General features: G+C 41.0%; 1 protein-coding gene and 3 long non-coding RNA genes across 9 annotated transcripts; 2 read left to right on the top strand and 2 right to left on the bottom strand.

Moving 5' to 3' along the window:
* Positions 1-28,258: 28,258 nt before the first annotated feature.
* Positions 28,259-51,268, top strand: LOC119854029. Its single transcript, XR_005292319.1, has 4 exons — positions 28,259-28,323; positions 35,049-35,194; positions 45,773-45,930; positions 47,562-51,268. It is a non-coding gene; the product is annotated as an uncharacterized LOC119854029 (long non-coding RNA).
* Positions 46,067-166,234, bottom strand: PRDM1 (PR/SET domain 1). Of its 6 annotated transcripts, XM_043510740.1 has the most exons (9): positions 165,774-166,234; positions 165,206-165,298; positions 164,483-164,522; positions 73,531-73,779; positions 66,239-66,358; positions 61,187-61,436; positions 48,896-50,001; positions 48,362-48,490; positions 46,067-48,093 (listed from the first exon to the last, which is right to left on the bottom strand). In XM_043510740.1, exons 4-9 carry the CDS (start codon positions 73,711-73,713, stop codon positions 47,518-47,520), a joined length of 2,364 nt encoding a protein of 787 aa, XP_043366675.1. In that variant the 5' UTR covers positions 73,714-73,779; positions 164,483-164,522; positions 165,206-165,298; positions 165,774-166,234; the 3' UTR covers positions 46,067-47,517. The 6 variants fall into 6 exon arrangements, with proteins under 6 accessions (XP_043366675.1, XP_038253793.1, XP_043366674.1 ...); XM_038397865.2 differs by lacking the exons at positions 165,206-165,298; positions 165,774-166,234 and having other exon boundaries at positions 164,483-164,882; XM_043510739.1 differs by lacking the exons at positions 164,483-164,522; positions 165,206-165,298; positions 165,774-166,234 and adding an exon at positions 83,914-84,042.
* A 16,784-nt stretch (positions 166,235-183,018) lies between these two features.
* Positions 183,019-187,646, top strand: LOC122459302. The gene is made up of 2 exons (XR_006279893.1): positions 183,019-183,243; positions 187,218-187,646. It is a non-coding gene; the product is annotated as an uncharacterized LOC122459302 (long non-coding RNA).
* An 8,208-nt stretch (positions 187,647-195,854) lies between these two features.
* Positions 195,855-211,597, bottom strand: LOC122459688. Its single transcript, XR_006280532.1, has 4 exons — positions 211,460-211,597; positions 207,910-207,913; positions 202,253-202,256; positions 195,855-195,865 (listed from the first exon to the last, which is right to left on the bottom strand). It is a non-coding gene; the product is annotated as an uncharacterized LOC122459688 (long non-coding RNA).
* Between the last annotated feature and the right edge of the window lie 33,260 nt (positions 211,598-244,857).

Genomic DNA, 244,857 nt, shown 5'->3' with positions numbered 1-244,857 from the left:
AGATCATGGAGCTGTAAAATTGCTACATAGATAATTCAGGCTTAGGCTGGAACCTGGGCACTGGGACACTGTGAGGTGGGAGGGTCCCAGATCCTGAATGTCTACATGCAGATTTACAGCCCCACAGCCCAAGCTCTGCAACCCCAAGTCAGTTGACAAAGGCCCAGCCATGGGTGTTAAATTGCAGTGTAGCCATACCCCCAGCATCTGGGCTCTTTAATGTATGTCAACAGGGTCCACACAGGTGATGCATGGCAGGCTAGTGCAGGGTATATTTAACCCCCAGCGTGCCATGAACTAAATGTTTGTGTAGACAAGCCCTGTGTGAGTTGCTGATGAGTGGTGTCCCTGGTAATGTATAGCAGTTCCAGTGCTATTTTTACACACAGGTAGCAAACATTTGTAGATGATTGTCATATTGGCTCTACCCTAGCTAGTACTATGAAGACAAACTAGACATGTATGCTCCTATGCGTCTTCTGAGGTCTTCATTTCTGCACTTCTTTACTATTCACAGTGGTTAACAAGAAAAGAGTTATAAAGGGGCAGCCACACAATAACTTGTATTTTGGGGTTATTTTTAAAATTTAAAAAACAAGCACTTTGAAGAGGGATCACCAAGCACCTGTTGTGCAGTGGAGTCAACGTAGTTAGAACTGGGGAAGAACCTTTAGGTCAGCTCATGTATCTTCTTCCTCACACTAAATCCTGGGTTTTGCCAACCCTAATTTTAGAAGAATTGAAACAATGGGGCTTCTGCTACTTCAGGACACAATTCTGGTCCTTCCAGGACTATGTAATGTAATGAAAGAAGATTTAAACAAACCTTCTGGATCAGGTTTCATGGACTGAAAAAAGAGAACATTTAATATATATGAGTTTTCTACCTTTGCTCTGCTGCTTTCCACAGCTTGGCACCTTTAGGGGGAATAAAACAATATGCCATGCCTCTCTGCTGATGTATTGGTTTGTTTTTCTAAATCATCCTGCCAATTATAGGGACTTTACACAATATGGAATCTGTAAAATACTGTTTTATTACATACAGAGTTGTATTTCAATTTTCCTTTGTTGTTCTCAAGTCGAGCTCTAGATGAGTAGCTGTAACTCTGCAATAAGCAAAGTTGTACCCACTGTATTTCTCAAATGTCCTTTCATTAAGAAACCATAGTGTCACTGGCATAAGTGAAAGTGGTGATTTCCCAGTTCTGCTCTGGGATCAAATAAAGGTGGGGAGACTCATTGGCACTGTTCCAAGCTATGCTTGCTTGCTTCCTTTCTTAGAGAGAGTGTATATGTGTATTTTCAGAACATGATAGTGTACTCCTTGATTTCATCTCCCACTACATGAGGTTTGATTGCACTCATGGGTTCTGCTGGGCTTGGCTTCCCTCAGTTGGGGCTTAGATGCCCTGCTGAGCTCTGCTAGGCATTTTGAACTTGGATCCTTTTTGACTTGGGGAAAAAGAATAAGTGAAAGTACAGAACGAAACTGTATTCTCCCAAGCCCACCCACTTGTGCCTCTGAAATTAGATGTGTCTCAGAGCATGCAGATCTTTATAACACGGTTGTCTCTCTCCTTTATTACATGTCTTGAACAGTAAAATAGGTGATACTTGGTGTATTATCACTGGTCATCTGAGTTAACCCCAGACAGGCTCTCTGCAGACTCTTGGAATGTCTTCACTACCCGCTGGATCAGAGGGCAGCAACGGATCCAGTGGGGATCGATCTATCGTGTCTAGTCTAGACACGATAATTTGACCCCCCCCAAGCACTCTCCCGTCAACTCCTGTACTCCAGCACTGGGAGAGGTGCAGGCAGAGTCGATCTAAGTACGTCGACTTCAGCTACATTATTCACTTAGTTGAAGTTGTATAATTTAGATCAATTCTCACCCCCCCCCCCGCCGCCCCAATGTAGACCAGGGCTCAGACTCACAATTTGGTTACACTCAGTCACATTTCTGAGCTTTTCTTAACAACATAGCAGAGATTTAGGACTGGTCTTCACACAAGCTTATGTTGACATAGCAAGAGGGATGAACTAGAACCTATTTAATTATTTCAGCGCAAACCTATGAATGTACACACAAAGGCCTGTACTGGGTTTAATTCACACCTCTTTTTTCACTGCAAGTTTTTGTGTAGACTACCCTTACTTTTTTTTTTTTTTTTTGGAAAGCTTAAATTTTGTAGCTTGGAGCAGTGAACCATACTACTACATAACTCTCATACCTCCCATTCCACCTCTGCTTTTGGTTGTGGTAAGTAATTTACTTCAAAAAAGCATAAATGTTCTTTGATTGCTCGCTTATGTCCATTCCATTGTAGGTGTGTGTGCTCGCCACATAAACTGGTGCCAGAAGTTTTACAGTGCCTCACTGGTACCTCAGTGGTATCTGTAGGGAACCGGTTCTGGCACCGTCTGGACTGGCATGCATATGTGCTGATATAAGGGGCACCCCCCGCTCCTCTCTCCCTCAGTTCCTTCTTACCGCCAGTGATGGTGCTGGAACATCTCCTTGCTTTGGCAAGCTTTCCTGTCTCTATTGTGTCTAATACTGAATTTGTTGTATATAGTTTAAAGGTGTGTAGTTAATAGTTCCCTTTGTGTTAAGTTAGAAATAGTTAGTCCCGTACGGGACTCAGCCTAGGGATGAGGCATGCCCTGGTCCCCAGGCTTCAAACCTTGTGACTGCTGCAAAAAACCCACGTCAGTCTGTGATCTCCATAGAAGCTGCCTGAAGTGTTTAGGGGAAACCCACGTGAGTGACAAGTGTCACATTTTCAAGAGCTTCATGCCATGGACCAAAAAGGAATGGGATATTTGCTTTACTCGGAGGTCGTCCAATTGCTCTTCCAGAAGTGGGGAGCTCCTCGAGTGGACCTGTTCACCACTAGACAGAACAGAAAGTGTCATCAGTTTTGTTCTCTCCAAGGTCTCCATAAAGGCTCACTATCCAGTGCCTTCCAGGGGATCTGATGTATGCCTTCTTGCCAATTCTACTTATCAGCAAAGTCTCTCAGAAATCAAGAGGGACAAGGCATGGGTCGTTATGATCACTCCAGCATGGCCTTGCCAGCATTGGTTCAGCATACTCATGGACCTGGCTATTGCATCCCCGTGGCCACTTCCCAGCCTCCCAGACCTACTCTTGCAGGATCACGGTAGACTCCTACACCCAAACCTTGCCTCTCTTCATCTCACAGCTTAGATGCTGCATGGCTGAATCCAGAGGAACAAGCCTGCTCTAGTCAGGTACGGCAGGCTCTCTTGGAGAGCAGAAAGCCCTCCATCAGAGTGACTTGCCTAGCAAAGTGGAAGTGTTTCTTCTGCTAGTCGTTGTAGCAGAATATCTCCTTGACTCAGTCGTCTCTGCAGTCCATTCTGGATTACCTGCTTCACTTAAAGTGCCAAGGTCTTGCCTTCTCTTCGATCAAGGTGCTCCTGGCAGCCATATTGGTCTTCCATCCTCTCATCCAGGGTAGATCGGTGTTCTCACATGAGATGTCGATCAGGTTCCTGAAAGGCCTTGGAAGACTCTTTCTGTTGATCTGGGACCTGGTTCCCCAATGGGACCTCAACCTGGTCTTCCCCAGGCTCATAGGTCCACCCCTTGAGCCTATGGCTTTTTGTTCCCTTTACCACTTGTCATGGAAGGTTGCATTCCTTGTAGCTAATACCTCAGCAAGATGTCTCCAAAATTAAAGCCCTCAATTTGGAGCCCCTGTAAATGGTATTCTACAAGGACACGGTCCAGCTGTGACCCCATCCAGTCTTCCTGCCAAAGGTGGTGTCTGTCTTCCATGTCAACCAGGATATCTTCCTCCCGGTGTTCTGTCCAAAGCTTCACACAACCAATGAGGAGAGGCAGCTGCACACTCTAGCTGTCAGGCATGCCCTGGCTTTCTACCTGGAGCTCACCAAGCCCTTCCACAGATCAACTCAGCCCTTTATCATGATAGTTGACAGAATGAAGGGCCTTCCTGTGTCCTCTCAGAGGGTTTTGAATTTGATCACCACCTTCATTCATACTTGTTACGAGTTGGCACAGGCTGTACTTCCACCAATAGTGAAGGCTCACTCGACTAGGGCTCAGGTGTCTTTGTCTGCCTTCCTGGCGCATGTCCCGATCCAGGACATCTGAAGGGCTGTCACATGGTCTTTGGTACACACATTCACGACGCATTACGCCATCATCCAGCAAGCCAGAGATGATGCTGGATTTGGCAGAACTGTGTTGCAATCAACACCTCTATGAACTACCCGCCTCAGATGGTATTGCTGTGGAATCACCTACAATGGAATGGACATGAACAAGCACCTGAAGAATAGACAGTTACCTTTTGTAGCTGCTGTTCTTTGAGATGTGTTGCTCATGTCCATTCCATGACCCACCCTCCTTCCCCTCTGTTAGAGTTCTGGCAAGAAGGAACTGAGGGAGGGGGGAGCCGGCGGCACCCCTTACGCTGGTGCATATGCGCATCATGCCAGAGGGCGCCAGAGCCAGTCCCCTATGGATACCACTGAAGGGAAAACTTCCAGCACTGGTGCATGTGGTGAGCACACACACCTACAATGGAATGGATATGAGCAACACATCTTGAAGAACAATAGTTATAAAAGGTAACTGTCTTTTCTTCAACATGTCATTTGATTGATTATATCTGGAATTGCATGGATTTGATCATTTAAGTGGTTTCTGATGATGAATGTGTACTGCCTTTTTAAAAATTAATGTAGTTGTCAATGGAATCCAGTTCACAGCACTAATATTTAAACCCACTATCCCAAAAGTAGTGTCCATAAAGTTTTGTCTAAATGGAATAGAACACCCTTCTTAAACTTAAATGTAGTATTTACTATGTTTTGGATCAATACAAAATTCACTCTCCTTTACGGAAAGTATAACTTCTAATGAGATTTAGGTGTTCTGTTTTTGAATATAGGGACCTCCAAGATGTGAAGTGCTACACTAAAATGGATTAGGGACCTATCAATGGAGGGAGGAGAAGATTGTTGTTGACACCTAAGTTTCTCCCTAACTACTTAGTAATTTACATTTAGTAGGAGCTTCAAAAGCACTTGAGTGACTTAGGTACAGAAGTTTAGACTTTTATGAGGCTTGTGCTCCCAAGTCAGTAAGATGCTTTTAAAAATTCCACTAACTGATTTTACTTCTATCTCATTACACTGTTTGAACAGATGTATTTAAAATGGTCAAAATAAGCCATTCATGAATTGTGGAACATTTTGTTACTCGCTCATCTGAAAACCCATGGGAAACAAACTGTGATGTGCAGTATTTTATTACACTGATACTTGTATTATGCAGTATCTCAACTTGCACGCATTTTGTGTAGTTTACTTTCCTGCTATTCAAATAGATCTGTGTCAACCTTGTACTAAGCGTGTTCCGGAATTTTATCTGGTGCCAATATGGTTTTTGCATTTTATTTTCTATTTAGTACAGATTTCCCATCTGAAGACCATTTATCTTTTATGGCAACGTTCATGGTTGGGTAGAATTTCTGTCTTTGTTATACTTTTCAATACCAACACCCCAATGAGATCCTGTGGATTATGCTTAACATTTCTGACTTCCTGTTGTACAATGTTATGACACAATGTCCTGGGTACAGAATCCCAATTTATGCAGCAATTTATTCTGTATGATTCCAACAGTTTTTTAATCTTGGAGGTTCTATACAAAATGTTACATGCCCCTGTCCACATTCAGGGGTCAGAAAACACTAACTTCAGAGGCTACAATTGCTCTTCTTCCAGGGCTTCTCAGATTCAAGAGCATCCAGCAATAGGACAAAGGAGAAAAGCCAACAGCTAGAGGAAGCTGCCAACAACCCCCAACATGTTCCAGAAGGAAAAGAAACAAAATCAAAGCGTTGTTCCCAGATGAAGAAGATTCTTAAGGTGCCACAAGTCCTCCTTTTCTTTTTGCAGATACAGACTAACACGGCTGCTACTCTGAAACCTGTCAGAAGGAAATAGAAATTTCTCAGCCATAGCGTTGCATTAATGTTTGAGAGCGCTAATAGGTTATGTGTCTGTATATAGGTATGTCTGTGTTCTCTTATCTTAGTGTTTTATACTGCTACCCATCACTAGTATCTGAGTGCCTTCCAGGTAAAATCAATAGCAATAGAAAAATCCCTAATGGACTTCATGGATTCTGGCATTTCTCTCTCTTTTGGGGGTGAAAGCTTTTTCTGTATAGTATTTGTTTTTAGGTGTTTTTGTGGGAGGAGGGTAGAGGTTTGGGGCTAAAAGGGTGTTTGAATTGAATATTACTTATGGTGGAAAGGCTTTTTTGAAGAGGAAGGTTTGTGATCATTCCTAAAGATAGATAGGCTATGGATTCATCTGACCACCTCTGGAAGTTTTGTTTCATAGTTGGATCCCCTCAACAGAATGTTCTGTTCACAGCTTGCAAGCTTTTTGGCCTGAGCTTTGTGATTTGCATTATTGCACAGGAGCACAGGTGTCATGGGAATTCATAGATCAAAATTTGGTCTTTGATGAATCTAGGGCTTGATCCATTAATTGCTTTGAAAATTAGGACCAAGTCCTTAAACTGGCATTGGAAACTGACTGGGAGCCAGTGGAGGGATTTGAGCACAAATCTGATGTTCTCATAGTGGCCTGAGCGACAGAAAAAGTGAGCAGCCATATTCTGTACCAGCTGGAGTCTGTGCATTGTCTTCATATTGAGCTTCAGATGCACTGAGTTACAGTAATTCAGCCTGGAAGTGACAAATGCCTGGACCACTGTGGTCCTCATCTGGGATGGATGAAGCTTGCTAGCAAGCTGGAAGTGAAATAAAGCATTTTTGGAAATTGATGCTATCTGGTCATCCAAACTTAGTGAGAAGTTAAGTACCCCAAAGCTTCACACCATTTTAATGAATGGGAGTTGTATACCTTCAATAGAACATATTGACAACATATTAGCCAGATCTTTAGCCTTGTCTGGGTTGTTTCAGCTAGATGATCTTCATACAAGAGCTAATTTCCCAAAGTCAGCATCCTGACATTTTAATAGTGGCAGTGTTTGCATCAGTTGAGAATTATATGAGAGAACTGTGAGAGATACACACACTATGGGTTTGATTGCTAGTGTTATGCCAATTACACTGAAATATTGAACCCATAGAATGTGTCTCTCTCTCACAGTTATCTCATGTAGATACTGAAAAGAAGCAGGGACAGTATGATTTTTGTGGAACCTCACAGCTGAGGGCCTTGGGAGAGGAGAAGCAGTTACCCATCACCTCTCTGAGTTCTGCTAGAAATGCATGATTAGAGTCACTAGTGCTGGGACATCTGCTTCTGCTGTGTCATGTAGGTGAGTTAGTAATACCTCGTGGTTAGAGTATTCATTTGTAAAGTGGCTTGGAATGAAAAGTGCTATAATAAATTATGATGGAATGATCATGAGACCATACTTAAAGTTTCATCAGAGATTAATTTAACGGAGTAACATAATATTGCTGTAGATATACAGATGTACAATATATAGAAGACTCTGAAGAGTTTGCATGTTCAATTAAGACATTAAGTATAGTTTTAATTAGCTCATGTTATGTTGCTATCTCAACTCCTATTATCAATTAATCATTTTAATGGGAATTTTATAGCTATCAATCCAAAATGAAGTATCGTATTTGTACATTTTGTTCCGAAAAATACTGTCCAATCAAGAGACACCTTTCTACAAATGAGGCAATTCCCACTTGATTTTTAAGACGTTAAAGAGAAAAACTTTATATTATAACATTAAAGGCAGACAATTTGTTTTAGTCGCTTGCCAAAACAGCTGAAAATAATTAATAGGAAACACAGAGTTTTAGCTTCCCACGCTCTCCAAAGAGATTTTTGTTGCAGCTTGCATCTGGATTTATGGATTATTTAGATATAGCACAAGTGGGCACAATAGAGCAAAGACTGGGGCGTTTTTAATTCATTGTAAGTGTTCCCCCAGCTTTCTCTTAAATTGGTTCAGTTTAAAGTTATCTGTTCTTTTTCTGGCTTTGTTTGAAACAAAAAATGCTGTGCCAGCTCAACGTTAACTAGAAAGCGAAGTGAAGTTAGTTTATGAAAAGCGTGCACACATAAATAATAACGCAATGCCTCTTTCACATTGTATCTTTAGTGCTGTGCCCAGAAGGTAAGAGGCAACTTTTTCACATCTCATAAATAAAAGATATTTCAAAAGTCTTTTTATAAGACTCAATTCCAATAAGGCTGAGGTTGAGGCGCAGTGGGGGAGGACATAATTGTCAGAATGTTGACTGGATTGGAAATCTAATTCTCCCACACACAGTGCTGGCAAAATGTTGAGGCTGGAGAGAGCAGTTTTCAGTAAATAAAAGGGGAGGATGAATATTGCACAGTCTGAGATTACAACATCAAAGAAGAAGAACAGCTCTCACAAGTATGATTGCAGGAGACTTCATCATGGAGACATATACAGTTACTGCACATTTTGTCACATAAAAGAATGCAAATCTAGGACCTTCAAAATATAGTATCAAAAGTATTTAAACAAGACCAGACCACGGCAAAGTGTTACCTCATGTTAACTGAGAATCTTAAAGGATCTACAACCTATCCTGAAGGACGAGCCATCACTCTCACAGATCTTGGGAGACAGACCAGTCCTTGCTTACAGACAGCCCCCCAATCTGAAGCAAATACTCACCAGCAACCACACACCACACAACAGAACCACTAACCCAGGAACCTATCCTTGCAACAAAGCCCGTTGCCAACTCTGTCCACATATCTATTCAGGGGATACCATCATAGGGCCTAATCACATCAGCCACACTATCAGAGGCTCGTTCACCTGCGCATCTACCAATGTGATATATGCCATCATGTGCCAGCAATGCCCCTCTGCCATGTACAATGGCCAAACTGGACAGTCTCTACGTAAAAGAATGAATGGACACAAATCAGATGTCAAGAATTATAACATTCAAAAACCAGTTGGAGAACACTTCAATCTCTCTGGTCACTCGATCACAGACCTAAGAGTGGCTATACTTCAACAAAAAAGCTTCAAAAACAGACTCCAACGAGAGACTGCTGAATTGGAATTAATTTGCAAACTGGATACAATTAACTTAGGCTTGAATAGAGACTGGGAATGGATGAGTCATTACACAAAGTAAAACTATTTCCCCATGGTATTTCTCCCCCCCACCCCACCCCCCACTGTTCCTCTGATATTCTTGTTAACTGCTGGAATTAGCCTACCTTGCTTGTCACCATGAAAGGTTTTCCTCCTTCCCCCCCCCTGCTGCTGGTGATGGCTTATCTTAAGTGATCACTCTCCTTACAGTGTGTATGATAAACCCATTGTTTCATGTTCTCTGTGTGTGTGTATATAAATCTCTCCTCTGTTTTTTCCACCAAATGCATCCGATGAAGTGAGCTGTAGCTCACGAAAGCTTATGCTCTAATAAATTTGTTAGTCTCTAAGGTGCCACAAGTACTCCTTTTCTTTTTGCGAATACAGACTAACACGGCTGCTACTCTGAAACCTGTGAGAATCTTAAAACATCTTAATTATTTCTAACAAAGAGAGCTGTTGTCAGTGTATCTGTTCTCTTTTATGTATTCTAGCAAGTGTGGAATTTTTGTGTACTCTGAAATATTGTGGCATAAATGTGACAAGTGTAATAGCTTTGTATGTTTTCCATCAGTCAGCATATTTTTATGGCCAGTGAAACAGCATTGTTTGCCTATACTTCTGCCACCTATACTTGCAAAGGTTACTTGCTATGACTTTGGTAAGATGGCACTATGGCACATGGCCTGCTCTCCTATTGAATGACTGGCTCCCATAGTTCTGTGACCTGGTTATTGACCATTTAGATGCTGCCAGTCCATTAGATTAGATGCTGTGATCTATGTTCAGGTATAGAAAGTCAGGAAGCAGACACAGGTTATATCGATGAAAGGCCAAAGATATTTGTCATGGTTGTTTACCAACAGTTTTAGATTGGTTGGTATCTTCGCTAGTGCAGTTGCTAGGGATCTGAGTTTATGACCAACCCATTGAAGTCAGAGAATAAGATTTGACCCCATATTTGTAGCTGGGAAGGAAATTTCCCTTTCTGCAGTTAGGCTGTGCCTTCCGATAGCGTCTGTTGAGAATTTCATATGAATTGGTGCTTAGGGGGTTGGACTGGTCCTGCTTTGTTTTTTTACAAGTAGTTTGGGGTCAGCAACAGTTATGGCTGCAGAAATGTTGCTGATAGCTTCCCTCCTGTGCGAAACTTGTGCTATAGAGCCTGTGGGGGTACATGCTTTACCCAAAGTCTAAAAGTTCAGAAATTGTTGGGAACTGAGATAGGAGCTCATGACGTTTCTTGTCTTTCTTACAAGCCCAGCTCTCCTTAATTTATTAGATCTGATAAAATTGCAACATAAACTGCTATGGCTGGTGGCCATATATTAACAAACTAGCCAGATTGGGGTGGTGGTGTTTTTATTACTTCATGTATTTATTATTTGTATTTGCTAGGCACTGTATGTCGATAATAGTAAGAGACAGTCCTTGCACTGAAGCGTTTACAAGACAAAGTATCATCCACATCACAGATGGGAAATCGAGTTGCAGAGAGATCAAGTGACTTTTCCAAGGTCATATAGGAAATCTGTGGCAGAACTGGGAATGGAGCACACGTTTCTTGAAGCCCACTCCAATGCCTTAACCATGAGACCCACCACCCTTCCTCTCTACATTAATTGCTTACTTATTTTACATTAAGAATGCACAGAAAGACCCAGAGTTATCAACTCTGTTCACAGTTCTTTCTCAAAAGGGAAACAAATTCTCCTGACAGGTGCAACTTTTATTCATTTCAGGTGGGATGAATTGTAACTCATGCAATAAACCAAGGGTCCCTGCCCTCCTGTTCTTTGTCTACCTACCATTGCATATACTGAGCAGTCTGGAGATCATTAATGAATTATTAGCCAAGTCCAGAATTATAAGTGGAGTTCAATTGTGAAGGCTTCAGGTATATTGTGATCAGTTATGAAGGAAATTAATAGGCTGCATTTGGTCAGTTGTGAACTATAACTTCTCCTAACAGAGAATGTTCAGTTTTGCGGCTCACAAGATAGCTGGAAATTGTTATTTTTAATGCATTTTCTGGTATTGCTCCTGAAATAAAAAAAATATATACCATCAATTTTTCTCCTTATAATGGTCTTTGTGAAGTATAATTAGAGGGAATACAATTTACATCCTCTCCACTGGAAATGTCTTCTTACATGTGAATGCCAAGGGCAGAACTTATTTTAGTGAGGGATTCAGATTAATTTTGTGCATTGCAAATAGGAACATGGAAGCCTGTACTATGCTACTGTTCTTATTTCTGTACTTTGTGGTTTGAATTTTCTATGTACTACTTCAAATTGTTAGACATTACAGATCTACAGGCAGAGTTTAAGAATGAATGAATGAATAGGGAGAGACTAAAGTTCCATTGGAGAAGGAGAAGGACATGTTCCCTTTCACACAGCAAAAGGGAAGACAGATGGAAGGATAGACTTGTAGTTAAGGAATTCCAGTCCAGTGCAAGAAATCTGAGTTCAATTCCCACTTCTGCTACAGGTTTCCTATGTGACTTTTGACAAGTCACCTCCGTGTGCTCAGTTCTCCATCTGTATTTTTTTAAGGATGAATACTACTTTACGCCACAGGGATATTGGGAGATTAAATCCATAAATACAATAGAGATGCTTGAATTTTATGGTTTTGGGGGGCAAAATAGTACTTAGCTAGAATTACAATCAGGAACATTTTTTGAAAAGCGCTTATAAAACATTGCAATTCTGTACGTCTGTGTGTGTTTGGATAAAAGGCATTTTAAATTTTTCATATTTTAACATTAAGATCTGCCTTTATTTCTTCTTGTATTTGGAAAGACTGTGGATGAAATTCTACTTGATTATGTCATGTATCAGTGGGTAGCCGTGTTAGTCTGTATCCACAAAAACAACAAGGAGTTTGGTGGCACCTTAAAGACTAACAGATTTATTTGGACATAAGCTTTCATGGATAAAACACTGAAGAAGTTGCATCTGAAGAAGTGGAGTTTTACCCACCAAAGCTTATGCCCAAACAAATCTGTTAGTCTTTAAGGTGCCACCAGACTCCTTGTTGTACTTGATTATGTGTGTCACAAAGTAGAATTTGGCTTTCTCATATTGTTATCTTATGATCTCATGAAGAAGGGAAACAGCAAATATAAAATACTTTAGAAAAAAACCTGACAAAAAGCTACTTTTTGCCAGAGAGAGAGAGAGAGAGAGAGATACATTGTCCCAGGAAGTAAAATGTCATTATGTAAGAAGGAGGCATTCCTGTAGAAGATCCAGATCTTTCAGATTTTAAAAATTTTCATGTGTGACAAGTAACTCTTTATTATTTGCTGCCATTTGGCCATCTATCTTATGATACTGCCGATCGGTCACAAAACTGTTTCCAGTGTATCAGTTTAAGTTTATAAAGCACTTTGGGGATGTAAGACTGTAAATAGAGGCTGTATCATTATTACAAATATAACAATCTGTGATTACAGAACTGAAAAGAAGTTTCCATATCCACCTAAGGAAAAAATCCAACCGGTTCAGAGTTAAGCAATTACTGTGGGTCTTCTAGCAAGCAATCCATACTGTGAGTATCTGGAAAAGGCCCCTTTCAATAGAAACACTTGGACAACCTTAAGAATATGTATTTCCATGCCTCCGTCTACTAAAAAAGGAAGATGGTGTAGAAATCTAACCTATTTCAGCAATAGGTGAATGGAGAGATTCGGCCTAGCCTAACCTTTTGCTTTTTCAAAAATAATATAATACTTCCAATGATATGTTATTGGCCTACACACACTTTGGGGATCTCTAGCATTTAACTTCAAAATCCAAACTAGATCTTTCTGTACAATAGTATCACATTTTCAATCACTGTGGACATTCAAACTAGAACTCCCTTGGTATATAAGAGAGTAGCTGCTTGTTTAGGAGTGTGGGGAAGAATTCTAAGATCAAAAATAGGTAAGATATTTGTAAAATAAGAAACAAGAATGGAAAAAACATTGGGGGTGGAAATGAACTTTTTCAGTCTTTATATATCATAAATAAATAAAGAGGCAGAGAGAATTTTTTTTTCTCTTTGCAAGGTCGTCTTTAACAAAATCCATAGAAAGAAATGTACATACCTACTTATGAAATGAGCACAAACTTTAAAAAATATGACAAGGTATTCTTTTTGCTATGTTTCCTTTTTCCATCTCTGAAAAGTGTCATTTTGGAAGGATATTTGAATACTGAATGAGTACTGCAGAACCTCTATGCTAAATCAGAAGAAAATAGGATATTATAATTTAGGACTTATTAAAATTGAGTTTGAAGAAATAAGAAATGTCCCTAATACTTTCTGATATGCAACAATTCTGTATTCCTGGATATTAATTCTAAGATTCCTATGGAATTAGGAGGGTGCCTCTGAAGCATTACTTCACTCACAGACTTGCAGAGGTTAAGAAAACATAATCCAAAGCAGGAGAAGGACCGTGGTGAGCAGGATTTAACTCAAGTATGTGTGTGTTTGGGGGTGGGGGGGGAAATCCTTGGGTAGACTTGGCCAAAGTGAATTTAATTAATATACTTTTACTGGGAGAGCTGATGGTTAAAGGATGATGATTGTACGCTATGCCACAAGTTCAACTGAATTAATAATAATAAGAATGGTGAGTAAAGTTACATTCTGACCAAGCTGTTTGGGAAGTGGATCTAGATAATATTTGCCATAAATTGATCTCATCAATCCATAGTTGGACTACCAACTTGGTCGCAAAAAGCATCATCATAATTCATACCTTTATTGGCGGTATCAGCAGTGAAACCAAGGATGGGGACGGACATAAACATTTAACTTTTCACACTTAGAATTAGTCCCTCTAAATCTGGGTTGAAACACACCATTGGGAAAGTTTAGACTGTTGTTGTCTGTACTGCTTTTTGTCAAGAAAGAGAGGATCTCAGTTTCCAGTTCTGTTAATCCAGCACCTTTAAAAGCCAAAAATGCACTTTTAAAATGTTATCTTTATATTTTTTTTAAAATACCTTGAATGAAAATCAATAGAATACCATATTTTAGCAAATGTGAAAGAAGGGTCTCCCTGACAGACAATAGGATGATTATCTCACTCCATTTAGGAAGGTGGTCATGAAGAATTCTCCAAATCAAAGCTAAAAGCAAGATGTCAGCCACTCCGTTGATGACAAAATAGGCAGCCCCCTTAAATGTTTACTACCAGGGGAATAAAATCAGTGATTAAAGTTCTATTTTTCCCTTTTTCTGCTTTTCTTCAAAAAATCCCTGAGACCATTTTGGGGAGGGAGGATAAGAGTCATAGACTTTAAGGTCAGAAGGGACTATCATGATCGTCTAGTCTGACGACCTGCACAATGCAGGCAACAGAATCTCACCTACTCACTCCTGTAATAAACTCCTAACCTATGTCTGAGCTATTGAAGTCCTCAGATCATGGTTTAAAGACTTCAAGGTGCAGAGAATCCTCCAGCAAGTGACCTGTGCCCCACACTGCAGAGGAAGGCAAAAAAAAACCCAGGGCCTCTGCCCTAGAGGAAAATTCTGACCCCAAATATAGTGATCAACTAAACCCTGAGCATGTGGGCAAGACTCACCAGCCAGACACCCAGGAAAGAATTCTCTGTAGTAACTCAGCTCCCACCCCATCTAGCATCCTATGACAGGCCATTGGGCATATTTACCGTGTGGGGAAGGGGGATAAGATATTTTAGCAGGGACTAAGCAAGACTATGGAGTTTTTAGAAAACACAGCTTAAATGCAAGAGTTGGTTGGTTGGTAGTTGAACCATTGCATGTTACAGCTCCTTGTTAGGGAGGTTCTGATGCTCCCAGGGACTACAGAGGAGGGTGGCTGCTCTGCTATCTTGAAGAGGGAACAGCCTCACCACACACTGATGCTTGATCAACTCTATGGAGTTCTGAGGGAGGGCCTGAGTTTAATGACAGCCATTGTGCCTAGCCCCTGTGTAGGGTACAAGGGAGGGAAATGCTCTCTACCTTCCTTATGCATCCACACCGCAGCTGGGCATAATCTGGCCTGTTGGTTTCAATTATGTCAGTGAACAACTCCTGACAGCTCATGGGTTTTTCTCTAAAGTGTCACCAGACCAGGGGACCTTTTCTATATCACTTTATAGTCTGTAAGTAAGGAATAACAGTAATCCAGAATAAAAGGGTGGGAGACAATATGGAGGCTCCAGACGACTGAGTTTAATATCTTAAATCCTTACATCAGAAGGGAAAGGCCTCCTGCCTTCAGTTCCCCTTTAGCTGCGGAAACACTCATGGTTATGTGCTGCACTATCGAAAATAAACATTTTTAAAAACAAGAGCTTGCTTAAAAAGGGAGTTGCATTTTTACAAGAGAACTGAAAGCAAGCTCAGTGTAACCACTGTGGCATTGTCTGAATTTGTCACATTTCTTGCCTATTTTTGTTCTTAAGATCAGCAATTGATGACTCGTTCAGTATATTAAGGTCTAAAGTATTCACTTCAATTAATAAAGCTATTCTTGTGCTAGTAAACTTGAATCCTCCTGCTAGGTCAGTGGAAAATCAGTGTCTTGGGCCCCAGAATATAGATAAGCTACTAGTGTGGGTTAGAAGACTTAAAACAATCATGCTTAAATCTGACGCATTGCATTCCAAGCTCTTTATTTTGTTTCTCGGTTAATAGGTGCTTAAACTATTTGGCAAAGAGCCAGTGAGATCTGCTGGTCAGATCATGGGACAAGGAATCAGGTCAGAAGTCCTCGGCTGTAACTAATCCCAGCTTGCTCAATAACTAGGTGACTTGCTCATAGCCTACAACTTCACTCTGCTTTCTTCTTCTGCTAATGGGCGATAATACTTTACCAACCTCATGGGTACTAAAGCTCAACTTAATATCCTTGTACAACACTTTGCAATCCTCTGTGACAGGTGTTACAGAAGTGCCTAACTGTGTGGGAGTTTTTAATGGATATTGTTCTAGGGTAGGAGTGTGCTATTTTCCAACAGCCTCTTTTCAGGCACTCCCTGAATAATGTGGATCCCTTTAAAAAGCCTCAGCTTCATGTGGGTTCGCATTAAAACGAGAGAGAGAGAGAGAGAGAGAGAGAGGAAGAAAAGTCAAACCTTCATTATCTCACTACTTTTTTTTCCCCCATTGCCAGCATATACTTTGGGCAGTGTGATGGCTACTGTGCTACCTGTGTGTAGAAGTTTTAGCATAGCAGCTTGGACAGAAATCACTGGAGTTGGTACTTTAATGGAGACTCACTTGTAGAGCCCTGCACAGATACAAAATTTGTATCCGCATCTGGTCCACGATCATCAAACAATGATCTGTGGATATCTGCATCCAAATATTCACAGATATAAGGCAGATATCCGCAGATTTGCGGGGCTCTACTCACTTGGCCTAATTTGTCATTTAATCACTTTTGAGGTGCCATGCACTTGCTTTTTTATTAATATCTTTAAAATGTGTTCTATGTGATCTATAGCTGGAGAATCTCATGCGAAAAAATGGATTGACCCAATAACTTTAATTTATGAACACACCCGCAGTTTGCTACCAGTAACTTTACTGTGAAATATTCTTTTGTTAACACATAGTGAAGGTTTTGTCAGCCTGAGGACTAATGAGTTATAACATGGTAATAGAAAATGTACAGTGTGATTGGCTGATCTCAAACCAATTGTAATCTGCCCATTGCTTAAGTGAAGATTATTTTGTGTCTTAATTTCTGCAGTTATTTCTCCTGCTTTTGTATTTTAAGTGATGATGATATAAACAATGTACTGGAAAGAGCAGTTACATGGATAACCTTGCTGCACCAAAATTGTTGTTTTAACAAATGATTCTTATGAGGTTTTTCTGTTCTAATTAATTTTATTTTGATTTAGTACATAGAACATACATTCATCTAAGAGGCCTGTTTTCATTTAATAAGATAATTTCTTTGATTATTTATTCATTTAAAAGTGCTTCAGTGTAAGTTATTGGTTTGTTTTTGGAAATTCTTTATTGTTAAGAGGTTTATTTACATATATTATTTTGAGTGGAGACACTATATTAACAATTTTCTGTCATGAACATTAAAATATCAGAATAATTTAAATGTAGTATAATTAGTTTTAGTTTGATAAATTAACCTAAGAAACATAAATTAGGCTTGTATACCTCTTATGTAGTTTGTTTAGTACAGTCTCACTTCAGAGTGTATGACACATTGATATGTATAGTAAAATATATTAATAGAATAATGAAGCATTAAATCATATTCTGAAAAAAACCCACATATGGTAAAGCATTTCTAACTAACCTATACAGTACATAACATTTGAAAGGAGAAATTGTGTTTAGTATTGAAATATCCCACCACATACTGAAACTTTAAGTGTAAACTGCCACTTTCTGAATATCACATATTGAAATACTTGTGGTGCATAGCAAAATGTATATTACATAGTGTAAAATATATAGTGAAACCCAGTTGATGTGTAATGAGACACCATATGAGGATGTAGTGACTTATCAGTCCCATGTCACTAACCTTAATTTCATGGTTTACTTTTTCTGGGTCAGAGAGGAAAGCACTTTGGAGATCAGAGCTAATATTATGCTGTAAAGTGCGCGTCTGACTGTACCCACTGGAGCTAGTGAATTGCTTTTACAATAGCAATTCTGTTAATAGTAGTAATAATCTAACACTTGTATAGTGCTCCCCACCAAGGGATTTCAAAATGTATAATGAACGTCAATAACTACAGCATCATTACACCCTAGTGAGGGAGGAAGTCTTATTCCATTTCACTGAAGGGGAGAATTTAGGCCCAAATTTTCATTAACTTCTACCAATTCTTGGTGCCCAACATTAGACTCCTAGAGACTGATTTCAGAAGTTCTGAGTACACACAACACTAATTGAAGTCCGTGGGAGTTGAGTGTTCAGCATCTCTGAAATCAGTCACTAGTGCCCAGATCCATAAAGGTGTATTAGGCTCCAAACTTCCATTGGTTTCAAATACCTTTGTGGATCGAAGTGTTTCAAATTGGGCCCCTAAGGACTGGCCACTTTGGAAAATGTGGCTGTAAGTGACTTGTCCAAGGACCGAGGAAGTCTGTGGGAGAGCAGGACGTCTTGAACCTTCCAATTCTGTGCATGTCCTTTTGTAAAACAAAAAAAAACAATCAACCAAACAAAACCCAACAAGCATCTACTTTAAGCACCATTTACAGTATATCCCTCCCTTTTTTCTGTTAATATTTCTGCTGGGTTAAGGCCAAATTCAATTTATGCAACCAAACATCTGCACCGTGCAGGGGAGCAGACGTGCTGGTTAGTGCATCCACTTTCCAAGAAATCCTGCTGCTGCAGGTTAGTATTTCACACAGTAGCCTTTCTCATTGCTTTATTGGGGCACACTTTAGTTGTTGCTTTTAGCAGGTTTCAGTTGCTCACAGCTCGTTGGCAAACAACTTGTTCCTGAGGGCATCATCTTAGGTGTGTTCCGGCTTTGGAGATAGCTTTTCCCCCTCTCCTTGTCAATCACAATCCCATGTATGTTAACCAGATGCATTTTTTAGCAGAGTCTATTACTGTCTTGAGCACCATGGCTAGGTTATGATGGGCCACTCAATTTGCATCCCAGACTGCTTGCTTGAACTGGTCAAAAATTTTAAAACAAAAAAAAAGGGACAAATCTTTGTGAAAATTTTCATGAAAAATGTACCTGTTTTTCAGGCAGCTCTTCTGCTTGCACTCAGTTTGGGGCTGACACCACCTTTTCCCTGATTATGCACCAACAAGCCAAAGGCAGGATATATCCCTTAATATTTATGAAAGTGATAATTGTAGAAGTTTCTCTCATTGTAATATCCTTACCGACTTGATAGGAGAGGTTCCATTTGAAGACGTCAGCCTCATCATGGGATTTAACGATATCAATGTCCTTTGCTAAATTAAAACAAAACGGGTCATGTTCTAATTGAAAGGAAGAAATTCCAGAGTTCATGATTATTGTGTAATAATCACACATCATGGTTGGTACAAGGCAACCTACACCTGAGTTTGAGGTTAATACATATTGACCTCTCCCCCTGGAATAGCTCAAATATTGCCAACACTGTTCAAACTGTCAGAGTTGTGTTAGGGAACAGGCACAACTGGAGGGACAACTCTATTTTAGGGGTATGACACATTTATTGGGCTGATTGGGTGAGAGTACTCACCCATCCTTCTCATCTGTCTTTTAAGTATTACTGTGGAGTGATTAGTTCATGTGAGGAAATGGCTAAGAAGCTAAACTGCAACAACCAGTTTAATTTCACTTATTACCAAATAGAATCTTAACTGAGGTTCCAAAAGAAGATGAAAAGCAGGTTTATCATTTACTCACCATGATTTAAAAGCAGCAAGGGGACTAAACATAAAATTCACTCCCAATATTAATTCCACCTTTTTGTGGTTTGAGGAGGGGACAAAAGGGTAGGTTTAATTTGCATATGTACTAGGACTAAAAGTCTTGTCAACAGTGGAGTTTTCTCCCCCCACCCCGCCCGACTGTTTTAATCATTTTAAGGGCAACATATCAATCAGAATTTCTGAAACAAGATTCAAAGTAAACATGTTATGTACCATACCATCAATGCCAAAATTACTCTTAATAAAATTAATCTTGTATAAAGATGGAGGGGGAAGGTGTGGTGAATAAATGAGAATGATCAAATAAAATGTTAAGTACCTGAAGATTAACCCTATAAGCTAACAATATTAGGCATGAATATTTGAAGGGCCAGCCCACACTATTCATTAAAAGTGCAGCTGAGGAGGGGATGGGTGTTCCCTATAAAGGAGCAGGCTGTCAGTAAGGAAGGGGTAGCAGGGTGTGTTCAGGAAGAGGCTGCTAGAGTATTCTGGGCCGGGGAACCTGCTAGGCAGAAAGCCCTGGGAACCAGGGCTCAGCTAAGAGAGCAAGAAAGAATCTTGCAGTAAGCCCTGAAGCAGGAGGGACTGAGAGAGGCAAAAAGGAAAATCCCCTGAAAGCTGTAGCCCAGGATGGCCTGTGGAGCTGTTCGTGTGTGTGCGCAACTGTGCCTGGAAAAAGACTCTGGGTGTGTGGGTCTTTCAGTGGCTGGAGACAAGCCAGCACCTTACAAGAAGAATCAAAATTATTAGGAGACCTCACAGATCAATAGATTTTAAGTTCTGAAGGGACAGTTCTGTGACCATCTAATCTGACCTCCTGCTTTACAGTCCTTTCAATTTTGTCCATGTCATCGAGGTTGAACTACATCTTATCTTTTAGAAAGACACCCAACCTTGATTTCAACATCTCAGCTGGTGACTCCTCCTTGCTAAATTGTGCCAATGCTAATCACACCTCCTCAAAAGGGGTAAAATGGAATTGTATAATTTATCCCCTTTGGGAATAGCTCAGGAAATCCAAGAACATGGACTTCGCAGGTATTAGCACTAACTTTGATAAGAACCCCATCCACCTCCACAACGAGTCAGACACCCTGGCCTCCAGCTCAATACAGTTCTCCAGAGGGGAGAGATCAGTAGCAAAAAGGTACATGTCAAGATAAAGCAGAGGAACTGTGCCCCACTAGAAGGCACAGAACATGAGTGGGAGGGGGAGCCCACCTTCCACCCATCCTGATCAGGCCAGAGTTCTTGGCCCAGTTGACCTGGGCAGAGGAGAATGCTGAATAGAGGGCTCGGCAAGTCTCCATCCACATCAAGTCTCCTGGGTCCAGGGCGATGAGGAGCACATCATCTTATATGCCAAGTGTGGCCAAACTGTGGCTCGTGAGTCACATGCAGCTCTTCTACAGTTAAAACGCAGCTTGCTGAGCCCCCCAAACACAACCCCCATTCTCCACCTACCAGACTGGGTGAGGTCAGGGGAGCTTGAGCTTCTGCTCTGTGGCATGGTGATGGGATTAGGGGTTTCTGTCCTGCAGTGAAGTGGTGGGACTAGGGTTTCTGCCCTGCAGGGAGGGGAATCTAAGGGCCTTAACCTCGCGGGGGTGTGGCAGAAGCCCTGTGCTCCAGCAGATGCTGTGTGTGTCTTGAGGCTCTTGAACTTCTGAAGATTATTGTATGTGGCTCAGAGAGTCAGTAAGTTTGGCCACTCCTGGTATATGCTGACAGGGACCACCCACAAGTCCGGGTCTTGAAGTACCAACCCTATCGTCCTCTTACAGGAGATGGAGGAAGGGCTTGATGGTGATGGCATACAGGTGGCTGGACAGTGGGCCTGATGTACCCCCCAAATGAAGGTGATAGGTTCAGTCAAGGTCCAGTTGAGCTTCATCAGACACTCTGCACAGCATCTGGAGAACCCCTACAAAGTGGGAACCCAAGCCAAATGCCTGCAGAGTGCCCAGGAGATGCCTGTGATCCACCCCCTGGAACATCTTCTCCTAGTTGAGGAACAGGAGGGTGAGTGACAGACTATCCCTATATGCTATCTGGAGAGGGTCCCAGACCAGACAGAGATTATCAAGATGGTCTGAACTGGGATGATAAAGGTTTGGTCAGCTGCAACTAGTTGGCTTTCACTATGACTGTGATGGCCAGCACTTTGTGCCGAGGATCAATACTGAGTGCCAATTCCTCAGAATGCAGCAGGGCAAGCACAGCCTACCTGCACAACAGAGGTAATATCCCATTCCCAAAGGACTAGGTCCATATAGGGGCAAGGTCTGGATGAGGATGAAGAATGTCCTAGAATGTGCAGGAGAACTCCAGGATCACCCTATTTATCCCGAGAGATTTGTTGGTGGACAACCAAAAACTCAGCCTGAGTGAGGGGATGCTCTAGTTCAGAGATGGGCAAACTATAGCCCGCGGGCCACATCCGGCCTGCGGGACCCGCTGGCCTGGCCCACCCCCTGAACTCCTGGTCCTCGAGGCTAGCCCCTGGCCCCTCCCCCTCTGTTCCCCTCCCGGGAAGCCTCACCTCACTGCGCCACTGGCGCAATGCTGTGGGTGGGGGAGGCTGCAAGCCCCTGGGGCAGCGCAGCTGCAGAGCCCGGCCTGACCCAGTACTCTATGCTGCATGGCGCGGTTGTAGCGCCACCAGCCACTGGTGCTCCAGGCAGCGTGGTAAGGGGGCAGATGGGGGGTGGATAGAGGGCAGGGGAGTTCAAGATGATGGTCAGGGGCTGGGGTATGGCTAGGGGTCGGGGCGTGAAACAGGAAGGTTGTATGGGGGCAGGGGTCCCGGGAGGGCAGTCAGGAAGGAGAGGAGGGGTTGGACTGGGCAGTGGAGGGCAGTCAGGGGTGGACAGTCTGGAGCAGTCAGGGGATAGGGAGCAGGGGGTGGTGGATGGGGCAGAAGTCCCGGGGGCAGGGCCACCAAGGGACAGGGAACAGGGGGTGTTGGATAGGGTAGAAATCCTAGGGGGGGGCCGGCAGGGAGCGAGAAGCGGGGGGTGGATAGAGGTTAGGGGCCACGCCACGCCACGCCACGCCACGCCTGGCTGTTTGGGGAGGCATAGCCTCCTCTAACTGGCCCTCCATACAATTTTGGAAACCCGATGTGGCCCTCAGGCCAAAAAGTTTGCTCGCCCCTGTTCTAGTTGGTCCCAGACACCCACATTGACCTTATGGAGCTCATCCCACAGGACTTTGCCCACTTCAGTGTCAGTCAGGTCTGGAGAGAAGAGGCTGGAGTAGAAAGCCTTGACCCTTTCCCACATCGCCACTGGGTTCGTAAGAGGGGTACCATCTGCTTTCAAGAAGCAAGTAATGTGCTTTTTGGTACCCCTCTTTTTCTCTGCCACTGCCAGGTCAGCCAGAACTCTTGGAAAGACACCATAAAGCCCACATCCTCCAATCAGCTGTTGTTAAAATGCCAGTAGGCCAGCCCGAGCCACGCGGGCATCAATGAGACTGTTGTGGTCACCAGGTGGTGGTTAGATAATGGGTATGGGCTGATGTTGGAGGAGTGCATCAGCAAAATGCTAAATTGAGGAACGCTGTGTGTGGCATGACTGAGTGTCTTCCACCTGGATGTGAATAAAGGTGGCAGAGTCGTATAGGGGGTGGCCATTCCAGATGTTCACCAGGGAGTGATGATCCAGTGATTTCCCTGAGGACATTTGCAGCAGCCTGGCACTTCTCTCTCCCAATGCCGTCCCGCATGTTCAGGATGGTGTTTAAGTCCCTGTATAGGACTAGGCACTTGTGAGGATCCAAGATGCTTAGGAAGCATATGCCTGCCATTAGAACTTCACCCACTCTGGGCCTGGTATTGGGACATAGATGTTAAAAGGGTAAAGGATCTAACCTGTCCACACAGATCTAGCGGTGCAGCCGGCGCCCAGGCACAAGCTCAGCAACCTTTGGTACTTCAGGCCATAGGTCCAGGGAGAATAGGATTGCCCAAGAACTCAGTGACGTGACTGAAGTACACCCAGTCCCCCGACTCCAGCCGCCAGTTGGCTTCAATGGCCTGGATTGGAGTGAGTCTTCTGCAGGAAGATCAGAGTATCCCTCCATCCTAAGGAAGGAGGGTACCTGGCATCTGCAGAGACTTACTTTAAAGCTGCTGATGTTTTGAGATACACTGGTGGTAGGTCTCACTGGGGGGTTTGACAATCCTCCCAGCTGGTGACAGCGCCACTCACCCCAGCAAACCATGGTCGATCCCAAAGTTGACAAGGGAATTGTGGAAGCTGTGAGCCCATTGATAGGCTGCGGAACACCATTCCTGGGTCCCTTTTCCCTTCCACAAAAAAAGTCCTCCCATCCTGGAGGATGAGATCAAAATCCCCCACTGCTGGAGAGCAAGTTTCACCTTCTTTCTGAAGCCTCAAGAGTCATCCAGGAACTGGCACAGCTCATCCCGCAGTGCAGGCCAAAAGGGCTGTAGATTCAAATGAACCCACAAGCTCCCAGGCATCCTCCAGCTGGCCCCCATCAGCATCCCTATGGCCTTTGGGCAGGGGTGTGGTTTCCTCTCTCTCTCAACAGAGACACAACCCTAGTGCAGCATGACCCACTCTACATGGTTTACTTTTCCCCTAATAGAGGAGTGAGCGGCAGGAGAAGCATAGCGGTCCCTGATGGAGCAGAGAAGGGAAACACAAATACCACCTTCTGAAGGTCACCCCATCAGGAAGGGAGGATGACAGCCGCAATGGTAGCATGGAAGGGGAAAAAGGAGGGGTTGAGAGTAGTATTAGCATCCACAGTGACTGAGCTGCCAAGGTGCAGCACCATCTCATGGGTCGAATGGGCAGGGGACCTCTTGATAATGCTGGACTTGGGCACCAAGTTGGGCTCGGCACTCCTAGCCTTGAAATCAGATAGAACATTGACGGTGTGGGGGCCTCCAGGTGCTACAGCTTCATTACAGATAGGGGCACCCCAGATGCTTGGCTCTGGACTTTGCCTCAATGGACTCAGCACCTTTGAACTTGGCACCATCCACAGCTGGGGAGGTGGAAAGGGCATGGGCACCCCAGAAGTAAGAGCAGCAGCAACCCAGGCAGTAGGCTGGGAAAGGGAATGAGGAAAGGGGGGAGCTGTGATGGACTGGCAAAGCATCATTCTCTCCTGGGCTACAGGGATCAGTCTCAGGGCCTTAGTCTCCACAAAGATGGCTGGAAAGCCTACGCCTTCTGAAATGGGGTCATCCCCATCAACAATTGAGGTGAGTTCAAACTTGGCGCCAGTCATGGGGACAGATGTTGGAAGGGCAAAGAGGGCTCCCTCCAACGTCTCCACCAGAAGGGACTCCAGAAGATGGGCAGCATCACCCCCCTCTGCTGCCAGAACCCCTTCAGCCAGCTCCACTCACTGACCTAATCAGGGGGCATGGGAATAGGCCCAGCAGAAGTCTCCCCAGGTGACAGACAGGAGGCTTCCTCCTCCTCTTCTGAGTCTGGGCCTGTGACTTGTCCCCTGATACCAGTACTCAACCCTCATTAGTGATGTCTGAGGGCAGGCCGGCAAAGGTGGGCTCGAGAATCAGGAATAGGGCAAGAGAAGGAGGGGTAGTCACCCCCTGATGAGCGGGGTCCTCTTCTAGGGGCCCTGATGTTTCCACAATCACCTCCTCTGTGGACCCGGCCACATGGTTAGCAACAGTGGGGTCCACCCACTCAACTGAGCATGACAGGAGGTGGCCATCTCTGGTACTGAGCCTCCCCTGACGAGTAATGCGCACAGTAGAGGGAGCCCTGATAGATACCCCTCACTAGTCCTCCCGCCACCCACTGCCGGTGGCAGCTGGATGGTGACTTGCTGGTGGAATGAGAGGACATGACGAAGGGGTCTTTATGGCTGATGGTGGAGACCAGTTTCTCCAAGCTGGACAGGGGAAGCAGCAGGGCAGTGTACGGGAGGACGCGTAAGACAGAGATAAGTACAACCCATAGGCCCAGGTCCTCCAGGAACTCGAGGGGGAGAAAGAGGCCCTCCCCCCATTGAGATGCCCTTCTCCACTTCCTCTTGGGCAGTGGCCTCCAATGCCAGGAAGATGACAAACTTCCTATACATCTTGGAGGGCCCCGCTACCCACACCAACACCTGCATGTAGTTTTACATTGGGATGAGGTGGCTATAGGGTGGCCAGGTGTCCGGTTTTCAGCCAGAATGCCTGGTCAAAAAGGGCTCCTGGCACCATCCACAGTCACCAGGTCCCTGTGGCCCCTTTGGGCAGGCAGAGACTAGAAGGCTCTGCGTGCTGCCCTCCACCCCCACCCCAGTGCCAGCTCCACAGCTTCTGTTGTTCGGGAACTGCAACCAATGGGAGCTGCGGGGGGTGGCACCTACAGGTGCGAAGGCAGTGCACACTGCGCAGAGCCACCTGGCTGCCCATAGAGGCTTCAGGGACCTGTGAGCTGCTTCCTCGGATCCACAGTAAGTACCCCACCCCTCCGCCCCAGCCTGGAGTCCCCTCATCACCCCAGAGCCCTCACCCCAACCCCCTTCCCCAGCCCAGAGCCCTCTCCTATGCCCCAAACCCCTCATCTCCCACCCCACCCTGGAGCCCACACTCCAAAACCATCATCCCCAGCCCTGAGCTCCCTCCTGCACCCCAAATCCCTCATCCCCAGATGGCCTCAGCCCAGAGTGCATACCCCCTGCCCCAGCCCGGTGAAAGTGAGTGAGGGTGGGGAAGAGCAAGCAACAAAGGGAGGGGAGATGAAGCAAGCAGGGGCAGGGCCTTGGCAAAGGGCTGGGGTATGGGCAGGGCCTCAGATAAGGGGTGGGGCAGAGGGTGCGACATACGTATTTGGTTTTGTGTGATTAGAAAGTTGGCAACCCTAGGTGGCTACAGGAGGCAATGAACATCACGGCTCTGGTCAGGGATGGAGGAAGAGGCCCCAGCTGCTGTTGATATTAAAAGAGGAGAAGACAGTGGCTGGAGGGGCCACAGCAGATGGTGAAAGGGAAGCAGGTAGAGCTGTGGTCACGTGGCCACATGCCCTGGGGACTGACGTGCAGGCACCCTGCAGAGCTTGTGGCAGGGACAGCAGAAGGAGCCTTATGGGCAGGGCTCTTGCCCTTTTTCCTGCCTTGGCCCTTTTTGCTGACTGAGCGGGGTACATTGGCAGTGGTAGGAGACTTGGCAGCAGAGTCCCTGCCTGTGCCTTTTGCTACCGCCCTAGTGGGGGTGCTGAGCTGCCAGCAGAGGTGTTGGTAGCTATGGGGATGGATGAGAGAAAAAGCTGAGCTGGGGTGACGACAGTGGCTGGGGATCCTTCTCCCTCAGATCCTTCTCCCCTTTTCCTCATGGAAAAAGCTGCTGGAGAAGAAGTCTAGCAAGTGGCTGGGTTGGGAGGGTCTGCCAACAAGGGCTGGTGATGGGAACAGCCACAAGAGGAGCCGGGTGTAGGGGATAGAAATGATAAAGTGGTGGGAGGAAAAGAGAGGCTAATCATAACCATTCTTACCTTCTGGGCTGTGTGTGTGGGGGGGGGAAGAGGGTGTAAACAGAAACTGAGGAGGATTAATGGAGCAAATAAAGGAAGGTGGAGAGTCACAGGAGGCAGTTTTTTGGGGGGGGGGAACTACCTCCTTCACTTGCACTGGGATTGAGGGGCCGATATAAGTGTGCGTGGCAGGGGAGGTGCAGTGAATGGTGGATCAGATGAAATGGTGGGATCAAAAGTGCAAGGAGTACACAGGTGCATGGCGCAAGTGGGACCAGGCAGGGCAGAGGAAGCAAGCAACAAGCAGTGAAGGGGAGAGGCCCTGGCTGGGCAGGAGATGCAGGCAACAAACAGCAAGGGGGAGGGCAGGGGAATCAGGCAAGGAACAATGAGGGAGGGCAGGCAGAGGAGGGGAGGCAGGCAACAAATACAAAGGAAAGGGTCCTTGGGAGGGGCAGAGGAGACAGGTAACAAACAACAAGGGGGAAGCTCCACTGCAGCAAGGGAAGCAGGCGACAAAATATAGGAATGAGGATAATGAGGGGACCACATGAAATGGGGGAAGAGCAATAACCTGCAAGGGAGTGGGGGACCACATGAAATGGGTGAAGCAGTGAACTGCAAAAGAGAGGCAGACCAGGCAAGATTGGTGGGGAGATAGGAGTGGTGAACTGTAAGGGAGAGGGGTACCATGCAAAGCTATGAGGGGCAGCAAACAGCAAGGGAGGGAGGCAGGCAAGGGAAAGAGGAGGAGGTCTACCAGTCCAATGCAAATTGAGGGGAAGAGGAAGGAAAGCCCAAGGGGATATATGTATCCACATGCACTTGTGGTAGAATGTAGCTGCAATCCCCAAGTGGGCAGATGGAGGCAGGCAGCCTAGCAGGCCAAAGGCAGGTGATTAGATCCGAGCAACAAGAAGTCCTGGCAACAGAGTCAGAGGTGTCAGGGAAGGGAATTGTAGGAAGTAAAAATCAGGGTCATATGGTTAAGGCAGCTGAACGCTGTACTGGAGGATTGGATTCTGTCCCTGCTTCTGTTGAAGAGTTCCTATTTGATATTGTCATAAATATAAAGGGAAGGGTAAACACCTTTAAATCCATCCTGGCCAGAGGAAAAACCCTTTCACCTGTAAAGGGTTAAGAAGCAAAGACAACCTCTCTGGCACCTGACCAAAATGACCAATGAGGAGACAAGATGCTTTCAAAGCTGGGGGGGGGGGGGGGGACAAAAGGTTGTCTCTGTCTGTGTGATGCTTTTGCGGGGACCAGAGCAGGAATGCAGGTCAGAACTCCTGTAAAGAGTTAGTAAGCAATCTAGTTAGATATGTGTTGGATTCTGTTTTGTTTCAATGGCTGATAAAATAAGTTGTGCTGAATGGGAAGTATATTCCTGTTTTTGTGTCTTTTTGTAACTTAAGGTTTAGCCTAGAGGGATTCTCTATATGTTTTGAATCTGATTACCCTGTAAGGTATTTACCATCCTGATTTTACAGAGGTGATTCTTTTACTTTTTCTTCAATTAAAATTCTTCTTTTAAGAACCTGATTGCTTTTTCATTGTTCTTAAGATCCAAGAGTTTGGGTCTGTGCTCACCTATGCAAATGGGTGAGAATTTTTATCAAGCCTTCCCCAGGAAAAGGGGTGTAGTGCTTGGGAGGATATTTTGGGGAGGAGACGTTTCCAAGTGGGCACTTCCCCTGTTCTTTGTGTAACACTTTGGTGGTGACGGCGTTTAACCTAAGCTGGTAGAAATAAGCTTAGGGGGTCTTTCATGCAGGTCCCCACATCTGTACCCTAGAGTTCAAAGTGGGGAAGGAACCTTGATAGATGTTCCTAAAGTAACTTAAACTTTTCATGGGTGTTTGCTAATTTTATGGGTGCCTGAGTTAAGATGCGGGGCGGGGATTTGCACCAGTTGAGCACCTGTAACTGTAACTGAAGTCAGTGGGAGCTGTGCTTTGATAAAGTGCTGCATAATAATAAATACTTATTCTGAATCTCTGGACTTCAGTTTCCCAAATGTAAAATGTGAATAATACCACCACTTCACCCCATGGCGGTGTTGGGAAGATAAATTAATTCTTGTCTGTGAAGCATTCAGGCAAGATGGATTGATTTTAATCATGATTTAAATTGGCAAGCAGGAAGTATTTATTTAAATAATTGATTTTATCTTGTTTTGGATTTGTATTTTTTAGTTCTTTTCCTAAAGAAAGGTTGATTGTCATTGGTGAGTGACCACTAAAACATGTTGGTTTGCAACTAAATGTAGCTTTTACACTGTTTGATTGGTCTTTTTGCTAGCCAGGAGGATACACTATATCTATTCATTTATTTTAGCAATTATTATATGTCTTAATTTACATTTATTCAGCTTCCTAATATTTATAATTTTTATTGTTAGGAAATGAATGATGCATTTCTTATTTAGTAGTTTAAATTTTTGAATTGTGTCATGGTCTATGTGGATGGAAATGCAAATTTAGTTAAAAATGCACAAAACTATCAATTAAAATGTTTTTATTAGGTTTTATTTAATTATCTTAACTATGCTCAAAAAGGGAAAAATTATCAGAAAGTTTATCACAACATGTATTGCATTTAAAACTCCCAGATTTATTAAATAGAGAAAGTATCTGTAGTTAGTGAATGGAACAGATTGTTTCTGGTTACCATGTCCTTCAAGATTTTAGAACTAATAGATCTCACTTTCTCACAAATAATTTTTATTTTGCAATTGGAAGAGAAAAACAAGCTTTTCTGCTTTTTCAACTCCCATTGGCTTCTTAACTTTGAATCAACTAGTCACTGAACTGAACTAGTTGAATAAACTCAAATAAAGAAAAATATCTCTCTGCACCTGCAGAAGAAACTATTGCTATCCAAAGCTGATTTAGCATTTCAGCAAACTCTAGTTCCAGGTGCTTAGCCAGTGACTTCCACTGGGTGAGTGGTTTCAATTTCCTTAAAACTTGGCAGCAAACATGTACTGCTTAATATTATTTTTTTATTTAAGTCAAATGATTTTAATAGATAATAAATTTAGGACTTAACATAGGTTTGTCATAATTTCAAATTTAATTTTTTAAATAAATCTGTGTTTAATTTAATTTAAATTTTAAAAAATCAACGTAGATAAAAAATGTGATATAAATATTTTTTTAAAAGCCAGCATTCTTTTTATCTATATCTATCCATCCTGCATTCAGATACTATAGTGATGAATGGGCCATAGAAAAGCTCAAGAGGAAATGAACAATTCTGTCTTCAAAAAGGGTTTGAATAGTGTGCCGTAAATAAGGCTTAAGGCCAAGCACTGAACAATGAGGATAAAACAAAATATTGAATAGCTCCTCATTAAGTGAGCTCCCTCTGTTTTGTGCACTGAATGAGGCATGGATCCTGGGGTGGAAAATAGTATTTGTTCATATAATTAAAAACTATATCATAATGCATATGCACAGGCAACCTTAACTCTGGTATTTTCTGATTATTGAGTACTTGATTTTTCAACCTTATGTTCTTTTAACTCTGTAATTTTTGCTCTCTGCATTAGATATCTAGAGAGGAACATCTTTTTCCAATGTCAGTTTGCTTCTAAGCTAAGTGAAGTGACGGCCCATTCGGTTTTAGCACATTTTCTGGGGGCCCAGCCTTTCAATAGTGTATAATAATTCTGGCAACAGATGAGAGATAATATATTATGTTTAAAGCTGGGATTAGTTGTTGACCAGCTGTAGTTTATATGAAAAGATATTGAACGCTTTTCTTTAGATAATGTCAGTTTTTGCCTGGAACCCACATGTAGATCAGACCAAAGAAGATGAACACTATACTATCAGTCCAGTCCCATAAAACTATAAATCTCTTGTAATGTTTGTTACTATCATCCTCTAACAGGAGACTGTACTTGAAAGGTTCAAAAAATTCTAGTGGAGGCAGTTTAGTACTGAGCATTCATTGTTTTTATAAAAAGATAAAAACTGAACTGCCATTTCTTACCTTCTATCTGCATTTAAGTTGTAGATTAGTTAAGCTCCTGCAGAAGTTATTTGCATGCAGCCTAAATAGTAAATGTCCTTTGAGCTGCAGAAAAGGAAACAGCTCTCCACAACTTATTAGTTTCTGCAAAAGCAAAGATATCTCTTTAGCTTCCCACACCATCAACATAAGTTCTAAGTCCTAAGTAAATACCACCAAAAAAAAAAAAAAAGTCCTGTAAGTATTCTTTTGAAATTTACATTAATCTCCATGAACTGGACTTATGTCCCTCCTATGTTTCAAAACTGCAGGCCAGAACAATTAATTAATCAGGCAAGATCTGACTATCTTTGCAACTGGAAGTGTTATTTTATACATAATAACTTTTTGGGAATGTGAGGAGAGAAAATTGATATTTAAGCTCTGCAGCCAGCCAATGGATTTTTCAGTACCCTATTTTTGCTAGGAATAGTAAAAATATTTGCAATTACGTGGCATATTACATCAGAGGATCTCAAAGCCTGGTTAGTTTAGACTCACACTAGAACTTGCATGAGTCGTTATACCCATGCTACAGAGGACTACAGTAATGCACAGGGAAATTAATTGACTTGTTCAAGACTACACCACAAGTTAATGGTGTTGCTGATGACAGAACCTAGCAGTCATGAGTGTTTCCTCCTGAACCCTGTCTTACCTCTAATTATTGAATTTTCCATTAAAATGTTTAAGCCTATAAATCCACAATATTGTACAAATTTGGACTACAGGTATACTCAGATGTAATCAGTAAATTACTGCATAAATGTTCAGGTTCAGTGGTGATGTGAACTAGAGATAGCACTGACTGAAAATCCCAGATATGAACTCTCTAAGCTTTGGGGAAATTCAGATCTGGATCTGAACTTTGTGGCTTGGGGCTGTGCCTACTAGTATTTATGGATTTAAACTTCTCACATATTTGAGATATTCCCTTTTTCATGTTTAGAACATTTTACAAAGTGTGAGTGTGTGGGAGGGAGGCTGATCCTGTTAACAGGGTACCAAAGTAGGACTTGGGACAGCTATATTTAACTGGAGGCTTTACCACAGACTTCTTGTGTGAATTTAGGCAAGTGATTTAGGCTGGTATTTTCAAAAGAGCTGAAAGGTGTTCAGTGGCTGGGTATCTGTGAATTTGAATGTGTTTTGGGCATCAAAATCCCAGCTTTAACCTCTGCCTGAGTTCCTCCTCTGCAAAGTTGGGATTATTTGTCCCCTACTTAGCAAGGGTGTTGTGATGGTAAATTCATTTCTATAGCTGAAGAGCTCAGATGGTGTACTGACAGAGCCCATATAAATACATACGGAGACTATGTGTTGGGGGGAAAACAATAACTGAATGCTTGATACAATTCTCCAGGAGGCACAAGCAACAAAAGCGATTGTTCAGCAAATCATATAGTCAATTCTGACCTTTTTTTGGCAGCAGGATGGGGGAACATCAACTAATTCAGACAGAGATACTCTATCTAAATCAGGGGTGGGCAAGCTTTTTGGCCCGAGGGCCACATCAGGGTTGCAAAAAGGTATGGAGGACTGGGTAGGGAAAGCTGTGCCTCCCCAAACAGCCTGGCCCCCGCCCCCTCCCACTTCCCAGCCCCTGACTGCCCGTCTCAGAACCTCCAACCCCCTGCTCCTTGTCCCCTGACCGCCCCCACCCCCTATCCAACTCCTCTGCTCCCTGTGCCCTGACTGCCCTGACCCCTATCCACACACCTGCCCCCTGACAGGCCCCCAGGGACCCCCAACTCCTCCACACACACACAACCCACTTCTTGTCCCCTGACCGTCCCCTCCCAGGACCCCACCCTTATCGAACCCCCTCCCCGCTCCCTGTCTCCTGGCTGCTCCCCTCCCCGAACCTCCACCCAATCTGACAGCCCCCTGTCCCCTGACTGCCCCCTGGGACCTCCTCCCCCCACCCCCATACCATGCCTCGCAGAGCAGCAGGACAGGCTTATTGGAAAGCCTGGGAGGTGGGTGGCTGCAAGCCATGCTGCCTGCATGGCTGTGGAGGAGGGGAGACAGTGGGGGAGGGGTCTGAAGCCAGCCTCCCCAGCCGGGAGCTCAGGAACCTGGCAGGACAGTCCCACGGGCCGGATGTGGCCCCTGGGCCATAGTTTGCCCACCTCTGATCTAAATATTGCTGTTACCTGTTGATTTTTATTTCTATGAAGTGTGCATTTTTACTTGAGAAAGAACATATTTTATTAGTGAGCCTCCTGATGTATTACAATATCTGGCATTAAAGACCTAAAGTCAAGTCAGGTAGAATATGGGAGGAAAAAGCCCCATAGATTTTGGTTAAATCCCCTCAGTCTGCTGCAGATTGTGGAGGAAATTCCCTGAAGATTTCCATCATCCCTACATAAAACTGCTCTGGGCCCTCCTTCAACGTGGCACTTATTTCCCATTGACGTTAATGGGACTACAGATGGAAGTAACGGTTTCCACTCTCGAGCTCTTTTACTGTAAACACTTCAGGGTAGGGACCTTTCGTTTCAAGAGTCAAGCTCATATATGCAGGAGACAGAGCTTTCTCAAAGGTGACTGGAATCAAGTCCCACAGGAACAAAGGACCATTCCAAACCTCATCACCTTCCGCTCCAAGATGTGTGTCTTCCTCCTTGCCATCTCTAACCTAAACATAGCAAAGCATGTACATTTAAAACCCCCCAAACCATATAATAACAGAAGACTCCTCTACACACACAGTTCTCCTCCTGGGGAGAGTGTGAGTGAATGAATCACTTTTGACAGATGCTAGTCACACCACATAAATTACTGCTGGAAGGCACTCTGTGATCTGCCTGTGGTGATGAGGGTGGTATAATAGTTTACACAAAATAGTTAGCATTTCCATAAAACACTATGCATACCTCTAGTGCTATATTTTAAAAATGTAGTTTATTTTGGATTCAAATATATAAGCAGGGAGTTAACGTTTGGGGATAATAAAACCCTGGAGATGGATTGTGCCAGGCCCTGAAGAAAGTGGAAGTGTGTGCAAAAGCCCCTCTCTCCCTCCCCCAACATTCCCTGCACAGAGGCCAGATATCATTTCACTTCCTGTAATGTCCCAAGTGCCATGACTGCTCCAGGCTAGCAACCGAAGGTGGAGTGACTCTCTCACAAGAGGGTGAGGAGATGCATGAGCCTTCCTCCTCTTCTTCTTGTCTACAGGGTTTCCTCTCCTTGCAAATGGTATGGCACCTGAGCTCCTCAGGTCTAATGTCTCCTGGAGAACCCATTGCACCCATGAAAAGCTATGGCTTAAAGCCGCAATTTATCTCTTGATCGCTCTGGGAATTCATGACAGGAAAGTGTCTGGTTTCCCTTGCTGTTGTCTTGGAGTGGCCTGCAGGGAAATTTCTTGGGAGGCCCACAAACTCCACCTAACCATGGCAGTCTAAACAAAGATCTTATTTCTCTGTGGATCCTAACTGGCAGGGGCTAAAATGCTCAACAGAACACAGATCCACCACCACAGCCTCCAGTGCTGGGGAAAAAAGAGCTCAGGAGGAGGTGGGGCTGGTGTCCTCTTTCACCTCTTTTGTCTGAATTTAGCAAACTACAGTGCTATGCGTCATGAGGTGGGATCTGAGACACCATACTACATTCAAACCCAAACTGCAGCAAACAGTTGGAAGGCAGCAGGCCAAACACTGAGGGTATTTCTACACTTGGCCTGCTGCCTTCCAACTGTTTGCTGCAGTTTGGGTTTGAATGTAGTACGGTGTCTCAGATCCCACCTCATGATGCATAGAACTGGCTCAGCAGAATCACAGTGAGAAGCAGCAGTAATGTATTTCTAATTCCTTTATCTGAAGGGAGAAAAGACCAATTCTGGTTCCTGGGGAAGGTGGTGGGGAATTAAAGCATAGGTCACTGCTGCCCTGCCCTCCCTTGGTGGCTCCTCTTCTCTGCTCTTCCTAGAGCTCTTCCCTCCCAGTGCAGCATTGCCCACCTATCTTTTATGTTTAGGTGGCTCTTCTCCTCAGATGTACACATGGCATATTGTGAGGTTTCCTGTGGGGATGTAAAGTAGAACTGAAATGTCATTGGTGGAGACAGAAGGATCTTTCAGATCCTGAACGGAGAAATTGGAAGGAAGACCACTTTAAATATTGGTAAGTGTAAGTTATAATTTCTGATCCCCTGGGCGGGGGGGAAGAGGAGGGGCGGCGGGGGCGGCGGAAAGAGAAACAGTTTGGTTGTGACTTAGGTCACTTTTATGTTTAAAGAGAGTTGTATCTGTTTTGCAGTGTCAATAGGCAGGGTACGTTATAAAGTCATGCTATTTGTGTTCTGAAGTGATAAGACAAGTGCAAAATGCCCCCACATCTTTCTGAAAGAGAATCAAATTGAAACTTACCAGTAAAGTAGAAAATACATAACACCCACAGCTACAGACGTGCACTAATTGTTGCAATATAGGTTAGATGAGGAGTCTCATTCTGCAGCTTTTGGGTCCCATGAACAAAAAGATTTCTCTAAATGACTTGAAGCCCATGCGCTTTTTCCCTCTTGAACACTCAACTAATTTTTAACAGCTTAGTTAAAAGACGAATTTTCACTTTTCATGTATCTGTGCCCCTTTCACACCTGGTTACAGTTTCCACAGACTGTTTAACTTTTTTTTTATCATCAGATGCAAATAAAATGAAAAACACCACCATCATTAGGAAGCCTCCTGCCTTAAGTGACTTCCCCAAACATACCCAGAACATGATGAACAGAAATCTTACTTTTTTACTAAAGGTCCATCTCAATTAATGATTATTAATTGTATTATGGTTGGGGCCTCAAGGCTCCAACTGAGGTAGGAGCCCCTTTGTGCTAGTCCCTGTGAACACACAGAGTGAGAGAGAGAATCTGTCCCAAAGAGCATATAGTCTAAGTTCACAAGACAGGCAAAGGGTGGGAGACAACAAGTATTATCCCTATTTTAAAGCTGGGGAATTGAGGCACAGAATGCTTTGCTGACTTGCTTAAAGTCATACAGAAAGTCTGTGGTAAAGTTGGGAACTGAACCCAGCTCTCTAGAGTCTGGTGATCAGCCTTAACCACCACCTTCTCATTGCTAAGAAACTGCTTGCTTTTAGTCCCTTGAATGCTCATTTAAGCAAGGTTTCGGTATACTTAAATACATCATCATATCTGGCAAATGCACTGCATGCTGCAAAGATTAAAGGCATAACCTTTCCTAGCTAAATTTTGTGCTCTATTTCTAAACCCTGTGTCCCATTGCTACAACTAATTCCCAGCCCTGTAGCTACTAATGGATTGGAATGCTGTAAGGAATCTCACTCAGTACTTGGATGAGGAAATTAAGCAAGGCTATTCACAATTAATGGAAAAAGACACAGAGCCCTGGGTTCAGGTTCCATAGCAGGATGCCTTTTCTACTCATTGCACAATAAGGAAGTCATACTGGTTTGGCTTCCTTAGGTATGATTATTTGGTCACACCTAGTTAGGTGGCCTGGAATCCCAACTATCTTCCTAAGTCCAACAAAAGAATGAGGGGAAGAGAGACTGTGCTCCTTGCTTGAGGTCTTCCTGCCTCTGTCCTAGAGGCGAAAACTCCTACCACAAGTGTGAAGTTGCAACACCCAGCTTCCTTGTAAAAAAGGCCAGTCCAGACAAAATCACCTTGATCCTCAAAACAAAACAGTTTAGGAAAGGAAGTGAAGAAGAATGGTGTATCCAACTGAAATTACAGGCAGGTACTTAGGGAGACAGAATTACAGACACTGGAATTTGGCCAGAACCCCGGGAGTAACAGCTCTACTCCTGAAGCAAGTGCCACAGGACTTGTATAGTTATGATCCCAAGTGGTTCCCAGGAGCTTGATTTGACAGACAGACAATCTTTGGCAGCACAGTGACCTAAACACCAACCTAGTGCTTTAATTTAGTGGGCAGTGAAGTACTGTATCTACCAGTGAATGCTGCGTGCAGATGTGGTCGCCCCATCTCAAAAAAGATGTATTGGAATTGGAAAAGGTACAGAAAAGGGCAACAGAAATGATTAGGGGTATGGAACAGCTGCCATATAAGGAGAGATTAATAAGACTGGGACTTTTCAGATTGGAAAAAGACGACTAAGACCAGATATGACAGAGGTCTATAAAATCATGACTGGATTGGAGAAAGTAAATAAGGAAGTGTTATTTACTCCTTCTCATAACACAAAAACTAGGGGTCACCAAATGAAATCAGTAGGCAGCAGGATTTAAAACAAACAAAAGGACAATGCACAGTCAACCTGTGGAACTCCTTGCCAGAAGATGTGGTGAAGGCCAAGACTATAACAGGGTTCAAAAAAGAACTAGATAAGTTCATGGAGGATAGGTCCATCAGTGGCTATTAGTCAGGATGGGCAGAGATGGTGTCCCTAGCCTCAGTTTGCCAGAAGCTGGGAATGGGTAACAGGGGATGGATCACTTGATGATTCCCTGTTCTGTTCATTCCCTCTGGGGCACCTGGCATTGGCCACTGTTGGAAGACAGGATACTGGGCTAGATTGACCTTTGGTCTGACCCAGTATGGCCATCTTATGCTCTTACCAAATTAACACCAAACTTCCTGAAGTACACAGAGGTGTTAGTCTGTATTCGCAAAAAGAAAAGGAGTACTGGTGGCACCTTAGAGACTAACAAATTTATTAGAGCATAAGCTTTTTTTTTTTTCGTGAAGTGAGCTGTAGCTCACGAAAGCTTATGATCTGAAGTACACAGAGTTTCCCATCCAAATACTGACTAGCCCTAACTCTGCTTAGGTTCTGTTAAAAGTCATAGGCCCAAGTGGCATTACTAAGACGATTTACAGAAGCACAGATATACCAATACAGCTGTACTGCTGTCAGAGCGCTCGTGTAGCCGTGGTATGTCTCCCGTCAACATAATAAAACCAGCTCAATGAACAGCGGTACACACGAGCACTTATGCTGGCAAAACTTGTGTCGCTCAGAGGGGTGGTTTTTTTTCACACCCCTGAGTGACAAAAGTTTTGCCGACATAAGTGCTAGTGTAGACATGGCCTTATTCTCTTTGGAGAAATAAACATCCAGAAAGTTTCAATTTTTTCCTACTTCCTTTTTAAACTCACCCGACAAAGGTTTATTATATATCAGAAAACCATAGACTAGGGCGTCAAATGTTTTTTCCAATAACTAGATTCCATAATTGCTGAGTCATTTTGCTTTCATGTTATTTTTTAATCCAGTTTGATTTCCTCATTCCACACTCTTGATAAATACAATTGGAAAGCAACTAATGGCTTTGCCCTATGCACCACGGGCACAATAGCGCGTAATACTGAGTCACCCTTATTTTTATTGATGTTTTCTCTCTTATTTTTAAGAGATTTTAATGGTAGTGAAAGCAGATAGACAGCCCTGGAAAATGAAGTCATCTCCTAATCCAGGGGCAGCAGTAATGCAAGATTCTTACCACATTCCACCTCTAGGTGGTGACAGGGTAGTTTATGTTCTGTGCCACTTAGGTCACTTGCCTCTCTGCTGAGCCCAGGTATAATAATTTGTGGATGGCCTCCCTGGAGCAAAACTGGGAGTGGTCCATTCCCCATCCTTAGAACACACAACTTCAAGGTGCCCTTTCCTTAACTCTGCTCTCTCTCAGTGAAGATAAGTGTTTTCTTTCTTTAATTCGGTCACAGGAAGCCAGGCAGGAGGAGAAGAGCAAGGTTCTAGGCTGAAGCTCTACAGCTAAATGGAAAAAGAGAATTTTAGGAATAATCTTTTCCTTATCAAAGGTGGAACAGGCAGCAACACCTATAGTTAAGAATGTTTTCCAGTACAAGACTCGGTTTTCAGTTTAACCAGTTGGACTGATATTTTCCATGCTGGGTGTCTGTCTCAGGCTGCATTTTTTATGGAAAGTTTCAGCTAAAATAGTTCTGGGAATGAGGTTGTATTTTGCCCAGATTAAAAAATTGACACCCATTTTAATGAGAGGCTCTAGCAACTCTGTGCCATAAAGCAGGGACTTAATTTGCCAGGGGATTCTCCTGGTGTCAGGGATGTGCCTTTTTAACATTGCCATGGAAAACTACCCACATTTTGCCAATTTATACGCCTTTGAAAAAACTCAGTTTGTACAAGCTCAGTAGAGACTTGTTAGAGATCAGCCGCTAAATTCTCTGAAGATTCCATTTACACAGAGCATGCTGCACTGAGGACTTTCCCTGTGGTTGCCCCTCCTGATAACCAAGGGCTGTTGTGGCAAAGAGACTGATTCACCTGTGCCCTCAATATTCCCACTACTAGTGGCCAGGGCAGCAAAGAGGAGGTGGAAAAAACAGTCTGATCGGAGTGCAGAGGCGTGAGGAGCAGAGGTGGGCGAGGGAGATGATAGGTGCAGAAGATAGCTGCGGCAGGGGATGCGGTAGGGACAGGGTGTGTGGGTAGTATTTCATAGAATGAGGCAGCGGTCCTGTGGAAAATATAGTATGTTATAATTTAAATAAGCCCTGCATCATTATCCATATGCACAAGAGGGCCGAATTAAGGTCACACAGGCAACCTTAATAATGACATTTCTTAACTTCAATACTTGACTTTGCAACCTTATCGTTCTTTTAACATAGTTTCTATTCATGTCATTCTAATAAAAGTACCTTCCTTGTTCAGTGACTGAAGAAAAGTGACTTTCTGATATTGCCATTATTATTATCACCATCATCATCACAGTGATACTTCCTGTCAGCCCGCCCCTCTTCAGAATTAAAAATGGGTACATTACATTAAAGGCTGAATGGAGGGGCACACGTGGTACCTCTTCATACCTGCTTACTATTTTTCCCAGTCCTTTTGTTGTAGCATCTTGCGGGCCACCTAGTTTCTTTTAAAAGAAAAACTTCTCTGTCCCATACCCACATCCTTCCAACTTCTAAGTTTGCCTTGGGGGAGAGGAAACAACCCCCAAATGAAAACATCAACTCCCTAGCCTCACCAACCAAGTCAAGATCCCATTATTGAAGCTATGCTCTAATTGCTTGGCATTAGTCCCAGTAGAAGCTCTGTTTTGCTCGATCTCTTGGGCTTCCCTGTGCTTCTCGGTTTCACTTCTCACCTCCCCGCCTCCCAGCTGCAGGTTTTTCTCTGATTTTTCTCACTTGGTTGATGGCTTGAGGGATATTTTCCTTCTCTCTTTCCACACTCCCTGCTGTATGTCTGGTTCTTTTAGAGGTGGGAGGTGCTCAGATGACCTGCAGAGAAATAATGTGTAGGTCCTTGCATAGAGGGAGACTGCAGCATTGGGTGGCGGCAGTTGTGCCTAAGAATGGTTTGGCTCCAACTTTGTCTTCTGTCAAAAGCACTAACTAGTAATCCTCTCTAGCCCTAATGTCATTCTAATGGCTCTTGTTGCAGCCAATCCAGTTTCTTCTTCCCATTTGGTTGGTAAAGTTAACCGAGGCAGGGACTTGGTGCCTTTTATGAAATCACCAGTTTGAGCCAGCGGCCTTCTGAGTAGCAGAAACACGAGGCATGGTTGAGTAGTTAGAACTGTGCTTGGAGTCTGACACCTGGCTTCTATACCATTCTGCCTCTGATTTGCAGTTTAACCATGGGCAAGTCACTTCACCTCTCAGGGCTTCAGTTCCCCATCTGTAAGAATGAGTATAATTACGCTAACCAGCTATGCTAAAGGAACTGCTAACAACATCCAGTATGTTCTTTTGAAGAACTTTTCCCTTAGCCTGGTGTTTTTGTTTTTGTGCTGCTTTACAGGCCAGTTCTTTTGAAACAGTTAATACTTTTGTTTAATTCCTCGTTTCTCAATGCTCTGGCCCTTATATTTGTCCACATTCTGGTCAAGGGAAATGGCACTTATGTAAAATTGCAGGCAAAATTGTAGCACACAGCTGCACAATTGCTCCCCTCTTTAAAATGGCTTCAATTCCTCTTTTAGCTAGCCCCTTTGTAGGCCCCACTATGGCTACCAAAAAATGGTTCTCTCCAGCCTCAGTCGCTGAGTAGGCAAGAGTTTATAGTAATCTGTCTCTTCAGCAGAGAGCATACTTGGGCCTCCACTAGGGTCACCAGACACCCTGATTTTATAGGGTCAGTCCTGATATTCAGGGCTTTTTCTTATATAGGTGCCTATTACCCCCCACCTCCTGTCCTGATTTGTCACTAGGGTTGCCAACTTTATACACAAAACCGAACACCCTTGCTCTGCCCCTTCTCTGAGGCCTCACCCCTGCTCACTCCATCCCCACTCCCTCTGTCGCTCGCTCTCCTCACTCTCACTCATTTTCACCAGGCTTGCTCAGGGGGTTGGGGGGTGCAGGCTCTGGGGTGGGGCTGGGGATGAGGGGTTTAGGGGGCTCTGGGCTGAGGCTGAGAGGTTTGAGGTACAGGAGGAGGCTCCAGGCTGGGGCAGGGGTTTGGGGTGAGGGGGGGGCAGTGTGAGGGCTCCAGCTGGAGGTGCAGGCTCTGGGGTGGGGTTGGGACTGAGAGGTTTGGGGTGCAGGAGGGTGATCTGAGCTGGGACTGAGGGGTTTGGAAGATTGGAGGGGGATCAGGGCTGGGGCAGGGGTTGGGCTGCAGAAGTGGGTCAGGGGTGCAGGCTCCAGTTAGTGCTTAACTCAGGATGCTCCTGGAAGCAACAGCATGGCCCTCCTTCAACCCGTACGCAGAGGCACAGCCAGGCGGCTCTGCACAGTGTCCCATCTGCAGGTGCCACCCCCGCAGCTCCGATTGGTCATGGTTCCTGGCCAATGGGAGCTGCAAAGCTGGCACTGAGGGAGGGGCATTGCACGGTACATCGAGCCCCCTTGACTGCCCCTATTTTTAGTAGCCAGAGAGGGGATATGCTGCTGCTTCTGGGAGCTGCGCGGCACAAAGGCAGGCAGGGAACTTGCCTTAGCACCACTGTGCTGCCGGCCTGACTTTTAAAGGCCCGGTCAGCAGTGCTGACCGAAGCCACCAGGGTAACTTTTTGATTGGGTGTTCCGATTGAAAACCAGATACCTGGAAACTCTATTTGTCACACGTGCTATCTGGTCAGCCTAGCCTCCACCCCACAACTGCTACTGCTCTGAGCTGTCATCTACTGGCTTTCAAATCAACCATAACAACTCACAGTAACGGATGGCCTAGAGAGAGCAAGTGGTCTCCAGCATGGGGGAGGTGAGGCCAGCTGTGATTTGTTCCTTCTCCCATTGCACATTTCCTTGTACTTACCTATATTTATCTTCACCTGTGTTTGGGTTACTCAATTTCCTGGGTATTTAGGATCTTCTAGAGTTCCTCACAGCCTTGACCTACAACCGTGCCATTGGTGTATTTTGCTACTTAGCAATTCACTTCCTCTTGCAAGTTGTAAAATATTGAACCCCACCCCACCCCTCCCTTCTTTCCACATTAGGAATTAGCCAGTCATTCTTTATTTTTTCCCCATCTCCTAATCATTTTAAGAGCCATCACTAGACCTTATCACAGCACAGTTGTATTTCCCTCATTGTCTCTTGTGCCTTGCATTATAATTATTTTATTAAAATTCTTCTGTGATTCTAAATAAATTATACAATGTACAGTCCTTGCTCCATGATTGTGTTTGATTTTTTTAAGCATTCTAGCAAGTTATAGGGACACAATTTACTTTTATAGCCTCCATTCTGGTTTATCATATGCAGTACTGAGCTGAGTGTTTCATGGCTAAAAATAGTTAGTTTTATATACATAAAAAAACTATTTTCCACTTTAATGCCTCTAAACAACAATCCTGGAATGACCACTATGCCTGTGGGCCCACTGACTTCAAACTAATAACTTATACCTGAAAGGCTTTATAGCCTAATGATAACTCATGGGGTCACTCTTCCCTATTTCATTTCTCTAGTTCAGCATTGCCAGCAGTAGAGGATTAATTCATTTCTGTCCTAGAGTCTAGCCCTAAACTACAAGTTTCTACAACTCAGTAGTGATGGAAAATACTTTTTAAGGCTTTATTTGGATTGATTTTAGATATAGCTTGCTCTTGTGTCAAGCATTATGGAGTTAGGTGCCTAAATCTAACACTTGGGCATGTCTGAGATCCTTAAAATCACTGCTCAACTGCTGCCTAACTGTAGGCCCCTGAAGTACCTTGGCATCTACATTTTTGCCATCCGGGTCCCTAAGCACCTAGTTTTTGGTGGCCGGCTATGTGGACAGCTGCCTCAGTCCTGTTTCCCAGCAGCTTAGCGCCTGCCTTACTGCTTAGACCCAGCAGCCCCTCCAACTAGGCAGTGCCTCATCTACCCTATCTACAGGGCATGAACTAGTGGGTGTGCTCAGAGCAAGCTTCCCTTGCCACACAGGAGAAGGTGGCTTCTTCCCTTACAGCCTTTAACCCGGTAGGTTGGGTACTTACCTCAGATGTGGGAGACCCTGGTTCAATTCTTCCCTCTGCCTGATGTGGAGCAGGCATTTGAACATCTCCCAGGTTGCAAGGCCTATGTTCCTTTGTGGTGTTAGCCCAAAATCAGCTGGCAAAACCATTGGAAATCAGTTTTTTCCTCTATAATATTTAAAATTGAATTTCAAATTAAGCCTTCTGTAGGGACTTTAACTGATAACGTAAACAAGCATCCCACTTCTTCAGTGGGAGTTGTAGGTACTTAGCATCTTGATAGGAAGCACTAAATACCTCGCAGGATTGGGTCCCTATGAAGCAATAGGAAGAAAAAATGTCTGTTACCTGCATAGTTTGCTTCTTACACAGTTAATAACCGTTTTGTTTTTTTTTAAGCCCGCTGTATTTCTGGTTACAATATGCTCTCTTTAATGCCTGCTAACTAGCTTCAGTTTCACCAAAACCAAATGCAACAGCTGCTGACTTCAGGCTAATGAGGCTGCGAGGTATAATGTGCATTGTCTTTTTATGTAATGTGGTTTATTAAACATCTTCTAAAGCTTACCAGTGTCCCCAGGACATAACTCTCCCGCACAAAGCAATGCCTTGCCAAGTAATGAACTATGATTTATGGTGGTAACGGTTATCCTACTTTAAAAAAAAAAAAATTACAGCAATTGCTCTGTAGAATAAAAGAGTATAACATGCACCATTTGGCACATTTATGACAACAGTGCTCTGGTTTTCTTAACTCCACAGTTTGCTGTTGGCAATATTTCAAATTCTTGAGACAGATGTTTAAATGAATTTAAAGAGGACAGTGAAATACTTTTAAAAACATCATACAGTGTTGAGTGTAAGGAACATTATTTCTTTAACGTTCAGGTAAGAAAGGATGCCACATGGCCTATTCTGTTTTAGATCTCATAGTGGATGATGGAAGTAGCAAACATGGAATTCACTTTGTGAAGGATCCCCCTGTTGTTGTTCAGTTTTGGCTGAGCGAGCTCAAACTTTTTCTAGAATTAGCTCATGAGCACATCTATTTTGTGAGATCCCCATTTGTTTTGAATGTAGTTCCTACCATCTTAATACAGGATTAAGTGGTCTCATGCAAACATTGTGATTGTCTCATTGTGGTCCCAGTGGTTACAGTTTCAGGCCAGAAATGATAAGCATTTGGAAAAAAAAATGTAATATTAAAACCCTGGTCATGTCTCTGAAAGGCAGATATTGTAAAAATGTTTTCATCATAACTTGTGAAATTCTAAAGAAAAGAAAGAAAGTGTTATAGGCTAAAAACCAAGAGAGAGTGATTTAGTTAAGAAAATATTAAACTTAACCCTGGCATTGTTGTATGTTGCATTTGAATTATAGAAAGAAAAACTCACAAAAGGCAGAAGTCAGTATTATTCACAACATGATAGTTGTCAGTATGCAATGTGTTTGTGCCCAAAGGTGGGAATGTAGTCTGAAAATCAGTTGCCTGTGCAGACAGTGTAAGACATTGAAAATAAGTGAAGCATTAATAAAGCAATGAACATTTATATTTAATTTACATTTTGACAATTCGCACATAAATAACAATGTAAACCAGTACGTAAACATAAGATAGTTTGTTGTTCTAGCAAAGTAAAAAGCTTGTTAACTTTGGTCAGAGTCTTTCTTAAAAGAGAAAAAACACTGTTGATTGTTGCTACATTCACATGTAAAAGTTCTAAGGGAAGTAGAAAAAAACAGTAAAGAGTAGTAACAATTCTTAAAGCTGATGCATATATATCTTTGTAAAATTTGTAACAAATACAAAGAAAGCACTACAGGCAAATAAAAAGAGAAGTGTGTGCCCAGTGACAGTAGTGATACTTTGGTTTATCCTACAGTTAAGTACTTTTTTTGAGAACCATTGCTACATTAAAAGATGTCAGCCTCACAATTTATAGGAATAGAAATGTAACGAACGTACAACTGTAGTCCTTCAAAAGCTGTATTTTTCTTGGATTTTCTTAGGTTTGGGGTTTATTTATTAATAGAAGGTATTAGAATGACATTTAAAAATAAAAATCCCCAAACCCCGGCTTTATGAAGTGGTCTACTAAAATCTATAATTTATAAGAATATAAGTAGATAGAATGTATACAGTGATAAAGGGTGTAATAATGCTATTTATTTTTCTGCAAGTTGCAGGTGACCACATAACTCTTAAGGGACAGAGCAAAATGAGACATTAGGGTCACCCTAAATAACCCAAATTACTTTAAATAGTTCATTCCACTATTCACCATTGTGTATTATATTTATACCATACATGGTTGAGATTTTGATTTCTTTTGGTTTATTTTCAGGTTTTTTTCAGTTAAGCATTCTGGTTATTTGGTTATTCAAAAACAAACAAACAAACCAACCAGCAAAGATATGAGGAGATCCAAGACCCAGTCCTGCAAACACTTTGAAGTGTGTAATCCCACTGAATTCTGTGAGACTGCACATCAGTAAAATTAATGTAAGTGTTTGCAAGATCAAGCCTCAAATGAGCAACTGTGCATGTGTACTAGCAAGTGATAAATGCCTTAACGCAGCATTCTGATGTTGGGTTCATCAGATGATATGCGGAGTTGGATAACATTTGATCTTCACACTTAGATGAAAAATAGGTTTTATTACATGGTTTGGCTCACAACTTAAGTGGTATAAATTATATAGCTATATACATATATGGTATAGTGGTATAAATATATCTATAAATATACATGTGTTCTTTGCTACACCTCCAATGCCAACATGATATCTTTGGGCTTAGCAAAACAAAAAGATAAAAGAACGTGCATTCTATCTTTTCTGTGAACATTTGGTTTCTTCTCGAAAGTAGCAAAGCATTAGATAAAACAGCATTTTCTGCACCACTGGACACACGCAATGAGGTAATTGTTGTTCAACAACTTTGCCAATGCCCTTTTCATCTTTAATTAAATTAACCACAAAATGTACAAACACAAATACTGAGGAAACTCTGAATCGTACAGGAAGCGAAAAAAAAAAAGAAAAGTGCCAGGAAAGGACTTCATTATCCCCTTCTGCCCAAGGAAACTGGGTGGGGAATAAAAACAAAAAAACCTTATTTCTCAAGGAATCTGACCATCTTCTGATCCCCAGAAGATTCTGGGAATAAAATCTCAGCCAAATACTCCTTGTAGGCAGCACATTTGGGATATCTATGTTTGATTTTTAAGGTGTTTTCACAAAAATTTTAATCGTCATTTTTAGAAACAGCCACTTTTTCACATTCATGCATTGCTTTAGGTTACAAAGTTGCAGAATGTAATGTGTCTTTTTTTTCTAAAAGCCTGTCTATTGTATTATTTATGTGAGGCTGGGTATTTGTTATTCCACATCTGTTATAGGTAGTGCTGCAGGTAGAAAAATCTCTTTACAACTCACAGATAGGCAGGTATGGTATTCTTTTCCCTGTTTACTGCTAGTCGCTTTTTTTTTTCGAGGGGTGGGGGGAGAGGGGGAATGATTTTGCACATCTACCTGCTCCATGAAAGTACACAGCACTTTTCAAACCATTCAACATGTCAAATACCCACTTTTGGCAATACAAAAACCTCATTTTCAAAAACACTGGTACATAGACATATTTACTGAAGTAATGTTCCCCCCCACCCAATCTTAGGTTTTTAAAATAGATGTGCACAGAAAAAAAAATTATCTACAAAGAATGGCCACACGACAAAAATATAAAGATTTATATTCAAAATTACAACGAATTTTCTGGTCATTGTAAACGTTTGCTAATTATTGCTTTTAGAATGGTAAATTGCATAATAAATTATGAAGGACTGTCACTGAAAAAGTAATTATGGATTGATGATTGTTTTTTAGTAAGTGGGGAGGCAATACATAGTCCTTGCCTCTTTTTATGCCCTGAGAATACAGTAACTTTGGAGTTCCTTCTTTCAACTGGAGGACGAGGGAAACTACTGTAAGCCAAGATTGCTTTGCAGCATAGAAACTATGTACAATTGCTACAGGCACCCTGACTTGCCAAGTCATAAATAAAAATCACTTCTTTGGGGGGAAAAAAGTCTTAAGGGTCCATTGGTTCAACTGTTTCTTGCTTGACCTTTATAGGTAACAGAGGTAGTGGATGACCGTGAGGCAACTTCATAATTGACATGTCTGAAGATTCGTAAAGGTTACATCCTGAGGAGATAAGTCCATTTCCCATGTTCCTCTGCAAAGATACTTTAAGACTAGCTCCTTCTAGCTCTCTTCTGAGCATGGTCAGTATTTCTTTTTCGACAACAGATGCCATATCGATATTGTCCTCTACATCTTCCAGCCTGTCAGCACTGTCACTGATGTCGAACTTCTCAATCTCTTCATTGATACGATTCAGATCCTCCATTGAGAGGCCAGAGGCAGGGGCTACAGGACAGTTGCCTTTCAGATGGACTTTGAGGCTGCAGAGGTGAATATAGCTCTTGTGGCAGTGGACACACTTGTGTGGCCGTTCCCTGGTATGGAGACGCTTGTGCAACTTCAGGTGCACGAACTGGGTGAATTTAGCAGGGCACAGCTTGCACTGATAAGGCTTTTCTCCAGAGTGGAGTCGCAGATGTGTCTTTAGATTGCTAGTGCTGCTGAATCGTTTATGGCAAACCTAATTTTGGAGGCGACAGGAAAAAAAAAGTGAGTGAGTGGGAGGGTTGTTTTTGTTTGTTTGTAATTGCAGATAAATAGGAAAGCCTGGCATGTTGAAAAAGCCACTTGCCATCACTGCATCTTTAGACTTTCACATTTAAAACAAACACCCCCAAATTAACTTTTTAATCTTGCTGAGTAGCATTTGGCCTACAGCTTGTCTGGCAGATGCTGTAGCAGGCAAAAAGTGAAGCTGATGATCTCGCTGTGCATGGAACACTACATACCTGACACTCATGAGGCTTTTCTCCTGTGTGTACCAGATAGTGCTTCTGGAGATGAGCCAGCTGAGTGAACCCTTTATTGCAAGTCTGACATTTGAATGGTCTCTCTCCACTATGTACTCTGAGGTGGACCTAATGAGAAACAAAAACATTTACTATAGTTTTCAGTAATTACAAAGAGAGTACTTTAAAAACAAAAACCCATAAACATTTGCAAAAAGTTACTAGAGACATCCCACAGGCAGAACACATTGCATGGAAATCATCAAGTTACTTTTTTTTAGGCCACTTCAACATTTAAAAAAATAAATACATTTTAAAAAAAATTAAACCATCACGTTTACTACCATGATACCATGGTGATAAGTATAGCATGAAACCTAGATGAATTGGTTGCATCTTAAAAGAAAGAAAGCATGGGTGCTAGGTAAGTTACAGAAAAAAAATATAAGCCTTCCAACAATGATGGAAACTTAATATATTTTGTTAAAGATGGGAATGTTTTCCTTATAATTAGGCTGTCGCCTTAATGCCTACCTTCAGATTGGAGAGCTGGCCAAAGGTCTTGGAGCAAACATTGCATTCATACTTGATCTTCCCATTCTGCTTCTTCAGTGGATATGGAAGGGTTTTGTAACCAGTCACATTCCTCTTGCTTTTAATGAGATTCATGGCTTCTTCACTGGTGGCAGCCAATACTGCTGAGGTAGGTTTAGGTTGCATTATGTGTTCTGAAGTGGCTGCTGTGCCAGCTGTGGGGGACCCACTGGTGGGGCTGCATGGTTTGTCTTTCATGCTGGCAGCAGCACCTGTGATGGAAAAGGCACTGTTAGGTGCTGGTATGAGAAAGTCTCTTGGATGATCGGGTTGTAGCAATCTACGGCCTCCTTCAGGTGGCAATGAACTTGGAAGAGGAGCTGGGTTCAGCATGTGATGGGAAAGGCTTCCTCCACTGAGTAGGTTGCTATAGAGAGGATACATCCCTGGGAACAGATTGAAATTGTTGATGCCATTGATATTGTTCAAACCGCTCAGGTTATTACAGCTCATACTGTACGGAGGTAACAGGAATTTTGGATAGTGGGAATTATAAGAGGATAAAAAGGCTGGTGTGAGATGGCTAGGGGGTGCATATCCAGGATAAGACCCCAATCCTTCTGAGCCATAGGGTCCATTCAAGTATGGGTAAGATTCTCTATGTTCTTGAGAAGTAGGTGCCAGAGGTGAAACTGTAACCCCTGGACTGCTGTGAGGGCTTGAGCTTTTTAAGCTTTGGTCTGGGCTGCTCCTTGCTGAAGGACTTGGTGTGGTAGAAGACTGGATTGGTGAGTGAGTAATGTAGCTAGGTCTTTCCATCCCATAAATTAGGGAAGTTTTCAAATAATCTTCTGGAATGTGAGGTCGGATTGGATAGACAACACGAGGAAAGAAAGACCTTTCTGGACTACAGTTTTTTCTCAAGTCATCCAAATGTTTTTCTGGAGTAACTGGTGAAATGTTAGTCTGGAATAAGTCCTTTCCTTTTGAATGGTTGGGTTCAGTTTTGAGGATTTCTTTCACACTGTGCTCTCTCTTTGGGATACTTTTCTGATAAAGCTCATTTTTACCAGTGCTTTGCTGCTTTGGATTAACATGGCTTTGTGCTGAAAGACAAAGACAAGGCAATGATTATTTAACAAGTCAATATGAAACAACATTCCTCATTTTTAAGTACAATCTACAAGCTTAACCAGAAGGTCAGAAGAACAGGTGACTCTTGTCAAGTACAATCTTTTAACTCATCCAAAAAAAGTTAGCTTCTGTGCAAAGGAGGACTACTTTGGGATGTAAAGAGTTAACAAAAAGCAAGTCAGATATACACCGTTAATATAAGGAATATCAGCAAGTATACACAGAGCTAGAGCAGTCTGATGATGATGACTCGTTCTCTGAGTGGCAGTCGTCTATGTTCAAACTGATTTATCCGCCCTCCCCATGAATTTGAGTAGATCCGCTATAAATTCCCTACACACAAAATAGATTTCTAATAACTGAGATAAACAAGTATTTGTTAATAATATAGGTTTAACAGAAAGCCTTTGTAGGGCTTGAGCTCTCAAATGCTTCTCCTTGGAATATCAAGGCATGGCAAATCAACCTTTGCCAAACCACAACAGGCACTTCACCAGCCAGTTCAATGACTTACAGTACTAAAAAATATGGGACTGGCTAGGATGAAAGCCTTCTTCAGAAAGAAGGTATTCTACATCAGTAAACAGACCATTAGTCATTCAATATACTGCCTAGTAACATCTACAACAAAGCAGGCTATTTGCTGCAGATTTTCTATGGCATTCAGTGTGTTCAAAACTCCTTTACTTCCAGCTGTACTTTATAAAGACTTCACCAAATTAGAGCAAAGGAAAGCAAGATTCATGGCTCCAGCCTAAGTCAATTTTTTTTCCCTCCAGAAATCTACATTTTGAAACAAAATACTTGCTAGTGTCCATTTAAAGCTGTTCAGAACAGCCATTTTAGATTATCTACTGTCAGAATCTCTTTATACTTGTCCAGACATATGTGATATAAAAATTACCATAAAAGATATCTTTAGTAGAAAGAATTTTGCTTTAGCTAATTTCCTAAAGTTAGTAGTTATATAACCATACAGTGATTGTTTGTAAGATGTTTTATTACAGGATAAACCACAAGAGAAGCTTTATACAATCATGACTAGGGCTACTAGGTACTATAGTAATACAAATAATAGTGATGATGTATTCACAACTGTTTGTATCTACGTTTTTGCATATCCAATGGTAAATTGCTATCAATTGACATGAGGAAGCGGTGCTATTTGATAGTATTGCAGAGTTTCTACTTATTGACTTTTTCTTAACTGAGCTGGTCATTAAAAAACTTTTTTACTTATTTTTGGTGGATCAGTTAAAACCACTAGGCAATATACTAAGAGCCAGTAAGCACTGCCCCTTTTGTCATAGGTTTGTTGCCTGAACACTGAGAATCATTCAGTGAATCTATAATTTGCAGTATTACACTGAGGCAAAAAATGATCCTTTACTTAAAAATACTGGGGTTAAAAAGAGGACCTTTCAAAGTCTTATTTCACTTAGAACAATTAATTCTCAGTCTAATCTTCATCAAGAGGCAAGAGACTAGCATCAGGCACAGATATGTTTCAGAGTAGCAGCCATGTTAGTCTGTATTCTCAAAAAGAAAAGGAGTACTTGTGGCACCTTAGAGACTAACAAATTTATTTGAGCATAAGCTTTCGTGAGCTACAGCTCACTTCATCGGGGTTTTCAATGACAATTCCAAAAACATGAGCAGCTTTTATACCTTAAATGTATTGAAAGTATAAAGATGTCCATATGTTTAAGCATCACATGCTTTAAATTGGAATACTATCTAGAAAGCACAAACAGAAGTACAGAGAGTACTTTACGATCAACCAACTTCCCAATTGCCTTTCTAAATACCAGTATAATTATTCAAGTACTCACAACTTCCTTAATAACAAATAAATAATAATAATAATAATAAAAACAAGGAACTCTCAACACTTCACTCTTTAAAGATGTACCTTGCAGTTGTGTGAGAGTTAGTGGATCTTCGATGAGACCCTAAAAAAAATTAAAAAAAAAAAAAAAAAATAAAAAATGGAGGCCTTATCTATTATGTGAGGACTTTTAACAGCCCAGGCCACTTGTCATAACAGCATGAATTTTCCTTTTTCTCCTTGGCCAACACTTCTGGGAAATGCCTCAGGCAACAAAGAGTCTGGCTTATCCCTGTAAAATATCACCCATCCCATTAAAATAGGAAAGAGAAAATAATGACCTGGAGGCAGCTTTATTTATTTATTTTTAAAGTCATAAAATCTGTTTTACTTGAAATGTTGTCTTTGTGAACTAGTAATAAATTAAATATTTTTAAAATATATTTAAATATTTAAATATTTTTAAAATTTTAAGTCTTAATATCAATATATTAGTTTGCTGGGTTCAAGAGCTCCCATGTCTCCCCAGTGGAGTTCTAGGAGAATGTTAACTCTGTCTTATTATCAGTTGCTCCTTGCTGAGCCAGCAGCACAGAGCAAACATTCAGAGTGACACTATCAGAAAAGATACTGATCAGGAGTTACTGAAAGCCGGTAGAGGAGAAGGGCTTGTGAAGCCACTAGACAAAAAATAAATATCAGCTTATCGGGCCCATATCAGTAAGGCCTGTCAAGCAGGAAGTTCAAATTGCCACTTCTGTTTTTTAAAGAAAAAAGGTAGAGGGAGAAGAAGAGACAGCTCTGCTGGAAAAATGACATAGGAACCCAGACTGTCTCAGCTGAAGGAATGAATCTTCCTGTGTGATGAGATTAAACAATTAGGGTGTGGAAGGTACGTTTGTTACACGTAGGAGCGAGCTACAAGAAAGACTATTCAGGGAATGTAATTTTCTTTGCATAATACTCCAGCATTGCCACTTGACAGACTGAACTTAATTGCCATTTTCCTGAGGTTTTTCGTAGGAGTGGGTGGGTGAGATTCTGTGGCCTGCGTTGTGCAGGAGGTCGGACTAGATGATCAGAATGGTCCCTTCTGACCTTAGTATCTATGTATCTATGAATCTCAATAATACTTTCCCTCCTACTAATTTCAGTGTGTAGACAGGAGCCTCAACTATTTAAGGAGTATTTTTAAGTATAATCATGCTTATAATCAGACTTCTTGCATTTGCATGTTATCTTTCTCTCATAAATCTTTATTTGCCTTTTCTCCTTGTATAAACTAATCTCACCAGAGCACACCACTGCAGTGGGAGATATCTGACAGATGAAACTCTGAAACCATAAATAAGTACATCAGTATAGTGCAGGGATTGGCAACCTCTGGCACGTGGCACACCAGGGTAAGCCCCCTGGCAGGCCAGGCTGGTTTGTTTACCTGCCGCGTCTGCAGGTTCAGCTGAACGTGGCTCCCACTGGCCGCGGTTCGCTGCTGCAGGCCAATAGGGGCTGCGGGAAGCAGTGCGGGCTGAAGGACTTGCTGGCCGCGGCCTCCTGCAGTCCCCATTGGCCTGGAGCAGTGAACCGCGGCCAGTGGGAACTGTGATCGGCTGAACCTGCGGACGCGGCAGGTAAACAAACCAGCCCGGACTGCCAGGGGGCTTACCCTGGCGGTCCGCGGGCCAAAGGTTGTCAATCCCTGGTATAGTGTCAAACTAGTGTAATGTGGGGAACTACATAAAAACGGCCATACAGGATCAGACTAATGGTCCATCTAGCCCAGTGTCCTGTCTTCAGACAGTGGCCAATGCCAGGTGCTTCAGAGGGAATTAACAAAACGAGTAATAGTCAAGTGATCCATTCCCTGTCACCCATTCCCAGCTTCTGGCAAATTGAGGCTAAGGACACTTCAGAGCATGGCTGTGCATCCCTGCCCTTCCCGGCTAATAGCCACTGATGGACCTATCCTCAATGAATTTATCTAGTTCTGTTTGAACCCTGTTATAGTCTGGGCCTTCACAACATCCTCTGGCAAGGAGTTCCACAGGTTGACTGTGCATTGTGTGAAGAAATACTTCCTTTTGTTTTTAAATCTGCTGCCTATTAATTTCATTTGGTGACCCCTAGTTCTTGTGTTATGAGAGAGTAAATAACACTCTTATTTACTTTCTCCACACCACTCATGATTTTATAGACCTCTATCATATCCCCCTTAGTCGTCTCTTTTCCAAGATGAAAAGTCTTAGTCTTATTAATCTCTCCTCATATGGCAGCTGTTCCATAACCCTAATAATTTTTGTTGCCCTCTTCTGTACCTTTTCCAATGCCAATATATCTTTGAGATATGGCGACCAGATCTGCATGCAGTATTCAAGATGTGGGCGTACCATGGATTTATGTAGAGGCAATATGATATTTTCTGTCTTATTATCTATCCCTTTCTTAATGATTCCCAACATTCTGTTAGGTTTTTTTGGCTGCTGCTGCTCATTGAGTGGATGTTTTCAGAGAACTATCCACAATGACTCAAGGATCTTTTTCTTGAGTGCTAACAGCTAATTTAAACTTTATAATTTTATATGTATAGTTTGGGATATGTTTTATCAACAACAAAATAGCCGATGAAATTCAGTGTTCCATCACACAGTTTTATGAGATCTTTGTTACTCTTCGCAGTCTGCTTTGGCTTTAAATATTTTGAGTAGTTTTCTATCATCTGCAAATTTTGCCACCTCACTATTTATCCCTTTTTTGCAGATCATTTGTGAATATGCTGAACAGTACAGACCCTTGAGAGACACCATTATTTACCTCTCTCCATTCTGAAAACGGACTGTTTATTCCTACCCTTTGTTTCCTATCTTTTAACCAGTTACTGGTCCATGTGGACCTTCCCTCTTATCCCATGACCACTTACTTTGCTTAAGAGCCATTGTGAGGGACCTTGTCAAAGGCTTTCTGAAAATTTAAGTATCCACTGGATTATACTTTTCCACATGCTAGTTGGCCCCCTCAAAGAATTCTAATAGATTGATGAGGCATGATTTCCCTTTACAAAAACCATGCTGACTCTTCCCCAATGAATTGTGTTCATCTATGTGTCAGATAATTCTGTTCTATATACACTTTCAAGCAATTTTCCCAATACTGAAGTTAGGTTTACCAGCCTGTAATTTCTGAGATCACTTCTGGAATTTTTTTTTTAAAGTGTTGTCATATTAGCTATCCTCTAGTCAGCTGGTACAGAAGCTGATTTAAATGATAGATTATATTCCATAGTTAGTAGCTCTAAGATTTCACATTTGAGTTCCTTCAGAACTCTTGGGTAAATACCATCTGTTCCTGGTGACTTATTACTATTTAACTTATCAGTTTGTTCCAAAACCACCTCTAATGCACCTCAATTTGGGACAGTTCCAGAGATTTGTCACCTTAAAAAAAAAAAAATGGCTCAGGTTTGGGAATCTCCCTCACGGCCTCAGCTATGAAGACTGATGCAAAGAATTTATTTTGTTTCTCCTCAATGGCCTTATCATCCTATAGCACCTCTATCATCCAGTGGACCCACTGGTTGTTTAGCAGGCTTCCTGCTTCTGATGTACTCCAAAAAATTGTTTTTGCTGTTACTTTTTGAGTCTTTGGCTAGCTGTTCTTCAAATTCGTTTTTTGCCTTCCTAATTATATTTTTACACTTCACTTGCCAAAGTTTATGCTCCTTTTTATTTTCCTCAATAGAATTTAACTTCCACTTTTTAAAGATGCTTTTTTGCCTCTATTTCTTTTACTTGTGGTGTTTAGCCATGCTGGCATTTTTTTGGTCCTCTTACTAGGTTTTTTAATTTGAGGTATACATTTAAATTGAGTCTTTATTAAGGTGTCTTTAAAAAGTTTCCATGCAGCTTGCAGAGATTTCACTTTTGGCACTGTACCTTTTAATTTCTGTTTAACTAACTTCCTCTTTTTTGTGTAGTTGCCATTCTGAAATTAAATGGTATGGTGTTGGGCTGCTTTGGTTTGTTTCTTCTCCTCCCCCCCCCCCCCCATGTTAAATTTTATTCTGTTATGAACACTATTACCAAGCAGTTCAGCTATATTCACCTCTTGGACCAGCTCCTGTGTACCGCTTAGGACTAAATCAAGAATTGCCTCTCCTCTTGTGGGTTCCAGGACTAGCTGCTCCAAGAAGCAGTCATTTAAGATGCCAAGAAACTTTATCTCTGCATCTTGTCCTAAGATGTGACATGTACCCAGTCAACATGGGGATAGTTGAAATCATCCATTATTATTGTTTTTTATTTGTATAGCCTCTCTCATTTCCCTGAGCATTTCACATCCTGGTCAGGTGGTTGGTAGTATTCCCGTACAGAAAGGCTCCTATGTCATCCTGGGCAACCTGGATTGAAACTTGGGTTGAAGTTGATTTGGAAGTTTGTAATTTTTATTCTTGAAAGTACCCATAAATTGAATTATTCCTTACCAAAGTGGGTTTTTTTCCTTTAAGCATTGGTGATAACACCTATTGTATACATCTGGTCTGAGACAAAATAGTTGATAGGTTTGTGACAAACAGGAACCATAGGATTGCATCACTAAGTTACTGAACTGACAATAAGATGCTCTTCTTATAGGGGCCTGAGCTAGCTCCCACTGAAGTCAGTGGAAAGACTCCAACCTACTTCAATGGATATTGGATCAGGCTTTAGAAGAGTAAGAGACAGATGCAAAACACTTGTTCCTTAAAAGTTTTAATATAATCTTTAAGAAAGGCTATGTCTGAAGCCCCTTCCAGTTTATGGATTTGGGGGCCTATTTTCACAACGTGCTGAATAGCCATCAGTTCTTTTTGTTCTCATTTACGCCTCTCCTAGCTGTAGCTTCAGATAATTAACAAAAACAAAAGATCTGTTTTTTCTAAAAACTTGAAAAACCGTTGTAGGTGGGTAGAGTCATTTCAAGAGTAAAATACTACTCAACACTTCGAGTGGTGAAGTTTAATTATGCCGATTCACATTTTCGATCTAAATTAAGAACCTCCTTTGCTAGTAGAAAGAGAACCTAGAAGTTCTGAAGTAGGCAAAACAAAGAACATTTCCACTCAAACCGAGAATGGAGACCAACATTTACAAGTATATAATTTGATCATCTGTTTTCTAAATGGGTCCAAGACTGTGTGACATTTTTTTTTTTAAAAATGTTTTGCATCAGGAAGGTCTTTGAAAGAGGCCTTAACTTAATTCTCAACATTTTAAAGGGGCACTATAAAGTCAAATTTAGCCCCAAATTTAGGTCTCTTACCAAACCTATATAAAATCTTTCCAAGACCTTTTTAAGATTCCAATTTTTGTTTTTTACTATTTCCTGCCAACTCAAACATTGTAGCATTGTCCTACTACATTAAAAACCAGAAAGTGAAACTGACCATAAACAAATGGGAAAATAACTAGCCTGTTTTAACTGTTTTAAGCAAAGAAGTACAAAATGTAAGAGAGCCAAGATAAAGAATGAAAATTAGATTAGAGTTTTTAAAAAATGTTTTGTTCAAAAGTTAACATATATAGCACAGGTATTGATTTATTTTTAACCCAGCCAGTGTCCCTTTAACATTTCTTTCTTGTTAAAAAGGCTTTTGTTAGGTCTGCAAGTTATATTTCCAAACCTTTCACACAGGTTTATCAAAATAGGGTGTCACCTTCCTGTGTTTGTCTAATGGGACAAACTTGTTAGGACAGCAGACTGTTGCATCATCATACGATGCAATGAAAGACACTGTATCACTCAGTCATATCCTGATTCAGCATGATTCTATTTTGGGAGAAGTTAACAAAAACAAAAAACAACCTCAACACAACTCTAAAATTGAGGTGCTGCACAGAACAAGAGGGACCACTATCAAATTTCCTGAGTCTATGCCAGTTATATTAAAACATGATAGGCTTTAGACTATTAGTGACTGTCAGGATTCATTTGGAAGCGTTATTCAGTAAGTGCAGCAGGTTTGATGAAATAGTGGAAATTATCTTCTCGGTCCACAGAATGTAGAAATCATGTGTCACCACACCTAAAACATGTATTGCACAACGGGTAATAAAGGAACTATTTGAAGGTGATTTCTTTGTTGTTATTACTCAAATCTTAATTCAAAACCATGTCAATAGATTAAGAAAAAGAAGACAAATATGTAAATGGTAAGGTTATACTTCCTTCCCCTAAAACAAATCAGGGTCCTGATCCTACAAAGACCTTGTATCTCCTTGCAAACACTTATGCATATGATCAACTTTACTACAATGAGTAGTCCCACTGTGTATAAATGTTTGCAGAACATGGGCCTCAGGCTTGATTCAGGAAAGCACTAAAGCACATAATTAAGCATGTGCTTAAATGCTGTCCTGAATACATACTCTTTCCTGAATTGGAGCCTAAATGAACTAACTTGAAAGGTTATATTTAAAAGTTAAAAATTCCTCCTCATGGAGGCAAGTGAGTGTGTCTGTGTGTGTTCTATGTGGTGGTTCTGATAACTTCCTTCAATTAAGGGCTTCAGTTAAGCTAGAGGAAATTCTTTGATTATTTTAATCGCTGGAGATGCTGAAAGTCTAAAATCTACAGCTTGTGCAGGGTCTTAACAGTCCAGGACAAGGCCTTTTGGAGTTTTTCCTAGCTTGGAGACTGCCACTGAGGTGTCTCTGGAAGGTTGGAGAAATTGGTGGGTATCTGCTAATTTTAACTTGCAAGAACTGGTGCTGAGGAAAGTTAAAGCTGGTATAGTAATATCTCTAATATTAGAGGGGTAGCTGTGTTAGTCTGTATCCACAGAAACAAGGAGTCCGGTGGCACCTTAAAGACTAACAGATTTTTTTGGGTATGGTTCTAGCCCACTAAATATACCCAAATAAATCTGTTAGTCTTTAAGGTGCCACTGGACTCCTTGTTGTTTTTGCTGGTATAGTAGTATCTCTAATATTAAATCTGGAGAAATATCATTGCTGGTTCTAGGGGTGCTCCTGCACCCCCTAGTTTGAAGTAGGAACAACAACCCAAATACATGGTTTCTGCCTTCAGCACCCCCACTACAAAAATTGTTCCAGCACCACTGTATCAATTGCAATGTTACATTATACCTTCAATGAATGGACCACAAACATCTGATGGTCCAATGGAATTTTTCTAAGAGTTTGTGAGAAAAGTTGTTGGAGCTTCCAATGACAGCTCTATACCTATTGTGAAGGTTTTATTGCCAAACTTTAGGCCTCCATGCCCAAAACATATTTGTCACAGGGATATGGGAGGGGGGTGGGGGTGGGAGGGAAGGGGAAGAGTGTGGACAAGATTTGCTTTAACAGGGGAGGGCTAGTGCTAATAGTGGAAGGAAGCCAATTTAAAAAACTAAAGGACTTGTGCTCATTTCTCTGTATTGCTAAACTGTAAATGTGCAAGGCAAGGACAATCTCTAATTTAAATATAATTAATAAAAATGACAGAATTTGTAAGGAATGTCAAAAATCAGAAGTGGAAGAGACCTATTAGTCTCTATGTCCATCCACATGCCAATATAGGATGTTCTCTGTGGTCTATTTTCAAGTACACAAAACTGTTAGGAAATAGTACACTTCCTTACACAGCTAATGGCTCCAATCCAGCTCTGAAACCTACTTTTACAGAATAGTTTCATAAAGATACAGATGCTGAATGCTTCCAGACACACACAGTGATCTGGACAATAGTCAACAGAGTATTTGTCAGTACTTTACAAATATCTTGCTGTATCAGTGGGTATTACAGGTAACACAAAAAGCCAGCAGAGATGGAAAAAAATGGATGCCCAGATAAATTTTGAAATGTGACTAATTATATGTTTGCAAACTACTTGTACATGTGAACCAATGAACCTCTAATGTTGTTGATATGTCACATGGATAGGCCTGCACAGTTTAGCATAACAGGAGACCAAACTGCATGGTAACTAATGAAATGACATCTGAGATAAGGTTATAGTCAGCAAATCAATGTTGTTTGAGTAAGGAACATAGGAACTTCAGATCCTTAGTACCTAAGTAAGCATTTCTAGTGTTTCAAAAGAGTAAACATGCTTTGTAATCACTAAGGAGGTGCGAAGCAACTAATGCAAGTACAAAGGAGGAGAAATGAGTATTGGCAATTCCTGAGCAGTCTGTGCTGTATACAAAGATGGAGACTGCATTTTTATCTTGATCCACCCCCAAACTAATACTGACATTTGATAACCCATTCTCTATCACCAGATAGCAGTAAATCACATTTCATATAAAAATAAATGCATTACAATTTTTGTTTCCAACTCCTATATATATATATATATATATATATATATATATATATATATATGCATATTATGTAGGCTAACAGAAAATTGAATCTAAGGGTCTGATTAAAGCCAATTGGAGTCTTTCTGCTGCTTTCAGTTAACTCTGGATGAGACCCTAGTAGTGTAACAAATCTCGGGGTAAAAGACTAAAATGGGAGATGGTCAGAAACCATGGCAGAACATACAGTTTAAAAAAAAAAAAAAAAAAAAAAAAAGGAATGCATCTTCACACCATTAGCAATTTTGACACACAGGGAAAAATTTATAAAAAAAAAAACAACATTAGGTTAAACTACACTATAACTGATTCGAGAGAGAATTGAGTTTTGTTGTTATCAGAAATGAAGTTAGACATAAAGGTTTGGAAGACGTGCACATGGCCTGGGTCCAGTTCCTTGGACTGTCCTTACTGTGCATGTGGAACCCAAATATACATCCCTATGTAAAAAGAACAGGAGTACCTGTGGCACCTTAGAGCTTAACAAATATATTTGAACATAAGCTTTCGTGAGCTACAGCTCACTTCAGTGGATGCATGCAAAGAAAGCTTATGCTCAAATAGATTTGCTAGTCTCTAAGGTGCCACAAGTAGTCTGTATCTGCAAAAAGAACAGGAGTAACACGGCTGCTACTCTGAAACATCCCTTTGTGAACATTTTCAAATAGACCCATGAAACCTGGAATCTCTAAAATCTCAGCATGCAGCAATGTCAATTATTTTTAAGGGAGGGGAGAGGGAGAGGAATGGTCTGTGTAGGATTTCATCAGATAATTCTCAGATTATAAACCAATAATTTTAAATTTTTAATCATCTGTTTGTATTTAAACAGCACAAGAAACTGTTTTTAAATTCCTCCTTTCTACTCCAAACCACCTACTGTGACACAACAGATGATTCAGCTATATAATTATACAATATATTATTAGATCACATAGGCAGAAGAGACATTACTAGCATTCTTTGTTTATGCTGTAATCCACTTACTGAGATTCATCATCAGCTCTCTGGAGGAAGGATAGTGCAGTCTCTCTGCAAAGTCCGGACAATACCACACAAGTAGTTCTTGGTTGGCAGGGATGGGCTTGATAGTGTAGAAATAGATGTTCATTCCATTCTGACAAGCTGCCAAATTCTGTTCCTGAACAGAATGGGCTGGGTTCACATAGCGCATCCAATTGCTCTTGTCCTCATTAAATCCATCAATGAAGTGATGAAGTTCACCCCTGGAATAGATCTAAATGAGGGCAGAATATTATGAATATATATCTATAGTGTATACACACACACACACACACACACACACACACACAGTGTACATATGGTAAATAAGGGTTTTTAAAAAAAACAAAAAACAAAAAACCACGATCAACCAAATAACCACCAAAATAAATACAGAAATGGGTGTCCCTTTTCCAAATAAGACATTCTCAGAGTAATAAAGCTCACTCTTGGTTAGGTACATTCTCCCAGTTACCTTTTCCATTTATGTTTAGTCAACGTGTTGCTCTATTAATGTGCACACATGAAAGCCACAGAACATGAAGCAGTGTCTGATGTAAGTCTACCTTAGAGGTCTTTTTCTGCTGCTATGATCCAACAAGTGTGTGATACTGTTGACTTCAGGTTTGAGTGTGTGCTTGCATTAATGCTTTGAGTCACCTGTGTATAAGACTGACTAGCTAGGCTACGTCAAACAGTCTCTTTCTCCGTTTTTTTCTATGGCCTCTGTACTTGCAGTTTCCTACCACCTCCGCCCAAAGGTTTAAACTATGCAAACATCCTCCACCCCCAACAGTCCTAAAGTAACACTTGCTCACACTTGGAATGTAGCCTTTTTCTGGAAAAGCTGGGTGGGGCTAAGGTGAACTTCACCTGCCATAACTGAAGACCTGGCAACGGGCCAGCATTTGACAGTCTATGAAAGTCACGTTTCCTCTCAACAGACATGTTTGGGCATATAGTTTAAAAAACAAACAAAAAAAACCCAACCATATAAAACTGCTTGGCAACATGCACAAGAAAAAATACCCAATTCAATGAGTGAAGATGTCATTTGTCAAAGTTATGAGAATATGGAATTTAACTGAAAATCTAATGAACTCAACAAATAGGTCCTTCAGAATTAAGATCGCTTATTTGTGGAAATAATTAGTTCAGCCACTACTTGATTAAATAAGGCATTTAAGAATGCCTGAGTTTCACAATAAGTTATCGGGTAAAAGTTAGTCTTAGACTGTGAGCCATTTGGATTTTAGATTGGAATCTCTCCGGCAGGAACTCTCTCTTTCTAAAGAACAGACTTAATATGTTTGATCTCTGTCTCTATGCTCATACTACTTTCTTTTTCATTTGAACAGTAACTGCAAGAGTCAACTGAGAAGAAGAAGAAAAAAAAAAAGGGGGGGGGGAAGACAGCCTGGCCCTTTAATGCAGGCAGTAAACACCAGAATCACTTTCTTTTAAGAGTAACTTCCTGTAAATTGAGAAGGGGGAAATACATGTGGCTTCATCAAAGAAGCTAGTGAGAGATTTTGCGGTGTGTTTGTTATGAGAAAATGGAACAGAGCCGGGTGAATTCTGCTATCAAGAGGAGTTTTCAAGTTTCTTTGTTTACTCCGATTTGCAAACTTCCAGGAACTTGGGGTTCCATTGCTGTGCACTTCTACTAGAGACGGAAGCTGCTTTCTAAAGCTACACTGAAGGTCTTCCAGTTACTCTTCCATAGATAGTACAATTTACTGTACTACTTTTAAAAAAAGAAAATATCAGTATTGTGAGATCACACACCCCCACAAAACCTTATTCTGCCATCTCACCAGATTTCCATATATTATCAAGAAGATTAAAAATGTGCTGACTCATAGTACAGTTACAAGAAATGATGTCACTCTGAAGTTTGCACAGCCCTCATGTCCCCCTTCTCCTTTCTGTGTAATTTGCATGGAACATTTATGTTCACACAGAGCAGATGTTCCTGTTCCTGCCAGCAAAATCAGGATGCCTTTTATAGCATGTGGGAAGTTATCTCCCACAGCTTCCTTTGCATGTGCAAGACTGTTTCAATCCCTGAGGAAGGAATTCATTTGAGTTACGGCAGTGTGTCTGTACTGAATCAAGAGATTATAACAGTAACTTTAATGACCCTTAGAAGACTCCTTTATTATTTCCAAGAAGCTTTACATTAAAACAAAGTAACATCACAAAAATGAGGTCATCTTTCTTACAGCAATATATAACTAAAATCCTGGAGAATAGTTAAAAACGTCTTTGAATATTTGCTGAATGATTCCCCACAGTTACACAAATGTTGTTATTCTTTTCTCCTGGTGTTGGACTTAGCCCCACAAAGGCACCTAAGTCCAACACTTAGATCCTCAAATCACCCAGTCAAACATATAGGCACCCAAATTCCTCATGTGCCTGACTTTCTGCGGGCAAGTCTCATGGCAACTAAGTTTCTGCTGCTGGGCATGTGCAAAACTGCTTAAAGCCTGATGCTCCTAAGCTGCGTGGCACCCTACCTCATGCCCAAGTCAAAAACCAGGCACTTCCCCATCTGTGGGGCCAGATAGGCATTTTCAGACTGTGCCTACTGGACTGTGCGTTGCACAAAAAGCCAGCCAGCAGTGACCAGATGGGGAATTTTTGTGGCTGGCTGGTGTGCGGGTGTCCTAGAATGCCCAACAGTTTGGTGGTTAGAGTACTTACCCAGGATGTGGGAGACCCGTTTTCAAATTCCCATCCTGCCCAATTTGAGCAGAGACTTGACTCCAGGTCTCCCATATTCCAGGTGCATACCCTGACCACCAGACTGTTGGCTCTTCTGGAGTGAAGCTCTTCTGGCTTCCTCTTGGAGCTGTTCCACTTGGTATAAAATAATTAAATATTAGTTCAGAAAGAGAGCAAATTTACGCCATAGGCTGGTGTTCAACTCCCTGCTCCAAACCAGGCACTGCAGGTATCTGCAAACAGGTGTTCCATGGCCCAGGTGAGTGCTCTAACCACTGGACTATTGGCTATAATGGTATAGGGTGGGTGACTGTCACTATCTCTATTTTTTTCATGAGAAAAGGCTTACCTGGCTTAGGTGCCTAACTCCAGAAGAAGCCTGAGTGGAGATAGACACCTAAAATACCTTCCCTCTCCTCAGCATTTCCTATGGGCTAGTTTAGGCAACTCCTCATTCAACTCATTTGCATCTGTGAAACCCTGGTTTTAGCACCTAACTCTTCCCATGCATTGCACAAGGAGCCTGGACACCTAACTCAGGCTTGAGAGGATTCCACTGGACAGCAGGGCATCTAAAAGTTAGGTGTGGCAATGCTGAGTGTTGCAACACCTAAGTCCCTTCTGGGACCTCGACTCTGGTAATTAAGTATAAGATCTTTGTCTTACAAGCGTAAAAACACTCCTGCACCTTGTGTGAACATTTATGTTAATTATTATCCATGTGCCAATGAGTAAAATTGTGTGGGAGAAAGTATAAGAAAACCCAAATGAGGTAATTACTTAACTTAGTTTTTCCTTAGAGGCCTCAAAAAGAGCTACAGAAAAGCTCACTAAGGCTACGTCTACACTTAGGGCAGCATGTAGAATATGTACCCTGCATGCCCCCCAGCACAGGTATAAATAGCAATGTAGTTGACAAGGCACTGCTTAGGCAAGTAAAGACACTCCAGAACATTAGGGTATGTACTGTACATGGCTCCCTACATGCCAAAGTCGTGCCTCCCATGTCTACATTGTCAGAAGCTTTCTCCACTGCCTTCTCATGCTAGAGCATGTACACTGTTGCATGTAGCAGTGTGTAAGCAGCCCACTGTCTACTGAAGTATGTAGCTACACATATCATATACACCACTGCCAGTGTAGACAAGGCCTAAAAGTAAAGTTATGCTTTTATGCACACATAGTGTAGCAGTAGTCTTTCTATATAAAGAATGCATGCAAGTGCCAGGACAATTAGAGCAAACCTGAGGCCTACTAAGAAGCCATTTGATTAGACTCCCCATGGCAAGGCTCAGACACAGAGTACAAAAACTCTCTTCCCACTCACCCATATTTGCATCAAATCCTGTGATAGATCAGCTTAGTGATCTGATGGCAACAAGTTCAGTTCCATGGAAGAAGATGGAGCAAAATGGATGTAAACAGAACTGGTAAAGTGTTTGTGGAGGAAGTTGGGGGATTAGTTCACTGAGGTTTCTCAAACTCACCAGGAGAAGGAAGGAAGGAAAAGCTGAATGAAAGGGATGGCAGGAGATAAATGGAGGGGGGAAGGGAAGGAGACTATCCTTACTCCTCCAGGGTGCCTAAGTTATCAACACAGAGTGCTCAGTTAGCACACACAGACTCCTACTCCATACCGCGCTGAACTAACTTATGAGCAATAAACATCACATTAACATTTCTGCTTGCCATTAGAGGGGTACATGGACATGATGAGGCAGCCAGTTTGTCAACATTTTCTCACCTGGCCCTAGAAATGTCTGTTCAATTAAAATACACATATTGAAGAGCTAAACACTGTTTTACAATAGTTGAATTTGAAACATGCTTAAAAAGTTATTCAGATTTTAATAATTCCAGCATAAAAGATTATATAATTATATAATACATCCTACTCACTCAAGTATGTATTAGCTAGAAATCAAGAATACATGACATTCTTAGTCTTAAAGAAGGACTTATTACTGTTTCCTTGTGTAGAAATGCAAATCAACCTACCCTGGCAGCACGTAGCAGAGCTATTTCTTTATATGATCAAGCACTGATGTGTTGCAGAAGACAGAGCCAAGAGCTGTTGTGCATTTCCCTCACTCTCCACCCACACTGTCCCCATTTCCAAGAGGGCCAGAGGTTTACTCAGCTTAGTTCACCACTGTTCACTCAGAATTCTGTTCATATATGGCAGAGTAAAGAAGTTGCCCCCTACACTCACACGGGTCTGAAACAGGAAGTGACCCAGCTTTTCAGCTGTACTCATTTAGTGATCTGATTACTGCATCAACAAGGAGCTGTTTTTTTCCTGCTTACCCGCCAAAAGTATTTTCTGTTTGCGTTCTTGGGAACTGTATTGTTGGTATAGATCTCTCCTACCAGGGGTCCAAAACGTGTTCCTTTCGGGATGTACTCTTTACTTACAACTCCAGTAACCTGCAAGGAGAAGAGCAAATGATCAGCCCATCTTCAACAGAAAACAAAAGTCACTCCTGTTCTTACTAAAAACCCCAAGCCCAATATATTTTTGATGAGAGGTCAAAAAAATCAGAAATAAACTAACAGCCACATTGACATCTGATACGAAAAATTCTATCAACTTACAGTTTCTTGCTGAAAAATATGGAGACCAGTAGTGAAAAGAGCTTCAGGTGCATAAATAATGAAAAACTGCCTTACAGAAATGTGTTTGTATTTGTAAGCAGAAACAGAAAGACTCACTGAAAGCAATTTTTTTCTCTTAAAACAAGAGGGTCAGGTGTTTCAGAGTTAAGAAAAGATCAGCAAGTTAAAGAATTCTAACCTACTGATACTAATACCACTCCCAACCATTTACAGATGTACCTTTTCTTATCAAAGGTGAATGTCAAAATTTTAGTCTCAGAAATCAATAATATTCAATAGTAAGCACTTCAATGTTCTGAAACTACCACTCTCTTGCAGTTTTTTAGTAAAATGGGTTCAGTGCAGTCTCTATTTCTAGATAAAAATAAACCCCTTTTATTGCTCTGGTACCTTGCTGAATGACTAAAAAACATCCAAATCCTACAACTCTTCCATTACCATACAATAAAAATCAACAAACAATATGAACTGACTTTGGGAAAGTGTACTCACAGATTACTGTCTTTAAAAGAGACAGAGGTTCCTGTAATATGTGTTACGTGGGTCTGGTCAAGGAAGTGTAGGTTTTTGGTGAAAATGCTCTGCTGTACCAAGTTTAAGATACATATAGTAGCTGTTCAGCTTCCTCCTTGACAGTAATTATACTAAAAAAGACACTGACCACAAATCAGGAAGCAATTCATCATTATTCAGAAGAACGTGCCTTTGAGTAACCCTTTACCCTTTACAACACACTGCTGAGTTCTTGGTTTTGTCCTTCCCTGTTCTCCACCAGTCCTCTGAATTTTTGTGTATTTAAACAATGTGTTATAAGCAGAATAATTTTGTAAACCAAAAATCAGGACTTTGCAAGACTGCTTAAGAAGCAGGGAGGGGAAATAAAACAGGTTGTTGGTTTGGTAACCTTACTGAACTTTCATAGTAAAGCCAATTAAATATAGTCCTCTTATACACCTTACTAGGTAATACTTCTCATTGTGCCATAGAACTACAGCAGAGCCTTGCTGATTGGCACTATAATTAGAAGCCCATTGTTGATTCCTGAATTCTGCAAATTCACAAATAAACGAACACAGTTAACCAAATAAATTAAGGAACATCACAATTATGTACTTTGTACAGATGAGTAAGCATTTAGGTTTACTTGAAGCACTTCACAGTGCTCTAGCAAATGTTCTGCATCGTACATAGTATTTTGTAAAAGTGACCCAACCACTGTTTCTGCTATTAAATCTTCGCTGAAAAATGGGGCTATGCTTGTTTTGTTGGTGTGTGTGAGAGAACGCATTATTGGTTTGTGTATTAGTGAAATGAGAATTAGTAAGGTTGTACATTGTCTATGGATATATATTCTGATTTGACTTCTTGACTGGAAATGCAAACAAATAATTAACGGTTAGCAAAGTTTTAGCAAACAGAAATGAACAAGAACTACTGAGGAATCAAGCATATAGTCCATTGGGAAGTGGATTGGTGATTATGTGGTAAATGGTAATGCTGTCTTGCAAGTGTTTTGGTGTGTGTGTGCGCGTGCGCACACACACAGAGATTTGTGCATCTCGACTGGAGCGAGAGAGAAAAAGGGACTTCCAGAAATTTTCCTACACCTACCACAAGTTGAAACATGTTCAGTGGCCCAGTTTTATTTTTATCCTTCTTGTACATTTCTCGTAGAGAGCTGAAAAAGGCAGATGTTCTTTCTCATCTTCCCCATCTACCTTCATTTACATCCATCTGCCCTTTCTAGAAAAGTTCATAGCAGTTTAACTGTAAAGTATATTTTAGCTCTTTCACAGTTTTAAAATGTCTTGGTCTTAATTAAAATATCCAATGAAATTCTCAGAACGTCTAGAAATCACTACTGCTTGAACTAGTCAACTTGAAACATTTACTATATTGGCTTCTCTGACACAGCAGATCCTTTTTCTATATATGTATTATATACAGCATTTGATTCTTTCCCAATATATAAAACATTAATATGGTTTATCATTCAATAATTAATGGAAGATATTTAGCATAATATTTTTTAGAAGTGTGCATGACACATGCGTGTCTGAACACACTTTTTTGTTTTGTTAACTATCTGACTAAACTTGCTCATCTACTTTTTGCCACCTGTGGTTTCTGATCAGAGTGTATAGTATAAATTATGTCTCTAAAAGCTCAACTGTTATGAACAAGTAGCATTAAACTCAAAATCACAAGCCAGCAGAGGAACATCGATGACACCAAGACAACTCTGGGTTCTGGATCTCATGCCAGACAGGAGGCTGGTCCTGTGCCATAATCAAGATCAAAGAGACTCTTGCCATGCCATAGTGTAGTGGGATTTGTTTACTGTACTTTGTTTTTTTTTGGTAATCAAGATTTCCAAGGACTGTAGACAAATCAGAAAAAATGCTATGGATCAAAAGCAGAAAGGAAGTTGTGCCTTAGTTGCCAAAAGCAGATACAGAGCAAACATTTCAAACTTCTGTCCACAAGGTGTCCTTCAGCACACTCCTTGTGAACTGTGAGGATACTGTCTGAAGCTACCACATCTTGTGGATGAACATGAGTTTGATAATGACTCTCACAAGTAAGCTACTACTAAAAATGTTAAGGCTTTAAGGATTTTTCTAAAACCTTTGGATTTAAAATTTTAAACTTTGCAACAAAACAAAAATCTGTTTTCAAAATGTTTTTGAAATAATGTTTCTCTCTTTTAAGGCAATAGACACTTCAAATCTCTTAATATTGCCACAAACACTTATCATTAATTCCATTAACAGAAAAACAATATTTCTACAATAAAAAACATTTTCTCATGTTAGACTTGTGATTTGAAATATCTTCTGTGATGTATATAAGCTATGCTCCTTACTAAAGTAAGTTAAGACACTTTCACCCCACTTAGTGTGCGATAGGATGAACACAATGCTTGTGGGCTAAGATAACCAGGTGCCAGCATTTAGAAGCGCAGACAGCTGCCTCCTTGCAAACAACAAGCTACAGAATCTTCAATGATCCTGTCCGATATTGTCTGCAAGGAAAGCACTGCTGTGTTTTGATTGGTGCATTATATGTAGATATTAAATAATTGCTTTTTATACTCTGCTTGAACTCAGGTTTGTTCAAAAGGCCATTTAAATGACAGTGTTCACCTAACCCAGGAAGGAAACACCATTGGAACTGACCAGGGTCCTAATGAATTACTGCTGGGGCAGGCTGCTGTATGCCTTCTATAAACACATCAGCAAGAAGTTGAAAAGCTTCAACACTTTCATGCTTCATCTACCCCCACAGAAGCCATTCCACTAGATACTTTATGGCCAGCACCGACCTCCCTGCCATTTCAGCATATCCATCTTTGTCAATGGATTGGGTCACAGAGCACATCCTGACAAGTCTTGGCTCCCAGACAAAAAACAGTATTCCTTAGATTCTCATTTTGATATTTTAAAAAATTGAGGAGCATTTACACTCCTTTGTTTGGGGTAGGGGCGGTGAGTTAACCAATAAACACATTAGTTGTGAGAAAAGGGGATGCTCTTAAATAAATCTAATAAATAGTATGGTTTTTTCACCCTGGTTTAATTTATTACAGTATATTTTCATAATAATTGTAAATGTAAATCTGGAATGGTGGTTCAGTTAGCATTTTGTTTTGAAACATACAAACATTTTTATTAAATTGACTGGAAGAAAACTGCAGCTGAACCAAGACCTACAGCTTGCGATTTATTTTTTAAAAGTGGTAAAGTGAGAGGAAATGCTTTCTGATTATATCCTCCTTAATTATCTAAGATAGAAATAAAACACAGCTTCGGTGAATTATCTGTAAAAGGGCAAGTGCATGAGGTTAGTGAGGTGTAAATTTAAAGCAGTTTATAACAGACTTGGTCAAAACAGCTCAGAATCCAGTACTAATCCCTTTGAAGAGTAGCCTTATTATAGAAAGTACTGCATTAAGGATCTTATGCTACAGGTAATGGATTCTGTAAACTCCTCATAATTTATCCTTTTCCAGATTCAGTAAAAACAACAGGATAAATGGTGTGTTGATGGTCCCAAACTTCTAACTGATATTTTATACTAAGAAGTGCGGGGATGGGGGGAGTGTATTAAGATTGAGGCAGAAGGAAATTTCCTGAAAAACTGTTTTACAATTTCAGAGTGGTAGCTGTGTTAGTCTGTATCAGCAGAAACAACAAGGAGTCCTTGTGGCACCTTAGAGACTAACAAATTTATTTGGGCATAAGCTTTCGTGGGCTACAACTCACATCTTTTCATGTATTTATATCTGCTCCTTTATTTTCCACACCATGTATCTGATGACGTGGGTTCTAGTCCACAAAAGCTTATGCCTCAATAAATTTGTTAGTCTCTAAGGTGCCACAAGGACTCCGCGTTGTTTTAAAATTGTTATCTTAAAAAGATTAGTCACATGTAATATTGCAAAGTATATCATTTTAGTCTTCATTAATTGCTAAAGTGGAGAAAAGAGCTAACTGCCACATAAAAATATACAGCTGTCTTCATGTAAATCTAACAACTCCAAATGCTAAGAGCAGAGCAATTCATTTAAAAAAGATACTGACATATATCATGAGTTCATAGTGAAAAACGTGTCCTTCAAAAAAAAAAAAATCCCCGGGCAAGGTCCAAGAATAAACAGAAGTATGATGTGTCATGGAATCTCTTGACATTTCAATAAAAGTCTTTAAGGAGGATTACTGAATTAGCAGAGCTACAGGATGCATGAAAAGGAAAAATAACCTGCAAAAAAACAGCCTCCATCCCCCCCCGCAAATAAACTAACCAAACAACCCAAACAAACAAAAAAAGACACCCAAGTCTGCATATACAACACTGTAGTATTCCTAGTCCCTTAGGACATATGTTACAAAATACAGATCTGATTATGAGAGCTTTAATATTTCATAAACCATGTACTGTATGGTTTTGTCAATAAACTGGCTCAGTGCTCACATCTTTCCTCAAGATAAATATGCAATCTTTTCCCAAAGTTAACAATGAAGACAACTCAGTCACAAAATCCATAGATCCGTGTTCACATGCACGTGCACGTGCACGCACACACACACACACACACAGAGCCCAATTCGTACCTCCACCCTTTGCAACTCAGGAATAACTTTTAGAGTCATTAAAGTTACACTGATGTGGCACCTGGGGTAAAATCAGAATCAAGCTCCTTTTATCTTCCCTTCTCACTCCCTCTATAAGGGTCTGATCCTTCAAACACTTATGCACAAAAACCAGGTTACTAAAATTGAGGGCAGAAGAGCAAAACAAAACCTTAAAATCAGTTGGAAAAAGAAATGTTTAGAGCCAAATTAATAAGAGATACTATGATGAAAGTGACTGACGCGATCTGCAATTATTTCACTATGTTCACAAGTGACTAGTGGATCGCAAGCCTATAAATGAAGTACTATAGCTTTAATAGACGGGGATAATCAGATTGGCTCTTACATTCAGAGCTATGGAATAGAACGAGAGGAATCAAAAGTTCCTTTTGTTTCTTACTCTATGTGCCACTCAGCATAAGCCAAGTACAATGGTGAACTCTAGTAAACAAAAAAAGGATGTTCTGTATTCAGACTCCCAGTAGTAAAAGGATCCTAGTTGGACGTATTTTATAAGAAAGAATTGGAAAAACTTTTCAACAACTTAAAAAAAAAATTAAAACTCAGAACGATCCCAAACTGCATATTCATGTCAGCAACCCAGAATGAATATGGAAATGTGTTAATCACAGAGTTACAGCTTCATCTCCCAAACCACAAAAATATTTAACTAAACCCCCCCCCCCCCCAAAAAAAGCCACAAACAAGGAGCAATTTTTGGTTTTTTTTGCTTTTCTGGTTTTAAGCTTCCTTTTCCCCTTCAAATTTCTAGAGGATACCTTTCTCCCTCCCACTTGATGCTTAGCCTTAACCTCTTGCCAAACCACTATGCATTCTAGCCTGCCCTGTAGGGCCGAATTCTGCTCCATCATATTTCAGTTGAAGATCTGGCCCTATTTCTATACACAGGATTAAACAAGCGAATGCATTTCCATGGTACTTGTTTTGGGAGGACACGTTTGATAGTTAGACAAGAATGAATTTACATCCCTTTTTAGCTCTGTGGTCAGTATATTTAGCCATAGTAGTAACACAGGTAATAGCTGCTACACCACAAGTGGCAGGACAAGGAGAAATTAAGGGTTGTCCCTAGGATTATTACTCTGTTGAACATCACACCTAGCGATAATAGCTAGCATATATGGAGTAAACACACAACCAATTGCTCATCCAGGCTCATTTTTTCCCAGCCCTTCTGAAACAACAACAACAAAGAATGTACTCACTTCAGAGATAAGGATACTTGCATGTCTAGCTACAAGTAAAAGTATTGCTCCAGATAAACAATAGTTAATTTAAGGCATGCAGACACAGCACAGTATTGCAATAGTTTTACCAACACTTCATTAATAGGTAGGCCAGAGTTTTGAGAATTTAGGAAGTTGCAAATAAAGCAAGTTCATTAAAAGAATAAAGCAATTTCATAAAAGAAGAGAAAAATGATTAAACACATTTCCAGGAATTATATTTTTTTCCTTTTCAAAGCTATTGTACAACTGAGGCACTTTAATCTCTAGGCCAGAGGCAATGAATGGACTGGCCGACAGCAGTCTAGAAACTGGGACACAGGACAACCCACACTTTAAACATGTTTATGCTGTTGCCTGAAGATTTAACTGTTTGCTAATTGGTACAGAACCAATTTTAGGGATGTGTGACTTAGCCATGGAAGTGTTAAGTGATGGATTATTTGTTTACAGTTCCTTAAAGAATTATAAGGATTTGTCTAAAATGCCAGTGGCATTTTTTAAGGTGGTTAGAGAGTGGAAGCGTAATGAACCGATCACTTTCCAAAGCACTGGGATTTGGCTGTCAGGATCCAATCTTCCCCAGCAGACGGCTGCTTACCTCTTTGCAGTTCAATGTATATTTGAAAGTCAAGTTCCTTGGCAAGGACGCCTCTGCCTGAGTTATGGTGCTTCCATCATCGCTGGGATCCCAGGGGTGATCATTTACAATGTATGTGCACTTCTCTTCAAAATCAGCCTCTGTCCACAGAGTCATGTCAGCATCCTCCATGTCCATTTTCATTGCCCACTCCGTCCCTTTCACCAGTGTTTGGAAACTCGCAACGTCCAAGCTACACTGTGTGGCAGCCTGGAAAAGAAGAAAAAAAATCTTTTAATCCTCATTGTCCTTCAGTTTCTGTGGTTTCCTTTGAGACAGTGTGACTAATACAGCAGCCTGTGGCACTTTAAAAGTGTATGTAGTACAATTGGTACAGTTGAGTAATAGCCCCAGAAAAAAGCAGCATAAAACTATGTTGCCTTTACTGAAGCAATGTCTTAAAATGCCAGTCTTGGTAATAATAATTATTACTAATAATAATAAGGGAACCAAAAGAATGGGGGGAAATCCCTAAGATCAGCATCTGCATTACCTTTCTCAGATCCTTTTCTTAACACCTCACAGAAGAAATTCTGCAAGGCCAATACTGTGCCCAAGAATATCTGGAGTCATGGCTGCAAGACCACTCAGTGCCTGTGGAAAAGCTGCCTCAGAAAAAGTGTCACAAACAAGGAGAGGAAGAGGAAGGAGCTGCTGTCTGCGTCTGAGCGAAGCTAAAAATGGAAAGCGCATGTTGGAAGAGCGGAACCCAGCCTAGCCTTTTCCAAATGGAGGAGCCTGAACTTTCCCACCGGCTTCCAACACACAAACAACTCTCAAAACAACCTTGCTCCCTTCTGACGTCCTCTTATCCTTTGGCGTGGAAGGCTGAAAAAGCCGACATCCTGCCAACAGCGTTGCAGCAACAGCTTTTCACAAGTTACTGGAATACATTCACTTGGACCAAAAGAAAAAAAAAATCCTTATGTTTCTTTGTCTTGATGACATCTCACAGAATTATACGCTTAAGGCACTAAATAGAATCCTTGTGAGAAAATTCCATCAAGTCTTTGACTGCCTATTTCTATTTAGGACAGATACAATACCAAATTGTCAGATAGGTATTACAATATCAACTTTCTGCAAGATAAAGTAGAACCAAAGAATGCAGTTGCTGTTTAAACTGGTAGTTGTAAATGGTTTTCAAATCCAGGATCAAAAAACTCATTTTTCCTTTAAAAATATTCAACCATTATGGAATTTCCTCTGTTCACTCCTCTACCTCCCTCTTCCAACCCAAAAATGACAAAATAGATTACAAGATAAAAAGAAACATTTTGGGGGGAAGGATAGAGAACTTATCTCTGTCAATCTCTGACTCCTAGTTAAAATAAAACATCCAGTAACCACACCAAGACTTTCTTTCTGGATAATGTAGATCCATTTAAAAAAAACAAAAATTCTACACAAAGTTTACCTCATTTATGCTGCATCACAACATTTAATTTTTGACATATATTTACAATAATGCCTCCCACTAGCTTTATAGGGTTGAAGAAACTGGTTCTTTACATTTTGGTCTAATTTATAGCCAAATCAAATCATCAGCTAAATATTTACTGACTGTAAATATCAAGATGAAAATACAGACTAATATTGAAACTCCAGTGAACTGGCAGTTACATCTAGAAGTGAAAGGGTTAATATCTAGGTCTTCCAAATCAAGGCAGAAAAGGCTAACAAGAAACATTTGCTATTTATTCTAAGTGTTTAGATTAATATATTGATTAACACAGCACCAAAATGTCAATAATAGATCCAGGGGGGAAAAAAGGAATCAAGTTCCTTACCAAGGTAGAGTCCACAAATGTTTCCAAACAGAAGCTCCACGTTTAAGATAAGTCTCGCTCATATCTACCGAGTAAACATTTCTTCTTCCTTCCACTGGGTATGTTAGAGTAAGACTGATTCACACCTAGAGAGTTAACTCCTTTTGCTTGTGCCTCTCTCCTTTTCTGTCAGACAGGTGCTGCTGCACTTACTGCTTTTGCCTCTCAGAAACACTGGAGGGCTGAGTGTTACAATACTTTCAGTCTCTGTGTTAACTAAGCAGCCTGTTCCTTTCCCCTCCCTGTTTCAGCCACTCATTTGATTTACTCATAGTCATGGCTGCCAAAAGCAGGGGGTGGGGCTATACCTGTAACTCATACGGAGATTAGCCAAGGGGAATTTTTTTCTTTCTCACAACATTTCACAGAGTTTTTCCTCTTACTACATATGGATATTAGCATTCCCTTGGAGCCAGCCTTACTTCCACATGAAGCAGACGTATGACTTTCGTATTATCATGACTGTCTCGTTGAGTTTCTACTAGAAATTTACCCCACTATTTTGAACTGTGAGGTCTGAAGGACACAGCTAATTTTCCCATTAATTAAAAAAAGAGGTGCCATTAAACTAACAATTAAAAAGCCCTTTCCAGGTTAGAGAATATAAAAATATCATTTAAAGCTTCCAACAAATAAATCTAAACAACTATGGTATTTTACTTGATACAATTCAGGAGTCTCGGAATTTAAATGATTTCTTACAAAACGTGAGGGCTACAAGTTAATTCTATGTTTAAATCTGTTTACATTGATATTTAGTAAGGAAGTTAGGAAAAATACATCAATTTAAAAAAAGATAGCGGCTTCCTCCACCGTAAGTAATAAATAGGGAAGCTTATTAAATACCTGCAAAACAACACATAGTAGAAAAACATTCATGCACCAAATTTTAAGTACAATATGTAAAAAAAAATTCAGCATTAAGCTTGTATTAGACAGTATTCAACTGGAGTGTGCTGCTAGTGGAAGGAAGATTGGTATAGTCATTAGTGGGCCCTGAGCCCTAGTCATTTTTTTCCTTCTCTCCCAAGTCAACGTGTGACTGAAGGAAGGACATCCTGTGATGATGGCATACAATGTCCTGTTTGTTTATTATTAAGAGCATTCCTGCTTCTCATTACAAAACAACCAGATGCCTTACTTCCTTCAAGTGGTCCCGTCTCTTCAGTGAGGAATCCTCCAGATTGGAGAAACAATGATGCACAATTCCATTTATAGTCAGCCACCCTATTACAAACACCAGTTGGCTCACTGAAGGGCAAGTCTCCTACTTTTCCTTCTTGCCTCACATCTGCAGACATATTTATAATTTCTTTCCTCTTACTAAGGATGCAGCATGTTTTACTTCTCCCTCCCCCCACAAACACACGTTTATATGTTTAGGCCTATGTGGACATTTCATATTTCTTTTCAGAAAAATACTGTTTTGTGAAATCAGGTGACTAGCTCTCTCTCCAGTGTGTACACACCTCTCTCTCACCCTCACCCCACCCACCCCATTCCTGCTGATAAAAAGAAGAGTGGAAAGGATTATTTGCCTCTCTAGGTTTTGCAATGCTGAGAATAGTATATCTGTGTAAAGACCTTCCGCATGTTCTAATGCAGAAGGGCTCATGCCAGTGGATGTAAGTAGGGCAACTGCTGCGAGCGAGTGTCCTGGCTTAACTGCTACAGTGTGTAATTCCACAAGAAAGTGGCAAGGGCACTGGTGCTGATGGGTATAAAATGTAATTGGATATATAGGGTATAACCAAGGCACATCCAAAATGAGGTCTAGGAAAGCTCTGAAACAGGAAGAGGAGAAATCCGGCCTACTTGATTGGGTTAATTAACTGATGCTGAGTCACACCACATAGAGCAGAAAAACAATGTAGTCATACTGAAGTGGTTCTTTTGCACACGCACACACACGCACACAAAATAGTCTCACTCTGAGATGCAGATGTTTCAGTGTTTTCACTTCCTTATCAGCATAACCCCCCTCCCCCCTGTGTGTTACAAGGTAACCCACACATAATTCAAGGGCTGATCAACTTAAAGTAAAAGAAAACTGGGGACAGGTAAGTCTGCCTCAAGGAAATGAGACTGCTTTTTCAGCGAGGAAGAGGAAGGAGATTGATTGAATCAAACCAAATATTTATTTGGATGATAGGAGGATGCCACCAATCCAACTCAGTTTTAATCCACCTTCAGAGATGATGGAGCAGGCTGGAATTTATGGAGCGTATGCACTTCAAATAGTTTTGTGGCACTCAGCAAAGCAACCCTGAAATTAGCTCCAGGTGTTTTAGCAGAGCTAAGAAAGGCCTGAGAGCAGAACTACAGTAGTTTAGGAGATGGGATTTCACTTTCATGTAGGTCTTGTTCTAATGATCGGGAATAAAACTAAATAAACTTCTCATGTTAAGGAAAGCAGAGATGGACATAAAGACGAACAGTAAAGATTCTGTATTAAAGTAGCAAGCATGAGGAAACTTTACCATGAAAAAAAAATAGACACTGACCTTCTGACCTTCCTCCCTACAGAGACACATAAAAAGACATCTTACTCGACTGGCAGTTTGCTGCTTTTGTATAGAAATCGTTCATAGCAGTAGCTGCTGCTATTGTCTGGAATTTGCAATCTCAAAATGTTCATTTCAAAAAGAACATTTTTAGTCATATTTTCATTTTTTTCCCCTCTCGCTCATCGAAAACCTCAATTACCTTATTAATCAGCATTTCTCAGGCAGATCTCTCTTGCAGCCTCTCTCAGCCTGGCAACAAATCATGAATGGCTCTAACAGCTCTGATCTCAGAAATCCCCATCCATTTCCTTTGATGCTATCGCCACTTCAGCTCAACAACAAACTGATGCTACTCAGCTTCAGCGGCTGCGTTATTTTCTCTATGCCTGTGAGATTGTGTAAGTGTAGAGGAAAGAAGGAGGGAGGGGAGAATGAGTCTGAGAAGCTGGCTCCAGTGGAATAAACTTCTTTAGAAAGTTGGAGGGGAGATAATAATGCACACAAGAGATTAAAGCACAGTCTCATTTTCACATCTTCCCCTTTCTTACCCAAACAAGGTAAGGGGCAGATTGACCACATCAATAGTAATAACCAGACCCAACCCCATTTCCCACTTCCTGTATATAGACATCTTCATACCAGTAAACATTTGGGGACCAACTGTGGTCATTACTCTGAAGAAAATAACTGGGGTCTTTGGACCACTACACATTTCTTAGAAATCACTTTAGAAGTAAGGCCCAAAGAAGGATTTTTTCCATATTCAAGTTGCTGTTCCTCTTAGTTTTCCCACTCAGTTTTACCTGCATTTTTGAAAACCTGACCAGAAGCTGATACAAAGAAAAGAGAAGTGGTCACCATGCAGTGAAATTTGCAATCGTTAAAATTAAAACCTAGTATTCACATTGCATACTGTCCTGACCTTGCAGAAGCACACTTATAGGCTTCAAATATGATCTAAAAGAGGCTCTTTCTGTGTCCTAGACTACTTCAGTGTGATGCTCCCTACAAGGAGATAAATTAAATTTCATTTAAATCTACATGGAGTGTTTTTGCCAGGAAGTTTAGGTGTGTATTGTAGCTGGGAGGCTTTTGAATTAATATATACAGCTTTCAGGGATGGCCTTTAATTACAGAGCACCTTGGTCTTTACCTTGTAAGGCTTCCAAATTCCTTCCCCTTTATTTCTGACTCTGCAGTGCAATAGAGAAGCACTCTTGGGTATGCTCTCAGTTGTAGCTTGGTGCAAGATTGAATCTCTCTTTATTTCAGTGTTCTTCCACCTGTTTTTAAAAATCCCCCTTAAAAAAAATTAAAATATTTTATTACTTTTTGTTCTCACTTGGGCTTTAGTAAAACCAAATATTGTGCAGATTACTTAGGATCAAGTCAAAACAATTCTCATCAACCACTTATGGGAAAAGGTCCCTCTCTTGAAGCAGAAAGAAGCCAGAATCAATGCCTCAGAGACCTTCAGTGGAGGAAAGATCAGCCTGAATGGGGCTACCTTTGAACATCTCTTTCCTAGTGGAGGGAAAGAATTAGCTGTAAAAGGCAACCCCTTTGTGTCTATCTGATGTGGGTGAACTGGAAGGGCAAGAAGATGGGCTGGAAGAGACTATCCCCCTCTCTAGTTTCCCTTCTGCAGACGAGGGTGAGGGTGTTGGGGAAGAAATTTCAGGAGAGACCATGCCATATGACGTCTCTTTAAGTTTTAGAGTGGGTAGAAGGAAATAGAATTCTGGGTGGTGAGGGAGAGAAGGAGGAGAAAAAGGATTGAATGAAAGGACCCACCTCCATATCCCATAAGGGAGGGAAGATGTATCACAGAGGAGGCATCATACATGTGGGAGCTTCTCAGGGGGAGTACATATACTGGGGGATGACTGTCTTGGGAGATCACAGGTTTCAGAGTAGCAGCCGTGTTAGTCTGTATTCGCAAAAAGAAAAGGAGTACTGGTGGCACCTTAGAGACTAACAAATTTATTAGAGCATAAGCTTTCGTGAGCTACAGCTCACTTCATCGGATGCATTTGGTGGATTTCCACCAAATGCATCCGATGAAGTGAGCTGTAGCTCACGAAAGCTTATGCTCTAATAAATTTGTTAGTCTCTAAGGTGCCACCAGTACTCCTTTTCTTTTTGTCTTGGGAGAGTAGGCATAAGGCATATGCTAAACCCAGCAAGGCTTTTTTCCTAACTTTCAGCTTATGATTTTTTTCAGGATCCATCCCACACAGTTCCCAGTAAGTAAGTAAGTAAGAGTTTGAACCAGTATGACAGACCCTAGTTTTCCTTCCTGCTCAAATTTTGCTTTTATTTAAACTAGTGCTTAGGCAGATACTGTGGGGACAGACACATTAGAGAAAAAGAGCCAGATCCATTCTTCTTGCAGTGACTAGAGCTATAGTAGTTTTTACCAGCTGTGGATCTGGCCCACAGAGTATGTTTCAAAACAGGTTAACAAAACAAAAAATACACACCATAAAGGAGCTTAAAGTAGAAATAAACTCATTGAAGGGGTTGAAGGGATCTGAAGTTGCAACTATATGCTCGAAATTGAATGGCAACTAGGGCTCTGAAAAAGATGGACTTGCACTTGCTATTCACTATAAAGCATATAGTTGCCTCTTCATATCCAACAGTGGCAAAGTGACAGTCTTTTCATTCTTGTGTACTTGATGTGTGCAGGGTGGGGAGGAAAGAAGAATTCATCTTCTATTAAACACAACAAATAGTTGACACCTTATCCTTCTTTAAATGTTGTAATGTTTACTTTGCAAAACCCAGGAAAGCTTTTAGAATAGAGAGAGCAGAGAGACTCTTAAGCCATGTGTCCTTGCTTATCTGCTCTTTATCAACATCTATTGTTTCCTGATGGGACTCTTCGAAGTAAGTGGAACAGGGGGTTAATGTTCAATAGGTAGCTCTCAGTTCCCCTAAAGGAATACTGCTGCTGACAGAACAGCAACACGGGGCTCTCAGCTATTTCCTGCAGAATGCAACAAATCAAAGAGAAAAACCAAGGGCTGAAGCTATTTTTTTTTAAATAACAACTAGTTTTAAAGAAAGATATTGTCCTTAGGAGAGATAATCCCACAATAGAGAGTCCATTAGAGGTATTAAGGCATTGGCTGCGGCCTGATCTACAAGGGCTCTGTCCTGACAATAGACAATTAAAGCCGATAAATCTGCACTACTTGTTGCTGTTCTAATTCCTCGTAATTGTATGCTACTTGTCCCTGCCTCCTGCACACAGGGATGAAGCGTGCTTCTTTAATCTCCAGAGTACCTGACCTAGTTCCTATGTGGTCTCTTCAGGACCTGTTTTCTTCCCATCTGGACCTCTTTCCTCCTCCTCCTCCTCCACTTCCCCTCCTCTAAACACTGAGGAGGGTTAGTGTAGAGGGCAAGGAAAACATCAGAACACAGGACCCAGATCAATAATTCTGAAGCTCCAGACAATGCACTAATCTGCAATAACAGCTAATCATGCTTGATTTGGCACACCCATGATTAAACTCTACTTTTCATTAGGCTCAACAAGCCAAGCAGACACACTGACAATTCAAATCACCATACCAATCTTAGCTGCCAAACTTGTGGGTATTTATGTGGGCTTCAGGGATGCTCTTTGTATCTACTATCTTGCTTATTTTCTTGTCATTACCAGACAATGCCTTGCCTAGATTATTCTTTTCCTCTGAAATAGATGGTACAACTCCTGTCTAAGTTTCTTTAAAAAAAAAAAAAAAGAGAGAAGTTCTTGTTGGACTAGATGCAGGAATGACTGAATAAAATCTACGTCCTGCATTCTGCAGGAGGTTGGACTATGTGATCAGATTGGTCCTTTCACAGTGTTGCCAACTCTCACAATTTAATCATGAGGCTCATGATATTTGGCATTTTGCTTAAAGCCCCATATCATTTTATTACATCAGACTCTTAGATATTCTTTTAAGGATGCTTCTAGCCCTCCTGTGGCAGACAAAGTCTGAAAATGTGAATGCTAATGACTCAAAGAGGAATGTTGAAAGACCCCCCCACAGAAAAGCAAAACAAAAAACAAAAACAACCCTTATGAGTTTTCAGCCAATCTCATGAGTCCTTTTAGGCCCTGACATGGTTTTTGAACACTCGAAGTTGGCAATATTATTTCTGTCTTTAGGACATTCAAGGTTAGCATCCGTTAAAATCATTTTGATAATGATCTTTCACTCACCCACACAGAGCTGGTTTCTACCCCACAACAATTTCATCTGGTAAAATATCTAGCAGATCCTCTCTCCTACCTCTTCACAAACTGCCCTGAAGGCCTCACTCAAGAGTTTTCCACACTCCATAGGTAAAAATATAACACTAAATTCCAGAACTCTTAGAGGCCGACCTCACACACTCAGGGGTCTCTGTCTGTTTAACTTTAGCTTATCGTCTTGTATTAATGTGAATAAGTGTTAAAACTGGAGTCTAGGTTACCCTTTACAAAACAAAACAAAACCTAGAGTGTGGATTGTATCAGCTGAATGCAGGAAACAGCTACTCCATTAATATTAATTAATTCCTAAAGCATTTGGAGCCAACTTGAAATAAGTCAGTAGAGTCCCTCTCCTGACAGCCCTTCCTTAGGCAACTTCTACTTTTAAGATGCTGATGCTTTCCCTTTTGCTTGTAATCTTATACCTAGTTCAAAACATATCAGAGGCCCCCTACAAAATAATTTATGTCATCCTAAACAAAGCCTTTGAGATTGCAGTTTAGGATATTGCACAAGTCCACTCAGTTTTTCATTTTAGCATATGTAACTGTAACAAAAAAAAAAACAACAAAAAGGGGGACAGCAGCAGATTGCAATACAGAAAGCTCTCAATCTTTTGTTGCCCTGTACAATAACAATTTGGCTTTGCAAAGAAAGATGACAGACTCTTCTTATGGAGACTAAATCAGTCCTTACACTAGGGGCCTGCCAACTGCAAGAATGGAAACAAAATATTACAGATAATTCACTTTTCATGATAAAGCATAAACAGGCAGGCATGCAGCAACCCAGCAGGGGCTCAACTGATAAAACTGTGTCAAACACAAGCCATTTGTCAACCATGGAGGGAAGGGGAGCAAGCTGAAAGATGGACTCAGGAAATAGATTTATCTGATGCAACACATTAACTAGTATAAATACTAAGGAAAAAGTAAACACATTTGCCCACCAGTATCTCCAGCAAGCAAAGAAAAGCTTCTGCCTTCCAAATCTACTCCAGCCACCCAACCACTAAACTGTCATAGCTGCAACTGTAGCATTTTCTTCTCCTGTATTATTGTAATACCATTTAATTCATGTCACTTAAAGAGTTTATTAAAAGCATACATTATGATTAAACAAAACAAGTGTGAGACTCCTCTGCTGTTCTAGTCTCCTCCCTTCACCCAATAATGCCGCCTGGCAGCAAACAAGTATGGTAACATACCCTAAGAACAACATCTAATTGTTATATAATAGTTTACTTACAGTTTTGCTCACTGGCACAGTCTTATCAGATACAGTGCTTTTACCCATGAAGGTCCCAGGGGAAAAAGTAGTCCTACAATACTATTCAAACATACTTCAGAACTCCTCTACCAGTGTAATACATGACATTCAAACTAATCAATATGATATCAAGCATTACAGACTTTTTGGAAGTTACTTTTCATTATACTCATTCTAAATAATTACAATTATTTAATGAAGTGTCTCTTTGCTACAGTAACGGTGATAAGGAAAAATGGTTAAAAGTTAAAATGGTAATGCCAATATAGATCAATAGCTACATATAAATCAAACTAATCCCAACAACTCAGTAATATGAAGAGTTAATATCACAGCACATCATTTAACAGGCCTAACCCGAAACTAATAATGAAACTAAGAATTTAACATTAAAATAGGTAGTCATAATGCTACACGCTATTAGTTAACGCACAAAGACAAATACAGCACATTTCCTTGTTTAGCAGTACCTCCATGTATCTACCTAGAACAGGTTCCCAGTTTCCAGTTCGTACATCCCAGGATTTTAGTCCCTATGGAATGTCTATCACTCACTCACATGCACACCCACCACACCCGCGCTCTCACTCTTGCACATGGATTCTCATCTAGCCCTCCCTAAAACAGCTTTTAGGACTTTAGAATTTCCTCTTGCTAGCAGATTTCCCCTCCCCTTCACATCTACTCCACTCCATGCAGTAATTAGGCTTAGCAAGAGTAATTAACAAAACAAACTCCTCTCATCCCGGTGGCCTGATAATTCTGATTGTCATAATGTTTTAAGATACACAAGAGGGTTTCAAATGAAGGTAAATTAAAACATTGCACAATACCCTTTTGGCACCTAATTGCCCCCATTGTTTTATATGAACAATAGGTTTTATTCCATACTTAAAAATATCTACTCTGAACTTAGAGCTTAAATATGCCTTTGTTGGCTCAACTGTCTCATACTATTGTTTTCACTGATATATTAGTGTACAGTTGCTTGGCTATTGTGCACACTAATACACATATGCTACTTATCATTTTTTCCTGTATTGAACTATCTGATGACCCAAAGAATATAATGCGAGATGTAAAATATGGGTTGCTGTTTGAGTAGCTGTCCTTTTCCCTACCTATTGACCTATGGCTCAGAACTGATGGCTAATGCCTCAAAAATTGTTTTGCTGGGTTTGCACCTGCTTTCCATTCACTTTCCACTAATACTTTAGTTGGATGAGTTAACTGTCAGGAATGTCACAAAAACATCAACTAGGGACTGATCTAATGCCCAGTGAAATTGATGAAAACCTCTCCTTTGATTTCTTTGGGTTCTGGATCAGGCTCATGGAGAATATTTGCCCAGAACAAATCTTGAATTGGTAAATGTGTATTTGAATTAAAACAAAATTCTAGAAGTGACACTAATGCAATCAGGGAACAGAAACAAAATATCAGTGTGTCCAACCAAAACTAACTAACTAACACAGTTCAGATTTTTAATATATACAACAAACTGTTCAGAAATACCAACAGACCAAATGAATTATTGTTAAAGTTATTTAGCTAAATTTTTGAATAAATGTGTGAAAACTAATCTGCTCAAGGAGAATTCATGAGCAGAAAGAAAGACCAGAACTGAATAAGTGGTCTGTTATGTGACATTTTCTCAACTCCAATTTTATATAAACTGAGTGAAGTAGCTATCTTTTAAGATGCAATCTCACCAATTATTTAAACTACAGCAACAACTGAGATAAAAAAAATTTAAAAAGAACAGAAAGCTAAAGTTCTTTTATAAAGGATTTATTACTACACTCATTGCAGCAACTGTGCAATGAGCTTCTAATTCGATAGGTATTTTTCTCTACTTCACTGATTTAATTTCCATTGGAAGTCAACAATATTTGCATAAAGGTATTTTTCTGAGCAGACAGACAACAAATGTGATTTCAAAATAGAGCACATTGCACAAACACAGGGAAAGTTTCAACTTCCAGCAGTTAATTTTTCTACTTCTTCCACATACCTGCCTTGAGTCAATGTTATATAAAGACTTGTAATGAGCCATCAGATTTGTAAAACAATAGCCTAATATAAAAAGCCATGTTATATAATAATATTACACAAAAAACTACATTAAAAAGGACATTAAGGTTGCTAAGCACTCAAAAGTTAGGAAATGCCAGATATACAGCTGCATGTGTAATCTTAATTCTTTGCATAGATGTATATGATAGTGCTCAATTAATCAGCAGCTCTTCAATATTTCATTTTCTCCTTGTTGCTGAATGTGTGGTCTTATTTAACTGCACACTATTCAAACCATGCTATGAAGATATAATTATAAATTTCCTTCTGAGCTTTTTTATGACACTTGTCACTACTGTGGTTGAGTGCATCAAAAACATCAATGAATTTATTTTCCCAACATACCTGTGAGATGAGGGATTATTATTAATGATTAATTGAGCAAGGATACAGAGATTAAGGTCAAAAGTATCCACTAACTTTGGGTGCCCAATCTGATATGCCTAAAACCTGATTTTTCAGAGTATTTAGCAATATGTAATACTTCATATGTTCAAAGCACAGCTCCCACTCACTCCATTAGCAGCTATGAGTGCTCAGCACTTCAGCAAATCAGACACCAGTCCCAGTTTCCCCTTCCTCACCTACAAGCTCCTTGTCCCCTGTCTTCTTGCCCAGCCCCTCCCAAGTCCCCCCCTCTCCACCCGGGCTCCTCTTCCAATCAATTTCTCTGCCGCATGCTGACCTTCAGCTGTCCTCCCCACTTACGTTCCACATCCCTCTGGACACCCAAACTTCCTCCAATCCCAATGATCTCTCCCTTTCAGCTCATTGCCTCAGTCTCTTTGTTTGGACTGTCCCAGTTCCCCCCTCACATCCTGGCTCTCTCAGATTTGTCATCCCTCTCCCTCACCTCCTTTCCCCTGCTCCATTGGTTCTCAGTCTCCTCACCCAGCCAGTCCATGTTTCCCCTGGCACCTCATGCAATCTCAGTCTTTCCCTGATCCTCTCCTCACCCCACTACTAGCTTTCAGTGCCCCCTCTCCTCCAGCTCCTAGTTTCAGTCTCCTTGCTCAGCCAGTTGGAGTTCTCCTCCTGGCTCCCAGTCCCAGTTTCTGTCCCCAGTGCTCAGTGCCAGTCTCCATGCCCACCCAAACTCAGTGTCTTCCCAACTCCCAGGTCCCTCTTCCCGAGCCTGCCAGTCTCCAATCCCAATTTCCATCTCTCCAACCCCCTGGCTCCTTGTCCTAATGTATTCCCCCCCACCACCACACATCTGGCTCTTTTCCCCTCTTCATTTGAGCCAGGCAGCTTCCTCCTCCTCCACACTGCCTGGCCCTAGTGAGAGTTACTGGTAGGACAGAACAGTCTCCTTACTCTCTGTTCAAGTGCCTGGACCCAGATCCAACGTAGTCCGTATCAGCACAGAGGTGCAATTGCAGGGAAAGTCCTGGTCAGCACTGTGATGGAGCACACTGTACCTGGTGCAGACAGAATCTTTGAGGAATTTTGCTGCTAAAATCTAAGAAGTTGCTACTGGGCATGAGTGAACTGCAATTTTTCAAAGACTTATATAATTTGGCCAAATTTGGGTGGATTTTCAGGGGGGTGTCAAAGGCACATCCCTGACACCATGGCCACCACCCTGTCAAGTACCGGCTCCAAAGCAAGGATACGTGTTTTTCTTTATCCTTGCTCTCAGAAATGATTGAACCAGTTTGGTTGAAATATTCCCACAAACCCATCAGCCTGAGGCAGACTCTGAGCATGGAAACTTTCAGACCAAATGGTTAAAAATTAACAAAGTTATAAACAGCTGAAAGTAGGAAGTGCTTGGAAACCTTAATAGGTGGTGCTACCAGCCCTGTCTACAACACAGCATGTTTCAGATTATTTTTCCACCACCACATCCACAATTCTCTTTTTTATGTGAATGATAATATGAGCAGAATATACAGATCACATATAAGGACTTGGATATAGACAAATCTAATTTCCTCAGGCTGCTATTCTTCTTTCTATAGTTCCACTTAAACACATTATAATTAGATAAAATTAATGCTAAAGTACCACATGGTTCTATACACAGATATAGTAGATGAAGCTCTCTGCCCCAAGGAGTTTGCAATTTAGCCTTACAATCCTATAATGACTATTGTGGACTCGTGCACAGCCCCATTGCTCAGCATGGGCATTAGAACCAGCTTGCATGAATCACATTGCAGAATTGAGACCTTAGTAATTCAACCTTCAGTTAATAGTCATAAAGTGTGGTCATGCATTAATTTCTGCTTTCTTGTTTAACCAAAAATGTTTAAATACGAATTTTAAAAATTTTCTTCTGTGTCCGTGCCAGAGGATTCCCAAATACACCTAAAACAGCAATATTTAGAAAAATCAGTGTCCCTGAACTGATCACAGAGGAAGGAGGTGCAGTCAAAGTGCTCATGTTACTAAAGTAAGATAATACATTTCTTAAAATGAATGAAAATCCAGTAGCACACATTTGTTTTGGTAAACCAGTGTCCTAAAATGCCCAATTTTGCCATTAAAATGATCAATTAAAACGAGTTTCAAAAGGTTAGTCTGAGATAGTTTATTCTTAATATTCCTCCTACAAAATTCTCAGCATTATTTTCCCACAAATCAAACAACTGGGAGTAAGGAAAGCTAGTATCCAGTCCTCATTTCTTCCTTCCCTCTTAGCCTACCGCCACAAGATGGCTACTTCCTTTCCACAATCCATTTCAGTCAAATCTGTACACAAAACAGGACACATCTTCTGGGCAAGCTCAAGTCTTTACCTGCAGTAAGCTCCCTTCAAAGCATCACTAAGAATCTGTGTGGGAAGTGTATGAAATATTAAAACCATCCAGTATTTTTTTTATCCTAAATTTGCCCCACAACTTCTCTGTTCTCATTTATTTTGGGTTAACATAACTTTGACTCTTGAAGTAGATGCACAAATATAATCAGAACCACAAATGCAAAAAACAATAAGATGATCTGCAAGTGCCTCCCAAGAGGACAGTTCTGACCCAAAATGTGATTTTTTTTTTAGATTAATATGCTTCTCCTACTTTAACCATTGGAGACAGGGAGGGCAAAGGAGAAAACAATGCATTGAGTCCCCAGGAAAATAAAGATAAAACTTTAGGTGTTTTCCCAAATCTGAATTTCTTTGGATGAAGACCCCACCTCCAGCCTTATCTTACTTTCTTAACTATGCAACTTCAAACATGTCCACACCCCTTTATTCAAGTCATAAATTTACACTTTAAATAATCCAGAGCTAAATATTTTCTATACTGCCCATCACTGTAGTAACTGTGCCCTATCCTTCCTATTATGGGGTCCAGCAGATCAGACAGAATGTTTGCTCTTTCTTGCCTTTACGCTCCTCACGTGAGGGAGCCACACATTCTGACCGTCTCTAGTTAGATCCATGCTCGTCCACTTCCTCAGCAGGGTTAGTCACAGAGCACACCTGCTTTGTATCATCCATTAGCTGCCATTCTGATGCCAATTCAAGGCCATCAATAGATTATAAACCAGCAATATCAGAGGATGGCTCTCCATCCTTGGTTAGCCAAGAAGCTTCTGTCTTCTTGGACAAGGCAGGTAGCAAAACCAAGGGCAAAGCATGTGAGCTCTGAAAATTCAGCACTCTCAGTTAAGTAGGTCAACTTGTGAAGTGGGCTATCAAGCCTTGTCTAGACTAGGATTTGGAAGGTGTTAGCTCACACATGTTAATAACCTAGTGTAGACAAGGCAGTATGCCTTTTACATGTGTTAAACCAATCATATGTTAACTCTCTATGTTAGTTAACACCTTCCAAATCTAATCTAGATGAGGCCTAGGAGAACAACACTCACACAAGGCTAATTGCTTTTACAGCATGCTGCTATATTCATCATTTGCTAAAATTTTCCCGTAATAGTCAAAATAATTACTTGAGGGTGTGGGCGGGGGAAGAGAACGAGCAGAGAGCTTTCTGGAATTTGGAAAGGGTAGATTGCAGAATCCACTATGGACTATCACCACACAGGCCTAATTTACAGAATAAGCACCTAGAATACTGATGTGAAGAATGGTACTGTATGACCACAGATATACAGATAGGTACATACATAACAGATACAATGAACTCTAGGACAATGCAAGATATAAAGGGAGCTAGTTTTATGCCAGCCTGCCACATTACTAGATCTTATGATGGAAGGGTTAAAAGCTAAAGAGATCAGCTTGATATGGGTTGACAGAAAGAGAAAGAGGTAAGGCAGGTGGAGAGAGCAGGAGAAAGGAAACTTTGTGGATCTCTTTTTCTCTCCATCAGGATACAAAGTGAAAGGGAGAATTAAAACAAACTTCAAAATCTTGTCTAAAACCAACAAACTACTTTGGTGGTTCAGCTGAAGGTTGAGTTTCAGCAGTCATTATCAATACAGTAGACACAGAGGAAAGTATTTAAAACTGGCAAAACAACCACTGGCATGCAGAACTTATCTAAACACAAAATGATATTGGTATCCTTAAAGCAATACAACTTCTCTAGTGTGGATGCAGTTAATTCCAGGGTAAAGGTTCTTCTTCCACAAGGAGCTGTACCAATATAAAAGCACCTTTCTACTGATATATCTGTATACACACTAGGGGTTGAACTGATTTAACCAGTTTCGTAAAAATCACACCCCTAACTAAGATAGTTTAATTGGTACAAAATCTGTATGTAGATCAGTCCTAAGTGAGGACATGCTTTCACGCTAATCATCTGAATTTCTCCCATGTTTTGTCTGTTTCTGGCAATAAAATTCACTATTTTTCCAGCCATCAGTATAGACAACTGGCTCCTTCTGGAAAAGATGGCAGCAGCAGTGGTTATCAATCAAACCATGGATGCCCTGTGTACTAATGCAGCCTTGTTAGCATTTTCTCTTAAATGTCTGTACTTGCTATCTTTGAGGTGTGCATAGACACTAGTAAAAAGAAAAAGGAGTACTTGTGGAACCTTAGAGACTAACAAATTTATTTGAGCATAAGCTTTCGTGAGCTACAGCTCACTTCATCGGATGCATACCTTAGACACTAGTGGGTCAGATCCTCAGCTAGAGTAAAAGGACACAGCTCCATTGACTTTAAAGGACATTAGCTGAGGCTCCAGCCTTACGGGCAGTAAGAGAATCCAGATTAGGATCTGGAGCTAGGTTTCCCAGTGGTGTATGCTGTAAAGTGAACTGATTTACCAACCTCATTATTAAGTCCAATCACTGTACAAGGAGCTAAAGACAACTGAGTATCAAACTCAAGAGTATATGCTGGTTTCTGAAATACAATCCTGTCCCCTCCTCCCCAAAAAGTAATTTTTCAGATAAACTTACATAAAAACTCTGTACTATATGCTTCCAATTATATTCTTTTCTTCAATTAGTCTTAAAGAAACTAACACCTCTGTTAATCATTTCAATTAACTGCAAGCACCACATGACACCGGCATCAGCAGTCCATATGTTGTATTCCAATCATCCAAATATTAAAGCCTTTTTAATTGATTTATCTAAAGAACATTCAACAGACTCAAAGTGGCAGCCAGCCAGGAAATCCCAAAAGAAGATGACAAAAAAGGTGGGGGCGCTAAACCAGTTTCCCAATTTGTTTTTTTCTCTTCCTCCAGGATTCACTAAGTTAATCCAATCAGCCCATAAAGACCCTTTTTAATAAAATAAATAAATAGATAAGAGAACACACATGTCGGCTCTCCCGGTGCTTTCCCTGTGGAGAAGCCCCTTCTGCTACAGTAGACAGTCACCCTGTTAAGAGAATGCTGCATACAAGAGTGCATTTTTTATCCAGCAGAAATATTTAGCTTGGCTGCCTGCCAGGGAATGCTGGAAGAATAGACTGAATTAGGGGATTTACCTTCCACGTGTTTGGCACGTGTCATTGGGCTCTGAAGAGCTTGTGTCTCTCTCCCCCTGCCCCCCCCATCAAAGCTTTCCTACAGAGAATAAAGTATGACTTATAAGAACAGTTGATGGGTTGCATTACTAAGTGTTGGCACAGTGACTTTGCTCTCCTGAAAAAGAAAACTTTTGCCTAATTTCAGATGATCATTTGTTTCCCTACCCAGGTAGGGGGTACGTAGTTTGAAATTATTCTTTTGAACAGGTATATTTTTCTTTTTGTTTTTTAAAACACATGGGGTAAGTTTTCTGTAGGCAGATTTAACTTGGAGAGAAAGTGATTTAAAAATAAATCTCCAACCACAGAACATTTTAGGGACTTACTGAAAAAAGTAGCTTTGTAGATATAAGCAAAGTAGATCATTTTTCCATTTGATTTCTATATGTTGACATGTGGACTTTCGTTATTTTAGAAAGCACTCCCTAATGTAAATAGTTCAGTCCTGCCAATATCTATTAAGACTAACAATCAGAACAACATGTAACAAAGACTAACAATCAGAGTTTAAGATTAAGTACCATGTAACTCAACTGCACTCCTAATTTGAGAAGGGGGATGTCTTTGTTATAATTTGACTGCTGGTGCCATAACTTATATTTAGAAAAAGAAAATAGAGTTTCCTTGGGAATTAAAGCTGGAAAGTCTTTCAACTGCATTTAATTCAATATAGTGGATGTGTGTTTGACACACACATTGGTTGTGTTTACATCAGAGAATTTTACCAAACAATTCCCATTGGTGCTAATACCAATTCATTTAAATCTGTGTTGGTGCTGGTGAGAAACCTAGTGGAGACAGATCTCTGGTAGCTTCTAGTGGTTTTATCTTTGTGTTCATTGAGCTTAGCCTTTGTCTGCACAAATTTTTATTAACTAAATTGGTTTAGAAGTTATTTGACTAAAGTTGGTGTAACTCCTTTGTGTGAACACTTTTATTTAGATCAAGTCAGTTTCTGAACTTCATCTAAACTGATTTAGTTTAATCTACAGAATTTTCATGGCCTTATTCTAAGCAGATCTGGTTGACATGGTGGTAAAAACCCCTGAGCCCTCCAGTCCCTACATTATTAGTAGCAATGGGTTTAGCTAAACCATTTCTGGAAACAGTTTAGCCGCAAGGGTAGACATGACCAAAACGTGCTTTTTTCCCAGCTATAATTCCACTTAGTTCAGCCATAAGCTTGTGGCATCTGAGTGCGTGTGACATTAGAAGACCCAGTTTACCTTACTCCAAGAAAGGCTCAACCATTGTTTCTGAAATGGTGCTGAACATGGTTTGATCCTGTAAACACATATACATAAAACTGCTTTCAGTTCTGGTTCAGCTGTGCCTGTTGTCATCTATGGATAAAATACCCTAGTGCAGGCAAGGGCTCAGATATTCAGGCTACAGTACAGTTTTCCAGACCTTTTATAGCAGCTACAATGAGACCTGGTTTCATTTATAGCGTAAAAGGGCCTTACCAGGGGCTACTAAAAATTAACATAGCAGTTAACTCAAGTTAGGTTTCAGCTTCAGGAAAGTCACACGAAGTCAGCACCAAATTTAGCAAGATTAGTAGGTCCAGATTCTCTGGTGGGGTAAATCAGCATCGTTCTGTTGATTTTATTGAAGCTACTCCAGTTAACATGAGCTGAGAATATGAGGCCAGATTTTTAGAAGTATTTATTAGGCACCTTGCCTTTAAAAGTCTAGCCCTTGGTTCACAATGTTTAAATTCTTAAATTACAATTGTAATCCACATTCAGGTTAAAGTACTGCAAGGTGAGTGACTTCGGATGGAAAGTGAGAATCAAAGTTTCCACCCCTGCAATGACAAGCCCAACCAGGCTTTCGTTATCGCCTCCTCCTCCTCCATGTTCCTCACACATGTAACTAGACTCAGACAATACTACATTTTAAAAAATCCTACATGGGCCAGATCCTCGACTGGTATAAATTGGCATAGCTCTGCTGATTTCAGGGTCTGAGAATCTGGACAGTATATTTTTAATTCTATATAGAGGCTATTTGATAAGTTTCCCCATCTTTCCATAAAAGATGGTAATCTTTGTGGTAATACAAGTAACTGTTCTTTCCTTTATTTACACTTAGTGTTTAGAGAATTTGTTTATCACTATGTAAAATAAATTACGGTAAGTAACTCTGCTGTTGACATGCATGTTTGGCAATATACTGCAGTGAGATTAAATAGTTACTGAATCTCTGCTTTACATTTTCAGTTTAATATCTTTGTGGTTAATTGAATTTCTGAATGACTCTGACCACTCAGTACTCTAGCACTGCCCTCAGCTAGCAGCAGCATCTGTTATACATAACCTACCAATGGCTGCTTTTAAATTATTAGAAAATGGAGTTAACTGTTCTTGAGTATTAGTCTAGACTTAGGTAGGCATAATATGGAAAGACTAAAATTTCAGGTGAAATGAAGCCTGAATCAGTGTACTGTACAGTGAATATTACATACTTGAAGCTTACTAAAAAGCACACAAAAATAGGAAAATGCTGTTGGTATTTTTCATTGTAAACATGTAAGCAACCTCCCCTCCCTCCCCCAACTCCATATAGGATTAATTTCCTGACAAAATATTGGTGAACACAGAAGGTCCATTTCTTCATCTTTGGCCTTGCTTCTGTACTCATCACAGCAATACCGTGGTGCCCAAATCTGGAACTGGAAATTGACCATTTGGTTTGTCTCTGAAAACAGTGTTGCCAAGTTTACATTGATACTATGACTAATATTCCAGAAAGCTAATCCAAAGAGCAAAGAGAATACTAACATGCTGCTCTGTGTGGGTCTGATGGCAAATGATTGCTTAGTGCTTTTGTCATCATTGTAACACACTTGTTATTTTTAAACGGTTTGCTTACACTTTTACAGAAAATATGGCATTTTTAGTAGTAGAAATAAACCTTTTCTATATCTTGTCCAATTCAGTTTTCAATTAAAAAATCACAAACAAACAAAATCCAGACACCCCTATTTTTTTTTTTTTTTTTGGTTTGGTATACCGTTCTGCAATGCCAGGGGAGAAAATGAACCTTTATATGTTAGTGAATCACAATGCATTAAATTCTCTTTCACAAACCTGCCTTCTTCATTAAAATCTTATTTTCTTGGTAATCTCCTTTGATCACTAAAGTTATAAGAAGCCCCCTCCTCTCCTTTTGATATTATCAGTGTAGCTTTTGACCAGAGAGCGTGATGAATTAAATGTATGACAGATATGACAGGTGAGGAGTGCTTGGAGGGGGCTTAAACAGCAGGGATAAGACAAAGTCCCCATTTAAGACCAAAACCCCCACCCAATGGCTAGCCCGTTAATGACCAACCACAGAATCACTATTTGTCCTGTTGGCTGAGGAGCAAGCTGATACTATAGAAAAAGCTTTGTTAGCCATGGGGCTGTTCTTCAATCAGGCCACATAACCAACTAATTGAAAAGGCCATTTTTTCCCCCAGAGTATTTGAAATACAAGCTAGGACTTTCGTAGGTATACTAGGGTCTTTCCTATAATGTTGTATTAATTTAGCCGCCACAAATTTACAGCTGGACTAAGTGGTATTACAGCATATAAATCTGAAAATCTATCTGCAGGGTTCCAGCTAAGCCCTGGAGAGAGGCAAGTCCAGCAGTACAAATCCAAGGAATTTTGGAAGTCAATCCATTAGGATTACTAGGGCAGGCCTTTGATTCTGGAAGTCATAGGCTCAAAATATGGAAGCAATTGAGTCTCAATCTTCCTTTATTTTAACCTCTTATCCAAGGTCTTATTGACCCAGTTTTTATTCAAATAAAATGATAAATATAGATGAATTACTGGGTGAGAAGAGATTATTGGGTGAGAAGCCCAGTAAAATATTTGCTTTTCATGAGTAATTAAAAAGATGCATTTCAAAAATTGTTTCCAAATCTAATAGGACCTTATGATATATAATTGGATGACAAACATTAAAGAAACTGATAACCTAATCACCTTTCACTGTTAGCTAACAGCCTCCAGCCTCCCCGCCCTCCCTTTTAAAAGCAGTCAGTACTTGTTAATTTACGTATGTAGAGCATACTGTGTTGAACCTAAATTAAGAGTCCCAGGTTCCAAAGATTCTAAACACCCAGCAACCTCCTTGAGGTGAAGAAATCTCTGAACCCCCTGCAGACATGGATTATATTCTCAGTGGGCATTCTCAGATTTTATCCTTCCAATCTGTGGGTAGCAGAAGGCTAGCAGTTTCCCAGCAGAGGTAGGTGCCAAACTGGTATTCACAGACAAGCCCAATTGTTTTGAAAAAATTAGCACTAGGCTGTATAGGTACACATGAGAGTTCTAGTGCAGCTTTTCTTCAGGTTTAATGAGAAAGTGTAAAACCACTCACACAAGTATCAATGGGTCTTTACTTTTGCATTTAATAGGCACCCTACTGTAAATATTTTAAAATATAACAGGAGGGAGCAGAGTCTAGTGTTTAAATCATAGACTCTGGAGTCAGCAGATCTGGGTCTATGCTCAGCTCTGCCACAAGATTCTGGTATGGTTTTTGTTGTGTCACTTAATCTCCCTGTGCCTCAGTTTCCTCACATATAAAATGGGAATAATCTTACCTAACTCAAAAAGGTATTGTGGTCTAGTGGTTTAAACCAGGCCTAGGAATCCTATTTTTTTAATCTGAGTACCAACACTGATTTTTTTCTGTGGCTTTTGAGAAAGTTACTTAACCTCACTACGATCCAGTGTCCCCATCTACAAAATAAGAGTATTTATACTTCCTTGCCTCAGAGAATGGTTGCAAAGATTAATCAGGTAATATTTAAATACTTTAATATGAAAAGTGCTTTGCAAGTGCTACATATTAATGTTTATAGAGCATTAGGATGTCCTTTAGAGAGAAAGCACTACAGAAAGCTTAAGTAGTATAATCACTGTATATAAAAAAAGTCTGTGCCAGTTACCTGTGTGCTGGAATACTGGGAGGCACACAAGGAAAATAATGGTATTTGTACTGAAAGCAAAATACACATTTAAAAACATATGTAAGAGTCTTAACTAGAAAATGGAAACAGCTTATTTAACTAATTTATCTTTCCCTGGGCTTTAATTCTGCAGATCCACACCTGAAGAGGGATTGCTAGAGAGGCTTTTCAATATCCCCATTAGATATAACATTATAGTCTTATTGCACATGTTACCTACTAGACGTATTCTGACTTTTATAGACTTCAGCTCCATTTCTTAATTTAAACCCATTTGTCTCATGGAATCTCTGAGCCACTGTGTTAGAGTTTTAGCCAAAGAGGTGAGGCAGATTGTATCCAATATGGAGTCATAAAATCCTCCAATGCTACATCTCCAAAAGCTCCTGCTGCCCTGTGAATAGGCCTGGATTATGTCTGTCTGCAGCTCAGCACCCAGAGAGAACATTTTACAGAAGTGCTGAGCGGACATCCAGGAAAACGGCTTTCAGGACCTTATCTGAAGGACAATACTTAACTTTCACCACTGGGCCTGGCCTCCGAGAGGAAACAGTCACACTTAAATTATTGTGTCTTTTTAGACAATTACTGTTTAATCAAACCTCCAGCTGATATTAACTGGTGGAAAAAGACTATTTTTAGTCAGGACAGTGATTCTCCCTCACTCCTTTCATCTATGAGTAATGTATTTCCTTTTCTTCTCTGTACCACAAACCAGTCCACACCAGATGCTCAGTATTAGGTAAAATTAAAAATGTGGGCATCATATCCTTTGAGAGATGCTTTGAACTCAAATTAATATACCTAAATCAACTTTTTAAATGAAAGAAATCCTATGTCGCCACTATGTATTTTCCTCTTTTACCAAAAGGGGAATTTTAGTCCATTTAAGGTTCTTTTTAGTTCAACTCCACAGGCTATGCTTTGACTTAACATCAAGTTATAATTTTCTTTTAACCACAAGAATAAAGGAAATGTACAGAATCAACACCATAACCTCGTCAGGCTCTCTTACTTTCACCCATAAATAATTTGCCAAGGATATTGGAAGTCTAAGATTTTGTAAGCTTTTATCTGAAAAAGTTTAGTTAATAGAATACTTTTATTGGAAACACAAGAAAATATTTTAGAAAGTGTCTGTTGATCTATTCACATATACAATACATACACATGCCAAAAAGTATTACTTACAGGGACAGAGTAGTCTGTGAACAGCAGAATTTGCTGTAGATTTCAAACCTTATGCTTCAGAATCTAAACTTTTCCAATTGTTTTGTTTAGAATCCAAGTTTATATTGTAACAAGTTAGGCTTTTAGCCTTCCTGGTGGTGGAATGTGACCCAGGAGCAAACCCATGCAGCGATATCCACCTTCAGCCCCATTTAGACAAGGGTCTTCCAACATATTGAAGAGCAAAAATGTGGGAACAGTGTAAAGTAAACGGAAATCAACATAAAAAGTAATGGAGTACTGTGTACTGTTTCTAACATTCATTTTCATATTTATTTATTTTTATTTGAATTTTATTTGAATGAAGCTACTCTATTTCCAGCTTGCAACAAGAGAGCTGGGTCTGGTTTGGCACAGAATACATAGATGGGACTTTCATTATATAGACAGACATCAGACATACCACAAGTAATTTTTAATCTTGATTTCAGTTTTACATTCTATATTTTAATTATCTATATTTTCTGCTGACAGCACAATGTAGCATGATATTCATCTCCTTTAAGCACTCTGGATTCTGGGCAGCTGTAGAGGTTATGGCAACCTCTTCAAGGCTGTCTATGGCCTTGCATAGCTGCTCAAAATATCTCTAGTATTAGGCACTATATACTGCCATTGATACACTGGCCTGGCATGCTGCCTAGGCTGGGGTTGCAAGAATGCAGGGTATGCTGCTCCTGCTCCTCCCCTACCCCTGTGCAGCTCTGCCCCCGTGCAGTGCTCTGCAGCAGGACTTGGATCCTGTGGGTCCCACAGGACTCATTGCCATAATAGCAGGAGCTGGTAAAATGTACTTTGTTGTGAGTGCTGGGCAGGATTGGATGGGCAAAAAAACCAGACTGCAGTAATTTGCGGGGGGGAGAGAGAGAGAAGGGAGGAATGCAAATTTAGCTACACCTGCTGTTTAAGTTGACCTTATTATCGATCACTTAGTTTGAGCCTTTTTCTAAAATTTATTTCTATCAAGACCCCAGTGCTGTGAGCAGTTTTTCTGTTAAACATTTTTCAAAAAGCAATAATAATCCTGACATATAAATAACGTGAATGGTATATTTCAAAGTTCTAAAACGGTGCTTAAGCAGTTTTAAAAATTCCAGGGTTTTTAAAAAAACTTACTTTTTATAATCATTACAAAAATATTCACCTTTTAAAGCAAACCTGTGGTGCAATTTGTTTTGGCATTCTGTGTGATATGCACGATAGTTTGTCATAAATAGAATTTCAACAATGTAAAGAAAGTTTCTCTTTATTTAATAAATAAAGGTTTTAATACTTAAATTTAAGCGAGGTATAGGAAGAGATCTGATGTCTATTACAACAGGAGTTGAAGTTTTTTTTACATACTTTAAGTAAGATTGGTTTTATTTTTTCAGTGCTAAAAATTGTGTCTGAATTCCATTTACACATATATATTAACTGACTTTTTTTTTTTAAAGTAGCATGGGGAAATCTGTCTCTCTTGTGCGATTTGCAAGATCTAAGGGTTTTGCAGGTGGGACCAGGATAAAAATGCAAGAAACAATGTGGGAGCAGAGTGGGAATGGGATTAAAAAAGTCCTGCCCAGGGCTCTACGCCCTTGTACTGTCACGGAAGCCCTTAGGGACTGAAATGTAGGCCAGAACTGGCCCCAGAGTTTCAAAGGGACAAACTAAAGAAAAGAAATCTACACAAGCTTTAAAAGAGAAAAACAAAAACATGAAGTTGGGAGATACCAAATCAATTTTGAATCAGCCTTTTTGTCAGAAGGAGAACCAAAAATATCACTAGACCACAGGTCCCTAGTGTTAAACCCCCCCCCCCACAAAACTTTATTTTGAAAAGCATTCAAATAACTGGATCCGAACTATCGAAGTGCCTTGAGATATGGTGATATTAAATGGTTTATTCCCTAGAGCTTTCTCTCCCTCTGAGGTGTTGAGTCAACTTGCAGTGACCTCTGACTGACCGACATAGCATTTGTGAGTGCTGTGCAGCGGTCACAGTCAGGAAGCACTCCTCTGAAACACTGCCCTTTCAAAACACCACTATGAAAAGCAACAGCTGAGGTGCCCCCAGGAGTCAGTCGTCCATCCTTGTCCACTGTGGAGGAGATCTCCTTCACCCTTTTGGGGTTTCATCCATCTTCATTTGCTTTTCCTTATTGCCATTTCCTCTGACTTTTCAAACTCAGGACAGTGGTAGCTATTATTCATTCTCTTGCTTCTTTGCAGTTGCCTTGCAAGGAACTACAGCTTTCTATCACTACTATGTTACTATTTAGATAACGTTTTATTTTGATCAATGATTTTCTGCTCGGATGGCAGAAGCCGGAGCATACTGTTAATGAGTAAGAGTAGGAAAGGGTGGGGTTTTTCCCCATCATCATTATGATTACTTTTTAAAGTTGTAAGAGAAAAAACATTAATGCAATTTTGAAATGTAGGTTCTGAAATAACTTGCAAATACAGAAGTTTTGAATAGGAATGAAAACACAATCAAATTATGATTAACAACTACATAAATTCCTTCGGGTTAAGCAAGAGGCAACAAATGTCTTCATTGTGCTCCATTTTTTGTATATAAAAGAATGGGTACGGGAAAGCAACATAATGTAGTATATTCCTACCACTGACAATTGCACACAGTTCAATTTTCAGCTTTAACAGGCACTTTATTCAGTGTTAGGTAATTCAGACAATATAAGTCACCAACTTGCAAAATTGAATAATTTTTACTCAGTTTTGAGATCAAAATGACCCATTTGGTTCCCACAACCAGGGCCGAATTAACACATCATTTGGCCCTAGGCAAACGTTCACTTCTAGCCCCTGCCTTCTAAGATGGACAACAAAAAACAGCCTTAGAATACACACGCTGCAGCCAGGCTGGCCAGGCTGTGGAGCTAGTCTACACCTAAAAAAGGGAGCAGATCTCTTTCCTTTATTCACCCACCTTCCCACACTTGTAAGAAATATCACAGAAGTCTAGACTTCGTTTCATCCTTCTGGAAGTATCATTAACATGCTTCTCAGAAGAATAAAAATTATAGAGGTCCCAACTCTCTTGGCAAAGAAAACCTCAGCTGACTATGAAGTACATACACTGCATATTCTCAATATCAAGACCATCTTCAAGCAATTTCTCACACTTATACTATATTCATTTTATGTAAAACAGATGCACGTCTTTGGGGTAGGCTTTGTCTTTTATTCTTGTATTGTGAAAGTCCTTTCTAATTAAAACAGGAAATACAAATTTTCTTGTCTAGTTCTAAGGATAAAGCTTACTTAGCACAGCTGTCTGCAGATTCAGATGGAACTCTTAGCAATTCATAATGAATGTTTTGCTGAACTCAAGGGCCCAGATCCATTGAGCTACATACGCTGCAAAGGAGCTATACTGAGTTACAGCAGATGGGGATCTAGCCCAACTTTCTCAAGCACTTCTTGTATCCAAATATCAGAAGCCTATTAATTGTCACTATTTAATAGTAGTATTGTGGCTGAGCCTAGAAGGCCATTACACCTCAGCAGTGTGCCCAGCATGAGGTGGATGAAGAAAAATTAAACGCAAAAATAAACAAGCAATGAAAGCTGGGGAAGAGAGTGGGTCTATAGAATGAATAGAAAATCCGTTACATTCAATTACAGCTTGAATTTTAATTCTGAATAGTTCTGACCCATCCTTCTAATTAAAAAAAACAAAGAAGGAAGTAAACATTTCCTTTACTGACTGTGGAACTGACAGCAAGTATTCTGGATGTATTAAGCCTACTTCCTTCCCATCAATTTCTCGTGTTATGTTGTGCGAGTCAAATGTGATTGATAAAAATGGGCTGTTCTTCAGTTCTGACACATTAAATCCCATGCAAGTTTATAATCACAACTGATCAGCCATGGGGGAGCCTGAAGCAGATATGGTATCTACTGAGTGGGCTAGAAGAAACTAATTTTCACACTTGTCAGGGCTAGATTAATATCCTTGCTAATTGCACGTTAGGAACGGCCAATTAGTTCTAGTTAAACAGCTTTCATTTGGAAGTGGGAGAAGCAGCCTGTTGTCATCATCAGGATGCATTGTTCCACTGAACAGATCTGTGATCAAAACTGCATGTGCCTCAGACATTTCATTGGAATCCCTGCTGTATGGCACAGCGATAATGTCATTCTCCTACCTATGAGTCTGCTTTAATGATGATGGAGATAGCAGAAGCGACAATGCTTGAATAAGGAAAATAAACTGCTACATGAAGACTGTATGGACTAAAACTAGTTTTCCAACAATAAGCAGTTTCAGCTTTTTCTAAAAGAAACCCCACCAGTTTCCAGAGCAGCAAAAGGGATTTTCACTGTTTTTCTAACTAAAATCTCCTTTTTGTGCTACAAAGGATAGTCGCCCATCTATAATACAATACCTCCATCCCTGCAAAAACAAGCCAATAACTTTGCTGAATTTGCAAAATGGGATTAAGTAAAGTTCTGACCTTGGAGTAACAACTTTGAATTCTGACAATGTCAATAGTACCTATGGAACATTTAAAAACAAAAGTCAGGGGCCAAGGGTTATTCCCATGATTCATCAGTAAACATGACAGGAAGGCTAGTTAATAAACACCAACTAACCCCTTCAATTACAGCAATAAATTGTTCAATTGGTTAAATGTCCACAAGTTCTGCTCCATACACCACTGTGAGCTGTTTAATTAGCAAACTGTTGCATCACTCAACAAACAGATATTGGCAAGCACTGGGGGACACAAGGTCCTTTAAGAATTAGTAGTGCTGATGTGCCATTCTGCTTGCTTTCTGCAGGACTTATATTCACAGAACTGAATGAATAACTATAGATTAGAGGTATGGAAGAAACTGGTGTTTAAGAGTCTCTGTAAGAACTAATCATTCATTAATGATTGTGTTACAAAATGGTGTTAAAATAATGAGAGCTAAGTATTATAAAAATCTCCTTCTACAGCAATTTTCCATGTTTGGTTATGACATGCTGCAAATTAAGGTTCCCAACTGCAACAAAACTAGATTTACACACAAACTGTCCTTCATATTCCAATTTATATTGCTCAGCGGACATATCTGGGAATTGCATGTTCAACAAAATAAACCTTTAATTTAAAACCAATGAGCACAATCCTGTAAGACGTTTAGGAATCATTTTGGTGAGGGTACTCAGGGACCTTCAAGGATTGAGATGTATGTTCACAGAGGAATCCTCAATTATAATTTACTACCAAGGGACAGATTTAATAGTTGGTCACTCCAGGCCTTTTTCCAAAGCCCATTGAAGTCAATGACTTCAGTGGGCTTTGGATCAGGACCATATTATGTTACAAACACCATGTGATTAACTACTGACTGTTAAAAAAAGTGTTAGCTGCTGTACAGATATTGCTGTTGTCAAATAGCTTGCTTTAGAACTTTATATCACATTAATTTCAGTTAATTTCCCTCCTCCCCAACAAAATAGAAAAGGGAGATGAATAATATATATTATGCTATAAACCAAAAGGATATGCTGTTCCTCCACTCAGGTTTTCTTTATAAAAATTTTTTACCAGACATAAGTTTATATTCTGTAACATTAAAAATGGGTGCAGAAGATATGTTACAGAAGTTTGAATGCTTGTGGCAAACAGCAAATGCACTCATAAAACAGTTTATACTGAACTAAGGAAATTGATTACTCTCTCGAGTCGAAAAACTCCTTTGAAAGAGGGCTTTCCAAATAGATGTACACTTAAGCCTAGATTTTTAAAAACGTGTTTAGTTACCCAAGCATCCAGATAGCTGCCTAACGGGATGTTCAAAAATGCCTAGGGCCCAGGTCCTCAAAGATAGTTAGGTGCCTAACTCCCATTGAAATCAATGGTGCCCAAGGCACTTTTGAAAGTGGGACTTAGGTGTCTAAATCCCCTACAGTGGAAAAGTGCTTAGGCCCTTTTGGAAGTCCCACTATTAGGTCTTGTAATCGTGAACAGAGCAACGCCTAAATGCCTTCAAAAATCTGGGCCTTATGCCCCATCTAAATCCAATTTGTATCAATGGAAGTCTTTCTACTGACTGATGGGCACTTGATGAGGCCCATATACAGTAATGCATCCGATGAAGTGAGCTGTAGCTCACGAAAGCTTATGCTCTAATAAATTTGTTAGTCTCTAAGGTGCCACAAGTACTCCTTTTCTTTTTGCGAATACAGACTAACACGGCTGCTACTCTGAAACCTCAGAATATATTTGTTACTCTTCATGGTGTTAAGCCCAATAAAGAAAATGTTGTAAAGGGATGCTCTATTATAGATCAATATCATCAGCCATCTCATATTTATTCTTATTCTTTTACACCCAGCAAGGTACTTCAGCACATGCAATCTCATTTGGGGTGAGGTGCGGGGGACAGCTCAAACCCAGTAATGATGTTCTCTTGCTGTGATGGCTCAAATGGGCTTTTATTCTGGAGATATTTTACAAGCAGTACATAACCTTTGTACTCCAGACAGTCTTTAGGACCTATACTCTGTTTTGTGAAGGTTAAAGATTTCTGATGAACTTTCCACCCAGGGAAAGCATTATAAATATTTGGCAGGTACACTGCAACTGATAAAATTGCCATAAAACAAATGTTAGTAAAGACTCTTATATTAAAGAAGTATTTTTTCATAAGAATCTAGAATTTATTCTTTTTAATCAGAGTAAGATGGCCTAATACAGAACAGTATTCAAGATAGCTGTGCTTAATAAGATGCACTTGCAAGCTAAATAGCAAAAAATAGGATCAGGATTCAGGATAGATTTTTGTTTAATAAATAAATAGAAATAAATATTTAGTCCAAAGACATTCTCTTATTTCAGATTCTTAATCTCAGACTTGCTTGAGATAGTTTAATTTCACGCCTTATCCTTTCTATACAAATTCACTTAAACTAAATTTGAAACTCATAAAATAATACATCAGAGTAGCCAGTGTGTGACTATATTTCCTGAATGTAGTGTGTCTTCCTCCTAAATTAAGCAAAACTTGGAATTTACAAAACAAAAATCAGTCATGTTTTAGCACTGGCAAAATTCTTATTTGATCCATTTCAAAACACACACATTTGCTTTTATTTCATTCTCTATTTTACATCAATTCAATGCTTTTAATAATCATATTAAATAAATAGTCATGTATGAATAGTCTGTCAAGATAACATGATACTACCATAATTTTGGGTCCCAAATTTAGGTTTTGCTTTCTAAAAGTGATTTTAAAAAACATAATAGGAACACAATTGTCCCAATACATTTCCTTTTAAATTCAGTGAAAATTTGTTTAGACATTCACTGTGAGCACTGTAGCTTCAATAACATGACAACTAGAGAGTAAAACTATTAACAATAGTGAAACCAACCCATCTAGTTTCATTGTGCAACCTGAGTGAAATGAAGTATACTGTAAACAAACAGCATAAATTGTGAAAAGTAAGTTAGATTTTTTTTTAATTCTCTTAGGACTTGATCATTTTCTCACTAACAACAGTCAAGTGTAACTCCATTGAATTAAATATAATTATATCAATAGTCTAAATGAGAAAAGACTATAGCATACCAACAGACAAGGAATTTTTATCTTGATAATAAAAATAGCTTTAACTTATCAAATTCCAATTACATTTTAAAGTTTTCTTCCTAACAGCTGCTTCTGTTGCCAGTTGTGGAGGCTACATAGGTATAATTTTATTACTTTATTCAGAGCTAAGCAATCTCATTTGTTTGTCAGACAAATATTTGCAGATGTCATCAAAGAAAAAAGAGCTATACTGCCTAAAGTCAGGAAGTCATAAGCAAAGAGGGAGTAGTTTGCAGGCTTGCTGATCTCTATCCTATACCACTACCCAAGGTCGCAAACCTGGAATACCAAGTAGCTATAATTAAAAAAAGAGTGAAATACACTGATTCTAGCCTAGACATGATTTAAAACCAACAATGATATTCTGCGTTGAATTTCAGCCATCTGCATGTAGAAAGTAAGAGTTTGGAAACAGTAAGCAAGAACCATAATTACTTATTTAATGTGTGTAAAACTGATTTACTACTCTATTTTAAAAATAAATTTAAATAAAAGATGGCCCAGAACTGTAACAATTAGATCCAGATCCAAAGTTTCCCCAAAGTTTGAGGGCTGTTCAGACTGGGATTTTAGTGCAGACCTATCCCTAATCTAAGCCTTTTACGCTGAGCTGGGTGGTAATGCAATACTATTGTTGTTCAAAAATGTGGAGACTTCTTCTTGTGGGAAGTCTCTCTTACAGCAGAGTTCTAAAGTTTTGCCATCATATATAGTAAGTTCAAGAAACATGATTGTTATCTGATGATCAGCATACAGTCTCTCATTGTTTTCACGGCAGAGTGCAGCTTTAAGTTTCACAGACCTTCCACCTACCTGACCTATATATATAGAAAGTGCGGAGCTTAATCACTATATTGCCCCTTCAATCACTGTGCAGAATATCTCCACACAGTCACTTCCTGTGCAAAGCATGTTTTTGCTTTTTTTCTTTCCCCTTTTCTTGAAGTGTGAAAGCAAAGTTATGCCAGCTATCTCAATCAGTCTGACACTGCATTGGGCACCTGTTCAGACACCAGTCAGTTAAACAAGCAAAATAACAGCTGAGTGAGGTCAGTTACCCTGTGAACTTCAGGACAGATCGGAGACCCTGGCACACCCATCCCTCCAGTCTTTATTTGAAAATAGCAATTCTAGACACATGATGACTTCCTTTCCTGTTTGAAGAGGCAGTGAAAGCCCTCCTGCTGTCTTCTCCTATTCGCTTAAGAGGAAAGCCCCAGTCTCACAGCCTTGCTAAGCTCTGTCTGGGATGCAGGGAGGGGGAAAAAGCGGCTCATCCCACAGGAGCAGTGTTTAAGGAGCACAGGTTCAACAGGAACAGGTAACCATTAACAAAACCCTATAGAGATCAAATTACACTAGCCAGGGGTGCTTATTAACATATTTTTACACTCATGCAGTTTAGGGCAACCACTTTTGTTACTCAGAATGGCAGCACCTAAATGAATTGGCACAACACAAGAGAAAATCATAAGTGCCTAAAAGTGAAAATCACAAACAACAACACTGCAAACAACATGTACTACACTAAGCTTGGACACCAGCTTCTTGTTTGTGCACGTGGTAGTTAAACCTAAATACTGAAGAAGCGCTGCTCGGTGTAAGCTCAAAGGCTTGTCTCTTTCACCAGCAGAAGCTGGTCCAATAAAAGATATTACATCACCCATCTTGTTTTTGTTAGGTATATTGAAAACTGATCGCAATTACATTAAAAATTCAACATAGAGGGATGCATATTTTAACAAAGACCCTAAAAGCAGTCAGTATAAAGAGGTCATTCTCCCCTCCTCTGATAAATTTGCTGAATTGATATTCATAATTGATATGCATATTGATATTCAGAAAAGTCTAATTTTCATAGGCTTTAGTAGCAGCAGTCAATTTACAAATTGTAAGCTTACTACATTTCTACAAGTTCTACATTTTTACAACTTTTTGTAGTCTTATAAAAGTTACTCGGAACTGTAATTCTGAACACTATTTGATGCTGCCATTATTTTGTTTCAATGCAAAATATGAATAAGTCTTTAGTTGCAAGTGATTTGTAGTCATATCACAAAAAATATTTTGCTAAGTCCAAACTTCTAGACAACCATGTACTCAATGCTTGCAAAAAGGCTTTGCAATTAAACTAAAACAAAATTGTTCTAACAACCCTCTTTGGGCTCACTAATCTGTCTCAAGGAGCTTACAAGTCTACAAAGAGAAGACAGACAAAGAGTGAAGAATGGAAGTGTTATTGCGTCCATTTTACAGATAGAGAACAGAGGCATAGGCAATTTCCCCAATCCTACAATTTTGGATTTAGCAAAACAGTTTTTAACTGCCTTGAGACTTTTTGTGGGTGCTGGCATTCACTTGTGCAGAGAAAGGTTCAGTATTGAAACATAGGTGACTTGTCAAAAGTCATTCAGTAAGTCTGAAACAGAGCCAGGAATTCAGACCATATCCCCTCCAGTCCCTTTACCACAAGCCTATGCTTACTTTTACACCATTTTTACATCCATGTAACTCCATTCATGTCAATTTATTCATGTCCTCATTTATTTCACTGTAAGATCAAAATCAGGTCCTTAGTTTTTTGCATCTTTCTAGCACAGAAATTTCTTCATTTTAGGGCAAATAACTTACAGCACATACTTAAGTCCATCCTTGCTCAGCAAAGTACTTAATTATGTGCTTAATTCTTATTTAATTAAATGAGATATGAACATGTGCTTAAAGTTAAGCCCTTTGCTGAAGTGGGGTCTAAATTGGGGCCGAGGACCAAGGAGAAAAAAATAGAGCTACACTATATCTAGTGCAGTTTCTCCACAGATTTTAGGTTAAGACACAAAAAGGGAAAATGGAACACTATTTTAATTCATAATTTGCAATGACTTTTTGGGAATAGGACAAATAAAAATAGATGTCAATAATATTAAAAAAATAAGTCTCTTTGCCCAACACATTCATCTCTAGTAAGCTGTGTAATACCAGTGTTCAGGGCCAAGGATTCATTCTCTGTTATGTGAAGTGATATTTTCTAGGCCTTGGGAAAGCCTTTGGCTTTCTCAGGATAGGTACTTGAAAGATTAAATTTGACAATGTAAAAGAAAATATTTGATAAGTAAACTAAATTATAATTTAATTGTATATCATCTTAAGACAAAAATGAATGGAGAAGTGTGGAGACTTTCAAGAAAGAGAATATACAGTAAAAAATGAGCATGCAATGAGCGTACCATACTTCAGGACTTTGGCAGTGTGCCTGCAATAACTGATGCAAAGGGGGTCCAATGAGAACAAGCTCCTCGTGCCATGGCATAGCCATCATCAGGAGATATCACTAAAGATACTGTCTACTAAATCCCCTACGGTGCAATGAGTTCCTAGCGGGTGGACCCCTGTGCCCACACAGAGCTCATTGCAGGATCAGGGCCTCAGAGAGACTCCAAGATTTCCCAGCATGGCAGAAAGACAGTATTATATAGCAGAGAAGGGAAAATAATGCCATATTTTATAAATACATTTGCCAATTTCTTTACTTTCTGTGGCATTTGTCTGCCCTACCCTTCTGACCCTCAAGAGTTCAATAAAACATGTTTCCCCAGTGATAAGACCTTACCCTGACCAAACATACTCTCTTTACTGCAGGGTTCACTGTTCAAATTAAAGCTACCTTGCCTGTTTCAAGGATATCCATATCAATTGGACGGCCACTGCCATAAAGCTGGAAAGTTAGGAGTCAGGGACTATAGCCGCAGGTGAAATGTAGACATGTTTCTGCTTTCTTTGCCAACAATGCAGCTGTAGAATTATATTGAAAAGAAGTTTGTTTAAACCCAAGTATTAAAGTTATTCATGTTTCTATCAAACACTTGAGCATCCTTTCACTATACTACATGCCTTGGATGCATCGGACTGGACAGCTTCCACTTTCACACAAATGGCATTTCTGGTCATTAAAGTTCTAAAAGTCACTCCAACAAATAATTACCACATATTTATAGATTACTGGCCACTTTCTAAATATCAACTTCTACCATTCTTACCCTTGTCAGAAAGTGCTGGTTTTCTATAAATAGAATAAATTGGTACTCAGTAGAATGATTTCATTTACCTTTTGATTTTTTACTGAATAGGAATACTACTATTTAGTCGCTACAATCCCATCCTGCAAAGGCTAACGCATGTGCTTAATTTTATGAGCTATGAGTAGTTCCATTGAAGCCGATGGGATTATTTACAACACATAAAGTCAAAACACAAGTCCTGGTAGAATCAGGGCCCCAAATCTCAACAGCAACTAGCCATATCCTTTTGATGAATCTAGCCCATAACTGTGGATATAAAATGTTTACAAACTGCTTTGAAGATGAAAAATGTAATGTAAGTGCATAAGTGTGGATGTTGGACAAGGGGGGTGGAAGGAGAGAAGAGGGAGAGAAGGGTAGAAAAACTGATTGTATTGACTGGCCTGATGTTTGCCATGGAAACTACATCTCACTATTAGCAGCTGTAGGATTGTGAAACTTTGAGTACTTGAGGAAGTACCTGACATTTTCAGTAGACAAGCTCAATTCAATATTAAAGGATGCAACTTCTCAACTTCAAGCTCAGTTCAGTCTCTGAAATTAAGATAAACAATTCCCCATATGCATGAAGTATTTCCAGTGATGGACAGCTCTGATATATACACACTTGCAGAGTAGCAGCCGTGTTAGTCTGTATCCACAAAAACAACAGGAGAGTACTTGTGGCACCTTAGAGACTAACAAATTTCTTAGAGCAACTTATGCTCTAATATATTTGTTAGTCTCTAAGGTGCCACAAGTACTCCTGTTCTTTTTGCAACAACTTGTGTATGAAAAAAACCTGAGAAGCATAAAGGGCGTTCCTTAAACTGTTAAATTATTTCTCCATTTTGCATAATTGTAATATCTCCCATCCTCCCTATCAATGCATTAAATAAGTAAATAAAATAACAGTTTAGAATTAAACTTTCCCTGGTATACTTTAAGTAAGAAGGGTAGATTTCTCTAACCAGATTAATACTTTAAATGTCTTTAAAGCAGAACAATCTAGCAATATTCCCCAAAACATCCTAATTTCATTTATACTCTAGTTGTCCTAATATTTTCAGCATTATACATTTTAGCAAATGTAGACATCTCAATCAGACAGACTGTTATATGGAAGCATGTATTCTTAGGGAAAACATCGGTTTTTTTCAGCATTTAACTTGTGCATTCCCTGCTTACTTGAACTCCATAATGTATTTCTGATCTACTAGAAAGCAAAGAAAATTTGCAAGCTCAAATGTACTGATTTGGTACTGCTTGATTTTTATCATTATTAGGAGTATAAAATGTTTCACTACAATAGTGGATTACAGAAATCAGTCAGGATACAGCAGAAAGTTGTTAGTCTGGATTACCCCCTTCAATAAATAGAAAATTCACTCTCCTCCCTCCTCCTTCCCACTTGTCTTTTGTCATTGATGGAAAAAGAACATTGCCCACTGTCAGATGTATACTCACTTTTCCCCTCAAGAAGCTTCTAATAGTATTTGATCCCCAGAGCATTCAGGAGAGTGCTGCACTTGAGCAACGCTTTCCCTCTTCACAGCAGAGAAGTCACTCACTGCACTGCCACTCTAAAATGTGGATCTCAAAGCCTTCTGTGTCAATAGTAATCGCTGAAGGGGTCACATGACATGGCCTTTGTCTCTTTCCTGCAAGTGTGGCAGTGGTCATGGCCAATGATTAAGACAGGGGATCGCAAAGGGATGAAAAATGTTTAATCTGTATTCCAGCTGTCAAAGGGGTAAGAAAGGCCACCCCACTTTTTCCTTCAGTCATAATCAGAGCTGGGTACCTGCCACTACCTGAACTGTTGGTCCTGTTGAATTATAGACTATTCTCTAACAAAAAGAAACTGGATTACTGGCCTGGGGGAACCATAACATTTATTTCAATGGTAATGAAAGAGAGAGTGCTTTGATCACTTTAGCGACTATCCATCTTTAACTGCTGAAAGCAAGCCCACTTCAACAGCAGGGGCAACAGAAACACCATCCAGAAGCCCACTTCCTCCATCTAGGTCTAGATGTCAAGCTAATCAGTTTGATCTGACAGATTTTAATTAAATTAATTAAGTCTTTTCTGAATGGACTTGATTAGCATTCCACAGAGGAATCATTTGTAAAAAGAAACCCTGTCCGCAGGATCAGCACTAATACTTTTTCCCTCTTCTCACGATGAGGAATATTTATTGTTATTTTTATTATTAATCATTATTTTATAAATGATTGGTATTTAGGCACAAGATTGTTTATTTAAGGCTATAGTTACCGGGTGCTAAAAAGAAAAAAACATTTCCAAGATTTTCTCTAAGCAATTTTTCTACTCTGAAATTACTTCCTTCATACCAACTTTACATAAAAGATCTAACGCTGTAAGCTATGTATACACACAAAAAATGCAAGAACAAGTTGCACAGATCCTGGTCACTTCCCGTCAAGTTTCCCAGCTTTCTCAGACTGGCTACTTGTGAAAATTTAGGAGGTATACAATTGAAGACATGTTATCAGGGAATAATGCTATGTTTTAATGCTCTAAGAAGGTGAGCTGGCAATAGCATTTCACTTTCTTCTCGTTCATCTGAAGCAGAGCAAAAATAATTTGTGACCAACAAGGATTTGATTGATATAATGTGCCAATTTAGGGCCATAGACAACCCTAAGGCTATGCAGCTCTTGAGGGTTGCATGTATGAACTAAGGGCAGCATATCCTTACTACCTAAGGCCAGTGCTTAATTTGTGCCAAAGCTTGCCAGGGCTAAGTATCAGCACCTCAATGTAAGGGGATTGTTGCCCCCTAACTAACATTCAGTGGGGTGTTTTGGTTGGCTAGCTCCCAGTACTAAAAAGGGGGAAGGGTTGATGGGGAATCAGGACCCTGAGACTGACAGCCCCCAGGAACAATGGGGAGAGGCCAATGCCCCAGGTCATCCTAAATGACAGGGCAGGCAGGCTAATTAGGGAGTCAGGAGGCCAGGGAGGTCCCGTCCTCTGTGTGAGCTGGATTTGCCTGGGTCATAGAATCATAGAATCATAGAATATCAGGGTTGGAAGGGACCCCAGAAGGTCATCTAGTCCAACCCCCTGCTCAAAGCAGGACCAAGTCCCAGTTAAATCATCCTAGCCAGGGCTTTGTCAAGCCTGACCTTAAAAACCTCTAAGGAAGGAGATTCTACCACCTCCCTAGGTAACGCATTCCAGTGTTTCACCACCCTCTTAGTGAAAAAGTTTTTCCTAATATCCAATCTAAACCTCCCCCATTGCAACTTGAGACCATTACTCCTCGTTCTGTCATCTGCTACCATTGAGAACAGTCTAGAGCCATCCTCTTTGAAACCCCCTTTCAGGTAGTTGAAAGCAGCTATCAAATCCCCCCTCATTCTTCTCTTCTGCAGACTAAACAATCCCAGCTCCCTCAGCCTCTCCTCATAAGTCATGTGCTCTAGACCCCTAATCATTTTTGTTGCCCTTCGCTGTACTCTTTCCAATTTATCCACATCCTTCTTGTAGTGTGGGGCCCAAAACTGGACAGAGTACTCCAGATGAGGCCTCACCAGTGTCGAATAGAGGGGAACGATCACGTCCCTCGATCTGCTCGCTATGCCCCTACTTATACATCCCAAAATGCCATTGGCCTTCTTGGCAACAAGGGCACACTGCTGACTCATATCCAGCTTCTCGTCCACTGTCACCCCTAGGTCCTTTTCCGCAGAACTGCTGCCGAGCCATTCGGTCCCTAGTCTGTAGCGGTGCATTGGATTCTTCCATCCTAAGTGCAGGACCCTGCACTTATCCTTATTGAACCTCATTAGATTTCTTTTGGCCCAATCCTCCAATTTGTCTAGGTCCTTCTGTATCCTATCCCTCCCCTCCAGCGTATCTACCACTCCTCCCAGTTTAGTATCATCCGCAAATTTGCTGAGAGTGCAATCCACACCATCCTCCAGATCATTTATGAAGATATTGAACAAAACGGGCCCCAGGACCGACCCCTGGGGCACTCCACTTGACACCGGCTGCCAACTAGACATGGAGCCATTGATCACTAAGACAGAGTCAGACAGAGTGAGGCTGAGCTAAGGAGAAAGCAGGGGCCTAAGCTGAGCTGTGCCAGATCCAGAGAGAGCAGACCCTGTCCTGGGAGTAGAGCTGCAGCCCCAAAGCCAGAGGCACAGCCCAGAGAGAGCAGACTTGACCTGGGAGCAAAGCTGCAGCAACCAGAGCCAGAGGGGCCAGAAAAGCAGCCCAGGAAGCAGGTCAGCGCTGGGAGCAGAGTCACAGAAGCAGCCTGCGGAGCAGACCTGTCCTGGGAGCAGAGCTGCAGCAACCAGAGGCAGAAGGGCCAAAGAAGCAGCCCAGGGAGCTGGAGCAGAGCAGCAGCAGCAAGAGCAGCAGCGCAGAGACAGAGTGGTGGAGCTGGGGCTGGAGCAGTCTGGAGCTGGGTGTGGTGAGCAGCTGGGGAGAACGAGGGGGACCCTTGGCAGCAGGCCCAGCACAGGGAGATGCCTCAGCCAAGGGGCTCTGCAGGCCAGGCTTGGATCATAACCCCAGGGCGGGGGCGACACTGGGAAGAAGGGTCCTACCACTTAGAGCCTGAGAGCGTGTGGCCACCACCAGAGCAAGTGTCCAGCCCACAGCATCCCTCGGCACAGCCAGGCCTGAGAAGAAGGCCTGGGATTATAAGGAGCAGACTGTGAACTGCCCTGACATTCCAGAGACACTGTTTGTGATGTTCCCTGCCACAGAGCGGGGTGATGTGTTTCCTTTAACCTTTCCCATTTCTCCTTATTCTTTTTAAAATTAATTGTTGATTAAATAACTTGCATTTGCTTTAACTTGTATGTAATGGTCAGTGGGTCAGAGAAGTGCCCATTGCAGAGAGAGTACCTCGGAGTGGGGACACCCTAGCCCCTGTCCTAGGTGACCACAGCAGGGTTGGGGATCAAGCCTCCCAGGAATCCTGGGCCCAGCCTTGTTGGGGTTACGAGGACTCCGCCAGACAGGAGAGTTGAAGGGGAGTCCTCAAGGGCAGGGAGGCCACTGGGTAAAGGAAGTGGGAGCGAGGAGTCAGATCCTTTCGCTAGCCCACTTCACCGGGGTAATGCAGAAGCCAGGAAAGTTCCACACAAGAGCGGGACTATTCCCCCGCTTACATCTAGGTTTGGCAGTCATAGCCCTGTCACCTCTGGGCTTGCTGCATCATTTAGGAGTGTAAAAAAATTGCTTGAGCCCCAGGACCTCTTTCATTACAAATTAAGCACTGCCTAAGGCCATAGTATTGCAACTGAGTTCACATGGGTGGACCTCTATGCCTGTGCAGAGACCCATCGACTTCTAAAGGGCTCCATGCAGGCACAAAGCTTCACTAGTGCAAATTCAATTGTAGGACTGGTCCCAAGAGACCACCTTTCTTCCCATGCCACACTGCCATCTGTGATTCACAAAAGTGCTTCAGCTGGAGCTCCCCTTATACAAATGAGGTGGCAAATTCTGGTTGGGAGTTCTCTTATGAGGGATCATTGACTTTGGAATTCATTCTCCCCTGGGTCTGCCAGAGCTTAGAATTGTTACCCTTATGATCTCATTGCAAAACCCATCTTTCTTCTTCAAGCTTTTAGTGAGAGGACAGGCTGAGGGTTGGTGGGTTTGTTTTGTATACTACGAGTTCATTTTATTATTATATTTGCTGGTAGATATGTTTTCATTTATATTTTAAGGTGGGATGAGTAGGCCTTTTTAGCAGACCTGTTTGTATAACTTTTCTATTATGTATGTGCTAATATAAATAATAGGTGCCCAGAGGATGAGATAGTCACCCACTGAGTTTTTCCACTGGAAAATGCTGTTTCATTTAAACAGAAATTTCTCGTGGGATGTATCAATTTCAACAAAATTTCATTTTGGATTTTTTTTTTAAACAAATAATGCATGTTGATAAAGCCAAAACATTTTGTTTTGACATTTTTTGGAATGGAATGTTTCAATTTTTAGTTTCAAAATAACTTTTCATTAGAAATTTTATTATATATTTAATTTTTTTAAAATGTCAACACTGAAGTGAATTGTTTAGACTGACCCAAAACTAAATGTAAGACTTTTTGTTTTTCAGGAAATTTTGAAATGCTTTATTTTTGTGCCAATTTAGAACTAAACTAAATTTGAAATCACAGAATTTCCCACAAAACAGAAATTCTAGTTCCTGCACAGCTCGGCTTCTATCTCAGACACTGTGGTGTGGTAACTGTTGGTGAATGTTGACCTTTGAAATAACCACCGCTGTACTAGAGCTGGGAAATTTGTGTGTGATTCAACAGCCTATTTAAAAAAACTAAGTGAAATTCTAAATGATAGCCTTTTGGGAACAGCTATTTTTAAAGAGTTTACATGGTGGAGGCAACCCTTGACTACACATTAACCACAGTGATAAAAAACAGACAAGTCTTATAGTTAATTTTTTCACCCCTTTAGTCCCTGTGTCCCTACCGCAGGTTGTACAAAAGAGATTCCTTAGGGAATAGGTCTGAATCTTTACTTAGCCATTGACCTTGAAAAAATAAACTCACCTCTAAACTCTTCCCAGCTTTCCCTGCATCTCAGGAAGAAAGTGGCCTTCTCCACCCATTTCTCTCACCTCCTGTCTTTCCCCTGCAAAATAGCTTTTAGCTTTAATTTGGTAGGAAGAGAGCTGACCCTAAAGCTGTACAAGATTCCTGATCTAGCTTCATTAGAAGTAGCAGGGCTTCCTGCTGCGACTGAAGTGATACTGGGAGTTATGCACTGAACGACCACTGCTTTTGTCTTTCCAACATTTCTCTTCCTTCTGGTCACTAGTGTACGTCTTAAAAAAAAAATCAAGCTAAAGAGCCTTCTAGGAAGAAGTGGAAGCCAAATGGAAGAAGAGACGGAGCAACAAGAGGAGTCTGAAAGAAGAAAAGCAGGGAAGGAAGGAAAGAGGAGAGCAAGAAGCCAAGGAGAGAAGAGGGTTTGGGGAAGGAGAGTTAACGAAGGAGAAGAAGAGGTAAGGCTGTTGCCTTCCAGAGAAACAAGGGATCCGGAAAAAGAGAAAGTAGTGTTAACAAACATTTTTTTTTTAAACACCCAAACTGGGAAAGCAAGAAGGTGATATATTGCAGGAAAGAGACAAGGTTACCTGACATCATTATTTACCCAACTGTTGTTAATAACCCCTATTAAATAGAATCACAATGTTTTAAAGGTCACTAGAAATCTTGTATTTTGTCTGGTCAGCAGCCATTAGTTGTGGAGGTCACTTGTGTTGTGGCTCATAAACAAAAGTTGACCTAGCTATTGACTAATAGGATTTCCTAATGCCATTTTATGCTGTTAGTTTGAACAGAATCTCCTGATTTACTTTTACTCAAATGAGGGGTTCATCACTTAGAATTTTTACCATGTAGTTAAGTTACACAGGGGGCTAAAAAGTATTTTTTGAGGTTTGTGGGTGTGTGCAGCTGATGAATGTAGTTGATTTTCAGATGCATGCACGTCAGGCCAAATTCTGCAGTCAGGTACATGTGCATGTGCAGCAGCCAATGCAGTCAGTGAAAGTTTTATTCTTATACCTAAATAAAGATAGGAATTTAAAGCTATCAGGCTAGAAGTGTGATTTTGGTGATTTAGCTACTTCTAGGGACATATTTTGACTATGGGGAGCTTCTAGTCTGGAATGTTTTGTGTATACTGGGAGAAAAGAAAAGAGACATAAACCAAGAGCAAAATCATTCACTTTCAGTATGTATGAAACAAAAAGAGCTCTGTTAAATGAATGATATTAAATCAATATCTGTTACAATAAAAATTGAGGGTTAGGGAGAGGAATTCAGTATGATTGACCTTCATGTTGCCTCTACTCTTTCATTAACTTCACTGAGGTGATGATCTCTATCCAAATACGGGAAATTTGGAGCCTGTCATAGAATTACAAGATGAATTAGGGACTGCTGCCACAAATTTATAGCTACCAAGGCCTTTGCTGATTAAATTTTCCAGACTTGAAAGTAATTTCAGTGGCAATGCTCTTAATTTAACCCAAGATCATCAGCATCATGACAAATGAGGAAGAGGATAACACTTTTCCCTTCACATTATCACATAATTTGATCATCACTATTTTCTTCCCAGCTTGAATGATAAGCAAATAAATGTAACTTCAGATAAGTTAAATCAGCTCAACAGTTATTCCAGACACAAAAGAAAATCACCAGAACTAGTCTGCCTGCAGACTGTCAAGCTAAAAAAACATCACATGGTCCTCAACTTGCTTAAGGAAGAGAAGCTACTATATTTTAAATTTCAAATCCCAAATCATAACATTTATTAAATATATTATAAACAACCAGATTACTGAACCTCAAATAAATTAAAAATTAATGTAGTTGAGGCTGTGTACTATATATGAACACTCCTTAAGGGCTGGATCCTGCATACACTTATGCATGTGAATAACTTTATATACATGAAAAGAAAAGGAGTACTATACTGTACTAAGAACAGGAGTACTTGTGGCACCTTAGAGACTAACAAATTTATTTGAGCATAAGCTTTCGTGAGCTACAGATCACTTCATCGGATGCATGCAGTGAGCTGTAGCTGATGAAAGCTTATGCTCAAATAAATTTGTTAGTCTCTAAGGTGCCACAAGTACTCCTTTTCTTTTTGCGAATACAGACTAACACGGCTGCCACTCTGAAACTTTACATACATGAGTAGTCTCATTGAATTCAAAGGGACTACTGACATATAAATGCTTGCAGAATCAGAGCCTTGGACTGTAAAGTCTTTGAAGCAGAAACAAGGTCTTAACTATCTGTAAGGCACCTTCCAGCAATGTTTGACTCTATATACATTACCATTAAGATACCTTTATTGAATTTTGCCAGCGCTCTAATTCCCCTCCACCCCAAATGCTATATACCTTCCCAGAGTGATATTTTTGTACATAGGATGTTGTAAAATTTACTTTGATATTTAATTAATCTGAGATTTAACATTTAACAGTTTAAAGTATTTTAATCCAAACGAGATAGAATGTAAAACATTTTAAAAGCTTCTAAGTCTCAGTTCTTGGGTAGGGTAGGGAAAGAAGTAAAAATTTCACAGGATTCAAATCCTGAAACATTCTGACCTATAAACTGAACCTTCCCCCCATTTTTTAGGTTTAAGATAAATTCAGGAAACAAAAATTTCACCAATGAGTTTGATAAATAATCAGTTAAACTACTGAATAAGTAGTGAAACACTTTATTTCTTTGAAAATCCCTATGCAATTTTGTGAGGAAAGACTGATTCAATACTTTAGATGTGAAGGTAATAGCAAATACGATGCAAAATATGCTTTCTCATATTTTAATTAACAAGAAAAAACAGGTTTTTCATTGTAGTTTTTTAAAACCCAGTTGTGAAATAACTGTTACAAGATAAACTCTGACTAAGATGACTTTTGGTCATCTCAGAAAAACACTGGTCCCCTCCCTTAATTACTTCAGTCTGATTGCTTCAATTTGGTAATCTTACATTTCAATAGCTTTTTACTGCTGATTCTTGGGAAGCTATAGGATTAAATGAGAGACACAGAGAATATTGCAGATTTTGATCAGTTATTAGTTTGGCCTAAAATAATGTTTTTAATAGATTGCAATCCACAATGACTCATTTTTTAAAATCGTCCCTCTTTCAATTTGTCTCACCTACAATGTTAACAGATAGAAGATTCACTTTGTAGACACTCTGCAAACAAATGCAAGAAATGATTATAAACAAGATGAGTTAAATATAGTGTAATCCAGTTCTTTACTCTCCTTGTGATAAAAAACCAAATGATTTCACTGGACTATTTTGCAAAGCTACTATTAAACAGATCATATTCATCTGGCCATCTTTTACTCACCTATTAATATTCAGTGCTACTCTCTTTTCCTGCCTCCACTTTCTCTTCTGCTATCTAGTGTTTGCTAACGAGCTACTCATGGGGTCCTTCAAATGAGCACTAAGTTTTGCAATGGGTGGTCAAACTCTCAACAGGCTGAAATTGAACTGAAACGGAAGAACCAAAAAGGAGTAGACTCTTCACTCATTCATTTATATAAGACAAAAGCCCTAAATCACTAATCACATGCCAGCACAGACATTAATTTAAAGTGTAGTTACAAAAATACAGATTAAATTATGTGTTTCAGAAAAAGGCGGTCTCATTAAAAGGCAAAAAAAGAAAGACGCATGTTTTTCATTCTGATCTGAGGCTCACTTGGACACACACACACACACAAACACACACACAGTCTTGATCTGCTACCTTATGACACCACAACTTAAAAACAATTTTGTTCTTTATTTGTTCCAATTCCAAACCGCAAGAACTTAGATGTCTGCTTTTGGTAATACATATTTTTTTAAAAAAAAATTGAAACTGAGTAAATGGAAAAAAATATTTTATCTAATAATGTTGTCTTACTCACATTTATCACTTTCAAGAAGGCACTATTGTGCAAAGCTAAAAAGGTAAGAATAAGCAGCATGGATTAGTTTGTTTCAAAACAAAGAAAAGCAGAAGCGTTCTGCTAAGCCACAGAAAAATATAAATGGAAGAGGGTAAGATTTGTTATGGTGTGTCACAAACACAGTTACAAAGATCAAAGTGTTTGTAAAAATACAAGCAAAGCCATCCAGGATAAATTGTAAGAGATACTTCAAATCTTTCTCGCTCTTACTGGTCATGTTATATAATGGTGAACAGTGTATACCTAACAACATAACCTCAAATATAAATGGAGGAATCTGATCATCCAAAATATACTGAAATTTGTTTTTAATAAACTGTGTACATTTTTAAACAAATGCAATTTTACCCTTCGGAGGTTGTAAAAAGGAAAATTGACACTTGGTTATGTAAACACAATTTTTTAATCCTATCATTTACTGAAGGGAGAGGGACTGTCTAAAAGCAAAAAGAAAAGGAGTACTTGTAGCACCTTAGAGACTAACAAATTTATTTGAGCATAAGCTTTCGTGAGCTACAGTGAGCTGTAGCTCACGAAAGCTTATGCTCTAATAAATTTGTTAGTCTCTAAGGTGCCACAAGTACTCCTTTTCTTTTTGTGAATACAGACTAACACGGCTGCTACTCTGAAACCTGTCTAAAAGCAAAAACTTCTTTGTCAAAAAGTAAGTCTTGATAACATTTACTTTCTTACAACTTTTTCTTCAAAGTGAAAACAAACTGTAAACCTCACCTTCAACAACAGAGCTCAGGCCATGCGCTGCAGTCTACTGGACAGTTTCTACTACATGTGTGAACAGGGGCAGATTGCTTTCACACACAGCCCCATGCAAGCCTGTGAGAGTCTTTATCAAGTGAGAAAGTAGAGTAGAAGCTATGAGTACATCTTTTAAGCAGGATATTTAGGAGCTTCTTCAATCCTTTTACCAGACACACAAATGCAACCTGACTTTTTTTTTTAATCTCTAAAAATACTAACCCTTCTATTGAACTAGTGGGACAGGTCTTAGAAAGGGGTGGCGTTTGAGAAATCAGTCCAACATGTCACCTTTCAGCCACCTATGACATCAGCCCGCTGCCCTGATTCCTTCATTAATACCTTTGAGCTGAAAACAATGGGCCTGCCATTAAGCACTGCACAGTTCAAGATAAGAAAGCCCTAAGTAGATAATAATCAGTGCATTTAGCTGGATTTCAAACATTCAGCTGCTTAATCATTTCTTCCTCACTGCATGCTGCCCAAACATACAGGGAATGCTTTGGATGCTTTGGGCTAAGAGGTGGAGGAAGGGGTAGAGGGATGGAAAGAACAAGCGCAAGGGGGAGGAGGGATGCCAGGGGGATTTCATTGGCAATCCTCTCTCTGTAAAATGAAAACATTTCTTAATTGCCATTAGGGAAATAGGTTAAATACAGGCTTGGTAAGCTGCTAAGACTGGCTAACAGATTAGGAGGGATGGCAGTTGAAGTATACTCATTTCCATTCTATGACAGAGCAGGGAATTTTTATCTTCTTACAGCCTTTAGAAACTGATTTAGCTCACAGTTCTTGTCATGTGTTACTAAATATATCAGGTGTGAAGTCACTGGTTAGATTTTAACCAGTCCACTTCCAGGTGATGAAATGAGGCCAAATCACTGGTCCAAGTGACAGCCTTGAACTCTTATGCAAGAAAATGGAAACTGTGGGTAAGGGTGTGTTTTAGAAGACAGATATTGTAACATCTGACCTGTTTTGAAAATACAAATAATCATGAATAATCATAGAAATTAGTGATGTGATCTATCCTGCCCTGGTACGCCAAGAAGTAGAGCCAAGTGTTCAATATAGAAAACAATTTGCAGTCTGAGAACTGCACCAGGAAGTGATGAGCATGTAGACTGAGCTTTGCATAGAAACAACCCATCCACATCTCACTTGCCTCCAGTGCTTAATTTGTAATGAAAAAGGTGCTAGGGCTCAAGCAATTATTTTTACATACATAACTGATGCAGCAAGTCCAGAGGAGCTGGGGCTATGAACTGCTATGCCTAGAGGTGCTGGGACTAAGTCCTTACAAACCCTGGCACAAATTAAGCACTCTTTGTCTCACAGTCACAGAACAGTGGGTATGTATGGAAAACTTGATTGCCTTTGCTCAAGTTAAAGACCTCTCCAGTGCTGTCATCCACAAGCAACATTTTTGGGGGGCCCTTTTTGATTCTAAATCTAGAGGGATTTTTTCAAAAGCATTCATCATTGACCCAACTCTGCTACCACTGAAGTCAGTAATAAAACTCTCACTGAATGCCGTGGGAGCACAGTTAGCCCAGCATGGTGTGCTTTTGAAAATCCCACTCGGAATGTACATAGTCTTAAGAGTCATACAGAAAGCTACAAAATAGTTGCTGGCAGTACGTGTCACAAAGGTGGGGCCCTATCCTGTAATCTTTCATCTTGCAAAACTCCCTTGGGCATCAGTAGATTATTATCTGAGTAAGGACAGGCCTGGGGTTTTTAGGGAGAGCTTTTGTTCCAGGGCTCATTGAGGCCAATATTCTGAACTACTCAAGCAATCTCTGTTGGCAGTGGCATTTTCAAGCCATCCACTTTAAATTTTGTTAACTGGATATTTGGAAATACCTAAATTTTCTAGAATCCCATCTTTAGTCTCAAGTAGTTCTCTGTGCAGGACAAAGCCCAGAAGTAGCTATTGAGGCCTGCCAATTCCCCACCCTCCTTGCTTTGAGGGACATATAAGAATGACTTGCTGTTTTTCTTTTTAAAATACTAGTCAGTTTTCTACGCCCGTTTCCTGGGAAGAGAGCCTTGAAAATGTAAACCAAAGCAAACAAAATAGATAGCAGTGAAAACATGATGTCATTGCTTTGCAAAGATCACAGGTTATTAACACTTTCCCCTGTTTGGGGCTAGCCTTTGCAGTCAATAGAAACCATGGCCTGAGAAACCTCAATACTTGGGAGAACAATGACATATGGTTTGACAGTGCCCTCTGACACTCCTGAAATGCTATAGCTGTTCAGCTGAAAATAAATTCAGATTATGAGGCTATTTCTTAGCCCTAGTCTACACTACAGAGTTAGGTCAATGCAAGGCAGCTTATATTGATGTAACTATAGAAGTGGCTACACTTAAATTTGACTGCCACTGATGTAACTGACCCGCTATGCCAACTTAATAACTCCACCTCCATGAGCAGCATTGAATGAAGGTTGATGTAGATCGGTCAATACAGTGTCAGTGTAGACACTACACTACTTATGTTGACTGTTATGGGTTTTCAGGAGCCGTCCCACAATGCCCCAGGCTGACAGTACAATTGATGAAAGCACTCCTGGTGAAGGCATGCACTGCCAACATAAGGAGCAAAGTGTAGACACACACAAGTAATGTAATTACTGCAGAGGCAGTATACTGACATAAATTAGGTCGCCTTAATTTTGTAGTGTAGACATGGCTTTAGTAATGTATGTGTTTACTGTAGCCAGCTCAATATGCAATATCTAGTATTTGAAGAAATTAATCATCAAGTTATGAAAGCCAGAAGCACTATAGGACAGAGAAAAGGAAACTAGTGCACTCAGTTTTTATAAGGCAATAGTAAGTTAAAGCACCCATCACCAATAGAAATGTTAATTTAATTTTTTTTTTAAATCGGGCCTTATGTGAAAAGGGAGTTTAAGGTTTTTCCACTGAGACTTGTTTCTATCTCACATCTGAGTGGACTATAGTAGCTCCCAGCCTCCCCCTACCCCTGCTGCTCTAACCACAAAACACCATTCTTCTCTCTGAGCCAGGAATAGAGATGAGGAACCCTAAGTCCCCACCCCATCCCACTCTAACCTATGAGCTCCCACTCCCCTCCCAGAGTAGAGGATGGAGCCCAGGAGTCCTGGTGCCCAGCCCCCCTTGCTCTAACCACTAGCCCTCACTCCCCTCCCAGAGCCAGGGAGAGAACCCAGCGGTTCAGACTCCAAGCTCCCCTGGCCTGCTCCTCCAGGCACCCAACACTGAGGCAAGCGACGGTCCCAAACACCCCATTTGAGTATGTGGAACTGGGGCAGAGAGCTGCTCGCTTCCATATGGGGAACTTGCCCCATTGTCTGTAGTCTCCCCCCGCCCCCAGCAGCTCTGACCGCTCGCCCTGGTTGGCTCCAGAAAACATACATGGAAATATTAATTCTGGGGTCTCCGGCAAGCAGAGCGGGGCCAGGGGCTGCTCTCCAAACAGCTCCTCACCCAACATTTGCGCCCCACAGGTAGCAGGCTGACCCCGTCCTTCCTGCAGCCTCTCCAGCATGCTTGGAGCTTGCCCTCCCCTTGCCCGCTCTGCCCGCAGTGTCAGTGTAAACCTGTGGGTGCTCCTCTTCCCCAGCCCCAGGCTGGCCCCCTTCTCAGCCAGAGCCACCTCCCTGGGCTACAAGAGCCCCCCTGTAACCACCACAGAGTCTATCCATCAGCAGCTGACCAGCTGCTGGTCTTCCTGCTTTCTCGGCAGGGAGGCTGATCATGGTTACTCAGGTAACTGAACTTTTAGTGTCTGGTCAGCAGTGCTGGTCAGCAGTGCTGACCAGACTTTTATCAGGTCCCCTTTTCAACCAGACTTTCTGGTCAAAAACCAGACATCTGGCAACCCTAGTTTAGCACCAAGCTGTTTGTAGTGTGGCCTAGTAGACAGAACACTGAATTGGGACTCAGAAGACTTGGGTTCTATACCTGGTTCTGCCATTAAGTCACCTTGTACAAGTCACATTGCCTCTCTATACCTCAGTTTCTCCCATTGTAAAACAAGGATAGTGATACTGACCTCTCTTGTACAGTGGTTTTCAAATCTATGGATGAAAAGCGCTATAGAGGAGCTGGGTATTATTACACAGATTTCACATGGCTGTTGAGACTTTTTTTATGAACACAGCATGAATTAAACACTGTTGAGGACACTGTATACCACTTTTTTGCAAAAAAGGTTTTCAAAACTTTGGGGCAAGAAAGGAGGAAAATAGCAAAACTCATAAATGGTTTTAATCTGCTGGACAAAGTTTCCTCCAGGATGGGTGGAATACCCTTACTAAATACTAATACTAAAGTGGGTGCCCTTTAAAATATTTACACCTGGCCATCAAAGCACAGGCCTTTTTGAACTCAGTAGTAGTAGGAGAAGATTCTACTATTTAACACACAGAAGAATATTTTTATTCTTGTCTGGGAGCTGGACTATTAATAATTCAGATACCTCCTATGAAGGCATAATACCCTAATCTACTAATGCTCTGGTTCCCAAATAATAAGGAGGATGCTGTTTTAAATGTAAAAAGGTAAGCAGCGTCCGTTTCTACCATTAAAATGTGGATTTTGCTTTGCAGTACCCCTGTAGTGCTAAAGGAAAGGACATGTGGTGCTTTCTGTCTCAAGGAGTACTTTCTGTGACAATATAAACAGCATGCAGTTTTTTTTCAGTAAGTTACAACAAATCCAATTACTATGAACCCTACTTTTGATCTGAGGCTCTTCTATTCTCATTTCCACTCCTTAAATCTTCTAGTACAGACATTCCTATATTAGGAAAAAATCTTTGTTTTTCCTCATTACACAAACAATTATAAGAATTATATATTTTCAAATGGATATTCCTGGGATATTGTTATGGTGTCAGAGTGTTGTCCTATGAGTGGTATAAAGCTACCAAGCGCAATTGGAGTGACAGCTACACTGCAAATAACTGGATACTCAATAAGAGGTCTCCTGAATGCCATATACTAATTATAAATCATTCTCAGTTTTTTCTCTCTTTTGGTTGTTTTTTACAATTTTTTCCATATATCCTGTATAATTAAGGAGAGCATCTCTGTTATAATGGAATGTTCTATTAGAAGGAAAACTAACCTCATCAGCCAACCTGGAATCCCCAGCATTGCAAATTATGTCTAGAAAATCACATTTAGCAGACCAAGAATGCTCTAAGGAATTAAGGACACCCATAGTTGGACAACAGTTTACTTATAATGATGAAAATATTTTGTACGGTAAATACGTTACATGTAACTTAATTATTAAGGACATGCCATTAATCATCAATGCACTATATATAATAAACTACTATGCTCTAAAGTAAAATGAATAGTAAATGATGGAATGGCCCAAATTCTCTTCTCTGTTATACTGGAGCAATTCTGCTGAAGTCTAATGACTAGAAGCCAAAGCTAGATAAACTCAGACTAGAAATAAAGCAGCAAATTTTTGATCATGAGGGTAATTAACCATTGGAACAACTTGCTAAAGGATATGTGGGTTCTGTGTCACTGAAGTCTTTAAATGAAGACTGGATGTCTTTCTAAAAAATAAGCTCTGGCTCAATCTCAAGACATGATCTTGTTGCAGGAATTACGGGGTGAAATTATATGGCCTATGTTATGCAGGAGATCAGACTGGATGACCCTAATGATTCCTTCTGGCCTTAAAATCTATAAATTTATGAAAGGAATAAGACTTTGAACCACTGTGCCCACAATATGCCAAAACAGTGGAAAATGCTTATCTAATTATTTAAGTGGAAAAGAAACTTATTTTTAGAGACTATCAATATAATGTCTAATTATCATATAGATTCTCTCTCCCCCCCACCCCGCTTGTATAATCAAAATATAAATAAACATATCTAAAGATTGTATAATGATAAATCAATATGGGACTTATTCTGTGCTTTAAAGAAAAAAAGTCCAAGTTCTTTTAAACCTTTCAAACTTTCATTCCCCCCCACCGCCAATTTGCATGGAGGAGTTTATTTTACAACTTTATCCATGTAATGATCCTGCAGACCTCTCCCTCATGCCAAAATTTCTCTTTGAAGTTTGCCCTCCCATTAGTGCTTCAGTGTAGGTATTTAAGCTGATCACACAAGCACAGCAGAACTCCACAACTGTCCATGTTCTGTGGGATACAGTTGTTTCATGTTGCCTGTGATTTACAGTCTTAATTAATGCTCAAAAGAAGAAGAGCACATCTTTGGTGGAGCTTTCCACCCCCCTTCTTTTCGCAAAACAGTGCTCTCAGGGTTTTGTTGGACATTGTGCAGAATGGCTTTGCCAAACAGAATGGAACACACTTAATACTTTTCCTTTATAACCTTTGCAATAAATCAGCTGCCACTCCGTTTGCACAAGTGCAGCCATTAGTGTCCTGTACCCTCCCCCAGCACTTCCCGAATTTTAAACAAAGTAGGAATAAACTGAAACTGAGCAGAGCCAGCGAGTCTAGTAAATCAGTTTAATGAGAACTGAATCAATCGCATGAAGTCCATTGCTGAACAAATACAGTGGAGAGCAGAAGTTGGGCTTTGGAAGAAGGGATGGGGTGAGGGGAAATGGGGAAGCAATGTTGGTGTATTTGATGTTCAGCTGTGATGCATGTCTGCTGTGAACACTGTGTTCTTTATAATCACATTCTCTGCCAATCACTGCTGCAACTCATTGTTTAGATTCATCATTTTCTTTCCTGTTTGTGGTTTTGCTCCATGTTTTCCCACAGAAGGACAGTTTTCTGTTTATCCCTTCTCACGACTTATCTCTTACATGATTATCTTGATCTTCATTTACCTTCTTAGGCCTCCCTTGTGTCTGCATTTATTATCAATAACTACACACAAATGCAAACTCCTGCTTTATAGAAACAATGGGGAGGGCAAATAATCCTGTGTTTTGAGGAAGCTGAAGTTTTAAGGAATTGATGTTAATATTACTGTAACATAACAAGCTGGTATCCAACATCTAGAGGCAAAAAGACCTTTTTAAAAACACATTTGCCATTAATCAGGAATGGATTCACAATCATCACAAGAGGCAGGGAAATCACTCCAGATGTCATGCTTAGTTACCATGGTGATAGGAGCACTATAGGAGCCAATACACACACACACACAAACACAGAGGCAAGAGGCAGGTGTAAGGTGGATGTGGTACTGTGGTCTAGCACATTTGATCTAGAGGGAAAAACAGAATTGATCAAATGTTATTTTGGGAGTTTGGGAAAAACTGTATACCCCCCAACCCCACAGCCCATGTCACCTTCGGGCAGTGATTTATATAAATCCAGTGTTACAATAAAATCTCAAGAGTTTGCAAGTCTTTGTGATTTTTGGTGTTTTTTTTTGTAAAGTCCATGGTTCCTGGAGCCATGTGATTATGTGGGAATTTCAGCTTCCATTAAAAAAGTAAGTTTCTAGCCCTCCCTCATGGCTGTGGAGAAAAGCTTGAAAACGTGATCTCTAGTGCTCAAAAAACAGAAAGCCAATAAAAAGAACCCAAAGTTTATGATTTTTAAGCAAGTTTCATGACTGGGAAACTGACTTAGAATTTTTAAATGTTTGGGGGTGGTGATACAGCAGATGAACTTCTAAAAACAAAGGTCCTGTTTTCTCTGCTTTGACTTTAAAACTCTGCTCTTACAAAAATGTCATGAGTGGTTTATTCAGATACCCGAGCTCATAATGATTTCCCTCCTCAAAACTTTTGTGACTGTGCTCAATGCTAGTTGTCTGTTGCCCCATACCATCTCAGGGTATATCTATACTACCTGCCGGATCAGCAGGCAGCGATCGATCCAGCAGGAGTCGATTTATCGCATCTAGTCTAGATGCGATAAATCGACCCTCAAGCGCTCTCCCGTTGACTCCTGTACTCCACCACTGCGAGAGGTGCAGGCAGAGTTGACAGGGGAGCATCAGCTGTCGACTCACCACAGTGAAGACGCCGCGGTGAGCAGATCTAAGTACATTGACTTCAGCTACGTTATTCACATAGCTGAAGTTGCATAACTTAGATCAATCCCCCCCAGTGTAGACCAGGCCTCAGAGATGGCTGTGGTTTTGTGGCAAACTAAGTGTAGTATGTATTTATTATATTTTGTAAAAATTTGGCTGCAAGGTGTTAAGTAAATAATATCAAATTTCTATATTGCACTATTGTGTTAGAAGACTTGCTCTATTAATATTAATATATTAAACAATTTCATCAGGCAAGCTTCACATTTCATATACACTTTCTCCTTGAATTCAGTAAGTTTATACTGACTGTGAAGACCTAGAGAGCTCAGAGGACTAGAGTAACTGAGATAATCAAAGAAGAAAATGAAAAGCATCAGAAATCCTTGGCATTGTTACTCACTACTCTCATTCTAAGTGGTTGCAAATATCTACAATATTTGTAACAGAAAAAAAAAGTACTTGGCATTCAAGGTAAAATTACAACACTAACCAGTCTTAGAGAAAGTGCTGTAATATCATACACTTTGGAGAAGGGGAGAGATTTCATCACAAATGCAACTGAAGGTTCAAATGTAGCTTTTATTGGCTTCCTCCTCCTCTCCTCCCCACCCTCACCAAGACCTGAAAGCTTACAAGCAGATTTTGAAACAGGACTTTAAAAAAAAAAAAAGTGCTGTGCCAGAACCAGCATTTTGTTATTTATTACTGTGCGCATGATTCAAAGCTCACAAAAGTCAAAGAAATTCTCTCAATTGGCTCTGGATCAGGCCAAATATTTGTACATTTTTTCAAGGAACAGTCTTCCAAATAAGCTGGGATTCCTGGGGCTAAGTGACCCTCTCAGGTGTGTATGTGCATTCTAGTGACCTTTAGTAGCTAGCTCTCCCCTTTTCACATGAAAGAAGCTGGGGGGGGGGGGAGGAGAGGAAATTCCCTGAGATTCTCCAAGGAATTTTCTCCAATCTTTCAGAATTTGCCATGACCTTTCCCCCTCCCCAGCTCTCGGGAAATAAGCAAGAAGGATCAGCAACATAACAGCCAACCACCCCTCTGATGAATAAGTCCTAGCTCCTCTCAGCTGGTTGTCATTTTCTTGAGAAAGCCTACTGACCTACTAACCCATAGTGCATGGATTTGTGTGTGAAGGTACTAGTAGCTCTCACATCCACAGTCATACGGAGGCCCAGATAAGTATTCTTTAAGACTACTTTGCATCACTCTGATGGCACAGCTACTACCCCAAAGTGGCAGGTGGGAATTCCCCTGCCCTACAGAAATTTCCTTTATGATACAAAACCAGCATAGCCAGTCCTTTTCTACCTGCTCCCACAAAAGGGGTATGTCAAGAGTGTAGCCAGAGCATGCTGACAATCCTATGCCATGGAAACAGTCCTGTGGGGGACCTGATTTTTAGTGCTGATGAGTGCTTGCTTCTCCTACTGAGGTCACTTGAAGGTGTGGATGCTCAGCACTTCTGAAAATTAAGTTAAAAGGACTGTTCCAGTTGGTATAATTTGGAACTGCCCTGTGTCTTGCACAGAAGACTTAACTAATTCCCAGCATGGCAGCTGTAAAGACTGGGTAATATCACCTCTACCTCCCTCCATCCCTGGTGCATCAGGTGGAGCTCTGGAGCACCAGGGGATCCATCCTGTAATATTTTGTATGATTGCATAGAAAAGTTAGTACTGTATTGTTGCATTTTAGTTATATACTATTTCATCGGAGAGAAAGACAATCCCAGGTCTCACCACCTTCAAAGAATATGTAAAGACATTTCATTGCATTTCATCATCATTATGACAAATCCAAAGGGATGTGGCCTCCTTGCAAATTGAGTGCCACCCAGATTGACCTCTGGTAAAGTGCTTAAGGTGCTATTTAAAGTTTATTTCAATCACTGACAATCTAAGTGTACTTGCCTCCACAAAATAATATTATCATCAGAATGATCTGGTGACATTCCTCTCAAGAGAGAAAGCAAAAATGAAACATCCTTTCCTTTTACATTCATGAGGCATAATTAGAGGGAGGACTGAAGAATAGAAGTCCCTTTCACTGAACTTTGAACATATTTTATTAAGCACTCAGATACCACAGTGATGTGGGCAAAATAAGTACCTAGATACACAGATGATGATAAAGTTGTGTCAAGAATTTCTTTATATTCCTCTGGGACCTACCCCAGCCAATATTCAATTTCATGGCTATTCCAGGTATATAGTTTACAGAGCTCAAACAAGTTAGTCCAAAATATTACGCAGTCTGAGAATGTACAGTTTTTCAGAAGTACTTTTGCCCAGATGCAGTAATTCTATGATTTGGTTTAGTAATCTAATACTATACCAGTGAAGACAAGACAGCTTTTTAATTTGTTACATTTTTAACCTCTATAGTCTAGTTTTTCTTTAGTGAACAAGGGAAAGGTCTGTCTCGTTTTATTAGTTTACTCTTTAGTAACTTTTTACAGTGTATTTAAGTATACTACATGTATTTAAAGGAACTCTTTTCTAAGAAGTCAAAGGGAAAAGAACCACAGCAGACTCAAGCTAGATTTGCCCCACCATCAAGTTTAAACTAGTGTGCACTTTAAGAAAAATTACCTAGGTTCAAGATGAGCAGATTGTATAAATCTGTTCTCTCACTTTTCGATTCAGACTACCCCTTGTAATCACTTCTGTGAATTTAAAGTACATTTTAAAAATGAAGAAAATCAGAGTATCTAGTGTCAGCAAGCCGGTAAAGTCCATACATGTTTACACTTGGCATCAGATTACACACATTTGGCTACTTGATTTAGTATGCACACTTGTGTTTTCCCTTCTTTTGTAAGAACTAAAATACAGCCATTCATAAGAGACACTTTGGTTTTTAAAGACCTAATTTGTATTGTATGTTCAGAAAGCTCACTACTTTCCCTAGTTCCTACCCAGACAGACAGACAAATAATATCCAAAGAAATGTAGAATTTACAGAGACTAATTTGGTAACACCAATGCCTAAGTGAAGGGGGGGGGGGGAAGGCAGAGTCTTCAGTTATTTTTTGCTTTGTCACAAGAATAAAGCTGAAATCATATTTGGAAGATCAACTGAGTAAAAAAGAGAAATGCAGTTCTTAAATTATTTTGTACTTTCCATGTACGGAGGAACAGTCAGAACTGTATGGGGTTTTACGCCTTCTTGGTAGTTTATAAAACAGCATAGCTAACAGTCCCTTTCTATAGGAAAAAGAGCTCTTTGTGAACTTTAGTCGTATTGTTAACATCTTGAGATTAAGGGAATTGAAGAAATTTTGTGACTATTCTTCCCAAATAAGCTCCTTTTCTAATTATCTATTTGATGGCAGATAACTGATAAACTATAAAATTATAAAATATACAAAAGCAAGTACTATAAAATATTCAAATATAAATATTAGAATAACTTTATTGGAGAAAGTCAGTAATAAAGGAAACAATTTGCACAAGGAAGAGATGCACTAGATGATCTAATAGGTCTTTTCCATTCTTAATTTCTATAGTTTTCTGTCAGGAATATTAAACTAACAGGAAACATGGAATTTTACATTTTACATTACAAATTTTATTTGTAAAATGTATGCTAACAAGCAGAACATTGAGGCATTCTGAAACTATGCTGCCAGAGTAGGTAAACAACAAACTCTATAATAATGGTTTCTTATGTTAGGCCTCAATCATGGAAATACTTACACACTTGCTTAATTTTGCTACTCTGAGCAGTTCCATTAATTTCAGTGGGGCCAAAGTCCTTAGTGAAGTTAAGCATGTGCATAAGGGTTTGCAGGATGGGTGCTATAAATATATCAATAGTCATAACAAAAGGAAATAATTAGGTGATACCTGAAATTCTCAGCATGAATTTTTATGGATATGTACATTTTTAAAAAAAGGAAACCAGCCAAAATTTAACCACCAAGTCAAAGACAAACCCCTATTTGCTTGTGTAATGCCAACAGAGCCCGGTTGTTGGCAGGTGGGACCAAACTGGTAATCTCTGGAGTTTAGTGCATGAGCCTCTACCACATGAGCTAAAAGTCAACTGGTTGTTAGCTAAGGCTGTAGAGCAGACTCATTTTATCTCTCTCTCTAATCGTCTTGGTGCCACTACATGGGACAGAATACCATACCCAGGAGGTGTGTGGGTTAGACTTGCTGAAGTTGATTTTGAAATTAACACATTATACTGTAGATCATGATGTAAATACAAAAAAAGTTAGACCAACTACCGTTTGTGCCAATTAATAATTTCAAGCCAAAAGCATAATCCAAGCCATGTTTTTCCAAGTGTAACCAAACTGTTCTTATCTCAGAACATAGGTTAGTGGCATCCATGTATATCCAACACAGAATCAGAGAACCCAAAATATACCATTTGGGGGCAAAAAAGAAACAGTTATGAATGATAGGTTTCAGAGTAGCAGCCGTGTTAGTCTGTATTCGCAAAAAAGAAAAGGAGTACTTGTGGCACCTTAGAGACTAACAAATTTATTTGAGAATAAGCTTTATTACATGAAAGCTTATGCTCAAATAAATTTGTTAGTTTCTAAGGTGCCACAAGTACTCCTTTTCTTTTTTTTAGTTATGAATGATGCCATCTATTACACTAATGTCCCAGTCCTACAAACACGAAGATGCTTAACTTTGCTACATGAGTTACTGCATTAACTGTTTACAGGATTGAGGCCTACCTTATGTTTAACTAAAAGTAATATTTTAACCTGGATAAAAGAACACAATGCTGCTCTAAGTTATGCAGTTCATAAACCCACTCCCCCACCCAATGCATTATTCATACAAATTCTGCTATTGCCCTACTGATGTAAGGAGCTGTGGGTCTAAAACCCAGAGTTGAGAAATCCTGAGTAACTAGTGCCTCCACATTGCCGCTATGTGGAGTAGCAACCACTAACTATTGGAAGGATAAACACATCAGGATGTATCACCCAAAGAGGCCAGAACAACAGAATCCTGCAGACACTTGATTGGTCCACACCAATTATTTAGTCCAAGAATTTGGTCCAGGGAGTTGCATGAGCAACAATGCAGGTTCTGGCTTGTATTGCTATAGACCTTGCCTGTCCGCTCCCGACTCCTACCTTTGACCTTGGCCCAGCTTGACCTTGATACCCATCTCCTGACTTGGCTTGCTAACTAGTTCTGACTATTGCCTTCTATCCCAGCCCAGCGGATGCTACTGAGTTGGCTGCCTATACCCTGGCTGTTACAACTAAGGAAAGAAATACGGCTTTAAATTGCATAGTACTTAATAAATTTATCTTGTTAAACATAGAATTTAACAGAGCAGAGAAAAATGAGAATATATACATATTTTTGGTACACGTTGTGCTGTACTACTGTGAGTGTGTATAATTAAACATGGCCCGTCATAAAACTTGGCTTCTTTGAGGTTTTGTCTCAAAGTCCAAACTTTGATCATGTTTGAAGAAAAGATTTGATAAAACTGGTGACTCTTTCAAATAAACTTTGGGCTAATATACGTTTTTCTACTGAAATCACATGGAATTCATGGTTTCAACACAAAACCAGGTTAAAACTTTACAGTTCTGCTTTGAGATTTTGTATTTTTTAGACCTCCCAAACTCAGAACAAAGTTTGGTAAGGTTGGGGCATGTCACAAATCCACACAGCTCAAACCTAAGTTCTAAAAAAGAAATATTTTTATACCCACCAAAAATAAACTTTTGACTTTCTTTTCAACTGAGATTTGAAATGACATGGCTCTCTGGTTAAGGCACTGGACTGGACTTGGGAGATCTGGGTTTAATTTCCAGACTTCCTGTGTCACCTTGAGCAAGACACTTAGGGCCAGAGTTTCTGGGCATGTCTACACTGCCCACTTTATAGCACAACCATGGTCGTGCTATAAAGTCATGCTTTATTGCTGGGGAAAGCTCTCCTGGCGATAAAAAAAATCCACCCTGAATGAGGGGTGGTAGCTTTACCGCTGGGAGCACGGCTCCCGGTAATAAAGCGCTGTCTATACTGGTGCTTTTCTGCACTAAAACTTTTGTCACTGGGGGTGGGGGGGTCACACCCCTGAACGATTAAAGTTTTAGCGCTGAAAGTGGCAGTGTAGACACAGCCTTACACAGCAAAAAGGGGCGTTAAACTGGCTGGAGGATTGCCCTGGTGAAGGCATAGTCTCTGCTGATGTAGCCATTTCTTATGTCAGCCACTCATTGTATGAGGGGAAGTTAGGGATATGGCAGAATTTAGCTCTACTATGCCTTATCCTCTGCTGGCATAAGAGACTTTATACCAGCAGCATAATGTGAGAAGAGCTTTTGTGACTATACAGATTTATTTAAAATTTATTTTTTTAAATAGGTTTCATCTTGATGACTTTAAGATAACTGTTCTCTATCAAGATTTAGATTTCAAAGAATAAGCTGTTTGGAATAGCCAAATTCCAAAATAGGAAGGTTACTGGAATTACCTTGTTTGCAAAACAAATACAAATATTTGACTGTTAGATTAGCAGAGGAGAAAATGGAGATGATGAAATTGATCGTGTCTGAATTTATTTTTATTTTGCTGATGAATGAATATTTGAGTGCCGGGTTTTCCTGTGCTAGGATTTTTCCATTAGTTATTTTTACAGGGAGTTGTACTGAATTTCTGGTGAAAAGTTTATACTGAAAAACTGGTTACATAATATTGTTTTTTCTAAAAAACATTTGACTCAGATGAGACCATGCCAGCTTCCTCAAAAGTAGTTTTATTTTTCTGGGGAGGGGAGGCACAGACCAAGGCCCAGATTTATTAAATGTATTTAGGCATTGCTCCTGTTAATGGAATTTACTCATAAAGTTCCTAAATACATTTTGAAAATTAGACTTAGGCATTGTAATGCTGAGTTACCTTTAAAAATATGGGATCCAGTCTCTATGATATGGAAAATAACAAATGGCTAGATTAAGGGGGACTCTTTCAAGTTGATGCTTGCTAATGATGACTTAATTCCAATTTGATTGGACTGAATTGCATGGCTCCAAGATAGGCCTCACACTTGATTTGTCCAAAGACCTTGGTACTGCAAAGCAAAACAAATAAAATTCATAAACTATATTTTCAATGGTAATGCCTTTCAGTCAACAAGCCATTTGAGGGAAGAGGAGGTAATGAAATCAACAACCAGGCCACTCCATGCTCTGACCAATCTCTCCTTGCACCCAAAGGGGGCCTGCTATAAAGAAATGCTGTGCTAGCAGATCACTGACATCTGGTAGACTGTTTGTAAGTTCCAGCTCCTACTCTATGAGACTTCAGAAAACTTCAAAAGCTGAAGAATTTATGAACTCCCTATCATTTTAAGTATCTTATTTTTCCTTCTCTATTTTTGTTGTTATAATTGGCTCTGAGGTTGCGGTTCGGATATCAAACAATTCAAATTCAATAGTAAGCTACTTCACTTGATTCAAATTATACATTTGATTGACCTTTGTAAAATTCTTTAGTGGGGATTTATAACCAAACAGCCACCTTATTAGACTTAGCTCAGATAATATATTTTATTTTCTTTTGTTTAGAAGTGTTATGCTATGCTGCGACTACATAAGCTATGTCAAAGCGCTGCCGTGGTAGCGTTTTAATGTTGCCAGTGAAGATGTGCTCTTACTCAGATTGTGAGCTTCTTGGGACAGGGACTGTTTGGACAGTGTCTAGCATAATGGTCCCCAATCTCATCTGGCATCACTGTAATAAAGAATGGTAATGAGGTGGGAAAATACAGTAATAAATAAAATTGCAATTTAAGGAAAACTTTGTTGCCATTTAGAACGTCTCTACTAGACATAATTTAAAAAGAAAGAACAATAAAAGATTTAGACATAATTAGCAATTGCAAAGAAAGGCTTCATCATGACAGTGTGATGACAATGAGACACAGGAAATGCATGGCAGTATTTGAGAAAATGGGAAAGATAGGAGACTTTCAGAAGTCTGACTATGATTTCCAGTATTTTGTATTGCTCAAACACTTCACAGCACCAGAAATACAAAAGTAAGGAACCCCTTATAAACATAAAGTATTACAGGAAATATGCAGTTTTCTGACTTTAGGAAATTGGTTGCTGGGTTTGTTTAAAGAATCAAGCATCTGTAAGAGTGTACTTTTCCCTTTCCACTATTTTTATAAATAATCTCTTTACTCATCTATATAATAAGATTCCAGGAATGTCGCTCTGTGCATCACTCTGAAACCTAAAATGTCCATTGAGTAAGTGAGAAGCAATGGATGCAGCTACATGCTTTTTTGACTTTTTTTTTGTTCAGAATATCACCAGGTTGAATCATTGCTGAGTTTCACAGTCTGTTACTGTCCAATTATTAAGTTATCAGACATTTTGACTGTATGAATTATACCAGTGTGGTGCACAGCTACAGTAAGGCATGTATCTATGCTATGCCAAAAGTCCTAAACCATTGTGATATCAGAGATAACTCAACCTATCACCACTCTTACTTTACAGCTAATTTGCACAAAAATTGTATTGGTTGTATAAGGTGGTATGGCCCAGCTGCCTCAACCATATACCCAGTTGCAACTTGCACAAATAAACATGAAACTCACAACACAACCAGCACCCACAATTACCTTAAACATGCATAGCTGCTCACCACAACACAGACCCCTCATTCACCACCTGCAAACTCTAAAAGTTTCAGGCACAATTACCTAACGGCTCAAACTGAATCACTACGCATCAATAAAGCATTCTGTCACTTATTCCTTCCATCTCCTGCTCACATGGTATGCGCCTCTTTGGTAGCCTGCTCTTTCAGTATGCAGGACAGTCCAAGCATTTCCATAAAGGCCGTGAAACAGTTTCTCTCCACTCCCTTCATCTTCTGTTCCATTGCAAAATCCCTGACTCTCCCCGTGCTATTCCATGGGAATTAGTCTGGGATGTCCCATAATGTACACAGCAACACTGACTCCAACTGAAAGAAGAAGAGTTGGCCGCCACAGAGGAAAGCAATGAATTTATTCTTGGCTGGATCCAAAAAAAGGGATGAGAGGGTGAGGATGTCTTAGTAGCCTGCAGACAACACACTAATAGCACTGAGACCTAGTAGAGGCAGCTTGACCAAACACCAAAATCCTTTAAATTGAGGGGAGAAGATTGAGAAAACATGGAGTCTGGGCAGGTAAAACTAGGGTATGGTCAGGGAAAGTTGAAAAGTAGAGGCAGAGGAAGGGAAGACATGCTAGAATATGGAGGAAACAGGAAAAGAATGAACAAGGAGTGGAAAAAGCTCACAAAGAATGAGAAAAGAAGAAAACAGAATTATTTTCAAGAATAGAAGGGAGAGGAACAGGAGAGAAATAAGAGAACACTTTAGACATAAAGAAGGAAAAGGAAATGAGAACAACAGGAAAGAGAGAATGAAAAATTAAGACGGAAGGAGGGAAACGAAGACATGAAAAAAGGAGTGAAATTCAGGGAAGATAAAGTTAAGATCAGTACATTTAATTAGTAAGTAAAATGTCCATGTTTTATTATATTTTCCTTGCAGAAAAGAAGAGTTACAAGAAAAAGTAGAGATTATAATAATCCCCTGATGAAGAGAGAAAGGAGGGGAGAAATATTCATGTCAGTTGTATCCATGAGAGGACAGGTAAAAGAGTAGCACTTATTTCAGTTTGGATACTGAATGCAAAAATGCAACAGGCACAAAAGAATGGTTCTTCAGTGTGCAGAAATCCTTGATTTTTCCAGCAGATTTCTTAAAATATTACCATGAATCTATAAATTTGTCAGAAAAGCTAATAAATGACACTTCTGTTGACAATTTCCCCCACTGTACCAAGGCAGATCATATTTAATGTAAATAACCTCCTGCTGAACAAGTCTTCAGTCTCTGCAATAAAGGCCCACCACTGCCAGTCTAAATAGAGCTTTAGTAACTATTCAATTTAAACGTATTCAAAATCAAACTTTTGTAGACTTTGACTTGGATTTGTGAACCAGCAGTGGTTCACTTGGCCTTTATTAGCATCCTGCAATGTTTGTGAAATGCCAATTTTTTTTTCTGTGTTGAGGTTTCTGATCATTTTGAGGCCACTGTTCCTTGGTAAATTTATAATTTTTGCTGGGGAAAAGTCACACACACGTCTATATTTAAGGAGCCTAAATCTCTGGGTAGAAGAAACCACAGCACCTATTTTCTCAGATAAGGGCTGTTTTATGGAATGGTGGAAAGAAATCAGAATTGTCTTTGTTTTAGCCTATATTTGTTCCATCTTCCTCCAGAAGCAACTATTGCTGTAGATATCATTCCACCTCCTCTACCACTGTCCTGCCCCCCTCCACATTTATTTATTTTTAATAGTATTAGCATTTCTTTTTAAGGTGTTCTCCCCAAAAAACACTTCACCTGCCTCCACCCTAAAATCCAATAAGTTCACCAGTCTCACTTCTGACTTCGGCAAATCCATAAACAAAACCACATTTATAGATTTACAATGAGATTCCAACACTGGAAAATTGGGTTTGTTAAACCCAAAGCCTTCTGAAGTTCAAGGCCTGCAGATTCATGCAAACTATTTCTAGCTAGCTAGGCATTTCAAAGCATGCCAATGCTTTTTCCCCAAGGAAAAAGTTTGTAAACCCATTTGGAACCAAATTTGAAAGTTCTAACTTAGCTGCACAACTTACTAGTACAGTTGCTCACACTTTCTTGTCAACTGCTGGAAATGGCCCATCTTGATTATCACTACAAAAGGTTTTTTATAACCTTTTAACCTTTTTATAACCTGATAACTGCTCCTACTCTACTTGCACTACACTGATGACATCTTCATCATCTGGACCCATGGAAAAGAAGCCCGTGAGGAATTCCACCATGATTTCAACAATTTCTATCCCACCATCAACCTCAGCCTGGACTAGTCCACACAAGAGATCCACTTCCTGGACACTATGGTGCTAATAAGTGATGGTCACATAAACCAGCTTTCATCCAGACCATACCACACGGTCCATTGTGTACAGCCAAGCTCTACGATACAACCGCATTTGCTCCAACCCCTCAGACTGAGACAAACACCTACAAGATCTCTATCAAGCATTCTTACAACTACAATACCCACCTGCTGAAGTGAAGAAACAGATTGACAGAGCCAGAAGAGTACCCAGAAGTCACCTACTACAGGACAGGCCCAAAAAAGAAAATAACAGAACGCCACTAGCCATCACCTTCAGCCCCCAACTAAAACCTCTCCAACGCATCATCAAAGGATCTACAACCTATCCTGAAGGACAATCCATCACTCTCACAGATCTTGGGAGACAGGCCAGTCCTTACTTACAGACAGTCCACCCACTCTGAAGCAAATACTCACCAGCAACCACATACCACACAACAGAACTACTAACCCAGGAACCTATCTTTGCAACAAAGCCCATTGCCAACTGTGTCCACATATCTATTCAGGGGACACCATCATAGGGCCTAATCACATCAGCCACACTATCAGAGGCTCGTTCACCTGCACATCTACCAATGTGATATATGCCATCATGTGCCAGCAATGCCCCTCTGCTAGGTACATTGGTCAAACTGGACAGTCTCTATGTAAAAGAATAAATGGACACAAATCAGACGTCAAGAATTATAACATTCAAAAACCAGACGGAGAACACTTCAATCTCTTTGGTCACTCGATTACAGACCTAAAAGTGGCAATTCTTCAGCAAAAAAACTTCAGAAACAGACTCCAATGAGAGACTGCTGAATTGGAATTAATTTGCAAACTGGATACAATTAACTTAGGCTTGAATAGAGACTGGGAATGGATGAGTCATTACACAAAGTAAAACTATTTTCCCATGTTTATTCTGCCCCCCAACCCCCACTGTTCCTCAGACGTTCTTGTCAACTGCTGGAAATGGCCCTCCTTGGTTATCACGACAAAAGGATTCTCCCCCCCCCCCCCCCGCTCTCCTGCTGGTAATAGCTCACCTTAAGTGATAACTCTCGTTACAATGTGTATGGTAACACCCATTGTTTCATGTTCTCTATGTATATAAATCTCCCCACTGTATTTTGCACTGAATGCATCCGATGAAGTGAGCTGTAGCTCACAAAAGCTTATGCTCAAATAAATTTGTTAGTCTCTAAGGTGCCACAAGTACTCCTTTTCTTTTTGCGAATACAGACTAACACGGCTGCTACTCTGAAACCTTTTGTTATAGTGTGTATGGTAATACCCATTGTTTCATGTTCTCTGTATACATCGGATGTATGTATAAATATCTTCTTACTGTATGTTCCATTCTATGCATCCGATGAAGTGGGCTGTAGCCCACAAAAGCTTATGCTCAAATAAATTTGTTAGTCTCTAAGGTGCCACAAGTACTCCTTTCCTTAGTACAGTAGAGTGGAGGTGTGAAGGAGATTGCAGTTGCTCTCTTCCACCAGATGTCTAATCCAAAATAACCCCTTCCCACCTGCTAGGCCCAGTCAGTATCCTCAGGAGAAGTGGTTTTATGGAGTCGAACCACTGTTTTCTCCTGCTTTAGATCTAGTGACCCGATGCTAATGTCATCCCTTGCTACAACATTATCACACTGATTGACAGGGTCAATCCTTGCTAGATGTCACTAAATCAACATTCCCTTTTGGATCTCTTTCTAAAGAAAGAATAAGTTCCCGTGGATGACCTTCAAAGTTCAAATTGACATGAGCTGAACTGCTGCACCATCTATCACTATGGAATGAGGGGACATTTGCCCAGGGTCAGAATGGCAAGGGCCTGCCATGAACTTCTCTGCACCCAGCTTCCCCTTGTTCTAAACTTAACTGCTTTCTTGAAATGATTCATTTTGGTGGGGAAAGGATAAAAGGTGAAATCAGTGAAGCCACAGCAATTACAGGTCAAACCCCAAAGGAAGTTACTGTGTGCTCAAACACACATGTGTGCAGGCACATGCACACACACACACACACACACACACACACACCTGGCAGGAGTGTTTTCTATTAGCTGGCAGCCATAAATATTACCTTTCAGCTCAAATATTTTGTTTTTAAAATAGCCAAATCCCAGGGACAATGTACACCCATCAATCTAAAAAGAGAGGAAAGAAATGTTGATGCTTTCTTGATCTGAAAACTAGTTCTAAACAAACAGGTCAGTGCTGCTTCAAAGCTGACAGAGCTGAATTAGCTCCCTCAGCTTCTCATATGTCCTTTAAAGAGATAAGAGACAAAACCCAGATCCATCCATCACTACTTCACATCAGTTTCCACCTATGGTGGATAGGGACTTGTGTGTATGTGTAAGCATGGGATTTAAATAGGTATAATACAGGGATAACATTCTACTGTATACACAAAAATTAAAAAAAAACAAAAAGAAAAGATTACAAGCGTTTATGGATTAGTGCAACAATGTGTGAATCTCCTTTTGCAACAGAGCATTATTTCCATCAGCAACCACGCAATTATTACCATGTAAAAGAAAAGAAGAATTGCAGCCTCCCTCCGCTTGTGTTATCTGTTTCAGTGAGGGGAACACTTGGGAAAACAACTGTTTGACAAGTGACATCGAAGACTAGAACAGAGTTCTGTTCTGCTTAATGCAGATCTCGTTAAGGGTTAGGAGGAATCCACTGCACATAGATCAGGAGGCTGTCTTTTGAACTCCCTGAACCTTTTTTCTTATTTTGGTTTCTAAATCATTTACAGCCTCAGCTGTGGAAAGTGACTAAGTCAAAGCACACCTGTTGCCAACATACCAGCCAAGACCAGAAGTCAGGCATGTTATCATTTGACCATTACTTTGCTCTCACTGTCAAGAGGACTGGAGGGAGAGAGGCCTTTAATCCAATCAGGTTGAAACAGAGCTCTTTGGTTCTAGATAGCATCAACATCTTTAAGTTCACACTTAAATGAGTGAAGACAAACAAAAACACAAGAAAAGTCCACTAAGACCCTGGGCCTTCACTAATTCATACTAAAGGCTGGGAGACATTGCAAATTACTGAGTTTTGTCAATTAGCAAGTGAATGATTAAACACCAAAAAAGCAAAATACCTCGCTAAATGCCTCATAAAACATTTATTCATTGTGAGAGCTATAGTTGTAATTATTTATAATAATTCTTCAGACTGTATTTTATATGCTAGTAAATAGTTTGTGGTACATTTTCAAAAATATAATAATGTTAATACCATGAGACCACAGTACAGCATCTGCATATTGCTCTACTGCCTGGTGTGCTGCCTTGCTCCATGAGCCAGGGGATGGGGATGTAGGGGAAGGGCCAAAAGCACACCATCTCGCTGCTCTTTTTTCAGCATGTCACTCCCCAAAGGGGTGCAAGAGCTATCGGTTATAAGTTCATTTCCTCTTTTGAGGTCCAAGTGTTGCAGTTTGTTGCCTTAATAGAGCCAGATGACGGTCTTCTGAAGTGTCACTGGGTCCCTACGTTAGGGGTTAGGCAGTCTGTTATGTGGAATAATTTCTTACAATTAAATTTGAATTCTAAAGAAGTACAGAAGAGTATAATGCAGTCTGACTGGCTCTCCTTCTTTCCAGCTGTCTGTTCAGTAGGACATCTCAGAATATATTGCCCCACGTGTTCCTTTATTGCTCTGTGTGCATATTCCTTTGGCACTCTGTCCTCTGCTGAGGCACTACGGGATAGCTGCCCAGATTTTACTAGAAAGCAGTGATAAAAAGACAAAGGTGAAGCATGGTGAATATGGACACAGAAACAAATATGGTGGCAGAAAGCTGCTCTATGGACCCAAACAGGACCATGTTATTTGTAATTAGTTAAGTTGACCATGTCTCTGTTTACAAAACCACAGTTGTCACTATTGTGTAGTTCAGCCCTTAGAGGCAAATGGGAAACTCATACTGCACCTGGCTAGTTGTGCAATGGTGTCTGTGAACGGGTTGTTTCTTCTCAGCACCAGCTGGCACTCTGCTTCTCGCCTGAAGCCTAAGGATTGATAGTCCATGTAACTGTTTAACCTAGCTGGCATAACTGCAAGGATAGTTGTTAGTCATATAAATAGCTAACCTGCTTTTAGAATCTTAGTGAACTATTTTCCTAAGTCAGTGGTTCTCAACCAGGGGTTTGGAGACCCCCAGGGCGGGGGGGGGGCTGCTAGCAGGTTTCAGGGGGTCTGCCAAGCATGGCTGGACTAATTAGGACCCATTAGACTAATTAGGACCCAGGGAAAAAAGCCAAAGCCCCGCCATGCAGAATTGCCACCCAGGGCCCCAAGAACCACCACATGGGGTTAAAGCTGAAGCCTGAGCAACTTAGTTTTGTGATGCCCCTTGTGGCATGGGACCCTGGGCAATTGCCCTGCTTGCTACCCCTAACGCCAACCCTGGTTTTTATATGCAGTAAAAACAGTTGTGGCCCAGCTGGGCCATGGAGTTTTTAATAGCATGTTGGGAGGGGGCCTCAGAAAGAAAAAGGTTGAGAACCCCTGTTCTAAATGATACAACTACCTGGAGAAGAGTGGGGAGAAAGTATAGGTGAAGGGTAAAAGTCGAGAAGTATGACAGGCCACATATCTTGTTTTTAAGAGAGTTGCCCATGTGAAAGCCTTTAAGTGAATCTCCCTATCACTGACCCACCAAATAACATACTGCCTATAAAAAAATTGCACTTGGGCTTTCATGACAAGTTTTATTTTAATGTATATTAAAGCTCTTTAATTACAACCTCCTGAAAAAGTTTTACAATAAAAATGGTCAAGGCATATGTTGTCAAGTTAGATAGGCCAAAAACCAGTAATTTCCCTTAAAGAAAGCTTACAAGGAGCAGAAAGTAGGAGGGAGCGGCTCTGAGGAAAGCAGGGTTGTGTATGGGGAAAGGAGTAGAGGGGAACTCTCAGGTCCTGGTATGCAGCTAGTATAGGAAGAACAGAAGCTGCTGGGGGCTGGGTTGGAGGCAGTGTTGGGGCTATGAAAGGGCAGAATTTTCTGCAAAGGTGAAGAGGTGCTGGTTGTGGGAGCTCATTGTAAGGGGTAGGGAAAGGCAGAGTTCCTGTTATAAGAGAGGAAAGTGTTGAGGTTTCTAGGGGGTGAAGCTTGAGGGATTTGGAGTAAAAGGAACTGCTTTGAAGTGGCTTTGCTTTTAATTTATACACACACTGGAACCACAGGATGATTGTCAACTATTGTTTAATCCACCTGAAGGGCTTTCGTGTGGCATAGTGCAGGGTTCTGTTGCTTCTCCACTCCTGTTCAATATGTATGTGAGGCCACTATGAGGGTTAGCAAACAATATGGATATTACTCAGCTCTTTATCACCTCTGCTGCTGCTGCTGCTGTAGTTAGGACACTGCAATGATATTACCCAGTGTCTGATGGTGATTGGAGCTTGAATGATGGCTAGCTGTCTCAGGCTTGAACCACTCAGGATAAAAATCATACTATTGTATGGGGGAAAGCAACAGAAAGGTAATATATCAGCACTATTAGTGGATGATGCAACCATTATACATGAATTCAGATTGCACTTTAGGCTTCTTATTAGGCCTGAAGCTACTGGATATCTGAAGTGGGTTTTTTACCCACGAAATCTTATGCCCAAATAAATCTGTTAGTTTTTTCTATCTGTCAAGTATCAGGGGGTAGCCGTGTTAGTCTGTATCCACAAAACCTACAAGGAGTCCAGTGGCACCTTAAAAATTATCTCTTCGATGCAACTACTATCTATGCTTGTTAAAATGTGTGTGACCTTGTGTTTCAGATGTGGATTTGCTGCACTTGTCCATGCTATTGACACCTCAGGATTAGGATACTGTCATATGTTGTGCTTGGGCTACACCTTAAGACCATTCAGAAGCTGAAGCAAAATCTAAAAATGTGGCAGCCTTTTTATTAAGTGGAGCTTTATGCTTATATTGTCTAAATGTTTCTAAGTAGAAATCAAGGCAGTGGTATTGATTTTTAAAGTTTTAAATATAGTTTGGGGTACATGAAAGAGACTGTTTCTCAGTGTCATACTGCCACAAAGAGTTCAGTGGCACTAAACATCTGCATGAAGTTATTTGTTTGCGCAATCAAGGTCTTAATTCTACCTTGGTATTCACTTCACCTGTGGAAGCTCTTCCATGCCCAACATGACTCTAAATATTTTTAATGCTGTTCTCTGGACTGTTTCTATTTCTGGTTGTTCTGTGAGAGGTATCTGTTTTGTATTTTTTAATGTTTTTAACATGAAATAGTTTTACAGGCAACATAACCAGGCAGATGACAGGCTGCTTGCTTGTCTAACAATGAAGTAAAAATACACACAAGACCCATATAAAAGTTTAAAAACAGACATTGAGCATTGCAAGCAAATACATATAAAATTGTAAGTATTGTAGAAAGATACAACTTGTACTTTACTAGTGTTTTACAGATGCACTAACATAACTGCTTCCAACCTTGAAGTCCACCAACAGATGCAGTTAATTCAAATATACAAGGGTAAATCTTAGCAAAAATACTACACTCCATTGTAAAATAAACTTAACTCCACTCCTGGAAATAAGTTGACCCAGCACTTAGCTCAAGAATCAAGATGAGAGGTGCCATTTATATAATCATAGAATATTTTCTATCTTATGTTTTATGGATGGGATCCACAAAGGCACTTAAGTGTTGCAGTGCTGAGCTATCTTTTAGGTGCCTAGAAATATCACGGGAACACTGATCCACAAAGCCAAGTTAGGCACCTAGGCTCCCTATACAATGAATAGGGAAGAAATAGGTGCTTAAGCATGTGATGCACAAAAGCCAGCACACTGCGGGGGAGCTAACTAAGCTAGCCAATGAGAAATTCCAACCAGAAGGGTGTATGCTAAGCCCTGCCCCCTCTCAAAGATAGGCACCTCAGTCCATGCTGCAGGGAAATGGCCTAGCTCACTTAGTGATCCACAAATGGGCACCTGCTGTCTACAGTCAGCCATCTTAGGCACCTGCCTTGCTTCACACAAAATGTCTGAGGAGAAGGTGCCCATTTTATAACTTTTAGCCCACTAATTAGAACACTGGCCTGGGATATGGGAGACCCACATTCAATTCCCCCTTCTCACAGAGACTGGGAAAAAAGATTTGATTTGTTGTCTCCCACATCCTAGGTGAGTGCCCTAAACACTGGGCTACAGAATCAGTCATTCTCAGTCTCTTTCTCTTCTCCTCACTCCCTAATCCCTGGCCTAGTAACAGAAGAGAGAAAGAGGGAGAGACTATGGCTCAATGGTTAGGGCATCCATCTATGGAGGTGGAAGACCCAGGATCCAGTCCTTCTTCTCAGATCACTCTTTCATTATTTATCCACAGTGGAACAGATGCAACAGGGGAGATTGAGAGAGCCCCACACAAGAATATTCCATTGTCCTATAGTTAAAATCACTCTCCTGAGACATGGGGGCCCCCTAGTTCAGATATCTTTTCTCCCGCTCTGGCAGAGAGTGGGAAATTGAACCTGGATCTCCCACATCTCAGGCAAGTGCTCTAACCCCTTGTCTTAAAGGTGTAAGATGGGCCCCCCTGCCACCTTTGGCCAGATTTTGAATGGGGACTGACCCACTAGGTGGCTTCTGAGCACACCTACTGGATCAGGCTCCACACATGACTTAGGGCTTGTCTACATTGGCACTTTACAGCATTGAAACTTGCAGCGCTCAGGGGTGTGTTTTTTCACATCCCTCAGCGAGCAAGTTGCAGTGCTGTAAAGTGCCAGTGTAGACAGTGCTGGTAGCTATTCCCCTCATGGAGGTGGTTTTTTTAATAGCTGGTGCTGTGACTACACAGCCATGTTAAAGCACTGCCACGTTGCTAGTGAACACGTTCCCTTAAGTGACTGATTGCCTATCTTTCCCAGTTTGTAAATCATTCTGGGGCTTAGGCAAGATAGAGGCATCTGGATGCCTAGAGGGAGGCAGCAGTGTGCGCACTCAGAAGCCGAAACATAGGCATTGAGGGAACTTTTACTTTGAAAACTTAGGCACTGAGTGAGTCTAGGCAACTACAGGGTTCAGCAGCAGGAGTTCTATGGATCACAGTGAAGCCAAAACTGTGACTTTTTTTTTTTTTTTTAAAAAAAGGGGGATAGGTCCAGATCCACAAAGGTACCTAAGTCTTGGGTTTAGGCAACCTAAGTACCTTTGCAGATCTGGGCCTATCCCCTTTTTTAAAAGGAATGTTGTGGTGACAGTCGGTGGAAAGTTTAGATTTTGTGTTAAAACTTTTACAAAATATGAAACGGATTGAAATGTTTTCATACTTTTTTAAAATTCCAGCAGAACCATTTGTAAAGCAAACAACCCCTGCAGTGTTTGCAACCCAAATACTGAAGCATTGTGCTAAGTGTCTAAGGACCAGAAAGTGAAACTGACAAGAATGAAATGAATACCTTAGCTGCATTATCCAAATTGAGAGAAATGCAAAAAGTAAATGAAACAGCCTGACCACCAGCAGTAAATTAAATTTTTTAAATGTGTCTGTAAAATAAGGTGTTAGCTGTAAAACAGGTAAGTGCATGAAAGTTAAGGATACGGATTTTATAATTGACAGTAAAAAGAAAAGGAGTACTTGTGGCACCTTAGAGACTAACAAATTTATTAGAGCATAAGCTTTCGTGAGCTACAGCTCACTTCATCGGATGCATGAAGTGAGCTGTAGCTCACGAAAGCTTATGCTCTAATAAATTTGTTAGTCTCTAAGGTGCCACAAGTACTCCTTTTCTTTTTGCGAATACAGACTAACACGGCTGCTACTCTGAAACCTATAATTGACAGTGTCCTTTTAATCTAATACAAGATCTTGTTACATATTGATCTGTTTTCAGTAAGCTGTACTTAATGATAATTCTCTCTTGAGTCATTATAACTAATCAGAACCCAGTAGTGTCCCGGAATTTTTTTTTTTCAAGTCAGGAGATAGTCCACTAAAACGTTTGTCTTTATTTTCCCCCAGTGTATCACAAGTTCTCTCAAACAGTTTGATATAGAATAATCTGAGTCCATGCTAAGATATTAGACCACATACTCTGTTCTGGTTGAGTTCCACTCAGTGCAAGAAAGGGTGGGCAAAAGTAGCTATGCAGGGAATGGTAGGGTTACTCTAGCTTGTGCCCAGCTGCTTCTGGCCCACAAGGCCATTCTGATAGCCAGAGTTTAGCAGTGCTCTCTAGATACATCCCATTTTACCAGGAATGCTCCTATACTGGGAATGGGGTAGCACAGAGCTGATACACAGGTTCTATACCACTTGGGAATTCCCCCTGCAGAGGGGAATGGGAGGAAGGTGGGAATCTCCCCATACCAGAGGAATTTCCTGGGGACCAGTCTCCTGGGTTTATGGCCTTTTGCACTTAAAAGTGGTGCAAAGGAGCCATAGTGGAACACAGAATTTGTTCTGTTTGTTGAGGGTGAAAATAATGTAAATGGTTCCTTCCAACATGAGTTATCAGGTGCTCCTCACTGATCAAATCTGCTTCAACATGCTGATCACCATTCTTAGTACAGATCCCTACAGCACCCTCTATATTCACCTCCTTCAATGCTGAGAATAGGATAACTGTTACTACTTGCTTCCTATCCCTTAACCTATTTTTAATCCATTACAGGATTTTACCTCTGATCCTGTAGTTACTACATTTATTTAATAGTCTGTTATGAAGAACTATCAACAGATCTCTGAAAGTCTCAAATTATATTAATTTGTTCCCCTTTTCTTTTTCTTTGTCCTTTTAAAGAATCCTAACATATTAGGGGCATGATTTGCTCTTACAGAAATGCTCACTGTCTCTACTATTACATTCCATCTTTCTACCTACTAGCTGTCTTTAATGATTGGTATCGGAAACTCAGTCAGCTACAGTATAATCATTAGCAAATCTTCAAAAGGTGTACAGTAGAACCTCAGAGTTACAAACACCAGAGTTACGAACTGACCAGTCAACCACACATCTCATTTGGAACCGGAAGTACACAATCATGCAGCAGCAGAGACAAAACAACAAAAAGCAAATACAGGACAGTAATGTGTTAAATGTAAACTACTAAAAAAATAAAGAGAAAGTTAAAAAAAAAGTTTTGACAAGATAAGGAAACTGTTTCTGTGCTTGTTTCATTTAAATGGTTAAAAGCAGCATTTTTATTCTGCATAGTAAAGTTTCAAAGCTATATTAAGTCAATTTTTAGTTGTAAACTTGTAAGAACCATAACATTAAGTTAATTCCTGAAGTGTTTGTAACTCTGATGTTCTACTGTATTGTTACTAATTATGTTACCTATTTTTTCAGTAGCTCAGCTATCGAGTTCCTCACTTTCTTTAGAACTCAAATGAGTAAAATCCAGACTTGGATATTGGTTGCCATGTACTTTCTAAAGTTTTCCCTGTTCCTTCTTTTTTCTTGTGAAGGAGGAAAGGGAAATTCATTACTTTCTGCCAGTTCACCTTCATAACTGGCAATGAGTAATTCCAGAGTAGTTATTCCCCCCCCCCGCCCCGCCCCATCATCCATTGTGGTAAAGACTGATATAACAGTTCCTAGCATACTGTTGCTAAGAAAACCCCACTGTTTTCCTCAGTAATTGTGTTAACCTTCATTATAGAGTACAACCAGAACTTGCCACTGGGTTTAGGCCTCAGTCCTATAAGGTACTGCAGTCAGGTCTTGTTCCAGCAAAGTACTTAAGTACATGCTTAGCTTTAAATGTGTGAGTAGTCCTATAGATTTCGCTGGCACTACTCATGGGAGTAAAGGTACTTAGGGAGGTTCTTATGTTTTTGCAGGATCCGAGTCTTACTACTGAACAGGACTATAGTCCTCACCTCATCTGGATTGAAGTCAGTGTTTCAAGAATTTTAAAATTCTTGACTATCATTTAAGTCAGCCAGAAATACACATGCACTTTCAATATCAATGTTTGCCAGCGCTTAAGCCTTATATTTCCACTTCCTAGTGCAGCTATTCAGATGTACTGTATATTAAGCCTACCATTTATGCTGAGGATTTAACAGTCTACATTAGCTCTGTGGCATGTAAAAATAGTCAGCAGAAATGTCAGATTTTCTGCTTATAAAGTTGTTGTTGTAAGAGGTGCCAGAAGAAATCACTTTGAGCCAAGCAGTTGGTTTGATGACTCTACTAATTACAGACCAGTGCTTCTCCTGCTGAGCTGAAGAGGGCCAAGGCTTGTTGTCAAGCAGACTGATTAGCCACTGTTACCCATTAAGGCCACCATTTGAGTGTAGACAGAGACATAGAAGGAAACATAAGAAGGTGACGTGCATAACCAAACAGGCTACCTCACTGAAAAGAAACCCCCTAAAGCCACATTCTGTTTCATTAGCACATGAAAATAAGGTAATTTAATACTTCACTCTCCCATCAGGAGCCAAGGTTCATCATTCATGGAAATGGAGTTTTGATAAGGTAGGGTGTTTAAATGAGGCAGGGAGATTTCTTGAATGTGAGTCACTCTATTCTTATTTCTAATGAGAAAAATCCAACTGTATGTATTTAAGTCTATTTTATTGTGCACTCCTTTAGAATATAGCAAAGTCCATGAAAGGGATGAAATAGGTTTGGGCACATTTTAGCATCATTCTGTTGTATAAAGATGATGCAAGGCTTTGTAAAAGTATTTTCTCCTGATTTATTTTTACATTAGAAATTCAGGATTGCCCATCTTTTTGTCCCTGGAAGACTCTGAATAAATGGATATTTTGTTGCTTTTTGACATCACAGATATCAAGGAAGTGAAACCTAAGCAATTGAGAGAGGAAGAAACTCGTAATCAAAATGTTTAAAACTCTGGTTTTCATTTGTCTGGGTTTTTTGGCCACTTATTTAACTCAAACTCCTGATCAAAATAATAACATCTCATTATTAATTAAAGATTCAGAATTCTCACCCTGCAGTTACAGTCTGAGAAATCTCCCACTTTAGTTCTCTGGTCCTCCACTGATACCTCAGCAAAACCAGGGAAGGCAAAACTTAACAGTTTTGTTATTTAAAAGGAACACACAAGCAGAAACTTTTAGACCTTCTTTAGGTCATAAACAAGTTGAAAGGGGGCACAGCCCCAAGTTTTTTCCCTTTGCTGATTAGCATAAGAATGACAAATAATAAGTGGTACATTCCTCTGGAAGAAAAATGTCACTGTATGTAAATAGTCCAAATAAAGGTCTTGCTTCATCTAAAATGTCTGCCCTGTTATAGCAGTGTTGTGGTAGCCATGTCAGTCCCTGGTATTGCCAAGTCTCTCACAGCAACTGGGAATTGCAGAAATGTGCAGCTAGGCTAACTAAAAGTTTGTTCCTAGGGCTTGTCTAACAAAATTATACTGTATTAACCAGGGCCGGCTCTACGTTTTTTGCCGCCCCAAGCAGCCAAAAACAAAAACAACAAAAAAAAAGCCCCACAAACACCTGGTGAATACGCCTCTGCCAGAGAGAACAGGAACATCAGAGGGAGCTTCTGCCGAATTGCCGCCAATGGCGAGACCTGAGCCAGAAGAGTCGCCGTCAAATTAGCGCCGCGAGAAACAGAGAGGAGCTGCTGCCGAATTGCCGCTGCTGCTGGAGTGCTGCCCCAAGAACAGCCAGAGTGCTGCCCCTTCAGCAGCACTGCCCCAGGCACCAGCTTGCTTAGAGCCAGCCCTGGTATTAACCATAGTGGTACAAGCCACCTAGCGTGCATGCAATTATAATGGTATAGCGGTTAGGCCGTAAGGAAAGAAGAATAAAGCATAAAACACCTTTATACTGGCATAACTATGTCCACATAAGGGGATACACTAGTATAACCATTTTGATTTAAAAAAAAAAATCACTCCGTAATCAACATAGTTATAGTGGTACAAGGCCTTGGTCAGTAGCAGTCATAAGGAATTTTAGGAAAACATTTGAGAAGTCAAGAGTTGCTTTGTTTTTACAGAAGTTTTTTTTTTTTTAAAAAAAGGACTTTGTTTGCCTGGGAGTAATTTACAAAGTGCCTCAAAGTGTGTGCTTTATTACAGACACATAATAAAACATTAACACACCACCCTTTAAAAATGTAGGTAAAAACAGTAAAGGTGGGAGAGAGGTTCTAAAAGAGAATGTCAAAAGGGGGAGGAAAAAGGTATATTAGTGCCAGAAGTGATTAAACTACAATTCAATTTTGGAGTAAGAAGGTTCTGAGTAATGGAAAAAGATGGAATGAGCTGATGGATTTCTGGGGTGGAATGAGCTAGGGCCCTGCACAGCAAAGGTTGACCTCCTGTCCTCAGATACACTAAACAGAGTGGTGTCTTAACACAAACATCCCATGAGACCAAGGCTCAAGAAGCTGTTCTTGCATATAATGTAGCCAGGGCCTACAATATTGAGGGCTTCAAACAAACAAAGAAACAAAAAATGCAGTAGTTCCAGCTTAAAGTCAACCCACCACTTCATAGGCAGACAATGTTGGCATAATAAGATTTCAGTAGCTCAAGCCAGTGAACAAACATGCTGTTGCATTCTGAACAACAATTGAGAAGCCCTGCTGAAAGCTCCACTAAATGGGAATTGCAATAATCCAGCCTTGTGATCACACCAGCACATGTTGCTGTTGCAAGGTTGTCATGAGCTAGGGGCACACACTGTGCACACTGCACAGCTAAAACAAACACTTGCTAATCATGTCCATCATGTCTTTCCATGGGAAGTGTGTGAACAAAAGTAAGACTAAAATGCTTAATCTGATTCACAATTTCTGAAAGAGTCCCCTCAGTAAAAGCATTCTAACATTGCTCCCTACCCACCACCTAGACTCCAGATTTTCTGGGCTTGAATGCATCCAGCAGGCAATATTGTCCAGGAATTCATCAGAGCAGAGAATGAACTTGCAGGTCCACGGGGAAAGACAGACAAAGTTGTGTATCATCAGCACATGGATTAGAAATGTTATCAAAAGATCTCAGATATATTGAACATGGAAAGTAGGACAGATCCTTGATGAGAACAGCAATTCAAATACCTGAGTGATGATACACAGCTGTGTAACACCACTATTTGACTCCTTCCTTTCAGGTATTTCTTGAACCACTCAAGGATAATTCCAGATAGACACACAAGCCGTTTCCCTTAGGCCATGTCTACTCTAGAATTTATTTTCTAAGATTTCTACAGTGTTGTCACTAGTTCAGTTAAACCTGGTAGGAATTCTTTCCTAAAATTTCCTAGTGTTGACAAGGCCCTAGTGCTGTAGCAACAAACCCTGGTCAATCATATCAAAAGCTGCCAAGAAGACCATCATGATCAAAATGGCCAAATGACCCTGATGTAATGCCAAGAGAAGATCACTCATGACTGTGACAAGAGCAACCTCAGTTCTCATGCAAGATATCCATGTCTTATAGAAATCTATTCAGACACACCATCATAGCAAGCAAACATTTGACAGTGAAGTGTAAAACATTAGCTCTGTCTAAATAATAATAATAATAAATAAAAATAAATATGTAAAGCCTCTGATTTAAAAAAGTAAGTTTGAGTAGGACAGAAAGAAGTATTGGTCAAACATTTAAAGATTTAAATAGCACAAATCCAATATAGCTTAGATATAAAAACAAAAGAGACTAAACAGGGTTATAACCATATTGTCCCAACTCTTATTTAATTTGATTTTTTCAATACTGTACAATGACTCAAAGAATGGAAGGAGAAGTTTTAACAAGTGCTACAATGTCTCCCACATAATCATCTTTCTCCATTATCCAAGAAAAGAAAAGAAGCGTTGCAATGATCAGGTTTGTAAGTTGTGATTAATTAAACAACTGTAAAGAACTAAGAAATCCTCTTCCTTTTTGGCATATGTTCTTTTTAGTTGTAAGTAAACTAGAATACAAGAAGCTAGTTTCTTTCCTTCGTAGCTATTTTGTTTTAACTTGCATATATTTGTGAAAGGTTACTCACCAGCCATTCTAACCTCATTAGTCCCGTGGTAACGTTCATTGCCTCTGAACAAAATGGTTTTAAGTCCTTCTGACAATAGGTCAATGCACTCCGTTGAAAGATTAGGCATCAGTTTCAATATTTGACTAGAGGTTTTTGTTGCTAGTTTTTTTCTTTTAATTACTTACCAGCCCTCAATCTGCCACATCCTGAATTGAATACACATACATAATAAGCAAATCCCTGAAAGAAAGTCATCCCAAACCAAGCAGAGTTGCGACTGGTTTTCTAGTGAAAACTTGCTAACAATGAACAAGTTGAAAGGTCACTGTGGGTAAGCTGCATGGCCCCTTTCCCTTTTCTCACTACAGTAACACCTTGAGGACCTTTGATCTAAATGTCAGTGGTGAAAATACACAAACAGATTCTTTCCTATTATACTCACAGGTGTACATTCCAAAAACTGTTACATTCCTTGACCTTCATCTGCACTGAAAATCAGTACTTCAAAAAAAGTGACCCCCTTCTCTTCTCAGATCATACCAGTATCAGAAAACAAAGTATCTATCGTGTAAATATCGTATTCTAAACACATACAGCCTGCCTGATATTACACTGCATAAAGCATCATCTACAAGGATAGGACCAGTCTGTTTTGCTACTTTTACTCACATTGAGTAGTAGCTTACTTTGCAGATAGTGAAAAGAATGAGAAAAGAATCTGCTCCTGGGCCACCCTACTGGATTTTATGTGTTGAGGAGACCTGGGCTCAAGGCTAACTTGACATACTCATGTCTGTTCAGTAAGAGTTGGCAATGGCATGGTTAGCCTCCAGAAATGTGGCATGAGTGCTTTAGCATATGTGAAAATATTCTTTTAGGCACCATAATTCCTAGTTTTCAACAACAGTTTAGACAGTGGGGTAAAAAAGTTGCTTTGCCTTCCCAGCCTTTTTTAAAAATACATTAATATATTGTGTGAGTGTTAAGGATATTCATATCCATCTATTGAGGTGCTTTTATATTACATAGTGTTTTACAGGGGTCTGAAAAGATTAAACACCATATAAATGTCAAGAATATAACACACAGAAGAAAATTATTATTTCTACTGTGTCAAAAAGTGCTCTATACATGCTTCTGACATGCCTCAGTTTCTTATGCACAGCATATTTGAAAGGAATATTTGAAAGAGTAATTAAAAAGCAACTATCTCAAGTTAGCCCAGTTGTACAATATGCTGTCCCCATCTCCTTCGGCTGGAAAGGATTTTGGAAATGGATACTCAGACTCCCTTCTCTAAAAAATGGCCTGGGAAGAAAATACTACTTCCCCAGACCTTCACACACACAAAAAAGAACGGTCTAGAAACAGCATGCAACATATTTTCCAAGACTCATGTAGAAACTACTGCTCTTTTGGGAGGTGGACGTTTAAAAAAACAAAACCATAGACAGTGTGCCTACCTTTTAAAGGTCAATCATCTGTTTGAGTGCTTTATAGTGGAGGCAGTACTTTCCCCTCTTTTTAAAAAACCTTAAATAATAAAAGTCAATACAGGAGAGGAGAGAAAAGAGAAAGACCGCTAAGAGGAGTCAATAGCCAACTTTCCTCTCCAACAATTTTATTCCACGTTTATCAGTTTGGAATTGTATTTAGCAGTTTGGTATTGTACTCCTACCATTACTCTTTTTGTCTTTTGTTTTTTTGAACAAAAGTTGAATTAAAAGTATAAAAGCCACCATCTAAAAACCTGCAGGCATTTTAAGAACTGCAGAGGTTAGAAGGGTAGCTCCTGACTCTAAATGGCACCTATTGTTTCTTTTCCCCCCTTGAATAACAAAAGGGGAGAAGAAAGCTATTACCTGTTTTTACCTCAGTAAAAGCCCAATTCATTTTTTTTTTAAATTAGGTGATCTTATAGAACAATGTGATTTTATAGAGCAATTGGGTCAAATATCCTGGTCATTTCTTTTATTGCATTAATAAATTCCATAGAAGGCATATTAAAACAAGTAAGTAACAGCAGAGAAACACCCAAGTAGCATGTTTTAGGATTCTGTGAAAGACAGGACAGATTGATCTAAAGGTATTTAAGTTATTTTAAAAACTGCTCTTTTAGGGCCAGGAGCATAAGAAGCTGATTTGATTTCACTTGGAAATTGTAAGGAAAGAGTTGCAAGGCAAGGCTCTGATCCTGCAAACACACATCCAAATAACGTTATGGTTGTGCATAGCCCCACTGGGTTCAAATCACACAAGTTAGGCCCTCATCCTACAACTGGATCCATGCTGAAGAACATGATGCCATGCCAAGTATTGGAGCGTTCTACCGCTCCAAGACTGGTGGTCAGATGGAGAAGAAAGGCTGGGACTTGAGCCTATGATAGTTGTCTGGAGGCAGTGGCTGACAAGACCTACCTCACCTGCATGGCCTCCTTCTGTCTGGAGCACCTGAAGCTTCACTGAGAGAGCCTCTTCAGTGGTCACCAGTTGCACCTGCCCATGATGGGCCTTCAACAGAAGAAGGGCCTGGAGCACGAGCTCCTAGAATTCTACTGCCAGGAACACATCAGCCTGGCCAGACACAAGCTGTGCACTCGGTGCAGGAGGCCAAGACAGAAAAGGAGTCACATCTGAAGAACATACTGCCAGAGCTGTATAATCAGGGTGAAAAAGCTTCTCAGGCATTGGATGAAGTAAGGATGCAGCAAAGACGAGCCAGGGAGACAGCTGTCTGAAATATGGGTTTTCAGAGAAGTAAATTCTTGGGCTATGTCTACACTAGCAAGCTTACAGCGGTGCAGCTGTACCAATTCAGCTGCGCCATTGTAAACCTTCTAGTGTAGCCATTCAATGCTGACAATCCCGTGAATGTAATTAATCCATCCCCAATGAGTGCAAGTAGCTATGTTGGTAGGAGAAGCTCTCCCACTGACATAGCGTTATCCACACCAGTGCTTATGTTGATGGAACTTATGCTGCTCGGGGGGTTGTTTACATCTCTGAGCGACATAAGTTATAACAACATAACTGTTAGTATAGACATAGCCTTGGAAATTAAAGCTTTAATTGAAGAAGAAAATGAGGCAATGAGGAAAGTTGAAGAAGAACAGCGAGCCTGTGAGAAGTTTGATTACATCCATAATGTCCTAGGAAAGAAGAAGAATGGATCCATGTGACTGCACCCTTGCCCTTATGCAGATCTGACTGCAGAATGAGGCACTTAGAGTGAAATTCTGACCCCGCTGAAATCAATGAGAGTTTTGCTATTGACTACAATGGGGCCAGGATTTCATTCTGAGTATTTACAAGACGGAGACATGTGAGTAGGCCTTGCATAGGCTAAAATATGTAAGAACTACTTTATATATAAATGAGTGTGTGGGTATGGGGTGTTACAGAGTCATGCCCTTAGCTTGTAAATTGATATAGGCCTACAAGATCAATCCCTAAATAAATAATTGCAGAAAAAAAGCAATCTAGGATTATATGTATAATTTCTTCTGTCACTTTTAAAAAGCAGCTTCAAAAGTTCTTTCAAAAATTTTAAAAAAACCCTTTCAAAAGTATTCTGCTTGACTGTGGGCAAAATGTACATAAAAGCCTAATCATTTCTAATTTTAATAAATACTATTTTTCTGCAAAAATTCTGTATTAGTTTTGAAATTTCTTATTCTAGCTCCAAAAAAATCACTATTAATCACAGTGTCTATATCTCCCACATCTCTCTATATTCACGCTGTTTCATAAATTACAAAAAAAGTTGCATTCATAATATCATTGTTATACAAATTATTCTCCATTGCATCAACTACTGTTTTCTTACAGTTACATTCTTAAGGACTGAACACAGGCGTGGTTTATCTTATCAGTATACACGTTAAATCCCAAGGCAAACTTTTATAGCCAAAAGACACATTGTCAGCACAGAAACTTATGATGCAAGTTCATGCCCCTTAATTTATAATCTAATTAGCATGATCTTCTTTAGCTAGAGGATGCCAAATAACATACAGAAGTTCAAGAGAATCATGAACATAATGAAATAAGAAAACTTTCACTTTGATATAAAATTTCTTACACCTTTGTGATTTCTGGAAATTTTGTTGGACTAAAATCTGAGGGCCAAACTTGGCCTACAATAAAATGTTCTCTACCCATGCATCATTTTATTGGAAGCATAAGTGCTGGAACTAGAGGTGCTGCAGCACCCCTGACTTGCAGTGGTTTCCATTATATCCAGGTTTTACAGTTTGGTTCAGTGGCTCTCAGCACCCTTGATTGGAAGTGAATGTTAACAGGATTGGACCCTTAGCCATGAAGTACCACATCTTGGGGCAGATCGTCAGCTGGTGTAAATTGTCAGTTCTATTGAAGCCAATGCCCTTAAGAGTAAGTGAGGTAAAAAGTAACACAAAGTGTGTACTGATAAAAAAAAAATAGGCAAGAAAGATTGAAAGCCCCTCCGCTCCCAGCAGATATTAAAGACATTGACTTGAAAAGACAGACATTTCTGAAACTGTCCCACTCAAGATCAATTTTACAGCATTACCCTGGCAAACCACATCACCAGGAGGAAATTGAATCTAGACATGCAGTGAAAAGTTAAAAAAAAATTTTTTTTTGGAAAGGCATCAACTTGTGGCCTTTTACAGCACAGTTTCTACCCACAGAGTTTACTAACTAAAAATGAAAAGGGAAATCTGTACTTCTGTCTGTGTCATGTCACACTTGATGGAGGAAAAAAAAATATATACACTGCACATATTATTGTTTATTTATATTTCCATGGGTAGCCAGTTGAAATTTTGTAGTTTCATACATTTCCTGCTTCAATAAAATTAGTGAAATAATTAAATTTTGCTAAAATTAATTACAACTATTTACTATAATATAGTATATAATTCTGATGGAATAGGAAAGCTGGAAAGGGTAAAGTAAATTACTAGTCAATTGAAAAAGGAAACTCACTGAGTACACTCATATCTGCTTGGAGCATCTACTATCACAGTGTTTTTATGCACACTCTTTATCTATTTATACCGTACTTATATAGCCCTTCATCACCATTGTATCTGGGCCACCATATCTTAATCTTGTTACACTTTCCCCCTTGAAGTTATTGTTTATAAACCCCAGGAATAACTGGGAGCTGATTTTAAAAATAGATATTTATGCAGTGCCTTTTATTTGCACTGATGTTGGTAGAAAAAAATGTTTAAAAAGGTGAAGATTTTTTTTTATTACTCCCAGCCCTCTTTTTCACAAACATAAAAAAAAAAAATCCTCAAAACTCACTCCGCTCTCCAAAACCATGAATTCTGACAACTGTATAAAAAAAATACCTACTTCATACAGTAATACTTCATTTTGCTAAGAAAAATAACTTTGTTTACAGAACTGTTAAAAGAATATAGGCAGCAATCCACCAAATTATATTCTACTTTCAAAGGGAAAGAAAACTTTAGTTTGACCCGTTGCAAATGAGCTATTTTAGTAACAGTGCCCTCACAAATGCTCATTAGCCAGTTGATAAAGAGAAACAATTATTTCTCCACTTTACTGACCAAGCAATGCTTACTATTCTTAATGCATAAGATGTACAGATTCAAATGTGTAACTTATTACTAGTGATACTGCAGCCTGGTTAAGAAAAGTGTCAAGAATTTGGCAAACAGAGTAAAGTCATTTTTGGGGGGGGAAGTGGGTGTGGGGGCACCCTTTCTAAACTCCTTTACATCAAACAAGCTGATAATAAGAGGGTTGCCAACAACAGTGTTTAGGAACCTTTAATCACAAATGCAGCATCATCAGGAAGCTATTTATAACACACCTACATCTGGTAAGCTAGACAAGACAGGAATGTTTCTAAATATAACAACACTTCTATTCAGGTGTGATTTAAAATGTCTGATTTTAAGGAGGACAAGTATATTTAAGAGCTCTGAGATGGATTACAACATATATGATTAATAAAACATAAATCCTATTATAAGAGAAAAGCTACCAAAGACTGAATGGAGGAGGGAAATAAGGAAAATGTTATTCTGTCTTCATTCTTCCATGCTTCTGGAATGTGGGTAGATCATAGTAAAACTTTAAGTGGCAAGAAGATTAAAGGAAAACTGTTAAAGCCAAGAAGGACACTAACATCATCTGGTGTAAACTGGTACAGTTCCACTGACTTCAATGTATCTATGCTGATTTACATCAGCTGAGGATCTAGCCCCCTGGCTTTACAGAAGGTATGGTCTATTAAAATTGTGATTAATTTAGAATCAAGGCTTCCATAGCAATTAAAGCACATCCTGCCCTAGCTAGAAGCCACTTTGTCGCAGTATTTTTCTTTTTTGTTTTAAATAGCTTTGTAGGCACATTCCCTAATAAAAGATACAAACCTAAGCACATTATTGACATTTATTATTTCATAGCATCTTCAGGAGTGCCAGGCACATGACAGAAAATACCTCAAAAACAGGTTTCTGCCCAGCAGATCTTACAGTATAAGGACCAATCATTTTAAAAACCCTAACAAGTGTATTGCTTATTATTAAAAATAGTCCCAATGACTTCAGTGGAGTGCCTCACAGTAGCAAGAACTACGTTTGTATAAAGAACAGGAGTACTTGTGGCACCTTAGAGACTAAAAAATTTATTTGAGCATAAGCTTTCATGAGCTACAGCTCACTTCATCAGATGCCATATAGTAAGCTGTAGCAAGTGATGGACTTGGCAAACAAGAGAGGAGACCAAAACAGAAAAACACAAAAATATGATTTCTCAGTTTAGGCATGCATACATATATTTTTGTGGATCAAAATACATTGTGTGTGTGTTTCTGTGGACTTAGGACACATTTTTCATACATGACGTTGCAGAAGAGGATTTTTAAAGCCTTGTCTTTGGACATTTTTATTGTATTAGAACATGATTATGTCACAAATTCTAATATGACACATTTAGTGAAGATGTACCCTAAGAATGACTTGAATAAGGTGAAGGAATTAAGAATAGTGGCAAAAATTCTTAATAGCAGCTCCCACATGGTTTCATGCTTAGGCATACATCCCATGCACTGAAAAGTATAACTATAGAAAAAAACATTTTATCTAATATTTAAGGCAAAAAATGGAAAAGGATGCCAACTATGAAACTAAATTAGCTGCCAGCACTCAGAGGTTTGCAAAAAATGAAGCCAAATATCCATGATATTTACTGCAATATTTACTTAAGCACCAAAAGACTAGAAACCATTGTCGTAATTTTAATGCTTCTAGTGAAAAAATAGTAGCAACTTATCATAATTATCCAAAGTTCCAGCTGGAAATGCAGTACCTAAATATTTTCCATTATCTTCCTAAATATCATTTGGGACAACTGAATCAGTAGCTTTAATGACAGAAACAAATAAATATATCTGCTACTCAATGCCAGTTACTTTTTTCTGTGCTATTTTCTGGGCTCAAGGTGTTTCAGTGTAATACTTCAACAACAACTACTTAGTATTTTGTATTTCAATTTTTACAAAGTTAACATTTAGAATGGTACCATTTGTTGTGTCTATGTAAGACTGATCAGCTTAAATATAAAATGTAAAAAAATGGTAGAGTCTTTCAGCAATACATAGTTTGTAGAGAAATAATTGATTTATTTTATTAGTTGACAATTGCTGCTTTTAAGACAGGATAGAACCTTAAGTTGCATTTGTCTTCTAGCCACTGGTGTGAATTTTGCAAATTAATAAAACATGAAATCAAGTATACATCATTACTGTATAGTTCTGTTGTAGTTTGTTCATAAATGTTGAAAAAATATAGTTGTCTATTTATGACTCTTTCCCAGCAAAATAGTAACTGTACTGTAGTGTATTCTGTAAAATTAAAGAAGACTTAGAAACATGAGACCTCACACTACAGCACTGTGCTATTATCAGTTTATTGAGACCATGAGTGATAGATACTGAAGCTTTTGGCAAGATTTAGCAGGTTCGTGAATCAGCAAATGAGAGTGTGGCTCTTCTGTAATAAATCTTTTCATAAATGTTCATATCTTAAAGATATGCTCACTTACTATTTCTGTATTTTACAATTAATTAGTTTTATTAATACATCCCCTTCCACATATTTTTATGTTGGATTGTAATGTTACCTAGTAATTCTACAAGGAAAAATTACATGTTAACATGAGGAGGACTGAAAAATTACAGCCCATGTAAATCTTTTAGAGTTTTTTAAATGCTTATTATTTGTTAGGATCATACAAAGAAAACTATATATTTCTTTGAAATTTTATTAATTGCTTTCTGGAAATAAACTCACTGTTATTTCAGTTGGAAAATTTAATAGTTCTTACACAATACATTTCTAGCTGATTGATGAGGAAAATAAACCCTGTTTGTTTGTTTTTAAATATGATTTGTGCAACTAGTTATTCAAAGTGAAGCTGCTATAGTAGATTATATTCATTATCACTTCCAGCTACAACACTTTACAAAAGTTATAGAATTTGTTACATATTTTGGGGTATCACATCTGCTTAAATAATTTTTCCAAACAAAATTATTTGCTCTTTTAATTTTATTTTTGTTGTTGTTAAGTATTAATTTGTGGGATTCAGCAACAACTACATCTTGCAAATGCAGAAATATAAATTGTTTAGAGGCATAAGCATTGTAAATATGATACAATTAAAAAGAAAATTAAAACAATTTGTCTTATTTGTAAGAAAATCTCCCCAAAATCCTCTGTATATTGCAAAGTTTTATAGCTGATGGAATTAAGATTTAGCATTTATCAATTAAAACAGAATTCACTTGGAATAGAGAGTTAAGACTTGAACTAATTTGTCAACCACGATTATCACTTGGAAGGACATTCAGTTTATTAAAGACAACTACTGTGTGATAAGGACAGGATAGATACTAATAACCATGCCGTTTAAATTGCTTGAGTTGGCATTATGCCCAAGTTCTTCAGCTCAGTATATCAACGCACTTGTTGCTGGCAAAGAAAGAGAGGAACTCCACCAGATCTGAAAATACCATACAAACTTCTCTTTCAAAATAAACGATGAGAATGAACTGTCCTGCTCACTCCTTATGTTTCCGTTTGGCGGAGAGGAGAAAGACAAAACTATCACAGTCCAATAAAAGAAACTATCTTCCTAAATAGTAAAAAATGGGAAAGCATAAAGATGTTAGGGCTCTCATTTTGAAATTAATTTATACATAGTAGTCCTACGTTCCGCTTATGTTAATACTGCAATTATAAACAAACAGTTGCGTTGTCTAATTGACCATTTCCCCACCTCCCCCTCAACCCCATCCCCCCCAAAAAACCTCAAAACTTCTTGCTTTAATTTGACTAACCTATGAAAAGTAGAAAACTCCTGGTGAATCCAATGATTTTGTTACAGTTTATTACTTTAAAAAATAAGTTGCTTCAAAAGAAATAAAACGAACACATTTGTTTCTATTTTAATTTAAATCAAGACAAGATTGATGCTATCATGCAATTTACAATAGCTATAGAAAGTGTTTTCTTGGCCCATTGTAAAGCTGAGAAGAAGGTATTTTACGCACCACCATTTCCTTTCACTTTACACCAAAAGTCAAATTAAGTTTATTTTTGAGACACCTTGAGTATTATGTGTGTGAAGTTAGATGTCAATTTTATATGTGGAAAAACAACGAAAACATGTTTTCATCATCTTCTTGTGTCCCTGTTAAAGAAAACGTGTATTCTCTTTGGACAGGAAAAATTCCTCAGCTCTAACTAACATCCCGGTGTATAACTGAAACAAACGACATGTTTGCTAAATACTTTATATTACTGCATTTGTTCAAATAGTGCCTAGTAATGGGTCAGCATTACCCCATTCATCAGGAGTTCAGTTGAACAAATATAGGAGTTTTGCTGAGACAATGGGCCTCAGCTGCATGACAAATACACTATATAGCCTTGAATTTTAATCTTTGGTGAAAACGTGTCTTACCTTTTTGCAAATCGTTCTCCAGCGTCTTCAAGTGAATGATCTAGAAAAATAAAAACAAACTCCAAATGTAACAGGGCAGAATTTGAATCCAACCATCCACTTCGCTAGTTTTTGTCCAGACTAGTTCCTCGCCGTTTGAACTACAAACAGCAACTTTCCCGTGACATTTATTTTTACTAGTGAGCAATAAAATCACCCCGTTGTCCAATTAATGAGCACATCAGCGTTTCCATGTGCCTTTCACTATCTTGTACGGGGGGGGGGGGGAATGGAACGGCAAAGACATAAAATAGCATCAGTGACAAGAGTTTCAACTAATTTATAAATCCAGATAAAAGTTAATAGTTAAACTCCTTCCTCTCTCCTCCACCCTCCCAAGTGCTGATATCCTTTAAGTAATGCACTGTTTTTGTTCTCTTTTACCAGAGGCTAGACAATCTGTCAACATTTCCACTTTATTTACGGGTTGAGCAACAGCAGTTCCTCAAACATCAACATTTTACGTTAATCCTAGAGATAATCCACTTCTCTAAAACTCAGAGATCTGCCAGCATCCGTATTATTTATTTTTAAAAACCAACAGTAAGAGTCTCGATCTCTCTTCCCTGCGTTCAGAAACGAGGAGGAAAACTACCCCAGAATCTCTCCACTTTCAGTTCCCTTTCCCCGCCCCTCCACTCCAGGCAGCCCCCCACAAAAAACATTCCCCACAGATTCCCCCACCTGCTCGAGTCTAGGGGGATTTCACAGGAGGAAACAAAATCTTCCAAGTGGTTCCTTTCGGGCGATTTCTTCAACCCGTCTGGAGGTCTAAACCTGAAAAACAAACACCTCTATTGAATGCAAACGAAGCTTTGGGGGACTGAGTTAATTCTCCAGCAGACAGCTACTCTCAGTGTCTGGTTACACAAACATACCTACAGACAGGTTGGGGAGAAATCCCTTAGAAAGCAGAAATAAATGCAAAGGGTGGTGTTGTTTGGACGGGGGGGAGGGGGAATCTGGAGAGGGCAAAGACACCCCCAAGGGAGCATGCCCCGGGCAGCTTTAATGCCGGGACGAGGAGGCAGGAAGGGGGTGTGTGTGTGTGTGTGTGGGGGGGTATTAAAACAATAGGAACAAGCTGGGAAGGGGCAGATGCTCTAGAAAGATTGAAAGAGCTCGTGAGAGAGGGGGAGACTTTCCCCTAGCTAGAAGGAGGGGGGGGGTGTGGTTGGGGGAGGGGGAGCAGGGCCACCCAGCCCCCCCCCCCGCGCTCCTGCTTGGCCACTGGCCCCCGCGCCGAACTTACCTGCGCTGCCCGCGGGGCGCTGGGGGCCGGCGGAGGCTGCGGCTGCCGGGAGCCCTGAGCCCCCTGCCTCATCGCTCCCGGGCACAAAAGGAAGCGGGGCGGCCGCCGCACCGAGCCCAGGGCGGGCGGGGGGTGGGGTGGGGTGGGGTGGGGGGGGGGAGAAGCAGGCGCCACCCCAGGAGGGACACAGCCCCCAGAAAGCTTATAAATCCCCGCGGGCGGCCCCGCCCCTCCTCCGCCACCGCCTCACAGCGGGGGGGGGGGCAGCTGCCCGGGGGGGCCTCGCGCTCTCAGGGTCTCCCCGCGGCGGGCCCGGCCTCCAGGGGAGAGAGACGCTGCGGGCGGGCAAGCGGGCGGGGGGGGGGGGCAGTTCACCGGCCCGTTGCCCTGCCGCGGGGTGGCGGTGGGTTTACTGGGGGGGGGGGGGGCGTTGCGCGAGAGTAGCACTGGCAGCACCCAGCCGCCGCCGCCTCAGTCACAAGCCGCCCTCCTGCCCCGGCTACTTCATTGACCTGGGGGCGGGGTGTGTGCGCGCGTGTGTGTGCGCGCGGGGGGGGGGGGGCGAGGAATAGCCAGCTCCCCAAATCTCCCCCTTCACCCTGCCCAGACCCCCAGTGATTGGGCAGCTTCCCATCTGTCACGTGACATTCCCCCCCCCCCGAGCTGCTTCACTTTCACTTCGGTCCCGCAGCGAGGGATGGGGGGGGGGGGACAGCCGCTGGGAGTGGGGTGACTGGGAAAGTGACGGGCTCTCCTGGAGAGGGGGCAGGAGGCCGGGCGTAATGGGACGGGGGCAGCAAGGGGGATGTGTGTGCGTGTGTGTGTGTGGGGTGGGGGGGGGGAGAGGGTAGAAAGGTTGCTCCCCAAAGACAGAGGTGATGGATGAGCCCTGAAAACTCCCTTCACGCCCCAGCCCCGGCTTCCTGCTGTCAGCAGAGCTCAGGGCGCGCGCCCTGAGACACACACTCGCCCTCCCCGAGCCCCAGCCCCAGCAGGGACAGGCGAACGGGCCGGGTGCGTGTGGCACTGACTTAGCTGTGCTGCCGCCGCAGAGGTTACAGCCCGGGGGCTGGGAGCTCTTGCAGTAAAGCACATTTTCTTACTTTAAATAGAAGGGGGGGGGCAGGAGGAGGAGAAGGAAGATGGGTGGACTGGGCGTGGAGACTTATAGGAGCCTGCTAGTGGGAAGCCTCCCGGTGGTGCGCTGGAGGGGGTTTGCGGGGGGCCTTCGTTAATACTCCAGGATCAAATTGAAGGCTGGGTTGGAATGATTTCTTTGCTTTCTGATGGCACTCACGCCCTCTCTGGAAACTACTTAATCATCTCTGCCAGCGAGGGTTTATCTTAAGGGCTGATAACAATCCAGCTTCAGAGCAAGCGCTCTGCCTTCTGAATAGCAAATCGCATCAGGTATTTTCAAAAGGTTTCCCACGCAAGATCCCTTTTCAAGGTCTTCCACATCGCTCTTCCCCCCGCTTTCCTTCCCCCGCTTTCCCTCCCCCGCCCCCAGCCGTTTGAAATGCTCTGCACACCCAAAATTACTCAAATCCAACAGGATACTCCTCTAACAATACACTCAGTGACCCATGTTTATACTAGTGATGAAGCTGGCCCAGTATACATTTTGAGAGCTAAGTGTAAACATTTCCAGCATGTGCACTTTAATACAAGTATGTCAGATGTTGTCTCCTCCCTCCTCGGTTATGATGTAGTGGCTTTGTTAAATGGGAAAAGGAAAGATTAGATTCCCCCTCTTTTCACTGTAAGCAACCTCATAAGAACATAAGAACAGCCATATTGTATCAGATCAAAGGTCCACCTAGCCCAATGTCCTGTCTTCCAACAATGGCCAATGCCAAGTGCCCCAGAGCGAATGAACAGAACAGATAATCATCAAGTGATCCATGCCCTGTCACCCATTCCCAGCTTCTGGCAAACAGAGGCTAGGGCCACCATCCCTGCCCATCCTGGCTATATTAAGGGGGGGAAATTTTCAGAGAGTCCTTTGTTAAACTATTGGCATAATTCAAATGGTAGGAGCCAACTGGGAGGGGTATTCCTCCTCCATTCAACAGTTCTTGCACTTCCTCTGAAATTATGATTACCTGCACTACACTTAAATTGCTAATGGGAGAGGTGGTCAGGTCAGTGACCACATAGCAGAGTGGACAATTACGCAAAGATGTGATAGCACTTATTTTGTTAATTATTATCTCACATGTAACATTCAGATAAAACATGATGCCTTGTGTGAGTCAATTGGCATTGGCTTTTTAATGCTTTTATTTATCTTCTTGCTTTCTGTCATTCTATCAGCAGTCGCCAACATAGAATATCTCACCTTCATCACCTTTAATGAAGTAATCTTCAGCCATATTCCCCTGGGAACTGGCCATGAACACAGCTGTAAAGTTGATGAGCAGTGGCACATGCATGCTGTAAGACACAGGAGTGCATTAAAATTTTGCTCCATATCCTATAAGACTACTTGAGAAAGAGCAATCTCTGACAACTCGTAGGTTCCATGAATAGGCAAAATATACCTGGGATCATACTACTGCCAGGAAAAGAATAAAGGCTATATAATATAGATTCCTGTCTGCATCTATGGTCAATGACACTGGCTTCAGAAGAAGGTGGAAAATCTCAGATAATATTATAATACTTCACCATAGGAGATTTTTTTTCTGACCCAGTTTATGCCTGAAACCATTAGACGTGATAGTTTTTGTCATTTTTGTCTTAGTTACTGTAACTGAAAAGGAAACTTGTTCATAAATGTTTATTTCTTGTTTGACTGTATGGTAGTGCCTCAACAGTATCCTGTTGCAGTGAGTTCCACTCATTAATTGTGCTTTGTGTAAACAAATATTACCTTTAAACTGTTTTAAACTGAGTCCCTGTTAATTTTAGTATTCTCCAATGTGCTTTTAATATGTAGAACTTTCATTAGGAGTTACACAATAGTGCTACTCCGTACCATTCATAATTCCATCAGATAGTCCCTTAATCTGCACATTTCAAACATGGGGCCAAATTCTGCCACTTTTTCTCACACTGAGTAGCACCTTATTGTGCCAGACAGCCCAATGAAATCAGTAGGCTCATTCAGAGTAAGATACTACTCACTGAGTATCTGACAGAATCTGGCTCTAATTGTATGGTTCCTCCATCTCTCTCCGTCCGTAACCATAACATACTCACTAAACAGGACTAATGGCTTGAGTTGGGGAAAGAAAACATTTTGGGGAAAGAAAACTGAAACATCATTAGTGAAGGTGGTCAAGAGCAACCCACATAAAGCACCTTGCAGGGAGAATGAATAGATGACTCAGGCAGTCTATCATCTGATTTTGTGAAAAGATTAAAACAATCCTAGCCAAACATCACCAGGGCTATGATTTTACCAGGGTGATTTTAGGAAGAGCATTATGTTTCCCCCCAACTGCATTTGTGTCATACCTTTCCACCTTCAGTTGCACAGAAGACTGTAAAGAAAAAGGACACAATAGAAAGTGAGGGGAAGGAGCTTTAAAATTTTTGGTTTAATTTAAAAAAAGAAATCAACCCATCTGTGTGTAACCTTATTTTCTTGACTGTGCTTTTATATTAAATATTTAAATAACATTTTTTTTATTTGGTAGGAGGATAAATTTGGGTCTAAAATGTATGAAGTTACATCATTTATGTGTGTTTTTTTGTTTTACTTTAACATTAGGAAAAGTGGTCTCAAAAAATGTGTGACTATCTGACTAAAAAGAAAAGGAGTACTTGTGGCACCTTAGAGACTAACAAATTTATTAGAGCATAAGCTTTCGTGAGCTACAGCTCACTTCATCGGATGCGAATACAGACTAACACGGCTGCTACTCTGAAACCTGTCATTATCTGACTAAGGAATTTCTGCACCTCAGAATTACAGAGTTCTGACACTTATGATGTTGTTGCTGCACGATGGGAAAGTATTTTTAATACTCCATATTAGAAACAGAGTGGACTGGAATCCAAGGTGAAATGGCCTCCATTTGCCAGTCCAAGTGCAGTGTCTGAGCCAGCACATTCAGGATGAACAGGCTGGGTCTGATGTGCTGATCTATGATTTCTGTTTAGCAATACTGCCATTTGCCAGCATTAGAAAAACAGAAGACAAGTCCAAACAAATGCATGAAATGTATTTCCATTCTGAAATACCCACAATCCTTGTTTCTGCTTGATGTACGCTTGTGGACTGCATCATTCCCACTAACATTTCATTCTGAAGTGAACAGGAAACCTACTGAAAAATGCTCTGGGACAAGGTTAATTCTAACTCCCTTTTTTCCAGTCTCCCTTAGTTAACCATGCTAAGATAGTCTCCCTAGCCACATCAAATCATCAAACAACCCATCTCAGAAATCTATTGTTTTAATGAGATCTGTGTCCTCTGGAAACTTAGATTTGATTAAATTTTGGGAAAAGGAACATGTATCCATTATGTTATGCAGAACTCTCATTGAGGTCAGTGTAATTCCATTAATTGATCTAGGGTAGTATATGGCCCTTAGCATACTGCTGACACCAATAATAAAACCTCTTTATTAAATATATATTTGTAGCAGCTCCAGTTTCTGTAAGGCGGTGTCTTGTACTACTTTAGATTCACCAGAACTCTACCTGTGGATGGAGGACAGTAAGGTACATTTCCATATCACTGCAAAGACCAGATTCTCCCCTACAGCCTATCAGATGATCCTGACCCCTAAGCAGTTTCAATATCATTTTTAATAAAGTTAATACCATGCAGAAATTTTAAAGCTAACCCAAGTATTTTGTCTAATGAATATTGGAACACTGACCAAATGCATGAATATGGAGTACAGATGTCCCCATTCTTTATGCAGCTGGGCCAACTAATTCAGATTTAATCTTCAAAAAAAATATAAAGCCACCAGAGATCTATAATATTCCGGGTATGCAATCCTTGGATTTAAATAATATGTTGCAATGTATATAGTACTATTTTAGATATGCATAGGTGTTTCATCGCTAAAAGGAGTTGGGAAAGGTAATCTTGTGGGTTAAAACAAAGAAATGGGAGTTAGATCAATTTTCTATTCCTGAACAAGACACAGACATCCTGTATCCTTGTGTAAGACACTGCCTCAGTTTCCCTGTCTATGTAAAGTAAATAACACTTTGTAATATTTTCCACCCTGTTTCAGCAGTTCTAAATGGCTGGGGACCCACCTCTGTAAGATACCACTTCTCTCCCTGTGACATAGTGATGCAGTTGCAGTCAAAAGAAGCACCTGATTTCTAGCCCCATCCATATAAATGGGGAGAGGTTTGCAGATTATTCTGTGTTATAGCCCTAGACATTTGTAACCCACATGCTCCTCAGATCAGTAACAGCTCCAGTTTATTAGCCTTCAGGAGCTGCTAACTCCCCCTCCCTCTCCTTCTGTCTTGCCCATGAATAAATGTGGATGTTGGAGAGAGCTAGGTAGTAGAGATGTGGGACTCTGGGGATGGTGTGTGAGAAATGATTCATGTTTATTATACTGATGTTCTGCCTAGATTAGTTCAATCTGGGAAAATTGGACGGGGTGGCTGTTTATGTATTTTTTTAGGATATTTTTAAAAGTTTGTCAAGGGCACCCAGAGTACTGGATAGGTGTTCTTTTATAGTTTGTAAAAATCCAAATAAAAATAGATAAATGCAAGGAATTATTATTAAAATCAAGAAAAATATTGGGGTGTCATTATGCCTTCTTTCCTCTTGTATATGCATGATTGAAATTTCAAGGAGATTTTACCTGGTGCTGCTTGGTTGTCATCTTTGTACTTTCACTTAAAATGACTAAACCCCCAAATCAGTAGTAGTAGAAAATTCTAATATTGGAGAAGTTATATAACTAGCAATTATGTGAGAAGAAAGAGAAAGTTAAAATGATTCTGCCACAAGTGAAGAACCATTGAGATTGCCTACTTAAAACAGTTTGATGAGGGAGGTAGTTTGTGTTTATATATGCTACTTTTTGGGTAAGAGGTAAAATTTTCAAAAGCATCTAAGACTCATTTTCAAAAGTGGCCTAAGCACTTAAGAAAATAAACTTCACTGACAGGCAATGGAACTTATGTTTCTAAGTGCCAAAGTCACCTTTCAAAATGGGACTTAGGCTGCTAGGTCACTTTGGTGCTGTTACTAGAAGGGAGGGATTTTTTTTTCATTTTGTATTTTAGGGTAATATTTGGCACTTAGCTACTGTTCCAGGCTCCAAAGCCATAAAGGCAGCCTAGAAAGACCTCCAGGAATATGTGAATTGCAGGGTTTACATAGGAACATAGGAATTGTCCTAGTGGATCACACCAGGGATCTATCTAGTCCAGTAGCCTGTCTGAAACTGTGGTCAGTATGTGCTGCTTCAGAGGAAGGTGCAAGAAGCCCCTGGAACAGGTAGTTATGGAGAAGTCAAGTTTTTTTGTATTCCTTCTAAAACTATTATCGATTTTTTTAAATTCTTCTTGTTATAACTCTGGGCACCCATTCTTGTTATCCACATAAATGTACAATCCTTCTTTGAATTTACAAAGGTCTTTGCCTCAATGTTATCTTGTCTCAATGAGCTTCACGGGTTAACTGCACATTGTGTGAAAAATTCTTTTTATCAGTTTCCAATTTGCCACCTTTCAGTTTTATCCAATGTCCTCTTTTTATTGTATTATGAGAGAGCACACTACAAGTTCCTGTAAACCTGCTCTCTACCATTGGTTGCTTTTAATACCTTTCTTATACCCCCTCTTGTTCATCCAGTCCCCATTCTACCCAGCTGATATCAAAGGCAGTGTTGCCATTGACTTCAATGAGAGCAGAAGCAGGCCCCTACTCTCTCAGGTAAGTCACAGTCTTTTCAATCTCTCTTTATATGAGAGTATTTCCATGCCTCTAATCATTCCTGTTGCTTATCTCTGAACTCCTTTATTTCTAAGGTTTCCTTTGTGAGTTAGAATGACCAGAATGGTCGCAGAGTGTTCCAGGTGAGGGCTTACCTCTGATTTGTGTAATGGCATTATAATACCATGTTTCTTCATCCCATTCCTTATGCATTCTAACATGTAGTTGGCTTTTTGACTGTTGCTGCACACTGAGCAGAGTTTTTCACTGAGCTGTCCACAATCATGCCCTTGTTTTTTCTCTGTCATTATTACTTTAGAACCCAGTATGTACGATTCAAACGATTCCTTCTTGCCTGCAGTGTTTTTCAGTGGCCATCCTGTTGCCCCATTCGCCTTGCTTAGTTACTCCTCTCTGAAGTTTGTCCAAGCCTTCTCTAGTCTTGGCTAACATAAATAAACGTGGCCCTGGTAAATTATGCTACTTTACAGCTCATGCCCTTCTGCAGCTGTGCGGTGTAGGGACATGCTGGGGGTATGTCTGGATTTGGGGAGGAGTGTGTTGGGGCAGGAGGGAAAAGCCCAAGCTGCAGAGAAGTCCATTGATGTCTCTGGACAGCCACCTGTACAGGCTTTCCCCAGAATCCCACTTTTCGCCTGTAATTGCATTTCCCAGTTCTGCGGCTGTGGAATTTCCACAGTGGAAAAGCCCATCTGCACTCGTACCTGTGGATTGTGCTCACTTTTTCGCTGTGTGTTAATCCTGTTCATTACTGGATAGTACATGTGGTTTTGTAATGCCATTTAATTGTCCCCCCTCCCCCCCAGTCGTAGCCAGGGGCACATTGTCTTATTTATTCCAAAACGGCTTTGAAGGGGGTCATACTGGGGATTGGAGTTGATTAAATTATCCTCCTTTCCCCCATTTGGATTTTCTGATATAGACAGCGGAGTCCACCTTCCCTGTGAATTAGTGTTAAAGTGAAAGACATTGTTAAAAGGATAATAAAAAATCAACAAGGCATAAATACTAAGTGATTTTTAAGAAAATATGTCCCTCCCGCCCCCCAGGGAATGCTCAGCTGCTAGTGTTATGTTTGACAGCTTGTAAAAGGCAAGTTTTCGCTGAGGAGCAAGGAGAGTGGAGGAATAGGTTGAGATAAAGAAATCGAGGCTAATGGAGATATCTGCTCCACAGCTTGAAGGTGTCGCCTTACCGTGCTCAGTGTCTAGAGAGGAAGAGTACGAGCAACAAAATGGTCATAAAATATATTGTTGTAAAAGAAGACAGGAAATGTTTCTCCCAAAATCTCTGGTGCCGTTTTCCCATCTGGTGACATAAAATAAAACAGACATTTTACCTTCCCTCCTAACCCGACTCTCCCAACACCAGCCCAGCCCCACATCTTAAGGGAGCCATTGGGTAATTTCCAGAGGAACTCTGCTTTGGAAGAACACAACAGTTAAGCTGTGATAGCCTGGAAAGCCTAATGTGAATCTGACAAAACCATTTATGTATTGACCAGCTTGTTAAAAAGAAGGGTTGCAGTCCTTTAACCTAAATATGTGACCCAAAACTCACTGCATTAGACCTGAGGAAGAACCTTTGCTAAATTCACATTTAATTCTGTAAGGAAATGGTTAGAATAAAGGTTGCCTAGCTTTACTGTAATGGCATTTTAAAGTCTGTAATTGGAAGACTATGCTTTAGCTCTGAGGAAAAAACAATTGTTGTTTCACACTTGCCAGGATGATTGTATCTACAGGAGTGACAGGGAGGCCCTAGTCTATATGATCCAAGGGAAAGGCACATTAATGTTTTGCTGAGTTACTGAGCACCCATAACTCTCTCCCTGAAGTGAATAGAAGCTGGAAGTGCTCAGCATGTTGAAAAGTCAGGCCATGCATAGTATAACATGGAAAAAAAAGACAATACATTATAAATCTTGTGTGCTGGCTTATCTGTTATGGGTCCCAGTGACTGGTGGGTTTAATTGATTATGTCTTTTCTATTGTCCTTAAAGTAATACATTCACTTTTTAAACTTGTTAGTGCTGAGCAAAGTTGCCTTAACCATGTGAGTGAGTGGTAGAGATTTCTTTCTTTTTTAGGCTTGGATATCCAGCTCCCACACCTCTTTGTTAAAGGGGTCTTAAAGCCTGCAGAAGTTAGGGAAGCCATTGTCCTCCACTACATTATCATTAAAAAGAAAAGGAGTACTTGTGGCACCTTAGAGACTAACAAATTTATTAGAGCATAAGCTTTCGTGAGCTACAGCTCACTTCATCGGATGCATCCGATAAAGTGAGCTGTAGCTCACAAAAGCTTATGCTCTAATAAATTTGTTAGTCTCTAAGGTGCCACAAGTCCTCCTTTTCTTTTTGCGAATACAGACTAACACGGTTGCTACTCTGAAACCTACATTATCATTAGTGCTTCACAGCCCCCCACCCCCAAACTCCAGGTGCCTGTGTGTGGAGGGACGGTTTCTCAGTTGAACCCTCAGCAATATTCCAGTGAGGTTTTAATTATTAGAAAGAGCCTGGGGAATGCACAACATGTCACCCTTGGGAGAAACTTAGCAAGTCATTAACAGTCCCCCGGAATCTCAAACGATGTCTAACTTCTACCCCAAAGGTGAGTCTGTTGTTAGAAGATTACTGTCGCTCTACCCCAGAGGCCAGTGGTAAACGCAACCAGGCGATAATAACACGGCATTTAGCTTCTGGGAAGCCGCCCCACAGATGGGTACGGATTTTATAAACTATTTTATGAAGCAGTACATTTCAAGCAATCCAAATGCGGGGGACCTCTCTTCCTACTCACATTTCGCGCAGCCCTTCTGCCTAGAGCGAAACCAAAGCTGTGTAACGAGATAATTCTCGAACTGACCCTAACCTTTTCGGAGGGACTTCCTGTTTTAAAATATAGCCATGCACATGTTCAAAACAAAACAAAAACTTTAAAGGGATTTCAAGCAAAACCTCAGGGAAAAAAAAAAGATTCCTCTTAGACTTTTCTTCCCGACACCAGCCGTTATGTATTTCCTTGGCAATGGAAACTAACCCCGTGTCAGTGACTGATTCACCACCCTGGACAAAAACCACGAAGAAGTGTCTTTGTAGTATGCCTTTTCAGAGCCATAAAAGCATAAAACTTTGCGGGTTAGCTGCGTTACTCCACCAGTCATTTAGTGTGCGGAAAAAAGGGGAGGGGGAGCCCATGATGCCAGGCTTTATGATGGGGAATCGGCGCCAGTTACAGTTATCTTTTACAACTGCTGTGAACATTTTGCACTGGAGCGGCAGCCGATTCAGACCCTGTAGAAGCGATGCGTTCACAGATAGTAGCTCCAGCGAAAAGAATCCTCTGGTGGGGAAAGTAAGATCCTTGCCTTCATCTGTATAGGGATCTAACTACCTCACACACCATTAGCAAGAATAATACTGTAGCCCTCATCTGGACAGAACAAGGCTTTAATTCCATCAAGCGGTTCAGGTGGCAAAGCGATAGGAAACCCCTAAACGGAACAATGAACCTTCAAGAACCCTTACTGCTGGACAAATTTGTAACAACCACCCCACTGATAGAATACGTTTGTATTTTACCTTTGCCCCCTTCCCCCCCCCCATATGTTTTATTTTCTATGTTGCCACGGATGTTTAATAAAACGGTGTGTCTTATTCCCCCTGCCGCCAGTCTTCCCCTTCTGCTGGCTGGTGCTGGTGACGTTATGGTGCTGACCTGGTGCCATCTGCAGAGGACTGGACCCTGGTCATCGCAGGGTCAGACAGAAGGTGGTGGGGCGGGGAAGCAGACACACCACAGATGAAAGAATAAACAGCATGCAGAGAAAGCCTATTTTTGCATAATTGATCTTTCCCCAGTATGAATCATATGAAAGACCCTCAATTATTTATGAACAGTTGTAGGCAGAAGCTGACATGAGAGCTGGTTAACAATGGATGCTGCGCTGGTTTATGTTTCTTTTTCTCCTTTGCTGTCTCATGACCTTTCTTATTTCCCTTCCTGGGCTCCCCACACACCTGCTCCTCTACCGCCTTCTGCTCCTCCCCAGTCTCCTTCCTTTCCTCCCGAGCAGCTTTCCGAACAAACCCAAAAGTCGCCAGCCTCCGAGGGCAATGGGCAGCAGCAGTCCCACTGGGAAGTTTTGCCTTTGATTTCTAGGAAAAGATAAACAACTGTTCCTCTCCGATCCATCCTGCGGCTGGAAAGTTTGATCCGCACCTTCCCTAAAACACATATCGTTTACAAGGAAATATTTGTGAGATATCAGGTATCGGAATGTTACCTGTGACAGCAATAGTGATTGATACTACGAACAAAACCATGTAATAAGCCAGCGGCAGGCTTTCGTGCGTTAGAGGCAATTCCGACTCCTATATTACAAACAGTGTATAATTTTATGGTGCAACTTTCTCCCATTTTTTTACATGCACACACGGGACTAATACTAATAGTATGATTCAAATGTAAACCCTAGAATAGTTCTCGCGCTATAGTTCTTCAACCACATTCATTTTAACCCGAACAAACCAAAATCGTCGTCCTTGGCTCCCTTGTTACTGGTTGCCTAAATATTTCATTATATAATTGTCAGGAAAGAAAGACACCATTTCACAAGCTTGATTATTAAATAAATAGTCGGGGAGAGGGGAGAGAAGAAAAAATAAAGAGATTATCTCCCCGGATTTCCCCCCTCCCCCATGGTGCCACATCAACAAAATAAAGAGGATAAGATTATTTTATTGTAAAATCGTTTTTGCATCTCATGGATAATGGGATTGTCTTTCCGGCATCTTTAAAAACAACCTGACAGAGTTGCTAATTAAAAGCAACGAACGCCAGTTTTTCATAAACATTTTAATAACCAACCAAGCAAAACGAGAAATCAGATCAGCAATGCTCAGTGTTTCTTAATTCAAGTGAAGTAAGTCTGCAAAGACTGAGCGGAAGAACAAAGTGTTCACTTGATCCAGCTGCGAAACAAGATCCAAACATATGTTAACCCTACAAACCGACGAGACAAAATGTGGCCACAAATACGTGACTCCTGGATCCGCATATGTCTGGGGCTGGTGAAGCGGAGGAGATGGAGATATTTCTTGCTAGGGAGGGTTTTGCATCCAAAGGGTTTTTCTATAGACTGATGTCTCCTTGCCGAAGTTACTTTAAGCAACAGTATGTTGAATCCGTTTGACTGTAATGAGGCGCTGCTTGAGCTTTTACCAACCGTTATTTACAACTGACCACGTATTGTTGAAGATTTGGGAGAAGAATTCCCCATTTCCCCACCTTTTCTCGGCCCCCCGGGAGCCGTGAGTGAAATCGTGGGGAAAGCTAAGGCACGTACACTAGGGGCATTAAAAGGAGTACTTGTGGCACCTTAGAGACTAACACATTTATTAGAGCATAAGCTTTCGTGAGCTACAGCTCACTTCATCGGATGCTTTCACGAAAGCTTATGCTCAAATAAATGTGTTAGTCTCTGAGGTGCCACAAGTCCTCCTTTTCTTTTTGCGACTACAGCCTAACACGGCTGCTCCTCTGAAACTAGGGGAGTTATTACACATCTGGTGGTCAATATGCAAAAACCACCTTCCAGCCCTGGTCGATGAACCCGGGAAAAATCTCAGTCTCAGCTGGCAACCGAAGCCGGTTAAAAAGAAATTGACAAAGTTAAAAACACTAGCGGGGAAATAGCCGATCCAGAGATAGGAAGGGAACCCCCAGGGGAGATGGACCCGAATCTTACTAGGTGCCGGGAGTTTCTTTCCCCCTCTTGTTACAGTGCGAGCAGAAGGACCCGGAAGCCGTATCCGCGCCAGCAATCCCACTCCCCCCGGCCCCTCCCCACACACAGCCAGCCAGGCAAACACCTGGGGGGGGGGCTTCACCCAGCGTGTGCAAGCCACAGGAGTCATTGACCCACCTTGGGAAGGCTGGGCACGGCCTTAGGTGCGTGCTCAGAGGGGGATCGCTTCGGGGCGGGGGAGCGGGGGGATGAGCTAAGTGGGACGGAGGCTGCTGCTGGGGCTCTCAGGAGGGATGATGCCCTGCACGCGTGAGGGGGGGGGGGAGGTTTCACCGCCCGGAGCGGCGGAGCTGGCGGTCCCGTGGGAACGGCCCCGCCTTGCTCGGTGGGGCCGGGAGAGAGCGGAGCAGGCGCGGGCAGCAGGGCCGCGGAGCTCCCCTGCCGGGGCTTAACTGGGCTGAACCCGTGGCCCCGCAGAGCGCAAAGCTCAGCCCGGGACAGCGGAAACGAGCCAGGCGCCGCGCATTGCTCAACTTGAACACGGGCCCGGGGGGGGGGGGGGAAGCGAAGCCTTTAGGGCACGGGGAACAAGCGGTGCTGCGGGAGAGTTTCAAAGGGAAGTAGCCCAGCTTTGGGCTGCGTCTCCCCCAAGCCCCCGGACGCTTATCCCATGCTTTCCCCATGAGAAAGAGTCCAAAAGAGAAAGCCGCTTCCCGTAACTGGAAACGTCACTTTCCCCCGCACGCTTTATGGCTGCAACCTGCCGCCGAGGTTGGCCTCCTTGCAGGTTCCGTTCCGATTGACGGGAAGGTTTAGGGAAGTTCCGCAGCTATATTGCTCACATAAGCAACCTCAGCGCGCCTGATCCAGCTATTCAGGGAATACAATGGGGTCCTGTGTCCTCGCTAGCGGGTGAAAGGTTACCGGCCCCTTGACCAGCCGCTTCTCTTTTCAGGGATTTATTAAATCGGCCGAGGCTGTGTGTCATTGGCGCTGGAAATTTCCCCATTGACTTGTACAAACCGCGGAACCTTAAGCCTATATCAAGTGATGAGAGAGCTGGGCAGATCAGGGGGTTTCAGCACTTGCGAATCTCTTCATTTCATCGCTTTAAAAAAGGAGTTTTCCCTTCCCGCCTTATTGAAGAGAACTGATCTATTAATAATCAGAATGCCAAGAGAGAGGCTCCTCTATAAGGGTTTAAAGGGACTTTTTTGTTCTGATTTAGGATTGGCTTTTAAACAGTTCTGATTCCCTGATGGTTTTCCATACGATAAAATCTTTGATTTAACCAAGAAATAACTGAAGATCAGAAACATGTGAATAAGTATACAGAAGGCATTGTTTGATGTGGGGTTTGCCATATTCAATTTGAAAATTGTTCCCAGTTTGGAGCCTCTCGGCCCTACTATAATAACAACAGGGAACCTCAATTGAACTTTTTTTGGGTCACCTTTTCCTGCCATATTCCACAAAATCATAACACTCAACAAGCCAGAATCATTTTTATTTTAGAATTAGTGCTGACAATTTACACTTCTACCAAAAAGTTAACTAAAACTAGACAGACTAGGTGAATGTCCCTGTGGATTTATGTATCAAGAGACACAGATACATAGTCTTGCTAGTTTTAGTTAACTTTTTGGTAGAAGTGTAAATTGTCAGCACTAATTCTGAAATAAAAACCATTCTGGCTTGTTGAGTGTTATGACTTTGTGAAATATGGAAGTAAAAGGTGACAAATATACATATAATTACATATATAAAATCAACGTTGGCTACACCATTGAGTACTCGCCTTACTCCAAACTGTATATCTGTACCTCCAGAATTAAGGTTGTATAATCATTTCCATTACATACCACAAATTTTGCTGTTTTATGTGGTCATAGAAAAATGTATTTGTGGCTTAAACTTGGCAGGCAAAGTCTCAGTGAGGACATTCTTCCCCCAGAAAGATTTCAAAATTAAATAATTCAGCCAATTATTTGGATTTGTAAGAGCATACAGGAAACAGAAGAGGTTTGTTTAATATATATTTTCGTGGCTTAAAAACTTTAAAATGGCCCACTTGTAAAGGACATTTTGGATCACATTGGGATATTAAAAAACTCCAAACCTTTGATTATTTGGTTTTACAGGTGAGTTTCTACATATAAAAATATTATAGGGCTTGGTCCTGCACCATTAAAGTCATGGGGAACGGACATAGATTTCAACAGGAGAGGGATGGGGCCTATATTGATTTTTAACATTTAAATTTTCTATGCAAGTCATATCTTGTGAATAATCCATATTTGTGATTTCATCTGAAGCCAATGTGAGTTTGTGGGAAAAAAACTGCAAGACTGAGAGTTTTATATGAGGATCAAGGGTCTAACAAGTTATATTTTTACAATATATTACATGTAACATCCCTAAGGACCCAAAGACCTTTTACATACTGTATATCAGGGGTGGCCAAACTGTGGCTCATGAGCCACATGTGGCTTTTTTACAGTTAAAGTGTTGCCTGTGGAGCCTCCCCCACCCCGCCCCCAGCCCACATTCTTCACCTACCAGATTGGGGGGAAAAGCTCAGGGCTTCTTTCCTGCAGTGGGGTGATGGGGCTAGGGCTTCTGCCAGAGACCACTGGTGCCTGCTGAGAGTGTGGAGGGTGGGGGAAGCATAATTTAAAGGTTTGCCCCCCCCCCCCCGCAACAGCTTGGCTCATGCCCTCAAGCACACCTTTCCTTTTGCCCTCAGCTGTCCCTCCCTGCAGCTCCCAGCTGTTAGCTCTGCATGGAGAGGCAGCTGCAAACAGCTGGGAGCTTCAGGGAGGGATGGCTGCTTTAGCTCCACATGGCTCTCCCTGCAGCTCCCAGCTGCTTGCTGTTGCCTTTCCCTATGGTCACAGCTTCCATCTTGCTGGCTCCAGCAGCTGCCGCACAGGGAGGGGACCTGGCAGTACCATGTGACTGAGTGGGGTCAGCAAACCCTGGCAAAAATCTGGGGGGGACACATGGCCCCATATGCCCCCACCATGCATCACCTCTGGCTTCTGCTCAGCGGGGAGGGGTGTCTTGGGGCTTCAGCCCCATAGGATGCCTGCCAGGGCTCGGGACTTAAGCCCTGAGCCCGGGCAGGTGCGCCCTGACTCTCAAACTTCTGAAGATTGTCGTATGTGGCTCAGAGGGTCAGTAAGTTTGGCCACCCCTGCTGTATATACTGGAATCGTTTCACCTCCCAAGGAAACCTAAGGGGCAGGATATGGTAACCAATAGTGCACAACAGTGCTAGGTAATAGTTTGTAGCCAGGAAATGAATTTTGTTGTTCTGTACTATTTGTATTTCAGTTGTGCCTATAGACCTCAGCCAAGATGAGGGCCCCATTGTGATAGTCACTATACAAACTTAAGAGCCCTTGGCATCTGTACTAAGACTGCTTCTCAAAGTGGGCTCAGGGCCATAGAGTAAGAAACAGTCTCTGCTCCAAGGTGTTTACAGTCTAAGGCCCTGATCCTGCAACTGGTTCTGCATGGTTGTTGCCCTAGACATAAATAGTCAAAACAGACACGGAGTGGGAGAAAGGGATTAATCATAAAAGCAGAGCAAATTAGTGCCAGGATTATTTTTCATTTGTTTTTTATATTTTTAGGTGGGTTTTTGGTTCCTCCCCCACCCCCACTTTATTATATACACATAGATATGTATTATATGGTAAGGTGAGGAGGGCATGCAAGAAGGCATTAGCAAAAATGTAGAATAAAGGTGTCGAATGAAAAAGTGAAAAAGCTTGTGGGAGAGGTCTGGAGGTCCCCAGCCAATCACCAGAGGGGAAAGAATGTCCACAGTAAAAAACTGAAGAAGGCATAGTCTGATGACATTGTCTCCATTTGGAAGTGGATTTTGTAACTGCTTCTATAGCTGCACCTGACAGGTTTAATTTAAATCTCTGGCCCCTGGACTGCCCTTGATCCTGGAGTTTCTCCCTTCCCCAAGTCTATACAAGACCTAGTGTCCCGGAAGGGATGCTGCATGGTGAGGGTGGGAGGAGGCCATTGTGGGGGGGAAGGGTAGCTCCATTGGGATAATTTTCTGTCCAAAGAATCCATATGGAAGTCTTGGTCTTCACTTTCCTCACCTCTCTTCAATACAGCAGTTGCAGGACAGCTGCATATGTTCAGGATGTCTGAGGAGACATTAGAGCTCTTTAACTCAGAATAATCTTTAATTTCTTAGGAATACTGGCACCAGCAGCAGTTGCACCACCAATAATTTAAAAACAAGCAGTACTCTAGTAATTACTGCTGCTTACACTTGTGGAAGTAGATAAAGGGAATTTGGATGCAGGCCTCTGAAATGAGCAGGAGTCAGGCTAACTCTAGCTTTAATAACGCGAGATTTGTTGAAGCGGGGATAGTGTGAAGCGGGTGGAAAACAACTGTGAAAGAGGCTGTTGTGACCTTGTATTAGATAAGAATAGAATGCAGACTATAAGAGAAATGGTAAGTAAAATAAGATATCATGAAGGAATATGTATAAACAATATGCAGTTGTTGCTTATTATTGTCTGTAATAAAGGTATAAATACTTGCTCAAATTGTTTATCTGGGAGATACCTGCCTAAGTGGGGGAAACCCTGTGTCCTAGTGCACTCTCTCCGTCTGTGCAATTGCTTGAGGTAATAAAGTGTATCTGATTTACTGCACCCAACCTGAGAGTGAGACCTGTGTTTTTCTCCGACAATTTGGGGGCTCGTCTGGGATGGCAACACCCGCTGAGACAACAGCAGCTGCTGCAGACTGTTCCCCTTCGAACCCCATGGTGCCACAATAGAGGTAAGAGACCTTTTGAAATCTCTATTGAGGTATTGGAGGAGGACTGCCCATGAGGTTGTCTGTCCCTTTTGGGCTTACGCCATCCAAACTTATTGATTGTGCAGCAAGAGCAGATACAGAGCGGTGCTGGGGAACTGTTTTGCCGCCCCAATAAGGTTAGTTTGATGTGGTGCTGGGGGCTTAGTTTTGCCACCCCCAATAAGGTTAATGTACCGGTTCTGAGGGGTTGTTACCACATCACATAAGGGAAAAATTGTATTAAGTCTGGACATAAGGTTAAAGATGCATCGTGGTACGCAGGAATAGAGGCCTTGGGGTGTGTGTTTGTGTGTGTGTGTGTATCAGTGTAAATGAGGGTCGCCGGAAGATGCCCAGAGCACCCTGCGAAGCCAAAGGCTCGTGACTGGGGCTGCCTCTAATGCAAGCCCGGTGGACTGCGCCTCAGTGGATCGGTAAAAGATCCTGACTAGGGGGGCTGCCTCAGCACAACATCGCCTGCCTGGGTCTAGGGTTGTGTGCCTCTATCCATCTTGTCCCTTTCTCCCACGCTTATGAGCCACTGACTGGTCTGACCATCTCACTGGAAGCAATCAGAGTAAGCGGCGCCGTCTCTCTTTGCTGAAGGGAGGTGTAGGAAGGTCGTGGACATCCTCGATAAATCTTTCCTGTGTGAGTGATTCGAGCGGAAGAGATATTCTTAGCTTATCAGCTCCCTGCTGTATGTCTAGAAAATGGGTGGGAGACAGTCTAAATATTCCCCCGTACCCTCTAAGGGTACCCCGGCCTATCACATGTACGTACATTATGGTCCTAGGACCTACAGGTATTTGGAAAATTGGGATCATTACATGCATGTTAATCCATCTAAACACTTCCCACTAGAAGGTACCTTCGATTTAAATAAAATCATACACCTCAGAGGAGGTGTTAAGTTAAGGCTGAAGTCAAGAAGGGAAAGGAATGGGTTAATTTTAAAAGTTAGCTTGGCCTAGAGATAAGAAGAAACCTGCTTTGCGTTCAAGGTCAAGAATCGACAAAGATCATGCCAAGCACAAAACACCCCCTGCTTTCAGCCTCAGCTGGCTGTGAAGAAAATATAGATAAAGGTAAAACAAAGGCAAATAAGTTGCAGGACTGAGATTATATTTGCGAAGGTTGGCCACCCAGTGAGACCCAACAGTCTGCCTTTGCAACCCTGGAGCCGGTGTGGTTTGGGGATGCTAAAGAAGCCACAGGCAGCTGGCCTGGACTGGAATACCTCCCAAAAACGAAAGCAAGTTGGAAATTTTTACAGCGTATCTCTGGACAATCTGTGCACAGGATACCCTCCCGTCCATCTCTCTCTCTCTGTCTCTCCTACCCCGTGGGCCTGGCCAGCCCGGGAAACACGTTTGTGAGTATAAAAGGGGGTCAGAGTTTGAGCATTAACGTTTTTTCTTCCCTTGAGTGCTGTTATTTTATTATTTTAGTAATTAATGCTTTAAATTCAGTCACATGGTGTGTTCTCTTCATCTCCGTGCTACGATCCTGTGGTCTTAGCCTGACCAACTGAGTCACAGGCAAATTGGTAATGAAAATCTGTCACAGTTATGATGGAAAAGTGAGGATGGGGAGAACCCTGCAGAGTGCACACAATCTATCTCTTTTGCCCTTGATATTTTACATTTGCTTTGTTTGGCACAGTTGGTATTACATGTTAAGAATTGCATGATTAAAGGTGAGCCCCACTCTCAGCCACAGTAGGTCTGAGAACCGGAGAGGGGTTTAGCATTCCTCTCTCCACCCTGCAGGTGATGATAGAGTGCAAGTGGATGTAATGCTGGTTGTAGAAGTCCAGGTTGGTGGAGGGGGGGACTCGGGGAGTCTCGCTCCACGCATATAATCCTTGGTGCATTCAACCTTAGCCATAGCATACCTGGGGTACAAAGAGGAGTTGGGGATAAGGAAAGAGATGTGTACCTGACAGCTAGAATTGAGCAATTAAAAATATAGATTAAGAATCAAGCAGCAACTCAAACCTATGCCCAGGACCAGTTGCAAGCCTTAAGACAGGACTTCCAGGCAGAAAAGGAAGCACTGGCTAAGCAAGTACCAGTCCGTCAGAGACTTGTCAAAATTTAACCATTTGTGCTCAGCATATGCCGTAACAGCACTGTGTCTGCCATAAGAGGAAATTAAATAGTTAAACCGCCAATTGGCCGTGCATTCTGTCCAGGTGACAAGCCTCACAGGGGAGGACTCGGATAGCCCTTGTGAGTGAGAATATTTAAGAGAAGAGACCAGGAGGGCTGGGGGCTAGTTAAGAAGCCCACCCTCCTTGTTAAATTGGTAGTGGGACAAAGCTGGTGCTCATGGAAGGGATAGTTCAGAGAGAAAAACAGGATCGGGCCCAAGCAGGCAGGCAACAGGTAGAGAGATTGGAAAACAGGTTGGAAACTTGGAGGGCATAGTGAAAAAAGAGGAGTAAATAATTACAGGAATGGGAAACGTAATTCCCGGAATAATACTTGGAATGGTAAAATCTGAGTTGACTGAGTGTCCTTTTGGGAGATAAGCAAGTGATTTAGGAAAGGAAAGTGAGAAGTTAACTCTGTAGTTGCTGGAGGGAATTAAGCAGTTGAACTTTGTGAAATACTAGAAAGAAAAATAATTCTTGGTTTCTTTGCAGCCATTTTGAAGAAAAATGGGCCCTTTTCCAAAGGAATGCAATTACACAGTGCTACTTAATTAATATCTTATTAGGCTCCACGGGCCTGCAATAGGTGGTGTCTTCCTTTTTAGGTCACTGTGTGTTTGACAGCAGGAGTTAAAAGTAAAAGGCAATCAAAAGTCTGGTAAAGTTTATTGTGCCCTTTTTAAAGTAAGAATCTTTAAGCTGTGGATAACTTTGGATCCAAAAGCAAGCTGGAAAGCATCTGTTTTAATGTAAATTACTTAACTGATAAGGTAGAAGCCACTGAAACCTGGGCTGCCTATGAAACAAATACAAGAAAATATGGGTAATTCCTCTGTTTTGCCTGCAATTAACAAGAGTATTTGTATAAAAAGGAAATATTTTAAGCAATGACTGACTGGCCAGAAGGGGTAGATCTATGTTCTTTTTGTCTTTCAGAAAATCAGAGAAAACTGATGCCAGCTGAAAAGCAATTCAACATATCATGAATTTACTGGCAGAATAGGAATTATGTTCTGTGTTCTATGTCCTATCTTGGGTGTTTGTCTTGAGGCCAGAATTGCTGTGTTTAATTTTTCATAGGACAGTTTAGTTTAAAACTAAATAGAAGGGTTAAATCAAAATGCAGATACTTGTTTTATTCAACTTGGAATACAAAGTGTTTGGATAATATCAGGAAAATGTGATATACTAAAGTTTAATACATTTGCTTAAGTAAGAAAAAGAAATTTAATTGGCCAGATCTTTTAATTGAAAAAATTGTTAAAATTTGCACACCAACAGTCTTTGGAAGCAAGCTTAACCCACTCCCCATATTACACATGGGATCCTTCTGGCTACCTCAAATTTCTAGCCAGAGGGCTGGGGAGGGAGGAAAGCTATTGGACACCAGAGGTTGTACTAAGTGGACTCCTCAAAAGTGGGTGTGCTTGTCCTAGCTTGTTGCTCCAAAGCTCTGTAATAAAGTCATTTTCCTAGAAGGGTGTATGTGGCATACATTGAACAATAAGACTAAAGTGCTGTATAATGGGCAATGTATATGTCTTCATTTTTGAGCAAAGGTGTGTGAGTGGAGAGTGAAAGGTTCCTTTGTAGGTTAATAGAGGATGAGTTAACTCAACACTGTAGCTGGCAGGCTTGGTCCAAAGACAAGATGCTGGCCCGCCCAAGGACACTGCTCCCAGCTAAGACTTGGCTGACAGCCAAGAAAGAGAGGGGGCTTGAATGTGCCCAAGCAGCCATGAGAGCTGCAAAACACTGTCAGGTGCTAATGAAATATGTTAAGTCTGTTTATACACAGGTGAAAGAAGCACTACCCAAAGATCCTGAACAACCCTGCCACTCGGTAGAACCCAGTCTACCTAAAGGTCCATCGGCGAAAGACTGCTCTGGCCCCACGCTGGAAAGGCCCTTATTAAGTCCTGCTAACTACCAACACCGCTGTAAAGTGCCAAGGACTGACTGCCTGGACCCATGCTTCTTACTGCAAAAAGACCCCTCCGCCTCAAGATGACTTCACTTTGACTACCGATCAGCCTGTCCCTCCTTCTGGGTTTTTTCTTTCCTCCTTTTGGACAGCAGGGGAAAGGACAAGGTGAAGTGTTAGTAACCTCTCCCTTGTAAACTGACAGAGCTAACCTGCATTCAGCATTTGCTAAAGAAACCAAAGCACTACAGGGTGACATCTAGTAACCTCTCCCCTGTATAATGCAAAACCACGACTGTTCCACGAGAGAAGAAGGAACGCCCGCGCTGCTGAAACCACCAAGATCCAAGGATTCCTGACAATAAATGACATTGAGAATTGGCCTTGGTGGTGAAGACGGAGCATTGTACATTGGCAGGGAGGGAGTTGCGTGATGTATTCTTGGGAATGTGGAGTGAAGTGGTGGGGTGGGTTTATTCCAGGGGCTGGAATCTGTGTTTGTGGGCAAGTACCATCAGAATGCACTGTCCTCCCTAACTGTCTTCCGGATGATGAATACCAAAAACGCCTTACAGCCACGAACATTACTCCCACCATCTGCCACCACTCCTGTAAGTTACCCAAATACAAATGATATTGTATATTCTAATGAAACCTATTGGCCAAGACCTTCACATCTAAGTGATTTATTGAAATTTTGTTCAGAAAATTTATTTTTTTAAGGTTCAGAATAGTTCATATGAGAGAACAATTGAATGGAAAACAAATGGATCAATGGAAATAGAAATATGATATCACTACAGATGAACCCCGAGAATCAGAAATTGAGATTAGTGGGTTCGATAGCAAAGTAGATATGATGATCGTGTATCTGATTTGCTGCACCCAACCTGAGAGTGAGAACTATGTTTTTCTCTGACACACTGTATTTCCTTTACTTATTACTGCCAATACCACTACTTCTGTTAGTGACACTTACAGAACCATGTTTCTACCACCACCACCTCTCTCCTGATGCCACTGGCATTCCTGCTATTATTTAGCCCCATGAGGAGAAGACAGAAGTGGAAGGGGAGAAGGGACTGAAGGGACAATACCATTTGTCTCTTCACCAGTGGATTCTGTGAAATAACACAATATTTCAGGAAACCTAGGGTGAGGGAAAACAACAATGTTGTCTATAGGAAGAAGAATGAGAAGGCTAAAAGAAAAGAATGGGTGGACTGTCAGCCTCCATAAAATACTGATCCTGTGCTAGAAAAATGAAAAAGGAAGGCAATCCCAGCTGTTGTTCAGTAATCTTTGTGCCATCAGAGGCAAGAGCAGGGCCAGGGCATGCTAACAACAGTCAACAGCAACAGCTTGTCCTAATATAGGGGAACAAGGCAGTGGCAAATACTGAGAACAGGGGTCCTAATTCTAGGCCAGGTCTCTGTATACACAGTCTTGTGGTTGGGTTAAGGACATAATGTGTATCACTTGACAGCTGGCTCTGTGTGGAGTCATGGCCAAGGCAATTCCTCACATTTATTATGGACAACCAGCTTCAAAGCAAACAAATTAGGCTAGCACTCTATGCACAATGCCCAGTGCCATTATAATATTGTCATCTCCATGTGTGGGTGAGGAGATGAGTAGTGGCATGCTCTTTGACACTTTCACCCCTCTTTTTTCTACATGTCATACCGCTAGTAATGCCTGTCCTTATACTGCCACTCCCAAAAGGTAGCAGTAACAGAAGCAGTACTTCAGCTCTTAAATCCCATATCCTCTCTGCTTGTGTCACACTCATTGTTAATAAAAAGAAAGAGCAAAACGTAGGAAAGTGGCTGCATTAAGTACACATTGCATATAGTGCTATGGGATCCTGTGGAATTAAATGTGCTGTTGAAAATTAACATTTTAAAAATGATTATTTTATTATTATTTTGCAATTTTCCGCTTCATGGTGTTCAGGCACTACACAACAACTACTACTAATATTCACTCTAACTATTGAAAGTGTGAGTTCAGACACCACAAAGGAGATGGTTCTGATCCTAGAAATCTCTTAAATGCATAGCCTTGACATACAGTAATTGCTTTTATTTAAGTAAGAAGATTATTCCTTTATTATCAGGTAATTGATTTAAAAGCGTTTCACCGTATGTTTACATTTGGCATGAATTGGTGCGTCCAAAGATTTGATCGTTTAATAGATTTAGTCATTTAATAAAATCAGACAGTCATTGCATTACACTGTATACTAGACAATAGATTCATAGATTCCAAGGCCAGAAGGGACCATTGTGATGGTCTAGTCTGACCTCCTGTATAACAGTCTATAGAACTCCCCCAAATAATTCCTAAAGCATATCTTTTAGAAAAACATCCAGTTTCTTCAGTTATTTTTTAGCTGTAAAGTTTCAGTGGAAATAACAAGAACAGCACAGTTTGTGCACAGAGGGGGAATGTCTTTCACGGATATTCTTTCATCAAATATTTCTTTAAGGAAGCTTGTGAGTGGGTGTTGGATCATTTGTCTGCACACATACCAAACACGTACGAATAAACCACACTTTTTCCCGTATTAGACTAATACCCTGCGATACGTTGATAACTTTGCTGCTTTTCCATTGCATGGACGGTTGTATTTTATGGATTGCTCATGATTTTCACAATTCCTAATCAGTCTGTCTGTTGGGGTTTGTTCTTATTATTTACTCAGCAGGTGTCGATGGAGATAGGTTGAGAGAAAATAATTTGAACGGATGCTAACATTTACACTCTTAGAACAGTCCTGAAGGCAACTTGGCAAGAAGCTGCCAATGGAACCACAGAATCAAAACTTCTTTTGAAAACCAAATGTTCAGAAAACCATCTGCATTTTCAGCTTATTGGGGTGAGCAGGGGGGTAATTCAGTAAAATACACAAGTTAGCCATCCGAAGAATTTTGGAAAATGGCTTCTATTGGTTTCACAGCCTTTCATTTGAGTGTGTGTGTGTGTGTGTGTATCTTGGAGGGGTATGTGGGGAGCAATCTTTGGTGTGGTTCTTAGAAGTATATTTTAGAGATTAAAAAGGAAAAAATGCATGGTAAATATATAGCTGCTATACAAACTGCACTAGAAGTTCCCTCTTTTTCTGAGAAAAAAGTTTATTGCCTTTTATGTTACTTTTCAAAGTACTATTTTAATTCAATGTTGATGACATTAATGCCCTAAAATGCATATATGTCTAGACACTAGATTTTCACTCAGACTACCCCATGGTACAATGATAATGTGGCCTGAAAAGGGTAGTGGTCTAAATTATTCTTTGGTGTTATTCCAGTGGCTTAATTGAAGAATTGTGAATGTGCATACAGTAAATAAATACTTAGTTGGCTCTTTGTTCTTTGCCATCACACTTGCTTAATTTGAATTGCTTTCAGATCTCAATATACATTTACCTTTTATGTAGCAGTGAATTGACAGTTATTTTCCCTACTGCTATCAATACTTCAGCATGCATGCTGTATTTTGTATCCAGTATTTTATCTACCATTAACTTCTGTTTATTTTATTTGGAGAATTCGAATGTTGCACAAGTCTGACTCTGCTGTCACCCACTCTTTTGATGCCTCATAATATAACTGATGAGAGATGCATTGTAAATATTTGGGGAAGGAATACTAGGATAATTATTATGATGATTAGAAAGTATTAGTAAGGTATAACTATTGTAATAGATGCAGTCACAAAGAAGCTTAAGAAACTGCCACAGAAACACAAATTTATTTTAAACTCTGCAATCGATACCCTCTATTTTCATCTGTTGAGTTTCTAGAATTCCTCCCATACCTGTCATTTTCACTTCTCTCAAAAAAGTATCAAAACAAACCTACATTTCTTTATATGATTCCTGTTTTTTCATTTGCTTTTCCCTCCCTCAATATGTCACTCCAGTGTTTAGACAATAGCCATAATTTGGCTAAGATTAGAATCTGATTGGAATTTAGCAGGAAGAATGGCTGAATAAAAAAGAAATAATCAAACTCCAGTAACATGATACCAAGGGCTAAAATCCTGCTTGCTTGATAATAAGGCAGTGGCTCCACTTGTAACATTAAGGTGAACAGCACTTGACCTCAAATGAGAAAGAAAAAGAAGAAATATAATAATATTACATACTATGTAGTCTTACAAAGTAAGTAAGAAAGAAGTGTTGAGTTCCTTGAGTATAAAAGAAGTGTAAAGTATTGTGCTTTAATCCTGCTAACATCTGTCTGTTTCAAACCTGGAAGCAGCCTAATGTTCACCTAATAGTCTTAGTACATTTTGTAATTAAACTAATTAGGCAAAACATCTTACTGCTTTGGAGGGGAAAGAGCTCTGCACACGCCTCCCTTGTAAATAGAAACTGAAAATAATCCCTTTCATTTGCGAGGCTGGTAAAATTACTTCCTTCATTACATGTATATTTCAGCTAATACTTTTAATTATTGAGGACTCAGGAGGCTGATGTAGAGATGGCGGGAAAAACCTCTTAACCCTCTCTCTACAAAAGGAAAGTTTTTGATCTTATGAGCCTGGCTTCCCCCCACTCTTGGCTTCCAAAGTCCATAAAAATGCTTCTAAGCAAAATTAGTTTCCAAGTCCATAAAATTGCAATATATCATTTAAATCTTGACTTTTATAGCATCCTTTTTTAGTTCTGGAAAGAGGAAACCCATGAAACGGTGTGAAGGCATCCTAGGCTTTGAAGATGACTGGAGATATGATGGCATTTTCAGCACACCTACTTATTACCTTGAAATGAAAAGTGCTTAGTTGATTAGGAGTCCAGTCCTGCAGCGTGAACTTCAATTAAAGTTAATGGGAGATTTGCCAGAGCAAGAACTTCAGGAGCAGGCATCGATGGGAATTCTTAGCCACTCTCTTTGAATTGGAACTAGAGTCCCTCATTTCTTTTCTTACTCCATCTATTTTGTACTCTATCTTTATGGCTTTCACACTACCAGATTATGTGAATGCCTCTCTCAGAAAGAAACACTACCTTCCTCTTACATATTTCTCTATTCATTCATATTTATATCAAACAGATATACAAGACAAAAGACCATATAGTCTTGGGGCAGGGATTGTCTTTATTTTTGTCCCTTGTACATTGCTGGGCATTTTTTGTGTGTGCCGCTTAATGAATAATAGGGTAAGAAAAAGTATTGCATCTTGCATGAGAATTTTTGGACATTCAGAATAACACATCTGGTGTTCAACTCAGTGTAGAATTGGTATTAGATATTGCTGATATGTATAGAATATCCAACTCATATACACCCACCAACATAGCTATGTCTTCAAATACACCAGATACCATGAAATAGATAAACACTTGTTTGTTGTTGAAGTATCTGCAGCTGGAGTGTTAGATACATTTGAGAAACTCTACAAGGGCCTGCTCCCATTGCAGTCAATGGCAAAACTCCCACTGACTTCCATGAGGCCAGAATTTCACCCCGACAGTCTTCAATGGGAGCAGGATATAATCTTTCTTAATACATATACAGTGAACAAATGGTTTTGTTCACTGAAAAAAACCAATAGATGTGTTAGACTTAACTGCAGCTGGTTATCGTCCGTGTGTTCTGATAACAAATGGGGGAAAAAAGATTTAAAATGTCCCTGAAGATGGTTTCACGTTTTCCAATCAGCCCTTGATTTAAACTCTTTCCCCACATCCATTCCCTCCCCCCCTTCACATGATCTACAGGGTCTGACGCTCACGCTGAATTGCTCTGACGTTACAGGGCTGGAAACTCCATTGTCTTGCACCCTATAGTCATTTAAATCTGTATACAATGAGTGGAAAACTCTACCAGGCATTTAACACCCACCATGCACACTTTTTACAGGATTAAGTGACTACACAATGGGCAAGGCATTGTGGAGCAACAGGCCCATCGACTTCATTGGATCTACTCTGGGTTTACATCAATGTAAGTGAGGAAAATTCATGTCCAAAGTGGGTTTGGCTAACAAACTATCCATGTAGTGACAAGCGCTTGGGTTCATATGGGTGTGGACAGTACAAAAACTGTGTTCACAAATAAGTTATCACTGCTCGTACAATTTAAAAACTTCTTTCCAGTGACATTTTCAAAATTATTTTTTAGCCAGATGGAGATGCAAGGTCCAAGGAAGAATTACATTTCTGGGTGACTCTACCTAGTAGGCTCTTTTTAGTTAGGCAAGAGAAACCTTCTGACTCAGACAAAGATAAACAAGTATTGAAAGACAAAGCAAAGGTGGGACATCACATCCAATGGTGCCCTGGCAATTAGCAGTATTTTGTGCATGCAGATCTCATCTTTAGTCATAATACTATCTATTGTCAATGTAATTGCTTTCTGACTGTGGCCCATGCAGAAGGTATACTAAATAGGGAACTGTTTAGACTGAAGGTTTGATTTTACTGATCTAGTTCAGCGGATAGTAACATATAAAAGTCTGAGTTTCTCCTTGTGTTTTTAGACTCATTACTGCCTTCCTGCTTGTTGCTTATTCACAAATCCTGGTTGCCATCTCTCTTTTCTTCTCTTCTAATTGTGTATTTCTAATGTTGTCAGGTCTGTTAGCCACAAACTTCTGAATTCAGGTAACAAATTCTTTGTTGTTGTTTTGCTCTGAAGGCTCTCTTTGGTGAATACACTGGCAAAATCCTACACCCAGGTTAGAGAATAATCTATTTGAAGGTTTCTTCCAGATGTCACTACTATAGCAACAGTTTCTACAGAGTTAATGCTGATATTAAATAGGGTTCAGCCCAGCATTACCATCCAGCCATATGTCCCTGTTTTTTTAAACTTGAAATGAGTTTGAAGCTTCTTCTATAGGAAAAGCTGTCCATCAAAATCTGATCTTTATTACATCCATGTACATTTTCTCAGTTGGAAAAGCGGCCTTAAATCTCTCTTCAGACCCTTAAGTAAGGAGCCACATTCTTTTTTCATAGGTGGAACTGACTGTTCTTTTTCAGCAAATTATGGAGATCTGCAGGGTTATATAATTATTTTGCTTTTAAAATATATATTTGTGGTGTTTTCTGGTTGCTTTGTCTCCTGCATTCACTTGAATAATGCCTGCCTTCACTTACACAGTGTGTTCTATCAATTCTCCCTTATGTTCTGACTTCCAGAAATATTATAGTCTCCAGAGGAGTTGGTGTCTGTCTAGCTACAGATCCAAACCCTTGTCCCCCTGCTGGTAGATGTCTTCATAGTTGACTCTCTTTCACCTGGAGAAAACTGTCTTTTATGTCTCTTTTCCTCCCTTATTATTAAAAAACAAAGACGTCACTGGCTCTCACCTACTATGTGCTCACTTCTATCTCATTATTTTTTACATTTGGTGCATCCTAGATCCCAACATGTATTACAGGGCCAGCCCTAATGTTTTTCAGGCCCTTATGAGAGCAAGATGATAAGGTGAGGGTCCAGTTCAGAGACTTTATGGCCATGACCCTCCTCCTCCTCTCCTCAGCTGCCTCCTGCCTGTGACTTGTTCCTTCCATGTCATGTCTGTGAGGCTGTGAATCCTCTGACTTCTGTCAACATAGATACAAATAGTCACACCACTACCGACAGACTGAGAAAGAAAGCAGCTGCACCATAAATTCAGGAACTTGAACGGAGCAACGTGAGGCAGACTGTATGAGACAGCAGCTCTAACAGAAGCTAAGACAAGCTCTGCATAAGAGAAATAAGCATGCTCGAAAATAAGGAGCAAACTGCATGGGAGAACAATTAAACTAAGAGTAGTATAATAAGCTAGAGCAGTGGTCCCCAAACTTTTTACCTTGCACTCTCCTTTACCTCTGTCCACATCCCCCCCCCCAGAGCTGGGGCCAGGGCCAGAGCCAAGGCCAGAAGTGGAGCTGGGGCTAGCAGCTAGGGCAGGGCCCAGGAGTGGAGCTGGGTGGCACTCCCTCCTCGTCCCTCATGGGGGCTGTCCCATGCCCCAGCCATGCCCTCCAGAACATTCCTCCTTGTCCCCTGGGATGCGCGCCCCACAGTTTGGGAACCTCTGGGCTAGAGAGAGAGCAAGTAAATGCAGTTTATCAGCCTCTATGGCTGCCAAATTGAATACAACCATTGAATCATAGAATCACAGTACTGGAAGAGAACTCAAGAGGTCAATCAGGGCAGGACTAAGTAATAATTAGACCAGATTTCAGAGTAGCAGCCAGGTGAGTCTGTATCCGCAAAAAAACCAGGAGTTCTTGTGGTACCTTAGAGACTATCTTCTTACTATATGTTCCATTCAATGCATCCGATGAAGTGGGTTGTAGCCCACGAAAGCTAATGCTCTAATTAATTTGTTCGTCTCTAAGGTGCCTCAAGTACTCCTGTTTTAAATAGACCAGAGGTTCTCAAACTGTGGTCCGCGAGCTCCATTCAGGTGGTCCATGAATAGTTCCCTCTAAGGTGAGCACCTGGGCAGCCATACGCAAGAGAATAAAGGGCCACCTGCCTAAGTAGGAAAGCTGCGCAGGTGTGGCTCCACTAATTAGGTTCCTGGACCCTGGAGAAGACACACATGTAAGGTGAGGTGGAGGCCTTGGGCTGAATAGGGGGTTGGTGGGAGGGGGAAGTGGGGTGAGAAGAGAGGGTGGGGGAATTTGGGATGTGCAGGGCTGCCATGGCCAGAGAAAGAAATGATTTTCCCCAGCTCCAGGGCTGCAGCTGCCGGGGAGAGACGGCCCTTCTTCCCAGCCTCAGCTCTGTGGCTGCTGTGGCAGGGAGATACCTGCTCCTTTCCAGCCTCAAGTTGGGGGCTGCCATGGTGGGGGAGAAAGGGAGAGACCCCCCCTCCTTCCCAACCCCAGCTCGGGGGGCTGCTGTGGTGGGGCAGAGCGGGAGAGACCTCCCCCTCCTTTCCAGACCCAGCTCGGGGACTGCCGTGACGGGGGAGAGAAGGCACATCCATTGCATTGGAAAGGTAAGTCTATTGATATTAAAATATGAGTTGTATGCTTTTATTTGTAGAACAAAAAACGTTAATTATTATTAAGATTTTTTTTATATAGCGCTTTTATCTAAAGTGCTTTACAATAGTTAGCTAACAGTACAAACAACATTTGGAAAGATCATTAAGTGGTCTGCCAAGACCCTCAGCAATTTTCAAGTGGTCTTTGGAAAAAAAAGTTTGAGAACTACTGAATTAGATTGTTCCTGACATGTGTTTCTCTAATCTGTTCTTAAAAACCTCCAATGGCAGAGATTCCACAACCCCGCTAGGCAATTTGTTCCAGTATTTAACTGCCATGACAATGAAGATTTTCCTAATGTCCAACCTAAAACTCCCTTGCTGCAATTTAAGCCCATTGCTTCTTGTCCTATCCTCAGAGGTTAAGAAAAACATTTTTTCTCCCTCCTTCTTGTAACAACCTTTTACGTACTTGAAAACTGTTATCTTGACCCCCCCACCCAGTCTTCTCTTTTCCAGACTAAACAAACCCAATTTTTTCAATCTTCCCTCATAGGTCATGTTTTCTAGACCTTTAATCATTTTTCTCGCTCTTCTTTGGATTCTCTCCAGTTTGTCCACATCCTTCCTGAAATGTGGTACCCAGAACTGGACACAATACTCCAGTTTAGGCCTAATCAGCGCAGAGTAGAGTGGAAGAATTACTTCTTGTGTCTTGCTTACAATACTCCTGCTAATACATCCCAGAATGATGTTTGCTTTTTTTTGCAACAATGATACACTGTTGACTCATATTTAGCTTGTGATCCACTATGACCCCCAGTTCTCTTTCCGAAGTATCCCATCCTAGGCAGTCATTTTTCACTTTATATATGTGCAATTGATTGTTCCTTCCAAAGTGGAGTACTTTGCATTTGTCCTTATTGAATTTCATCTTATTTACTTCAGACCATTAAAATTCATTTTGAATTTTAATTCTACCTTCCAAAGCTCTTGCAGCCCCTCCTAGCTTGGTATAATCTGGAAACTTTATAAAAGTGTACTCTCTATGATATAATCTAAATCACTGATGAAGATATTAAACAGAGCCAGATCCAGAACCAATCCCTATTGGACCCCAGTCGATATGACTATCCAGCCTGACTGTGAACCACTGATAACTACTCTGTGGGAACGGTTTTCCAACCAGTTGTGCACTCACTTTACAGTAACTCCATATAGGTTGTATTTCCCTAGCTCATTTATGAAAAAGTCATGTGAGACAATATCAAAAGCCTTATAAAGTCAAAATATACCACATCTACCACATCCCCATTTCCACATTTTCTGTTATTGTCTTTTCCCCTTCATTGAATAACAGGCCTACTCTGTCCTTGATCTTCTTCTTGCTTCTAATGTGTTTATAGAATGTTTTCATTAACCTTTATGTCTCTAGGTAGTTTAATCTCATTTTGTGCCTTGGGCTTTCTAATTTTGTCCCTACATGCTTGTGGTTTTTTAATATTCATCCTTCATAATTTGACCCAGTTTCCACTTTTTGAAGGACTCTTTTTTGAGTTTTAGATCATTGAAGATCTCCTGGTTAAGCCAGGGTGATCTCTTGCCATATTTCCTATCTTTCCTACACAGTGGGATAGTTTGCTCTTGTGCCCTTCATAATATCTCTTTGAAAAACTGCCAACTCTCTCAAACTGTTTTTCCCCTTCCCATGGGATCTTACCTACCAACCCCCTGAGTTTGCTAAAATCTGCCTTCTTGAATCCCATTATCTTTATTGTGCTGTTTTTCCTTCTACCATTCCCCATTGACTCTGGCATTTCATGTTCACTTCCATCTAAGCTGCCTTCCATTTTCAAATTCTCAACCAGTTCCTCCCTATTTGTCAAAATCAAATCTAGAACAGCCTTTCCCCTAGTCGCTTTCTTCACCTTCTGAAACAAAAAACGATCTCCAATGCATTCCGAGAATTTGTTGGATAATCTGTGCCCTGCTATATTATTTTTGCAACAGATATCTGGGTAGTTAAAGCCCCCCCCACCCCCGTCACCACCAAGGCCTGTGCTTTGGATGATTTTGTTAGTTGTTTAAAAAAGCCTCATCCACTTTTGCTTGGTTAGATGGTTTGCAGTAGACCCCCTACCATGAGCAGGGATGGGGTCCATCTATCAAGGAAGGGAAAGAGTCTCTTTGGATATAGATTAGCTAACCTAGTGAGGCGGGCTTTAAACTAGGTTCAATGGTGGCAGGAGTCAAAAGCCCACAAGTAAGGCAAAAACATGGAGACTTGGATGAAGGGTTGAATCTATGGGAGGCATCGGCAATTATATGAAGGCCAAAGGAGAACAAGAGGGAACATAGAGGGGAAGTCAAATCATTAACTTAGATGTCTGTATACTAATGCAATAAGTATGGAGAATAAACGGGAAGAACTAGAAACACTAGTGAATAATCAACTATAACATAGTTGGCATCACAGAGACTTGGTGGGATAATACACATGACTGGAATATTGGTATAGAAGGGAAGAGTTTGCTTTGGAAGGACAGGCAGGGGAAAAAGGGATGAGATATTGCCTTGTATAGCAAAGATGCATACACTTGTACTGAGGTTGAGATGGAAATAGGAGACAGACTTGTTGAAAGTCTCTGGGTAAGGATAAAAGGGGTAAAAAACAAGGGTGATGTAATGGTAACAGAAATCAAATATCATACTTTAGGATGTGAGGTGATGACCTGTGGAAGAGCAGAATTTTACAACTGGCTAGATGCATTATGGGTAGGGTTGGAAAAGACAGGAAGAAGGGCCTTGTAGTTAAAGCACTGAATGGGAAATCAGGAAATCTGAGTTTAATTCTCAGCCTCGACACAAATTTCCTACCATTAGGAAGTCACTTAATCACTCTGTATGTACATCTACACTTACAGTGGCATGTAGAGTACAGACACTACATGTTCAACTAGCATGTGTATAAACAGCAGCATGGACAGTGAGGCTCTGCTTAGGCAAGTAGAGGAGAGTGCCCTGACCTCAGGAGTTCTCAAACTTTTTGTTTGCTACGACCCCCTTTTGAAAATATTTCAGGCTGTAATGACCCCCTCCCAAAGTGATGACCCTCCTACCCATACAATGCCACCCTTGCTTCTGCCTGAAATATATCCAGGGCAACTTTCAAAAATAACAGTAGTACATTGTGTATATATTGTATGAACACATTCATGAAATTTGCTATTTGCTATTTATACCATGACCAACATGCAAAAAATGTGTGATTTCACTGTGATTTAAGTAGACCCTTATGTATAGGATATATACCCTGGGGTTAAGGGCACTTTACTCACCTCAGGAGAACCTCACTGTCTATGCTGCTATTTATACCCATGCTAGTTGGGCATGTAGTGTCTGTACTCTACCTGCCACCATCTGTAAGGTGGGGCAATAACACTTCCTTCCTTCCACCTTTTGTTTGTTTTGTATTTTTAAATTGTACCTCTTCTGGGCACAAACTCTCTCTTCTGTTAGGTATGTATAACACTTACCACTTGGTTGGGGCCCATAGGCATTACTGTAATATAAATTAATCAACAAACAAACACAAATAAATTAATAATACATTATGTAAAGGTTGTCCTAATACTAATAAAATCATTGTCAAATTATTCAATGTACTCTCTGGACAGCCATAACACTGGCTGAGTCAAAATGAACCTGTGGTGCTTCTTTTTAAGTCAACGGAGAAAGCAGAATGTGGCCCCACGTAATAGTTTTGCTTTAAGGCACCCTTTGTTCATTTGAAATATCTGTATTTCTCTTATAGAAGAAAGAATTCAAAGGTTGTAATGAGAGAAAGAGAGAGAGAGTTGATCCCACTGATATATCACTAAGTAAAAAGTGACATGCTGATAAAATGAAAACACAAAGACTGTTTAATCATGAAAAATATATAGTCCTGAGCTAATGGTAGAAAAATGTTTAGTGAAGGGTTCCAATGATGTAAGAAACCACAAGAAAGAAATTCAGAGGGATTAAACATTGGGAAATCATTTGTAAATCCAGACAATCTATAGTCTGTAGTGTATTTTTATGGTATAACAGAATGCAAAGAATGGCAGTTTTAAAAGACTTGTTTTCTCTCCTGGTAGGACCTCTGTATCCTTCATCAAGCACTTATATCCCCCCTTTTAAACGCTGATCTAACATCAAAGTCCTTTGGTGCAGCATGCATTGAAATACAGATATGGAACAAAAAATGAGGAGTGGAGCAAGACTGCATTGTGGAGAATAGAAGAAGGAGTCAATGTCTACAAGGAACTGAATACTGGTGCCAAAGACTTTGTGGCATCAGATGAACTTAGATCAGATCAAATGAAGAGAGACACAGATGAATCAGTGCACAAAGAAGCAGTCCGTGGGACTGGCTAAGAAGGGATTAGGCCACCCAATCATAGTACGGTATCCACATGTGAATAATCCTACTTGCACAATCAAACCACAACATTCAGAACGAGGTCATTGCAGATGGAGATGGGGAGTGGGCGCAACTCTCACTTACATCTGAGAAGCAAGGCTTGCGTTCCAGACTGGTGGAACTATTCCAGATCTTCAGGGAAATGTGATTAACAATAAATGTGAGCACTAAAAGCAGAACCACGGTCTCTTGGCTCCTGGTACTCAATGTCCTCTACCAAGTGACCAAATAGTGGGGTGTGAGAGAAATAACAGAGTTATCAACATGATTAGTTTACTGCACAGCTTTTGTGTACAATAAATAAAAATATTAGTTAGAAACGGTTGCTGTTGCCAAACCTTAAAGGAATTAAAAGAGTCTTTCATCTTTCCAATCTGCCAGTCTGCAATATGAGCCATCAAAATATGTAACAAATGGCTGAAATGTGGAATATTTTTATTTCGTTGCACACGGGGCTATAACTGACAGATTTTAATGGAGGGGTTGCAATGGTTTTAATTGCTTTTTGGTTGGTTTTTGTTTCTAATTTAATTGAAATTAATCATTTACCAGAACCTAGTGCACCGACTGTTTTATTTTGTTTTGTGTTTTGTTTTTTTCAACTAACAGTTGCTGAATTTTCATCTTGAGGGCGAAGCAGTTGAGTGAGCATTTCAGGGGCAAAACCATTCAGAACACAGCTCCTTTATTAAAAAAGCAGAGACTGGAAGGACGTTTGCTGAAATGCCTTACCCTGCCACCTGCCTCTTTTACCTGGTCACGCAGTTGTTGTTGAGGAAGCTGTTGTTGCTGCTGTGCATCCTGCTGTGCTTCCTGTTTGCATGGCTGGGAGGCCAGCCTCATCCGCTGCGCCAGTGCTGGGCCTGCAGCAGCTAACGCTTCAGGGCTTGGGTTTGCTTCTGCTGGTCTTGTTTGCTGCTTTTGGGCCATAGCCTAATGTATAGTGCACAATGTCCTCCATGGCTGCCCTTCTGTTGGCCATGTGAGTAGAGTGTGAGCATGACTCCACTTCTAGTGCCATCTCAAGTGGGGGTTGCCTCCCTTTTAAAAACCACACACTTTTAAGCCAAGGCTCACACAGGGTGGATTTTCTTCCCTTGGTTGTGGTTCCTGGGCAGTTCACCCACCTAATACTTCATCACCACCTAATTTCCTTCAGTTTCAACGTTCAAAGTAAAAGGTCCTTTAGAGACTTTTTGCAGCCCTGTCCAAAAGAATGAAATCGAGGTGGCTTGTTCTTGCCCACACCAGCCACTTGCTAGAGATGCTTTTTGTCTACCAAGAACATTGCCTCCTCCTACATGGCCACTAGCAGGTTCCTTTAGCTTGTGGTGTCCTGAGCCCTTTCCTTAGGACTCTGAGGGAGACCATCCTTTTTCCCCTCTGCTTTCCTTATTCCCTGAAAACAAATGCCTCATCTTGATAAGGGAAGTTGATCAGACCGATAAGGAACAGACAGACCCTGTGTCCTCCTGTAGCAGGCTGTGCCTCCTCTTACCATGCTCCCATATGGCCTGGGTGGAAAGTGGGGGAGCACTGAGGGCAGTGTAAGGATAAGACCTTTTCCTGTAGCCATACTGTAAGGTCTGAGGCCTTTGTCTGCAGCCATATTAGGAGAGCAGCAGCCATGAGCTAAGAAGCAGAAAGTCACATCCTCACACTCCATCTCATTACATTAAAACAACGTAATATCGGGCTGTTAAGAAGGCGATCCTGTCCTAATAGTACCCACTATCACCAGATAAAGAAAGATCTTAAAATGGTTAAAGAAAACTTTGTTTGATAGCGTTCTGTCTGGCAAGGAATCACTTAACAGTTGCGGTTGTGAAATCCCTGCTTTTTATTGTTTTGTCTTTATGGTCCCCACTTCTCTATTGTTTATCTCTATGGTCTCTGTCTGGTTCTTTGATTGTTTCTGTCTGTTACAATAACTAATTTTGCTAGGTGTAAATCAATTAAGGTGGTGGGGATATGATTGGTTAAAGAATTGTTTTACGATTGGTTAGAAAATTGTTTAGTAATATTTTAGTAAAATTATTGATTAATGTATGGCTAAGCAAGACTCAAGTTTCACTATATAAACTGGGGTCCAAAAGGAAGTTCTTTGGAACCAACTGCAGGACACAGCCCCAAGATCAGAGCTGCCAGACCTCAACACCCTGCCAACCACACCATGCAGAAGCTGGAATCCCCTAGATAACCTGATCCTGACTGGCCATCAAGAAAAGTTCATCTGCCTTATTGGGAGTGGTGAGCACTGTATGCCTAGTATGTGCATTCTGTTTTGGTGATTGATAATAAATAGAGGTTAAGTAGGATACTACTGTGTAAGGATCTTTCACTGGTAAAAGACCCTGTAAACCCACAAAAGATTAAGCCTTGAGTCCACAGGGAATGGGTGTTTGGTCTGAGTCCACAGGGAAAGTTTTCAGAGTAGCAGCCGTGTTAGTCTGTATTCGCAAAAAGAAAAGGAGTACCCGTGGCACCTTAGAGACGAACAAATTTATTAGAGCATAAGCTTTCGTGAGCTACAGCTCACTTCATGCATCCGATGAAGTGAGCTGTAGCTCACGAAAGCTTATGCTCTAATAAATTTGTTAGTCTCTAAGGTGCCACGGGTACTCCTCCACAGGGAAAGTGTATTTGCCCAGAACTCACAGAGGAGTAGAGTTTGAAACCCACAGAAGGGTGAAGTTAGGTGCCTTTCACCTGGAGCCATAGGAACTGGGAAAGGGTGGGGGTACCTAAATCAATCAGGTTATGCCTTGAGCCCTAGGAACTAGGTAGAGGTGGGATGTTCAGAGTGTGGGGGCAACAAATTTAGGGTAAAGTTGGGTGCCTTAGAGCAGGGGTGGGCAAACTTTTTGGTCCGAGGGTCACATCGAGGTGCAAAACTGTATGGAAGACAGAGTAGGGAAGGCTGTGACTCCCCAAACAGCCTGGCCCCTGCCCCCATCTGCCCCCTCTCACTTCCCACCCCTCCTGACTGCCCCCCCTCAGAACTCCCGACCCGTCCAATCCCCCCTGCTCCTTGTCCCCCTGACTGCCCGCTCCCGGGACCTCCCACCCCCAATCCAACCCCCCGTGCTTCCTGTTCCCTGACTGCTCCGACCTATCCACATCCCTGCCCTCTGACAGGTGCCCCGGGACTCCCATGTCTATCCAACCCTCCCATTCCTCATCCCTGACAACCCCCCACCCCGAACCTCCACTCCATCCAACCGCCCCTTGCTCCCTGCCCCCTGACTGCCCCCTGGGACCCTCTACCCCTTATCCAACCTCCCCGCCCCCTTACCATGCCGCTCAGACCAGCAGGACTGGAAGCCACACCCTAATATGCCCCTGGGGCATAGTAGCTGTTGGGGAGGAGGGACAGTAGGGGTGGAGCCTGGGGCTAGCCTCCCTGGCTGGGAGCCTTCAAGGGCTGGGAGCTCGAGGGCTGGGCAGGATGGTCCCATGGGCCATAGTTTGCCCGCCTCTACCTTAGAGTGTGTGTAACAGAGAATTTTGTTCAGGTAACAGCAGGATGTTGTCCCCACCCCCTTGTTTGCCATTGCTCAGTTTAAAGAAGGTAGTGGACCTGATTTGTTTACTTGTCCTCCTTTCCAGCTCATAAGCCCCCATCTTCGGCAGCTCTGTAAGTGCTGTCCACCCACCCTGGGCCAGATCCCCCCATGGGGAGTTGGGAAGGAATTTTCTCTCAAGTCAAAACTGACTTTCCCATAGCACCATGCAAGCTTGATTTGGCTAGGGGAAGGCTAGTGGTGTCATAGATTTGGTCTATGTCCAGTGAGGGGTAGGAAGATGGTGGGAGCAAGCTCTGGGGTAAATCTGAGCAGGACACCCAGAGGCTTACAGCCAGTGCTTGTGGGTGGAGGGTGAAAGGCCTTGGTTCAATGCATATCAACAAACCCAGGTCTTCAACCTCATTCTCTTGCATGAGGTTGGCTGTGTGAGATCTTAGAAGTTGGGCTGGATCCAGACTTCAGGAGACAAGGCTGAGGGGTGTCTGAGTTGCCATTTGCAATTTGCCATTTGACCCTGAACCCTTTCATTGTCTAGCAGCACTGGGAAACTGTCAACCCCGGCTGTTAAATTATCTTTAATACAATTGCATTGCATCACTTAAACCCATCTTTTGTGCACTGTATCTTTATTCATCTCAGCCCTGGTCTACACTACGGGGTTAGGTCAAATTTAGCCGCATTAGGTCGATTTTAAAATGAATGCGTCTATACAACCAACCCCGTTCCGTCGACCTAAAGGTCTCTTAAAATCGACTTCTGTACTCCTCCCCGGCGAGGGGAGTAGCGCTAAAATCGACTTTGCTGGGTCGAATTTGGGTTAGTGCAGACGCAATTTGATGGTATTGGCCTTTGGCAGTTATCCCAAAGTGATCCAATGTGACCGCCTTGGACAGCACTTTGAACTCTGATGCACTAGCCAGGTACACGGGAAAAGCCCTGGGAAATTTTGAATTTCATTTCCTGTTTGGTCAGCGTGGTGAGCTCAGCAGCACAGGTGACCATGCAGTCCCTCCAGAATTGCAAATGAGCTCCAGCAAGGACCGAAAGGGAGACACTGGATTGGATTGCTGTATGGGGAGAAGAATCTGTGCAGGCCGAACTCCGATCAAAAAGAAGAAATGCTAATATACATGCCAAAATTGCACAGGGCATGGTGGAGAGAGGCTACAACAGGGACACACAGCAGTGCCGCATGAAAGTCAAGGAGCTCAGGCATGCCTTCCAAAAGACAAAGGAGGCAAATGGTCATGCCGGGTCAGAGCCCCAGACATGCCATTTCTATGATCAGCAGCATGGCATTCTGGCAGGGGACCCTACCACTACCCCACCACTGTCTGTCAACACCTGCAAGGGAGAAGATGGGGATCAATATGAACATCAAAAGGTGGATAAGGAATTGGTTAAAGGGGAGACTGCAATGGGTCCTACTGAAAAGCGAACTGTCAGGCTGGAGGGAGGTTCCCAGTGGAGTTCCTCAGGGATCGGTTTTGGGACCAATCTTATTTAATCTTTTTATTACTGACCTTGGCACAAAAAGTGGGAGTGTGCTAATAAAGTTTGCAGATGATACAAAGCTGGGAGGTATTGCCAATTCAGAGAAGGATCGGGGTATTATACAGGAGGATCTGGATGACCTTGTAAACTGGAGTAATACTAATAGGATGAAATTTAATAGTGAGAAGTGTAAGGTTATGCATTTAGGGATTAATAACAAGAATTTTAGTTATAAGTTGGGGACGCATCAATTAGAAGTAACGGAAGAGGAGAAGGACCTTGGAGTATTGGTTGATCATAGGATGACTATGAGCTGCCAATGTGATATGGCTGTGAAAAAAGCTAATGCGGTTTTGGGATGCATCAGGAGAGGCATTTCCAGTAGGGATAAGGAGGTTTTAGTACCATTATACAAGGCACTAGTGAGACCTCACCTAGAATACTGTGTGCAGTTCTGGTCTGCCATGTTTAAAAAGGATGAATTCAAACTGGAGCAGGTACAGAGAAGGGCTACTAGGATGATCCGAGGAATGGAAAACTTGTCTTATGAAAGGAGACTTAAGGAGCTTGGCTTCTTTAGCCTAACTAAAAGAAGGTTGAGGGGAGATATGATTGCTCTCTATAAATATATCAGAGGGATAAATACAGGAGAGGGAGAGGAATTATTTCAGCTCAGCACCAATGTGGACACAAGAACAAATGGGTATAAACTGGCCACCAGGAAGTTTAGACTTGAAATCAGACGAAGGTTTTTAACCATCAGAGGAGTGAAGTTTTGGAATAGCCTTCCAAGGGAAGCAGTGGGGGCAAAAGATCTATCTGGTTTTAAGATTCTACTCGATAAGTTTATGGAGGAGATGGTATGATGGGATAATATGATTTTGATAAGTAATTGATCTTTAAATATTCAGGGTAAATAGGACTAATCCCCTGAGATGGGATATTAGATGGATGGTATCTGAGTTACCCAGGAAAGAATTTTCTGTAGTATCTGGCTGGTGAATCTTGCCCATATGCTCAGGGTTTAGCTGATCGCCATATTTGGGGTCAGGAAGGAATTTTCCTCCAGGGCAGATTGGAGAGGCCCTGGAGGTTTTTCGCCTTCCTCTGTAGCATGGGGCACGGGTCACTTGAGGGAGGCTTCTCTGCTCCTTGAAGTCTTTAAACCATGATTTGAGGACTTCAATAGCTCAGACATAGGTGAGGTTTTTCGTAGGAGTGGGTGGGTGAGATTCTGTGGCCTGTGCTGTGCAGGAGGTCAGACTAGATGATCATAATGGTCCCTTCTGACCTTAGTATCTATGAATCTATGAACAATGGGAATGTTGGTTGCGTTGAGGTCTAAACTAGTCAGCAAACAGTGTCAGTGAGCTTTTAAATGTCCAAAGGCACACTCTACCACCACTTGCTCAGCCTATAGTTGAACTGCTCCTTACTACCATCCAGGCTGCCTGTGTAGGGTTTCATGAGCCATGGGAGCAAGGGGTAGGCTGGGTCCCCAAGGATAACTATTGGCATTTCAACATCCCCAACGGTAATTTTCTGCTCTGGGAAGTAAGTCCCTTCTTGCAACTGCTCGAACAGCCTGGAGTTCCTAAAGATGTGAGCATCATGCACCTTTCCCGGACATCCCACGCTGATGTCAGTGAAACATCCCTTGTGATCCATCCATGCTTGCAGCACCATTGAGAAGTACCCCTTGTGGTTTACATACTGGTTGGCAAGGCAGTCCAGTGCCAAGATAGGGATATGCGTTCCATCTATTGCCCCACCACAGTTAGGGAACTCCATTGCAGCAAAGCCATCCAGTATGACCTTCACATTTCCCAGAGTCACTACCCTTGATAGCAGAACGTGAGTGATTGTGTTGGCTACTTGGATCACAGCAGTTCCCATAATAGACTTGCCCACTCCAAACTGATTCCCCACTGATCGGTAGCAGTCAGGTGTTGCAAGCTTCCACAGGGCTATCGCCACTCGCTTCTCAACTGTCAGGGCAGCTCTCATCTTGGTATTCTTGCACTTCAGGGCAGGGGAAAGCAACTCACAAAGTTCAAGGAAAGTGGCCTTATGCATGCAAAAGTTTCACAGCCACTGTGAATCATCCCATATCTGCAACACTATGCAGTCCCACCTGTCTGTGCTTGTTTGCCGGGCCCAGAATTGGCGTTCCATTGTATCAACCAGCCCCACTGCTGCCATGATGTCCCAATTGCCACAGCCCGTGCTTTCAGGAACATCTGTGTCCATGTCCTCCTCACAATTGTCCTCTTGCTGGCGTCTCTTAGCCCAGTTCTGCACATATTCCAGGATAATGTGTGAGGTGTTTACAATGCTCACAATAACAGTGCTGAGCTGAGCGGGCTCCATACTTGCCATGGTATGGCATCTGCTCAGGTAACCCAGGAAAAAAGTCGTGAAACGATTGTCTGCCATTGCTTTCACGGAGGGAGGGGCAACTGATGACATGTATCCAAAACCACCCGTGACCATGTTTTTGCCCCATCAGGCATTGGGAGCTTAACCCAGAATTCCAATGGGCAGTTGAGACTGCAGGAACTGTGGGATAGCTACTCACAGTGCACTGCTCTGTAAGTCGATGCTAGCCACGGTGTTGAGGACACACTCCACCGGCTTAATGTGCTTAGTGGGGACATACACAATCAACTGTATAAAATCGATTTCTAAAAATCAACTTCTATAAAATCGATCTAATTTCATAGTGTAGACATACCGTCATCAGTATCCTGATCAAAGTCCTTCTATAGCTGCAGCTGGGTCCAGCTACTCCACTTGTCTGTCCGTCCTTGGGCTTAGATTAACTCTTCCCCAGCCTTCAAATTCCATAAATTCTATACGCCTTTCCTCTAATTCTTTCAGAATGTAATTACCCAGAATTTATAGCATAAATTCAATGAAGAGAGAAAATGGTTCACGGGTGTCACTTTTTTTTGTGTGTGCAGTAGTAAAGAAAAATGCTACTCTGCAGAAATACCTGTCGGGAAGTTCTCGTCTCACACTCTTTATTGCCTTCTTGTGCTTTTGCTTTTTGGTTTTAAGATTTATTTTAAACAAACAGCTTATAAGGCATAAAAATCAACATGAAATCTTTTAAGAGCTAGTTTACACTGACCAGCTGTGACAGAAAAGTGTGGGATAGCACGTGTGCAGGGGAAGGTAGGCATTTTTGAGTTGTTAAATCCTTTCGCTAAGCCCTGGGCTTAAAGGCTTCACATTTCTGCTCCAGGGTATCATGGTACAGTGAAAGCAAGCTGATGGGGTCCATTAGCATGAATGATGGCTTCCTTTTACACACAAGTCAATTTGCAGGTAAAGTCTTTCACACTGGCAGAAGATAAAGAAAGCCTTTCTGAAAATGTCCTGGAGCTGATCCTAGGGCAATGGAAGGTCTCAGCTCAGTCAAAGCAAATGTTTGTTTATATTGTTCAGCTATTTTGAAAACTGTTAACCTGTTGTTTCCAAGCTGACAAAATTAAATCATCAATCTCTGAGATCCCCCGCTTAGTTTCTTTATATTTCATCTTGTAACTATTTTTGTTCGATGTTAATGGTAATTTAAATAATAAAAAGGCACTCGCACAAAGTGCTGGCACATAATGAATTCTTGAAAAAAAAATTGAAACAATTTTTTAGAGAAGGAGCCATTTTGGAAGTTCCCTTTTGGGTCTGCTATTGCTTTCACTGAAGTCAATAGGATCTTTGCCAATGAGCTCAATGGAAGCAGGATCATGTTTTTGGGTATGTATGAAGAGATAAGAGAGGGAAGAATTGTATTAAAAGGTTGAACAATAGAAAGGGTTTTCTCTTCCAAGTTTTCTATCTACAGAACTCCTTGGCAAGACAATGGACTGGCAGGAGTGGAATGCTTGAAGGATTAGATCCCCAAATCAGGACTATCATATGTAGACAATATTCTGGATGTTAGGAAATACCTGCCTTAACTTTTTAAACTCTTACACAGAAAGAAATGTTATACTTGTTCTTTAGTGACAAGACAGGCCCATATGAAGAATGAAGAAAGACATTATAAATTACTGCTCAAAGAGGTTTCAGAGTAGCAGCCATGTTAGTCTGTATTTGCAAAAAGAAAAGGAGTACTTGTGGCACCTTAGAGACTAACAAATTTATTTGAGCATAAGCTTTCGTGAGCTACAGCTCACTTCATCGGATGCATTCAGTGTAAAAGCCTCAAAGAGGCTGCATGTGTCTAAGTGACGATGCTGCCATGTTTATGATGCAGTAAGGTAACAGCATATAACATCCCCAAGGGTTCTTAAGAATTGTGTGTGACATTCTGTGCCTTGGGGGAGCACCATGTAACTCCCCATATTCCTCATCTATATATAATTGTGATATTATATATAAAGCATGCCTTGTAAGGTATCAGGGGAAAGGTTATGATATGCTGAAAGTCATTTCTCTATCCATATATGTGTATCATTAATGCATGTGAAGTTATGAGAATTGTGTTGTATGGTTGTCACTAAAACATGCTGTAAGTTGGAGACTCAGCCAGATATTAGCTCCCCAGAGGCAACAGCAAGGAAAGTAACGAACGCCCAGAAGGGGTGTGAAACAACCCATCAACAGGCATGGTCCAGCAAGGGAGCTACAATTCAGTGACTCACCTGCATGAGGCCACACCAGGGGGATTGCTCAATTTTGCCTGGACCCTCAGCAATTCCCCAGACTGGCCTGGACTTGTGTTCTACAGGTACATGGACTGAGGGTTTAAAACTGAACACAGGGGACCCAAGCTTGGCCTTTCTCCTTCAACCACCTACACTGCAAGCAACAAGGATGCTGAAGACTTGAGACTCCAACTGAGGGGACTGGCCCAGATTTCAAAGGTGAAATTTGTATACTATGAACTGCAATACCCAGTGTGGTGAGAAAAACTGCTTTATCTAAATATTGCCCAGTCTAATAGGGTTGAGAGTTTAGACTGTATGCTTATATTTTATTTCTTTTGGTAACTAACTCTGACTTTTTGCCTATCATTTAAAATCCACTTTTTATCGTCAATAAATTTGTTTAGATCCTTTTAGCTGCAATGTGTCAATAGATCTTGGTTTGAGATTGTTCTGGGCCAAAAGATATGGAGGATTTTTCTGAGGCAGGTTGTATAGAATGAAGACAGCACCATCATTGCCAGGAGGCATTGGAGATGGATCAGCCATGTGCTTTAGATGGAAACTGATTCCATCACCAGAGTAGCAATAAGATGGACACCTGAAGGCAAATGAAAACTAGGCTGCCCAAAAACAACATGGTGAAGAGCAGTAGAAGCTAATCTGAAAAACCTAGGGCACAGTGGGGAACCACTGAAAGACTTGCTAAAAACAGACAGGAGTGGAGGAGCTTCATCACTGCCCTAATCGCCAGAGGTGTAATAGGAACATGATGATGATGATGAAATTTCCTTGTTTATTTTTACTAGTGAGTTTGTATGAAGTGTGGGGCAAATCTGCTCAGGTTTGACAAAGGCTGGTGTATATCCACTTTCCATTGTTGAAGTGGTGAACCAATTAATAAATTTGCACTTCTTGTCTTGAGCAGTGCAAGACGGTATATTCGTGAGGTGCAATGCTAGAAGCTGCGGGGATTTGTCAGGTGCCTTTCTCTGTGTTACACACTCTGGGAGCATTCATGCGATTCATGACTGTGCTGAGTGATCACTGCGCCCGGAGGGGTTTGCTGCTGGTCACTGGCAAGGCATTGTGAGAGACAGGCCAGGCTGGAGAGAGTTAAGGGGGCACAGTGGTCCCACAGTCCCAGGCTGCACCCCGTGGGGGATCCCGTCACAGTGTGTCTATAGTATGTACTGTGGAGATGGTGCAATATAAATAGCACAGATAGAAATGCCACAATGGTGGGCATAGTCAGGTGGGAATGGAAAAGTTGAGCTATATGATACCTCTTAAAATCCATGTGTAAGGAGACTGTTGCCCCCTTACTAACATTCAGTGGAGGTGTTTTAGTTGCTAGCTCCCAGTACTAAAAAGGGGGAAGGGTCGATGGGGAATCAGGACCCTGAGACTGACAGCCCCCAGGAACAATGGGGAGAGGCCAATGCTCCAGGTCATCCTGAATGACAGGGCAGGCAGGCTAATCAGGGAGTCAGGAGGCCAGGGAGGTCCCATCCTCCATGTGAGCTGGAATTGCCTGGGTCGGACAGAGTGGAGCTGAGCTAAGGAGCAGGGGTCCAAGCTAAGCTGGGGAGCAGAGCTGTGCCAGATCCAGAGGGACCAGAAAAGCAGCCCAGAGAGAGCAGACCCTGTCCTGGGAGCAGAGCTGCAGCTCCAAAGCCAGAGGCATAGCCCAGAGAGAGCAGACATGCCCTGGGAGCAGAGCTGCAGCAACCAGAGCCAGAGGGGCCAGAAAAGCAGCCTCGGAAGCAGGTCAGTGCTGGGAGCAGAGTCACAGAAGCAGCCTGCGGAGCAGACCTGTCCTGGGAGCAGAGCTGCAGCAACCAGAGGCAGAGGGGCCAAAGAAGCAGCCCAGGGAGCTGGAGGCAGAGCAGCAGCAGCAGCGCAGAGACAGAGTGGTGCAGCTGGGGCTGGAGCAGTCTGGAGCTGGGTGCAGTGAGCAGCTGGGGAGACCGAGGGGGACCCTGGGCAGTGGGCTCAGCTCAGGGAGATGCCTCAGCCAAGAGGCTCTGCAGGCCAGGCTTGGATTGTAACCCTGACAGGATGGGGGCGACACTGGGAAGAAGGGTCCTACCACTTAGAGCCTGAGAGCGTGTGGCTACCACCAGAGCAAGTGTCCAGCCCACAGCATCCCTGCAGTACAGCCAGGGCCTGAGAAGAAGGCCTGGGACTTACAAGGAACAGACTGTGAACTGCCCTGACATTCCAGAGACACTGTTTGTGATGTTCCCTGCCACAGAGCGGGGTGATGTGTTTCCTTTAACCTTTCCCATTTTTCCTTACTCTTTTTAAAATTAATTGTTGATTAAATAACTTGCATTTGCTTTAACTTGTATGTAATGGTCAGTGGGTCAGAGAAGTGCCCAGTGCAGAGAGTACACCCTGGAGTGGGGACACCCTAGCCCCTGTCCTAGGTGACCACAGCAGGGTTGGGGATCGAGCCCTCCAGGTATCTGGGCCCAGCCTTGTTGGGGTTATGAGGATTCTGCCAGATAGGAGAGTGGAAGGGGAGTCCTCAAGGCAGGGAGACCACTGGGTAAAGGAAGTGGGAGCAAGGACTCAGATCCTTTTGCTAGCCTACTTCACCGGAGTAGTGCAGAAGCCAGGAAAGTTCCCCACAAGAGCGGGACTATTCCCCCGCTTACACATGTAAAAACAGAGGGAAAAATGCAAATTACTGCTGCTCCAAGCAATACTACCTTTAGATATGATATGAAAGGAGTGCAGGGGATGAGGGGTAAAGCAATGACAAATTGGCTGCTTGATCAGCAGATCTTGCTTATGAATGGTCTGTGCTTCTCTTTGTCTCTTGATTACTTTACAAATTCCAGTGGTGGGTTTGTACAATTCCTTCACTGCAGATCTACCTTGATGGTTGGTTGTGTAGACTTTGAACAGGTTCATGGCATTGTTATACAGAGTCTCTGTATCCTATTTTCTGCAGTTTAAACCCACCAACCTTTTATCGTATTTAAAATGACGGAAAATATTCTGAACAACAAACATAGTAGAAACTTTCAGAGATCAATACAAATATCACATTCTTTACCAACTTGTACAGACAAAGGGTGAAATCCTGGCCCTTAGAAGTTGGCCATTATCTTTGAAAACTCGTGGCGAACGGGGGAAGTCCCGGATGACTGGAAAAAGGCTAATGTAGTGCCCATCTTTAAAAAAGGGAAGAAGGAGGATCCTGGGAACTACAGGCCGGTCAGACTCACCTCAGTCCCTGGAAAAATCATGGAGCAGGTCCTCAAAGAATCAATCCTGAAGCACTTAGAGGAGAGGAAAGTGATCAGGAACAGTCAGCATGGATTCACCAAGGGAAGGTCATGCCTGACTAATCTAATCGCCTTTTATGATGAGATTACTGGTTCTGTGGATGAAGGGAAAGCAGTGGATGTATTGTTTCTTGACTTTAGCAAAGTTTTGACACGGTCTCCCACAGCATTCTTGTCAGCAAGTTAAGGAAGTATGGGCTGGATGAATGCACTATAAGGTGGGTAGAAAGCTGGCTAGATTGTCGGGCTCAACGGGTAGTGATCAATGGCTCCATGTCTAGTTGGCAGCCGGTGTCAAGTGGAGTGCCCCAGGGGTCGGTCCTGGGGCCCGTTTTGTTCAATATCTTCATAAATGATCTGGAGGATGGTGTGGATTGCACTCTCAGCAAATTTGCGGATGATACTAAACTGGGAGGAGTGGTAGATACGCTGGAGGGGAGGGATAGGATACAGAAGGACCTAGACAAATTGGAAGATTGGGCCAAAAGAAATCTAATGAGGTTCAATAAGGATAAGTGCAGGGTCCTGCACTTAGGATGGAAGAATCCAATGCACCGCTACAGACTAGGGACCGAATGGCTCGGCAGCAGTTCTGCGGAAAAGGACCTAGGGGTGACAGTGGATGAGAAGCTGGATATGAGTCAGCAGTGTGCCCTTGTTGCCAAGAAGGCCAATGGCATTTTGGGATGTATAAGTAGGGGCATAGCGAGCAGATCGAGGGACGTGATCGTTCCCCTCTATTCGACACTGGTGAGGCCTCATCTGGAGTACTGTGTCCAGTTTTGGGCCCCACACTACAAGAAGGATGTGGATAAATTGGAAAGAGTACAGCGAAGGGCAACAAAAATGATTAGGGGTCTAGAGCACATGACTTATGAGGAGAGGCTGAGGGAGCTGGGATTGTTTAGTCTGCAGAAGAGAAGAATGAGGGGGGATTTGATAGCTGCTTTCAACTACCTGAAAGGGGGTTTCAAAGAGGATGGCTCTAGACTGTTCTCAATGGTAGCAGATGACAGAACGAGGAGTAATGGTCTCAAGTTGCAATGGGGGAGGTTTAGATTGGATATTAGGAAAAACTTTTTCACTAAGAGGGTGGTGAAACACTGGAATGCGTTACCTAGGGAGGTGGTAGAATCTCCTTCCTTAGAGGTTTTTAAGGTCAGGCTTGACAAAGCCCTGGCTAGGATGATTTAACTGGGACTTGGTCCTGCTTTGAGCAGGGGGTTGGACTAGATGACCTTCTGGGGTCCCTTCCAACCCTGATATTCTATGATTCTATGATTCTAAGTCAATTGCTAAACTCCTGCTGACTTCAACAAGGTAATCATTTTACCCTAGATATCTTCATTTCTAGGATCATACCAAATGCCGCTGCTGCTCACTCATTCATTTTCATTTCTCATTTATTCAAAAGAAGAAAACCCAATCCTGAGTCATAAGGTAATGCTGAAATATGAGCATCCAAGGAAACTGGCAGGAACTGACTGCTAGTTTACGGACAGACAATCTGTGTTCCTGATGACCTTTGAGGGATACCTCCATGGCTTTACAAAACCAGGCCCAGTGCTCTCTCCAATAATAAGTACTGTTCTGTTTTTATGAACATGCTGAAGCAGGTTTTGTTCACTCAGTGTAAGGTTTGCCACACATAGCCCTCTTTCATCCTGATCTACTCCAAAGTGATTGTATCATATGATCCAACATGAGTTACTAAAAAGGTATAATTATGAGGAACACATTTCTGAGGTAGGTGGTTACTTTCATCTGTATTTTGCTTGCCTTACTGTGAGTGATTTAGTCACCCTGATCAGTAAGTTTGAACTTTCTGATATACACTTATTGAAGGATTAGATCCCTAAATCAGGACTGTCATTATGAAGACAAAATTTTAGAAGTTATGAAATACCTGATGTAATTCTTTATACTCTTAAATATATATAGCAACAGAAGAGGTAGGACCTTCATAATTAAAAAAGTGATTACCTACTAGTTTCTAGGACTCAAGGATGGATTCATAGTATTACAGGCATAGTCAAGATAGCCCAGAAAGCCTTGAAAACTTAGAGGCTGTGTATAATGCAGATCACTTGGTAGGACTATCATGGTCTTAATCTTCTGCAGCTTTGCTTTCAGAGAAGGTTTGCATCACTGTAAGGGAACGCATCTGTGTTTCTGGTACATTTCACAACAGCACTTCATATTCCACAGAAGCAGTGTAGACAAAGGATAATATTCTTCTCTCTGTCTCCTTGAGAGAATGAGACACAAAATAAGCCAAACCCAGAAGTGGGGAGGAGGGCGGGGGTGGGGGGTGGGGGAAGGCAATATGAAGGTATAGTGATTGTAGGTGGATTTCTGGTTTGCCATTCATTGACGTTAGTGGAGCCTAGATTTTTGCCTCGTATGTCATGTTTTCCATATGATGTCCGAGGAACTTCTTTTTTGGGATACCTGCAAAGTCTTGGTTTTTCATTTCATCCATCACAGCATTTGGGTTTTTATAAGTACAAAATGTTTGTTCAAAATATATTGCCCAACTGAAGACAATTTGCTTCATGATTACCAGGCAACAAACAGTCCAGTGGAATGAGTGGTCATTGTGATGAACAGTGCTGGAACTGAAAAGTTGAACCAGTGCAGAGACTAGGAAATCTGTTCTTTTGTTTCAAGTGAATGCTGTCCCGTGTTCTATAATAAGCTCATTCTGAGCACCAAGTTCCTGGAAAGAATCCTCTGCAGTGAGAAATGTGCATGTGTTATTGTTGAGTCAGAGGTGGCAGTAAGGACACCCACACATCTTTAAAAAACAAGTATTTCTTTTATGTGAGTATTTACTGATGCTAGCTTACAAGTTGGAAAATAGGTCCCCTCATGTAAGGGGAGGTGCACTGGCTCAGCCACATACTTTCCTCTCGCTACCTGAGCTTATTATTAGGTTTGGTTGTATGAGAATTTCGTGGGTCTTTGGGCAAGAGCGGGGCTCAGGAACAGGTGCTTTTCATGGGATGTATATTCCTCTCCACCCTACTAATTTATTGTTGGAAATCTGATCATGCATGAATCAACTGTGCAACCATGGGGTTGTCAGCCAAAGGTAGCCTGGCTCCTGAAGAGTTTGTGCTGCAGAGGGAGGAGTTGCTAGCTGTGTAGATGCACAGATTCTCCATGGGACTCCCAAGGAGATCTTTCTAGCTACTCTGGTTATAGGCACCTTAGAAATACCACAAACAATCAGTTTGTGAAGGACTGAACACCTGCCTATGCCATTGGTGGAAAGGAGGGGAGTGAGAAGCGGGAAACTCCTTCTCCCCTCACTAGACAGATGAGCAGAAAACTTGTAGGGGAGATCAGGACAATTCAGAGTCTGAATAATTTTTAGAAAATGCTGCAAAACTTTACTCTTCAAAAAAAAAAAAGCCTTCCCACCCTAAGAATGTCACTCACAATACTATGCAGAAGTTGGTCCAATAAAAGATGTTACATCACCCACCTTGTCTTTTTAATAGCCTGGGACCAACGTAGCTACAACAATACTGCACACAACAATGGAAGATACTGAATTTTGCCATGTGAAATGAAAACTTCACAATATGAAGAAAAAGGAAGCAAAACTTAATAGTGACATGTGCTTAGTAAGCAAGTGCAAGAAATAAAACATAATTCCCAGAGGTCTTAACATCTATACCCCTCTGACCACTATGTACAACTCTATATATGGAGAAAAGTTCTGCAGAAGGACCTCAGAAAAACTGAAGAATCACTTACTGCACCTCATGCTCTCTAGAAGGGACCATCTCAAACAAGAAACAATCATGTGCTCCCATATTCTGGAAGAAAAAAAAATCAGGAAACCTTCCTGGAAATCATGCAAGGAAACCCCAAACAACTATAAAAAAACCCTGATAACAGCCACGCAACAGAAAAACAAGAAGAGGAACCAACTAGAACAACTCCACAACCCACAGAGCACCATCTCCAGGAGAAATCATGGCACCAGGACCTAGCATATGGATACTACACAACACTCCAACAGAAGTCGGTTCAATAAAAAACATTACCGCACCCACCTTGACTCACAATATTTACAGTCCCTTCTCCCCAGTTAGACTGAGCCAAGCAAGCAAAAATAAATAAATAAATAATTAAAAAGATCTCATTCCAAGCAGAGTTGACCCTTGTCATAAATATAAAGGGAAGGGTAAACACCTTTAAAATCCCTCCTGGCCAGAGGAAAAACTCTTTCACCTGTAAAGGGTTAAGAAGCTAGGATAACCTTGCTGGCACCTGACCAAAATGACCAATGAGGAGACAAGATACTTTCAAAGCTGTGTGATGCTTTTGCCGGGAACAAAAAAGGAATGGAGTCTTAGAACTTAGTAAGTAATCTAGCTAGATATGCATTAGATTCTGTTTTGTTTAAATGGCTGATAAAATAAGCTGTGCTGAATGGAATGTATATTCCTGTTTTTGTGTCTTTTTGTAACTTAAGGTTCTGCTTAGGGGGATTCTCTATGTTTTGAATCTGATTACCCTGTAAGGTATTTACCATCCTGATTTTACAGAGGTGATTCTTTTACTTTTTCTTCAATTAAAATTCTTCTTTTAAGAACCTGATTGCTTTTTCATTGTTCTTAAGATCCAAGGATTTGGGTCTGTGTTCACTTATGCAAATTGGTGAGGATTTTTATCAAGTCTTCACCAGGAAAGGGGGTGTAGGGTTTGGGAGGATTTTGTGGGTAAAGACGTTTCCAAGCGAGCTCTTTCCCTGTTATATATTTGTTAGACGCTTGGTAGTGGCAGCAATCAAGTCCAAGGGCAAAAGGTAAGATAGTTTGTACCTTGGGAAAGTTTTAACCTAAGCTGGTAAAAATAAGCTTAGTGGATTTTTCATGCAGGTCCCCACATCTGTACCCTAGAGTTCAGAGTGCGGAATGAACCTTGACAACCCTAAAAATGGAGACGTGCCAGAGACTACATGGAGTCCACTGGGGACTTCACTATTACTGATAATTTTAAGTGGAAAGCACTCAGATACTATAGTAAAAGGTGGCAATATAAAACCCTAAAGGTATAGCTATACTGCAGCTGGGAGAAGCTTGGGTAGACAGACTCACCCTAAGGAAGCTTGAGTTAGAACATTAAAAATAGCAATGTGGACACTGAGACTCAGGCTCAAGCCCACCCTATCCTCTGTGCTTGGAAGCCGAAGCCTCAAAATCCACACTGCTGTTTTTAGTGGGCTAGCTTGAGTCTCACTAGCATGAGTCTGTCTCCCTGTAATAGACATACCAATCAATTGATAGATAGTGTTACCAGATTTGCCCGTTTCTTTGGGGTATGCTCATTTATTAGGGTTACTCTTCGGGGGGAGAGGGGTTCTGCAATTCTATCAATGTACTGCTTGTGTCCTCATATGGAGGTCTACTTCTCCCTGCTGCAAGTTCCCTTCCAATGGAGCTATCCTGCAGGGCCTAGGTTCCCCAGGGCTGGGTTCTTCCAGCCCCAGAATCAGATGAACACACACACACACACACACACACACACACACACTAACAGAGTGTGTTTGAGAGGACCAGGTTACTCAGCACTCCCAAGCTGCCTCCTTATATGTCCCTGGACTCAGCAGGCTGGGTTGAACAGTACCTCCAAGCTGTCACCCTCATATGCTATGGGCACTGCACTGGAATAGAGTATGCCTGAGCAGGCTAGGTCAAGCAGCACTTCCAAGCTGCCACCCTCATATGTCCCAGGTTCAGCACGTCCCTGTCCCCACTTTCACATCACAATTGTTCTGGTAGTAACCTACTTCATGAGCAAACCCCACGGGATTTTTGGACGCTGCAGGGATCTTTAGCTTAGGTACGAGGAGCATTGGTACAGAGCAAATGGGGAAGCCAAAAAAACACCCATGGGGGGAGAGAGAGACAGAGAGAGAAGCAACCAGCTTAACCATGAAAGTTATTTATTGCCAGGTAATAACCATACAAGGGGAGCCAAACAAACAAAACAGTTATAATATTAAATCTAACTTAAATTGATTATAAAAGTCATGTTTAGAAAACTATAACTGATCACACAAGTCAGGGTCAGAAGGCTATACTGAGAGAGTGAGAAAGAGATGGGTTCTCACCACTCCGTAAAGCTTGAATTGATCGGGGGTCCCAGGTGGTGGTGGTAGCTGAGGGTATGGAGTGCTGGAGACAGGTAGAGCCCCCAGCACGATCAGTCAGAAGAAGTCCAAGTGGAACTGATGTAGATTTTGGATCCAGGCATCAGAACACTTACTTGAGCATGGGTAAGGGGTTTTTGTAGGGAAAGAACAATGGTTCAAGGGAGAACACTAGATTTGTTTATGGGTAAACTGATGGCTCAAGGTAGTATACCAAAAGTTGTTTTTTTCAGGCTAGACAATAGGAACTGATCATTCCTGGCTATGTGCGGTGTTCCTTCCAAGGGAGCTCACAATGCAATTAGGCAGCTTCAGTATTTTGGATACCAAAGAAGGATTCATTACTAGAATTGGTCTCATAACTACTGAGCTGGGTGTGTGCAGGCATGGGTTCATTAACATCTGGAGCAGAGATTCCCCATCATGCAGTGCTTTCCTGCTTTTCTGGTCCCAGAGTTCAGTGAGGTTCTTGCCTTGGAATCTCTGTTCTCCATTCTCTATGCTATTGGAGATGCTTCCCTGTCCCATTTTTGATGCAAATGAGGCTAGGAGAGTTCCCTTAATCCTGTCACCCTTGTCCGGAGGGGTTTAGGTGCGTTTTCCATTGCCTTTCATTGCTTTTTGTAAGTCTTTCTTTTGATCTGCTTTGGTTCATGAAGAGGCTGGCAGAGGGGAAGGTCTTTCATGAGGCAGATAGGATGGATACTGTGCCCTGGTTCCCCAAGAACACAGAGGTGATAGATAATAAATCTTTCTTCCTTTGCATTCAGAGAGTCTATAAAGCCCAGAAGGCACAGTGGCCTGGAGGAAATAGTTCCTATAAGTGATATATTTCCCTCTTCAAATCATCCGAGTGACTGAGGAAGAAAGGAGAAGAGGACCCAAAATAGTATTTTAATTCTTTATAATTGTTTTTATAAAGATATACTTGGAGTATATCTCTACTCAATACATATGCACAACCTCCTACTAACCTTAATAATCATGGCAGCTAGATTTCTAATTTCAGAGAAGAAAACACCTCATAGAAGGACAGGGGAAAATTTGGGAGCCCTAAACTAACACTTTTACTTGTTTTATCATAAACATGTCTTGGAGTAGACCTTTAATTCTCATTATTGACATTACACTTATGGAAAGTGACATTTAATTTCAAATCGGATTGTTTCCCAATCCAAGTGTGTATCTGGCCCGCATCACTGCAGTATCTGAGTGCTTGTAAAAATGTAACTGTGAAGACCTTGCAAAATTTCAAACCTTGGTTCAAATTTTCTTGGAAAAACTAAGTCACTTTTAATCCTAATTTTAATAACCTCTTCTTCAAATGAATTTTAAATGCGGTGAATCTTTGTGGAGGAAGTAAATGCTTGCTTGCTTGCATAATCCATTCTAATAAAAAACTAGTTTGAATAATTCAGGTTAGAAACAACTCAGAGATAGAGGACTCAATAATGCAAACTCTCACTTCTGTGAAGTCAATCATTGCTCAGACAAGTAATTCAATTGGGCCTGTCCTATTTGACTTGGATAAGCAGCACCATTGGTGCTAATGTTCCAGATCGTCCTCACCTGAGGCTTGTATACAGATGGTATCCTTCACAAGTGAATCTCCACTTTTCTTCCAGAAATGGGGAGAGGGCCAGCCACTCCTGTGGCACTGTCTCCTTGACTTCTCTAGATCAGATGGAGTCCTCTCCTGTGATCTAAGGTCCACACAAGTGGTAGAGATTGAGTGGGTCCCAATTAAGATACAGCACACATGTTCTACCTGTTCCTAGGACTTGTAACAATCATTTACGGTCTGTAGTAAACTGGAAGACATTTTATGATTCTTTTGTAGGCAAAATGCTCCATTGTGTTGTATTGTTGCTACTCTAGTATTTGAAGTACTGGGTAAAGTAAAGTTGTGATGGTTTAAGTTTCTATACTAACGGTTCGGCAAATAGACTAAAGTACAGAACAAATAGAAATGTGGGCCTGATTCTGCCATCTTTACTCACACGGACTACTACTTTACTCTGCAATAGTCTCATGTGTACTGTTTCTTAACTTTGGGACTATATCCCTGCATCAGGGATTTGTCCTTCATAGTAATCAAGACACCCTAAACATTTTCTGCTCATCTATCCATTGAGGGGATAGAGAGTTTACCCTGCCAATGGCATAGGCAGATGTTCCTTCCCTCCTAAACTGATTGTTTGTGGTATTTCTAAGGTGCCTATAACTAGAGTATATAGAAAGATCTCTTTGGGAGACCCAGGGAGAACTTGTGCCTCTGTACAGCTGACAACTCCTCCCTCTGCAGCACAAACTCTTCAGGAGCCAGGCTACCTTTGACTGATAACCCCATAGCCGCACATTAGATTCATGCCTGATCAGATTTCCAATGATAAATTAGTAAGGTGAAGGGGAATATACATGAAAAGCAGCTGTTCCGTTATGCCACTCTTATCTAAAGACCTGCCAAATTCTCATAAGGGGCCAAACCTCATGATAAGTTCTGGCAGTGAGATGGAATCTTGACACATCTTTTTTTAAAAAAGTGTACTTGGTCTAGGAGAGCTCAGTTTATCCTTCTGTAAAATGGATAGAACAAGTACCTCACAGGAATGTTGTGAAGATGACTGACTGACTGAATGAATATTTGTAGTAAGGTACATAAGTGCAAATGTGTTCTTAATTAATGGCATGGTTACAAACATTCAATCCATGTCATTTTCATTTAATCAATTCCGCCAGATTCAGAGCAGAGCCTTTAGAGTCAATCAAGATTTTCCTGTTAGTAAGAACCCTGATAACGTAAAGGGCATTTAGAGTTTCAAGGCAATGTGTCATGACATAAGAGAATTAATATAAGAACAAGGCTTCTTCGACAGGCTCTAATAGCAGACTAAATGCTTTCACTCTTGAAAACAGAGAGGAACTAACAAGTGGTTCTTCTTCAAAGTTTTAACTCACTTTTTTATGACTAGAAATCAAATTCAGTCCTGGTGTAGCTTCGCTAAAGTCTGTGAAATTACAGTTTCTCATACATTTAATATTCAAATGTTTGCAGTGGTGCAATATTTTCACTCCCCTCTGTGAGCACTGCAGGCTACAGTCAGAAAAATCCTGCTACATGTAAGGTGTTATATTATTTCCATACTACCTGCAGGTGCTAATTCATTTACCCTCATAGTGTAACAATTAAACTAATACCAGAAAACAGACTGTTATTCTTATATACAAGTGTAAGTTGCACTACTCATGTATGTTTATCTGTATTCATTCTGATAGTTGATCAAGAATTACTGCTGGAAGGAAAAGGAATTCACAGGACTTTAATAATTTATAAATCAACATTGCAAATGAGAAGCATTTAAAACAGTCCAGCTGAGGTGTGATACCTGGTCCAGAAATGTTTGATTAGCCCACAGCTGATGTATCACTAGCCCATGATTAAGGATGCTGCATTGCACTTAACAAGATTCAGGTAACAGACAAACTTCATAAGAAGATGCATTAATTAAAAAAACAAAACTCACCATACAAAACATTAGCAGATAGAACCAGGGCCAAAACTTTTCAAATAATTTCCCTTTTATAGGTGAAGAGAGAAGTGACTCATAACAAAACTAAATCTATCTTACTTTTCCCAGGCTTAAGGTTGTAGTTACCATGACCAAACTTTTCTTGTAGTGCCCCCATCCCTATGTCTATAGCATACAGTAGTTAACATTGACATGATGCAGGAAAGCTCAGCTGGGAAAGAAATCAGAGTTCACTTTAGAAAGTATTGAGAAAGCAAATGAGAACAGTAAATGGACACAAGGGGAAAAGAGAGGCAGAGGGATGTGCATGAAAAGGTAGCAGTAGAATAAGGACATTCTCCAGATGGAGTTTGCAAGGATTAGGCCCTAAGGCCCTAGTTAGCTAGGCTGGCTTTGGAAGCTAAACTTTCTGAATAAGCTATCAGTATGAGTATCAGGGTTTTTTTAGGTAACCCAAGTTATTTAAAGTTTCAGTATTTGTGATGTGATGTGACATTGTTCATAAATTAGTCACTCTAAAAAAATAAAGCCAACATACAAATTCTGTTTAATGCTTAGACTCTGGGTTCAAAGTTAGACCCACATGACTGAGGGAGTGTGTTCAATTTAGATGTGAAGTTGCTAATCTTTTAATTCTGCTTCTTCTTACAGTGTGAATATTTGAAACAGTAGAAATAGTAGACAGTACTCTAAGGAATTAAAAATATGGTAGAGGAACTGGACTTTGAAAAACCCTGAATCATATGTTTCCATGATAATGGCCCCAAAATTTAGGACTGACAACCGAGGTTGCCAATCTTGATTAATTTATAACTTCAAACCAAACAATTTAACAAAGGAAACAAAGAAAATAGTTTATTGGCATTATTAGAGGCTCCTGCTATTGATATGCAGTGACATTGGTCACACTGTAATTGAAACAATTCTCCTAGGGCCAGCAAGGGGCCATTAGACCTTAATTAGAGAGTTAGTTTTATTTTGTGTTCAATCTAAGTTTTATCAAGAAGCCCCCTTTCAAAGAAAGCCTTCCCTCCCCTGTCCTTAGGGAAGATTTTACGGTTAGTGTTTTGCTTAGAAAAGGCCAGCTTGGCCACATTTTTGGAGAGGAATATCCTGTACTTTGAGGTAAGTTTTATACCAGAGCTCACACAGGTATATGATCATAGGAAATAAAATCTGAAAACGATACAAAATAAATACTTTTTAGACTTGAAAATTGTAATGAAGCAGGGCTGCTGTTATTTTAGTAGTACTGTGGGGAGGGACAAGGGAAGTATAGTATGTGGGGAGATCACTGTGTTTAATTTGCAAAGGAGCTTTAGATATTTGTGGGATTTTGAACTCAGAAAATAAAGGGATGTACTTTCCATTGTGTTTCTGAAGTTATTGTAAAGTTTTTTAAATAAATTGTTTGTAGCAAATGAAATCAGCATTTTCTCTTTGAAAAGACAGTGTCATTTATGTATGGCTCTTTTAAGAACATTTGACGGAGGTAATATTTGCACTCTATTATATATAGCTCATAGATGTTCTGTCTGTTCACTTACCCACAGCTGCAGGGCATTGCTAAATCTCACTTTGCTGGTCTACATCCCTGATGACTAAATAAAAAAAAATAGTGCCACCACATCACTTCTCAGCAAAGATTTAACAGTAGAGAGCCCAATCTTATCCCCTAAATCTGCATGGGGAGGGGACTAGCTGTATGTGGGTTTTACCCTGGCTACGTGAAAAGAGGAGGGGTAATTGCTTCTGTGACAGCATTCCCTGCATCCTCCAAACTCTACTTTCTGCAGGCCTGGGATTTATGTAATGGGATGGAGTGCTCAATGAATGGACTAAGGGATGACCTTACAGAGTCCTTGATGGAAAGGTAACAAAGCCCAAGCTGTATTACCACCATAGCCACCACTTCACTGCAGGGAACCCAACTTTAAAGAGGATTCCAGGGACAGCTGTTCAGATAGAACAGTGATGAGAGCTATAGAGATGGATAGATGAGACCCTGCTACTAGGAAGAAGAAAGGTCAGGTACCCATTTCTGGTACAGAGGTACCAGCTCTTGGATTGTCCTTAGATACATGAGGTTTGTGGGACAGATCTATAGCTTGTATATCCCATGATGTGGGAGGGAAAACCCTGGTTCCCCAACAAAATAATTCATAAGGAACTCCATGAGGGGGATCTCACTGAGATTTCCTCCCTTTGGGTCTGTCTGTGGATTTTCCCCACACGAGAGAGCAAGCAGGCCCAGAATGCAGTGGGCAGGGCTCAAATGATTAAGACTTCCTTAGGGTACGTATACAAAACATAAATCTTCAGCACATTTGCTAGTATACTATGAAGGAATATCATGAGCAGTTACAAATAAACTATAATAGTCAAAACAAATGAGTAAAGCACATTTTGTGATGCAGTGTCCTGGATCTTTATTTATTGGTTGTTTGCTTACTTGCAAATTTGAAAAATTGAAAAATCCATAACTTCAGTTCTACTGTATTTAATGAAGATCCAATAGAAGGACAGCATTAAATAGAAGCAACATGTACATACAAAATATAATGTACCTGTTCCTTCCGTAGATGCTACAGTGATGAGGAGCTATGGAAAAAGTGCATGAGAGATAAATAGGTAGACCCCAGCATGTCTCTTGATTCAACTTCCTACCTATTTGTCAAGTTTTTAGGATTTAACTAATGAATTTCCTCCCTTTCTGTCAACTTTTGTAAGTCATTATTGCTCTTTCCTTTGAGCACAAGTAGTTTTCTTTCACTGAGAGACCACAGAAGTGTATAAATAAGTTTTACAAAATAATAGCCTGAAAAGCTGTTCTTAGCTGTAAAGTATGATATAGATCAGTGATCAGCAACCTTTGGAACGCGACCTGTCATGGAAATCCACTGGTGGGCCGGGACAGTTTGTTTATCTGCTGCGTCTGCAGGTTTGGCCAATCGCAGCTCCCACTGGCCATGGTTCGCCATTCCAGGCCAATGGGGGATGCGGGAAGCGGCGTGGGCAGAGGGATGTGCTGGCGCCACTTCCCACAGCCCCCATTGGCCTGGAATGGTGAACCACAACCAGTGGGAGCTGCGATCGGCTGAACCTGCAGATGCTACAGGTAAACAAACCAACCCGGCCTGCCAACAGATTTCCCTGATGAACCGTGTGCCAAAGGTTGCCGATCCCTGATATAGATGATTCTTAAAAATTCTCTGATTTACTGTGCAAATACCAAGAATCCCAGGAGGCCTTTTCATTTTTTCTTTGACAATCAAATGATTTTCCTCATAGTATATTTAAAAGATCTATGTATATTGCTGTCCAGCTGTGCAATTCTACTGAAGTATCTAAGCACCTGGGAAAAGGTAGCTCTTACCCTGCTCCAGACAAACCTGCACATTCTGCAAAAGGTCAAATTCACCCCCTTCCAGGGGTTTGGCTTTATTAACAAGGTAAATAAAAATAACACATTAAATATAGATTCCAGCCCAATTCTTCTCCCAGGTTTTACTGTTCCTATGGTTTATCTCCTAAGGCTTTATCATTGGAGTTTGTCCGTTGACTTCATGAGAACTGGAACAGGAACTTAGAGACCATAGATGGTGCACTGAAGTCAATGTGACCAGGATTTCACCCGAGCTCACTATGCCCAAAGAACAGCACCCAAAATCAGCATATCCAGGATGGAGTTCCTGCCACAAGTAGTGACCTGGAATTGGTCAGCGTCTTCACACATAGTTTTAACACCTGCTAATAGAAGAGTTGGCCTGTGTTATGGACAAGGTCAGACTAGATGATCATGATGGCCCCTACTGCCTTAAAAATCTATGAATATAAGAACCCTGCAGCCCTATTAAAACATTATGCAAAACTGGGTATTATTTCTTACACTAGAGTAACATCCTTTGCCTCTGCCTCCTTTAGTTTCCATTTGTTCCCTTACTCTTCCCTGAATATGAGTAATTTTACAAAGGCCTTTTCTTACAGTTTACCAAGTACATAGTTGAAAAAAAACATGAGTGTCTTTTGCTAATGTCAGCTTTAGAAATGATGTTGAACCATTTGTCAGAGGGATTTAGTCTTCTCCCATGTAATCACTTTGTAGTGTAATTTTCTGGATATAAGAATAATAAAACTGCGCATATGGAATTATTAGACTAGAGTCATTGGGGAGTTAAATCAGCCTACGTTCTCAATATTTTTTCTCTTTTTAAGGCTTAAAATACTCATTAAATTTTCTTAATTGAAGATGGGTTGATTAGGGTTGAATGCCCGATTGCCTTAGGATGTAATATTCTGTATATCCTTTGAAATCTGTTGGCCTTGCATTAAAATGTATGGAGCCCCCAGAGATGCATAATAATTTAGGACTTTATTTTGCAGTCTCTCCAGTCTCCTCTCCTTAAACTTCTGTCAATTTATTGTCAATACTCAGAAAAATTAAGTACCCAGGTTTCCCAAGCACATGATGTGTGTGGACCTGACTCAATAGAAACGGGAAAGAACAGGAGTTTGGCATGAATAAAGGATGATTACTGGGCCTCTGGAAATAGATAAATGGAGAAGAGTTTGGGATGGAGAAGAAGAAATTATCAGCTCCTCTTCAGCAACAATAGGTAGATGAAGGGAAGAGCTTCTGATACAACTTTCACTGTTTTGCTAGTGTAATAACTTTTCTTCAAAGTCTGTAACACATCTCTGTGCATCTCCTTTTGTAAAGTCTCTCATAGAAAAGGTATTGAGCCTGTGACCATGGGCAGAAAGGAACTTCCATTCTCAGATGTCCTCTTTTCTGGCCCATTGCAGATACTAGAGGACAGTCCTCTCGTGGATCACACCATCATAGCTTAGGCCTTGTCTACACTGAGATTTCAACCACTAGTTTATCTGTACTGGTGCAAACCATCAATGTAGACATGATTTATACCGGTGCAGCAAGATATGTTCTTGTACAGCTTACTTTTGTTTCACTAGGGCAAATCAACTGCGTGACTGTAAATTGTACTTTCACTATGGGTTTGCACCAGTGTATCCATACTGATGACGGATATCCCAGTGTAGTCAATGTTGTAGTCACAACTTACCTCTTCTGTTAACAGCAGTCCACAGTGATCAGCCGTGCAAAAATATCAGTCTATTTGGCACACTTTGACTAGAAAAAGTGTTAGTCAAGAACTGGAAGAGAGCAGAGAGGGTAAGGAGCAGGCTATTGTTCAGTCAGAGGAGGTGTAGTTTCAGGTGAAGTGAATGGAGCTATGTGGATTTGCACTAGCTGAGGATTTGGCCTGATATCTTTGTGTGAGGAGAAATGATCATTAACAGATGGGGTTTATTCTTCTAAGAGAGAAAAATAAGATAATGCTAGCTCAGTGCCAGTAACTGTTAAGAGAAGGAGGCATATGAGAATCAAAACAGGAAAAAAAATGGAACATGGAGGAGCAAAGAAGGTTTGTTCTGGAGACCTTTTGACTTCACTTAGTTGATAAGTGGAGGATGTATTCATATGTGTGCATAGAGAAAGAGAGTGTGTGAGTTATGATGATGGGGGAGGTAGGATAGGATAGGAGAGAACAGTACTCAGGAAGCCAGTACTTGGCAGACAGACAACCTAAAAGACAATCTAGCACTGCCAATCAACATGGCAGAACTCAGCTTTCGATACAGGCCAAAAACGTATTTATCAAGAATCCTTGCACAAGGATAATATTACTCACATGAACATTCATGAAATCTGAACATTGCATATTGAAATTCAGTCTTTATTTCATCAAAAGGCTTGCAAATCATTTCTCCCTCTCCTTTCCCAGTTCTTTTCATGAGTACATTTTTTGACAAAATGGGTGTAAACTAGGAAAGGTGAGAGGGTAAAAAGTATTTAATCATGGCACTAGAACTGACATCTGAACATCAAAGGCGAATTTTGAAGTGGAGAGTTGTCTGCACTGTTGCCTTGCATATTATCTTGTGGCTTGTTTGATTTAGGGAAGTGTTCAGCTCAAATGTGCCAAGGATGCAACCTCAGCCTATACTGACATTTCAAAGTTAGATCCTCTTGAGTTGTTCTCTCTTCAACCCCACTCTCAAGGAAAGTGGCCTTTTCAGTGAAATGAAACTTGGTCTCATCAGCAATATTTTAGAAAGTGGAAGGTGAAAGTGTTGACATGATATGTTTGGAGTCTGGGGCTTAAGCTTGAGTCACATCACATGAGGAGATTAAAGCTTTCCTGTCACTGACAGACATCACACATTTTGTGGTAAAAGTCTGATGCTTGACACAGAGAATATTGTATCAAAGGTGACTACAAAGCCACTTTATGTGACTTCAGTTTTAAAACTAGGTGCAGAGTTCTAAGAAAACTAGAGATGCCAAATGGACCAGATTCAGATCTCAGCTATACTGGTGGAAGTTCAGAATAATTCTATTTAAGTCTGTGAAGTCTCTGGATTTACACAAGTGCAACTGATCTGACCCATTGAATCTCTCAGTCCTCTATCAGCTGTTTTTCTTCCCTCACGCTCAGTATAGATAATCTTCCTGAAACCACTTGACTAGTAAATTAAACCTTCAATATTTGCCAATAGTTTACTGGTGTGTTTAAAGTAAGGAGGAATCTTTTCAGACACAGTTAAATAAAATAACCAGTTTTTGTAGTTCATTATAGAATGTACGTTTAAACAAATATTACAAAGTAATAGAATATCAGGAGGCAGGGTGAAGAGATGATATTTCTCTTAAAATTTTTTGTTTTCATCACCCTCCAGATTGTGGTTTAAACTCTACTGAAGCAGGACAAATTCCATTCAGTTTTGCTGTGATAAGTTGTTGTTCACTGTGCTGGCACCATCTCATTTTCTGGGACATTTTAAATGAGCTGGTCAAAAACTGTTTTTCAATAGAAATTTTGGTTTCCAATTAAATACAACTTTTCACTAAAAGGATTTGCTTTTTGGACTTTTTGTTTTGGTTTTTTTGGTTGTAAAAGTAAATGCCCCAAAGCTAAAGTATTAGAAATGCTTCTGTTGTGCCTCATGGCAGTTATGATTTGGGTTCCTTATTCTCCTCTATAGGCTGGGCTCGCTCGTCTTTATGGGTTGGACTACATCTCCCATGATACACCATGGCCAAGGTGTTTCCCCCAGATGCATAGAATGAACAAGAGGTGTGTCTACCTTCATCTTGACCACTTGCCTATGTGTCTTTTTTTTATTATAAAATCTTCAGGACATGGACTGTGTCTTTTTTTCCTTACACAAGTAACAAGAAAAGCAAATAAGAATGAAATTATATAGGTTTGGTATTTCATAGACTGTATTTTAGAGCCTGATTCTCTCGTATAGTAAGGGACTATTTAACATCAATAAAGAACATAAACTCTGGTGCATTTTCCATTACCTTAGTTCTAACATGGATCACATGTGTTATTCTATTAGTAAATGCTATTTTAGTTTGTGAAATCTTTCATAGCCATTTCGTATTACCACTTCCCCTTTAAATGATATTACTCCGTCATCCCTCCCACCTTTTCTGAACTGGGACTAAATCATGAGAATATGGTTTCTCATTTTTTTAGCCAAAGGCCACGTCAAATAGACTATTTGTGTGAGTAAGACTAGTGGGATTTGGCCTCCGTTTAATAAGGGAAATGGATTTGAGGTGTTTAAAAAAAAATCACTGGATTTCTGTGAAGGGGCTTCTGCTATTTTTTAAATGATTAACTGCATCATTTTTGCAAACAGCCATAGAGCTGCACCTCTGCGTACAGAGTGGCAATAACTCGACTCAAAGTAGGATTATTTGTAGCCATATTGTAAGAGGAAGGGAATGTTGAGAGTCAGACAGTGTTGGGCAGACAGAGAAGGTACAGAAACCACTAGAAATGGAGATAAGTTAAACAAGCTGGCATGTTGTCATGGTATGTTGCTCATACTTTAGTTATCCAGTTGGGAAGTTAGTTAAGAAAATCTAATTGCAAGCAGCTGTCTATCTGCTTAGCTTCGGCCAAGTGTTTTTAATTCCACCCTGCGATGATGAAGGAAACAGGACTTTTAGAGTAACTTTGGTCAGTACTGTGTATGAACTTACTGTATGCTTCTTCACAAAGTCAAAGTCTAATGTAGAGGTGAAAAAATTATTTGAATTGACTGCAGACTTTAATGATGCAACCTCCTTTACACTTTACCAGAATGTGTTAGGAAAGCATGGACCTGCTCAGGAGATCAAATTCCATTTTTGTCAGTTTCACAAAATCATTTCATATGACACTTCATCACTGGGTAGCGACTGCCAGTGAAGTTGTTTAAGAAAAATTGGATTTGATCAGTTATAAAGGCATTCCATGCTCAATAGGGAGAAGGATTTGTAGGGTAGGCAAAGGGCATTCTCCCTTGGGAACACTTTAAATAGCTGACATGGAAAATATTGCAATCTGGTGCATTTTAGAAGTGGTTTCCTGTCAAAGTAAAATCTGTTATGAATTATGTAAGTTTTCAGGAAGCCTAATTTTTTTGTAATATATTCTATTTATCCAAACCTCTGTTCCAGTTGTGGCAAATTGCCAGCACTACGATGATGGGTCTCACGCTTTCTCTTCTTGGGTGGGGGTTCAGGGCACCATTTCTTGCCCCTCAACTGGGGTATTAACTACCCCACTAGTGTCCTAGAGGAGGGGAGTGGAGAGGGAGGGACCCGGGCCCACCCTCTACTCCAGGTCCCAGTCCAGGGGCCCTAGGGATAGCAGTAAGCCACTAGAACTAGCAGTTTCTTCCCCTGGGCTACTTCGCTCTCCTGCCCTTCAACTTGTGGGGCTTCCTGCCCTCCCTCTGCACAAACCAGATGTCCCTTTACCTTGGGTCTTCTTAGCCCACCGCAGCACTTCTCTAAACTCTCCTCTGCTTCCCTCCAAACTGCTCTCTGCTCCAACACCAATCCACTCTGTTTCAACTCCTCCAAACTGCTCTTTGCTCTAATGCCAATCTACTCTGCTTCAACACCAATCCACTCTGCTTCAACTCCTCCTCTTGTCTGATTGAAGCAGGGGGCTTTTATCATGTGACTGGCTTCAGGTGCTTTAATTGGCTTTAATTAATTTATAGCAAACTTTCTTCCCTCTACAGGGAATAAGGCTCCCTTCTAACACTCTCTTGCTGCCCTCTGGCCATGCTGTATCACACAGTGTAATTCTTGTCTGTGGTTATAATTTGCTGTGCAAGACAGATGTAGCCATTTAGATCTGTTTTCTGACATTTTAAATTTATGTGCATATAGTTAATTCTCCATGCAGTTTTTGAATGCTTGTAGATGAGTTGCTATGTTTTAATTTGCAAGACCATTTACACTAAGTTCACAAGGGTGAACTTCACTCCCATCTACAAGAAATATGTATTACTTGAGTCCCACTTACCCCTTCAAAATAGGTTTAAATTGCCTTAGGCCTTGTGCTGGCACTCTTCACTGGGGTGAATTTTATCCAAGGTGATGCTTATTATGGCACACATTTTACCAGCAATGTCTTATATAGTCAGATGGTAACTTCAAATTAAGGAAACTGCATATTCACATGGACACAGAGGGGAAAACGAGTAGTGTCTAATAACACACACATAATAATATGAAGTCTTGCAAAAGAACAATCACATTGATGACTCTTTGCAGACTCCTCAAGCTTCTGAAGTTGCTGCCATTGCTGCTACTAATCATCTATTACTTTGGCTGTTCTTCTTAGGAGAATCTAGTGATTTGGCTTCTTGAACCACAGCCATTCTTTGTACAAATTCAGATAGAAGCTCAGATTACCATAACATAAAATGGTACTGCTGGTACAAATGGTCTCCAGGTACTACAACCACACATATAGATCAAGAAGGTTTAATGGAGAATCCTCTATGTTCCACAAAAGATAGTCCTGACCATCATTAACTCCACAAGCTACTAATGGTATGTAAGAAAGGGATGTAGGAAATCCCAGCTACATTGGAGATCTAGATTTTTTCACAGGTTACGGTGGAGAAAATGGAAGATGTACAGGTAACTAAGGAACCACCTCTGCCTCTGCTCTTATGGTTGTATGGTTTGTAGAGGGACATTGGCCAGTCAAGTCACACAAGTTGAGCAGAGAGGGATCAGTCTCAGATTCATAGATTTTAAGGCTAGAAAGGACCACTAGATCATCTAGTTTGACCTCTTGTTTAACCCAGGCCACAGATTTTCACCCATTTACCCTTGTATTGAACCCAATAACTTGTGTTTGACTAAAGCATATCTTCCAGAAAGACATCCAGTCTTGATTTGCAATCATCAAGCAATGGAGACTCCATCACTTTCCTGGGTAGTTTGTTCCAGTGGTTAATCTCCCGCACAATTAAATATTTGTGCCTTCTTTCTAATTTGAACTTGTTTGTCTTTCACTTCTAGCCATTGGGTCTAGTTATGTCTATCTCCAGGAGATGAAATATCCCACAGGTACCTGATCATTTCTCTCTATGAAGAAACTTAATCAATGTACCTCTCAATCTTCTTTTGGATAAACTACACGAACTGAGCTCTAAGTCTTTCACTCTAAGGCATTTTCTCCACCCTCCAATCAGTTTTGTGTCTCTTTTCTGCATACGCTCCCATTTTTTGACATTCAAAATAAAAGCTCACAGTACTGGTGTTTCAACAGTTCATTCTCTAGAGAAGAGATAGTGTCTCTCCTGATGTTGTTTAAAAGAATATCATGGGAATGATTTAAAGTGGATACCCTGGGTTATAATAATCTAACATCCATTGAAGTCAATGGAAGAGCTTCTATTGACTTCACTGGGTGTTGGATCAGGATCCCATTGAAGTCACCTAAGACGAGTTTGTCCAACTTTCTCTATATGGTGTTTATATAACAGCTTGAACTAACACCCACAGAAGTCAGTGGAAAGACTCCCATCCTTACTTTCAGTGAAGTCCCAGTATGTACATAGCAATTTCATCTGACTGCCCTTTTTACTAATATCTCATAACTAGAGCTGGTTGGGAATTTTTCTACAGAAAATGCCAGTTAGTTAAAACCAAAACCTTTTGCAAAAATGTATCAGTCTGACAACACTTTTGTTAGGAAGGTTTCTCACATCCAGGATGAAATCCTGGTCAAAATCAGAGACTGACCCACAAGACTAGCCAATAGCCTGGTGGTTAGGACACTGATTAGGGATGTGGGAGACCCAGGTTTAAATCTCAAGGTTCTGACTGATTCAGAATGATACAGAGTCAGTATCTCTCTGGCCTAATGAATATCTGAATTATTATATAAAGTGGAACAGTTCCAACAGGAGAGATTTTAGGGCATCACATTATTGACTATTCTAGGGAGGATCTCTCTTTTTCTCTGCTTTTTTCCCCCCCGGAAAAATTGCAAATGGTCTTGGCTTTGTCATGATTCAGAACAGAATCAAATGCTAAATCTCAATTTTTTTTCCTGAAACAGAATTCTTGCTTTCCAGCCTGCCCTACTGATGACCAAACAGAGGGTATCACATATGCACAAATGGCCAAAGTTGTTTCATTCATTTAACACAGTTAACTATATGAAGAGGCCTCAATTAATCTCCTCTTTGTCAACTACTCAGATACTCTGCACGAGGTATGTGCCACAGTTATAGACCCATAACCAACTTTTGCAGCACTGCCATTTCCTCAGGCCTCTACCAGGTGTATCAGAGCACCTAATTCCACTATGTTTCCTATATTTGTGGGCATCTGGCAATGTAACACATATGAAGTACAGTTATGCAAAAATAAGGACATTTTTGGTGTGAAAATGTTTGAGATTTCTTTCAGGGGGTTTTATACCTTTGAAATTTAGCTTTCCACAGATTTTTAGGGGAACTGCTATTGTTTACTTTGAGATAGATTATTATTGATGATCTAACCATGCACAGTCAGATGCCTTCCCTGTGATTGTGGCTCTCCCAGTACAGTGGATGGCATGAGAATATAAAGGTCTGTTCTTTTTGCAGGAAGGAGGCACGCAAACAGAACTGAAATTTTGTAGAGGAAGTCACTATAAGACATTGAGGGGTGATCTTGCTTTTCTTGAAGTGAATTGTAAAACTCTCATTGACTTAAATGGGAGCACAATTGGGCTGTAAATGCAGAAATAAAGCCAAATTTAAAAAGGCATCATTCTGAGAAAAGAAGGGAGGAAGAACAGAAAAAGTGTCAGTATATTGAAGAAACAGCAGGGCAAATCAGTGACCGTGTTTAGAGGCATCCTTCAAAAGCATCCTAGTGATCAAGGAAGCAGAGAGTACTGCTGCTCATCTTCTTTAAATTGTTAAGTAAAACTATTTCATTTTCACCCATTACTTCTAATAATGAGGAATGTTTGCATATTGCACAAGATCTTCATTTGTACCACCTGCGCTGGTTTCTTTCATGAGGATTTTCAGAACCATGGCTGAATATTTCTTTACTACAAAGGACCTATTCAAGAATATAATAGAGTTATTTTAAATGTCCATCTTTTTTGGGGGGAAGGTTACTTCCTCTAAGTAGGGGAGGTGGGGAGGAAGGGAGATGATTTTTTGGGAAAAGCCTTTCCCTCTTGTCATTAATTTTTTATTATTCATTTGTCTTATTGGAGCACCTGAAGTCCCCAACCAAGTCAGGTTCTAGGTGCTACACAGACACAGGAAAATACAGTACCTGGCCCAAAGAGCTCCCAATCTCAGTTTTAGACAAATCCAAATGATGAGTGAAACAAAGAAGGTGGGAAGGAAGAAAGGGAGAGAGTAATAAGAATATTTCTGCATACACTGAGTGTGTGCACAGTTTGTAGGTATAGGGTTGGTGTTTGATTGCTAATGGAAACAAATATGCAGATCAGAAATAGTATGAGCCAGAAAGTGGATTTTTGACTGTTTGCACATATAAAATAAGGTCTGTGTGAACCAGCTCATTTCAACTGGGCAGGAAGAGATATCTTGTTTGTTCTTGCAAAACCTGAGTCACATCAGAAAAAGAAAGAGAGAAAGAGTAAGGGTTTGCGTGTGTATATGGGGTTGAAAGTGTATTTTTTTGTTTTGCTTTGTTTTACTCTTTTCCTTGTATCTCACTGTGGTGACATTCTTCCTCTCTTGTGTCAGCACTTTTGGTTTTCACTGTTTGTGAAAGTTCCTCATTTTACTGATGAACATAATCTTATTTTCCTTGTAAAACAATCCTCAACGTGAAACCATTTTTTCAACTGAGAAGCAATCTGTTATAGATTCTAAGAATATGGATTTTTATTTTCTGTATAAAGAACACTCTCTAATTGCTTACTTTTTGCCTGATGCATCATTAGCTGTAGTAAAAATGAGCTGATAAAGATTTGGCTTGGGACCAAGGAAAAAACAAACAAAAACATGTACTAAGGACACTTTCTGTCAGAAATGCAGGTTTTTTGTGTTTACTGTAAAATAAAGTTTCTTTCCTTTCATAACATATAATTAATTATATAAATAATAATAATAATAATAAAAATAAATAATTTAAATAAATAAATAAATAAAATTAAAATAAATAAATAAAATAAATAATAATATCAACAATAATAAAACAGCTAGAAATGGTCATTAATAGCTAAATTAATCAAATTAATCAATGGTAAGACATAAGAAGGCCCCAAATCCTGCAAAAACATAGACACATGCTTTTTAATAGGACCCTTATCCTTGGGACTGGAACCTCTAGCTTTTCCCACAATGCAAATAATTACAATGATAATATTGCAGGAAGCTCATCCTCAACATAGGGATTAATTATGCCTTTTACCTGTGAAAGTGTGTCTTTTAAACCATCAGTTGTTAGAATGGTCTCAGCTTTCTGGTCTTTTCATGATCAATTAGAAATATCTTTCTAATTCCATCTTTCTTTAACTTACTAATCACTGATTTCTGAAAGCAGTTGCTCATTTAGGGCCTAATTTTGCTCTTACTTACATAGGTTTCAATCACCTAAGTAACTCTGTTGAGGACCACATGCAACATAACACTTAGTCACTTATGTATTGGAATTTGGTCCCTCCATTGATAATATTCCTCACTTAAACCCCAATGATTGATTTAAAATTAAGACCGCTATTTCATCATACAGTGAAGGTCTTACTTTCAGTTTTATTGTATATTTTCCAGTTGATTTGAGGCTAGGCCTCTCCACTCCTATGGCAATAGATACTTGCACACAGTCAGATTTTCTTTCACCTTCTGTCAAGGTTCCTTCCCCACTCTGAACTCTAGGCACGGATGTGGGGACCTGCATGAAATACCCCCTAAGCTTATTCTTACCAGCTTAGGTTAAACGCTGCCACCACCAAAGTGTTACACAAAGAACAGGGGAAGTGCCCACTTGGAAACATCTCCCCCCTAAAATATCCCCCCAAGCACTATACCCCCTTTCCTGGGGAAGGCTTGATAAAAATCCTCACCAATTTGCATAGGTGACCACAGACCCAAATCCTTGGATCTTAAGAACAATGAAAAAGCAATCAGGTCCTTAAAAGAGAATTTTAATTAAAGAAAAAGTAAAAGAATCACCTCTGTAAAATCAGGATGGTAAAAATCTTACAGGGCAATCAGATTCAAAACACATAGAGAATCCCTCTAGGCAAAACCTTAAGTTACAAAAAGACACAAAAACAGGAATATACATTCCATGCAGCACAACTTATTTTATCAGCCATTTAAACAAAACAGAATCTAACACATATCTAACTAGATTGCTTACTAACTCTTCACAGGAGTTCTGACCTGCATTCCTGCTCTGGTCCCAGCAAAAGCATCACACAGACAGAGCGGACCCTTTGTTTCCCCCTTCCAGCTTTGAAAGTATCTTGTCTCCTCATTGGTCATTTTGGTCAGGTGCCAGCGAGGTATCTTAGCTTCTTAACCCTTTACAGGTGAAAGGGTTTTTCCTCTGGCCAGGAGGGATTTAAAGGTGTTTACCCTTCCCTTTATATTTATGACACCTTCTACCTTCTGGTGTGATCCAAACTTCTGCAGTAGTTAAGGAGGCTGCACGGTAAAAATAATGTTATCCTAGAACTCTATATTCTAGCAGCACTCATTTGAATGAGTAAGAGAAAGAAAGAAATCAGTTTTCACATGTACGGAGATCTTTACCAAAATCCTAACAAATAGACTGCTGTGCTAGGCCACAGTCTGTTGTGTATTTCACTGGTGCAGAGATAATGATTAAGAGCTTATTTTCAGTCAGGGTGAGCACCTGGAGCTCTCACTGAATTTGATTAGAGTTTGGCTACTCAGCCACTCTGAAAGTCAGGCCCACAGCTTTTAGAAGAAAAGTGAAGTGGAAACGCATCAGGACCATAATCATACTAATATGATCAGCAGTTTAGAAAAACCCTGTATGCATCTTAAAAATCCTAGGTCAGAGTCTAGTTTTAGTGGCTACTTTTTGTCTATTGCAGCTTTTAACCCCCTCTTGTGTAGGGTACCGGGCTGTAGGTGGTCAGGCCTAGAGGTTTGAAACAAGAGTTTGACCTACTGGTCAGAGCTGGGTCCAGCCGGGCAGAGTCCAGGAACAATCTGAGGGTCAGCACAAGCCAAATGCTGGAGCTGGAGGGTAAACTGGAGTTGTAGTCAGAAGGCATAGCTAAGAGTTGGAACAGGGAGTCAGAAGCCAAAGCTGAAGCTGAAGGGTTAACTGGAGTCAAGTCAGAAGGCAAAGCTGAGGGAGTCTGAAGCCAGGACAGAGCTGGGGTCTGGGGCAGGGACAGGCTGGACCAGAAACAGGAGTAAGGACTGGAAACAGTAGCAGGAAAAGTGCAGTTGCAGGTGTGGCAGATCTGTAGAACTTAAGCCTAGGGGTATGTAGCTGTGCCCCTTCTGATACAGGCTTCTATAATGAAGGGTGAAGGTCAAGGCTGTCTGGGCATTTTCATTGCCTAGGACTTGGTGGATCTGAATGGTGAAGGGATCATTGGAAGCAGGGAAGTATGGAGGGTAGCAAGTCCCGGACTGTGGTACCTGAAATGAATTTGATGGCTTGAGGATCGTGTATGGAGTCTCTTGGTCAGATTCCCAATACACCCACATTTGAGATAATGCATCTGCCTTGCCATTCCTGGTCCCTGGGCGGTAGGTCACGATGAACTTGAATCATATAAAGAAAAGGGGCCAGTGGGGCTGTTGCCGAGCCATTTTCAGGAATTCCAGGTTCTTGTGATTGGTGAGGACTTGCAATTGGAAGTTAGCCCCCACCAGGAGATGCTGCCATTCCTCCACAGCTGCTTTGATGGCCAGTAGCTCCTTGCTGAGCATGTCATAGTTTTGCTCCCCTGGGGTGAGCTTGCATAGGTAAAAGGTACAGGAGTGAAGCAAACCATCAGAGGCAGCCATTTGGGAGAGGACAGCTTCCAGCGCAAAGTTCAAGGCATCCACTTATACCATGACTGGCTAGTCCAGGCTGGGGTGAACCAGAATGGGGGCTGTGAGAAATTTCTGCTTTAGATGATCAAAAGCCACTTGTGCCTCTGGGAATCAAGGAAACCAGGGTCCCCCCTGTAGGAGGGCTGTGATTGGGACAACCAACCCTGTGAAACTGTGGATGAACCATTTATAGAGATTGGTGAAGCCCAGAAAATGTTTTATTCCATGGACATCCTTGAGCACTTCCCAGTTGCTGAAGGCTATCCCTTTGTGTGGGTCCATGGCCAGTCCTTCGGGGGAGATGATGTAGCCAAGAAACTCCCCTGTGTCTTGATCAAACTGGCTTGGCATACCGGCAGTATTGTTGAAGCCTTCCTAAGACACTCCATATGTGCTGGTCATGCTGTGCCTAGTCGTTGGAAAAAAATAAGAATGTCATCCAGATAGTTAATAATGAACCAGTTCACCATGTCCCAGAAGATGTCATTGACAAAATTCTGAAAGGTCACTGGAGCACTGCACAGACTGAATGTATCAATACTGGGTGCGTTTTCTACTCATTTCCATCTCACACACACACCAGGTTATAGGCCCTGCAAAGGCCTTTGTAAAATTCAGGACGAGTGTAATTGATGTAGGAGTTCATGAATGAGGGGGAGCGAAGTGATGGTTCTGAACCATCACTTTGATGAGAGCCTGGTAGTCAATGCAGGGCCTCAGGGAAACCATCCTTCTTTTTAACAAAGATTGGGGTCCTTGCTAGATAGCTTGATTAACCCTTTCTGTGGATTCTCCTCTAGAAGGACCTGAAGCTCTGGTTTGGAATATGTGGCTGAAGGGAATTTTGGTGCCTGGGTGAAGGTCAATTGGGCAGTTGTATCTGCAGTCCATGGGCATGGTATTAGCATTTTCCTTGCCGAATGCAACTGCAAGGTTGTTGTGCTTGAAAGGTATTTCGGTGGCAGCAGGTGGGATAGTCAGGGGTGTGTCCAGCTGCCTTGGGCCCATTCCCTCACAGCAATGATTCCCCGGATGATGACATGAGCTGCAGAAGATACTGATTTTTCTCTGTGGCCTTGGGAACGCAAAATCATTGGCAGCACTGAAAGAAAAAGTGTGCTGTCCCTTTTTGCCAGTGGATACAGGGTTTCATGGGCAGCAAACCATGGCATTCCAAGGATCATTGGAGAATTGGGAGCCTTAATCAATCTGAATTGAAGGGTTTCCCAGTGCCCCTGAGGGTAACAACCCCAAAGGAGTGAGCTGGTAGGTGACAGGCCCCAAGGCCAGAAGTGACACATTGATGATTTCCACCACCTCTGGGGAATTCTTACACACAGCGGAGATTCCCAGGGGTCTTAGCCACATCCTGGTTCATAAAATTATCTGAGGCTCCCGAGCTGATCAAAGCCTCTAGGTGGAACGCTGGCCTCATCAGGAGTAGGAGCTGCAATCACACTCGGAGTTACATTAAGGGTGGGCTTGCAGTTGCTGCCATCTTGATAGAAGTGAGTGGAGGTAGAGAATCTCTGGAGAGGGGACGAGACCAGCCCACTGTGGATCCCCATATCAGGGATGAGGCTTAGCATTTCCCCATCCCAAAGCTGGTCTGACCTTTGCGGGGCATGTGAAGCAAAGTGTCCATGGCCCCAGTGGATGGGTTTGGTGCACCCCTGATTCCCTGCTAGACCACGACTCAAGTTGTTTACAATGACTCTCTTTATAGCACACGAAGTGAGGGGTTCTCCAAGGCAAACAAACAAACATCCTTTTCTCGCTTTTCCTTGAGGGGTGGGATCAGAGTGAAAGAAAAGAAAGGCAAAGATGGTCTGTCTCTTAGGCAGTCTTTTGGGATTGCCCCTTTGGGGCTTGGCTTATCAGCTGGTACAGTTCCTTCAGTTAGAGTCTGCCTCCAGCCCCTCCTTTTGGGGTGCCCCACTTGATACCGGGTCTATGCAGTCTCAGGGGGAATGAGACCTGCAATGGTCTCCCTCTAGATTAATCTGTCTTGTTCCTGTTCACTGCCTTGTCCTGTGCCAGGCTTCCCCTTTTTAAGCTCCCCAGCTCCAGGCATAGCACGTTTTACAGGTGCACCGCATTAGTGTGGTCTGAGTCCAGAAGACCTTGTTAGCCTCTTCTCTATTCAAGTCAGGGCATGCCCCTTTACATCCCATAACACAGAAACAGCCCTGAAGTTCAGTGTTGGTGTTTGTCAGCCTCTGATAGGTGTGGATGGGCATGGTCAATGTACATGGGTTCCAGGTCCTAGAGTTAGGGGTCAGAGACCAGGGAATCGTCAAAGCTTGAAGGACTGGGCCACATTCATGGTGCTTCTTGGTAAGGTGATTGTCAATTCTAATATATAGGTAGATTAGATCTTTGAGGTGGAGCAGTTTGGCCCATGCCAGTTTATCTTTTAGATTACAGAATCACAGGACAGGAAGGGACCTCGAGGTCATCTAGTCCAATCCCCTGCACTCATGGCAAAACTAAGTGTTATCTAGACCATCCCTGACAGGTGTTTGTATAACCTGCTCTTAAAAATCTTCAGTGATGGAGATTCCACCATCTCTCCAGGCAATTTGTTCCAGTGCTTAGTCACCCTGACAGTTACAAAGCTTTTCCTGATGTCCAACCTAAACCTCCCTTGTTGCAGTTTAAGCCCATGGCTTCTTGTTCTATTCTCAGAGGTTAAGAAAAACAATTTTTTTCCCTCCTCCTTGTAACAAACTTTTAGGTACTTGAAAACTGTTCTCATGTCCCCTCTCAGTCTTCTCTTTTCCAGACTAAACAAACCCAATTTTTTCAATTTTCCCTAATAGGTCATGTTTTCTAGACCTTTAATCATTTTTCTTGCTCTTCTCTGGACTTTCTCCAATTTGTCCACATCTTTCCTGAAATGTGGTGCCCAGAACTGGACACAATACTCCAGTTGAGGCCTAATCAGCATGGAGTACAGCTGAAGAATGATTTCTTGTGTCTTGCTTACAACACTTCTGCTAATACTTCCCAGAATGATGTTTGCTTTTTTTGCAATGGTGTTACACTGTTGACTCGTATTTAGCTTATGATCCACTATGACCCCCCAGATCCCTTTCTGCGGAACTCCTTCCTAGACAGTCATTTCCCATTTTGCATGTGTGCAACTGATTTTTCCTTCCTAAGTGGAGTATTTTGCATTTGTCCTTATTGAATTTCATCCTATTTACTTCAGATCATTTCTCTAGTTTGTTCAGATCATTTTGAATTATAATCCTATTCTCCAAAGCACTTGCAACCACTCCCACCTTGGTATCATCTGCAAACTTTATAAATATACTCTCTATGCCATTATCTAAATCACTGATGAAGATATTGAACAGAACCGGATCCAGAACAGATCCCTGTGGGACCCCACTCGTTATGCTTTTCCAGCATGACTATGAACCACTGATTACTCTCTGGGAACAATTTTCCAAACAGTAATGCACCCACTTTACAGTAGCACCATCTAGGTTGCATTTTCTTAGTTTGTTTATGAGAAGATCATATTAGACAGTATCAAAAGCTTTATTAAAGTAAAGATATACATGTCTACCATTTCCCTGCTATCCACAAGGCTTGTTACCCTGTCAAAGAAAGCTATCATGTTGGTTTGAAACGATTTGGTCTTGACAAATCCATGCTGACTGTGACATCACTTTATTATCTTCTAGATGTTTGCAAATTGATTGCTTAATTATTTGCTCCATTATGTTTCCGGGTACAGAAGTTAAGCTGCTGGTCTGTAATTCTCTGGGTTGGCCTTATTTCCCTTTTTATAGTTTGGCACTATATTTGCTCTTTTCCAGTCTTCTGGAATCTCTCTCGTCTTCCATACATTTTCAGAGAAAATTGCTAATGGCTCAGATATCTCCTGAGTCAGCATCTGGAGTATTCTAGGATGCATTTCATCAGGCCCTGGTGACTTGTCTAATTAATTTTTAACTTTTTCGTTCCCTATTTTAACCTTTGATCCTACCTCATTTTTACTGGCGTTCACTATGTTAGATGTCCAAGCACCACCAACCTTCTTGGTGAAAACTGAAACAAAGACGTTATTAAGCACCTCTACCATTTCCAAATTTTCTGTTATTGTTCCCCCTCTCGCCATTGAGTAATCAGCCTACCCTGTCCTTGGTCTTCCTCTTGCTTCTAATGTATTTGTAGAATGTTTTCTTGTTACCCTTTATGTCTCTAGCTAGTTTGATCTCATTTTGTGCCTTGGGCTTTCTATTTTGTTCCTACATACTTGTGTTGTTTGTTTATATTCATCCTTTGTAATTTGACCTAGTTTCCACTTTTTGTAGGACTCTTTTCTGAGTTTTAGATCATTGAAGATCTCTGGTTAAGCCAGTGTGGTCTCTTGCCATACTTCCTATCTTTCCTACACAGTAGGATAGTTCACTCTTGTTCACTCTTAATAATGTCTCTTTGAAAAACTGCTAACTGTCTTCAATTGTTCCCCCTTAGACTTACTTCCTATGGGATCTTACCTACCAAACTCTCTGAGTTTGCTAAAGTCTGCCTTCTTGAAATCCATTATTTTGCTGTTCTCCCTCCTACCATTCCTTAGAATCATGAACTCTATCCTTTCATGATCACTTTAACCCAAGCTGCCCTCCCTTTTCAAATTCTCAACCAGTTCCTCCCTATTTGTCAAAATCAAATCTAGAACAGCCTCTCCCCTCGTAGCTTTCTCCACCTTCTGAAATAAAAAATTGTCTCCAATACATTCCAAGAACTTGTTGGATAATCTGTGCCTTGCTGTATTATTTTCCCAACAGATATCTGAATAGTTGAAGTCCCCCATCACCACCAAGTCCTGTGCTTTGGATGATTTTGTTAGTTGTTTAAAAAAAGCCTCATTCACCTCTTCTTCCTGGTTAGGTGATCTGTAGTAGACCTCTACCATGACATCACCCTTGTTATTTACCCCTTTTATCCCTAGCTCGAGACTTTCAACAAGTCTGTCTCCTATTTCCATCTCAACCTCAGTCCAAGTGTATACAT

The sequence above is a fragment of the Dermochelys coriacea genome, chromosome 3, assembly GCF_009764565.3.
Source record: "Dermochelys coriacea isolate rDerCor1 chromosome 3, rDerCor1.pri.v4, whole genome shotgun sequence".
NCBI classification, from domain to species: Eukaryota; Metazoa; Chordata; order Testudines; family Dermochelyidae; genus Dermochelys; species Dermochelys coriacea.
Note: the sequence above shows the minus strand (reverse complement) of the source record. Positions and strands in the feature narration are given on the sequence as shown.

Bases quoted from the DNA above. Each gene is read 5' to 3' on its own strand.
- PRDM1 (XM_043510740.1), bottom strand. From the start codon at position 73,713: ATGAAAATGGACATGGAGGATGCTGACATGACTCTGTGGACAGAGGCT. The intron at 66,359-73,530 runs GTAAGCAGCCGT...TTCTCCTTGCAG, and splicing joins ATACATTGAACTGCAAAGAG to GTTACTGGAGTTGTAAGTAA. The intron at 48,491-48,895 runs GTAGGCATTAAG...GTTTCTCATTAG, and splicing joins GCCAGCTCTCCAATCTGAAG to GTCCACCTCAGAGTACATAG.